At 41.4% G+C, this 288,358-nt stretch overlaps 1 protein-coding gene across 3 annotated transcripts; it reads right to left on the reverse strand.

Moving 5' to 3' along the window:
- Positions 1-285: 285 nt before the first annotated feature.
- Positions 286-202,631, reverse strand: LRFN2 (leucine rich repeat and fibronectin type III domain containing 2). 3 transcript variants are annotated; one of them, XM_054822284.1, is made up of 5 exons: positions 202,531-202,631; positions 158,792-158,874; positions 158,088-158,294; positions 40,081-41,473; positions 286-3,014 (listed from the first exon to the last, which is right to left on the reverse strand). In XM_054822284.1, exons 4-5 carry the CDS (start codon positions 41,451-41,453, stop codon positions 2,096-2,098), a joined length of 2,292 nt encoding a protein of 763 aa, XP_054678259.1. In that variant the 5' UTR covers positions 41,454-41,473; positions 158,088-158,294; positions 158,792-158,874; positions 202,531-202,631; the 3' UTR covers positions 286-2,095. The 3 variants fall into 3 exon arrangements, with proteins under 3 accessions (XP_054678259.1, XP_054678260.1, XP_054678261.1); XM_054822285.1 differs by lacking the exons at positions 158,088-158,294; positions 202,531-202,631 and having other exon boundaries at positions 158,792-159,002; XM_054822286.1 differs by lacking the exons at positions 286-3,014; positions 158,792-158,874; positions 202,531-202,631 and adding an exon at positions 31,902-32,227 and having other exon boundaries at positions 158,088-158,523.
- Between the last annotated feature and the right edge of the window lie 85,727 nt (positions 202,632-288,358).

Genomic DNA, 288,358 nt, shown 5'->3' on the forward strand with positions numbered 1-288,358 from the left:
TGCAGATTTGGATCAGGGTTTAAAATACATTAGTGATATAGATCTGTATAAATGTAACCACAGAAAAAGAAGCGAAATGCCTTTTTACAGGATCTTTTCTCATGCATTCCAAAAAGGTCTGTATTTCTTGATTCCTACTTTATACCTAAAATCCTGATAGTCTGAGGGAAAGGGAAAGCGAACACCTAAAGTTTCAAGATAATTTACAAAGTAATTACTGCTCCTTACTTAAGTTTCAAAGCAGACCACAGAACAGCAAATAAATGAAAGGCAGGTACTTTTCCCCAGGAATGTTTTTTACTGTACATTTTGTAGCAAAAAAAAGAAAATAAAGGAAAAAATATTCTGATCACAGGGATGTCATTTTCTAAAACTCCAAGTAGGAAACGTGACGAATACAAGATCAAGTACACAGCCATGTCACAATATATCTCTGCACCTTTAAAAAAAATATACATAGAGTTTGTTCATGTGTTATTTTCACTGTGCCTTGCACCCTTTCTCCACATGTGTTTTACAAAATCATAGTAACAATGTGCAATTTCAGAATGGTTCCCAGCAGCTGATCATTGGGAGCCAACAAATCAATAAACGAATAAAAGGACAGTTGCACTAGCCACCGGAATGCTGGAAATCACAGTAAAGTCGTCAAGGACAATGAAGTCAGCAGTGTGAGCCATGTGCATTTCCACAACCACAGCAATGCCCCCCAAAAACAAATCTGAGAATCAGTTTACAAGCTCTGAAGAGCTCCTGTTCTTAGTTAGCAAGTACCTCAGTGAGGGTGAGAGACTAGGAGGGGGCAGGAGTACACCGGGGACTGGGGAAGGGCAATCTGTAATGCAGGGGACACATAGGAGACCCCCTGCTCTGAGACACCCAAATTTAATTCGGTTTCTGTGGCTAACTGGGAACATACCCAATCCCCTGAAATACAGTCAAGCCCTATCATGGCGACTGTACAGACAAAGAGCTTTTGTCACAATAGGGTGAAAGTCTGTGTTTTCTTTGACAGTTGAACAGAGTGACAGTGTGACCTTTGCCAGAAGCAACTGGTATTCATAATGGGGAGAGTTCACGGGCGCCACTTTTGCTTTCCCTTTATTTATCCTTTAATAGGAAATCTTGATTACTCTTTTTCCCACCTTTGATAGCAACACCCCTACAGATATCAATAGCTGCTGCAATCTGCCTTGAGCATTGACAAGCAGAGACTATGAAGAAGATGGAAGAAAGAGGATGATTTTTTAAAAATTTATTAGCCCCTAGATTTAATTTTTCCTAGGACATAAAGGGGTGGCATTGGAGGTGGGTTATACAGTACATCAAAAATTTGACCTTTGTACATATCCTCCTTTCACCTGCGGGATTTGATGAGACTGAAAACAAAACCAAAAAGTGCATGGAAACATACTTTCTGCTGTGGGGAAAAAAAACAACTCAAAATCAGTAACAAGGCAAAACAGAACAGAAATCATTAAATCCCAACCAAAAGCCCACTCAACAACAAGTGTTGTTTTCCCAGATGTCACAGTTAACACCATGAGATTATGCCGAACAATTTGCTCTGATCTGTCCCTGTGGATGCCCTGCCTGTACTTTTGAGAAAGTCACTTGCAATGACAACCAGACATATCCTAGCACCAGTCTTAGATCCACAGAAGTGTATTTCTGTGGTTAAAAGAAAAGAAAGAGGTGCCCTTTAAAGGAAAAGAAAAAAAAAAAAGAAAAAAAGAAACCCTGTAAAATTAAATTTGTGCTGTTAAACCTCTTTTCATCCTCCTTGTTTAATCTTGTGTGATGGTTCACCAAGAGTCTGAGTAACTTTTGGAAAACAATGCTAAATACAACTAGTAAATTCCTTAAAACATTCACACACGGTTTAGTTGGGGCCAGACAAGAATGGTGCCATACGTGCCTATTCACATTTCATTACCTTCTTTCTCTTTTAGTATCCCTGTTACTTATTTATTTACCTATCTTTTTGGCCAGTACAACTGAAAATGTTTCCTCCCCTCTCTTTCCAAATGCATGGCCCTGCAGCAAACCACGCTTTATAACACATGAGGGGAGGACGGGGGGGAGACACTGATATTTACACTGTGCTTTCCATTACCCACTCTGAGCTCCCGAAAGTCCCTTTTGCCCCTGTTAGGTCATTGTCATCATACTGCAAAAGCATGCCGTTCACCGAGAGGCTCCTCTTTGTCCAAATGTTTGTTATCTTTTTTGGGTAGGTGCAACACTGAGATGTGGCGAAGTCCCCCATGTCAAAAGAATGGCTACGTTTAGTTTTGCCCTCCAGAGGCAACATGAGGAGGCTGCGAAATTTGGACTCCGGCTGGCCCAGCAGTGGCTCTTTGTCCGAGTGGCGGGCCACTGTGGAAGTTCTGGAGTCTGTCATCTCCTCCTTTTTCTGACATTTCAGTTCCAGGGAGGCAAAAGCTCCCATTAGCCGGTCAATATTGTGTTTTGACCTGGAAGGGGGCCTCCACTTACTGGACAATGTGCCCTGTTCACTTTGGAGGCTGTAGTCATCACAGTCACGGCTATTCGCAGAGCTGGAGGAAGAGGAGATGCTGCTCCGCGCGGATTGACAGTTAAACTCCATAAGTTCATTTCTCACCACCACTTTGGGGTTGACCTGGGGCAAGACTCCATTTTGAACTGGTTGTGCTCCATTAGTCTGTGAGTAGACGTTGCTGACGTTAGACATCTTCCCCTGGGAATTGTTGCAGACCTTATAGCGGACCATGAGTATTACAATGAATACCAACAGAGTTGCCACAATGATGCCTCCAATGATCAGAATCATGGTCCCACCCAGGAACTGGCTGTGCATCGACTGACACTGAGGGTAGTCTTCTTTGGTGAAGAACTGGGCGCATCCCACAATATTGGTGGCAGTAAGGGTCGTAGCCGTGTCATCCCACATTGCCAGGACACAGAGGTCATAGCCCGTTCCAGAAACAAGGTTGTTTACAACAAAGGCTTTGTTTGTAGCTGGAATCATCCTTTTAAAAAAAAGAAGAAAAAAAAAAGAGAGAAAAAAATTGGTTACTCTTGACACTAAGGGAAAAGAGAGGAGAACAGACATAAGAACAGTGTGGTGTTTACTGTGCTGGGTACTGGCAGAGAGTAGTCAGAGCCGTAAAATTCAAACAAGCATTCAAGCTTCCCAGCTCCTGTGAATCCAACATCCCAGCATTCAGTAATGCACAAGTTCTGAAGGCCATCTCTCAGATGTGCAATAAAGGGAATAAGAAAAATCAGACCAAACTAGTCCAGGGTTTTTTTTCTCCTCACTTGCTTCTGTCCTAATCTTAAATATATTCAAACCTGAGCAAATAACTCAGAATAAAAATAGGTGCCTACAGAGAGCAGTTCTTTCTGAGTGTGCAAATGACCCTTGCACTTTCTAAGTCTGAACCTGGCAGTTGTCACATTGCCTCACGAGTGCCTGACCATTTTGCTGTGTAACATCAGAAGCTTGCTTACCTTGTGAAGACAAGGGGCTACATTTAGTTTTCTCATTCCCTGAGAATGCAAGGCAGGCTGCCACTTCTCTCTCTTTCTTCACTCACCCACCTACTTTCCCCATCCTCCTACTCCCTACTGTGGAAAATATCTCCTAGAAATCCAGCTATCATCTTCTTTGCCAGAAATTTCTCCCTGCAACCACCTTCCTCTGTGTGAGTGAAAAAGAAATACTGGCATTGGAAGTATGGGCTGTGGAAGTGTGAGGAGAGGTTGGAAAATGCAGGGATGCAAACAGGAAGGTTTCTTTAAAATATAAAAATTCTATTCAATACAAATCCATTTTCAAAAACCAAATAGCTAAGCCCAAGCTTTGCTCCAAGTTTTGTCATTTATAGCTATTATTCTTTGCTGCCACAAAACTTAAGCAGTCATTTGAACTCACGCAATATTAGAGCATTGCTAGTATTCAAAATTAGCAGATGGGAATGAACATGGTCTACCCCCACTTCAAACTGGTGAAAATTGCAGCACATTAGTGGAATACAGAGGAGAATCCCAGATTCGGTGCCTAGTGGGTAGCCAAGAACAAACCCAAAGAGATACCCTGTGCATGTTTCTCTTTACTTCCACATAACAGGCTTGAGTGAGAGAAAAAAAGCTGAAATTAAACCCAGCTCATTGTGACTAAGAGCTGCAGATGTTTAGCACCAGCAGCAAGGGGGTCCTACAGGCACTTACGCCAAGCTGGTGTGACTATACTTGGGACGGCAAGGCCCGGCCAGAGGAAAAAGGCATGCTCCTCGTGGGAGTCATCACAACCAGCAAAAATCGCAGCTCTGCAGAGGCCCTTCCGTGCAGTGGGAGCGAACTGGCCTGCACAGAGAAGCAGCAACATGAAGGCACTGCAAAGATGAGCTTCTGATCATCTTTGCATTTATACATTCGCGCCACTTACACAGCCCTTCAGTCTGGCCACAGGCGAGGATGTGGCTCCTTTTTAAAAAGCAAACCCCCACACAAAAAAATTCTTTAAGGAGAAGAAATATCGGTGAGAGACACCTGGAATATAAACATCACCTGGCAGGTTTACTCAATGTTATATTTGAGATTCTTGGCACATTTATCATCCTAATGGAGATGTTCAGCACAGACATAGATGAACTATTCAGAATGAGCCGAGAGGTCATAAAGCACCCCTCCTGGAAAACTCCAGATATGGTTGCTAAAATGGTTTCTAACAGTCAAAATGGTTGGTCTCAAGTTATCTCTAATTGTTCTTCTCTCCCTTTGGCTCTGAGAACAATACACCACTGGCCACAGTGGCTGGGGCAATGCCTGCACTCTGTTGAGTTGCTCAAGGAATTTCATATGCACGCATCAAGGCTGATACATGGAATAACAGAATACTATTGATCTTCACACATATGATCTTCAAACTCTTTAACAGTTTCACCAATTGCTTCATGTCTCCTGTATCACCTAGTGCTATACTCCACTTCCACCATCACTCCCAGCCACGTGCTTAAAAAATTCTGCAGTGCATAAGTCCTTCAGAAATTATTTCACTGTGAAATCTCATTAGAAGCAAGTAGCACTGTTAGCAGAAAGAATAGTCAGCCCTATAAATTAGGTCTTGGACTTGGGTCATAACTCTCGAAAAACAGAGGTGTAGCACCATGTTTTAGAATGTTTCCTTTTGCTTTGCACTCTCTGAAACACAGAGACACCTCTGTATTCTCTCCAAGCCAACAGCAAACACCTAGGTTTACATATTATATAGTTTTGCACATAACTTACACGCGTAGAAGTACAGTCTTTCAGCATAACACACTGCCAATTTATACAGAGTGAACACTGAAAACTTCAATCATTTACAACTTGTTTTCTTCCAATACGATTACCATTTTTAAATGTACAGCAGTGAGGCCACAACCAGTTCTAAAGCTTGGCCAGATTAACTCTATTGAAACTTGCCATACAAGCTCATCTTAGCCTTTAAAAGAAACTGAGTCATTTCTAAACTCGATCAGTCCTGGAAGCTACAGCTGTGATAATATTGGGACTAATAATAGCTTTATAAAAGATCACAGTTGCAATCCCAATTATGGAAAAAGCAATCATCTCTCCATATACATCTAAAATGAAGAATTTTGGATGTTTCCATAAATAAACTTTGAATGTTCTTGTAAAATATTCAAATTAATGTTATTGTAAAGAACAGCTGAGCATAGGAATAAGCACCAAGTTCAAGAGTTCTGGGAGTTAAGTAATTAATCTCAGACTCAGTTTTCTAGCTCACAGGGAAGACGATCTTGTTTTCATGAAGTTGCCAAATTGTAAGATTATTTTGGCATTCTTCCATGCTTTAGCCCACCCTCCCCACAATGCTGCCAGTCAGCTATGATAGATGACATCTCTTAATGTTCCGCACACCCAAAATCGATGCAGACACATTTTCACTCTGGGATATTGATGACTCTTTGATTGTCCCCAACACAGGTAGCTGCAAGATGCCACTTCAATCTTTGCTTTGCTGCCTAAGAGGGGGAGTCTTTTCATGGCAGCTCTGTACATCTAGCACCATTAATCACGAACCACCGTGCCTTGCCATTGGGACTCAATAGCTAGGAGCTGCTGCAAAACTAAAAAGGGTCATTAAAACTGTGTCTAAGCAGAGGTCCTGCAAGGCTTTCTTCAGTCAGCTCATCAGCTACACACAGAAAGTTGGTTTCAGGTAGCAAGAATCTATAGCCTGGTTCATTGGTGATCAAAAACAGCTTTTAAAAGTTGTTAGCTTTTGAAACAGAAGATCCTCATGCTCACTTGTTAGCCCTCAGATAGCGAACATACTTAATTGCAGCAGTATCTTGAGGCAAGGAGCCTGACATTGTCCACTCGCTCTTCAGGGCAGCGTGATCTTGCAGAGATGCTTCTTATCACAGAAGAGGAATAGAGATCTAAATTTAATACTCACCTTTTTTTAGGGAAAAAAGAGAATAACAGTTGACTAACTGCAAGAGGAGATCAACTAGCAAAACACTTGCTTATTTTTGAACTAATGATAGATTATGATAGGTTTTGATGTGTACAGTTTAAGAAGCCCAGGAACAGTGAGGAATGGGAAAGCAAACGAATACTCAAATATGTTAACAGTGTAAGTGTAAATGTAGTCCTAGCTAAGACAACAAGAAAGTTTAAAATCTCTTTACGGAAATTTCACTGTCCAGACACATAAGACACAGTAATTTCTATATTTCTTCTCTGGTTTATTTTCCCTGGGGTAGTAGAAGCAGGCAAATCTCCTCCACATTGGTACCAGGATTTTGTTACCTGATTCTTAAGCTAGTTTCTGAATCCTATCTGAAGATCGAAATACCTCAAGGAAAACTATTCATATAAGAACATGGTTCTGACCTCTCTGAAAATCTTGCCTCTAAGGAATGAAATGAGCATAGGGGGTCTTACAACTGACTTTCTTAATTTACAAAAAAGCCCTTTCCTCTCACCTTTTGGCACAATAGCATCACTTATTGGAAGAGGAGGAGTCCTATGGCCAGGATTGGGGCATGGCATAAGTGTCTGAAATAGAACAGCAGTAGACAGATGCTTCTGTGAGAGTTTACGTGTGATGAAGAGCCATGAAGCTGAGATGAAAGTCTGCAGCACTTTCGCAAACAATACATTCCCTTCAATCCACAGAGATTTATGTCTTATTTTGTGAAAGCATCAAAATGACACCATGAGGCCCATTTTAGAAAAAGGAAGGATAGTGCTAGCACCCTTCTTTGAAGTCAATCTTCGTTTCTACCACCACCACTAAAAAGTCCTTGTTATGTCCTTGTAGACACAACATATGGAAAGCAAGCAATTTTGTAATTACTCACTTCAATGTGTGGTGATATTAAGAAAATTAGAAAATAAATCACTTAGAAATGCAGGAGAAAAAGGTTTGCTGCAGACTTCGCTCATAATCCCAGATGCAAGTGAGCACTGAAGCTTGCAAGGAGTGAACTGTGCTGAGAATTTAGGAGACCTGAGTTTTATTCTCTACTTTATCAGCTACACTGATATCAGGCTCTACTTTATCAGTAACTCTCAGTTCCTAGGAATCATTTTGCTGTACTGTAAGTCTCCTCATTTATAAAATGGGGATAATGCCAGCAATCTCCTTTCAAAAGAGGCCTGTAGTGTATGGGAGGAAATTAGTAGATGTTATGATTACACCGTAATATACAAATGGGTTCTTTTCTTCTTTGTAGCACTGGGGATTAGCAGGAGTGAACTGCTGGTTAATACTGTGGTTATGCAAAACAGACAAATTAGAGAAAAGACAGATTAGGCTAATTGGCTAGCCAATTCTGTTCCTTTTCTCCATCAAAAGAGGGGTTTGATACCATCTAGTTTTAGCCTGAAACTGCTTTAATCACAGCATTTGCAGGGAGCTGTCAAGGCAATTCCTTTGGGAAGGCACTTGCAACTCCCAAGACTCAGTTTTATACTGTCCTGCTAGACTATGTTGCTTTTCTCGTGGTCTTTTTTAGTATTATCCAGGGCTACATCCTATCTATATTGCAATACAATTTCTTCTTTTGAAGTGAATGCTAGGAGTTTAAAATTGAAAGTCATGCTAATTTATTAACTGCTTGTATCTGGGGGGGGGGGAGCCTAATTGCTGTGTTGTGCCTAAGCTGCTCACGCCAAACTCTTCCTGTAAGATTCTATGTCTACATGCTGTGTCCCAGTACAAACACCTCACAAGAAACGGTCCGTGTCTTTGCTGGTAAATTCTCTTGTCCTCCAGAGTGACTTCGGAAAGCTGTATATCGAAAATAGCCCTTGGAATATTAACTCCTGAACCGTGCTGGAAAAAGTATGCAAAGAACTGTACCAAGACATTAACAGTACAGATGATGGGGTTCTGGTGCATAGGGATGTTTCTCGGCCCTCATTAATTTACCAGCGCAGCTGTAGCCTATACATTAATTATGAAGTAACTGTTAATCAGTAGTGCTAAACTTTGTCACTATGCACTATAGTTTGTAATGAAGAGGGGAAAAGGAAGAGGAGTGCCAGGGTGAAATAGAGAGTGTTCTGTAAAATCATCTTCCAGTTTGTTAGCACGCTAACTTTCCTGTAGAGTAATGCCTTAGTGTGAAAATATCAATTTCACTGTACATTCTTATTCTTGAACTTCATCTTACACAAAGTTGAATCCACGTAAGTGCAAAATATTACCCTGATTGCTCTCAGAACTAGAAATTGGTCCAGAAAAGGTTAACACTGGAATCTGACCAATTTTCATTTTTCAGTGAAAATCTCAAGTCAAAAATATTCATTTATTTCATCAATAAGTTTCCCCCCTATTTTAAAATCTTTGTTTTTTTTTCCTTTGTTCCAGTTTTATAGGTAATTCTGAAAAAAATTATGATTCCAGCTAATCTTCCTTTAAAGTATTATAGAAGGGTCTGATAGAGTCCTACTTTTCAGGTGGAGGGTCCACTTTCAGTCCCAGTGGGATTAAAGTAGGATGGTAAAGGGAAGAGGGAAAGAATCAGTGGTGGCATACTGGAGAAAATCTGGCTAAAGAGCACGTAACGAGAGTGAGTAATCAAAGGATGGAGTTCATTGCCTGAAGAAGGAGCACATAAAGTAAGTTATTTCACTGAGGACAGGTAAGGAAAGAAGAAGGAAGAGAAGGTTGAAGTGAGAGAGAATGCAAGAAGAAAAGAGGATAATGAACACTGGTCGCTCTGGCAGTGTCAGAGCAGCAGAAAATGATAGAAAGATAAACAGGTTCAAAGCAGCCACTGGCAGGGCACTATCAGGCATGTGGCGACCATCAAAATGATGGAAGAAGTTTAGGTGGCCACTGAATGGGGACCAAGATCACAAAACCAGCTCAATATATGGTTGAGTGCAATCAAACATAGGTGAAGAACTTTCAGCAAAAACCAAGACAATTAGAAAGATAGTGAAGTGAATCAAGGCAGTGGAAAGAGTTCAGACGGTGGGCAGATATTACGCAGGCTGGAGAAAAGGGCAAAAAAAGATCAGAGGAAGACTAGAAGGATCTAAATTGCAGTGAAAATGTCACACGTGATGTATTGCCTGGGAGCAAGAACAAGTAATTGACAAATTTGGACTGCACCATTGGCATTCTTCTCTGCTGCCAACTTTTGTAATTTCCTTGAAAGTTTTATGGTGTATACTGTTGTTACTTTTTGCTGTGTTTTTGTCCCAGAAACCCCCCAGTTTCTGCAGTCATGGAATGAAAGTAGAATCTAAAATGTTATTAAAAATTAAGTAAGCTAACAATAGAGATTAATTTCTGACCCTTCAATTTTCAAAAAAAGCCCTTGAATATATATCTTTAGATCATCCTAAAGCCTCAGGAATCAAAAAAAACCAAAAACAAAGTACCAAGCATATTACTGTGTGAGATCTCAGAGTCTTTTGGTACCTGATTCAAGATTTTTTAATCTAAGAATCTGAGAAAGACAGAGACCTACTGTGACCTGCATCTCAAAAAAATGACAGTTGTCTTTCTGGTGTTCTGGGAAAAAAGAGAGCTGTTAGTATTAGCAACAAGGCGTAATTCCTCTGTCAGTCATGTCAACATAAGGAAATGTCAGATAATACCAGGAGGTAGCCAGACTTGATCAGTAAACACTAACTCAACTCAGCATGAATAATTTCCTGCATTTTTTATTTTATTAGTTTTTGGGGGTTTTATGACATACAATCATAATTTTGCCTTCAGATGGAACATTTATTATTAAACACAAATCCCTTCCTGCTTTTCTGAATCTTGTCTCCTCATCACTCATGCATCCAGCTGCCCTTCAGAGAATCTGTCTCGTCAAATGAAACACATAGTACATATCATTTCATTATTATTTCCTCATTTGCTTATGCTCTTTTCTGCTCATTTGGAAAAGTGGGGTGGGAGGTGGGGAAGAGATGACAGAGCCAAAAGCAATTGATATGTCTGTCACAAGATGGTGAACCAGGGAGATACTGGTAATGAATATATCCTCTGTGCTACAAGGGAAAGGAGGGGGGGAAAAAAGAAAGAAAAAAAAACCCCAAACAAAAAACCCCCACCAAATATTAAACTACTAGCTCAGAGAATATGAATCTCTGGTGATATCTGATAGGCTGCTGAACAGAGTCCCCTGGGGATGCACTGAAGTCATTTAGCAGATGACAGAACAAAGCATAGGCTTCTAGGGGACATTGCTGCACAAGGCTGAGAAAGGGGAACCGTGGTACAAGGTATTCTGCTCCCCTCCATTAGCCACTGCTCTAAGAGGAAATGCTCCTCTCTCTATTATTCCCAACCAGATTCTTGCAAACGACCGGGAGCCACAGGCAGGTAGAACTGGTGAGGCACATCTCAATGAATGAAGACCACCAGCACCATCCCGTAATGCCCTGAGTTAATAAAGGTGCTCAGTGCAGCTGGCCAGGTGCAAGCTACTGCACTGGAACAACCTCATTTTGGTTAATGTTGGTATGACAACACAAAATTAGACTTTCGAGCTCCCTGATCTATGCTATCGTTTCTTTCATGTGGACCTGACAGCAGCGGGCATTTAGTGCCCTGATCATTAAATGTTATCTTTAAAGGGAATGCAGACATACCCTAGAAACATTTGACAGCACAAAAGAAAAATCCAGTCATACCCAAGCTATTCAGCTGCACACAGAACACCTTTCACCTCAATATATCTGAGATACTAACTGCATCAGGAGAAAAAAATCCTAACACTAATTCAAATCCAACTAAAACATATTTAAGCTCATTAGCAGAGCAATTGAAAGTCCACACAATATTTCTGTTAGTAAATGTGAAGCTGCAGTATTTATGGAAACAATGCATAACCATACCAATAAATTCACTCTGTATCTTGTTAATGTAGAGTTAGAAAGCTATCATAATTCACAGCAATATTTCAAAAAGCCAGTCAGTAAATTTGAGATTAATCAAAAAATATCTAAAATCAGTAAGTTATTCTACTGATAGTTGCAACAACACATTACAACTACCTGATTTCTAAAGATGGGAAGAGATAAAAGTTATCCATGAAAGTTGTGCTGAAGTTATCAAGCAGAGTGTGGGACCTGGAACACTCTTTTCCCAGTTTTTAATAGACAAATGGTCCATCCACTTGGCTAAAGTGTCGTGCTTATTCTCTCTGACTCAAGTAATTTTGAAATCTTTTCTGCAGAGTTGGACAGCTGCACCAGAAAAGGTCATCCTACCACACCAACAGAGGTTCCCAGAAGAGAAGCAACATTAGAAGTAATGAGCACATTTAGGAGCTCAGAGGAAATTAATTTGCAAAAGGGATTCTGCTATTTTCCTGGCAGAGCACAGCTGTGAGATTCAGCTATCCTTGCTTGAGAGGTACAAGTGGGGCTTTCCACTTATTTCCAGGCAGTGAAATCTGTGCAAATTGTAATGACAGGATCCAAGACAGCTGACTGGGACCCTACAGTGGCTGACAGCTGCCCATCCCCTTTTTCTGTAAGAGCTCATGTGAGCTGAGGTGAAGAGGAGGATCTTCAGTGACTTACTGGCAATTTCATTCATGCTTACTATGCGGAGCACTTACGCTAGGTTGCAACTCCTGTCTCCTGCAGAAACTCTGTTCCCTACCACACAGGCTAACGTTATCTCCAGAAGGTTGTGCTGAAACGACAAAACGCGCAGGCACTGCTTGAAGTTATGTTCACCCATGTTTTGTAATTGATTGGCCAAAGCAAACTCCAGTGTGCTGTTTCAGGCTCTTCTGTCACAAAAATCTTTGTCCCCAGGTGGAAGAAGTGCGTTGCCAGCTAACAGCTGACAGGACTGTTTTAACTATTCCAACCAAAAGAAAGAGTCTTATCAAGTGAATTGGTTGTCTCACTACCCATAGAAACTCTGTATACACTGATATATCAGTCTGTTTAAAAAAAAAAAAAAATGTTTCAACATCAGTTTAAGACACAATTTATGCATTATTAAAAAGTTTTATCACATATCACGTAAGTGTTCTCCCACCTCAGTGACTGAATTTGTTGTGGATAGTCTCAAGAGATCAGGAATGGTTAGCTACCAGAATCTCGAGCATCTCTTTCATTATGAAGTTGAAAAAATGACTTTAATTACCAGTGGAGAGGAAGGGAGAACTGCATTTGCCAATTCTCCAGAAATGAGCTAAAGAAATACCAAGTCACTAAAGATACAGCTAGAGTATACCTATATTCAGAGAAGAACATAGCCAAGATTTAGAAACATGAAAAAGTGTTTATTTGAGGACCCAACCCTCTAGCCTCTCAGAAAACATAGGAAATACCTTTTACTATGTAAAATTGATACAGTAGAATTGCTTGCTTCTTGTAAATTAATAAAACTCATTGAAAAACAATAAGGGAAAGTTTGTATAACAAACTTTTAGTATTAACCATCAAGCTTTTAATTTCTGACTCAGAAGAGGGAGAATATCTTTTGCAACAAAAATCTCTGTGAAACATGCACGACAATGCACAAGGTAAAGAGAACCAGGATGATTCAGGGTGGCTTTTGCAGTAACATTGGGGGAAAAAAATGGGTTTTTTTCAATCGCAGAATGAGAACACGGGGTGTAAAAATCACTAATGGTCAAAACCATTGTCTCCTAGGGGGAAAAAAAGCAAAAGGAAGAAAAAAAAAAAAAGGGCAAGCAGCACAGGTATGTAAGCATAAAGGCATTTCCTAAAGCAGAGGTTTGACATTTTGCAGCTTTCTGGGTATTGCATATAAAGCAAAGAGAAAGGAAGGCTAGAAGGACTAGATAGGCTAGAAAGACAAGGAGATGTTGAATTTCAGAAAGCTCTACAAAAGGCCAGAACACAGTTACGTTCTTTCAGTTTGTGATACCAAAATTAGATAAAAGCATTTCTCAGCCCCGCTTCTTTCAAAGCTGAGCCTGGACCTAAACTATACTGTGTGAAGAGTGACAAATACATTACTGAAAAGGAAAGTAAAATCCATCCAGTAAGAAAACAAGTTTTAATTTACAATGACCTCATGAGGAAGAAAAGCAGAAGTCAATGATATATTCCAATAGTAGCATGATGTTATCACCTAGAAATATGTTTCTCTGCCTTAGGCAAGTGCCATAGAGTTCTAGTACATGAACAAAGTGTACTAAAAAGTAGTCTACTAGTACCTTACATGTTACAAATGAGACCCAGAAAACTGCAGGAAGCTGACATGGGTCATCTGATAGGCTAATGGCATGACGCAAAAACTGAATGTAAGCAGTCCAGAATACCAGGCTGTGCGTCCCAATAGTGAACCCATTGCAAAGAGGAAAGCATGAGCCGTGTTTATTGGATTTTTTTCTACCAAGTACTAGCCAAATACTTTGCAAATACATATTTGGCCCTCCTCGTGTTACTTCTCACTCATGTAAAGTACACAGCAGGTTTGGAAGTACTTGGAAAGGAATTAAATCCTACTTCTGAGCAAGGTTACCTATTAAATAAGTTTACAAATGTAAGAATGCTCAAATTGGTTTTCTCCCTTTTATTTCAGAGAACCACAACTGATCTGTTTAGGATTGATGGTGTGACATTAAGAAGAGACTAGAATTTCTTCTCATGTTTCAACTTCTCCAACTGATTAACATTTTACCTGGCTTCTGAGATTTACCCACTTACGGCTTAAGTTACACAGTTTTTCTGAATATTTAGGATCAAATAGACTCAGAAAATGAGCAGCTGATGAGCAAGTTAATAAGCTTTCACATGAAAACCAACTACAACAAATGCTAGGTATGCTATCAGTCTCTTGATGTAGCTACATCCAGATCTGCTAGGTTTGTTACCCTTTAGCATGTTTAATTATTACTCATCATACCTGGAGTTTTTTCAGTCATGGATATTTCATTGTCCACTGGTAGAACGAAAGCTTCTAAATGTTTTAGAAATCCATATAAGGTCATTACAGATAACGGAAAATAGCTTGTGAATGATTTCATTGAAAAATTCTATAAATACTGTGGAATCATATGTGTGAGAGCGCCCTGTACTGTTGAAAGTGAAATGAAAGAATGGATTTTTCTTTATCTTTGCTTTAAAAACTTTCAAAGCAGTGAGTAGTGAAGGAAGAAACTGGCAGATTGCTCTGCTCTGCAGAGGTTCAAGTGTAAAGCCTGCAAGACTCTCTCTTCTTCACTCTGTAAAATCTTCTCTGAGCTTTCCTGCTGCAACTCCAGATAGCATAAGTAAGTAGGACATGCAAAAATGACCCTGAGAGCTAAAAAAGGACAGTATGGAATAAAATGCAAATCAAATACACAATGATACTAAACCCACAATTTTTGCCTGCTTGAAGAACACAGAATCATTTGTCACTTCTACTATCAGACAAGGGAATGCCGTCCTCATCCTGTCAAAATGAGCGGTAGCAGAAATTTACCAAATGTTCATTGATGTTTAGGAACAAAAAAGATGAGCTGAACATGGATTCATAACATCAAGCAGCATCAAAACCTCCCAAAAAGACTAAGGAGTAAAAAGCCAGACTCTATCATTCCTAGAAAGGAGAGTAAACTAAACACTCTAAAAAATTCATTACATAGAAATATAAGGTTCCAGGCTTCTTGGAGAACACAGACAGCACTACATTCTAGCGTATGTTAGTTCCATTACTCTGTTTTCCTGGACGTGTTTGTCACGAGTGTTATCAGTAAAGGCATTTGACTTAACACTTCTAATAGCCAATGTAATCCTTAGAGGTACCTTAAGCATGTCCCTCCTTAACCACTGTATGGGCTAGGGGAGTTCCTTACACCTGCAGTCCAGAAAGAACAAAATCTGTTGCCCTCAGTCAAGCATTTTCCCTTCTTCTCTCAACAAATGATCACCCCAGAAGTATTGGAGTGCAGTTCAGAGTGTATGAGCAAAGGAATAAAGAACTTTACTCCCTCATGAAGTCCTGCCAAGCTGTGCTCCACTAGCAGAGCTGCTCATTTTGGCTTCTCTCCAGTGGGTTGGGTTGGGAGGAGTCCGAAACTTGCCTCTGCACCACTTGAAACACAACTGCTGTGCTCCGAGGTCTCTAAATGACGATTGAGTTCCCTTTCTAGGTCGCGCCAAGACAGTGCTGTCTACGTGACCTGTGGAATTTGGGTAGGCACTACCATCAGTCTGTGGCAGGACTTCAGTAAGGCACAGTGTCTGTCTTTCTGCTTGAGGAGTGAATGAGGGCTAGACTTGAGCATCTTGACTGATGAGATGACCTTTCCTGCTTTCTTGCTGGGGAAGTCACCCAGCTTTGGAGAGAAGGGATTTTTAATTATTTTTTTTTTAATTTCCTTCCTTATTTCTCTGTCACACCAAAATGACAGAAGGAAGGAGAGTCACCAGCAGAAGAAACAAAGCTGCAAACCTGCTGAACAGCAACTCTGGATAAACAAGAGGGGAGGATATGGCCTGTACCCAGGTGTCTGTAAGAGGAATGCCCACATTTCCCCCAAAAGATGTAGCAAAATAAGCAAAACGGGAATGGTTTAACAAGAGTTGTCTTTTGTCCTTAAAGTCTGCTTGGGAGCTGCCTTGCCACAGTCCCTGGAGACATCTCAAACAGAACACAGCCCTGTTTCATTCCTTATGCCTTTCCCTGCAGATGATAAAGGTAAGAAAAATCCCATGTCCAAGCACCTCAAGGGCTTTTTATCCACTTTAAGATTCAGGATTGCCTTCAGAAGAGACATTTAGGGTGCAGTCCTTTCCTGGCCCTGTGCACACTGTCTTTGCAGGTGTGTATTTGTACCATCCCCCCCGACATTCAGATCTTTTTCCTAGACCTGACTTGGAAAATACTGGCTCTACTATGATGGTGCCACATATCATTATTTGGTGGTTGGAAAGTGCTACATTCAGGGATTAAGTGGAGATAGCTGCGGCACTGCAGAAAACTTCTATGAGCTGCTGCCTTTTACATAACTTGGAGAAGTTACTATCTAATGTGCCTTGTAGGCAGATTAAAATTAACTTATCCCAGCCAACAGAAACTACAGACAGAGCCAAATGATTCCCCACAACATATGTGTTCCTCTCTTCCACATTAGCCTGACAAGTCAAACATGAGTCTGGTCCTAAATTCATGTGGCTATGCACCTAATGAAGGTATAACTCTGACTCATGGTGATTAAATTTCAATGAAATATTGAAGAATTCTTAATTGGTTTTAACACCTCAGCAGTAGAAAAGAATTTATTCTGTCATGACTAGACTTCATAACTATGTTTCAGAAAATTAGTTGGTTTTTAATGACCATGCTGACAACTTTTTGCAGTGCCATAGAAAAGGTGAATGGACAGAAATGTTTTTGTAACCAGCAGTGCAATTTCTCACTCCATAATGTAAATACATGGTGGCCTGCCACAGGTTTAACCTAGATCTTTTTTCTCATGTGCAGTGCGGGTTTGTCTGCAGATACTGGCCCCTCTATTCTCTGAAGTGTCCCAGAACTTTCACAGACATATTTCTGAATCCACTGCTCTGTGGATTTTTTTTTTTTTTTTACCTTGCTATGGAATGAATCACTCCACCCTCCCTCCAGCACGAAGACAAATGTGATTGCTGCTCCTGAACATATGGTACAGCCTAAAAAAAGGGTTATCTTGTAGGAGTGTATCTGTATGGATCACTTATCACACATTCCTCAACAGAGAATTTAGGAGATAGTATCTCTTTTTTCTTTCTCAAACTGCTCATGTTCAGCACTTTTCTGTCTACTGCTTTCCAACATGCTCATGATTCCTCGAGAGAGAAAAGCCCACTCCCATTACAACTGGCCTTTTACCTATTGCTCAGCAAACTTGGATCCACTCTATTGCCAGACTGGTTGCATAAGATGCAAAAGCAAATATACAAAAGTTATCCTTCTTTTTGTGTTTATCATCCTAGATTTGTCTAGATTCATTCCCCATAAGAATGAAATTCAGATTCTGGAGTATTTGGTGACATTATGCCACAATTTTTTGCCTCTGAAGAGAGCAACATGTAATCATGTGAAAAAAACCCAGATTTTCAAAGTTACAAATTTCTATGCTGCTCTCAGTTTGAGAGGATGTTAGCGTGATATTTTATCCCAAAGCAATCTTCTCAGATTATAAGGTTCATGTCCCTCAAGTGCCTATAACCTAAGATCCACATGATGAAAGCAAAGGGTCATTATTTCACAGGAACTCACTACAGTTTTAGGCAAATACTTCAAGGACTTCAGAATGCTTTAACAAATATCCAAAAGTATCTAACTAGAATAGTCTCTAAAGAAACCCTTTCTAAAATTCAAGACAGCTACCCTGAGTTAAAGGGACACCTGGCTCTGTTCTCGGCTGTAAGACAATCCAATGCAGGTGGAGTTGGCCCCTCTGATGTTTCTGTCCATTGGTTAAAATAGATTTAAGGCTTGGTAGAGCAATGGCTGCTGCAGTTGCCCACACAAAAGTTGACTAAGGCATGACAAAGGTGGACCTAGCTTGGAAACCTAACTGAAACACCAACCCCTTACCTAAGCAGAAATTGCAAGTTTGATGATGGCTGGTGTCAGGAGTGCACACTTTCGAGGGTGGAAGGAAGAAAAGTTTACCATGGATGCAGGATGACTGGGAGAAAGGTGAATTGGAAGTATATGGGACAGTATGGCCATAAAAGATGATACAGCAAAAAATGCCAATACATCAGCTGTTTTCATCTTGGTTTAAATCAGAGTAGAGTCAGAGGGATGAGCACAGTGGCCCTAGGGAGCCTTTTGGTACTGAGACTGTTCACCCAGTCACCAGCACACTATGCCTTAACTCTTCCTTCAGCGAGCATCAGCAGTAGTGTTTTAGGGCTGTGCTTGTCCTCACTAATCCTGTCCAAACCTGTGTCACTGGACTGAGTCTGTGATTATTTCTTAAGAGAAACCTGACACTGCAATCTCTCAACTGCAGCCCTGCTGGCACTGCAGTTCTTGAGACATTGACGCAGGCATATCAATAACACCAGCAGAGGCAGCAAAGAGGAAGACACTGATGAATTACTCTGGTCATTACTAACCATCCCAGGCAACAATACACCTAAAAAGACAGATCTAGACCAAACCTCTTCCACAATGACTAACAGCACAGAAGGCAGGCTGAAAGGCAGAGAGGTGTGTCTGCAGTGCTCAAAAGATCCTTGGACACAACCATGCAAGGCACTGGCTAGCAAAGAGCATCCCTAGAGTCAAGCAAGAAAAAAGTATACATTTTAATATTTTTCCTTCTCAGTAGCAGCCCATTGCAAAGTATCATAATACCCTCTTCTCAGTTTACTCACAAGTACAAATGTTTCTTGCAAGCTGGATCTTGCTGAGATAAAATCCATTGAAAAGGTTCCAGAGAAACAGGACAGGAGAGACTTAATGGATTGTAGCTTAATAGCTTACCCAGGGAATAAGCAATGATAGAGACTTTGATCCTGCCATGTGCTTTCTGCACTTGTGGACATTGCTTAAGGTTTGGTAGGATCTTTCCTACCAGAGTTCTAGACAAGGAGTTTCTGAAATAGTCAGTACCTGTTGTATCCATCAGCCTTACTTTCAGGACTGTAAGGGGAGGCTGGTACTCGGAGACAAGCACTGACTGAAAGCTTGGCAGCCTTCTGCCGTGTCAGTTAAAAAGGCCCTTAGTTCTCAAGGAAGGTGAGGCCATGTAATACCTATATTTGATATAGCCTAAGAAGATCCATTCAGCACACAACTGCTGTGACATGACTGCCAGTTAAAGTAAGAAGTATTCACACTCACAAAAGTTAAGGCAATTGAAATTGTAATGCATACAATTGTACCATTCGTGTACACAGAGATGTTCGGTTTTATTGAACCTGCTGACTTTACCAGAAGACTTTGATTGACAGTTTGACTGCATTTACATTCTTGCCAGTGTACGTGGCTGGTTCCTAAATGTTAAGAGCAGTACAGATAGTTATGATCATCTAGTCTGGCCTTCTGAACAGCCAAGTCCAGCATAGACTGAGGAGTTTATCCAGGGATTCTTCCACCGAACCCCAGCACAGCGGTTTACTGGACATACAATCTTAAGGATTTCTCAGGGGATGACGAGTTGGTGACTCCACCTCCTCCTACTGCTTCATACCACAAGGTTAAAATGTCACAGCTCATTTCCAATTTCAATGTATAGGTCGTCACTTCAGCCTGAGAAATATAAAGAATGGTTTACACATCTGCATATAAAGCCAAACAAATAAGCAAACAACAGACTTTGAGGCAGGATGGAGACAAAGTCAGCCTATCTAAAGCTATTGTGAATTATTAAAGTTGTGAATTTTGCTTTTGGAAGAGTCATAGGATGGTATGAGCTTCTGTACTTGGGGGAGGAGGGCAGGGGTTGCGGAGATGTGGAATACAAAGAATGCCATGGATGATGGACAGTTTGTTATTGGCCAAGATGACTGGGGAATTAGTTAATGCCTCCTCATAAAGTGGCTGAGAGAGAGGCTTGAGAAAGCCCAGCTGGCCACAGACAATGTGTCCAAGGCCATGATAACCATGAAGACAAGTATCGAGAGTTTATTTATAGGAAAATTCCTAGGACAACTGGGTGAAATTGAAGGGCATGCAAAGACACCATGGAAAAAGGAAGACTCTGGTATTTCATGTGTAAAAAGAAAAAGAAGGTAGTCCCAGTGTCCAGAGATAGGTCATTTGTTTTGCATCCAGCCACTTCCACTTGAAACATGCCTGTGACTGTGGGGTACTCCTGTGTGTAATTATCACTATTAAAAGAGACGTAGAAAAAAATCCCAAACATTTAGAAGCTTTTTCTGAAGGTCACAGGACCACACGAACACAGAAGAATGTAAAACCAATGTCTTTTCAGCCTAGCATGTTAGTTACAGTTTCTATAGTACTACTCAGTTCTAAGCCTCTACTATTACTTTGATAATCAGAAAGTTCTGTGGCGGAAGCCAGTATCATTCAGCCCAAGTGTTTTGTGCAGTAGATCTTTAATGCTTTCATGACAAGCCATTTTCAAAACTTTTGTTGGGTAGATGAAATAAAGATGACCTTTATCCTTTACTTTTCTCCATTCAAGGTCAACAGCAGTTCTGTGATCTACTGACAATGGCCCATGATGCCCATGGAGGATATCCCATTGCTGCCAATGATTAATAGTTGCATTTCACTCTCCTCAGGGCTATAACTCACTCAAAGCTTCAGCATTTGAGAATGATGGAACATTCCTGGAACAGATAAATCCATAAATTTTTCCAAGCCAACAAAAAATTGCCAGCTCTCTAGGAGTTTCTTCACAAGTCGGGCTATAGTTTTCAGATTAATATGTGCATGTAACACAAGAGGGGAAAACCAGATCACCAATAGGAGAAATCAGAGAAGTAATTTAAGGCTGGTTATTTTCACTTTCTATACGCTCTTCACTGTTGTTCACTTTGCAGAAGGCAGACATCACTTATTGTCCACAGTATCTGCATCTGTGGCAGTCATTTCATTTTCAGTTGTGCTGGGAAGCACATTCTGAAGCACATGACTTATCCCAAAAAGCAGCTGTATAACATCATGAACCAGCCTTCAAAAGGACTGCCTGTGGCAGTAGTGCATCAGTCACATCATTTGGAGATATATCTGCAGATTTTAGCCGTCAAAAATTTTTATTTCTGATAGCTCTGTGGAACAAATTCATGTACCAGAGAGAGCTGGACTATCTTTAGGCTAGTGCATCGTCTGCAAATGGCTCAGTCACTAAATGCTCCACCATCCTGGATGGCCAGAGCTCAAAAGCTACCACTTTGGAGAGACAGACTCTGTCCCCATCCTGGCAACACGGGGTGCCAGCCCTGCTGTCTGGGGCTGCAGTGAGTCCAGCTCACGAGTCCATCTGCGACATGAGCCCCAGGGAAAGGGAGAGCGGCTGTCACGACGCTCTGACTGCGCGCCGGAGCTGGCGAGAGGAGGAAGGACAGCCCTCCTTGAGCTGCCTCCACAATCACTGTCTAAACCAGATAGTGGAGCTTGGTGGTACAGAAACCTCTCCCGGGGAGCCGGGCTGTCTGTTTGTGTAGGTTGTCAACTGTACTCAACTTTTTCATAAACAAAGCAGAAGGCTCACGAGATTGCCAAAATGCTAACTGCTGGAACTCTCAGCTACACACCGTAAAGTGCTGCTTTGGAGTTTAACAGAGCTCTTCTGGACTCGTAACAGAAAAGTCTCCTGTAGTTCTCAGAAGCTGTAGTTTATTTAAACAAAAGTAAAAATATTAAAATGAAGTAGTTTTATTTGCATCTTTATTTTTAATAAGAGTGTTCACAGGTTCAAGAAAAAAAATATCCTTTTCACTTAGCATTTTTAAAAGCAGAACTTAGGAAGCTCTTTTTTACTGCTTGTTTTTCAGTGAAAACTTTTAAAATTTTAATAGAATAGAATATAATCTCCTACATATTTTTCTTGTATAATTTCACTTTTCATTCTGGCGGAAAAAGATTTAAAATTTTCTGAGTTGTTCTACCTATAGATATTTAGAATTAACAATGGCCTAATTAAGAAAAGCTTGCATATTTATTTGAATAGTCAGTCTCTGCAAAGTTTTGGTGCTTATCCAAACCTGACTGAACAGCAGTGAAATTTCCATAACTTCTGAGGATGAAAAATAGGACTGGAACCCACAGAAAAGGCTGTTCTGCTTCCATTCTTGGCCTGCTCTACAGCAAAAGAAAGCACCTCATGTTACCCCTGTGCTGGAGTAGAGAAAATAGTGAATATTTAGAGAGCTCTATGTGTTAACCCATCTTTGGAAATAACACTGCATTTCTTATCCCCGAGTCCTCATGGTAGGTTGCTTCCACCTCTGATTATCTCAAGTGTAGCTTCCATTATGTATATGAGAGATACATGTACCAGGAACATCCCTTGTTGACTGACAAAACCACGTCCTAAGCATATATTAATCTACCTATGCTCAGTAAAATAATGGTTATCATAAAAGGCATCTCAAAACAGTGGGATGAGAAGAGAGAGCACAAGGATACACAGACAGTCAGATCATAAAACAGAGTCCCAAATGATTTATCTAACAGAAACATAAAAAAAAAAAAAATCTCTGCACAGAAAGGTCAAAAGTCATAGCTCTCATAATTACACCAATTAGCAAAAGGTCTCACAAAACCTCCAGCTTGATAATTCTGAGTAGAAAATAAAGCTGAAGAAATCTCAGTCTGGTCATGGGTTAAATTACAAGTGGAAAAAGAGGATCCAGTATCCAGTCCCAACAAGTAGTCTGTCGTGACTTACTATCTTAGCTCTACTCAGCTCCATAGGGGAACAAAGTCCATAGGGGAACAAAATTAAAAGAAACAGGGATTGTGTTAAGTGAAGTTACATTTAATTCATATTTGGGAAGGGAGAGGGGAGGGAAAATAAATAATTTTTTCCCAAAATTGATCCCTCTGCCTTCATGCACCTTTTTATGTGTTCACATATGTCATCCTTTTCATACTGTATCTTCCATCTTCATTCCTCTGCCTTTAGCTAAATGTTGTGTAGCGCTCTGCCTTTTTGAACTGTCATTAAAACAACACATAAGAGACAGCACTGCAGATAAACAGCAAAGCACGTCACCTGGTAAGTTATGCTGTCACTGCGAAGGAAAAAGACAAAACATCATGTGCTGGAAATTGAGCAAAACATCTGAAAATGTGAGAGACGCTTATTGTTTCACTGAAGTGCAAACCTTAGCAGGGAGGGTGCAGCTGGGATGGGAGAAGTGTGGTTATCTACTGATAGTGTCGGAGAACAACTGACAAACGTGATGGCTCCCAGGGCACGAACCACAGCCGGAGGTTTTCAGCTCCTGCAGCTGCGGCTGCATGAGGCAGAGGTGTTTGGATTCTGTCTGGCAGAGGGATTCATTACTCGGGCCAAACCATCCCCTCCCTGAGGGACTCTGTGTAAAGTGCACAAGTATTTGGCATTAGTTGGATGTCTCTTGGACCATGTGTTCAAAGCTCTTACAGGCACTAACACTAGATGCATCCAGCAAAACCTTGGTGTTTTGACAGCAGAGCTGGCTGGATACCTCGTGTGAAACACACTGGTGGTGTTAAAATAGGGAGTTCTGCTAGATCCCTTTTTTTTTTTTTTGCCTCTCATCAGGAAAATTAAAATGAAAGCTAAAGCTGTGGAGAGCCACACTGTTGTTGTTCTCCCTGGCACCTGTGAGGAGTGCTCTGCTTTCAGCCCTCGCGCTGCTCCCCCACCACATCTTCTGCTCCTTTCCTACAGACAGCCGCCCCTTCTCCTTGCACACCCTGACCATGCCTTCGCCCCTGCAGGAGCTGGAAGCAGGGACAGCATCTGGGGAAGGAAGACCTCTGTGGTGATGGGAGAGAGAGCAAAGTGAATGTGATGAATTTATGGGGCTTTGCTTCCAGGTGAAAAATAACTCACCAAGGGGCATGATGTATGGTGGGGATGGGGCTGTCACTCCCATAGCTGTAACATCCACAAAGAGATTAATAGCAACATTTCCACATTTCCAGATGAAATACTTTTAAAGTTTTCTTTCCATAAGCAAACAAAGCAACTGTTATGGAGAATTTTCAGCCTGATTCTTGACAGAAACAGATGTTGCAATATTGGAACTTCCCATGAGACAGATATTCCAGGGTTTGTTCCATTTTAAACAGGGCTAGAAAATAAAACTGAGTTGATATATGGTTTGCTTCTTCATAGCCATTGCAGAGGCAGGTGGTTAGAGGGTGCGCTAGACAGATGTTGCACGCTGCTGCAATGACTGTGAAACCAACTAGTGTGGATTATTTTGTTTTAATTAGTTTTTAAATCTGCTCCTTGTTCAGTGTAAGGAGCAATCAATTACTTTGTGGTTCTGTCCCATTATGCGGCAGATTAAGGTTTGCTTTGGGTAAACCGAGGCACTAGCTTCAAAATTTCCCCAAGATAACATCTCTTGTTTGGGAACTGACCTGATTTGAAAAGCAACCTGCAGCTCTTTTGAGTATATGCCCCCCTGTCATCAACAAGCTTAACCAGGGTTAAGCAGAAGAGAGGAAAATGGCAGAAGCCAGAAATACTTGCGGATCATGTCCTCGGGGACTTTCTCTAAGTAGGAAGAAGGTCTCTGCTTCTATGTTTTTTTCTGGACTCCCTTTGCTACCCTAAAACATGGAAGGCTTCTGGACTGAAATCACGTACAGAGGGGTAGAAAACAGGTTTTTAACCTTGTGCAGACATACACAGTTTCACTAACTGATGGACATGAATCTCGGCAAGCATGATAATTCCAATCTTAACTGGGGAGGTATGGGGACCAGCAAACTGCCAGGAGGTGGGTTCCCAGGACTAGCAAAGCTGGAAACTTCTCAGCACCATGCAGCTGTAAGGTCACAACTTGGCCACCTTGAGGTAGAGCATGATCCTGACTAAGTTCATAGTAAATGTGGGTTCCCAAATGTTTCATCAAAACTAGCCACATCCAAGGGGTGTCAAGAAAGAAGAAAATTATCTACAGCACAATCCCACATATGGACAGTGAAAGCAGTGAGACAGCAAAAAGTCTTACTGAGACTTTGCTCAATACTGCCTTCGATAGTTGAACAACATCTAATGACTGTAAATGGACAGCTATGGAATAGTAAGGAATGGAGAAGTGTGATCAGCCATCGCCACTACAAGGTTATATGGATTTGGACAGGAAGTTGTAGGACTTTGCCAGAATTAGGCACCACCGGAAAAAACACACGTTACTATTCCACATTGCAGCAAAATAAATCTTACCACTATGTGTGCTAATCAGGCCAAAGAGCAGCTCTCCTTGCCTGCTTCTCTTTGGGTTTTTCGAGAAAAACTAGATATCTAAACATGGCTTTGGTTGCATTCACCTGTAACCTTTAGTTCAGCACCTCAGTGAGGACCTAAATCTTTGCCTACGGTACCGCCAGCAACAGGAACAAGATTTATATACTGACAAACTAACCGTGCTAAGGAAAAGGGAATACTTTGTTTGGAGATGCAAAGGCGAAATTCAAAAAGCCTTATACTTGCTAGATAAAACGTGTCCTTCAAAGATGTTAATATGAAGGTTAAAATAACTTTTTTTTTTTTAAAGTAAAGCTGTATTATTGTTGTTATTTCTATACAAAAGGCAAAATATCAACTAAATATTACAGGAAGTTTTCTGTCAGTGTGCTACTCCCAGGAGCATGCCACCTCTGCCCTCCAGAGTGCTATTCCTTTCACTTCACTTGGACAACCAACATATTCATAAACCTCAATGAAACCAGTTATAAACACCTGTGCTGCCACAGAATGAAATACAAAGAAAATTCTAGGAGAAAACCCAAATGGAAGCTGCTTAAGAACAAATAAATAAATGGATTTACTCTGAAAAATACTCCAGCTCTGGCATAATTAGCTAATTAAACCACAGCCAATATAATTATCTACTCTGAGAGAGCCTGGATGGGGAAAACAAAGAGAAAAGGTGAAACAAACAATAATATTATGTTTTAGTGGGGAGAAAAAAATCCCAAACAGCTAAAACCTTGAATGCTTTCAATAGGCAGAGTTTGTACAGAACAAGGTCTCACCACCTCTGCTACCAATGGAGATCCCATTCCAACCTGGTGTTGTACAAAGGTGCAGTACTGAGCCCTGAAATGGGACTGTTACTGTCCCTCAGGCTTTTGTTAACACTCTTCATGGGTGTGAATCCTGCTCCCAGCGTTTATTTCATCCTTCCCCTTGCAAATAGTCCTTCACCTCGTAAGGCGTTAGTGCTCCCGGAGAAAGAAAATAGAATTTAAACTACTAGCCATACATGTAGCCTTCTGTCCTCAATGTGGCTCATCTCCCTAAGCAAATCATACAAGTGCCAAGCGTCTGTCAGAGGAACTTCTGCACTGTTTTTCCAGCAGAGAGACTGCAGCTTCACTAGTGCCACTGAGGGTGCAGGAGGTTTGTCTGACGCTACCCAGAGAAGATGGGGCTGACACTGCCCTCTGCTCAGCCAGCAGCCTGTGGCTGCAGTCACCCTGCGTGGTACGAGGCCCTGGACAGGAGGAGCCAGGATCTGAAGGTGACTCCTTTCATGGTGGCCATTCCTCCTTCTGCCTGCTCAGCGAGCAAGGCGCTGCCGCATCATTGCCTGAAACAGCAACCAGAGGAGGCTTCAAGGATTAAGGGGCGGAGGAGAGAAGCAGGGGTCCTCTTAGCTCTATTGCCTGCTCAGTTTACGTGAACATCTGGCTCCCTTTTAGGGATGAAAGGGAAGAGGCAAAGAGAGACAGGACAGTTTCAAGCCAATTATCTTCATTCCTCCTCCCCTTTCTCATTGCTAAACATTGACAGTGCTGTCAAATTCCTCCCCATGGCACCCCTAGGCCATGAACCTCTGCACGCAGCAGAGAGAAAAGAGGGCACCAAGCTAGAGGCCCATGCCTGCCCCAAGGTAACCAAGCTGAAATACTGCTTCTGCATACCCAAATTAGCAAGACTCAAGTTCATTTAGATGCTGCCATCCCAGCTCTGCAGTACGACATGCGGGGATGCTCAGCGATCACTGCCATGTATCTTTCTCATTCTGCAGCAGCTTTCTGGAGAAGAGGCACAGGCGTCCCCCACCCTCCCAGCACTGGCAGAAGGACTGATTCATCAAGCCTGACTCTCTGAGGCAATCTGCCAGACGACAGAGCTGCTGGTGGGGTGCCTTGATGCTGTCAGCTGCCCATATGTCTATCGGGCAGCTACTGCCTGTGCAATCCCCACTCTGAGAAGAATTCAGAGCATGCTTTGGATTATCTACATAAGAATCAATTCCACAATGCAAGTTGACTAAATAAACAAACAGGTCATTTTTAAAAATTTAAAAAAAAAAAGTTTTGGGTTGAGCAAACAGCTCTCTTATTTGGTTTTGTCTGTTTTGGTTTGTTTTGGGTTTTTTTCAAAATGAGGTAAATTATAAGGTAACAAATATATTACAAAATTTAAACCTAGGCAAATTCAAAATGATGCAAGGGGAAAGGGAGGGAGGACAGATGGGCAAATTCAGCACAAATTCACACCTAGTGCTGGCTGTCTCAAGTTGCTCATCTCTGCAAATAAACGAATCTGTAAACCAGGAGCAGCTGAACAGAAGGGGGTTACGGCGTAGCCTTACCTTGCTGTCTACAGCGGGGTTTCAGCCACCCAAAAGCATGGCTGTAGGCTCTAGTGGATGAGCCCTTTCCCATCTGAGCATGCCAGGCTGGGGATCTCTCTCTCTTGCCCAGCACCGGTGGGGTGCAGCCCTCTCCGGTGCCGGGGCACACAGGTGATTTTGCCTCCCCTCTCCAGTGCCCTCTGCCGAAGGCTGATTGCCTTCTCCTCTCTGGGCAGCGCCACTTTGTGGGATTCTTGTCAGATGCTCTGGGACCCAGTATGATCCCGCTGTGACTGTGAGACACTGGGAGGGCTGTGGCAATAGGGCAGACCGACCTGACGGCTGGGCTGCTTTTTCTCCGCTATGAAAATCAGAACATTTTGGTTTAGACATAGAAATTTCTCAATTGCATTATATTTTCAAGGTTTCTTTAGTTTGCAGTACTGGCTTGTTATCCTCAGCTATGACTGGATTACCTTTGTGCTTGTTGGAGATTATTATGGATTACAGGGTACATGTCTGTACTGCCCTCGTATTAGACTGTAAAACAAGACGTGTGTGGGGGAAAAGGGTAATATGACAATGAAATAACCCATATCATGTTTTCAAAGAATTCCATTACCTTGCATTTTCTTTTTTTTACCATTGAAACTTTGAGCTACATTTCTCCTGTGCCCTTTTAAAAACAAACAAACAAAAAAGGATAAATTACTTTCTTGTAGTACAAGGCTGCACTGAAAACCTACAAGTACAACACTGAAAAAATTGCGTGGAATATGACTCTGATTTCTGCCTCAAGTTTTAAGTTCCTCAGCCTGTCCGAAATCCTCCTCTTTCATCCTTCCCTAACCAGAGCATTAACATAAAGACTACTCACAATCAACATCTCAATTAAAGTCTCAAAATAGGTTTAGATGAGAAACAAATGTTGCATTCACCTTGAACTGGATCACCTGGAAAGAATTATTTTTCCTCACTCTGAGTGCATATATTTTGCTCAGAAAAATCTATTATAGGCAAATCCAAAAATAACCATGCTTGTAAGAGCTAACGCTAATGAAGGCTTACTATATAATTTATTTAATCTTGTATATGGTTGGGGTTTGTTTTATTTTCCAGTGCTGTGTCTTTTTTTCTTCTATATTTTTCAAATGATGAGTCTTAAGTCATTTCTCTAAGGAAACAAGCTGTATCATGGCTATCATATGTTAGGGTTAACCAATGCAATCATTGTACAAAAAAAAAATGCAGTTTTTCTGAAAACAACCTGAGCATACAAGTAAAAAGCCTGGTGTGAAAGAGAGAGGGTATAATAGGAAATGCAGAACAAGTAATTAGATTGGTGAGTCTGCAGCTAAGGTAGTGAAATAAGGCACTAGATCTTGACTGTGTTTGTAACTTTATTTTGCTCCTGCCATCCTCCTTGTCCTGTCTCATGCATTTGATAGATAAAATAGTCCTGCATAAAAAATTAAACATAATTTCTTGCATGAACCCCAAAATAATGCCTGCACCCAGAACTCAGCTAGTCAGCACTGGAGAGACAAGGAGTAGCAGGAACCTGCTGCAGTAGGAGCAGGTGCCTTCCTCCAAGTCCTTCCTACCAAAAATCCAAAACAAAGACAGCTTTGACATGAGTAAAAAGGCTTTCTGTGACTTCAGAGGGTGTCAGATGGCTGGGGAGGCAGGAGCTGTCAAGGCACCCTGTCTCACCTACCCACAGCCTGGAGCCTGCGCGTGAGCAAGTGGGAGCTAAGTTAAGCAGAATGATCTCAAACTGGCAAGGCAAATTTTAGGAACTCAGTATGTTTTAGGAATACAGTATGCTTTTAAGTTTTTCTTTTGTATTTGTAAGTTTCTTGCAAAACACCTGTGAATAAAGATAAATCATCCTCTCCTTCAAGCAGGTATTTTTGAGCCACTACTTTTACTATAGGGTCACCACTCTTGAAGGAGATTTCTTAGTAGTCTGGAGATTACCTGGATTGCTGGTGTCCCAGTTAAAGTGAAGGGTGAAGGGAAGGAGGAAGTCCTCAGATACAGATTTAGAAAGACTAGGAGTAGTTGTCACACTCTGTGGTCACTGGTAATTTTTCCACATCTCCTAAAAGGACCCAGATGTCAGTAGCTGTTACCCAAAATGAGGAAGGGATTAGTGTGGATCTCTTGACACCACAACAGATCAGCACTGGAGAGACAGGGAATGTTGGGAACCTGCTGCAGGTACCACCTGAAGAAGTGAAAATTCAGACATAGAGTGGAGCTTCTTGGGTGCCTAAACGTGCATTACATATACAAACTACGGAGGAAATCAAGCCTCACTGTTTTCACTATTCCTTTAAGGAGACGACACACCTCTGTTGTATAGGTACACGCTTACAGTGAAGTCCTGATCTGGGCTTGATACTATTGAAGATGCCTTTCCCAAGTCAAACAGATTTATAACCTTTATCTAACAACAGTAACAACACCAAGAATGCTATGTTTTCTCCCCAAATCATTCTAAAATTACCAGAAATATGTATTTCTAGCTTTCCTCAGAGAGAAAATTTCAAATGATCAGATTTGAAATGTGGGGAAGGACTTTATTAGGAAGACATCGAGAGCTAAATGAGGACTAGTCCCAGCTATGATTCTGCAGGCATGTTGTTTCTTCCACTGGCTTTCTGAATTACCTTGAGCAAACTATTTAACCACCTTCCTCTATCTGCCTCTCTAGAAAATAGTGGTAATCCCTAAACCACAATATTTTCAGGGTGAGTCAAAGCCCATCAGAGTCAATGGTGGCTACTCATTTCTGAGGGCTTTGAGTCAAGCCTTCAGTCAAGCATTTGACCAGTTAACATTTGTAAATCAGACCTAACTGTTACTACTTTGCATGACTATGAATGACATGGGAGGTTGTTACTGTTGAGCAGTCAGGAAATGGCAACAATTTTTTTGCCCCGAGCAGCACATGAACTGCTATAAGTCTGCCCTAGATTTCAAATGTGAGAGATAGTGGTAACTGTGCAGCTGTGCGCCGGCTTCTTAATATTCGGGAATGATATGAAACTGAATATGTTAAAACTTTTCATTTAGACATCAGATTGTTGACTCACCTGAAGCTTAATCAAAATCTTATTTCAATAGTTCACTTTGGCGTCAGATGTGTAGCTCGTTATTGCAGTGACGGGTGGGGACAGCTCCTGGCATTTGTGTTCGGAGCAGCTAAGAGAGGGGTTGTGGCAGATGTTACGGGCAAGCATTAGCTCATCCTGAATTCCCCGCAAGTAAAAACGCTGAGCCTTTGATGAGCTAAATAAATAATTAGCAGCAGAGATAAAACGGGAGTACTGCTGTCTTATGCTGAAAACCGATTCCAATTTCCTTTCCGCCCTGTGCAACACCCCTGGCTTTGGTGGGGTTCCTTCCCAGCAGCACAACAGGGGCTGAGATGGGGATCAGGCTCTTTGCCTTTGTATTCAGCTCCTGAGGCAGAGCTGTAGCATGCAACCTCTCCACATACCTCACTAAATGTTATTTGACAGTTGTTAAACTTTGAAGGAAATGGGAATGCCTCTGAGATAGCAAAAGGTGCTGGTTATCAAGCAAGGAAATATTGGTCTGGGTAGTGTTTGCATGCTCTGTCTCTGCTCATGAGGAACTAGACTGGCTCTGACCAATGGATTTCTCCTCAGTTTCTGTACAAGCATCAGGTGGATCACAGTTTGCCACAACAATCTAGGACAACTTTAGTGACAATACTAAGATGTATGTCTACTTTTCTTTAATTCTTGCTTATTTTTATACTATTATTTTTTTATTTCCTAATTTATATTACTATTTTCCACTTCATTATCTGGCAATATATGTAATTTTTGTCATTTTCACTGCATTTTCTTTCTATTTTTTCAAAGATTTTTCATATTGCAAAGGAAAAAAAAAAAAAGGAAAAATCCCCCAAAACAAACAAACAAACAAAAAACAACCCTAAAATATCCTTTGTCCCTGTACTTCTCCCATTAAGAAAGACAGAATAAAAAGGCTAGATGAAATTTTTTTCAGCAGAAGCAAATAAAACCCCATAGTCCCAGAATACGTGCTCTGTGAAGCATCTTCTTCATTAAGTCTGATGCCTTTCAGCAAGGCTGCACTTGCTGAGGGTCCTCGAGAAGTCAATGCACACTACTGCTGCAAACCACTCTCAGATGACCTGAAGTACCAAATGTTCATGCCAGACTTTCCCCTGCTCTGCTTATATAAATTTTGCTTCTCTTTGGGACTGTGACTTCAGGTTTTTATTTTTACACAGTTGCTGTCTCGACCTGTCAAATACAAATGATGAATACATGATGATTAATGTCTTCATGTGATGTCCTTCCTCCCAGTGGTTGTTTTATTCAGTGTTTAAATATATAAATGCTTTGACCAAATTAAGGTTTTTATCCTGGATAGAATCCAACTGGAATAGCTCAGCTCACGTGTTGAGGGTGAGGAGGGTTTTTTGCACCAGCTGTGAGCCACGGAGGAAGGTCAGTGCCTAGCCAGGTTGGAGACAAGGGTGGAACTGAAAAAAAGGGTAGAAGAGCAGCAGTCATTTACCCATAAGTCTTCATCTGTATGAACCCACTGTCCAAATCATGAGTAAGGATAGATGTTCGGGCCTTTCAGAATAAATTAATCCTCTGCCTTTTCTAAAATTACCAGAAATACATATTTCTAAATTTCCGCAGAGAGAAAATAATGTAATCATACTTTACTACAGCATCAGGATATTGAGATTTTTTGCCCTAACAGCAACAGGGCACGGCTTCCTCTGGTTTCAGTCTTTAGCTAGTACACCTCCACACAACAGGCTTTCGCTGCAACAAGCATTAGCAATCTAGATAGTGGCATCCCCCCGATGCACGACGTCGTGTTCAGTGTGGCACTGCTGCTTGGGAGAACATCCTTACGTAACTTAGCTATTTCTGAAGTTTTCACCACCTTAATCATAAAGCATTTTCTTATTGACATGCAATTAACTAGAAGAGTGCATGGGTATATTTATCCCGCTATGCTGTGGGAAATTCAAACTCAGTTAATTACTTCCTATCTAGGTTAAAGTATCCAGAAGTGCAAATGCTAAAGGTATTTTTTGCTCATAAAATGGAGCTGCACTTTCACCCGACTGCCAAACTGCAGCTAATATTTAACAGAGAGGTGACAGGATAGCAGTGGTTGGTGGAGTGATCTCTGTTCAGCCAGTCTGTAAAGCGCTTGCTGTAAAAGGAGCTGTGTAAATATAAATCATTATTATATTGTTTAAGTAATCAAATCCATGGTACCATTGTTTAAATAGACTGGAGATGTGGAGCTTTTTATTCACATTTTAATGCTTAGACTGCCTGCTACATAAAATATGTATCGAAAAAATAAGCTTTCAGAGATATATAAAATACTTTTTTTTTTTTTCCAGTGCTGAATTTATAAGCTAGGGAGATTATAGTGCTACAGTAATTCTTAATTTGTACGGTTGTTTTTATCACTCTTAATATGAAATACCACAAAATAAAACAGATCTAAATCTCTCCTAAATCTAATGGCAGTGTCGCACTTCAGATGCACATTTTTAAGTGGCTGCATCATTGCTTTAATTCAAAACACAGCCAGCAGGCTCAGTATGACCTGGGAAGTTCTAAAAAACACTTGCAGATTTATTCATCTTTGGAAAGACTGGTGAATTTATATATTACACCAATGCCCGATGGCCAAAACTGAGATTTGGTCCCACATCATGTAGGGTGCTCTACACATAAAAAAGACACAATCTCTGTCCCCAGATGCCTAACTTGAATTCAAGTGTTGCAGTTATGTAATGCTGCGTCTTAATCATTCATGACGATCCCTGTTGCTGCAGATCACACAATGACTTCAAAGCAACAGTCTCCCTATTCATATATGTGTGCTCCTGGTTCCACAATATTTTCTAATGTGTTTATCCCTATGAGGCAAGGCAGTGCTGTCACCCCAGGTTACAGATGGGAAACTGAGGCCCAAAGATACTATTTTCCAGATTTTTGTATTTCAGTTCAATCCCTTATTCAAAATGAATAAAGTATGCCAGTGCCTAATCATAAGCCTGATGCTCTTAAATGTCTAAAACACTTTTGAAAGGAGAGTCTAGACTGAGAAAAATGTACTCTTAACTTTTCCAGGAACAGGAAGGATTTCTACGCTAGAGCAGGTCTTCTAGTGTTTGCTCCTTTAACCCTGAGTCTAAGGACAGACATTGCTTTGCAAACCTCTGGTCTTCTTCCATCCCTTTCTCTGTGGGACATTGGTTACTGTTCCTGCATGTTTTTCCTTCAAATAAGAAGTGATTTTCAGTTGTGCGTTTTGTAACAAACTTCTGGTCTTGGCTAAAAGTGATGGGTACAATACATATTTTCTGTCATTGATGTGTATTTAAGAGTGATTTATATTACAGAAAAGGATGAAAGAACGGAAAAGCTGCTGCATTAAAACCCACATAACTGTCTAAACATACCCAAATTCACTTGGCTCTCACCTTTGCAAATTGTATTATACTTTTCTAGAGGAACAGTTACAAATATCTTTTCTTCAGTGCTTAGCTTACAGTGTCAAAGGAAGTGCCCACCTGAGTGGCATTCAGGATTATAGAATCACAGGATGGTTGAGGTTATAAGGAATCTCTGGAGGTCATCTTGTCCAACCCCCCTGCTCAAGCAGGGCCATCTAGACCCAGTCGCCCAGGACCATGTCCAGATGGCTTTTCAGTATCTCCAAGAATGGAGACTCCACCACCTTTCTGGGCCACCTGTGCCAGTGCTCAGTCACCATCACAGTAAAAAAGTATTTCCTGATGTTCAGATGGAACCTCCTGTGCACCTTCAGATTGTGCCTCTTGTCCTGGCACTGGGGATCACTGAGAAAAGCCTGACTGTGTCTTCTTACACAGACCTCTCTTCAGATATTTGTACACACTGATGAGTTCCCCCTTGAGCTTTCTCTTCTCCAGGCTTAACAGTCACAGGTGTCTCAGCCTTTCCTTATATGTGAGGTGCTCCAGTTCCTTAATCATCTTAGTGGCTCTTTGCTGGACTCTCTCCAGCATGCCCACGTTTCTCTTGTACTGAGGAGCCAGAACTGGACACAGTACTTCAGGTGTGGCCTCACCAGCACTGAGTAGAGGGGAAGGGTCAGCTCCCCCAACCTACTGGCTATACTCCTAATGCAGCCCATTAGCCTTCTCTATGGCAAAGGCACATTGCTGGCTCATGTTCAATCATGTGTCCACCAGAACCCCCAGGTCCTTTTCTGCAAAGCTGCTTTCTAGCCAGGTGGGCCCACCATATCTGGTGCATGAGGTTATTCCTCCTCAGGGACAGGACTTAGGATTTCCTCTTGTTGAATATCAAGGGGTTTCTCTCAGCCCATTTCTCCAGCCTGTTGAGGTCTCTCTGGATAACAGCATGACACTGGTCTATCAGCCACTCCTCACAGTTTTGTGTCATCAGTAAAATTGCTGAGGGTACACTCTGCACTATCATACAGGTCATTAATGAAGATATTAAATAGGAACAGATGTTAAATAGGTTGTAGACCAGTATTGATTCTTCGGGTATACCACTAGTTACTGGTCTCCAACTGGACTTCATGCCACGGATCACAACCCTCCTGGCTCAGCCATTTGGCTAGTTTTAAATCCATCTCACTGCTCATCCAGCCCATACTTCATCAGCTTCTCTACAAGGATCTTATGAGACAGTGTTGAAAGCCTTAGTGAAGTCAAGGTAAACATCTACTGCTCTCACCTTGTCTACCAACCTAGTTATTTCATTGTAAAAGGTTATCAGGTTTGTCAAGCATGACTTTGTGAATCCATGCTGATGACTCCCAATCATCTCTTGTCCATCACATTGCTGGAAATGGTTCCCGGGATTAGTTGCTCCATCACCTTCCCAGGGATTGAGGTGAGGCTGACTGGCCTGCAGTTCCCAGGGTCCTCCTTCTTGCCTGTTTTGAAGATAGGGCTGATATTTGCTTTCCTCTAGTCCTCATGTATCTTTCCCAACTGCCATGATTGTTCAAAGTTAATGGCCTCGCCCTGACATCAAGCCAGATCCCTCATCACTTGTGGGTGCATCCCATCAGTGCCCACATACATTCAGTTTGCTGGATTGGAGCAGCATGTACCATGGCTACATGTGGCAGCCAAGGGACCTTATTATGTGACAGGAGTTTAAAAAAATTACTTGCAGTTCTCACTGAAATTTTAATTTCTACTTTAAAAGGGCCTGGTCTCAAAACCTGTGTATATGAACAGAAGACATAGATAGCAATTTATTATCTTCTCTCTGTGGCACCTGCTGGCCATGATGTGGTTTTCTAACATTACCAACAATTTCCATTTTCTCCATCCAAGGTAGCATGGGTTTGAATGGCACAAAGGTGAATAGGACAGTTAAGGACAGTGAAGAAGAAAGAAAAGTTAGAATGAATAAGCAACATAAATCAGAAAAGGGAAAAAATACAAAACAAGAGAAAAACCCAAGAAAAGCAAATAATAAAAAAAAGCCAACGAAAAAGCAAAACAAACTTTCCTCTCACTCTGCTTAGAAAGAGAGTAATCCTGGTTCTGTTCCAGGTGAAACAATGTCATTATCTTGACAGCAGGATTACTAAAAACAGTGCAAGGACAAGCCAGAGAGAGAGAGAAAGAGCTAACTGGGAGCACACATAGATCAGCAAAGCAATGGTGTTCACCTGTGTGTGACACACAACTCCAGCACAGGCCCCTGTTGCAGGATCTTTTTCAATATGAGCACAGGTCAAGGCACAAAAAGGAAGCTCTGAGATACCACTAAGAGTTAAGCACATGCCCCATTAAAGAGAGAACGTTCCCTTTTGCCAATGATGTGGAAAAGATAATGCAGCATGTCACCTCTAAGCAGCCTCAGGTTATTGATTTGGTGCCAATGTTAGGGGCAGTCCTTGTCTTTGCAAGTTGACATTGACCAAACTGCTTCTTTGAGACATCTACACAAGCTATCGCTCCCTTCCCTTCAGCTTCTCCTTCTCACTCTGGGAAGCCGTGTGGAACAGAGTGCTGATCCAGGACCGTGCTCATTAGATCAGTATCAGAAATATGCGTCCTGAATCCACTGAAAGAGATAAAAACCTGCTGGTAGCTTCAGCAATGGCTTTGAGACAGCAAATACAAGGGAAGGTCAGATAGGGGAAGCAGACAAACAGTGCTCGTCCCACTAATCCTCATCATGATGACACTGGTGTATCCAGAGCCAAACTTCAGACTCTGATACCGTTTCAGCTCAGTGAAATCAGGAGGCCCAACAGACAGCACTTGCCACTCTCTCTCACACCTTTGAATTTTCACGGGGCCATTGCACCCCATCACGGTCCCCTTTGCACCATCTGCAGCTCCCGCAAGTGGAAGACCACAGCTGGGATGGAAGCAGGAATGGGAATGGTGTCCTAGGTAATGATCAGGAGAGATGTTAACGGCAATGGGGAAGGAAGAACTTCGACTTCCACTCTTTTGCTATGAATACAACCTTCATGGACAATTCTTAGCAGAGAATGCAGCAAACTTTTGCCTTTTGTGCATACGTTTCTTAGCAGTGAGGCAGGATCCCTTCAAGTTGACCACAGCCAGTGTGCCTCAGTCCTGACATACTGTTGTATCTTAATGTATATTAAGTGCCCATCATTTCAGCAGCTAAGCAGTATCACATCCCATTTAGCACATACACAGCATTTTATAGAGCAGAGCACTGTAGAAATCCTTTTCCCTTAGGTTTTTCTACACGCTCATTGCTCTGACATGCATCTGACCAATTAAAGCAAAACAGCTTTAGTTAATTAACTCTAAGGGACTGAGTGGTTCCCTGGCTTAAAGTCAGAAAAGCTGGTTTTGATATTATGAGTGCCACTGATTAACTCTCGGATGCCGGACAATTCACTTCATCTTTCTATGCTTCATTTTTCGCCAGTGCAAAATGCAGAAAAATAAAATTTGTTTTCTTTGGTGAAGTGCTTTTGAGAGCTGTGAATGAAAAAAGCTATGCATCATCAATGAATACTCACAAAGGCCTGATGGGAGATTTATGGAAATAGCATGGTCCTCACTGTGCTTCTGGAAAACTGAGCAACAACCAAGTAAAGCAACAAAGGGCCAAAACCTCATTGAAAGGCAGTGAAAGAATTTAGGGTAGCCTGACATCTTGACAGCCACTATTCCTCCAGACCAGGCTGGCAAGATGGCAGCTTTCTCTCATTTCTGCCCACGGCACCCGATTCTCACCCCTCCAGCTACTAGATTGCATGTCTTCACTTCTACATTGTTTTAGTTACCCTGGCCATCCTCCTCCTCAGCAAATCAAAAGATCCAATCACTTCCAACACCTGACAACCTCTGCTAAGATCTCTTTCTGGTTGCAGGGATATTCCTGTTCACTCGGCCAAATTCAATATACGGTGTCATATGACTATACACATCCTTCCGAGTGTTTTTTCAGCCTTCCACTAGGGTCAAGATCTTAAATACTGCTGAGTTTTTGCCAAAAGCTTTGCCTCAGGAAAAACTGACACTAGCATGTTTTCTTTCATTCTATTCCTATTACTCTATCATTACTTAGTTTTATTTTACCCTTTCATTCTACTTAACTCTGAATAGTTGCAAGTCCCAAAGCTAACACACCAGTTCCACAGTACTTTAGCCAGAGCAAGGCAAATAATTTGATTCTGCTAATAGATTTGATTATTTCAAAGTATTTTTATAATTGTGGAATGGAAGTGAACAGAACTGAACTTCCTCAGATTTTTTCAGTATTTGAATAAATACCCTTTTAGAACAATGTTCTTTGGACTTGCTGGTCAATATTCCAACTTTTGGCAAAGAGTGACTAAGTTTGGAGTAGCTAAATAAATCTTTATTATTTCTGTTCTACAACTGATTGAGAGAAAAGTATTTCTGACACAAAATTTTGTCCGTGTCAACTAAATATTCAGTTCTGAAAAAAAAAAAAACTTTAAAATTAGATTTCATTGTAGGAGAAGAATGAGTGAAAAAAGTCACATGAGTATCTGCTACCACTCATTTTGACTTTCTTAGGTTAGGGAAAATTACACTATGATAAGGAAGAAAATAGCAAGGTCTGCTGTGGGATCTGCGGGCTGAGTACCATGACCTGACTGGTGCCTCAGCTCTCGCTGTAGGACACAGTAGTCTGCAGGCCAGTAGATAACAACCCCAAGCCCACCGAGGAAATCAATGGCTTTGACTATGTTTTGGCCAGAGTTTGTTCTCAAATTAGATTCAAAATGCAAATCCCATTATTCCTCTACCAGATCCATTTTTTCTCCCCTGGCTTCAGGATGCTCGTAAAGCTATAGGAGTTTATGTGTTTGGTTCTACTTTGCCCTGAGATTCTGACTTCTGCTCGTAGCTCACATACATCCAAAGACAAGACTTCAGCTCAATGCATCTGATACTGCTGCCTCTGCAATAAAAAGGCAGGAAAGGGGGGGTTTCTAGGGATTCATCATTAGCATGAACATACTACATCAATCATTCTTCCAAGACAGAAGCAAAAAGCAGTAACACTGTTTTCCTGTACTGTTAAGAAGTTCCCTACCCATTTTTTAATCCCTAACATTTATTGCTTCTTTCTTTTTCACAGTTAGGTTCACTGCAAGAGAGGCTCTTTCTTCACATCATTAAAAATCAGAGGTGTTGTAGAACTAGAGGAGCATAACGAACATTCAGGGCTTGCTTTTGAAATTATCTCTATCTGTTCTTGCATTCAATATGATATAAAACATTAAATACTCCAAAGTTTTCAGCCGTTACAGTTGTGTAAAACAGATGTTATTGAAGTAAGAAACAAGCTTTTTCATGTAGGTGAAAAATCTCTTGCTAACAACCCCGAATCTTGAATCGCAGAATAATTAGAGCCTGTGTTATGGGTAGACAGCACAAACTTCCTCCCACGTCTCTTCCTCTCTCAGTAGTATGTTTCAATCCCACCTACAGGAGGTGGAAAGGGAAACTTCTGACTTCTAGCCTGTCAAGTTTTTCTTTCTTTGTTAGGCCTAGTAAGGAGGCTACCAACTGCGGTACTATTTTTTCCTAAATTGCAAATTTTACTGAAAAAAACTGTTGTTGGAGAATGAATACTATAGAGATTGTAATGTATGACTTAGAAAAGTGATGAACAGACCAACAGATAAATTGACAGACACAACACAAATTTATCAGGCACCGCTAATGCTACCGGTGGCAGTGGTGGTGCTACCTCTGTTCAAAGTCAAATCAATGACCTAAGAGTAAAAGACTTCATATTCTGCTTTCCTCCCCCTGCCACCATCAGAGGACAAAACAGCAATTGCATTTACCTGTAGATCAGGACTTCATCATCCGAGCAATTATACTGCAGCTGATACATTTTTACCCGAGGGGCCGACTTGCTCACCGTCCACTTGACCAAAGCTGAGGTAGTGGTCACATCTGATACCAGGACAGCCCTTTCTGGTGGGCCTTTTGTTTCTCCGCGATTAGACTTGCTGGAGCTGGTGATGTCCGAGAGCCTGGATTTTGGTGGGGCTGCTCGGCCTGTGCCGTTGCTGAGATGGGGGAGCTGAACAATTGAGAGCTCAATCGTCGCAGTGGACTCTCCAGCAGCATTGGCTGCTATGCATGTGAAAGTCCCATAATCCTTGGAGGTGGTGATGAGGATATCTAAGGTGCCATTGTCATAGACAGCTGTCCTCGAAGAGTTCCCAATGAGACGGTCATCGGGGGCCACCCAGTGAATGATGGGGGTGGGATCTCCAATGGCTTTGCATTTCAGTGTGGCAGTTTGCCCTTCTAAAACCAGCAACTTGTGAGTGTGTTGTGTAATAAGAGGAGGCTCACAAACAAATTCTTCCTCCCGTACATACCAGAAGTACCTTCCCTTTAGGCCTGGAGGAGAAGCACAAGTTTCCATATCGTCGTCTCTGTCAAGTCGCCTTAACCACAGTAGCTCACAGTTGCAATGCAGTGGGTTGCCCCCAAAGCTGAGAGACAAAGGTGGAGAAAACGGGGTAACGGCTAATGGAATTACTTGAGATCTGGCAAATATAGGGTCGGGGGGGAGCTTCTGAAGTCTGTTGGATGTTAAATCCAATCTGGCCAATTTCTGAAGATCTGCAAACGTCCCCTCTGTAATATAATCTATCAGGTTATGATCCAAACTGAGCTGGTGCAAGTTTATCATCTTTCTTATAGATTCCCAGGGAATACTTCGGAGGTTGTTGTAGGAAAGGTCTAAGTCTTCCAATGTCAGCAAAAAATCCTCAAAGGCTTCATCGGAGATGCTGCTTAGCTGGTTGTTGTTTAAAATCAAATGCTGAAGGTTAATTAAGCCTCTCAAAATATCCTCTCCAATGTCAGGCAGCCTGTTGCTGTCCAGATGTAAAGACCGAAGGCTCTCCAAGTCAGTGAAAGAGTAGGGCTGTATGTAACTGATGGTGTTTCTGGACAAAGTAAGGTCAACAAGTCCAGACATATTGGCAAAATCCTGTCGGCTGATATTAATAATAAAGTTGCCCCCAAGTCGGAGTTCAACAGTCCTTCGATCTATGTCTAGTGGTACAAATAGGAGACCCTTGGAAGGACACAAAGTCCCCAGAGACTCAGATAGGTTCTGACAGACACAGTATTTGGGACAAGCATTGACCATGACAGCCATTCCAAACACCAGGATGCTGCAGAGCAATTTTTCCATGGTAAATCACGCGACAGTACCTGCAAGAAATGAAAAGAGTTACAAGGAACATCAGCAGTTATGGTATAGCTACTTTTCCTCTTGTATTTTACCTAATATCTACCTCCAGAGGGACTTTGTAGTGCCTCCTCTCACGAGTCAAACCTAAAGTGATCGGCACTCTGCGATGGTAAGGTTAAGTGTTATAGCAACATGTTTCTCCACATAAAACACTTCTTTCTTAAAAAAAAAAGAAATTGGTTTTGGTTCCGTATCTGAATGGGATATGAATTGTTAGTGCTTATGCCTGGTAATAGGGTCTTTTGTGACTACCTATTTTCTAGTTACAGTTTTATAATTTTTATTGGGTAGTTGGTAGAGGACAAATCCTGCCATCAGATTGCATGGCTTAAAACCCTGAAAGATTTCATTTGGAATAGTGCCTGCTTCTTTGAGGGTAGAAGCTGTCTTATAGTAATTACATACTGCTGCATAATAATGTGGAATTAGTCTTAGGGTTGAAAGAGCTGATTTTATAGATAAAAATAACTCCATATTTACCCTTCAGTAATGTGGTTAGTAATGACCATGTAATTATCTGTCCGATCCTGGGGCGAGTCAGTTCCCTTGCCCACCCATAATAAAATTCATGATAGGCAGCATAGGAAGCAGAAATCATTTGCATAATTGTCACCTGGATTCATCCTGCACTCAGCCAACCTATGGGAAGGATGACATCGACTAGCTCCAAAGAGAAGAGCTGCAGGGGAAACCTGTGCTGTCTTAGGCTCCTAGGAAGCTGTCCGACACCCTCATGCTGCAATCCTTTCTGTTGTAGTGACAGCGGGGCTCTCACCTGTGTCCACAGCCCTCTCTTGCACCCTGCCCATTTGTCTTTGCCAGAGGGCCAGTTGTGGCTGGGAGAAGTCGCAGCCCTGCTTCAGGTTTGGGAATATCTTCTTACACAGGTTCGCTGACCTGTCTCTCCCTTGCCCGGACCCTGCTATCAAGGAGGGCTAAGGAATGGGCAGATCATTAATTTTTAACTCTCATTCTCCCACTGAGGAAACAGTTGACAAAGAGTTATATTTTTGTAAGGGATCTCTCAGGCTTTTTTGCCAAGAAGGTGTGCTCTAGTCTCCAAGCCCCTCACTTGTGGCAGTAGCTACAGGCACAATTCAGGCTCAATTTAACCTACATTACTCCACCATGTAACTTTGCATCAGTGTCTTCAGTGCTTGGTATATGCCATATCTCTTCTCAATCACTCAGGTGCTCACACACTTAGCAGTTTTCGGCACTCGTGTTTCAAGAGAAGTCATGGCACAATAAGAGATGAGACACCCTCATGCTTCATCAGTTGCCCCTCCAGTGCCTAAGTAGTGATGGCAGGCAGTCACTTGTGCCTAAGCTGGTTCTCTTACTGCTGTACACATGATGGGATAATGCGTAGGGTCTCATCATGACTCCAATAATTAGTACTATGAGGCCACTCAAACTTTGGCAAACACGTGACGCAAGACACACATTTCACAAAAGAGCCACATCGCAATTATTTACGCTCCATCACGCAGCTGAAATGACAGTTATGCAGATGTCTTATAATAATCAAAAGAAATTACGAAGGTTAGTTATTAATCCCGCAGTAACACACACCAAACACAAAACAAAATCCATCACTTCAGTAATTTTTCTTAACTCTTTAAATAGGTCTTGCTCCACCTCTCTGTGAAAGGAACGAAAACTAGTGCCCTATGTTTGGGGCTGTACCCAAAGGTGGCTGACTCCTCTCCTGGGTAAGGCAGTTTGGTTTCTCCTCTATGGAATATGTGAGATGACTCAGAAAGAAGGAGCTGTAGAAATGCAAGATGTTGTGAGTACTGAACTATGTATAGGATGTTCTTTATAGCAAGGTTTTCTGTATGGTGTGATGTTAGTAATTATATACCATTATTACTATTTCATAGAAGAGGAAAGGACTGAAGCATCTGTGTTTGCTGAACTCTGCAAACAAGATGAAAGCGAAATACTTTTAGAAAGGATGGCTTGAGAGTAATCTTACCTTCAATAGTAAATAAAAGGCTACTGAATGTTTGGAGATTAGCAAGTATGTTATTGATGCAAATCTGTGGCATACTTAGCAAAGAGCTATAAATATCCCTTAGGTTATTATCAATTGGTAGTTTACTAACAGGCAATTGGCTTTTTGAATCTTAATTATAATTGTGTTCTGCAGCTTTAATTTAGTGTATTACCCTACCAGCTGAAATGATAAACAAAAAGCAGTTTAAAAGGGGGAAAAATAGATACAGTTAATTAGTAATAAGCCCTTTCATAGCTTCTCCCTCATCTACATTCCCACCCTCTGAATATCTATTCAAAAATGTGAATGCACACTTACGAGAGCAGTGTCTCCTTTAAGTGTCCCAATTCTCTAACCACATTTTTTCCGGATGCTGTTAAATATCACAGTGCTTTGGGGAGATGGTTGACTCTAAGCATCAGAGTGAAAAGCGTTTGTAAAAAAAAATAGGGGGAGGAACAGAAGTTAATTACAGAAAATAGGGACTGCAACACTGAGAGGAGTCTGTGAAGCAGGAGATCTAAATGGCAAAGTAAACCCTGATGGGGAAACCATCTGTGGATGCCTTGAAAGCTCATCATCTGCCTGTGTGCGCTTGCATGTGTGCATGGAAAAGGCACAGAGAGCGCAATATGTGCTTTTACCAGCAGGAGGACAAATCAGTAACGACTCTAATAGGATGGAAATATCATGGCTGCTGTCATTCCAGTTACTGAATGCATTTGAAAGTGTTAATGTAAATATCGGTTGTCTGCAGAGGAAATTTCTAGCCTTTGTGATCTGTTGCCAGCATCGGCATTTCAAGCTTCTGAGCCTTGGGTTGCTCTACAAGGTAGTCCTGAAGTGACCAGCTCATGACACAGCAAATATGGCACAAACCCAAAGGGGCACCTATAGGACATTGGAGAGAACAGAGATGGGTAGGTCTCCTTAAAGAGAACATCTGGGGTTTTCATAGGGCAGCTGGTTTTCCTTTTTCTCTCCAGACAGACAAAGCACTTAGGTCACAGATGAGGTAAGAATTCATGAGTCTGCACAATTATAATAGTATGTTCTAAAATCTAGACTCTCACACAAAGTCATAGTAATTGCTAGCTGCCAAGGCAATGGATGTATAATAAAAATTATTTTTATTTTAATTCTGGTAACTTTCATTTAAGACAGGAAATAAAGTGTCAAGTTTAGGGTCTGTTTTTGCTGACCAGTTTGCTCACCTTGTTCTCAAAATCTCTTGTGACCTGCAACACCAAGCATTTTATGGTCTACTAATGGTAGCCTTGTGATAAACTCACCATTCTGATTTACATTTTAAAGGTATCTATCAGCCAGATAAAGTAGATTTCTCACAGCAAGTCAGTAAATCTGGCAGAGTTCCTGTCTCAGCCCAAGATACAAAATAGCCCCTTTAGTCCTCTTATAACATGGATTGGTATGAATTAATATGTGCAAGAGTCATAAACCTTGGTGTTTTGTATTCAAATTTTCCTCATAAAGATACAACTTCTGAGATTTGGCATCTCATTTCAGGAATGTCTCTAAGGCATTTTTTAATTCTATATTCATTGAGCTTTGCATATAAATTCCAATAACCTTTGCGTACCACAGCACCAAGTACAAGGTAACTGTCAGGCAAATAAGCTATAGCTGCAGCACAGAGGGAAAAAAAAAAGAAAGAGAAAAAAAAAAAGAGGAGAGGTGGATGGATAGCAGTTCTGATTCCACTGTCTCCAAGTGCCCTGGGACCAAATTTCCAGGGACTGTATGGGTGAGTTCATATACTTTTCTTCAGCTTTGTAGGTGCTGTGGAGGAATTGGACTTTTTTTTATTGGATTTTTTTTTTTTTCTGGGAGCTGCCCTTTTCCTTTTTCCTAATATTGTCTTACCTCTGTTTTCAGTGAACCTCTGTGACTGGGAAATCTACCCCCCAGCTACAAAGCTTAAAGGACTGCAGCGATGGGTGAAGTTTCATGCATATTCTCTGAAACAGTTTAACCTACAATGTGTAAAATGGGGTGGGACTGTGTCAGGACAAAAATTACTCCTTAATCCCTTGCGTTGCCAAAAACCGTGTGGGAAAGGTAGGTCTCTTGTAGTCCCTGATCCACGCAGGTAGCTTATGCCTAAGTCACCAAGGGACGACCGTGGCAGTAAGGAATGTAAATGTCTCTGCATCTGAATCCATCCGTAGTACTACATACACCGAAATATGGGTTGGGTGTTAAGCCACTGCTAGCTTTGTGAGCATCTGTGAGACCATTCAGGTGTTTAAAGTCAGTTGTGTACCTATGTGCCTACAGGCTCAAACTCAGGATAACTAACACTACTTTTGTTTAGCTTATGTCTTCTGTGTTCGCCTGGGTTGCTGCACTCCTTGGGGTAAAGTGGCTTATCGTCAGGTGTGCATATGTACAGTGCAACTTAGATTTTGGCTAGGCCTTTTTAGGAGCTAGATTTATTGAAAAGAATTAATAGCGCTAACATGTGAAGTGCTTGCTTTCTCTAGCCACCTTACATTTTATAAATCACAGAGGGGGAACTTTTATAATTGCTTCCACAGTAACAGAGAAAAAGAACTTTGGGTGAATTGTAACAAATTTATTGCCTTTTGTACATTTTTTCTTGAACGCTGCAGCCATAGCAAGGTTGCAACCAAAAATATTTTACTACCCCATTATCACCATGAGGTTCATTTATGTGGTTTGCTTCATTTAAGTGTTGTTCTCTTGTTTTCACCTTTCCAAGCAGCTGGGGTTCCGTCCTACCTGCTCTGTGCTCCCAGCCCTGGAAGCAGTCCTAGTCTAGCAGCATTTAGGAAGAGCTATGCCAAAGAGGTGCATACCTCCAAATGGAATTGACTCATAGGATGGCCTTAAATGTAAGAACATTTCTGTTATGGTTGAAGTCTTTAAAGAACTGGTTGTAACTAGATCCAGGACAGAGGTAAGGATAATCCATAAAAGGTAATTGTCAAGAGGGCTCACTCTGTGAAGGCTGATTTAATCCATCCAACAGATCCTCAAGGAAATAACCCAATATTTTCCTAGGCAGGGGTATCTCACACAGGAAGATATCTGTCTCTTTCAGTCTTTCATTGGCAAAACTTATGTTTATTCGTGTGCATTTTTGGGAAGCTTTTCTTTCTTTTTCATAATTCTTTCCTGATCTTTCCATGACACTAGTCATGTTATTTCTTTTTTTAAGTACTAACTTTACTCAATTCCTTTACCATTCCCAAGACTGAAGCACTGCATTTCTCAAAAGCCCAAATTATCAATGTAGCTAGTCAGGTACAGAGCTAGATAAGATGTAATTCACTTACAACCTGAGCATCCTTGCATCACCAGGCTATGAATGTGATGGAACACACCTTACTTTACACACCGCAAACCTCTATTCACTGTGGGATTTTGGTAGGGGAAGCTCTGACCTCACAGCAGTTTTTCTGCTGAAGTACAGGGCTGCAGCACTGATGATGTCTGGCACAGGAACCTCACAGCTTTAATGCAGATAAAAGCTTTCATCCTTTCATGTCTCCTAGTTTACTAAGGCATCTCATTTCTTCCATTAAAAGCAGTACTTTCCATACACCCTAAAAGAACAAATCCACACGCTAATGTTCCAGCACAGTTAACCCCTGCAATTATTCAGCTCTTCACATATCATTTTACTTTGGCCAAAAAAAGAACCTTGGACTCTTCTATGAAGGTTTAACATCTGTGATACTTGAAAGACAATAGTAACCCTAAATCTTATCAGAGAAATTTCAGTCAATCAAAAATATCAGCACCTTGTTTCTGTTTGACATAGTTAAACTACTAGCAGTGCTGCTTAGGTGAGCTCTTGAAATACGTGGTACAAATTCCCTTCCTAGAGTCACTTTCTTGCAGTATATAGACATCACCTGGAAAGGGTATTTTGAGCTTTAATGGAAAAGTGTATGTCCTCACATACATGAGGATTTTCATTTTTCGCATTGGTTTTGATCCAGGAGAAATATATTTGTAGCTTCTCTGCCAAAGATACAGACCCCTGGCTGCTGGGCAGTGTGTGTGCCTAACAGCCTTAGTGACCTCAGAGCACTTACATCCTAGGATGTGCTAACATCCTAGTTCCTATGAAATGCAGCAAGAGATCTTAAGTCAAGAGGAAACCAGGTGTAAGTCTGTTAGATTCTACCTCGCTTTTACTAGCAGTCTGCTGAAATGAAGACATCATTATAAGCCATTGGGTTTTAAGAAATGTGCAAAATTAGTCAAGCTTTTGAGATTCATTTTGTGAGAAAATAAGACTTAGTGAACACATTCTGTGTACTTCTGAGCATCTGCCTGTCTGGCACTTCCCCACAATACATTTGGGACATTTTCATCACTTCAGATAAAATCTGAAGTGCAAATTACTCAGAAATATTTACTACTTACGCATTTCAAGAATATAGAGTAAGTTTCATGAAAGCAGGGGAGAAACACTTCATTAGCTTTATTAGACTTCTGCAAAGGAAACAATGCATCATGAGTCCACCTCTTGTTGGGCATCAGAGCACCCACACAGAAGAGAGGTATTATTAATATCCTGTCTGCTGAAAAGGCTTTAACCTGAGTTCAGCCTTTTTAGACAAGAGGCGGTCCACTCTACCGTTAAGGCGGTCTGAGCTGTACAGGTTCTCTGGTGTCTAATAAGCAGTAAGCTCACTCTGCAGCCCTAATGTAATTCAGGAGTAGGTCAGTCAGGGACACACATCCTTTAGAACCCAGACTTTCTACTAGTTTCCACAGAAAAGTGCGTTCCAGACAGCTCAGGGATGTAAATGCCAATGAGGATGCAGACCTGGAAAACTATTCAGGGAACCTGGACACCCCATTCCAGTTCACTTCAACGGGCCTTGAAGGTCCATGTTTCTGAGATGTTTTTTAAAGAACTGTCATAGTAACACCATTCTGTGAAAATAGCTACACTGCTGTTATAGCGGGGGCTGCTGTTTCTGCAAACACACCGTGCAAATCTGCGTATTATTTAGTGACCTAGTTAACAAAATAGGAGAGTTTCCACCCAAAGGGTACAGGTGCCACTACTTCATTATAACTAATCTCTAGACCTTGTCTGATCTCGTATCTTGCCACTTGAAGCTTGGACTGAAAAGCCTTCGTGCACACACAGAGAACAGAGCAAAAGAAACATGGGCTTAAAATTCCACTTAGCAATTAGCCTAAATCTCTTGTGCTGCAGAAGATGGAAATTTTTATTCTAGAATTATGTTTACCTTCCATGTCAAGGTCAGTTTCATTTGTATCTGTCTCAAACTTTATGGTTCGATTTTTAATTCCTGAATGCTGATTGTAGTAACTAAATTAATTCAGTCCTGTAGCGTGAATCCAATAGGCATGTTTGATTTATTCATTAAAAATCATGCTACTTTAGGCAAATACCTACACAAAACACATCATTGCAAAATGAAAGCATTACATCTCAGAAACAGTAGAAACAAATATTTTGAATGCTTCATTTAATACCTTCCCTAAAGTGGTCTCGTGAAACCTGAACAATCTTACAAATAGCTTTTGTCAACATGGACTGATATATATCAGTGGGTAAAACTTCTGGCCAAATAGAAAAAATTATCTAGCTGTAGCCACAACTTGTGAGTGTCACATCATAACCTTAACAATCATAGCCAGATTTTGTCAACAAGTGTGATTTTACCTGTGAAAATAGCTGCACTTTCATTATTCTACCTTCATTGACTGGAAAGCAGAGGCTTTAACTGCCTGATTTGTTGGGACAAAACGCTGCTTAGCTACCCGTGCGTTTTTTGAATATGCACAAAAATTAAACATGCAGACAGTTACTTGTAAAAACAAACTGAAGAGAAAGAGGCCATTTAGAAAATACAAGCGTAGACATTTGGTAACCAGACAAACGTAGGTAACGCCACTTGATATGTGCATGTGCATCTATCTATTTACTTCAGCTGCATGCAATGTCACTTCAGGGGCAAGACATTGTCCCTGAATTGCCTGAGCCAACAGATGAGAAGCTGCAGGTGGGGGGTGAGAGTTACCTGGTGGCTCCTGCCCAGGGGTAGAAATAATCTGTTCCCCAGGCATGGGGATGCATTGCATTAACAACAGGTCTATTTGACCTGTTTCTTAGAGGTTTTCAGTGCAGCCACATCTGTGGAGGATGCTGATTTCCCAATGAGAGGGACACAGGAAATGCAGAACAGCATTTTCAACAGCACTAATTAGAAATGGCTTGGGTTGGTTTGGGTTTTTTCCCCTAGACCACTTGCAGATCCATTCCTTTTTGTTCATTTAATGCCCCCCAACATTTACCTTTGCCTCCTATTTTAATGCTGTGTACCAGTCTCAATCAGATTTCATTTACAAACTCATGAGTCAGCTAAGCTGAGCCCCTTTGCTATTTTTAGCCATCCAGTTCATTTATTTATCTGGTTCTTTACGGCAATCCTGCATTTTGCTTTATTCAGCACAACAGAGAAGTTACCAGTTACTCCATCCCTTACTCATTTTGAACACATAGGGAAGCTGGACAAGTAATAAGGAGCAGCTCTCTCTGAGATATTGCCTATGATGTGAAACATAAATGTCCATCAACAGAGCCTATTGCTTTCTGCAGATACAATTGAAGGCCTATTCTCATCATCTGAATCCAAATTTCCCTTGGCTCTGAGCCATAACAGCAGCTCCTCAGGTAGCTCTTTATCCCTAGCTTACCCTAATTCTTATAAAAGCTTTTATATATACTTATTTCCTTCCACATCAAAGGAAAAGGAGGTTAATTAAAATTGGGATTCTCTTCTTTACCTAGGCTTGTATCTTTTTTTTTCTTTTTTTTCTTTTTTTTTTTTTTATTGACCCTTCATTTAGCCCTAGAGACAAACTCTGTCTAATATCCCTTAGGAAGTATTCTTTATTTGCAATACAGACTGCAGTTTTCATTTCTTGTACAACCTACCCTCAAAGAGGCACTAATAGGGAAAACAAGACATACATACAAAAAGTTCTTTTTTCTGGTGTTTCTCATAAATTTAATTTGGTGCAGAAAGTCACATGCAAGGAATTGGAGTTGCTATGAAACATGGACATGACAAACTAAAGACCACACTAAGAGAAAACAAAAAGTTATTTTTGCTGAATGTCCCAGATTAAGATTCCTAAGCATATTAGCATGGGCATTCTGCAGCAGAGGGGCATTCTGCAGCAGAGGTGCCCTGCTACGGGGAATACAGCCCCAGTGGTTTGTTGCTGTGGCTGGCTTATGGTCACCAGAGGTCTGAGAAGGAAACGTGTGACCTCTGCTATGTCGTTGCATGACACAACGCACAGTCACCCCAGCCTCCAGGCTCTTTCTTCAGCCTGGTAAAGTTTTTACTGTTATTTCTTGGTTTTCAGTTAGTTTGGACAGAAATAGGTTTGTCAATTAAATCTTCTCTTTCTAGTCACTCTCAGTTTCCGATTCCCATGCAGGAGAATAATTCTCTGTTTCTCTGGAGGACTTAACACTCCCATTATTTCTACTGTGTGAATATTGGGTTTTTAAAGTTGTAGACCATGTCACATCCAGTTATACAGTTATATATTTCCAAACTGCTGTGCCACTGGACAGAAAAGAGAAAGGAGGCATGGACTTTTGGTAGTAATACCTGTTCTTTCATATCAGGTTCTTAATGCACCTTACAGAAGAGACTACTACTGCTACCACCACCTCATCTTTACAGGTGAGTAAGAAGTGGCACAATCTGGCTCAAATATCTTGCCCAAGGTTACTCACCAAGTTCCTCCTGGAAAACCGAGCTCCCTCGACTCTCATACCTTCTCTTTGTGATGTTTCCACACATAAGACGTGTCACTGTACAATTCGTTAATACAAATCTAGTGTCGTGGACAGTGTTTGTGTAATTACATTGAAAAGAGAGACTGTGAGCCTGCATCTCTGGGGAAGAAACCTGGCCTTAACGCTAACGCCTGGATTACTTTCCCACTGTCTTGATACATAGCCTTGGATAAGTTTCACTTAACTTTTTCTTTCTCCCCTGTAAGATAAAGATAAATATCCCTATTGACTTCTGCTAATCAGTTGTTTGCAAGGTACCTGGAGACTGCATGTGTGTAAAGACAGTTTACGGGGAAGTCTGTTGTCATGGCACAGAAAGGGAGATTGCAGATAAGAGACAGCTTTGACAGCCCTTTCTCTAGCTCAGTCACTGGTTCGCTGTCATCCCAAGGCTGGCAGTCAACACAAGTCAGAGGCAGTGGACGTCTGTGCACAGCTGAAGTGACTCTAGTCTCAGGTGCCCTGCCTGCTGCCCCAAGTCCCTGCAGCACAGAAGTCCCTGAAAGAAGCTTTGTCGTCTTTCCTGACATCGCACATTCTTCTACTTCGATGACTTAACCATAGCTCAGAGTCTCAACTTTCCCCAGTAGTAAGTTTGTACGTAGTGGAGTACGTTTTTAACTCTCCTGGCTGTGGAGAAAACTTGACTAGTGCAAATAAGTACACAGGGAAACATCACCATGAAAGCAAATCAAAGGTAAACAAAAAGCACCCCAAGTCTATCACTTCGTAAATAACAATAGTACGAGTGCATCATGACGTTTCAGTCATGCTGAAGAGGCTGAAGGTTTTGAATGTGAAACCGTACAAAGTACTGCTATTTTCTTGTCAAACGCTGACTGGTCTGCAGAGACCTTGTCCCAGGAAAGATGGAAAGTCTTCCAGGTGAGGCTAGAGGGAGGTGAGTGAAAGGCAAGATGAGGATGGCTGCTTTTCTGCTACATTGCTATGTTTATTTATGAGGAAACAAAAGCCTTCAATCCCCAAGGCTCTCCATATAGCACCTTTTGCTGGCACTAAGTCAGCAAAAAAGAACAAGTCTCTTAAAATTAAAATGAAGGGAAAACATGTGATAAAATAAAACATATAAGCCCCAAATATTTCAAATATATATTCTGCTTCACTTCGCAGTTTCTGCTCACCAACTACTCACAGAATGACAGTCTAATCAGATAAGAGTGGCTAGCTGCTATACGCTGCATTTAAATTTATATTGCAAACAACAGGCTCCATTACCCAAGGATTTTCTCATTGCATTCCTAATATTGTCTTTCTGCATGCTTTATTGTTCCTCATTTCCTTACATGCTCTTTGCTTTCTAGTGTGTGCCAACACATCCTGGTATTTGTTTCAAACATTTTGGGGATTTTTTTGGTTTTGGGGTTTTTTTTACTTAATCTGACTTTGACAAAATTTCCTTTTTTTTAATGCCTCTAAACACTCTCTGCTTCTCAAACACTATCTCTAAAGCTGCTGTCTCATACATTCTTTGCTGTTCCTTTTTCCTTTTCCGCTGCCCCCCCCCTTCCTTCATCCCCTAATCATTTGATCACTGCATTTCTTTGATGTGTGAGTCTTCCAGTTCAGGCCCAATTTAATTATGTTTTTCAGAAGACTGACCTCTGTGGTCCCAATTTGTTCAAGACATTTCCTTCATTGATCCAGGGCCAGATCCCTGTACTCCCTGTTCTAAACTAGATTCCTGATATTAGAAGCAGCCGTGTATTAGCTCTCAAGGTCAGTTAATTGCACTGATTTATTTGCAGTGGATACAATACACTCTTCCCTGCCCTTAGGTCTAGATGCATTAACACAAAACCAAGGGGAAACAATTAGAGATACTCTCACACTACAACAGATGCGCTTGCTTCACTACTCACAAACATCCTCAAAGAATAGATTGCATTTTTCAGTAAATTGCAACGCATTCCAAAGGTCTATATATATAATTTCTGTTGGGCTACTATGAAAACAACATCCAACGCTATCGGACTTTCCCTTCTTAAATTCTTGTCCTGTCATCCACCATTTAGGAAATAATCAGAAAGATGTTTTAAGCTTTGAGGTGGAAAGGCAAACGTGTGGTTTCAAGAAAGAGCAAGAGTCCTGTAGAACATTTACAAAATAAAACACGCTGTCTTGATGGCACCCAGAGTGGGTAGAAGCTAGCTCTGTTTATAAAATACCTGTCTGATATACATGAAAACTCCCCTGCACGAGCAAACAGCTGCATTCTTCAGTAGAGCAGTACAAGCTTCTTATCTGCAGCAGAAAAAGCTATGGAAAACTGAAATACAATTTTTTTATCCCAGGGAGGGAAAACTGCAATATTCCAGCCAAAAAAAGGGGAAAAAAATGTCCATGGCGATTGCTGCTATTCGTTGCTTCCATAGCGTCTTCTGTTAGTGGAGATCCAGAAGGCCGCAGAGCTCCGTGACGGCTGCACAGTAACGGCGCTGTGCCGCTGAGCTGTGCGTGCTCAGTGAGCACGAGGTGTGGCAAAGGTCTCTCTGAATTAGACTGAGCTAATTAAATACAGCTCTCTGCTTGACAGGATCTACAGATGCCTCAATCCACTTTGTCCAGTTCTACCCAAGGATGATGTCAAATCTAAGTAGACCATCACGAACACGCTATCCTTGCCAAAAGCTAACAGCCTGAATAAGATCAGCACAAGCGTTACGCTTGACCCTGGCTGAAAAGTGTTACGGAAACTGAGCCTCTGGATAAAACCGGAGCTGCTTCAGGACCACAGCGCCCATCCCCCAAAGCAGAAGGCTAAAACTGGGATGGCATATCTGCTACCGTGAGAGAAGAGGTGCTGGCCTCCTGGACTTTAATGTGAGAGGTGCTGAAATCCAGAGAGATCTTGACAGACCCTCCTTCCTCATCACGACTATCACAAGATGTTGCCTCTCCTGTTGATGGAAGATTTTTTGCTTGGGTTGAGTTTTTCCTTTATGCTATCTGTGTACTTATAACCACATGATGTGAGAAGTCACAGAAATTCTTCCGAGGAGATGGATGTTCATATAAAAGAAGAGATTAAAACAATCAGATAATCAAAATTCAGAAATAAATAAAAAATAACTCTTAGATTATCTGTCCTACAATCTCACAGATCCCACTGATTTCCCCACGTTAAATGACCCACGAAGCACATCTCTTACCTCAACCAAGCAACTTGCAGCGTAACGCCTTTCGGTCTCAGAAATATTTTATAACACCCCAGCCCAACCTGGCTTCCTGATGAAACTTATCTGCCCAACACACACTCAAGTCATTCTCCCACTCTGAGTTCACTCACAGCAAGCTCTGCACACACGCGTACATCCTTGTAATGGCTACTTGAAACGGGAAGAGGGAGAGAAGTGTCTGTCCTGCAGGGATTGGTTCCTGCTTGACATTTTCCCACTCATGCTGCCTCACACCTGTTGGCTCATGGAGGATGTTCTGTCTATCTGAATTATAGAAATTGAATTGTCCCCTCTTTTTTCTGGACTAAGTTCTGGAGTCTCCATTCTCAAAATCTGTGGGAGGTTTGCCCAAGTAAAATGTGAGTAAGAATTTCAAGACATGGACTTCTGATCCACAGACTCCTTGAAAAAGGCGCCAAAAATGGCGTGCGCGCACACACACACCCCCGTCCAATGTACATCATCATGTTAACTGGGAGCTGTGTCACAAGGATGTCCCAGTTCTCCCAGTACAGAGGGACTTAGTGGTGCCTGCTGACATTAATAATAGGGATGGTTAATACAGCATCTGTGGTACGCCTTCTGCAGGGTGTCATTGCCAGGACATCAGTGAGTATTTGACACTTATTAGCCCAAAGAATCATCACAGATCTTTGAGCTGACTGGAGACCCCTAAATGATCACAACAGTGAAACCTCCTCTGAAGGTAATTTTTTATTTCATTCAGATAATCTTGTTTACTTTCTCTCCTTTCAATAGCTTGCTTTCCCTCGGATCTCTGACATGCACTAGAGTATACTTATGCTCCCTTTCCTATTCATCAATAGTAAGGATGCACTGTGGGTGTGCTAGGTGCCAAGGAGTCTGTCATTTCCTTGGTAACAGCAAACAGTTACTAAACTGGAGCAAATAAAAGGGAAATGTAGTGCATATACTGGGCTAAGGGTTAGGACGCTTGATCCCCTTTGCTGATAATTTAGTTTGTAACTTCTGTTTGGCTGCTATCTCCCTCTATGCTTTGTTTTCCCCAACAACCGAAGAGGCAAATTACATTGCCCAGTATACAGTAATGCGACTGAAAAAATAACGTTCAATGTAAGGGATTAATAACACATTGGTGATGACATATAGGGACCTAGATCAAAGACAGCACAATAGGAAGTGTTAAATACATGTCAGCGTCCACATGATTAATTCAAGTGCAAGCCACGTTTTTGCTGGTGTGCGCAGTGCAGTAAACAGAAGCAGGCAGCAGACACAGCAGTTAGTGCACAGAGCGAGACCAGAAACTCTGCTGAGGGCTCTGCAATAGTGGTGACACGTGGCAGGGCAGGGTCCCCAGAATCCACTGGAGCAACTATTCTTAGTACATCAGAGACCCTACCTCAGGGCAAGCTCCTGAGGGAGGATGCAGCTCTGCACATCTGGGACTGCAGAGGTGCCTGGGGCCTCGTGGTGGGACTGGGGGTAAAAGGGCTCTTTGCCCACTGCTGTACACTGGTGAAGGGTCTGCATCACCAAGTAATGGAGCTGTGGCAGAAGGTCAGCAGACTGCACAGCATCAGAAATTACGAGAAAGAGATCAACTGGATCTTCTCCAAGACTCTAAGGAACAACAATCTGAACCCCCAGCTGTGCTGATGGAGGGCCAACCATCTGGAAAGCAGCTTTGCAGAAAAGGACCTGGGAGTCCTGGTGTAAACCAAGTTGAACATGAGTCTGAAATGTGCTTTTGTGGCAAAGAACACCAACCACCTCCTGGGCTGCATTAGGCAGAGTGTTTCCAGCAGGTCAAGGGTGGCATTCCTTCCCCTCAGCACTTGTGAGACGCTGCTGAGTCCGATCCCGGGCTCCCCAGGGCAGAAGACACATGGACTTACTGGAGAGAGAAGGGACATGAAGATGATTAAGGCACTGGAGCATCGCTCCTATGAGGAAAGGGTGAGAGAGCTAGGGCTGTTCAGCCTAGAGAAGTGAAGGCTCAGGAGGGGGATCTTATCAATGTGTACAAATACCTGATAAGGGGGAACAAAGAAGATGGAGCCAGAGTCTTCTCAATGGTATCCAGTGATGGGATGAGAGGAAATAAGCCCAATTTGAAATACAGTAAATTTTACTTAAACATAAGAAAAAAGGGCAGTTGAACATCAGAATGGGTTTCCCAAAGAAGTTGAGAAGTCTCCATCCTAGGTTACGTTCAAAACCTGACTGGACACGGTCCTAGCCAACCTGTTCTATTTGACCCTGCTTTGGACAGGCAGGAGGACTAAATGACCTCCAAAGCTGCCTTCCAAGCTCAACTCTTCTGTGGCGTAAACTGGTTGCATGTTTTTATGCTACTTATCTAAATTGCATTCCTGATCTCAGTGCAGAGCCAGCACAGCTTCTGCCCTTGTCTGCCTGCAACATTACCTCTCTCACACACAACTTTGAATATAATGGAGACAAGTAACTAGACCCGTGAATTCTACAATAACGAACTCTATTCATAAGGAAATTAATTTCTACTGAAGATGATTCTGTCAAACTGGCTCTTATTAGAGCAAATACCTCTCTCCAGAACACAAGCTAACAATCTCCCCCATCCATCACACTTTGTAGTCCTGGCTCAGGTACCAGGCAGAGCTGAAAAGAGTCAGCTTTCATGGATCAATATTCCAGACACAAAGGGGGGTCAGATTGCACTGGTTGATAATTTATGGTAAAGCCATTGCTAGAAATCAATCCTTTGTTAAAATGACTGAGAATGATTGCAACCAAATGATGGTCAGGCAAGCAAGGGTCCTAGACTCCCTCTTTTGAGATTATTGCCCACTTTGGAAATCAACTTAAGTTACACAATTTAATTTTTTTTTTTTTCCAGTTTATAGGTAAATTGTGGCAGCAAAAAAAAGTCATCATCTCACTTTTTCCTAAGCCTGTCCTAGGAGTGGGAGTGCAAGGGGGGCCAGACAGGAAGAGGAGGAAAGGATAGTTGTGCTCATCACTCTAAGGAGAGAAAGTGAGAACAGTGATAAAATAGGCTTTGTTACGGCACAGAGATGAATGAAGGGTAGGCTGTTCAGTCTCTCTGGCTTGTCCCAACTTCCCATCTTTCCTGGCTTGACGGTTCAGTGCATGTGGTTCATTGTAGCAATGTGCCTTGCCTGAACTTGCATATTTTCTCTAGCAAAAGGTGAAGAGTAAATATAATCTGCAATAATGCATATTAATATCTTTCCAGAAAAAGTGCTGAATATAAAGTGCCTGTGAATACAGTCTAAGGAATTCCAACATTCAAAGAAAAGCTCCATCTCCAGAGATACAGATGCATGTCTGGCACAAAGTAAAGAGCCACAGAATACAGGGATGAAGGGGTGACACAAACATGTTCAAAAACCAGGCTGAACCTAACCAGGTATATGGAAATATTTCCCTCAAGTATCATATCTTCCATTTGACCACAGCTCATGCTGAAGAACACAGTCAGGCACTGCAATGAAAAATGGTAGAGGAGACCTGCAGAGGAAACCTGCAAAGAGAAAGGCACACCCTAAATCAGCGGTGGAGCTCGTAGGCATACCTGTGAATTGCTTTACTGCTCTCCAATACATCAGGCCCTGAGAACAAACAAGTTTTGCTGCTACCTCTGGAACCGGGTACATCATCGCTGCAGTGACATACAAGCCCGAAGTATTTACAGCATGTTTCATCTCAAATACAGAAAGCTTACATCTCCGTGTCAAAGCCATCTTACAGTCAAAATAATTCCTCTGTCAAACTGTTTGTAACCTGACAACCACAGCTGTTTTATTGAAGCATGAAAGAAATCTACCTTCTCTTAGTAAAGTGTCAATTGCTTAGGAGCCTTCAGTTTCTAGGAATTTACCATCCTTAAAATCCAGTAAAAGCGTGAGTTACTTTCTTACCAATATGAGTCAGGAAGCATCTGGAAACCGCTTCCCATATGATGCAATATGCTGAAATAATACAAGCATATCAAGGTTCAGATACACTCACACAGTGCAGCTGCTTATCAAAATGCAAGCAAACGATTAATCAAAGCACAAAGAGCTGGGAGAAAATGCAAGAGGTCCCATCTCATTTCAGGCGCCTATTTCACTGTTTGCCAGCATTTCCAGACCATTGCCTTTGTACTGGTTCCTTGGAAGAAGTTGTCATTTCTGCAAGAGACTGCTGGCATAGGGCTGGCATAGGGAGACTATTCTTTAATGACAGCGCATTTACCAAGCTGCCCTCCACACTCTTTGTACAGAAATAAGCTGAATGAGAGGTTTGACAGAGCAAACACGGAGAAAAAAATGGGGACTCCTTGACTTTAGTTATACCTCAATTGCAGGTGTGCTGTAACTGGAATCAGTCAGTCTTCAGCATTTAACCCCCTGTTCATCATTCTACATTTAAAATAATCAGTTAAAAAAAAAAAAAGTACTGGTTCCACCAGTTTAACAAAATTTGGTCATCAGAATTAAGGCCAGATGAGATTCCCTGTCTGAGTCTCCCAATCACATATAAAGTTTTAAACAGTTTTTCCTTCCTGTAGTGCAAAAAGAAGGTGCCCCTCTACTCCGCTCTGTTGAGATCCCACCTGGAGTACTGCATCCAGCTCTGGGGGTCCCAGTACAGGAGAGACATGGAGCTGTTGGAGTGAGTCCAGAGGAGGGCCATGAAGCTGATCAGAGGGCTGGAGCAACTCTCCTATGAGGACAGGCTGAGAGAGTCGGGGTTGTTCAGCCTGGAGAAGAGAAGGCTCCAGGGAGATCTAATTGCGGCCTTCCAGTATCTGAAGGGGCCTACAGGAAAGATGGTGAGGGACTGTTTATCAGGGAATGTAGTGACAGGACAAGGGGTAATGGGTTTAAGCTGAAGGAGGGTTGATTTAGATGAGGTGTTAGGAAGAAATTCTTTACTGTGAGAGTGGTGAGGTACTGGAACAGGTTGTGGAGGCCCCATCCCTGGAAGTGTTCAAGGCCAGGTTGGATGGGCCTTTGGGCAACCTCGTCTAGTAGAGGGTGTCCCTGCCCATGGCAGGGTGGGTGGAACTTGGTGATCTTTGAGGTGTCTGTCAACCCAAACATTTCTATGATTCTATGAAAGTTAACTATGGAGCTTTAAGAAGGTGGTTTAAAGTGGTCACAAATTGATAGAACACAGAAGAATTATACCAGACTCATTATTTTTTCCTGTGAGGTTTTTTTCACCTTCTCATCATAGTAATTGTTTACAATTATATTACTCCAAGAATTGATTTATTTCAGGAGATTCCTCATACCTGATACTAGGAATACTGGAGTGATGAGGTATGTATTTGACCTTTCATAGCCTTGCTTTTGTGAGATTTTCATGGAAATTTCCATGGCTGGAAATTGGAAGAAAGGCAGGCGACTGGGGACAGCTGCCAGTGGCACGGCTGCGTGCCTGAAGTTTCACCTTGCCATCACGTCCCACCATGGCTGCTGAAAAATGCAGTCAGAGCACATTTCACTAAGGAGGCAGCACATCATTGGTACGTAGTCTTTAAATGCTTTACAGGGTATAATTTCACAGATGGATCCAGGAATGTTTTAACAGAAATATTATTTTTTTTTTTTAGGAGGACAGATTGGAATAAAAAACAAAGCAAAAATGAAATATATATAGCAATGACTAACTATCTACAAATAGTTGAAACATCTGACTGTTAAAGATGGAAAATAATTGTTTCACACATTGCAGAGGTATATAAATCACTAGAATTTAGTGTGTATAAACCAGCTGAAGATGAAAAGGGAAGATGATCTTGTCATGCACAGGGACTTAATTTCACTGCTTTGTCACAGACAACTGGTATTTGTCCTTTGGAAAGTCTCTTAATATTCTTCCATGTGAGTTCTCTGTCCTTACGGTGAAAGTAAAGACTTTCACCCCTCATTGTTTTTCTGTCCTGTCAACACGCTTGAAAGCAGTTTGGGCTGAAATTGCTTCTATGCATTCACATAGTATGTGCAAATTATAAACCCAATTGCTTTGGGGGCCTCTCAGCACTGCCCCAATTAAATGATTATACTAGTACAAAAAGTGCCTTTAAACGTTAAATGTCATATTCTACCTATTCTAATTATATTATGTTCCTAGTGCTATAAGGTATAATAAATTACTGTTTTCAAAGGATAATTTAATCTGAATATCAGCAGCCTCATTAAAGGCAAAAGCTACACTTTCAAAGAATCTTAGTGGTTTAGGAACTGCAGACATATTTCCAGAAGTGACTAAGGCACCTGCAGGCTCTCCATATCATTGAGAACCTTTGGTTATCTCATTTTTGGGGAACTAAATAATTTCTGAAATTTGTATTTAGGTATGAAAGACAATTAAGGACTTCTGAAATTTTGATCCCAGAAGTCTTGACCGTGAAATAGTCTCCCAGGAAAGTAATGGGAGTCGCATAGCTAAAAAGCATATTTAAATGGTCTGGAAAAGCACTCAAAATTTGTCGCAAGAAAAATCTTAGAATAATGAACAGAGATCCCATGCTAGAAGAGGGATAGACCACTATGAGCTAACAGGTCTTCTTTTGATCTCTCTTCAGTAAGTCTTTTGTAGAGCATTATTTTTTTCCTAATATCAAAACTAATAGAAGAAACCTTTCTTCAGTACAGCCTTATGCTCACTCTGTTAATTCACTGGAGAATAAAGCTCCTTTATTAATATACTGTACGCTCTCACACACATATCAAATAATGTGTCAAAAGATAAGAAAGGAAAGCAAAGAACTTGGGTGACATTTGTTGACATTTCCAGCACAGAGGAAACAAACAAGTTACGCTGTTGCTGAATGTTAAAAAGGCCGTGGAGAGTGAGTTTCCCCCCATCAATACGGCCCTCGGGGCATTTTCACCTCGGTCTGATACCGTGTTCCCTAGCAGGAGGTATTCCTGCAGCACTAGGAGACAGGGATGGCTCCTCTCAGCTCTTCGGAGACCTCAATAAAAAGGTCACCAGATCTTTTATTTTAATTTACATTTTTAAAAGATCAAGGTCACTTTTAAAGAGAGCATAATCAAGATGCTCAGCCTGCGCCTTAACAAAACATCAGCTCCAAACAGAAATCAACATCAAAATACAAGTGGTTTCATTTGTGTTTAAAATTTAAAAAGAGATTGAAGGTTCTTTATTTTTCTTCTTTCCTTTTCTGAAATCATGTTAAGATCCCTTTAGAGGCTGCAACCAAGAAACATCAAAAACTTTAATGTGGCCTGAGGGTGGCTCACTACAAAGCCATGTGTTAATAATACCTTACATTTATAGCTCTTTTCATCCAGGAGAACTGGATCCCCAGGCAGTGCAGATACTGTGTATGCAGGAATAATAACTCGGAGCCCCCTGACTGACATGTGGCTGTTCCTGTGGGGGCTCAACACCCAAAATGCCCCATATCCTTAGTGCTGGGGCAGCACCCTGTGTTAAGGAAACTACACGGAGCATTTCAGTAGAGCAAAAAGCAAACAGATGAGATGTAATTCGCTAGAAAATGGAAGCTGTGAGCCCTACGCTTTCAGAAGGTGTCTTGTGCTTGCCAAAGAAACAGCCACAGTGCTGCAGGAGGTGCCCTGGAGCCTTTCGGGGGCTCTGGCTCAGCCCTGGTGTGTATGGGGGGTCCCACCTGCCACCCTGGCTGCGCCCCTCCTGGCGCGGCATCCCTCTCCCTGCAAGGCTTCCCACATGAGGAAGAGCAACTCTCTGACCAGATCTGATCAATAATCTCAAAGCCACAGCACAAACCACATCATTCACATGGAAAATTTAAAAAAAAAAAAAAAAGCTTTTGTCATGTAACAAAGATGAATCTCGCGCTTCCATTATCTTAGCTTTACAGAGCACTAGCTCATCAGACAGGAAAAGCTGTTATGATGAAATCTAATAATAAAACACCAGGATTACTCTGAATTCATTTTTACCACCTGCTAATTTTTGAATTTATATTAACTTACTGCTTGGTATTTTACAGGTAAATATCTGTTTCACTGTACACATTTTAGAAAAGGTGAGCGAAAATGTGATATACTAACATAACTTAGGAAAAAGATAAACACGTTTTCTCTCCGTGTAGGAAGCTACCCTTATATCTTTGTCCAAATACTGAACTACTTCTCGATGGTGCACATTGGCATGACCAAATTAAAAGTCAACAGAGCAGTGCTGATTTACATCTGATGTGTCTATTTCCAGAGCTTTACTACGACAGTAATAAAATAATGATTAATAATGATCACAGCTCACATTATTTAGTGGCAGTAATCATGGAATATCTCAAAGCATTTGTAAGCTATTTGCACAGGGAATTGCACCCACAGTTATGTACACATAGAGAAGAATCACATCAGTTATTTAGACCTTCTATTGTATATCTCATAGGTCCAGGATCAAATACTGATTTAATCCTGCAGCTCTACCACCAATACTTCGATGCTGTGACTTTGCAAGTGTTTATCTATCACAACAATCCCTGTATTTATGATCATAGAAGCAATGTCCTTTTTCAGCCTTTCTGAAAATACTACTACCACCCCTGGTACTACTTTTATTTCAATTCTTCCTCATTTATTATTGTACTATGGCTCATGCAAATGCTGGAATTACTCATTTTTAGGTTTAAGAAATGCTTTCTACAGCCTATAGCTTTATATTTTGGATACTGAAAAAAGGAGAATTTAAACTGCAGATAAAAAATTGTCAATCATATTTTCCTGTCATCTTCCCAAGTAAGCTGGAACGCTGGCACTCATTCTATAGCTCTAGTGTCATCTACATTTTTAATAAAAGAAGCTTATTTACTGAAGTATAGCCTTCCCCTCATGGTTGCTCTATGGATTATGTCTAGTTGTACGAATCCTACATGTGCCAGATTTCACAGATGCTCATTCCTTTTCTTTCTGTTCTTTTCTGTCTATGTACATAACCCAAAATTTCCAGTCCATTTGCCTCAACAGGTATAGATCCCTGCCCCCTGACTATGCACTGCATAATTCAGTCCAAAATTCAGCCTTACGCAAAGTCCAAGGAAACTTTCACCTAATGAAGGCAACCGACTCACAGTCGGGTGATGTGGAAAAAATAGGGCATGCCTGTCACTCACCATTAATGCTATTTACCACCGTCTCTATCGCTGCGCAGCAGAATACCTAGCAAAGCCTCTCTCTTAGGTGGGGTCAGCTAAGTCTGTAACTCTCTGCGAGCACTTGATGACAAAATGCACCCAAGAGACAAGCTGCTGCCAGGTTTGGTTTCTCCAGTTGCTTTGATCAGTTCTATTTGATATAGGCTTTCACGTCCATAAGCCACGTAGCATGAAAGTACATCATCTTGGATGTGACTTAATAGCTTTTAAAAGAAAGGAAGACACGGTAAATACAGCGGTGTGAGCTGTAACAGTCCTCTTGAGCCTGCAGTGACTGCGACAGCATTGCTGGCTTATTTCAGGGTCTAGCAGCAGACTCTGACGTGGACAGTGCCACGTTCTAGCTGTCATGGTGAGGGCAAGGGGCAGGAAAACACCCTGTCCTCTCCCGAGACAGCCTGGACATTGTCACCGCTTATCGGTACACTAGGACCAACATTGCTCCACGTCGTCGTCGGGTCTGACAGAAGGGGCAGACACCAGTCCCACGGCAGTGTCTCACAGTAGCTGCCATCTCTCCATAGTCCTAATCTCCAGCACATCGTATACCTGCCCGCAACACATCGTCTCCTCAGTCTCCCACTTTTGCAAACCATCTCTTCGTTCGTCCTGTGACAGACCTGCAGCTACATTTCCTTCTGTCCTCATGTGCTATCAGCATTGATTCTAACTCACCGATGTATTGTGACTTCTCAAAAATTAATATTTGTGTTGTGGTTTCAGATTACGGACACCAGGCCCTTGTTATTATTATTAGTTCTTTATGAGGTCTTACCTTTGTTAAAGATTGGTCAGCTGTGTTCCTGCAGTTTCAAATAGAAAATAGCTGTCTGAGGGGAAGTATCGTGATACTTTTAATAAAAATAATGGTTTATCAGTTTTCAGTGGTTCAGAGAAAGTTCACAATGGTTTTCCATTACATTATATTCTGAATCCAACTTTCTCTGTGTTTTTGTTTAAATGTCTGGTTTCTCTTTTTCTGCCCACCCATCCTATTTTTCAAGTGCAGATAATGGGGAGCGTCTCTAATGCAGACAGAAGACTGGAATTCATGTTCAGAACTAAAACACTCTCTCATCTTTCTCTCAGCTCATTTGCCTCAAAGTAATTGCATATCTAGAAACAAAACAATTTGTTTTATACTTATCACCATGTGAAACTTTATTTGGCTTTAATCTATATATCTCCATCTAACTCTTGGGTCTTTTTTGATGAAGTCAGGTTGAGCATACGGTAAGTCTAAGGTCACTCTCAGTGGTATGAGATGGGCTTTTCACCATACCTCACAACTGAATTATCATCTGGAGGTGTTTTATCTCCATCCTTTGACAACAAACGTAGGCTCAAGTGACTACTATGCTCTCAGCTGCCAGAAGTTGGACAGGGTGAATCCAGACTTGATTGTTTTGTCCTACTAAAGGGAAGTAAAAGGTAAACAGGCATTTCCCCAGGATTTTTTTTTTTAATTATTATTATTATAGCAGCAAGACTAATATTGGCCATCTAACTGCCTCACCTTCCATCTTAAAAAATTGCAGGTCCACATGCCAGTTTTAATTGCGTAAGTTGAAATTAATTTTAATTTGATGGGTTTATACTATCGCCCACAACTTTACCAGGAGTGGCTTTCTGCTTCAGGGAGCTTAGTGAACAGAGAGAGCAGCTGCAGGACAGTCTTCTAATAAAAAAATGGGCTTTGTAGAGCTTTCTTGTGTAGGTCCCTGAATATGACTGCTTGACCTTGAGAAAAGAAGCAGGAGGTGTGTATATTTGACTTACGTATTAACAGATAGGAACTGGCCAGTGAATCCTTCAAGAGTCCACTGAAAAGCAACAGAAATTCAGCATAAAAGGAAAGCTCTGACCTTTACATTTAAATCTCTTGAAGTTACTAGGGAAAAGAACAGTGGCTCCTCTATAATGTTAGTCAACAGTACTGTCCACTTCAGATGCAAAGGGATCCTCTATCCCCTACTGGGAGATAAAACAAGTAGAAAAAGGCCAAATCTTTCATAAATGACTCTACTCTCCCCAAGAGGATAAGCAAATGTCAGCCAGCTGCCCTGAAGTACAATCTTTATCCGTTAAAATAAATGTTAGTACATTATTGCTTAGGTCAGTATGGGATGAGGCACAGAACTTACTCCAGCAGTGAGGTTTTAATCTATGGGCTAGATTCATTCGAGTAGGTCTGGAGGTCTCAAATTACCTGTTCCACAGACCTGCAGGAAGTAATACACCTATGAAGGGATTTAGTTCCAGGGACATTACTGACAAGAAGAACATCAAGTTTTCGGTAATGAATATTTTGCTAGTGAAAGCTTGACAATCTGAACAGTACTTCATAAAAAATTTTGTGAATTGTTGAATCAATACATTTCCTGATCATTTTGGGTATTATTCACTTCTAGTTACACCGCACAATTCTGAGGTTGCACATACAGGAGTAGAGATTGCAGGTAAAGTCTCTGACTCCTTCAGTTGAAATCTAGACATACAAAGGATTAACTATATTCATTCATAGTTACTTACATGGCAAAAGAGGCCAGGAGACCTGTAATGACAACACTCAACAGAGAGTGAAACAAATTTCATTTTCTGTTTCTTCCCTCCTGACTCTACATTTCACAAGATGACCGTCCTCCTCGCCCAGCAGCATTGTAGAATCACAGTTATATGCACCACACTGAAATAATTACACGGGCAAGGTTGATTCCTGCCGTAACCTTAAGCCAAAGCTTTCTAAAACTCATGCAGAATTTTAGACGGAACCAGAATCAGTGCTTTATGTTAGCCAAAAGCCCTCAAAAAACAAACCACCCACCTATTCTTTGCTTTGCATTCAGATCTGTCACTCTGCCTGATAACAAACGACAGATTGTCTCCTGTACAAGCATTGCCACCCAGAGCTCAATTCGAGCATTAAGACCCGATAGACAGGAGCTCAACATGTTGCTCCTCAGTGAGTTTAAGACCTCTAGGACCTTTTTAGGGACGGTCCTAAAAATTAAGTAAGTCAGGTGAACAGAACCATCATTTGCTACTTAAATTCACAGCAGTGCTGTCAACAATTTCTTGAAATGATGGCTGAACAGGTGGATTTAGTTCGGAGTGGCTGACAGCCAGTGCTCTTTCTATGAGACCTTTATATTAGAACTTGGCATTAAATCGTGCTTTAAAGTGCTTAAGAAAAAAGCAGAGGGGGAAATATATATGTTCACTTTTCCACCATTCTTCACTTTGTTTCCTGCCATCATAGTGGAGCTGCATCTGCAACAATCAGGTGGAAAAAGAGGGCTGTTCATCAAGCTGTGTATTAGTATGTTATTTTTCTCTGACGCTAAGTCCTACTGTTCTTTCTAAGTGTGAGGGAAAAGAGCGAGTGCTGCAGTGTTTACGTGATAAAATTTCCCCAATGAATTTGGTGCATTGGCATGTGATGAGCTAGTTGGCTGGTAGAAACCCAAAACAACCAGTGAAAAATCTGGTTAAAACAAGCTTGCTGTGTTACAGCTTTTTCTAGTTGTCTCAGCCAATATGTCACCACTTAAAGTTGCCATACTTGCTTGAGACTGAAGTACCCTCCGCCTTTCTGCAAACATATCACATATAATGTGCAGCATTACTGGTACCGTAATGCTGGCTCCTCTCCTTCAGTCTCCCCTCCTGCTGCCTCAGAGAAAGCTGTTACTGCTGTAACCCACTGTACCCACCCGTGTTTGGGGCCTCTGCATTTAGACACAGCTCTGTGCATTGCGTTTGCCACGTGACCTCCTACCCTGGATTCCCTCCACATACTTTTCATTGGGCGGCATCAAAATTTAATATAATTTGGAGTCTGAGGAAATGTACTATAGGTATTAGGAAGTGAAGGAAACTCATGCTACCCTCCCCACACATCCATATTTCACGTTATTATCTATAAGTCAAAATAAGTCTTAGAATCATAGAATGGTTTGGGTTGGAAGGGACCATTAAATGTTATCTAGTCCATTCCCCCCTGCAATGAGCAGGGACATCTTCAACTAGATCAGGTTGCTCAGAGCCTCATCCAGCCTGACCTTTAACGTTTCCAGGGATGGGGCATCTACGACCTCTCTGGGTAACCTGTTCCCATTTGAATTTTCTAGAGTTAGCCCATAGGCACCTTACAAGTGATCCTACTAAGTAAAACAACAAAAAAAAGACTTAACGTCTTTTGTAAATTCATTGATGCAAAAAGGAATATAACAGCTGTCTACATGGACTTGAAGAGTAAGGGTAAGAGAACTTGTAATAAGAGGTCCAACAAAGAAGTGAAGAGAATAAAATGAATAAGAAATTTCTTCAAAATTCTAAAATGGAATTATGAATTATGGAAATCTTCTCAGGAAAAGGAAAGAGAACTGTCATAAGTAACAAGGCAAAATAGGTTTTCACTGACTAGTCAAAAATGGTTCTGCTTTAACAAAAAATGGAGAAGATGACTTAGCGGTAACAATTTTTTCAGCTTCTGCTTCTGTGGTTCCACTGCCCAGCTACCGGATTAGATTTTGAACGCAAGGGATCCCACAAAGCATGTGTTATGCTCATACTCATCTGCAGTCAAGTGGATTAAAGATTAAAACCTCTCTATAAATCAGTGTATTAAGATTTTTGCTGATTTTTTTAAAAGTTATTTCTGTTATTAAGACTAAGCTGATTGGAGAAACAGATGAGTTTTGACCTTTAACACTGAAAGGCTTTTTCAGAAGTGCATAAACTTTGATTCTTTATTTTTTCTCTTTCATTTTATGCTCAGCCTTCCTTTGCTTTTTAGCTCATAATTCTGACCAATGGTTTCAGAACTTTTTTTATTTTAGGAAAAGTCCATTCTTGAAATCCCCGGAAATCCTTTAAACTTTGATTTCTCTGAATACCTAAGCATTCACTCTCAGCAGGGTATAGAAGATCTAAGCTCTCTAACTCAAATAGGAAGGACCAATCTAAACCAAAGGAATGTTAGCTGCATGGTTCCGATGCACCAAAACAACTCTTTAAATTTTAATACAAACTTTGAAGTTTGGTCTTTGTATAAAGTTAAAAGTTATTTTTAAAGTAAAAAATCCACCAAACTAACCAAAGGCAAGACGACAACCTTTTTCATGGCAGGTGAAAAGAAACAGCCAGGAAATGAATATATTGCAATAACTTACGTGATCCCTATCAATCAACTCATGCAGTTTAGGATTTCTAAGTAATTTTGTTCTGTTCCCTGACTAAGATGCGAGATTTACCCCCTGTGAAACAGAAGTCTCCTTCTGTCACTTGAGCAGGAACAGCTCAGACAAAGCAAACTTTTTGTACAACCTACATCAGCTTTGGCCAAGGAATGTGTCCTTATTACAAATGTTAATGATTATATCGCACACTGGGGGTAGGAATAATGTCACCTAATTTTAATGGCCTAAAAGTAAAGCTTCTGTTTTAGAGCTGATTGTCTAAGCTATTTTTATAGGCAAAAAGCAAATAGGCATTTCCAATAGCTAATTCAACTCATGTTAGAGTAAAAAAGACAGAATGTCTGAGGCTTTGTGGTGCCTGTCTTACAGTATGGAAGAAACTGCAACAATCAGCTTACAGCAGACGTTTAACATGTTGATATCTAGGCACAATAAAGTGTTTTTTTCTCTGCGACACTGCCTTCATTCGCCTAAGTATTGCTTCCAAGTCAAAAGGAGCCAATGAAGTAATAAATGCCAAAGATCTAGGTTAAGAAAAACATCAAAATAAATAGCAAATAATTATTTAGTCTGGAAAGGAAGAATGCAAGTTATTTTGAATACATGTCTCACCTTTCTATGTGCACTACTCGGTTAAAAAAAAAATATATTAAAAAGATCAGTGTCTAGTAAAGTCATATTATGGCTTCTATTACTTTGTGATTTCACTTGAAAAAGAGGATATTTCTGGGCTTGATGGCTACACCCTTATCCCCTAGGTGTCTCACATATATACAGGGAAATCACTGAAGGCAAAGGACACGCTCAGGGCACTTGGAAGCTATCAGCTATTACCTGCAATTCCAGAAAGATCAACACTCTCAGGAATAAGCTTTTTATTTGTTAGCATTACTGGTTTAGTAGAGTCTGTTCATGGTACTTAGCTATGTAGACATGTTATGAGTTGCAGTAGTTTGAAAGAGATCAGAAGGCGTATGATGTGATCATTTGCAATTTAAAGAGGGAATCATTCTGATGAACCTGATAGGAGGCCATCAGGATGCTTAGGCTATGGATCCTTCAGGAGATGACGCTGTCAAACGGACGTTTGCCAGCTTACAGGCCATAAGTTTAAGGATTCTCATCATCATTCATAGAGCTCCAGACAAATCTCTTTTATAGCAATGAAGAGATGTCCATCCGTGCCAGAGGGTTTTGGAGCAGGTTTGAATTCAACTTGCGCACTCAGCGCACACACAAAAATCACCAATAAAATTGACTACCCTGAAGACAGTCTCAAGAGCAAATAAATAAAATGAAAAAGACCGTAAGTAAGCAGTCTCATCACTCTGGAAGTTTTCAGGGAGAGCAAGAACATATTGTTACTGTTCATACAGTACCTGCTCTTTGATAAACAAAAGGACTCCAGACTCAAGGGCTGCTAATCTGCTACTTTTCAGCAGCACTAAAATTTTCTTCAAGAAGCAAAAGAGCTGAAGATTTCTAGTTTCATAGCTCAATTATCTTTCTTTAATGTCATATCATAAATGGCGAAAATCTGACCTGCGGCGCTGTTAGTCCTCCCCCGAGGCACACCAGCTTCACTTGGCTGCCCATTCATGCTGATGCCTGTTTCCTGTCCAGAGCCATAAACTTCAATAAGACATAAAATGCCAATATTACCAGCCATAAAGCTGTGAGAAGCAGTTTGCTTGGCATGCCATCTGGGAAAAAGCTTCTTTACTGTTCTTCAAGACAGCCCACAGGAACCACCCACTTGCTGTTACTGACCTTGAGTTTGATCTATATGGATATTGTCAATACTTGCTAACACGTTTCTAATAGGAGGTGGAGAAGATGCTTTCTCAATCTGTTCAAGAGAGCTCTTGAATTCACTCTGAGCATGGGGACTGAGCCTCATGACTACAGCACAGTGCACATAGACTGGCCTAATGCCTTTGGGAGGTGTTTTGACAAAATGGCTCATCAACAGAACACACTAGTTCATCACAGCTGAAATCCCTGGTGAAAGCACTGGGAAAAGGTTGGCAGGCAGATGTCTGAGGTTCCAGGAATCACTCACTGATCAGTTGTGAGGAAAGAAAAGGAGAAACCCAGACTGGCCTTCTGGAAGAAGATCCTACTCCACAGATCTCCTGACCTCCTGTACCATTTGGGCTTGGGTATTCAGAAAACTCATTTCAAAACACTAGAAGCTGTTTCAGAATTAAATTCTAGTTGAGATTCTTCCATTCTCTCCTGTCTTTTCCCCTGACCTTAGGGAAATAATTTAATGTCCTCTGCATTGGTTTTCCCTAAAAAAGTGATGACCGTCTGTCATATCCACCTTCAAGTGACAATGTAATTTTTGGCTGATCAGTGTTTGCCAAGAGAATTGAAACCTGTGAAGAAAAATGCCAGCTCCTGACAGTGTGCCAAGAGAGACAGAAGAAAAATGCCGAAGTCATAGTAGCTTTCCCTCAGTGGAAAGTTCCTGGCTTTACACAAACAAATATTTTCCTGTCAGCATTTACCACTAACTCTCTGAATCATTTGCATTGCGTTTTCACAGCTAAGCTCTTTAAAAATAAACTCAACATCTCCTTTGAACAGTATTTTCATGGGATTTCGAAGTGTCTCCTACTCTCAGCAGTGCCCAAGAACATAGTCTGGTACACTGTTTTCAGATACACACTGCTGCAGTGTGCTGAGATAACGAAAGATAATGGAGAAATAGGGTGGTGATAGCCATATTTTGTGCCAAATTAGAAAAACAGTTTTTCAAAATTAATTTGACTGTTACAACTACAAGGTGCTCCAGGGAGGAGCTGCTTCTTTCTACTATGATTTCTAGGAACATAGGAACAGCTACACTAGTTCATACCTGATGTCTATATAGGCATCCTTTCTGCAATGCTGTTCACGAGCAGATGCTTAAGATAGCCATATATGATATTTCTCTCAAGTTTCTCCCATTGTGTTGTATCTTGTTTATTGCATATTCATAGAATCATTTAGGTTGGAAAAGACCTTTAAGATCATCAAGTCCAACCGTTAACCTAGCACTGCCAAGTCCACCACTAAACCATGTCCCTAAGCACCGATCTGCACGTCTTTTAAATACCTCCAGGGATGGTGACTCAGCCACTTCCCTGGGCAGCTTGTTCCAGCACTCGATAACCCTTTCAGTGAATAAATTTTTTCCTACTATCCAAGCTAAACCTCCCCTGGTGCCACCTGAGGCCATTTCCTCTTGTCCTATCACTTGTTACTTGGGAGAAGAGACCAACACCCACCTGGCTACAACCTCCTTTCAGGCAGTTGCAGAGAGCGATAAGGTCTCCCCTTGGCCTCCTTTTCTCCAGGCTAAACAACCCCAGTTCCCTCAGCTGCTCCTCATAAGACTTGTGCTCTAGACCCTTCACCAGCTTCGTTGCCCTTCTCTGGACACGCTTCAGCACCTCGATGTCTTTCTTGTGAGGGCCCAAAAACTGAACACAGTACTCGAGGTGCAGTCTCACCAGTGCCGAGTACAGGGGGACGATCACTGCCCTGGTCCTGCTGGCCACACTGTTTCTGATACAAGCCAGGATGCTGTTGGCCTTGACCACCCGGGCACACTGCTGGAACACATTCCTCCCAGTAAAGGTGAAAATCTATGCTTTTCCAAAATACTCATAGCCAGATAACTTGCATCAAACCAGCAACTGTCAAAACAATACACATGCAAAAGTGGAAATCCCCTATTTCAGAATGAATGAATATGAATGACTCTGTGCAGGACACTAACCTATCACCTTCATTGTCAGTGTAAGAATTTTTGAGTACAATTATTATGTTTATTAACTTACATGAAAATATCTATTATTAGTGAGAAATACTAGACAGTCTTTGACAGCATGATTTTTTACTACTATGAATAGTGTTACAGCTCCAATGAGTTGGATTAGAGAGATCCTATTCCATAAAGAGTGGGACTTCAGGTGGGAGCCCCTTCTAAAGCTGTTAATATTCTCCAAATTCCCTCTTCCTCCTGTCTTGTGCTTTGGATACGGCATTCCCACACCACTGCTTGGCTCCCCAGGTTGCTAATCAAAACTGAAAGTGGATCTTGATATCAGTAGCGCCTGTGAGGGTGCCTCATCAAGCAGGGCTCGGGTTGGTTTTACTTAGCTGCCAGCAGATGTGCAGTACAGCAGGGGTTTATATGCTGGCTGTTCCTGAGAAGTAACAAGTGAACATCTCCCTGCTTTCAAGCATCCCTGGGCATCATTTCTATAAGTAGATGGCAGAGCTGCAAAGGACCCCTCTACTGTGTTTACTCTGTTCTCTGCCCTTTTTTTTTTTTCCCCAATAATAGTGTGAGGAAGCTGTGTGACAGTGTGCACACACCATACCCAAGAGTTGATAGCTGACATGTTAAACAATTTCCCAGAGAAGAATTCTCTGGAATTCTTGTTGGAATTCAAAGTTGGAAGCAAACTTTGAATATTTTATCCCATTCACTCTTTCCACATTGTCATAATTTTAAACAAAACAAACAATCCAAAAAAAAAAAAAAAGCCCAACAAAAAAAAAATGAAGGTTCAGATGATCAGGGCAATGGAGACTATCCAAAACAGGCATGGATAGCATTTGACTGAGATTCAATAAACTTTCAGTTTTCTTGAATTAAGGTGCAACAGTTCCAGACATGTGGAAATGGGCTGTATTTTATCCTGGAAAGACATAAGAGGAGAAGATAATATTTTGCTCTTGCACAGCAGTTCTCTCAGTGTACTTCATCTGGGTAAACTCTCAAGTTCTCTATGGTTTGGAGATTCATTGTGGAAAATACGACACAGCGGTAAATGCCACCAAGCCACAAAATATGGTATGGCTGTGTGGTGCAGTCGACACGCTGGAGGGAAGGGATGCCTTCCAGAGGGACCTTGACAGGCTTAGAGAGGTGGGCCTGTGTAAACCTCATGAAGTTCAACAAGGCCAAGTGCAAGGTCCTGCACAGGGTTCGGGGCAATCTCAGCCACAGATACATGGATTGAGAGCAGCCCTGAGGAGAAGGACTTGTGGACGTTGGTAAACGAGAAGCTCAACATGAGCCTGCAATGTGTGCTTCAAGCCCAGAAAGCCAACCATATCCTGGGCTGCATCAAAAGAAGCATGACCAGCAGGTCAAGGGAGGTGATTCTGCCCCTCTACTCTGCTCTCATGAGACCTCACCAGGAGTAATGCATCCAGCTCTGGGGTCTCCAGTAAGATAAAACATGGACCTGTTGGAGCAAGTCCAGAGGAGGGCCACAAAGCTGATCAGAGGGCTGGAGCACCTCTCCTATGAAGACAGGCTGAGAGAGTTGGGGTTGTTCAGCCTGGAGAAGAGCATGCTCAGGGAGACCTCATAGTAGCCTTCCAGTACGTAGACTGAAAACCCTGCAGCATCGGCTCTCTTTCTGTGTGTGAACCAGAACGCAGGAAACAGACCTTCAGTTGCAATTGGGAGCTCTCAGTACTGCTGATAAGTAGTACAGATTCGATTACACAGACCAGACACTTATTCTAATCTCAGTTACCCACCTGTGCAGATGCAAAATTACTCAAAAGAAAACCCTCAGTGTCAGCCTGATAAAATACAACAAATACTCAAACAGCTGCTTTGGAGGGGGGTAGTTGCCAGTGCAGATGGCTCTGGGTCGAACTCTTTTCTTCCTTGCACTAGTGATTTTTTCCTTGTGAAAGAAAATGCTTCTGACATTATTTTCTTGTTTTTCTAACAAGCTTGTTTTGAAGCATCTCAGTACCAAATCCTTTTAAGCAAACTGAATACACAGAATAATCCAAGGTTTATGCAAAGGCAGCCAATGACAGCAGTAGCTAAACCTCACTCCATCAAAGGAAATATATCAAGGACATCCTCTTCTTGTGTTATTACTAAAAATTACAAGGCATAGCTAAGAAAACAAGCCATGCTACAGCAGCCTGACTTACAGCACTCTGAGGGTGGAACATTTTTCTGGCTTATCCTGCTCCTGGCTTTAAACATCTGGGACCAACACAAAGAAATTCTACCTCTTCTCCCTGCCAATTGTGAAGTAGCTGACTGATTGCTTATGACTGACAAGTGTCTGATAACAGGAAATGGCAGCACAGCGGGAGTTCGATGGGTTAAGAAGAATGAGACAGGAAAACCAATGATGTGATTCTTCATTTAAATGTGTGTGCATACCAATTGAGAAACATCAGCCTTAAAGTTGTTGAAAAGGCTTGGATACAGGTATTGCTGAGCACCAACCCTTATTGCTGTCAGCATTTGCACCTACCATGGTAGCTGTTCTGAGCCTGAGTCACAAGCCAGCTTCTCAGTGGGTGAATGAAGCAGAGAGAAACAGCCCAATGAGCCCGTTCCTCAGCTGCCTTAAATCACCTTTTCACCTCCGTAATGCAGCTGTGCAATTATGCTCAGGGAGCCCCACACAGAGCAGAGATGTTCTTTGGAAAGCCCTGTGTCAGCTCTGCTGGGCTCTGTTTGAGCCTCCACAGCCAGGCACCAAGCAGGAGATGCTCTGAGGCAAGCCAATGATGAGAATGCATGTGGCTGGGGTGATCCCATGGGCTGGTGTTTCTGGGATCCCAGGGACTAAATCAGCTCTCAGCAGCCTCAGAACTGGAGATGCACAATATGCTCCCCCCTAGTCCTTACGCTGCTGGTAATGGCATCAGAGAGATGAATCAGGGGCCAACAGCAGGCTTTTTAGAAAGGACTCCAACAGATAAGACCTCAAGTGAAAGGTTTTTTTGAAACAGGTGTCCCATGGCTGGGGTTTATTGGGAATTGGTTCAGTTTTAAGATGAAGAGCAAAGTCATGAAGAGAAGCTGATGAAAGTAACTTCTCTGGCTTTGACGCACCCATCATTGAACTGAGAACAGGAAAGTGAGATTGACTGTGAATCCAAAGTGAAGCAGAGCAGTCCACTTTCAGGCCCACCAGACAGAAGGGCAAAAGTAAACAAGTAGCCTGAAAGGTTTCCATTACTTTAGCAACGTGAATTAGATGCTACAATATCAATTGATTTTTCATAGTCCAAAATATTATTTATAGCATAGATAAAAATTTCTAATTTCCAATAAACAGTCCTGAAATGAATATTTTGTACTGAATCCTGCTTAAATTGCTCGAGCATATCATTGTATCAAAGCCATTAGGACTGTACAAATGAGTAATGGCCGCAGGAGCTGGCCTTTTATTGGCATGAGTTTGAAACGGCTGCCTTACTCAAGCATGCCAATAAAACACTCTTGCCACACTATCATGTATTCCATTTACTTCCCATTTAAGAGAGAGGGGAAAAGGTTATTTTAGAAATACTTTACAGTAATAAAATCTTTATTGCTACGATTTTTTGTATCTCTTATGCCTGTGAAGACAGTTGATTTAGTTATGTCCCCAGTTCTGGAAGTGATAGAAAGTCAGTACTTATGCATTTTGTATACCTCTAAATATTACTTAAACTGGAGTGTCTACGAATCAGAGGGGATGCAGTTTTTAAGGTCATATAGCTCATAACTTTACACGAATTAAAAAAAAACCAAACAAAAAACAAAAAACCAAAAAACCAACCCAAACACATGCTGGGTATATCACAGCCTCACAGTCCCTTCCTCCAGTGGGACACAGTAGGTGGTTTTGCTTCTGGCTCTGATGACTTGCAAGGCAACAAGTCTAAACAGCCTGGGATTGAATTGAAGCTCATTATTGTAAATGAAAGATTTGAAAGATTGGGAAGGAAAATCTGCCAGGAGCAGGGAAGAACATAAACACACACAACATATAGATTTGGGATTTTTTTAAATCTAAGTCAGGACCACAGATACTTTCTAAGCATTATTAATATATAAATATATTACTGCATATTTGGAACAGCATTTTCTTGCATTAAATTCAAAACATGCACTATTTTCCAGTTTATCTATTTACTGTACAATGAGCCAAATAAATATCTCTGCCATACCAGATGAAAACTTGCTTTTTATTCATTAAACAATACTGTGCATCACTGGGAAAAAGTACTACGCATTCCTTCTACCACGCCTATCTTCCACCACTGCTCACACACAGATGACCAAAACAAACAAACAAGCCAACAAGAACAACACATCACTCTGCTATTGTTAGGAGAAGTGAGAAAAATCCTATTTTGCTTTGTTCATCAACAACCCTGTCAGCTAAATTGGTCATTGTGGTATCTCCTCTGGTAATGGCACAAGAGAAACAGAGGAATCCTGGTGCAATTTTCTAAGTTGGAGGTTGCAATGCTGACAGTTAGAAAAATCATTGTGTGACTTATAAATGGAATAAATTTACCCAGGAAGTCACAGAGAGAAAAAACATGGAACCCTACACTGCCGTTTTGACAATTGCTTTCCTTGTGTAACTGCACTTTAAAAGAGAAGCCAACATCATTTCAAATAAGATATCTGCTTTCTCAGCCAACACCAGTCTGCTGAATAGCAGAATGACAAATATCTCTGTGGTTATTTAATTATTTAGGACATAATATGCTATTTTATTTGACAATCTGTTTGCTCTGTGGATAAACTGTAATGCTGAGTAATTTTTCCTTATGAAGGAACAAGATTATCTGCTCATTAAATAGCCTCATTGGCCCGATAGCAGCATCGCACTACAAATAGAAATGATGCTATGAAAAGAATGGAGCAGAGATGCCTGGAAGTTACAGAAAATACAACTCAGTCGCTGCAGTGAGTGAGAGGAAGGAAAGCTTTGGGGACTTGCAGCAGCAGTGCTGCCTGTATGGGCAGAGGAGGTCGGGCTGCCAGGGAATTACCGATGTGAAGATCAGCTTTGCCTTTTTGGCTGCTCCAGTGAGTTGGTTTACGGACCCCTGGGTGACACTGGCTGAATTAAGCTGGTATCCCACAGGACCAAGATCAACAAGCCTTGCTATAATTTCCTGGGGCTGCTGTACCAGTTAGTGGTTTGATCCAGAACCCCAAACAGATATAGAAGGGTCATTTTCCATAATTTGTTTCCATCTGATGTGCATCTTCAGATGGAAATGCTCTGGAGTTCATGGAGTAAGATATATAAGTGAGGACAGCAGGCATTTCATGATGCTCTGATTTTGCAGGGCCTGCATTATGCATGGTGATAATAATAAGCTCTAAGCTATCAAACAGCGTTTTCCATTTTAATATGGCCAAATGGTTTCACAGAGATCTGTCATCATCATCATCATTTTACAGATGAAAAAGCACAGAAAAGTATTTTGCTTGGGGCTATATTAGAAACCAGTAACATATCTGAAACTAATACCTAGCTTTCCAACCTCCTAGTCTAATGCTCTAACTACTATTTTACCCTAGAGATAAGAACATGGATAATAAGCTTTGTCATAACACAAGCAGCATAGTTTACATCACCTATATAAAAAAGTAATAATGATAAGAGATGATTTTTATAACTGACTGTTCTGGGTAGTCAGAGATTTTCTCTGAACAGTGCTATATCAAATGGCAAACTGAATACCTTTAGAGCTAATGGACATATGACAGTTACACCTTGCATCCTGACTCACATGAAAGGTCCAGACAAAAGAGCCATCTCACCCATTTTCTGTCTCTAACAGTGGTCAAAAGGAAATGTTTAGGGAAGAGCTGAGCACAAATTTATCAACATTTCTCTAGAATATTCTCAAAAGCCCCAACAATTTGCAGATGAGGGACTTTCTGAGACAGAAGATGTGGTTTGTATTTAATAGCCCAATGGCAAGGAGTGCCACAGCTTGCCTAAAAGCTGAAGAAGGACCTCCATTAGTTTATTCTGAACACAAAACAAACAAGTGGCAGTTGATGCCTCATAATATTTGTATGAGAAGAAACATGAGCAATTTCCCATTCATCTTCCCTGCAAAGAATAGACACCAGAAGTAAGTTTGGTCCATTCTGGCTGCTGCTAGTGCAGGAGAGGTCCACAGACAGTCCTGTGAAAGGAGGGATTCATTCAGTAAAATAGCACAGGCTTTGTCCCCATGTACCTTGGAACAAAAAAACCTCGCCTCTTTTTCACTCAGTTTACTCAGGCTTTGAAATTGCTGCTAGAATGAAGCAATGAAACTTCCAAGATTTGGAGGGAAAGGTGTACTCTAGCCTTCAACAAGACACCAGCTCTATAGAAACAGCATACTCTAAACAGAAAACCTTGTATTAGGAAAGTATCTGGGATCAAGGTCTATCCCAGGCCATGCAACTGTTCCCCCACTGTGCAATACTGCTCAGAAATAGCCAAGGGCAGGCTCAAGAACAAGGGTAACATAGTGTTTTGCACAGGCTAATGGTCCTGGGATTATAAGCGTATTTAGCCAAATAAAACACTGTGCTAGCCCAGCAGGACTGTTCCCAGCCTGTGGTCAGAGTTAGTCTGACCACCTCTGCACTTCTTGGTACAGAGCACAAGACCATCCTGTGGCCTTTGATGTGTCAATTTATCTAACACTGCCTAAGTTTTTGTCTGGATTAAAAATAAAACTTCTTTTTCCAGAGCACATATAGGTTTTCAAGGCCTCAGTTTGCCTGTCTGCATTGAAGTGCCAAAATAATGCCATGTGGCATGCTTTAGTGTAGAAAGGATTTCTAAGTAGGCAATCCCATTGGTTATAATTAGCAATATAATGCCTAATGATCACTAGTCAAAAGAGGTCTTGAACTACCTGATTTTCATCCAAAACCTGTTGATTAGTAATCCCCTGTAGCTGGGCCATAACACTCTACTGAAGAGAAACTTGGCTGGAATGTAATCATTTGATTAGCATTCATCCAAGCAAAACATCTTCTTCTGCAGAAAGCAAGCATATTTCTACCTTTTGCTAGCTTTTGACAAGAGGCAGGTGTATTGAGCATAGGAAATGTATACAGTACAGAGTGTTCTTCAACCAGGCACATGGAAAAATACATTCTGCCTTGACAACAGTGACACTTCCTAGTACACCGGTAAGGTATCACTGAGCTGTCATCAGCTGTGCTCTCAGATGGGAGAGAGATGATGCGTACATAGAAACCCAGAAAAATAGAGGAAGAGATGAAAAACACTTAAAAAATAAATTACAGATATGTTATCTAAAATTAATCACAGCATTATTGTTGCTGTGATGTTGCATTTTTTCTGTGATAAACAAGCAGCTGGCAAGCTTAAATTGTGTCATTTCTTTAAGAAAACTCTACAGCTACCAAAATGTTGATTTTGCTCCTGTGGCTTCTCTGCTGAAACCCTGGGAACCTCTTGGAGTGCATTGCACCTACTCAGGCCTGCCTAAGTTAGTCAGTAGCAGCTACTATCAGTAACTACTGATGCAGGCAAACTCCTGGAAGCTGATGCACATTTCAGAAGTTGGATCAACACACACATATACAGGGCATTGGACAGTGAAATAATGTATGCCAAGAGTAGAGAAATTCCCTTTCAGTTTAAACACACTGAAATGCTGCTTTCTGCTCCAGATCACATTGACAGCTTCCCCTTGATGAGGCTTGCTGTGGCTGGGTTGACCTCTCTACACTCATCTGAGTTGTACTGAACAAGATGCATCTCATTTTCTGCTTCCTTCGATAGCTCTCTTTCCTGCCCAGCCTTACAGTACTTTACCTTAGTCTCTCCAGTACCTACTTTTAGCCATTCTTTTATGCCATACAGAATAATATTACTATTCCTGTCTCCCAACTGATTATTGCTTTTCACTCATGACATATCCATATATCTTCTCCCTCTGTTGGGAGTATTTGGAGAAAGTAAAAGTATAGTTGGAGATTGGGTGGAAGTTCCCATCTTCTGTCACGTACCCCAGGCTCTCACAACCTTTAGATCTGTTCTTGACATCCCTTGGGCACTTCAAATAAATCTCTGAATCCACGAGGCAAGGCTAAAAATGTACTCGGCAACTCAACATGCAAGGGACTACTTCCACTACAGACACTAGCTACTTCTATCTGTATAATTTTTTTTTTTTGTTTCTCCTGCACCTTCCTGTCTGATGGAAGGGAGGGAATTTCTTACTCTTAATCTTCTTCCCCAGTTGATGTTCATGAGGGAGCATGGCCCCTGAAGCTGCCCTGCTAGGAACAGATATGCTGTGCTGTCACCAGATTACAGGACAGGTTTCTTGTTTGGCTGTGCTAAGAGCCTTCTGGCTACCAAAGGAGGTGACAGCAATAACTAGGAAGAGAAGGAAGATTAATGGTGTGTGTAACACAGTAGAAATAAGAAATCATACTCTGCAGAAAGGAGCTTTCCAGAGGAAATGGCTCGAGAGAGGAAGATGTAGGAGCCAGTAACATCTGTAACTAGTCATTTAGCCGTTTATGCAACTGCATGATAAACTTCATGCAGTCCCGTGATAATAGTTATCTTCTGACTTGAGTGCTGCACAAAGCAGAGGGATCATGATCAATGTCTGGCAGGCACAGAGTCCTTGTTACCAAGCAACACGACTTCTTTTGCACAGCCAGATTTCTACTTTGATTCATTTCCATTTGTTTTCTACAATTTATACATTAGCAATTGAAAGGAACAGGTACAATAAATATCAATGAGGCATCTGTTAACTCTCTAATGTTCATTAACATTCAGATCAGTGCTAACTGACACAAACAGAGAAATTAATATATAATTCACCCATAAAATTAACTCTTTCACAGATAAAATCCTTTCAGAGAGAAACTTTGTTGCCTAGGCAAAGATTCAGCTCACTAGCTCCTGTGGGCTACGTGAGTGCTTTCTAGAGTTCTGATGGCCCAAGAGCATTCTGCCCTTTACTCACAGAAACATACACGTAACATGGAGGCAGGAACATTAGAAAGGGAGGAGTGACAGAAAGACAAAAGAAGAAGCTACTATATGTAAAAAACCAATAACTACATTATAGCTTTTGCTAATAGGAAAACAGCTTTATCAATGGGATTTGCCATGATGCAATCTCCTTACCAAAGAGCTACTAATTAGTGAGTGGACAACTGTGTTATGAATTACTTATCTTTCCCAGTAATCTTCTGTGAAAGAACATAAGCTTCAGAAGGACTGTGGGTGGTTACTTGATTTTAAGGAGTTAAATACTGTTCTGGACACCTGTGTCCAACTTATGCCTGTGCCAATGAGTTCTTAGGTGATCTTCAGCAAGTTTCCTGACAAAGATTTGCATGAGTTGTCACAGTGGTTTTAACATTTTCTGATCATTCAACATGACATTTGGAGATTCAGTTTCTAGAAGTGCTGGCAACTTCTGTCTACAACTGAAAACAATGGAACTGTGCCCTGAGACAACAAACTTAAATAAAATGGTAAAGTGACAAACTCAAAGCAAAGTATCCCAAAAGTTAAGAGATGTCTGTAACAACTTTAATTGTCATTGCCATAACTCAGGTCTTAAAGAGTAAAATGAGAATAATGGAGGATGGCAAAGTGGAATGGATTTGGGGCAAATAGTCATGCCACCTAGGGGTATCTATCTGGAGGGTCCAGTTCGGTCCTTTTCTATACCATTCCCCTCCCGTCCCTCTCTTTGGCAAAATATAGTGATGTATCAGGTAAGATGGAAGACAGTAGAACTCCAGAAGGGAGAGAAAAGTGCGGATAAATCCACTTTTACTGTGCTATATGAAAAGCTGGTGAAGATATAGCCATGATGTTTGAGAGATCAGGAAACATACTTGGAACAGCTTTTCAGCTCTGATCACAACTGTGATGTCCAGAGTGTGAAAAGACATTCCTTAACAGCCATGAACCAAAAGAGAAAGAAAAGAGAAATGTCTTGCTTTCCTCAACCACAGAGCGAAAGTCACTTGTCAGGAGGAACAATTTCCCCAATGTGGCTTCATGGCATCAAGAGGTCATAAAATAGAAACAGCAATCTTTGCTGAAGTTCATTAGGGGCTACAGAAATCTTTCTACAGCTGTCTCTGAATTAGATGTTAGCAGCCATGATCACTGCTGAAGGCTTGTTATTATATGCAGCAGCTGCAGTATATCTTCCTTAACCATTGACAAATGAGGGCATTTTCATATGACCATCCCTTCTTTTGGATGGTTTAGATTAATGAGTCTCCACTGATAACTGCATCTTCCACCCAAATAAAGGGACTTTTTCCCTTCCCTAGGCACCAAGAAACATCTGTAAATGTGATGAGAAGCAGCTATTTTTATAAATCAGCAAACCAATTAATCTTTTAAGTGGTCATCTTGGATTATTTTTCTTTTCTGATCTTCTGCATCTCCCAGGGGCTAATCTTTGGTCCTTGTGAGCCAGCTTGTGATCCTCAGCACTATGTGAAGTAGAAATGTACCCCATCTATGCAGCTATCTATATGTACAACACAGATTAATAATTTTGGGCCTTGCTTCCAGAAAACAGAGTTTGTACTGATTTGCTGTACAGAGCTGAGTCCTGTCAAGTCCTGGAGCCACTTAAAAGCAGGAATGCCCTGTCTCAAGCAGGGAAAAACTCATGATCAAAAAGGGGACAACCATGTGTCCTCAATTGCTTTGAAAACTTAGCCACTCGTGGAAGGTATTGCCTCTATAGCCGTAGGTAAGTTTTGGTTTTATGCAGGCAACATTGTCTGAAGATTTCAATGGATGGAAATGGATCAGTGTTTTTTCTCTATGTGTAAATGTCATCACTAAGGTTTGAAAGATCCAAAGCCCATGAAAATTCTACTGTTGATTTCAAAGAGCACAGCAGTTTTCCCCTCACTCCCAACTTTAAAAGAAGGTCTTTGAAAATTTGAAAAAAAAAAAAAAGCATGAGAATGTGAAAATGTTTGCTAAAAATGGCCACAACACAGTATATAACTTTGCACGTGTATTTAGGGGAAATATGCACCTGTGTTCTTTATACCGGCTTTCAGCAAACCTTCTTGAAAATGAACTCTCAGTACAAAAAACTATTGAGTTAAATACTTCTTATCATCTCAGCACCTCCTTCAGTTATTCTTGTTTCTGATAATATCTTTGATTGAATCCCTAGGTTAATTTTTAGGAATGACACAGTGAACCTGGCAGTCATAATCCCTGTAGTAGTTCGATATGTTTATGAGGGTTCAAGGATGTTAAATGTGGCAGTTTAAATGCTGAGTAGTCAGTTCATTAGGAATTTGCTCAATATGTTTGCCATCTGCAGCCGAAGCATGCGAAACTGGACTCAGATAATTCAGCAGACAGTTTACTGTATGAACAAGATAAACTTCTCAAGCATTGATTGACACACCCTGAGATTTTGTTAGCAGACATAAGTGGATATTCACATCCACACCCATGGATAACTTACCCACTTCCAGCATAGAGGCACTGTAATACAACTGCATTTGCCGGCCAGGACAGGTATGCACAACTCCACCTCCAAGATCCTGATCCAGAACAGCCTCAGCTAGGAAAGCCAGGCTTCAGGGGGTGGAGAAGGAATCTGGGGAGCTCCATCATAGCCATGGAAATCTTTCTGTTGATTGCTATGAGGACCGCACCACATCTGTGTGGTGGACCTACAGACACTGAAATACTCAACCTATGGCTCTATGGTGGCCTGACGTTCTGTCTGGAGGAACTATATCCCTCACTGGAGCAAAAACCTGTTAGCTTCCTGAAGCTATCTCATCTTTTTTGAAATCAAACTTCATTTTATGCTGTCCCATTCTTCCCTTGCACTGTAGCCTGATGAATATCCATCCTGCAGCCTGAACGCTCTTAGTTGGTTTTGTGGTTTCCCCCCCGCCATACACATAATTCCTCTCTTTGACCCTTATCTCACTCTCCACAGCAAACCTTATCTCTGCTAATGTTATGAAACAGCCACAACTGTCAATAACTCAGCAAAGCTCAGAAACAAATGACCCAAATTTCACCCAAGTCCCCATGTAATTTTTTTCTCTGACTGAGCTTATACCTTCAGACATTTCTAACCCCTAAGATGCACGGAATACAGCAATTTAGAGGGAGTTAAAATCTCTGGTTACTTGTCTGATCTGATAGTCTCCAGATGCACCATACAGCCCCAATATGATAAATGCCCTTGCCTAGACAGCAAAAGAAATTTGCTTAGATCAGTTACAGTGAGGAAAAAAAAATAGCCAGAAAAGGCTGAACCACCCCAGACTCCATAGCCTCCTGAGCATCTACTCCTTTCTTTCAGTAACGGAAGATGTCTCTGTCACAGTAGTGAGTTAAAGACTTTCTCTGTCTGTGCCTTAGATGCCTGCGAGGATAAACCTGAAGCAGGACTTCCTCCTCCAGCACTCCATTAGCATTCACTCAGATCCTTGCTAGCGTCCTATTAAATGCAGAGTTTGTTTAGACTTAGAAGCAATTCATGAAGCCTCGAATATTTCACTGATCAAAAGTCTCTTGCGGCTCTGCTTCTGCAACAAAAAATTATGTAAGGAGAGAAAGGGGGGCAGGGGAGAAACAGAAGAGCAAAACCCACATCATGGCTCAGCATGATAAACAAGCACGTGAAGGAAGGGTGCGCTATGGGGAAAGGGAGGAGAGGAGTGATTATGTGGCACAGAATGATCTTCCTCCTCAAAATGCCTCTGGGAAGGAGGAAGCAAGAAAACATGAGAATCCCGCCAGTACACACAATGACCCTTTAAAGCACCATGGGGAACCCACTGCCGAAGAGCTTCGCTCTAATGCCTCCAGCCAACTCGATATTTGCCAAATCCCATTTGCCTCTAATCACTCACAGACAGTTCCTTGGCCTGAATCTGCTCCCTCTTTTTCTGGTGCAAAGCCGGAGTTAGGTCGCAGAAGCTCGCTTGGTGTCTGCGAGAGCAGGCCTGTGCCTATCTTTATGGTCCACAGAGAAATAAAAATACTGACCGACCTGCCTTAGCAGCTGGCTTGGACAAGTCCTGGAGAAGCAGGTGGGTAGCAGGGTGGGCATGTGGACCCGCATGGTATTATATAGGTTACCCTTATAGGAAGGGAGAATACACAGCTAGGATATTCCCAGTAGGTGCTCTGGAAAGAAACAGTTAATCAGAGACACAATTACTTTTCTGACAGCTCAGGAAAGAGAAACTGCTTACCGAAGGCCATATTGACATTCATCTCACTACAATTTGTTCCATTACTCTGCCCCAAAACCAGAGTTACCCTTTCTTACTCATACAGTGACTTTCGCAGGATACTACGCACAAGGTCTGTCTGCCTTTTAGAGGCAGCCCCAATTTTCTGAAAGATCCTTCATGGCATAGCAAAAACAAAGAGAAAAGGGAGTCCTTATTAGGTGCTAGTCACCCAGACAAAGCACCAAGGCAAATCTAACCTGGATCTTAGTAATATGTGCCATTCTCTATAAGACCAGCAGTTCATTATGTCCACCTTCCTTCAACCTTTAAATTATGGCAATACATAAGGACAAGAAATTGCTTTCTGACACTCCTCTGCATACCTTCAGCAACAGAAGCAATCAGCTGACATCCTGAAGCACAGCATCTGATTGCATTTCACATGCATAATGGTGGCTGTTATTATTGGTAAGAACAACAGTTGTTACAGTTCAACAAATGTGTCTTAATCATTTTCTGCTTATGTAACACACCCTATACAAGTATTAATGCAATCAAGTGCACTCGAAATACTGACTGTAGAAATACTGCCTGCAGTCTCCTTTTACTCAATGGAGACTGTTACTGAATCTAAAGGTCTGGATAGAAAAGCAGTGTGCAGAAGCTGGGTAATTTGAGGGGATTGGTCCCATGTTTAGATGTTTCATATATAAGGTGATCTTTAATAATTATGGGTTTAGACCTTAGTTTAAGAAAAGTGAAACAAAATTACTCCTATGTCTTTGATCTCTTTTGCCACTGGCCCATCAGGATTATTTGCACTGATTTCTGTCTTGTTATTCTGGATTTAGATTCTCGTATGTAAGAGCAAATGAAGCCTATATGCAGCAATAACCTTATCTATCCTGGAGAAAAAAAAAAAAGAAAAAAATAAATAAAAAAGCTCTGTGTGTAGGTACAGAGATGCTCTGATTTTGCCTTTCGTGCTCATAAATTAATTATGCCAGTAGTCTCTTTAGCACTGAAGAGAACAGCTACAGACCGGTGTAAATCTGTACCGCTGAATTCCCTCATGCTTCCAACAGGGTAGTTTCACCCAGGCAGCCTACTGAGAGAGGCTTTTGGCCCCTGCTAACTCCTGAGTGATTGTCTGGGACAGCGCAAGGGCCAAATTCCCTCCGGGGACCATTCTAGCAATGCAACAGTATGAGCAATTAAATTCGGGTGCCCAGGAACCTTTTCTGGCACTTTTTAAAATCCTGAACTATAATAAGCTCAGCAACGCTGTACCAAATTTGCTTAAGCTGTAATGTTTTGGATTAGGGATTCCTAGCAAACTGAAAATAAAGGTCACTTTTAAAATATATATGTATTTATATAGCCATACACACACATCCAGTTCCCAGCTGGAATTAGATTACTTCCCAGGGAATTGTTCATCTACAGACTTAGAAGTACCGCTGTAAGATACACTTTCTTTCATCAGTGAACAAGTCATTACCTCTTTCCTTAATGTAAAGGAGGGAGAAGAACAAACTCACTCAGATGGGGAGACAAACAGTTCCCAAAGTGCCCCTAAAAATTCATTTCTGAGTTGGAACTGTCTGGGGAGGGCTTAACAATCCTTGCTACAGTGTTTTTCATATTTACAAATTACAAGATAAACCTTGAAATGAAGATATCATTCATGCCAAAAGCAAATATCACCTTGGCTTTTTGATACAGTATGGGCAATTTGCACAGCTCAGACAAAGTACACAGAAGCATGCCTATTTCCTGGTGGTTCTCCTAACCAGCCTTCGGACCAGAAGAATTTTGTTTTTCTCCATTCCTGGTTCTGACTCTTCTCTGTAGGAAACTATTTATGCATGGCCATTTAGTTGAATAATGAGGGATTTTTCTGTGAATTCTTTGGTGACGGACTGAGAAAATGCCATCAATCCATATCTCAGGGGGCACTTCAAGTGGTTTGTAACCAAGGTTTTAGACTGAAAAAAATACTGAGCTTGTCTCCACCGCTAACTTGAGCACAACATACAACCTTTTAACCTATGAGACTATTCAAGGTTAGTCTGGCTGGTTCCCTGCCACCAACAAGCGAGGCTTGCTCAGCCCCTCTAGCTCAGTTTTGAGACAATGACTGTCTTGCCAATGGCGAGCAAGTTTCTGTAGCCGGAATTTCGAAGGTAGAAAAGAATAAGCCGCCCTTCATTAAACAGTAAAATGGGCAAATGGGAGCAGAGTCAGAACTGAGACCAGCAGATTTGCCTGCCTGCTTTCTCCTTGCTCAGAGCAATGCTTAATGGCATAGACCACCCCAGGGGCAGATGTCAGAGATCAGCACCCATGGTCACGCCTTTTAAAATCCACTCAATATCATCTACTTTTGGACTTTGTCACTTCTCCTGAGTTTGATTTATTCCTGAAAGTCTTTCAAATTGGGCCTGGTTGAAGCAAGCCGTGAGAAGTTGAGCCACACATCTCCCCCCCAGCTCAGGTAGGTGCTGAGACGAGAGTCCCGAGACAGATATCCATTGTGCTCTTGAAAAGCAGTTTTGTTTAATGACTATAATGAAAATCCCCAGGATTTTCAATTCTTTTTCCATGACAGAAAAATGTACAATTTAACTTCCTTGCTGCTGGGGTCAAACAGCCAAACAGCCTGTGGAATTATCATAAATACATCTGAATAAATTAAAGGAGGATAAGGGAGACATTCAATACAAAGAACATCCTCTTCTGAGAGGCACTCAGCACCAGAACAACCTTTCCATGTAAGAGTATGAAAGTTAGAAGAATTACATTACACTGATGCCCTCTTAGCTTCTAAGAATATTTTTACAACGTCTGCTGGGTTTCTCATGGCTTTCTATAAAGTCAGGTTATTGACAGATACCAGATATGATAAAATCAAAGGCATCTTGAGCTGGGGGATGTGAAGGTCCAAGAAGTGGATTATGCACAAATAGGTCTTTTTTCAGCATCTTGTGGGAGTCAGGATATGCGTGACTGGCTTTATTTCCCTACGAGGAAATAAAAGCTTGGCTTTCACAAGTTGGGGAATTATGAATCTAGAAGTTTCTACAGCAGAAAACGCAGTACAGAAAATAGCAATATCCACACGAATGCAGAGCATTTAACTGTGCATAGCAACAACACATACCAATAAAGAATATAGTACCTAGATGAAAACGCTGGGTATATTTTAGAATTTGTATGTTGAATGTATTAACAGTACAGTCTGGATCATGGCCAGGATGTTAAGTCTCACAGAAGAGAGTTACCTTGCAGTTGATAATCACCAAGATAAACAGCTTTGTGCATGGAGGATCAAAACTGGTTAGTGTCCTGATCACAACCGTGCAAAAAAATTAGCCTTTGCAAAGAGGAAAGTAGCATCTTCTGAGCTGCCAGCACCTGGATTCTCCTGTTTAATAAATTCTCTTAGACCTGTTTCGGTTACAAAATGTACAAGGGTACAACAGACGAGTAAAGAAGAACTACTTAAGCGACAGCTTATCTGAATGAATGTGAACCTCTTGACTGGAGAGATGTCTGGTTTGTGAAAGGGACAACTTACTTTGCATTGTCTTCAGCTAGCAGAAGGAAAAAGAAAAAAAAGCAGATGCAAGTACAGAAGAACAGTGGGAAGGTAGAATCAGTGTAAGTCACAGTAATTGGGTGTAACCGCTTTAACAAATTACTAGACAAATGAGCTGGGAAAAAATCCCTCATTCAAACAGTGTAAGGAATAGTGGTCCTGCATTCGCTTGCAGGAGTGGGTAGAGTGAAGGGCCGGAGCCATTTCCTCTGCAAAATCTATCATTAAGATATGTGCTGAGGTGGTGCCTCACTATTCATTTCAGGTTGCTGATGCCAACCGAGCATGTTGGACTGTACATAGTGCTGCAGGCTAAGAATCCCTCCCAGTGATGATCCTGATTTTTCCAGTGACTGAGTCTATGACAAACCATCTGCACATCGCAGGCCTCACTTTTCCCACCTGTGAAAAATTAGCGAACTCTTTCATTTGTCAAATTGACAGTGTTAAAATTAGTCAGCAAGAGTCAGAGCACAAAACCTTACTCCCTGGATGAATAGTTTTCCACCTAGCTAATCTGTCCAATTTCTCTGGAATTGGGCATTTAATTCTTCTCTAAGACTGTAATATTTACACAGTATTTTGGAAGAAATTTGAGTAACACCACCTTGTAAGACTCAATATTGATTTTTTTTTTTTTTTTTAAAGGAAGCATGACTTTTATGAGCCAGAAGAAACATGATAGTTAACAATGGCACTAGAGGGGATTCTATATCCCTACCTTGTGGGCTGTATTCACAAGAGGACATGAAGATGGAAAAGAGTTCTGTCATCTGAGGTTTTGACTGACATGGTTTGAAAATAGAGTTTATGTCTGAGATGACAATATGGTATGCTGGAAGTTGCTTTGCAACCCAAAAAAGGCAAAGCAGCCAAAATGTTAAAAGTATTTATGGAGTGAAAATTAAAGAAGTCCATAATAATTAGAAATATTGAAACTTAAAATGATGACCTTTTCTATTTAAGCAAACTTGATCATCCAAAACTGTTGATATTCTTATATCTTTAAAGGTTAATCTGAAATACCTTTTTCCAAATTACCTCAAAATTGATTTTTCCATCATGTAAGAAAGAGACAAAACACTATTTTTTGAGGTAACCTCTACATTTCTTTTTCTACTTGACTGCAAATGGGTGCTGTACATGGCTGGAGTAGCAATTCAATTAGGGATCCCCACATCACTTTTTTTATATTACTGTAATTATACTTATTATGGCTTGGCCTAAAGTCTCCAGGAAGATCAAGATGCCAGAGTTTTAGGGTCCATCCAAATATTTAATACACTCCTCTAAAGAAGCTTCTAATCTAAATAGGCAAAATGCTGGGAGAAGAAGAGAAAAATTATTAGCCCCTCATTTTGAATGTGACGAGCACGTGACGCCAAGACGAAGCGACATGCCAAGGGCTACCCAAGAACTCAGTGGCAGAGCCAGGGATCATTCTGACTCCCTGAGACCACATTGGATGCAAAACCATCCTTGGCCTCTGGAGAGTTGTTATAAGTTATTCTCTGTGATGAAAAAGGAAAAACGAAGGCTGTGTCTGTGTGCTACTCCAGATCCAGGATTAGTTTCTTACAGTAATGATATGGCTAAGTAATTCCACAGGATTTCACCAAGGAAATCAAGTCCAAACACTCTGCATCTTACAGCCTTTAGACACTGATGAACCCAAAGTCTTTGCTATTATCAATGCACATAGTTAAAGAGCAAGAAAGTAATTTGAGAAGTACCTTCCGCTTAGAGCTGCCACAATTTTTTCCTAAAGCATGCCCTGGCCAGAAGTGCAGTTCAGACAGCAGGGGTATTAAAATCCTCTCTGGTAAGAAGTTGCCAATGATGCTGGTACGTATATGCCCTTGGAGTGCCCAGGCTGTCAGCTGCAGCAGCTGCTGCTTCATTCATTATACATGAGGAGTCACAGGCAGCGTGAAGCGCTGAAATTAATCCTGACAGAGTCATGAATAAAATGTAAATATATCTTGAGAAGGAAACATTTGCAAGGGAATTGGGAAGAAGAAAAAAAAAAGGAAAAAAGAAAAAAATTGATCAATTGTAGGAATGTAGGAGAAGAATGAAGCAGTACAGACTGCAGAGTGAACACCTGAGTCTTCTTGCTTCATTTCATGCCACGGGGAAGCAGGCTCCAGGACTGCTAGCACACATGACAATGCTGCAGCTGCCTGGGAAGATAGACACAGCAGCTCAGGGAGGAAAACAAAACCAAAAAAACAACCAAAAACCCCCCCACAAACAACAACCAAGCAACAAAATAACCACAAACCAAAAAACACCCATGTGTGCCTAGGGCATTTTAAACCCAGACAAATGGTGGGACTAGCCTTGAGGGCCACGGGATAAGGCCTGCTCTGTGCGTGGGTTTGGCAGAAGAGGGAAAAGCTGGTACCCACTTGCCTTTTAGCCGTGTCTTCCCATTGACTCGGTGCCTAGTTTGAAAGTGTTGGCAGCTTGATTGGAGCTTTAAGACAAGCTATCCCCCCCCGTCTGCTTCTGGTTACTTCTTCTTTCAACAAGCAGTGACCACGAGTCCTCCTAGGCTGTTTGCCCAGTAAAACAGACCAATTAAATCACCTTTTGTAGAACCGTGTAATCCAGGCGGGAGGCCGTTGGCTTCCTGAGCAGCTCAGACTATATTGCAAGCACTCATCTGACTCCATTCACACTGCCTGGTAGCCAGCAAGCTGCTTCGGTTCTCCCCGCCTCAGATCACCTGGTCTCACAATCCATCAAATGATATTCATCTGCTTCACTGGTGGATGAGGAAGAGTTATATGATTCTGGATTCTTGATAAAAAGTTGTGTTTAGATACAAAGACTGACTCTAACACTGAATTTTCACAGCCTCTTTCATCCCTTGTGATTTGAAAACTGCAGGTCAAATATTGCCCTCAGCTACGCCCAGGCAATTCCAACCAATTTCAGTCGCAGGCAGGACAAAAATTTGCATATGCAGGGCTCAGTCTAACATCACCACAATTTGTGTATGTATGTATGTTGAGGGCATGGGGGTGGCACACAGCAGCCACTCTCTGATAGCAATAGTACCTACCCAGTGGGGTGCAGGAGGTGGAAACGAAGAATCATTTTCCCAGTGGAAACTACGGGGAGAATTTTAAGCAGGCAAAATGTAATTACCTGAAATGGAATCATACATTATACCCATCACACCATTCCACATAAAAATTTAAAGCATGATTTGCAACTGAGGAAGCCGAGGTGAATTTCTGAGTTTCATTAATTTAGTTCCTCCTCTTTAGCACGGTACTGACGATGAAAGACAGATTCACCTGCATGGAGCAGCAGTACCACCTTCTCCATGCCCTGACCTGCCGGGAGAAGCTGGGAGGTGTGTTGTGCCCATTTCTGAGAGGACCTCAGCTACAGATCTTCCATCACATTCTTTGTATGGCATTCACCCAACACAGCTACACTATCTATACCTTACAGGATTCATGCATGTTACTAAACCACACAGTCCCTAGCTGCCTCTATTAAATGGCACCTGGATGCCTCGAAATCCTTAGGGCTCTTATCCTTCCAATTAATCCCTCCTGAGACACAGCCAAACATTTTTAATGGCAAGAACTGACTCAGAAAAACTGAGAGCAGGATTCATCTCACTTAACTTTAGAAGTCTGAAATGTAGGTGTCTGCACCTAAGCTGGGAAACCAGCTTTTCCTTTAGAGGCATTAGACAAAAAGAGGTCCTTATAGGACTGAACTGTCCTAAGTGTCTGGTTTAGGAGGGAAGAGCTTGCTTTACTTCTTTGGCTGTAAAGAAAGATTAGATAATTGCCCTGTTATTTAGACTCATGCTGTCTAAACAGAAATCTATAGTGGAATAGGGAATTGAAACCACATCTCCTAATTCATACACAGATTTCTTAGCTAGTGAGCCATGACCTTACTTCTGAAACAATTATAAAAAAAAATCTTCAAGATAGTCTTGCTAGGAAAATTGCCTTCAGCCCTTTGCGGATGTTGTGTCTGATAAATGAATGGCTAATTCTGTGTCAGCTCCCACCACATTTTCAAAGAAACAACAGGCCTTACAATGTATTGCTGAGGCAGAACGTTGCCTCCAAAACTTCAGTAGACAAAGGCTTCATATTAAAACATAAAGTCTGAATCACAGAGAATTTCCATCTGACGAAACAGGGGAATGGAGCTAGATTGATGAGCGCCTGTAGACTTGTGGGTCACTCTACTAGTGCTTATCATCATATGACAGATGAGAGAGAAATTTCTTTTATGTATAACACATATCTAATTATTAAATAAACAGACAGAACAATAACCAAAACCTCAGTATTAGTTGACTGTTGCACCAGTGACTAAAGAAGGAGAATTGCCTAGACACAACTTCAGGATGGAGAAGTAAAACTTAGGGGAGATCTAACCTTCCAATACCTACAAGAAAGTCGTTGAGAAGACAGCATCAGGCTTTTTACTGAGGAGCAGGATGGAACAACAGAAAAAAATGGTCATAAATTGAATCAGGAGAGGTTCAGATCATATACAAGAGGAAACATTTTCACAATGAGGACAGTCACAGTCGAGTATGGAAGCAGTCTCCAACCTCAGAAGTTTTCAAGATCTGACTGGATAAATCTCTGATCAAGCTGGTCTGACCTCACAGCTGACCCTGTTTTGAGGAGGAGGTCAGTCTAGAGACCTCCTGAGTTCCCTTCCAATCTATATTATTCAATGATTGTATGCTAAAGACATTGATTATGGACCGGTTTCCATACCCTAACAAGACATTCAGAGAGTAAACAAACGTGGTCCTTATTGAAGCTGCATGTGAAGTAAATAAAAATCTACCGGAGCAGCCAGTAACCAGCCCTTCTCAGTCCTCTATATGATGTGTGCAATAAAGACAGGGGAGAGTAGAAATTCAACATCATGTTTTGCAGCCTCTAGCTCCTTAAACAGCCTGAAACTTTGAGCAGTTTGAGTAATGAAAACTACCTTGAGAAATCTTTGCAGCACATGAGAGACCAAAGAGGTGGCTGGTGTGATGACAAAGGTAGTGGCTGTGACATTTGTCCCTGGTGCTTCAAGGTGCAGGTGGCACAGTTTGCATCAGAAGTATCTGGCCTTAACTTTCCACAGAGAAACCCAGATATCCAGTGGGGATATCTGTGTTCTCTGTGACACCTTAATCACCTTTACAAAATGCTTTCAAGAACAGAACTTAATTTTCCTTGTATGGAACAATGCCCTGCCTTGTAGTGTATCCTAAAAACCAAACCAAAACAAAAAACCAAACCAAAAAAACCCCAACGCACCACCCCCCCCAAAAAAAACCAAACCAAACCCACACACACCAAAAAAAAAAACCCCCAAAACCAACCAAAAAAAACCCAGTAGTGAATTCCCTGAACAGCCACCTTTTAAATACTTTTGGACCAACCTAGATAGTGTGTGCTCCAGAAATCACCCAAGGTTTCCTTTGGGTGTTTCTAACTCACAGTGGCTCCTGAAGGGAAGGAAATTATCTATTTTTCTTTTGTGTATCACTTTGCTTTCATGGGAAATTACGGGAATCACTTGGCTGAAAAAGTGAAACAAGCTATGTCAGCATTTGATGTGGAGCTAGATTACTCAACCATGGTGTCACTGAGCCTGAGTCCCTGGGGTCTTTCATTCTTGCCAAGTCCAAACAGGCACAGACATACCTCTCTTGTACCTGCAAAACAGCTGCAAAAAGCATTGAATCCATTGTGCTCTAGGGATGGCTTTGCATTCTTACTTATTCCTGTTTCATTAAGGCTTTTTAAATTGAGGCTTAAATCATTTGGCTGGCCAGCAGGACATCCGCAGGAAATGCGGATGGCACGTTCACACCTCATGGGGATTTTTACCTGGTTTAATTGGAAAAAAGATCTACATTGTACTCTTTCTCAAGTTGTGCCCCTCAGTTTGCGAGAGGAGGAAAACTCCTCTAGCAGAGAAAACCGCAAAGCTGAAGGACAAGTCATAAAGCCATTGAAATGGAAAATTAGAAAGCATTATAAAAGGCTCTTTGGAGGAAAATAGGTCTTCCCTGCTATAGTGAGCATGAATAAACAATAAAAGATCATGTCAATAAGGAAAACGCCTGCTAGAGAAAGTCTTTCCTCTTCAATTGCAAATCTTTCATTGGGAGGCAGTGGTGCACAGGCAGAGAATTAACCTTGCTAGGCTCTTTGGATGTGTTAATCTCCTATGGGATTTATCACCACCTTTTGGGTTTTTTTTTCCCCTAAAATAATGGATATGGTGCCTTGTCCATGAGGAATATTTGATCCTGACAGATGCAGTAATAGGGAAGGTGTTTTTGCTTTTTTGAGACCACATAAAGAGACTTGGAAGAGCAGGAGCTCTGTCTTGTCAACTTCTGTTAAAGATGCAGGGTGTCAACCAAGTTTGAGAACATGTCAGCTCTTCTAAACCTTGTTTCTCAGAAGCACCTTAAATTCTTAAATTATTCAACTTCAGATAAGTGATCTGCCCATCTTAGAAGAGATTTGAAAGTTCGTACTCAAGCAATGCACAGTTGAACCAGGTTAGCACAAAAAAACTTTAGCCCCTGACACATTGCTTCAGATTCTCAAATGGTACAAACTAGCAGAATTACTATGGAGTTTGTTGGTTACACATTCAATGACTGCCACATTCAGCTTTTGGGAAGAAAAATTATATCTAAAAAAAATTTTTCTTCATTTTTTGTTTTCAATAATTAATATGTTTTTCACCAAAAAATTGGATGGAAAAACAATCATTTCATTGTCCACAAAAGATTGTATCTTGAATCTGCTTTTTATGACAAAAAAAAGAAAGAAAATTGAAACATTTTAAAAGACAGTGAATACTTTCAATACAATTTCAACGCAATTACGATCTGTTTTTTTATTCAAATTATTACAGCCATTTTATTTTAATCTGGAATAAAGGAGTATTGTGAACACATATCTCCAAAATAAAAGAAAAAACTAAAACTAAGTAAAATTTCACATAAAGCCAGGCTGAGTTGTCAAGAACCTGGAAACTCTGTCTTGTGAGGAGAGACTAAGAAAAGAATGAAGAAAAAAGATTCAAGAAAGCCTATGAATGATGATGAGATGAGCCAGCCATATAATGCCATATAAAAATCTTAATTATTTTTTTTAAGAAGCTCTTTTAACACAGCCAAATGCACAGCAGTATGCTCAGAAATGCAGACCACACATACACAGGAAAAAACAAACAAACAAAACAAAAACCCCACAAACAAAAAACCCCCCCATATCCTGGAAAACAGTGTTTTATAAATAAGCCTCCAGGCTATGACTGATAAGCAACTCAGATTGAGCTCCCAATATGGCGTATGGTGGTGAAGACTAATGGGTAGTACATTTTGATCCCCTGTTAATAAAGGAAAATGATGGAATAAAGAAATTTAAAATGCCAAATGTGTTTCTCCTTGTTCAGGCTCATTTCATTGCATATTTCTGGACACTCATGCCTTCTAAATATCTTTAGCTGGATATGGCATTATGTCATTAATTTAAGATTTTAGCTACATCAATGAGTTTCATTCTTCAAAATGCCCCTGTTCCTAGTGAAGTCTAATGCTGTACTCAGGATTGATTCTATTTTACTTTCTAAAGGAGGTGTTAATACTTTTGCCACTCTTTCCCAACAGCTTCTACCTTCTCAGTAAAATACTGAGAGAATTAGATATAATGCTCTTGCCAAGTTTTAAGTTTAAAAAGAAACAATTGTTGGTGATGGTTAATAAAAGATTGACATTTTCTTTTTATGCCATCTGCAAACTATGCTAGGGTAGACTCCTACTTGCTTTATCTATCCATAAAGCTTATTGTCTTCCTTTTTTTTAAATGAAAGAAATCTGTGGTTCACATATCTGACAGCTACACTTTAGCGATGATAGATATAGTTTACTCAATCTGAAATTTCATCAGTTGAGGGTGAAAAGTGTTAATTGACTACAAATGCTGGGAGAGAAACACTTTCAGGTTCTTTAGAAGCCTTGAGTAGATGAACAACAGCCACAGGTTAGCGCCAATAAAACAGGGTTCCTCATCACTACCATTGCCGTCATCGTCTGAATTTCTTCAATAGGAAGGAAAAGCACATGGAATATAAAATATTTCCGAGGATAATAATGAAAAATACAGCTTGTGAGACAGAGCATGAGGTCAAGCTTAAGGCTGTAATAAAAAGAGGCAATTTTCTCTGCTCATTACATCTCTTTTCATGAAAGGGTCTTTATTCTCCATTCCCATTTTTGTATTTATTTTTTCTCTCCACTTAGAATGATTTCTAGTACTGAAAATGAAAATGCAAAACTTAATAATCCACAGCATTTTTTGGATCAGCGCAATGGCCTTTGACACTGATTTTTTCTGGACTGAAATAGTTTGGCTAGTCTCCTAGCTATTAACTTTCGTCCCCACCTGCAAAGGCTTACTGGGGTCTCAGATCTCCACCCATCCCTCTCCACTCTGTCCTTAGAAAGAAAACTTTCCTCTGAGAACTTACTGTGTTACTATCATGCCTCATTCATCTTCTAACTTTTCAAGAGATCGGCTCAGTAGTCAGCAAAAATGAAGTACAATGCAATTAAATAAGGTTGTAACCACACTACAGCTGGAAGAGATATGGCTGTTCTCATGCAATCATATGAGCTGGGTTTAATTGAGCCAGACTGATTTATAGTTACAGAGAACAGGAAAGAGGCGTCCAGTTTTCCTTTCCACCCCATGAGCACTGTCTGGAGTAGCTGGGACACTTGTCTGACTGGAAAAAGAAAGACATGAGCTTTTATGTAGCTGCAGATATGACAAAGCTGATGGACACCTGAAAATCCTGGACCAGCAGTGACCACATGCTCAGGCTGATCAGCCAGGTCAGCATAAAAGATGTGCAGCCCCTAAACTCTACCAGAAGTCCCATACTAGGATGGTTTCAATGGTACAGTAGCTCCATCCTGATACACTTTGAAGAACTAAATTATAGATGAGTTAGATGTTGCCTTCAGTCATAAAGCATAGGCCTCTCGCCTACATTAGCCACCGTAGGATGTGGGGTCAAGCTCACCATGGAGGTAAGAACACAACTCTTGAGTAAACTTTGGAATTTCGATGCCTGTTCTCCCACTCTAGCTGGGATCAGATATGAGAACTTGTTCACATTTAAACTCTTCTAACTTTGGTAACATACACCCATTGCTAAACACAGCAGCTTGGACCAGAAATGACATGGCAAAGAATTTGACAAGAACAGCAAATGAATGTACTTTTTTGCTTTGCAGAAGACAGTGGGAATTCAAAGGCAAAAGAATTACCTCAGTGGTTACTTTTCATTCCTTAGATTCTCTGTGTAAGGAGAGAGAACTGCTTGTTAAATCTGTATATTTATTTATTGAGTAACTTATGCTAGCCTGAAATTTCTTCAGAGAAGTACAACTTAACAGATACATTATTTCCTTTGATCTGATCGGAATTTTGCTGTACATATTTATCAGAGTCACTTTGCTGGTGCTGAATTTCAGTATCCTTCTCTCCCTTTCACTGCAACCCAGTAGATACCACAACAGCCTCAGTTACCCCTGAGATACATCTAGGGCAGCATCTTTCCTGCACTAAAACGTACCTGTTACTAAATATTAGAAGAGACAGGACTGAGATGCTGGGTTGGGAGTGCTTTCTTTAATTCAGTGGGCTAGTTTCCTTCAATCTCTGCACAACCTGTCCCTTTGAAAGATCAAGCAGATGAAACTGCTGTCCTCTTGCCTTTAGGAGGGCTTGAACATGGCTGCCCTGGGGAAGAGATGTGAAGCATTATGGATGCATCTGTCTCTGCTCCAAGGCTTCAAAGCGGGAGCATTAATTAAGGGAAATTCACACCTCACAGACCTCCCACCACATGTAGTTTGGTGGGAGCGGAGAGGTGAGGGAAGGGCGTGGGGGGGATGCTGGCAAAACACAGTCAGATCCTTGACCCAGCCTGGACCGTTCTTGGCAAGGCAGCTGTCGGCAGCTCCAGCTCTCTGGTATGAGGCAGGTTACTGCCCTGGGACCTGCGGAGGGTTATCACCCCTTCCTACCTGACTCAGGGCCTGGGATTGCTCCTGCCTTAAGTGCAGCAGAGGATGACATAAAGGCATCCATAGCACTGATCCTGTGATATACCTAAACACGAGGGAAAATGGAGTTAGGGCAGAAAGAAATCCTGATCCCTGTTGTTTCTACCTAATTGCAGGTCTTACAGAACATTTACTTGTTGTTGCCTTGTCTCTGGGTGAATTCATGCACATTTATGAAGACAACACAGGGCTTTCTGTCTGCTTTGATTATTAATCCTTAACTAGACTTTATCACTAAGGAGTTCTCTATGCAGTGAGAACATGGATCAGATGCTGTCTCTAGTTACATTGCTGTCGCTTTACAAGTGTACATTTCTAACCTAGCTCAGGATGTAGCCCATCATCTGAATTCAAAGAAAGACACATAGAGATGTTCACGTACAAATTAGTAAGTGATCCAGGCGTTCCTTGGGGAATTTAATCTAAATCTTACGCATCGTATAACTGAGACGGGAAGCAGATGCCTAATAATAGATCTGTATTTTAATACCATCTGCTCAGACCGAATCGCCATAACAAACTGTGTCCGCCCGCATGTCATGCATTTCTGCAGTTTCAGCCTTTCCAAGGCTCCTTCTACAGGTTGAAAGAATAAATCCCTGTCACGTTCACCCAAAGCAAAGCATTAGGCCATCGGCCATCTGTTGTTTATTTGTGAGGTTATCTTATCTCTGCTGAGCCTCAGCATCCTGGCACACGGTGTAACTCAGCCACAAACCCCTTCTCTCTCTTCTCATACCGAGACATTTAAGATGTCCTGTTAAATCAAATCAGCCCAAATATCTAAAAGAAGGTGAATCTCAAATGTGCTTTTACAATACAGAGTCAACAAGACATTTTATTTCACTCAGACTAGATCAATTGATTATTTTTAAAATATCCTTACTGAGGTTTAACGACTCTGAAAGGAACTATCCCCTCAGTTTTCAAAACAGCAGACAGGCTCTTTCATTTCCTGCACAAACACACAGGACTGCAAACCATTTAGAAGTGTGTTTTCCTTTCTCCTGCTAATGAGTCTCTCTTTCTGACAGAGGGCTTGATCTCAGCACTTAGCCCTTACCTGTTTTGGAGAGGATAAGCAGCTGTACATATCTAGGGGTTATCGAGGTCTGTAGGTATTCATAACGTACACTGGCGAGTAAATGTTATTGAGAACTGGGTCTGAACAACACATTGTATCTGACACCCACAACTGGCCAGCTAAGCTCAACCACTAACACCATCCTCTCTCTAATGATAGCGGAGTAGATGGACCCACCTTTGAAGAAGATGATGGACCCTAGGTATTGAAGCTGGTCCTTCTGTTAGCTGGACAAGGTAGGATGCTCCTTGGTTTCTATGGAGTCATTTAATGGCAAGAGTTTCAATAGCACTAGGTTAGTTAGCTAATCAACAACTAGGAAGGAACTGAGATTAATAAGAATCAAGTTTCTACAGATGTCTTTTACATGATGGCTGCAGGGATTCAAAACATTTATAATAGAAGGGATTTTTTTTCTGAGGGTTTTTTTTTCCCCCCCACTGGTCAAAACAAGCAAGTCCCTTGTTGTATCTTTCTACTTCACATGCACCTAAATAAGCAGTACCACTCTAGTCACACTCTATAAAGCACTAGAAAATTTTCAGTGACAAGAATTCAAAGGTGGATGCTAAGGCTTCCCCTTCACATCATTACTCCTGAGCATTTCTTTGCTGACACTGCTGACTTTGCTGATTCCGTGCTCTACACAGATCAGTTGCTCCAGTCTGCCCCATAGAGTTCAGTGTAATGGGGCTGATTTATAGCACTGCCAGATTTCCACCACCTCCATTTTCTCTGTCTTCACTCCTTCCCTGCCCTCCATGGTAGCAAGTTTGAATGGTGGGGACATGGAGGGTGGAAGCGTGAGAGCAGCAGTGCTGGACAGCCCATGGTAGTCACCCCTTTGACAGAGCATGGATAGTGCTGCAGTTACAGGCTTAGGAGCTAATGTGAGCAGCTCCTGCTTTGAGTGCTTAAGCAAAATTATCAGTACCAAAAAGAGTTTTCTTATGCCAAATAGCTTCTACTGCTACAAAACACTAACCATCCACCATGAAAATACTCTGCCTGCTCTCCACAACCCTTGGTGCAAGGTATAATTTGTCAGGCTTAGACCCGATCTCCACCAAGCTGCACACCTGTATTTAGCCTTTCCATGACAAGACTTTGAGGGATGGATCCCTTTCTTGTGTGCACTGCAAACCCCCGAGTCCTTTGGGTAAGAAGTGCAAAGCACCATTTTCAAACACTTTTGGCTCCATAGTCATTCCGCATGTGTCTGACTTAGGCTGGGATGAAATTTTTCTCAATCATCAGATAATTCACAGACATCTCCCGGTAACCCTTCCTCACACACTCTACCGATGTTAGCAGGAGAATAGGGCTGTGCTGGTGAGGTGACAGGGTGTATGATCAGCCATGGTTGTTATGAAAAGCAAAGGCAAAGCTTTGGGACAGGGAAGGAGCTCACATCTATTCTTTACCCGAAAACACTTAATGAGTTTTGAAGCCAGCAGCTCCCTCAGCTTGCAGAAGTAGGGAGGTGACACGTGGCTGAACGAAAGTCGGTGGTTAGCCCATGAATCACAACACGGTGGTCATCATAAACCCCGGGGCTCGGTGCCTGCTGCTCAGCAGCTCATAGGGCTGTCCTCCCCGCAGCCGCCTGTTACACAGCTATCGTGCCCAGCTCACTGGGCCAAGTTTGGAACGTGAGACTCTGAAAGCAGATTTGACCCTATCATCCATCCTCAATAGCTACTATCCAAAAAGTAAACTGTGCATCATGGATGTTAAAAGCCCCAGAAAGAGCACTGCTTTGGTGCTCCTAACTAAAAGTACAAAACCCTCAGTGACACAGCTAATTGTCCTCAAAAACCTCAAGACAACCTCACCCATTCCCCCCTGCCTTTTGCCACCCTGTATTCTAATAATGCTGGATAATGAGGATTGAAGGTTTTTCCATCTTTTGCAGCAGGGGAAAAGAGAAGTTGGAAGCAGTTCTGACACCCTACCAGGAACGGCTGTGTGGCGTGCTCCTTGCTTGGGAGCACAGCGCTCACGCATCGTGTTGTGATGCCAGCGTCTTAATGTTGTGACACTGCAAATTGCTCCGCTCTCCTCACACACATTTTCATTACAAAGATTCTTTCGCCTTTGCTGCCTGGTAAAAAAATGGATGGGAATCTTTCAAATAGCTGAGAAAAGGAAGGAATAGAAAGGAAAAATGCTTCCCTGAGGCTAGAGAAAGATGAGAACGAGTAGCTACAACAAGCCCTGACATAAAGTCAAATAGCAGTTCTGTTGAAGACTGCTGAACACTAGTATATTGACTGTACAAGGAAAGTTGATTTCAGGAGGTAACTCACAGTAAACTGAAAACAATATACAATAAGTAAAGGTTATTTTAATTTTGTGTTCAAGTGACCAAAGATTTTTGGCTTATTTGTTGTTAGATTTTATCTGAGAAAAGTTATTAATAAATCCATTAACAAAAGTGTCTTGGGAGATTTGGTAAGCAAAACAGCAATAAATAAACGGATTTTTTATGACCTAATGTTATTGTTTCACATCCAAGAAAGAACAGAACAGAGAAAATATGGTTTGTGTTGAAACAATAGTAGAAGCAAAAACCGTGAAAACAGAAAATCATCTCTAAACTGAATGCTTCTCATTCCACTTCTTTGGACTATGTGAAGAACAAAGCTTTTCTAATTCACAAATATCACAGCAATTTTCTTTTGTAACTGCACTGTTTTTCTTTTTTTGAAGAAAACTATCCAGCTTCTTAAGGACTGTGACACTGGATTCAAGCAACACAACAGGAATGCACCTATTTTCTTTGCAAATTTAGTTCCGTATATTATTGTTGAAGTTATGCCACTTCCTGATTTTTTTTAAAAAGCAAACCATGCATATAATACATACAAAGAAGATACTTTTGCTGCATATTGAATACACATGTCCTAATTCTGCGTAGTTTTTAGACCTCTCAACCATATTGCCTCCTTAGTTATCCATATGCATACCAAACTTTTAAAGCTTTGCTAGTTTTTCAGGAATGTTAGGGTATATACCATTAGTTATAGCAGTCCTTGCCTAAATTAGAGTCCAAAGCTTTGATGTTAAAATGCTAGTTAACATGCTTGAAATTTTCATCATAATTAAATCATACTGACGTGAAACGCTAGTTGGTTTTGTAGGCTTTAATTCTCTGTGAATTTCAGAAACAGGTTAGCAATAATTTATATTAAGATATCAGTCCAGACCAACCTCCCAGCCGTCAGCGGAGCAATTTGAGATTTGCAGCATGTTAACTGAGGTTCAAAGATGGGTTAGCGTTTGAGTTTAAAATTAAGGCAATTTTCCATTATTGCTCTGACTCCAGATGAAAAAGATGAGATAGATGATCAGGTAAGAAAATATTTTAGGATGTAAGTGGAAACTTGAAAACCTTCAGTCAAGATGCATGGTCATCTTGTGTAACAGACTCCCATTTACTTTTAAAGCCTTCAAAGAGCTGTCAATCGCCTGTACCACAGATATTTGTAGAAGCATTTGTGAATGCAGTTGAAACACCCTGCCATTCATCGAGGAAAACACTGCTGACCATAAACTGTCATTTGAGTTAATAATAATGCTAATAAATCTGAACAGCTTCTTTCATTCTCAAGCCCTTTGATCTTATCAAATGCATAAAGCTTGTAAACTGTCTCAGCCTCCCGGGAATAAATGAATGAAACCCCATATTCTGCTGTAAATGGTACTACAGATGCAGCCCCAGGTCTTCAGCAACAAAGCCAATAGGCTGGAGCTAAGCGAAACATTCTGCCATCATTCGGTTAAACACAATCGTTATGGCAGACAGTTACCAGGAATAGTCTTGACACAGATTACTGTTAAATGTATGTTTTATCTAAACAGATGTCAAGTGTATTTACAAGGCACCTGGTCCCTAGGTGCACACGTCATCCTTTGGAAGGAGATCTGAGTAAATATGCAGGAAGAGAGCCCCACTTCGTTCGGAGAGATTGCCTACCATCGATAACTGTGAAGCTGGACTGGGGAAGGCAGAAAGGCTTCCTCAGCACAGGCACAGCCGCAAAAGCCACAAAAGCAGCACTGCATGTTTTGGAGGGTTGATTTTCTTTCTTCTGATTGCAAGGATTTTTTTTTTTTTTGCCTAAAATTCAACACATTGTCTGAAATGATATCTGCCTCAGGCTCCCTGTCATTTAGAGATGTATATAGATAAACAGAACGCATCTCCAAAATGTTTATGCTGTTGAATGTGCCAAGGAAAATATTTTTTCTGGACAAAAAAATGTAACCATTATGTTGCTATGTAATAATCTTGCCAATAGTCTAACCATCCATATAGCATAATTTCCACTGGGAATAGAATAAACCAGAAAGCAACAAACAAACAAAACCCCCAGATACTCAATTCATTCACAAAAACTGCAAGTCAGCTCTGTTATTTGCAGCAATTTGTTCATTGTTCACAAATTTTTTTCACTCTTAATGAAAGTTTCCTCAATGTTAACAGAAGCTAAGTATTTGTTAAGGCTTACCTCTCATTATCCCCCTGTTTCAAGTGATCAAAAGAAGAAATCAGGTGACCATTTGCACAAATAAAGCATTACAAATACTTGAAGAGACCTTAGATAAAAGAAAAGCTGAAAGTTGTTCCTTGATATTTTTTCAGGGAACACTTCTGAGGAGCCAGCATCTTAAAACATTGTCAGGATTTTATCGTGAACATGACAATGATGAAGTTTAGGCTGTGAATAGGGACACAGCAAAAGGCACTGTCTCTGTCACGTTAAAACTCAAAATTCTGCAGTCCTTATGCTACTCACTTCAGAAGGCTAAATTAATTTGAAGAAAGCCTAAATTTACAGCAAGTATGGCTCAGAATGTATGTATGAATAAAATGGTTGATGATAATATTATTTGGAGGAAACCTTCCATATCTAATAACAGATTATGAATGATTTCTAATAAGCTAGCTTCGCACCTCTCTCTTCTGCACAGTTCTGTGTTCTAGCATTAAAATTCCAGAGCTATACTGTTCTGGCACAATCCTATACAGCAGAGTAGGAAGCTGTGCTCTGTATAAGCTATTTATATTAAGAGCCAATAAAGCTCCCCTTTGATTTCATACTCTGGGCTCCTGACTGGCGTGCAGCCAAACCCTAGGAAAAGGAGTTTCTACTTGCCTTATCTCAGCCTACTGTAATGCAAAGTGACACATAGTGAGCAAATGGCACAAACCCTCACAACTGGAGACCAATCTAGACCCCTGACTTCCCAAATAGGGCTGTGGAAATAATGCATTAAAACCAAGGAGACCTTATTGTACAATGCTGTGTTCTGCAAACAGCAGATAGCAATCGTGTCAAAATCTTAGTGGACATCCAGAAGTTTTGTGAAGCCAAAGGCTGAAGAATATGAAAGAGACCACCTCAGAGCTGGGAAATGTAATTTTTGAGAACAGAACAATCTTTCTACTTTGAGAGAAAATAACAGAAATTTGAGAACAAGTGTATACACCCATCCTGGATTCCATCCATAAACACAGACAACCTGCTTCACAACATTTACAAGTCAATGGGAAAACTCTAAAGCTTCAGCAGGCTTTAGAAAAGAGTAATCAAAATATCTAACTTATCAAAATACTTCTAGGATATTTGCATTTTCTCATAAGGAAACTTATAATGTCAAAGTAGTGGTCAGAGCAAAAATAACATCCTCATTGACTTCCCTCTGTTAGTTTTGTACCACATCTCTTAACAGTCTTCACTGATTTCTTAGCACTGTAAAGAAGCCCTTTGAGTATAAACACAATGTAAATACTTATCTATCCACAATCATGTTCTCAGGTAGGTCTTTACATGTGACAACATCACTACTGAGGCAAAAATGATAGGTATAGGTTTTAAAAGCAAATCACATATCTGTTCAATAGCGAGGTATCAAAGTCTTGTGGAGCTCAGAATAGAAAGTATTTATTCAATCAAGAGAACCCAATATGAACAAGTAGGGGAGGACAGGAGAAGAAATTCTATTAATTCATTAATGAGAACAAAGCGATGCTTGGCACAGTGAAAAGCATGGTAGATACAGTCCCATCCAGTAGTCGTTGCATATGTGTTTGTTGTGTTCTCTGCTGGGGAATAAGAGCAATAAAGGTCAAGGGGGCTTTGGAAAGGGGCTTTTATGATGCAAAATATTAGGAATAGAGAAAAGCCTCCTCACAGATTCTTACTCTACATAGTTCCTCCCCCCACCCCATCTTGCCACTCTCTTTGCCTTCCTCAGCCTTTCTTTTGAGCTCTGAGCACATTTTCCAGCCTGTTTCTGTCAATCACCATTGTCAGAACAGCAGCTGCACGGAAGTGTCCACGGAATGATTTTATCTTGAAAAACACCAGCTTAATGTATCTGAAATCTGCAGGAACATTATCGGCAAGCAAACGTCACCCCATTGCCTGCCTGCCTGCTATTTCACTTCCTAAAGCAGGTGGTTTTGCGGGACGCTGCAGAGCTTGCTGCTTGCCTGCCTAGGCACAGGGATAAACTGAGGCAGAAAACCGTGTTATAATGAAATGACATCTGCCAATTGCATATACTAGGTGAGCTAATGGTATTGCTGGAGATATGCTTTCTCCTAACAATGCACTTGGTTAGGGAAGTTCTCCCTCTGACTACAAACCTGTGTTCCACCTTACTGGGATGCTCACTGTGAAACTGAGGTGTCCCAGAGAAACATTAGTAGAGAGGGAGAAGGAAACAGGCTGAGGTATGCCTGGTTTTAGGAGGACGCTGTCTGGAGAGTTTAATTGCAATCAGAGAAACACGACTCCACTGAAGAGTAGAGCTAGATAAGGAGAAGAGCCAGTGGCTGCATAGGGGTTTAGATTCGGGTAAAATAAAGCATCACCTTTCCTGAATTATTTTTAACTGTAAACTCCCTCCAGCAACACTTTTCCTCATTTGTATTTTATTTTTTAAAATGTAAATGACAAACTAATTGATAAACATCTCAAACCTGGTATCTTTCGCATTGCTATTGAAGTATTCAAGAACGATACAACAGAAAGTCTAAACTGTCCCCACATCCCCTCCGCCCCAGATCTCCCTTCACCTCTTAGTGACTCATTATTGGGTCCGTGTGTAGGGCCGGAGGTTTCCTCCCTCGGTGCTGTATCCTTAGAAAAACGTAAGCGTCCCAGGCAATTCTGAGTCTTCCACCTCAGACAGTTACAGAGGAAACACCAAGCCTTTCAAACAGTAACAATGAGGTTGAACATGAGCCCAAAGGTCTAATTCTTGCTGGCATACTGAAACAGATCAACTCAACTCAAAAAGGCAGTACAGGGTTTGAGAAAACTGTGCTCCAAGCTGAAATTCGGCATGTAAAGGTCTGAGCCCAGAAGAAAAATTACACTATCCACTCTTTGAAAAACAACAAGGATCAGCATTTCCTTTTCTGAATGAATAGGAAATAAGTTAATCTAAATTTAATTAGTTTTTACTTATTTGTGGGGGTTTGGTGGTGGTGGTTTTTTAAATTTGATATCCATAAAAATCATGAATGGGTTCAGTTAAGAATATAGACCTGTATGAAAAAGCATCACAAGGTATAACTTATCTCTGAAGAAAAGCCCCCACAAAAACTGCATTTAAAGACAAAGCTCTCCAGTCAGCGCCAAGTCACAGGAGCAAAACCAGGGAACAATTCTCATTATACTTGGTTTCAGAGATAAAGTGGGATTTATGGACTGCCTAGACCTTGTGGTTGGACTCTGCAAAATTCCACTGTACAAAGGAAAGAGGGGAAAATAAGACAGAGAGTATAAAATATGCCTACAGATAGATTAAAAGTTTAAAACAGCAGCAAGAGTAATTTTGGGGCAAAAAGGGATGATGTTATAGGGTTGGTGTGAATTCAAATGCAGTTATATCTATAATTAACAGAAGGAAAAGTATCATAACATTGACGAATAAGAGGCAGCAGAACAGTATCTCACAGAAAAGGATGATGGCAACGTTTTGACTTGACTCATTTGGCACTGCACTGTACGTACAGAGCTGAAGAAGACAATTACTGGACTTACAGATAAGGCCATAAAAAATTATTATGACCAGGTACCCATGCAGAACATAGGCTGGAGTAAACCCTACCCTGCATTTCTGCTCTCAGTCCTGTAGCTTTCTGTAAAAAAGACAACGTTCCTCCCAGGAAAAACATGTCAGCTGTCTCTCCTAGTATCAGAGGGTGGCAACATATCAACCACAGTGGCTTTTCCCCACTTAGATTTCTCTAATGAGCCATGAAAAAAGACAAAATTATTCTGAACACTTGGTTGGGAAAGAAGAGATATGATTTAACCTCACAAAATGACACCCCACACGTAACTACTAACCATAAGAGCACTGATCACTGGCATTAGAATTCATGTTGCTCTTTTTCTAAATAGGCATTTACAGGCATTGTGCTAGCAGCTGAAGGGCGATCATTAGCAGCTCCTGCAACATGATTCACAGTCTTTTAAGTACGTTTCCCCGTTTTGCACTTTTTTCTTTTTTTCTTCAGCCTGCTGATAACCACATGAATGTGGGAGCCAGCAGACCAAAATCTGTACAAAGAAAACATAGGTCTTCATCCACTTTCCCCACAGCCTGGCTCAAAGACCTGCATGCAGTGCCAGGGCCCTATCACCAGTCTTACTGATGTCAAGGTATACAGCCCAAAATAAAAGAATAATCTCCACTTTTACTGAAACATTCAAGGCATAGATTAATTTCAGAGTCTACTTTTTTGGATCCTTTAGGAAGGGCAAGCCAGAAACACTTCAGATGGTGAGGCAACCCAAGAATATGTTACCATCCCATTACAGCATCATACCTTTTGGCACAGATAAAAAGTCTTCACAAGCCTTGCAGAAGCCAATACCACTAACAATGTTATTTACCTTTATTTTACCTGAATCTAAACTCCTGTGCAGTCACTGGCTCTTCTCCTTAACCAGGGAGATTCCTGTTACTAAATTTTTGGGACCTGATAGGACTTTTCTCCAAGTCATTTATTGTTCGGAAACTTTCATGACCCAAAAGTGGATTGGTTTATAGGAAAGTTTAAGAAGGGTCAGCTGCAATGATATAACTGCTAAGGTACAATTAGTATCTCATTCAAAGGTTATTACTCTGAATTATTAATTACACAGTAATGTTGTCCCAAAACGGGGTTCTTTACCCAGTGTGCAAAGAGCCGATAACACACACAGTGGAGGTATTTGTTTATTCCATGTCCGTGCAGAGATGAGTGCTAGGTGGTCACTCCACAAAGCTAGCACACCTTGGTTAACACACGGTAAGTATTTATAGATTTCAAGCAACCGTTATCAGTACTTTCGCATCTACGTTTGGTTACTCTTATTTTTGTTGGTCCTTACCATGTCCCGTCTCTGCTTAAAGCTGCGGTATCCCATCTTTTAACTAAGTGTGCTCAGTGAGGGATGGGCTTAGAGGAGTAGGGGACTTTCTCCTCTAGAGGTGTGATTTTACCATGCTAATGAGGAATAGTTCATTCACCCTTCAGGTAGCTCTTTAACTTTATCAGTAGTAGAATTCCTCTTGTGCTTATCTTGTTATTTCTTTTCTTTTGCTAATGGTGTCATCTTGTTTCTTTTCTCAGGGATGTGCCTCCTTGACTATCTACAGAGGCTAAGTAGCATCCTTTGTCTTATTTCTCCCATCTCTCAACATTAACACCCAAAATAATTACTTAATTAGACAAAACAAAGGAGTATGTAAACTGCAGTCGTGACTAGATAGAAGGTGTGGAGGAGCAGAAGTCTCCTGGTGATGGACCAGAGACAGTGGAGCACCTTCTTGGTGTAAGATGTCATTTGAAGTACATGGGCATAGACTGAGCAAAACTTGGGAAATGCAGCATAAAGAACTGCACTGGCTCTTGACTGGCACAAGATACCCTTAGATTACAAGGTGTGGCTGGATAAGGTAAAATCATTCCGTTTCATGTTCTTCCATAAAGCTTACATTCATGGTATTGGACACAAATCATGGAGATCTAGGCTATCAGTTCTGTACATCTATGAAAATCACAGTTATTGCAGTTTCTGCAGTGATTTGAGAAATTTAAACAATTACTGGCAAAGTCTAGGAACGTTAAGTTTCCAAGTAAGTTACGGTGTAAATGTTAGGTATTTTTCCTCAAACCTTTACTTGTTCTCCCAACAAATCAGGAAAATGTGTAACAGCTTCAAATAATCAGAGTAGGTCCCTTATTTACACAGATATCTAGCACCTTCTGACACTTCTGATACAGTTTGCAATATAGTTCTCTATGTGACACACCTGTCAATTTGATTTCTCCAGTTAAGGGACTGGAGAAGATCCTTAGAAGCATTTGACCTTTCTGATACTTATCTAAATTTAAAACTCAAAATGGTCTGAGATTCACAAGCTGCTCATCCTAATCATTTGCTCCTCTGCCCAGCTGTTAACCACATGAAACAGTCTGTGACCCAGAAGAAGAAAACCTACAGACACACCACAATGCTCCTATGATTTGAACAATTCCTCTTCAGTGGTTTTGCCACAGAGATCTCTTTTCCATTGCCATATATATGAGTAGAAACTGGCTGAAATGGCTTTTTAGGACATGAGCCAGGATTCCTGGTTTCCTTCCCTGGATTGGGGACCACATGACCTACAACAAATCACAGGCATCACTTTCTCCCCAGATTTTTGGCTAGGTTTAGATGCTAACCTTGACCAATACTCGAATGTTTAAGTTCTCAAAGATGCTGGTTTTTCAACTCCCGTTGAAATCAACAAGAACTCAGGATACCTGTAACTCAAAAATAGATATCCTTTCTATCTCTACCCGGACTACCCAAAAATAAAGCTACTGAAATTCCTTCAATTTTTTAAATAAATATACTTGTGTCTTTCTGGGATCACAGCCTTTTTTGCCTCCTCAGCAATGAACAATAAAGTCTTCCTTCCTCACCTCACAACGTGGTGTGGTTGAGCTGATACACATGCCAGAATCAGTGCATAGATGGAAGACACTAGAGGCCATACAAGACTTTATCATTGACTCGCTTGCTTTCCCAAGAGCCAAGGGTCCATGCACAGCCCTGCTTCTTCTGGCACCACGTGGTCCCTGCTGTCTGGATCCAGTAAGAGGCTGCTGAAAGCCTCTCTGCAAAGTGAGAAAGCTGGTTTTATACTGACACTGGATTAGTCTGAGGTGAACCGCTGAGCACAGCGCAGCGGAGGATAAAGCTCTTACGTCTGCAACTGTAGATTAGGCCTGGTAGGACAGTGCAAACCAGGGAAAGGAAAGGGACATGCAAGAGAAAAGATGCGCTTAGAGCCCCGTGCGTCCTGCAGAACTCTGCCTCCCCCGCAGTCAAATGCCAGGGTAGGTGACACTGCAGATGCTGCCCAGGCGAGGGAACTGGCTGCATGAAAGTACGTCCTGTGTGCAGGTACAGCAGTAAAGCTAGCAACAATAAGGCATTTATAAAAAGCACAACTTGTAACTCAGGGGAAAAAAAAAAAAATCAAAATCTAGTGGATGATCCCATCCAAACTTTATTGGCGGTGTGACTTTATACGTGGTACATATGGAAAGGTGCCATTGCTGCATTGACTGGCCTGACAGGATCCTTTCCCCACTCCTGAACATGAATGAAACTATGGATTTTTAGGCTGAATGGCTGCTTAAAGATTGAATGACATCTGTTGCTGTGTCCCTCTTGCCATTCTTTTTGATCTTAGAGACTCCAACAACTCAGTTTATTTACCTGTGAGTAATGCAATCATTCCAAGCCCACGCTGGCAAATCCTTACTATCCTATCTGTAGCTTAGAGAAGGCCCTGATCCACAAGGTCAACACATAGATTTATAGGATTATGGCAATCTAGTCTGATCTGCTTTATAAATTGAGTTCCTATGAGAAAAAGATATTTTCTACTTATAGGAAGAGTCTCCATTGACTTCATGATTCTATAGGTCTGAATTTATGTATTTCAGCTCAGGGACCCTTCATATATCACAGTGTCTAGGTATGCGTGTCTGAAGACACACGTGAAAGCACATGCAGAGCCCTTCTGTAATGCTGTACTGCGCTGGGATGTGAAGGACTCTGGGAAAAAGAATGGAACCAATGAGAAAATGCAATAGAAATGAAAAGGCAACACTTCCATGTTTTGACAGCACGCTGAGAGCTACCTTACGGTGAGACCACATTACTCAGGTAAGAGTTAGGGCTCTGCAACCACGTCGCATTCTACCTCCTGATGGCATTCCTCTTCTCTCACTGGCATAATGTCAGGGCTGCACTCATAAACCATCTCCCATGATTACTTTCCTATTTCTTTGACTTGTTTCAAATCTTTGGTTCTTTCCTCTCCTCCCCTTTTTCTTCAGCTCCTCTAACGTACCTTCAGAGATACAAAGAAACAAACAACATAAACAACTATCTATCTGTGGGCATTGTGTGAATGTTTTCATTTTTGGCTCCCATCTGTTGTGCACAGCTAGAACAGAAGCAGTTGCCATATTTGCTCACAAGTGTGTAGAGAACTGATGCATATATTCCAGCATATGCAGAGGTTGGAGTGAATATCATAACAGAAGGCCAGGGGATTTTCATAGTGACTGGTAGCTTAGGGCATATTCGTGACTAGTATCCAAACATACATGATGAGAAATTAAAACCTGGTCTCTCAAAAGAAAGTGAGCACTCCCAAAACAAAGGCATCCAGACTCCTGATCAAGTCCAAGATTCTTGCTCCACAGGCTAATCTAAATTTTGTCACCACTTGGCATAACTCAGAAATTGGCATAACTCAGAAATTGGCATATAATATGGTGGTTTCTTTGTTGTTGGTTTTGTTGGGTTTTTTTTTTTTTTTGGTGGGTGGTGGGGTTTTTTTGATGGAGGAGGGGGAAAGGGGTTTGTTGAGGTTTTTTATGTTTGAGGGTTTTTTTTCTTTTTTCCAAAAAAACCCAACTATAGATGCCCTGAAAGCACCATGAGGCTGGTTCTGTATACATTGTTTTCTCATTCCAAGACCCTTCTAAACCAAAAGGTGCCTACTTTTTCTTTTTCAGAGGGTGTTATCTTTGACAACGCACTTGACTGGTTTTCCTTCTTGTACATCCAGATATTTCTCTCTCTTGTCCTCCTTTAAGGGATATATTAGTTTTAAATAATGATTTTAAACTATTTCCCCTTTGAGAAGATCATGTAAGTACCAGCATCCCCTAGGTGGATCCTTCTATCATTACCAAGAGTTGTGAAAGTTTAGAGCCATAGATTTTCCAGGGATAGTATCAACTCTTACGTCCATTCCTATCAACCCTTATGTCCATTCCTACCAACCCGCCTCAGTGAACACAAGGAGGAACAGTACCTTTCACTCCTTGTTCTCTGATAATGGAGAGCCACCACTGCCTAAATACATTCAGGGCAGATTTCATTCTTGTTTCCAGCTGGAGGTCTTAGCTGCTGCTAGAGCCATGATACTAGCTTTGATGGGAGTACTTTTTTACCTGATCTAATATATTACATAGTTTTAAAAATATACCTGCCTCATCTTACTGTCTTCATTTCTCTTTCCTGTTTTTTATCTTAATGGTAGTATTCCAACGAATTCCCTGCATAGAGTTTAATGCCATATATGCAGTCAGTTGCCCTGTATTATTTAACTTAGTGACCTGTTTTGAAGGACAAGGCCCAATTCTGAAGTACTAATCCGGATACAAATCTTTATTTGTGCCTGATTTTTTTAACTGAGTTTTTATTTCCTTTTTGTGTAACTTTATAATTACAGTAGCTTCATAATTGGTGCTAGTTATAATTGCTTAAAAATTCTGTGTTCCTCAATTTTCTGATGAATTGCAGAAAATCTTCCATTCATACCAATTGTAAAAGCCATGTATTAGTGTTTTCACAGGGAAATAAAACCAGAGCCTCTCAGAGAAGAATCATGTCCAGAGCTTATGTACCAGTCTACCCAAAACACAGCTGCATTGTATAAACAGCAATACATTCACACCCCTGGGAAAATCAGATCACAAATAAAACTGTCACAACAGACCAAAATCTACATCTGAATGACATACATCCCAGTGAAACAAACAATAACAATCATCATCACCATTATTATTAATAGACATTGCCTGGCAAACTCTTTGCAAACTGGGTTGAACATTTCTCTATTAGCCCACTCCTCCTACAAATGGTCCTGACGAAATCCCCTTGACAATCCTAATGTGCATAAGATGTTGATGGAAGATACTGAGTTATGAGCCTCTGCGTGCTGAACCAGCTGTCTGGAAAATGTATCTTGGGGACAGTAACAATTTGAAATGCACTGTGAGATCCTTTATCATAAATTGCCTGCCTGCAGGATCATTCCACACGTCATATAGGGACATAAAAGTGAAGTGCAACAGAATGGTCAGTAGCTGAACCAAAGAGGGAACAGCAAATCCTTTAGTATGACCACAGAGGTCAGTGGTGAGAAAATGGTAAGCTAGCTCCTCGTGGCCCAAATGCTCTTCTGATCAAGGGTGATGGATGTGAACAATTTTACTTTGGTACAGTAGACTTTGTCTTTAAGAGGATGTGGAAAATTGTAATATTCAGTGGGGACCACTTAGGGTAAAAACAAGGCAGACCCACGTACTTTGCAGTGGGTTGACCCTGGCTGGACGCCAGGTGCCCACCAAAGCTGCTCTATTGCTCCCCTCCTCAGCTGGACAGGGGAGAGAAAATATAGCAAAAGGCTCGTGGGTTGAGATAAGGACAGGGACATCGCTCAACAATTACAGTCACAAGCAAAACAGACTTGATTTGGGGAAAATTAATTTAATTTATTACCCATCAAATCAGAGTAGGATAATGAGAAATAAAACCAAATCTTAAAAGTTGAACCAAATACAAACCAGGAACATGGAGAAGCGAAAAGCCATAGCAAACCACCATGTTTAGTATAAAGCATGGTTAGTAGTCAGGAAGCAGGAGAAACCAAAGAAATTACAGTTTGAAGATAAAGTTAGAAACAGGGCCAATAAGCAAGAAGCCTGGCAATCCCTGTAAGAGCGAGGGAAAGAAATTTGCAGGGCTGGAGCAAGGCCAGCACATGATCCCAGAAGCACAAAGCTGTGCAGGGATTTGGAGATAAGGACCAAGAGCAAGGTTGAGCAGAACAGGGGCAACATCATGAGCAGGCTCTGGACAGGCATACATATGACCATGCTATGAAAAGTGGGCAACGCCAAAGCACTCAGGAGAGGGAATCAGGGCTAGAAAGTAGCAAATGAGATCAGGGTCACCAGCTGTATAGCAAAACACATCGTGTGGGATTCCCCTCCCTACTGCTCACTCAGAGGCCAGCCCTACTACCTGGAGTAACCAGGGGCACAGCCTCCCAGAAGACTGATTGCAGTCAGACCTTTTGTGACTGCTTGATTGCCAAGGCAGAGCTCCATGAAAATGAAGGCAGTCAAATCCTGACTTTCCAAACTGTTGAGCCTGGTAATACCATGGTGACACTCCATCACGCAAATAAAAACCCAAGGTTTGGATAATCAGAGTTCAGCCCATCTGTAATTTGATGAGATCGTGAAGAGGAACATCTCCACTTCAAAAGGCGTGGATGCTCTGTTTATGCAAGCATGCAAACCTCAGATTTTTGTCCCAAAATCTTGGGAATACAAAATGCAAATAAAAAACCTACAAAACCAGAAAAGTCTTCTTAATGTTTTTAAATCTTTTTAAATCTCCTACCCAGGCTGCGAAATTTGCAGATACTTGGTTTTCTCCTAATACTGCATCAGAATCCACACACATAACTAAAGGGACAGATACTTCCCCCCCCCCCAAATCACATCAAATAAACACGTCAATAAAATACCTGAGTCTGGATTTAAATTTTCTGAAAGTCAGAGAGTGTTTCAGTCTGAGTCCCTAGTTTATATGCATCGCTACATTTCAGAGGAACAGCATGGCAGAAATCTGACTTGGGGAACTCTAATTGCAATGAATCTGGTGCACAACATGTTTTGGATGCTTTGAACATTACCTTTTAACGTTCAAAATACTACTGTAAACATATTTCAAAGCAGAAGAGAGCAGGCTCTCTACACCGATTCCCAAACACTAAAATAAGCACTATGAAAGAGTCTAAAACCACTCTGGAATAGCATGAAATCTGAACTTCTACCCATGGCCAGAGAAGTGCAGCCTTGTCTCGGCTATCTCTTCTGTCAGCACCTTGCAGCACAATTGTTTTTGTCATTGAACCATGTAAAATCTCAGAATCAAGGGAAGCAGAAATCCGATGGGTCAAACAGTCATCTGGATTTATACTTTGTATCTGCGTGCTCATTTCAAGCAATGCTTTACATGCTTTGCTTTTAAAACAAATGCTCCAGCCGCCTCTTGTAATGACCTCCTCAAGCTCGGTCTTTACGTGTTCATCTTCACTAACGCGGTGAAAAGCACTGTAAAGAAAGTGCATAGATATTCAGCTGTAAGAGGGAAATGGTCTCAGTCACTGCTCGGGACACACTACTTAACACCTAAATAGTGATTTCAATTTTTTTAATTCCACCCTTCTTGACAAAAAGAAGGAAATCAGGGTAATTGGTGCTTTTTCTCCTATAATCTGTTTCTTTTAAAGAAGAAAGGGAAATAGGGTCTTCAACCAAGGAAAGAGTGCGTTTGGGGGTGGGTTTTTTTTTTTTTTTTCTTTCCCCAAAGTGTCCTTTTCTGGTGAAAATTTTTGTTAAGCACAAGAACCCAATGATTTTGTAAAAAAACCTTATGAATGGCATATATCTTTCCTCTCCCATTTTTCACATGTAAGTACCTCCATGGCTTTTCAGGCAGTAAAAGTCCTCCCTTACAAGCTGCATGCATCACCTTGCTCCTCTGCCCTTTGGCAAGAACACCAGTGATGAGCTATAACATGTCTGCAAGATGAAGGACTGGTAGTTGGAAGGTGAGTCTCACAGAGGGTGGTAGGAGCACAGAGCAGGTTGGCAACATGAACGACTTAAGCATCTCCCAAGAGACACAGAGGAAGAGCTCTGAATTTAAATGTTTGGGTTTCAGACAAAGTTTTTAAACTGAAATTTTGCGTGTTTACTTTTTGAGTTTCAAAGGATTTTATACTTTCTGAGAAAAGAAACCTCCAACTTTTTTTCCTGACAAGATCTCATAATTACCTTTTGCTTGCTCAGGGAAAACTGAAACACAGGCAAGTGTAACGCTGTGCCTACCGGCACATCCTGATTCACTGTCAGGGTAGAAAGGGAGCTCGTGAGCCTGACTGCCAGTGAAGTGCTGCAATAAAAGCCCTAGTGCAGATATAGTCGGAATAACATAACATGATTTATGGGGGTGTAACTTATTTCTCCTGCTGAACTAGAGTAAGATATACCAACATAAGCACTTTTACATTGGTAATAACTGTATTCATGCTACAGTTGCTTGCCGGTTTAATGATATCAGCACATTTAAAAAGCAAAACTTCTAAGTGTTGACAAGACCTAATCCACATATGTAAGGTATCCGTGTTTTCAACAGAAACTGGGAGAAAAAAAAAATAATTTTGCTGAAAAATAACAGTAATTTAATATGGATAGTACACTTACTCTTTCTCTTCCATTTCCCCCATTGACCTCACCCCTAGACAATAAGCTCAGGTAAGGTTGCACCAAATTTTTACTGACAATACTAAAGTTAAATCTAACATTACAAAATTCACCTAGAATTTGGGTGCAGTTTTAAATGAAGTAAATTATAATCACCAATGCCGGCTCTCAAAACGTGCTTGAAATTCCATTCTATTTGTCCTTTTCTTTCTTAACACGACTGTCACTCTAAAATTGAGATAGTTTGGCACCAATTTATACACATACTTGAAATTAATTTTCCATGTGGTATCATGACAATGGAGTTGTACAGTGCCACAAGATGCTGGTCACCTCTACACAAGGAGAGAACTCAGTTGGATCATCTCCAAAGCAGAGACACTTTTTCCTGTTAACAACGCTCCTTTATTAAGATACCATTTCCCATGTGCCAGGGGACTCGTGTGAGTCCTATTATGATATCTAACACATCACAACTTGTTACTGCGTTTGAGAATGAGGGGTTTCCAGGGTGTTTTGAGGTCCTACGAATACTATGCTTCTAATCAACGGTGGGAGGACGTGTCACAAGACAGCTTGGACTCTACAGCAGGTGGGCCTGAACAGCCTGAAATCCTGTAGGTTAGCAAGATGCGAGAAGACTGTGGGGTGCAATGACTGCTTTGTATATTCTCCTAATTTATTCTTACCCTGATGTAAACAAATCACAAACCTTCTAGTAAATCTTCACTCTAACTTAGACTGAAGATGTTCTAAAGACTCTGGCCTGGAGGATGTCACATTTCATAAAACCACCCAGGAGTAGTTTTGAGGTGGTTGATTATTTTTTTTTTTTTTACCTTCTTCAATGAATTTGATAAGCTGTTCACAAGTCTAACAAGATGGGAACATTACCTTTTCAATATAAAACATACCACATCATTTCCTTACTTTATTTTAAACCCTGTGTGTACTGATGGGCACAAAGGCAGGAAGTTCCAGGCAAGCCGAATTATTTCAGACTTACTGAAAGGGGGACAAAGCAGAATAGACATATGGTGTCTCCTGAGCAGTCCAGTGTCAGCAACAGAGGATCATTCCCCGCAATGTACATGTTCTCATGTTTACCAAGCTTCTTACAAGACAGTCTGTCTCTCATTAGTATCAGGATGACATTGAACTGTTAGGATCTGATGTCTTGAAATACAGAGGAGACACTGATTTGCAGGGGAACTCCAGAATAGGTTTAAGAGGTATCTAAATTTATACAGCAGCATCAGACACTTGTAATACCTGGCAAAATCTGAGCACTGAATGGCAACCACTGTGTGGAAGTACAGCACCATTGGCAGCGTTATGCTTTAGAGGCAACAGTAATTCAAAATGCATGGTGCCTGCTCTTGTGGAACCTAATGGTCCCACGGCACTACTGTATAACCATGGTGCCTTGGCCAGCATCCCTCTTGCCAATGAAGTAGCTTTTATACATCCCCAGCTGCGCATGAACCACTGTAGAGTACATCAGAGAAGTTGCTTTTGCCTGCACAGTCCCTGCAGGATTCCGCTTTCTCCTACCCTGCTTCAAAGCAAAAAGCAGTCTCAGGGAAGCTGATTGAGATACATTAGAGAAAATCTGGTATAAGCTGCAACAAGGTGAGCCCTCCTCCTCTTCTCCCCTGAGATGAGACCTGCTGATTTGAAATGGGCTTTGGGGGAATCCTTTCTGCAAGAAGGTTGTAGTGTAAAAAACTAATCCATTTCTTTCTATAATTTAGCTTATTGAATTCCTTACTTTCAAATGCCAAGGACATTCTTCATGGAACACATATTCCTTTATGTCAACTTAAACATGGTAAAAAAATTGTAAGACTTAAGAAAGCTCAAACAGTTTAGGCCCAAAACCTCAGGTGCTGCGCAGAGGATAAAACACCTTTTGTGGTGCTTGTTAGCTCCTGTACGTGAAGAACTAGTACCACCAATTTCAAGCTTTTCCCTTTACCAGTATTTTTCCTCAAGTAAGATTTCACAGCTAGATTTCCACTCCAGAATTCTACACATTGCTGTATTCATTTGACATGTTTACTGCAGTGCTAGAAATATGACTAGGTTGGTTAAAAGCAGCACAAACCAATCGGTTGATTTACCTGGCTTAACTACCTTCTGACGTTTGGCAGGACAAGTGCAAACACAGTGGACAGCAAGGGGGAAAACAAAGCATCTGTTTAAATCAAGGAAGAGCCTTCTAGCTGAATGCTGCAGTAAACCCAAATAATTTATATTTCTAATGGCTCCCAGAGCCCTTCTCTCCTTTTGGTGTGTTGTATTTACTGGCCTCTGTTATGTAGTTTAGGTTCAAAAACGTTCCACAAAGGCTTGTCTCAGCTGATAAATCTCCTTGAGAGAAGCCAAATATCTTTCACTGAGTCATTTAAAATACATTATCAGGGTTATTCACTGCTAAGGCAGGACTGTGAGCTCAGTTTAGGGTTATTTTCCTGCATTTTCTGCAACAATCAGTTTTTTGTGTAGCTTGGACACAGACATTTTCCTTCACATAATTTTCTTTAGGGAATACCAAGCATCTACTTCATATCAGAACTCACTTTTTAAGAGAAGTCCATCACATTGCAGGCATCGGCCACCTGAATTGGGAAATTATTTGCACCCTATTGTCAAGAAGAGTGCTTTTTCAGTCTGATTATCACATCACAGAGGTGTAAATCTTGGATAACGCTTGGAAAACCCCTTTCCAGATGCAGTTTTAAACAAACCACACTCCTAAATTTGAGGATTACCAACAACCAGTCTTCACCCCCCTCCCAGAAAGCATTCATTCATTGTCATTGCAGGCAGTCTACCCATCAAGTGATCTATAATAAGCGTCACCACTACCATTCCTGTTTCTATCAGAGTAATCAAGGTCCCACTCTGCTACACATTGTGTAAAGGATGACACCAGCAGTGCCCCTATTGTCAGGCAAATGTTGATCCACTCTCACAGCTAAATCCCCCTAGAAGCCACACTGCTCGCTCAGCAAGCCGCTCATCAAGCCTGTGCACTGAAGTTTGCTGGAGGCAGAGAGCCTGGAGAAATCCAGAGTCATGCCTGTGTACTGAGGCAACCCTAGGCAGGCAGGACACAAGCTGATCTAAGTCAGCTCTAGCCCAATCCAATATTTTTTTTTAATTATTTTTATTTTTAAGAAATCCTAGGAATCACATTAATGAGCTGTAATAAGGATGGAAAACCCTAAGGTAGTTGACCCTCAGCTTGCTTAATGCCAGCTCTCACGCCCACCCTCTCTTTGCAGTGTTGGTGTATTCAGAGTGCTTGCCAACAGCGTCTGAGCAGAGGGAGACCAGAGGTGGATTTTGCACACATACAAGAAAGTGATTGTTAAATCCACAGTACTTGCCCTGTTACTGTCAAAGGAATTCTCAGACGATTCGATCTGGACATTTGAAAGAAAGATGTGCTGCTGCTTTTTTTAAAAGCTAAGTAGTTTTCTCAGTAGCATGAATGCACCTGTGGTGGGACAATCCATGTGATAAAAGGTTTAATCACAGAGGCCAGGCATTCACAGTTGGATTTCAATTAAAGTATGTGTTATTTATACCTTTTAATTCCTTGCCTCCAGCCATATGCACTGACTACTTGATCATTGATGTAATAAAAGAAGGTGCACATGAAAAGGGATATGGATGAGAACAAGCTAGTTATTAACTATGGGATTATTCACTGCATAGTGTGTCACAATAGTCCCCATTAACTCAAGGTCACTCCTTCCTCCTCATCCAGTCCATTCCCCTTCATTTCTGTAAGTGACAACTTATTAACACCTCCTTTGTAAACACTGACAACCATATGGTGTTAAGACTCCACTCTGTCCAGGAAACATGTGTCTTGTTGCTGCTGTTATTATTTGTGTGAAGTTGGCACCTGGGGCTTGCAGCCAGGGACGAGTCACTGGTTGGTGATGGTGGTTATGAGTGTGCCTCCTCCACTGCCCCCTCCAGGCACTGGGTGAGTCACCTACAGAGGAGGGTTTTGGTCAAAAAGGGGTCACACAAGAAGGAGAAATAAGAGTTCCTGGAAATGCTGGAGAAGACAAAAGCAGCGTTCAGTTTTCACCTGATTTTAGGTTATTGCAGCTTGGATCTTTAAGCTTGTTCTGCTCCTGATCATCACGGGCATATCAATGTTTCCTGCCTTCAGAGAGGATGTGGATGGTTGCAGGATAAAATAATGTTTATCCTTAGATGCCAGAAGAGACTTATACTGTGGGTCCATATTCCCTGCTCCACTCAGCTCCCGATATCCTCACTCAGACACAGAACTGTCATCACATTTAGTTTTGGAGAAATTAAGTTAATCTCTGCTCAAACTGGTGAGACAATGCTGGGGCTACAATTTTAATGACAGGACCTCTGAATTTTTACTCAGCCAAAAACCTCCACAAGCTATTATGGAATTTTATTTCAGGAAGTCTAAAATAAGATCTTTGTAATTCAGGGGTTTGAATGTCAACTCAAAAACAAAAAAGAAAAAAATTATAAATTGAGCCAACAGAAAGAAAGAAAATTCAAAACTGATATCATGCTAAGATGCTTTATTATTTGCTCCCTGGTTTTTGAGCTGTGGGGAAAAGGATCAAACCCCTAAGCTTCCACTCACAACCATAAAAGTTAAACAGTTTGTGGTTTTGTTTTTTTCTAATGACAAATGAGATTTTAGCAGAGTCTACTGTCTTCTAGGGCTGTGAAAAGAGTAAATAGTTTGATATATGTTTGTAACAGTGGAATACAGTCCAGAAATAGTTCAGTCTCTGGATGGAAGCATGTCAAACAGGTTGACTAGGTAACACTAAAAATTAAGAGATGTAGATTATGGTGGGGTTCAGCCCACCTGATTTTAGATCTTTCATCTGGAGTAAGCATTTATAAGGAATACAATACATCTGTACAAAGCAGTGTGCGTTAAAAGGATGAAACAACAACAGGGTGACAATAATAAGCTGATAATCAGAGTTTTGGAAGCAGGAACTAAGACACTCTTCTCACACTCATCCTTTCCTGACGTATCACAACATGAGAAGTAGCGGGTATGCTCAGGTCAAGAGGCTCTCCAGAGAAACACAGCAGCTTAAACAGATTTCCTAGTAAATCCAATGATTTTTCAGCTAAACCCATGTCTACATAACAGGGGAGATTGCACTCACCACAGCCCAGAACCCCAAGGAAGATTTAGGCTTACGTGCATAAGACCAATTACAAGGTAGTAAAGTGTCTTTAAGGCTTTCTGTGGGTAAGCATATACCTTGGTAAAACTTGTGGTCAAATTGATTTTGGAAAAAGGTAAAGCAGCAAACACTTTTCTTTTTCTGCTTGGGGGAAAAGAACTTGTAGACCTTTATCCATCCTCAGAGCTGGGTATTTTTCCTAGCAAAAAACCCTCAAAGCTACTGTGAAAACCCAAAAGGAAAATCTCTGTGGAAACTGAATATTGAATTTTACAAGGAAAAGTACCAATCTAGTTTCATGGGGTATTTGGCTTTCAAATGAGATCAACGTCTTATTTACATTGAGGCTCCTAGTGGAAGCCAGTATATTGTGAAAAGTCTTTAGGATCAGTCTCATAGTTCCAATATTTTATATTCTGTTTGAAAGCCCTTTCCCCAGGAGTTGCGATATATGTTATATAGAAGGAAAATAATATATTCTGAAACTCTTGGACAAGGAGACCATGGCACAACCCCCAAAAGTTTATTATTGACTTTGTCTGTCCAGCAAAGCATGATGGAGTATTCTTGAGGAAACATGGATTTAAAACATCTCTCTCTGGTGGTCACTGACTAGCTATTTTACTATTGGTGAAACTGCTTTCATTCACACCTCAAGGTGAAATGATCCTTGACCTTGAACAGGGTTTGTGCATCCCAGGAAGTAAGATAGCAATTAACTTTTACAATGGACTTGACAATAGCAACAAGTGTCATTTTGAGAAGAACAAGCAGTAGAGCAGTATTCTTTGCTGGCATATGCCTCAGTCTACATACCTGATAGCTGCAATGACATACAAGGGGAAGAGGGTGACAAAGGTTTGGGCATAAGACTGTTTATTCCTTGTTTTCTTTTTGCTTGTCTTCAAGAATCTGATTGCAAAAGAACTAGAATAAATGCTTGCCCATTTGGAAAATAGGAAGGGATAGTATAGCCCAAAGGCACTCACAGCTGTCTATGGAGCTACTGTATTGGTACAAGCATAGAATATAATGTTATTTTCCTTATGAGAATACAATCTAGAGCAATATCAAGCTGTTTGCAAAGCATTATATCAGTTTACCTTTTAGTTCAGAGGGACAGCCAACATCACTCATTATTACGAATGCAGTGCACAAGATTCATGTTGGTTTTTTCCACACTCTTAAGTGGCAGCAGCATGTCATTTTTGATGGACTTCATTTTTAATAAATGTAGAATAAAACTTCTCAGTAAGAGGCAGAGAAAAAAGCCATTTCAAGCTTTTATAGGCTCAGGTGGTCTACTACATGCTTTTTTTCAGAGAGTACATCCTTTATTAGGATACACACCAGTACCTCTGGTAGTAAGGGAGTCTAGAACAGCGTTTTGCATCAGCTTGGCTGTACAGGTCAGCAATTTCCCCAAACTATTTCTATTTAGGACAGATCGGGCAAGTATGGTGACATGCTAAAACCACTTTGCCTGAAAGCAGATATGATCTAAATGGATTTCTGTCTCTGGTTTTCAGGAGCACACAGGTACAAAAAATTTTAATTTTGACTTCTCTGTATCAGACTCCTATGGTTTTACTCTGAGATGGCTTCCAAGAAGAACACAACATACGGAAGTGTTTCCCAAGGATAGCAGGTCTCCCATTCTCTTCTCACCCAGTAAAAGCCAGCTGATCATTGCATTTCACCTCCTATTTCAACATCTTTATGGGCTATGCTTTTGCCACAGGGAAGGAGGAGCTAAACTCATTCTTACTTATATTCTATTTTCCTGCCATTTTAAACTTAACCCTTTACTCAGACTCTTTTTTCTTAATTTTCCTGATTTTTATATACTTAAAGCTGATGCAAGAACTAGCTGAGGTGTAGAAAAATAACATTTCCTCACCCTGTTCTTGCATGTACAGGCACCGCCCTCAAAAAAAGCAGCTACCCATATTTCTCCTTGTTCAAAAATGAGCTCATTACCAACCATGCCAGCCTGACTAAGGAAACACTTGAAGTAAGGGGACACCACATGCACCATATGGTACATGTCTTGTTGCTGCAGTTTCCAAGTGTACAGTACAGATTGTACAATCGTCTTTATAGAGCTTAGCCAGAAGAGCGCATTTCTTTTTATTTAACAGCAAATGCAATTGCTGCCTAGAAGAAACTGCTTCCTTGGCTTTGAAAACTAAAAACATTCCTGAAATCATTATGAGGTGAGATGAAAACAGGATTAAAGGAAAATAAGTGGCACATACTGCCAGGAGCAATTTCCAATAAAAATTGTACCAAGTGCCCTGGGAGGGAGGAGATGGTTGGGGACAGAAATCATGTTCTCCCTTTTTAAAGCCTGCCTTACACATTGATTTAGGGACTTCTCTGAGCAAAGGCTGGGTAAAGCTAGACAGATCTATAAAGGCAGGACAGTCAGCTAGATCTGAATGTCAGAAGGAAAAGTCTGTGGATTTATGGATCTTTTGAAAAACAGCTACAAGAGAACAGCCCTGTGCAAATACAGACTCTGTGGCTCACTGACCAGCATCCAATTTATCACCCAAGGAGGGGAAAGAAATACAATCGTCCCTAACTGTTTCGTTAGGATGTTGTGCACCTGCTGCATTGCAATTTAGAGCAGTTGTTTAGGGGAGGAGCCAAACACACCGGAGTCCTTCATCAGAGGCCAAGAGTATATGCTGCTTTTTGCAGCATTAGTTCATCTACTGTCATGTTCCTCTATCAAAAAACCGCAGAGGTTATGTTGGACTGAAACCTCCAAGACTTTCTTTCCAGGTACCGAATTCCCCCAGCCACCAACACCTCTTATTTCCACTGATAGCAGCTCTAATTACCCCCAAACAGGTGAAATTATGCCTTATGTTTCCTCTTTGTGAAAGTAGAGTTTAAAAAAGAAAAAAGTTGATGTCTCTTACAGATTGATCAAACCACTAGGTCTTTATCAAGTACTCTAACATTCATGCTAAGAGACTTCTGCTATTAAAGTACAACTTCGTACCCTCATGAAAAATGCAGTGGCTTGGAGCTGAATGCTCAAACTGAGATGCAAACAGGTGCCCTCGCCCTCCTCCCTGAAGTAGCCCAAGATTTGCTTTTATTCTGTTTCTGCTGCTGATTTATATTTTGCCACTTCAAAAACCCAACCATAATCTGTAGTGGAGGGCTGGATCTTAGATCACAGACATAAGAGACAGAAGAGACCATCTTTCTGACAAGTGCTCTAATAAGAGATTAGGCAGATATTAAGCCTCTCTCACTTGATGTCAGCGAAAATACCCTGGGTTAACACTTTACAAGAAAGCGAGAATTTCATAGTTGTTAATAAGTCACCACATGCACTATTTTCACATAAAATTGTAAATTATTAGAATTTTATGAATTCAAGTCTCAGGTATAATATTTTACTTTCTTATGTTGAGTATATTCTTGCTCTGACCTTCGTCCCTCCACAGACCGATTACTTTTTAAAGATATTTACATAATGTTTTTAACCTGATCATAGTCATCTGAGCAAACAGCAAGTAGGAAGGTTATTAAATGATAAAGCTCCAATTTCTGTAGCTTTAAATTATGGAAACAAGATTATGTGAATGCTACAGGGAAAACACAGTACAACGTTTGAGAAATACTGTGTAGAACATTTGAGCATCTCTGGGAAACACATCAAATTTCTCTAGATATTCCAGAGCCTTGACAAGCTTCTTTTACCTTAGAAACTTCAGTGGATACTCCAAGGACACTTTCCCAGGAAACAGAAGGTAGACCTCATGGGCTACTTCAGGTTTAGACTAAGGGGTACTGCCAAAATTTAGAAAAGTAGTGAAAAGGAGACATGGAGAATTAGTTAGGGAAGAAGATTTAGTTTCAAGAATTTGTGACCTGACAGAGAACACAAAGGTGGCTACCAAAACAGGGATGATCAAAGTGTTTCTGCAATGTAGGCAAGATGTGCATTACAAATGCTGGCAGGATGGGGAGAAGACAGCAGTTGAGATTATGGCTCAGGACTGAGGTATTCAGGCACAGCTGTCATTAACAGACCAAAAGAGGCACTAGAAAGACCACCGCGAAAGAAGGTAAGGGTTACTGTCAGAGCACTTTGCACACCCAATCCACTCACCCATTCACACTGGGCATCTTAGGGCTTTTACCATCAGACATTCACATGTTGGAAAGCTCCTTGACAGGAGAAACCAAACCAAAGAAAATCCTCCTCAATCTATACATTAAACCTGCTAACCTCGCCCACTGATGGCCACGACAGTTTATGATGTATGTGCAAACCTCTGAAGCACTCCCTCCCAATAGCCAGCTCCGAAGAGACTTTTTGGAGATGATCTGAAATGCTGTGTGGAGCTTGGTGAAAGCTGCTTTTCTCTTTTCCTATTGCTATGAGTAAACTGCTGTGCCTGTCAAAGGGGTTGCTCTGATATGACACGACAAATCAACAGAGCTCATTTGACAATAGTTTCCCCAAAAGCCTCCATACGCAATTTAACCCCTGAAGCTACCCCAGCTTCTGGTCCCCAGACTACCCCACCCACAGGAGCATTGCAGTTCCCACTCCACAGGACTCTTTGGAGGGCTTCGGTATCTCAGAACCACATGTTGGTCATGAAGAGGACCCCAGAGACACAGACAGGAACATGTCTCCAACAGCCCCTTGCCACAGCGGTGGCCAGGCTATGCCAGCCTGTAACACCATCTGCCCCATGCACACATCATCAGGCTCCCAAGGAACTTCTCTTACCTTGAATGGCAAGACCTCCTCTGACAAAGCTAATTTGCACCAGAAAATCCATTAATTAGCAACATGTTTAAACCAAAACCTTACACTAAAAAGAAAACTAACTCTATTCACAAAAACAGAGGCAATTGCTTCTTTGAAAGAAAATCATCTCCAGAACAATAGCCTGGAAACTACTGCTAGTAAGGACAGATACATAACACAATAAATGTTCTGATTAAACTCCAAGTGGCCACAGCAAGATCACTGTTTTATGTTTTTATGCAATGGAGATTTTTTAAAAAATTGAGAAATAAGCCTTAATGGAGCTAGCTATTGTTAATGTAAAAACCTGCTAAAAAGACTTTTGTGCTCGCACTTCAATGTAATGTCTCTTCAGAGGAGTGGCACCTGTCACTTATCACTGGGCAGGATGACTGGATAAACAGAGCTCCTCAATTTAAAAGGCATAAAATATGCAAAAGCACAGCCTCTATCTGTTCTGTGGTATGGAGGGACCTTTCCCATAATGAGGGCACCAGCGACTCTTCCCGAGTGCCACAAAGCAAATATATAATGATATTAGCATGGGGTGGGGAAGGAAAAAGGGGAAGGAAAAAGGCAGTCTCTCTACTTATATCAAGTTGATGAACACAGAATGCTTCCTGTGCTCTTCCAGCTTCTTTTGATACCTATAGGATATAAAGAAATAGTAGTCTTTTACTCAGTTTGTGTTCATTATGTCTGGATTGACAATATCAGAGGCTGATAGACTCTGTGCAGCCCCTAGGATCACGACGGTATAACCTCCCCGGAGCAGCAAGCCACCACACTGCCAAGTGACCCATTCTTCAACCTGGAAAAAAAAAGCCACTTCAATGGCAAGAACTGCCAGGGAATTTAGGTACTTGGTTACAAGTGTTACAGCACTGCTCCGTACAACAGCTATGTGTCATAAGAAGGAACAGGACTCAACATCCAAAAGGTTCCTTCCAGTCCTAAGTCTGTATGCAAGTAAATGTTCACAGAATACTCTGTGCTTATCGGCTTATCTGGACTGAACTTGCTGCATCTGCGGCCAGTCCTTGGCATTCCTCTGCTCTGCACTTCCAGGTTTCTTTTGTGACAACCTCTTGTTCTCTAACACTTCAGGGCTCCATCATGTCTCCTTATCCCATGCCAAGGTTCCTAAATGTTTCCTTCACCATCCTTTGTTATTCTTCTTCCCCTCCCATCATGTTCTCTGCCCCAGAATAAATCATTCAATATGTAGAAGGGAAGATGGATAAGAGCTAAGATCACAGAATTACAGAATGGTTGATGTTGGAAGGGACCTCTGGAGGTCATCTTGTCCAGCCTTCCTGCTCAGTGTTTCCTGATAGAAGCCTCCTGTGTTTCAGTCTGTGTCCATTGCCTCTCGTCCTGTCCCTAGGCACCACTGTAAAGAGCCTAGCATTGCTGTAGAGGTAGCCAGAAGTGGATACCATCAGCTTGCTGTTTAATTGATAAACAATTAAAAACATCACTCCTGCTGAGGTGATATTAAACAGATATGGAAAATTGCTCTCTGCCCCTTTCTATTTTCATGTGTTCTCAAAGTCAGGAGGGTTCTAGCAGCTGATGCCTAGTACGGTACTTATCAGGATGGGAGCATTTTCACGGTTTTATGCAAAGAAAAACTGTACAATTGTAAATAGGACCCTTTATAACTACATCTATGGTATTGTTTGTGTGCTCCTGGACTTGAACTCAGGAATGAAATCTGAGCTAGTAAATTTATTGCTCCAGTCCACTTACACTCTCATAGGAAAACTAACTCCAGTAACGTTTGTTATCACCACTACATTAGATAGAGCAGCTGCTTGTACGTCTATTTATGTACACACACACCAGCAGTAACTGTGAAAGCAAAGCACGCTATTGTGCTCTTGGGACTTGATTCTCTGAAATTCACTCAGTTTTTCTTGCCAGCAATGGAAAAAGAAATAATAGTCCACCAACACCAATCACAGGAGCTTTAAAAAAAAAAAAAAAAAGAAAAAACATAAAACAAATGGAGGTTGGGGACTGGAATTCCTATCAAAGGAATACCATAAAGAGACCAAATTAATGTTGGATGCCACAAGGTTAGCTTCAGAGGCTGCCTAAGGAGAGCCACGCGATCTCCGACTCTCACGCTGAGCTCTCTGGAGAAATGCCAGTCTGCCAGGTGTGGTGAAAGATTGCACGATGTAGACACCTGCTCGTCTGTGACTTAGCACAGCCCACTCCCTTAACAATGCTGATGATCACACACCGTACAGCTCATTTCAGATACGCTAACAGCATTTGAAAGTGAAAGACTATTTGCCCAGAGACATCCACATGGAGGTGTTTTGAGGAGATTCCCCACAAAAGCACCATGGCAAACCTACCAGTCAGAGGTACGGCACGATGCGGCGTTACCATCCTCCCAGACAAGAGGGAAAACTGCTCACTGAAACCCAGCCCCAGCACCAGGGCTCAGCCTGCACGCGTGTGGCAGGCAGCCAGGCTGGCCCGGAGCTGGTCAGCTCAGCACCTGCGGCCACGCGTTGCCTGCACGCTAACCTGATGAAAGGACCTGCTCAGGATCCACACCGCTTTCCTTGGCAGCGGACAGGGAACCAACAACATGACCACGTGTGTCAATTCCAGCTCTCTGCTGAGCGCCACAGCGTTAAACCCTGAAAGCTGGCCAAACTTTTCCGCGAGACTGGCCCTTCCTCTGATGGGTCCCGTGCTGCTTGGACACTGTGAAACAGCTGCTCTGCTCCAGGCTCCTGCACTGCTCCAACATCCATCTGTGCTGTGCTTTGGGTCCTGCCTGCTGTTATCACTCCCTTCACGCTGCGCTCCTGCACAGGGGGATTCATATCACAGTCACCTGTGCCTGTTTCTGCACTCATACTTAGCACAGTATTAAGTCCTTCCTTGTACTCCTTGGATGGAAAAGCTCCACTGTGCGTGCAATGGGTAATGTTTGTGAATTATGTGCAAAACCCATGACTTCCCCATATGCTGTGGAGCTTCTGTGCCGCTATTCATAGAGGGCACAGAGGGAAGTAAGGTGAGGTAGAGCAGGGTAAAGGCACCATCAGTCTCTAGATGTTGCAGGAACACAGAAATAGGGATGCTTTTATAGGGCCTTGGTGCTGCATGAGAGGAAAAAAAAAATAAAAGAAACTGCACTTGGTCTTCTGCGAGTGGCTGTAGGAAAGCAAATTATTTGCTCTAGTGCACCCATAACTCTCGGAAACTGCATAGCCATGTAAGCAGGGTAGAGGAATCCAGATGTACAGTGACAGATGAGGCCACCTCAGGGCTTTTGAGGAATGCAGGGAGAATTTCACTTTCCTGAGGATGAAAAGTTAAACCTCTACCAGGGATACATAACTTCAGCTATGGAAAGAAACAAGATAAAGATAAGGGACAGAAATAGAGGAGAGATCTAGAGGGTCGAATATGGTGTTTGCCAAGGAGAAGGATGGTGGCTACGCTTCTGTAGCAGCAACTACTGCCTCTTTTTCATAAGCCCTCTCTCAGGCTCAGCTTTCCAGGCTCCTAAACACAGGCAAAACAGCACAGAGAATCACAAGCTGCTCTCTTGCCCCTCAGTTGTCTGCTTTGCTGGCAAGCACCCGCTTTACCTGTGCCTAAAGCCAGTCCTGAGAATTTTGCTGGCTAACACAGCAAAACCCACAGCACAAAATACAGCACACGGGCGTAAACAGGTGCCACATTTCTAAGCGAAGGAACTATATCCAGAAACCTGGGGCTAGTCTCAGTTCTTTGCAAAAAAAAAAACACCCAAAAAAACCCAAAAAAAACCCCCACAAAAAAACCAAACCCTAGCTTCTCGCTAAGCAGGTGGCAGTGACAAGTAGGAGGGACCCACTGATGTCAGTAGGCACCCAACCATCGGGCACTCGCACTGCTTGTCCCTGGGAGGACGACAGGAGCAAGGAGCTCCTGTCTTGCTGGGACGCTGACTGTAGAAACAAGTAAGGTCACAGGGCCCAGAAAGCAATGCTATGCTTCAGTCAAGCCATAAAAAACCCACAACAGATAAACACCAGACAAAAGCCAGGCTAACTCCAGCTATAACGTTACTGTTTGTAAGCATATTTCTACCGACAGGTAGTCCTCATTGAAACGTGACAGCATATTCGCTAGCTTCGTTGTGCTCAGCCAGAAATAACGTGACGCAGATAATGAAAGCAAAACAGGGCCATTAAAAACAAGCACATCCATCTGTCAAATAACAATAAAAGCCCTAGTTGCTGGAAGTTTGTGCAGCATTTGCTTTAGTTAATAGCAAAATGGTTTTCCAAGACAAGAGCAGAGTGAGATACTTTTTTTCAAGTGTGGGTTTTTTCTTTTTTCTTTCCCCCCCTCCAGAGAGATTCTAGGCAGCCAAAATTAATTACCCCCAATACAACACCTTCATTTCTGCAAACAAATATCCTCCAGCTAATTAGGGTAAGTTATTTGCTTGGGGAAAAAAAAAAAAATTCTAACCCATTCTCCCATCCATTTCCCTCTGCTCATCAGGCAAGAGAGGTGAGCCAAGGATTCCAAAATGTCTGGTGGTGGGCTAAATAAACCCAGAGAAGCCTGGAAAAATGTTTTCGATATTAAAGAAACAGTACCCATGAAGGAGGTCTCAAAATAAATCCTTAATGTTCAGGGTGAAAAGAGTTTATACCACAAAAATTCCTGTTTGTTCCAATTAGTACTGCACCACAGCAGGAAGCCAAATTGATATGGTTGTGACTCCCAGATAAACATTTCTCTTCTCTAAGGACATATCATTTCAGTTCTTATCTACAGTGCTCTTCTATAAGAGAACTTTAGACTCCAGATTTATCAAATCTGGAACTTCTGATAGCATTAGTTTCATTTTTAGTTATAGGAAGGAGAAAAGATTGTAATTTCCATGCCCCTATAGCAATACTCAAACATCTACAGTGTGGCTGCATAGCTACAGCTGAACAGATAATAGGTTCCTGGGTTTGATATTTTAATTTGCCCTCTGTTAGTTATTCCCCCCCCCAGTATTTCTGTTTTTGAAGGAGATTTGGAAAGTGAAAGTTTTTGGGGTGGAGTGATCCCAACAAAAAGAAAAAAAAGATGGAGGAGGTAGCCCTGAATATTTCATTGAACTTGATGTGAATTTTTGTTTTTGTAATTTCTGAGTTCATTTAAATGTCTTTGAAAACATGTTTGTTTGGGTTTTTTTTTTTTTTTTAAAGTGGCAGGTGCCACTTCAACCAGCAAGCATTGAAACTGCTTTCTCTAACATCTCACAGGGATATACACAGCTTTCAGCTGCCTATACCATCTAGAGGAGCTAAATTTCCCCTCAATAGCTGAGCCTGATGAGGGACCAGCTGGAAAGGCTGTTTATTTCTTTTGAGAGAGGCTAGTCACAAAACAGAGCAGCAGATATCTACACTTACTCTGCTCAAAACCACAGAGAGGGCAGAAAACTTCAGCCCTTTGGCTACCCACTAGTTCAGATCGTCATTTACCCAAAGCAGAAGACCTGGTCTCTGCTCTTCCTGACCCAGAGATGGTACTAGAAAAGCACCTCTTGCATCTCAGATGCCCCCATTGCCAGTCGTGCTCACTCGCTTGCTCTCACCAGCCTGGACACCTGCCTGTTTTTGCCAGTTCGCGTGCAGCAAAAGCAACCAAGAGCAAACTTCAGGGCAGCCAGGAGCTTATAGTATCTAGCTGGAAGGTGGGAAACAGGAGCCCACGTTCCTGGGCTATGTCAAGAAGAACAGGGACTTGAATGTGAGCTGTCACATCCTAAATGAACACCTGAGTCTGGTTATCCTGCCTTTCCGTGTGGAAGCAACGGGCAGATGTCTGAAAACACAAAGCTTGCTCTGCAGGGTGAAAGTTTCTAGCCCTCTACTAGAACTGCTGCCTTTTGCCCTGGCCCTTAACTCCAAGGGCCTCCTTGAAAGTTAACACTGTTTCTTCTTTCTGACAGAAGGCAATCTTTGACCTGCAGTGAAATCACACTGTAGAGGTTTATCTAGCAGAAACGTCCTTTCCCCTGGACTCCGACTCGCTTCTGTAATCAATGTTCACAACCTCAGGGAAACCCATGTATCAGAAACACCTCAGAAAACACTTACCACTTCCTTGCCTTCTGAACGCAAGATGAGGGGACAATGTACGCTTTAGCTCAAATTATCTGCTCTGGTGAGATTCAGGAATTGCTGTCAGCAAGTAGGACACCTGCTGGGACTCTGGGAAAGGAAATACTTATTCAACCATTGTTGAACCATAATTGAAGGTTTAGGTTTAACTCGAATGAGGTTTAAGAGGAGAGTCAGGACATTTTATCTATCCTCTGAGCCTGTGCTCCTTTTCCTATTCATTTGTGAAACGAGACCAATCTGTTGCATGACTTACTAAGCTAAAACAACAATATGTCATTAGCAAATTAAGAGAGAATGAATTACCTTCCTTAAAGCAGAAACCTGTGGAACAGTTTATATTCTAGACCTCCAGTGTTAAACCTCCCAGAACAGTGCTACGTGCACATTAAGCAAAGGTTTGCTGTACTTACAGCAGCAGCAGCACTGAAAAGGTGTTAATAGGAAACGGTATAGTGCATTGAGGACCATTCTATCCTAGAGAGTGTTTATTATTTTAAATGGTCATGGCTGTGAATTATGTCTCTCTTCACATTAAGTAGTTTTAGAAAAAAATATTACTGATATTAGATTTTAGAGACATAATTCTAACCTATCTCCATTGCACCCCTTCATTTCTCAAAGGAAAAAAAAATCATAAATGAACTTCAGCACAAATCTCTTCCTTGCCATTTTGCCACCATTTCTCAACTCAAATGAAGGTCTTAGTTTATAGGTAAGTATTGTAAAAAGATGACATATAGTACTATTGTAACAAGACTGACTTGTTTTCCTGGTCCTTGTCACAAAACATGAATCTAGGTGACAAAAGCAGAGGCAGAATTTAACTGTTTGTCACAGTCATTTTTGGCTACAAATAATGAAACTCCAAACACTTTTGTGGTACATCTTACAGAATTCAAATTCCATCTCAGTCACAAGAATAGAAGGTGCAATGTCTCTTCTGTCTCGCGCTTGTCACATAGTCACTTATAATAGATTTACTCTTCCTTTACCTTGGTATAGGCGGGGCAACATAAGACAATATAGAAGAGGACATCTGTTACAGAAAACAAAATTGCTGGAACGCAATGCAGCAAGGAAGGCTCAGCTAGCAACAAACTGAAGACCAGAAAAAGAGCAAAGCACCCATTACAAGCAGGTCGGAAGCAAAAGGCAGCAGCATATTGCATTAGCGACCGCATCTCCCCAGGCCTCTCCTTCCCTGTGAGTCAGTGATGACGGCCATCTGTGTTCATGTTCCTGTTCAGGAGCACAGTAAGGGAGAAAGCCTGGCTGTGTGCCTACCTTGCTTCACTTCTCTCCTGTGGTGGCAGAGACTGAGGCGTCCTGCAGTGTGAGCGCCCTTGTTTTGCTGACCTTGTGCTTTGGGAGAGCCCCTGCTGCCCTGGCTCTGCACCAGGTAACGGAGATTGTGTATTCACCCGCAACACTGTTTGAACCTGCGACCTTTCCCCAAATTCAACTGTCCCACCAGGAGTAAGCTCTTCTTTCCACTATGAACTAACTTCCAATTGGAATGTGTTGGGTTTGCGTGGCAAGGTTTTGGTAGCGGGGGGGGGGGGGGGCTACAGGGGTGGCTTCTGTGAGAAGCTGCTAGAAGCTTCCCCTGTGTCTGATAGAGCCAATGCCAGCCGGCTCCAAGACGGACCCGCTGCTGGCCAAGGCCGAGCCCATCAGCGCCTCTGTGATAACATATTTAAGAAGGGGGAAAAAAAAAAAAACAGTTAGAGAGAGCTTTTGCAGCCGGAGAGAGGAGTGAGAAGATGTAAGAAACTCTGCAGACACTAAGGTCAGTGCAGATGGAGGGGCAGGAGGAGCTCCAGGCGCCAGAGCAGAGATCCCCCTGCAGCCCGTGGTGAAGGCCATGGTGAAGCAGGCTGTCCCCCTGCAGCCCATGGAGGAAGGATGAGGGGGTGTAGAGATTCCACCTGCAGCCCGTGGAGGACCCCACGCCGGAGCAGGTGGAGGCACCTGAAGGAGGCTGCGGCCTGTGGGAAGCCCACGCTGGAGCAAGCTCCTGGCAGGACCCGTGGAGAGAGGAGCCCACGCCAGAGCAGGTTTGCTGGCAGGACTTGTGACCTCGTGGGGGACCCCACGCTGGAGCAGTTTGCTCCTGAAGGTCTGCACCCCGTGAGAGGGACTCCATGCTGGAGCAGGGGAACGATGAGAGGAGTCCTCCCCCTGAGGATGAAGAAGCAGCAGAAACACCGTGAGATGAACTGACCGTAAACCCCACTCCCCGTCCCCCTGTGCCGCTGAGGAGGGGGAAGGTTGAAGCCGGGAGTGAAGTTGAGCCCGGGAAGATGGGAGGGGTGGGGGGAGGTGTTTTAAGAGTTGATTGTATTTTCTCATTCCTCTACTCTGTTTTGCCTAGTAATAAATTAGATGAATTCCCTCTCTAAGTTTGGTCTGTTTTGCTCGTGACAACAATTAGTGAGTGATCTCTCCCTGTCCTTATCTCGACCTACAAGCATTTTGTTATACCTTTTCTCCCCTGTCTAGTGAAGGAGGGGAGTGAGAGAGCGGCTCTGGTGGGCACCTGGCCCCCAGCCAGGGTCAACCCACCACAACAGGTTTCTTGTTTAACAGAAAATCAGAAATATAAAAAGTACCCATAATCTCAGGAAAACATGACTATCTGTTCTTTACACCATAGCTTGCAACAATGCTACAGATACCTCTGTAAACAAACTGCGGTTGCCTATTCATCAGGCTTTGTAGTATCATAACACAGCATTAAAAACACTAGACTTGGGTCACATTGTCCCTTTTGGAAAGAGAAAAAAAACCACAGACACAGAGTCAAAAGGCTGAGAAAAAAAAGTTTCACATTCCAAACTTTTCATTCCACACAGGAAAAAAAACCACCACAAAAAAACCCCGCAAACAAACCCACAAACAAACAAAAAAATCCCACACAAACCACAAAACCCGCAAGAGTTCTGACACCTTTTACTGTCTGAGATTGCCTCGTATGGTCAGAGAAGAACCTATTGCTACCCACCATGTTTCCCTTTCTGGTCCATCTACAAACACTTCACAGAAGCAGTGAGAAATTAGTTTTTCACATTTCCAATGGGAACAGAAACAGATTTTGAATTCTCAAAGTATCTTTCTGGTCAAGTATTCCATGTTCCAACTGGGCTGAGGAAAACTTCATCCATTTCACTTGCTTGGCTTACAAAGAACCTTTATCCCTTCCTCCAAATGGTATGGTCGCAGGTGGATTTCCCACTCTCTTATCTTGCTAACTTTGTTGAACTGAATGAGATTCACTTCTAATAGCAGTAAATACTGAGAGATATAGAGGAAGAAAACGAAGTACATCGCAGTTATGGCCACAACAAAATAAGTTGACTAAAATACCACCAGAGTACAGGGCTTCTTTCAGAAACAATAAATCAGGACTCATAAGTGAAAGCGATTACATTTGCAGTACAGCTTAGAAGATTGCCTAGCACCATAATTTGAGAATTTTTACTGCTAGTTTGGTTTACTGCTTGGCTGTAAATCCTATTTAAACAATCCTAGAAGGATTGTTACAAATCTCAGAAGCACAAGGAGTTCCAGAGCAAGCCACCTTCAAGTGCACGAAGGCTGCAAGCTTCAGTGCCAACCACCCCTGGAAGCCTAAACCATAAGGGACATTTCAGAAGGGTTGTTTATACGTTAACCTATTAGTTTCCTGGAGGTTTATTAGTAGGGTCAACCAGTGACTAAATATCAATTAATTGCCAAGGTTAGATTTATGGAATTTCAGGAGCTCTATAGCAGGTAAGTCCTGGCACATATCATTATTGAAATTCCTTTGAGGTCTAAGTTGAAATCCTAACCAAGAGAGTTTAATGCATAAAATGAAAAAATCAATCAATCAATCTCAGTTGGATATTTTGCAACAGATGCTTTACACTGATCCCTTGCTATGGGTGGCATCCTCAGCATATGCTCTAAGAAAATAGAAGGTAGAAAAGGTGGGAAAAACCACACAGATTTATATTAGCTTGTGATAAGTCAAATAAAAATGCATTCCACTTACAGTAACAGAACCAGAAAGCACTGATGTGCTAGGATCTGGTCTCTTTTGTCCTAGGTTCATCTGTTACAAGTAAAAATCTTTTCATAAATAGAGGGGAAAAAAGCAAGCAAAGGCACCAAATATCTCCTTACGCTCATTGTCTCTAATAATAATAGTGATAACAACAACACAAAAAATTTAGAAAAAAAGCTAAGCGAAGGATTTCCTGAGTTAGCATCTAGAGAATTCAAGGAACATAATCAGATAAAGAAGGGTATCATCATTCCACAGATGGATACAATATGAAATACATGATGTCTTAGAGAGCGGATCAGTTAGTCACTGCTCCTTTTCTGTGTCTCTGGTACTAAAACAGTCCCAGGGACAAATTGTCTCACAATGGAAAAAAGCAAGCAATTTGAAAGGGAAGTGGCCATAGTGGAGCGTACAACTACACAGCATCTGAGCTGTAGGTAAAGATTTCAGAAGCAATTAACATTGAATTGCTTTTTCCAAGTGAAACCAGTGGGGCAAAAATACGGTAAGGATGCAGAGTTAAGATAGGGATGGAAAACAGTGTGCAAAAGTTCTCCATCCACGATGGCAACCGTGTCTAGTAGTGTCTTTGATCTCAGCTTTGAGGCCCATAATACAGACATTCACATATTAGCTAGTCATCTGGTGACCTTTGCAGATGAATCAAAAGACCTAGGCTGTTCTAGGACATGATTCGTCAGGCTTACTGTAGATATCTACATTAGTAAGTGCTTCACCTACTATAACTGATCAGAACTGCACTACGAAAGCGTATTCCTCCTCACCAATCCTAAAGGATCGTGTGTAGAACACCTCTATACAGGCATCGAAACCCCAAACATCTGCTGTAGGTTTAGGAAAAAGCCACAATTAGTACACCTGTTGACAGACTAAGATGTAAGTCACTTTGGTACCATACGTGCCTGGTATACCTACAGTACAGGAGTAAAGAGCGTGGACCTGTGCAGGGGCACAGGTTTGGTCCTCTGTGAGCTCAGATGAAGTTTATTCCTAAACATAATACCTATGGATAAATGGTAAAGATGGCAAGCAGGACCAAACACCCACATCAGATAGCATCACCAATTTCAATGAGAGAAGAATTTGGCTATTTGGGAGAACGCCTGAAAAATCCCACAACCAAGGTGCTTTTTCCAAACTAAGAAAAGGTTATTAAGAACCAGCTATCATAGACCTGAAGCATTTACACAGAAGCTGAATTTTCAAAGTTACGCTGTACCCAGAAGTCCTATTGTAGGATCATTTAAAACAAACAAGTAAAAAAACCCCAAACCAACCCACAAAAAACTTAAGCACTTAGCACCCCATCTGCATTCACTATGCTGAGCACATTTGAAAAATCTGACCTTAAATGATTATCTCTGACAGGCTCAAAATGTGTTTTTTGAAGGAAATGTGCTTGCTGTCATGCTAGTGAGAAAAGAAAGGGGGAAGAAAAGTGTAATCACAGTCATTTGAAACTGGGTATCTAATTTGCCAAAATATGCCTGAATATTCTTCCCCGTTATTCACTACTTTATCTGAGGCTGTTGGCTATGCTTCTGCCGAATACAGGCAAAGTGTGATTTTTGTCTTGATAGAATCTCTGTATTAGAGGAAGAACAAAATTTTTTTAAAAAAATGTTAAAATACATATGACTCATCATCCCTCATTCAGGGCTATGAAAGACCCGAGAGACTGATTCAAATTTGGGGGGGGGGGGGGGGGGGGGGGGAAGAATGTTTCAGTTTGGAAACCTGGCTTCTCTACAGCAACCAAATTCTTCACGAGGCATCAGAGACTTATGATAAGCCGTGAGAGTTAAAACAATTCCCAGGAGCTTTTACAGGTTTTGAACTTTTACAAAATCCAAGGGCTGGTATTGACATTAATTCTAAAAGATAAGTGATGCGCAGGTTAGAAGGAGCATGCCTAAATTTCTATGTATTTATTTTACATCTGACTTTTGTGGTCTAGAATATCTGTTCAGGTAGATATTTTAAATTGAGAAGAGCCCAAATTAAATAAACCTCTGTCTAAAGTTTTCTCCTATGTTCTTTACACTAATTCTTTTGCACAGGCAAGAACAAAAGTATTTTAAATTCTTTTTTCTACCTGTTATGTTGCTGGCTTTTATTTCATCTTTCTTGTCTTGGTCAGCAGGGTTAGACAAATCAGTTTCTCTTTCTACAAGAATCCATTTCATTTGATGGTTTTCCTGAACCAGCAGGTACACTGATGTTCAAGTTTCTGGCTTTCAGAATATTTAAACAGTACTTCACAAAAAAGTATATTTGAAACACTGCAGGGGGAACAAAGAAAGAAAGAAACCTTTGCTGCTATTATATTATCTGTTTTTAACAAAAGGTTAAAAAAAAAATCAAACAAGAAACTCACAAAATCCTGCGTAGTACTATGTTAAGAAACTGTTTTAGTTTACTTTGAAATGCACAAAGATAAAATAATATCACATTTCCCCTAATACAGCTGCACAGGGAACACGGACAGTGAGGACTTAGGGTAGCTTACTTCTGCATTCGCTACAAGACTCAGAAGAGGGGGTTTTGGGTTCACTTTGCCAGCTCCTGGAGTCATGTGGTTAGGGAAGTCTTTTTTATTTTATTTTTTAAAAGATGGTCCACAATCATTCAGAAACTAAAGAAGAAGGGAGCCTAAAATTACATAGCTCTACAAAAGGTAGATTATGCCACATGAGCTTATCCAATTCGATGCTCAGAGGTCTGAGTGATGATTTTTGAATGCTTACCATTCGCAAGACTTCCTATGTCCTACCGTTTCCTCACAACCATCTTACAGCCCCCTTGCTCTACAAAACAGAGGTGGATTTATTTGAAACCTTTCCCCGTGTGCGACTGTGCAAGGAGGAGCAGAGAAGCCAATGTTTGTCTGCCCTCCCCCAAACAAAGGGGAAGCAGGGTGCACACGATGCTCCCCCGCCACCCCGAGTGCCAGCCCCAGAGCTGCCCCAGAGCGCTGCCCCAGGGCCCGCAGCAACTTCTCGCCATGCCAAGATTTGTAATCTGCTTCCAGGAAAAGGTGCAGTCTTTTTTTTTTTTTTTTGGCCTACTAAGAAGCAAGTCTCTTTTCCACATACACCTATTTATATATATATACGTATTTTAGCTACATGTATAAAATCTTTGCTGGGAAGTATCAGCACAAAGGTTGATGGCTCTTCTTTCAGTCTCCTGGTCATGCATAATGGACAGATCTGGCAAGCAACAACCAAAAAAAGTAGAATTGAGATGAATTAAACTATTTGGATTCAGGTGTTACACAACGAGGCTGTTAGTGTCATCCCTCTGAAGGAAGCAATCATCGCAAGGAGAGGCCCTTCTTGGCCGCAGATGGCATTATCCTGACAAATGGGGTGGGATGATTTTGCTTAAAGAGAAAGGGAGGGCAGATACTTTTAAAATTACAGCAGTAATTCTAAAGCTGAATGGCAGTTTAAGTCTTCATTTTCCCTTGCAGCACATAATTGAGGCAATATCATTACCTCATTACCAGGGGATACTGCTGTAAGCTTTGAAAATGGCCTCTAAAGAGCCACTGACACCGCTTGAAGAGTTTTGAGAAAACATTGTATTTAGGGACAAATTTAATTATTCATCACATATTTTCTGAGTCAAATGAAAGGGCCTTTGCATTGTAAGCCACAGGCAACAGATAGCAAGAGCAGCCTGAATGAGGATGCACAAAGTGAGGGCTATGACAGCACCATGGAAAAGCAGGACCAATTATTTTATAACACAGGACTGCTTCCCAAACAGACCCAAGACGCAGTATCGTACGTCTACGCTGCAGCACCACTACTTATTTCCTAGCTTTGGACCTTACTTGATAATATGGATGCATATTATCTCTTCCTCATCTCCAACATACTTCATGGCATTTCTTTGCTTTTGGTCAGCTCTTGCGATTTCCAAACATCTTTGCCTGTCTCCAGTGACAGCAACAAAACTCATACAAAGTTGTAGACAAAAAACCTTAGGAATCTGAGGAAAATTGCACAGCTCTTGTATTGATACTGGAAGCACATGTAAGAGTTTTACATGCTTCTACCAGTACCACCCCAGAACTTTTTTTTTTTCTGTCTGTTTTATATGAATGTGCCTACAACTTGAAATTGCCTATTGAAGACAGTCTCCCCCCCTTCCTCTTCTAGGTGTCTCCTGCTTCCCAAGCTGTCCATCTGGAATGCCTCCTCCTGGCCAGGTGCAGTCATAAAATGATGCTTCTCAGCCCACTTAATTGTCCTCAAGTGACAGATGGGATTTGACTATAGCTGGTAAGCCATAAGCACATGAAGCAGATGAGCAGTTAATTAGCAATGCTCATGTTTCTGTGCAAATATCTATAGAAACTAGACATAAAAAGATAGCCTTATCAAGCCAGTTAGTCTATCCTCTCTCTACTAACACTTTTTTTTCCCCCCTTCATGTGGTACATTTTAAAGGTTTGGGTTGATTTTTCCCACCCCCCCAGAACTACTTTTAAAATCTCAAGTGACAAAGTTTTTATCAGCTCCCTTAGGAAACTATTCCACACCCTGATGAATCTTGCCATCAGGAAATCTTTTCTTTATGTTCAGCCTAAAGCTAGGTCTTGAAAAAATGAGCAGAAAAAAACCCCATATCCAATAACTTTGTAGAATAATTTCTAAAACCAAAACTGAGCGTTCATGTTTCCTAGGACACATTAGCACTTCTGTAAATGGTTTTATTAGAAGAAGAATCAGTGCAATTTTCTCTTGGAGGCAGGTTTTGCTTTATCCTACTGCATTACGCAAATCTAAAGATACTGGTCATAGAAAAATAAAAAAAAAAAAAAAGGAGAGAGAGAACAATAGGGTAGAAACAAAAGAGGTGATCCCAGGAAGAAAGGCAATGCAGTCAGTCTTTCTTATATTCCCAGTCAAAACACAATGGTCAATAGCTATGCAAGCAGACAATCTCCCAACTTAAATTCATTTATTTAACCAGTATTCAAAACACAGAGAAGAGGCTGGAGAACTTTGGCTAAAGAATCTCCCCCTGAGATTCAGCTATTTCATAAAATAACTCACAATTTCTTTTTCAGAGTAGCTCAACAACACCTGAAAAAAGGTGCTAAAAACTCAACCTAAGGAAAATTACTCCATGAAATTACCAGAAATAAAGACATATTTTAGTATATTATTTCTACCACACTTAATATGTTTCTTTTATATACATATGCTGGTTTTCTGCTGTTCATATGTGTTGAGTCTTGAGAAGTCTGTTTACAGCTCATAACTAAAGAAATTTAACAAAACAAGACGCGTCAACCTCAAGAAAGATGTGAGATCCAGGTCCTGACAACAGTTGTCTCTTTGCCAGGCCTTTAGTCTCCCCTATCCTTTTTTCTCTTGGTTTAGAGCCTTCCCTCTATTCTTTTCTGTCAGAGTAGTCTCTTCCTAGAAGGGTCCTCCACCACAACAGCAAAAACCCCTAGAAATGCAAGGCAGGTACCAGTGAATTATTCAGCCCATCTAAAACTGAGGTCAGTCAGAAACTAAATGCACACCAAAAATCACAATTTAAAGCAGCACAAGCTACAGAAACCATATCTGTTCATCAATCAGATGTCTACTTGAAACAGTTTCCCTCACCTGCCATGCCTTCTAACTTGTTATGTGGATTGAGCCCTACATGCAGGAGCTCAGACTCCTGTACCATCAGGAACCACAGCTTTCCAGGAGACCTCTCTTCTATACAGCCAGAAGTTATCATTATTAGACTCTCAGATCAACAGTTTCTCAAGAGAGAAAGCAGAATGCTCTTTCTCCTCTTTTCAGCTTAAAGAGACCTATAACACAACTTGAGCTTTTCTTCCCAAGAAGTAAGTGAAAAACCTACCTGCTCCAGCTGCCAGAGCTCAGCAGCAAACCTCCTGGTGCTCCCACCAACACAGCCAACCACTGCAACTATCAAGAAGCTCAAGGTGCAGACAGAACAATTTTCACCTAACAAGGAGTGAAACACTATAAAAGCTATCTGAGTTACTCGAGCCAGAGACCATGAATATATCAGCATCTCTTCCAAATCAGGGGTGCTAATAACTTAGTAAATTCAGCAGTGAAGCTCTGTCTCAGTATCCTAGTAGATCACTGTTTCTGCCCACACTTGTAAGCACTGTGTAATTAGCAGCTCTTTGCACCCTGCTGAAATACAGCTGTGGGCTTAGCCAAGCACTGCATCAGGCTGTGCCATGAGGACTATAGGAATCAGAGTATCCTGAGTCTGAACAAATCTAAACCATGTCATGCCTATAGTATTATCCAGGCCAGTATCTTGTCTCTGCTGTAGTCAACAAGGGAAACCAATCAAAAAAACCCTTGGAAGCAATGGAAGGTTTTAGAGTGTTAATGTCCCAGAACACTCTCGTTCTCAGCCTCTTAGCTGCTTGTGGTCTAGCTAGCACTGTTAGCTGAAGATACTGTCTTCGCACATAAAAAAAACCTGTGTCTTTCTTTTGTTTAGTTCACCAAGTGGTCTATAAATCAATGCAAATACTTAGCAACCCCTGCATCCTTCAGCTTTTCACAATCCTAAGTGAAGAAATGCTTTATTTTGTCTGTTCTGGACCCGTCACTTGCCAGTTTAATCTGTTGTCCTCTAAGACTAGTATTACAAGAGACAAGGCACAAAAGTATCTTTCATAGTGTTAGATATATTTATCATATCAAGCCAGAGTAAATCCCTTCCAAGCTGAGGAGTAAAAACGCTATTCAATCATTCTTTGTGCAAAAACTGCTCCATACATACATACATACAGGCTGCCCTTCTCCGCAGGTTTTCCAGTTCCTCTTCCAGGACCAGAACTGTGTAACATCATTGATAGAAGCACTGAAGTCACTTAGCAGCTCAAGGTTGACCTAAACGGGCTGTTGCAGACAAACAGGAAGTTGTACTGGGTGACCCTCTTTAGTGCATGCTCAGCACTAATGGCAACGACCAACTTACTGTCACTGGGTAATCATCTACCGTACCTACAAAGCCGTACCGCTTTGTACCAACCAGAAAAGCTCACACAGCATTTTCCAGGGATGTCCAGTAGTTTTACAGGGACTAGACCCCTAAACTTTTATTTCCTGAGCTGGGGAGTACAGGAAGATATTATGGCAAATAAGGAGATGTTTGTAGCATCAGCCAAAATCTCTTCCTTCTGCCATTCTATTTCATTATACAGAAAAGTAAATACAATCATGAATGAATCATCACCTGAAAAATCTCAGGAATTCACAAATCACAAGCTTATTGATGACACAGTGAGTAAACCATCTATATTTAATGACTATTACTGTTCTTACTTCTCTTATGGACCACATGTGCTAATCACAGTGATTGTGTTTGAAGATGTATTGTCACTTTTCATCTCCGCTGTAGTCACATATTAGAAGCTTTCTCATCAAGAAAAACAAGTTAACATGCTGCTGCTGCTGACTGCACGATGAGGGGAGTTAGAGTGGGACCTTGAAAGTAACAGTGTTTCACAGGCAGTGCATCTTCATTTAACTAAATGTCATGGAAGACAGAGTGTGTCTGAGTAATTATGGGAATTATCAGTGCAACTAAGAGACTTGGAGGGCCATCACCCTGTTTTGGGTAACCAAGGTTCGGACAGCTGAGACTGTATTGTAGTCTATAGAATGAGAGTATAGTTGCAATTCAGCCAGATGACACCAGATGTGAAATGAGTGGTTGACAGCTGCAGTGCAGAACCTTCTTGGGTTTGATGGCATTTTTTGTTTGTCAGTGCAGACTGAAAGGCAGTCCTGTAAAAGCAATAAGGAAAAACCTTGATCAAGGAACTTAAGAATCTTTTTGCTGGGTTGACATGAGTAATTACAAATCTTGTAGAGGATGAATTCTATTTGTTTTTCCCATATGAACCATTTATGAGCAGTTTTACTGGAGTAAAGTAATGATATTGGTAGAATTTCTCCTAGTACGAATTTCATCAGTAATTCAGTACAACAATTCACAGAAATAACTAGAAAATATGTGAAGAAGATTGAGTTTGTCTGGACATATACTTGTAAGATTTCTAGCATCCCAAGCAAAATAGGAAGCTAAGTATAGCCATTTCTGCATTTTTTTGATAATTCTATATGCCAGTATATCCATATCCTTCCCAAATGACTATTAAATAAACTCAGCAAAAATAAGCAGGAAGATAATGCATGTAATGACTATTTTCTTCAACTCTGTTAAAACATATAAACAACTGTTCAAAAGGGTTCAGTGACTTCTACTGTAGTTAATGCTTGCTATTTGTGTACTGTTTTGATAATAGTCTTGCTGAAATGAAAAGCCCAAAATGAAGCTCTCCGGTGGGCTTACTCGTGTAGGCATAGCTGACTCTGTGGCTGCTGCTGCACAACTCTGGGATTTGCTCTGGCTCCCATTCCACCAGTTTAGCACTTCCTCACCATTGCCTAAACCTCGTCACGTAGACACCCAGTTTAATGGGCGAACCGATCAACAGCTTTACTGTAGATGCTGCCTGTGATCATAGACTAGTTTAAGCCAAAGTCCACACCCCATTTTTCTCACTTATAGAATAGTAACCCAGCTTTCACGGAAAGCAACAAGGGTCAATTTATTCATAGCTGCTCAGAGTCCTGAGTGGAAGATGCAGGAAAAGTATATCAAGTTGTTACTGCAGTGTCAGCACACTAACATACAGTCCCCAAAAGCTCTGCACTCTAGGAAGATTTTGACTTAAATCAGCAGGAACTCCTCATTCCCCTCTCTCATGACCGAAGAGATGAATCATCTGTTAAGGATAATCCCTAACACATGTAAAAGTGGAATAGCTGCGAGTTTCATTTTTAAGTATAAGATAATATGAACCACGTACCAGCCAACAGCATTTCCAGCACGAAGAGCACCGAGCTGCAGCATGCGGCTGCTCTACCACTGGGAATTTTCTATCTCTCTTTTTTTTCAGCTGCTCCCACTTTTAAGTTGTCACAGAGGCATTAAGGGTAAAGCCTTGTGCTTAAACTTTTTAATTCCTTGTTGATCAGCCGTGTGTGTTTCCTCATCCCCCATTGCTTCAGTACAGGTAAAATTCGAAGGTGAATTCTCTCCGGAGAGAGAACTGTGATGGCTTGCTTTGCCACGGCCAAGCCTTCCACTCCATTGCTACGTGTTCATTGCCATTTTACCTTCGTATTACCTGTCCTCTGAACCTTAAAGCAAATTCAGCATTTTTACCACCTGTTTTATTTGGATAAGTCATAGGACTATCTGTTCCCTTTATGCCTAACCATACACAAAGAGCAGGCCTCTAGGGCAAGAAAAAAAAAATAATGAGAAAGGAGGAAAGAAAAATTCTACAACAAGAAGTGGTACCATCTCTGTATGGCTATCAGAAATCCTAAAATGTTAAGACAGACTGATTTTATCAGAAATTGAGAGACAAGTTTGACTTGTTTAGATTAGAGTGATGAGAGTGTCTGTTTTCTAGAAAATGCAAAAGCTTATTTTCTATAAAAATAGGACAAAATACCATATTAAAGCTTTTCACATGATAAAAAGTTCAATTTTGTTTCAAAACAAAACCCACAAACATGCCAGCTGAAGATATTTAAAAAAAACAAACAAACCAAAAAAAAAACCCAAAGGAAGATGTTGCCAAATGGCCTCCCACCCCCCACATATCCAGTAAACTAGTTTGGACAAAACCTATTCTCTAATGAAAAAAGTTGATTGAAAATTCTTCACCAGTTCTCATAAGTTGTGTCTCTTCTGCCAACACAGAGCTACACCCTTCAGAATATCCTTCTTCACTAGTCTATAAAGACTTCATAAACACCAGTACACTTAGTCTAGACAGGTCTTATCTCCTATTACAAAAGCAGCAGTGAAAAGCAAAGTTCATACCCATGGCTAAGAATGGATCTAACCATATGCACACACATACACAACATGTCTATATAAACATATTTGTTTAATGATTTGAAAAAAAAAAGAATGAAATGGGATAGAAAGGAATTGAAAATAGGTTTTGAGCTGACTTGCAATGTTTTATTCAAGCAGGAGGAAGATAACTTTAAGTTGGACTTATTTAAGCTTTCCAAAAGTATTTATTGATTCTGAAGTGGAAACATAATCGTGAATTATCAGAGCATTTAATTTCAAATTACAATTTCCATTTCAGAAGTGACCTAATGTATAATATAGGAAAGGGGGAAACATTCGCAAAATTAAGCAAGTTGTAATCATGAAAGTTATCCTCCCTTTTTCTTTGCAACCAAGTAGGTGCTTTTGCATAGACTGTTTCTTGCAGGTCTACTTTGACTTTAAGACCAAAGCCTTAATTACAAGGTTTTGCTTCCTCCCTGAGTTTTTCCTGGGTTTTTCCTACAATAAATGAACATATATTTATACATATATATGTCACAGGAGCTGGTTCTGCCATCCCTTTCCCTTGTGGAATGCCAAGATTTACTGGATATCAGTGTTGAAATGCACTTACTACTATACAGTCTATGTTTTATTTTTATTAATTTTTAATGGTGGTTAGAAGTATTGATTTAAAAAATATTTGTTATTATTTAATCCTTACTTTATATTTTTTATTTTATCCCAATTGTTTCAAATATATTTAGCAAACAAATGCCTCATATTCTAGCTGTGCGTGATTTATCAGCTACTAATATTCATGATCTGCTTAATCACTGTTCCTGTTGTGGTTAGAGTGTTGGTCATCCTAATCACGTGTGATACAGATGCTGCTGCTTCTCTGAATGACTAAAATGCTTGAAAACATGGACATTTGAATCTCACACTAGTCAAACAAATCTCAGAAAAATTAATGGGAGTCACTAGAACCCAAGTGACCAATATCTCTTAATGTTACCCAAAGCTTAGCATCTATCAACAGAATTGTAAGGAACCATCTTCCTCCTGGGTATCAATTTCCAAATGCCTACTGGTCCTTTTCTTATCTGGGATCAGTATGATTTTACTACCTGATGCCCTATAAGCATTCAGCAATATTTGTTACTCTATTACAAGATGATCAAAAAAGAACTGTGTGTTGGGAAGGTAAATGGTTTTATCTTATTCCTGGTAAGACTACAGAAATAAACAACAACAAAAAAATTAAAAAGGATCCCAAGATATGTTATAAAATAAATGTATACTACAGGAGAGATTGTTTTGAAGCAAAGTGGAAATTATTCTGAGGACGAGAATCTGCTATCCCATATTAATTCTTTCTAAACAGCTCTCAGATAATGCTTTGTTTAAATGTCAGAAAGGATCTGAAAATTCAGTCAGGAATGAAAGGAAGGGAAACAAAGGTCCAAAATTGTTTTCTTTTGTTCTTAAATGTCTTTCCCACCTATGACTAAAGACTCTGCAAACGCTGCATAATCAACTTGGGGCATGAACACAGCCCGGCTTTCCATCTTGAAATACTGTGACTGAAGAAACAGTCTTCTGAAAACAGACTTGATTTGATGGGACTAAGATTTGCTGCACAAATGAAGTCTCAAACTGCAATTTGCCTTTTACCTAAGCCAGCAAGACAAGACATATTTAGGAAGAACAGCTGGCTGCAGAATTCATTTTTGTTCTTTATGTACTTGTCAATATAAAGAAAAAAGAGGGAATTATTGTGAGAGCTTGTGAGTGCAACTACATCACACACTAAACTTGGGAGGCTTTTTATTTAGGTTTTCCTAAAAGATCTTTGATTTCCATAATAGAAGGACTTTTGTGGAAAATTGCACTTTTGATGTATGCATTAAGCTCATCACAGTTCCATGATAAAACAACACAGGCTATCAAAACAGGAATTGAAAGCAATTCCTTAAAAGGAACGTGATTAGCGTAACATAAAATAAGTAAAAAACCCCTCTGTAAGTAATAGAAAGAGACAATACATCCTAATAAAGACCTAATTCTCAGGTCTTTCTCCAGTGTCTGGCAAGGTGGTGGTGGAAGGGCCCAAATATCTGATGATGTGTGCCTGTAATGTCTACCCCAACTAGGTCTCCGTTTCAGTTAGGTAGCTGTGTGAGCTGTCTGTGATTTAACACTAACTACAGCAACATGGGAGTAGCAGGATGTGTCAAATGAGAGGACGAGAGCAATGAGCCATGCTGGAAAGAACTGCAGCAGCTGTTCCTTGGCCTGAGGGCATTATTTATTTTTAAATGTAAATCCTATAGTTGAGATAAGATGTAGTGTAACTTTGATTTTTCCATTCTGTGGTAGGACACTGATGTAGGGTAGAAGTCACCAATGCACAGAAATTCACCACGTCCTATCTCAGCCTTCTTGCAGGAGGATGGATTTCTTCCTTTTCTTGGCACAATCTCAAATGCAGTGAAGTTTCCTGAGCCACAAACACACAGGGTCGTCACCGACTTTTGTTATGCTGTTCACAGAATTAGGCAGGCGAAAAAATTTGTCAAAGAGGAAAACAAAACACTAAGATGGGCATGAAATGCAGCCATTTGAGATCCAGCACGGAAAAGACAGATCTCAGCCCATCAATTGCGTACTCTCTGGAAAAGATACCATAAGAAGATGGACATGTCACATTTCAGAGGGTCTCTCACATTAATTTGAAAGCACGTTGCTAGGTTGTACTAAGAATTGAAGGGAGGGGTTATAATTATTAACAAGTGACTCATCTGCTCACTGATGATAAAAAACTCTTTGTGTTCAGTGCCAAGGAAAAATAAATAAATAGCATCCTCATTCCACTCACTGATTAGGGAGGTGAAAAAAACATGGAGAAAACAGAAACAAATGCACAAAGGGCTTGAATAAATTTTTCCATGTTCACCAAAAGGCTAAAACAGGTTAGAAGTGACAAATAAAGCACTCCACAGTGGCTCAAGGAGGGATCAGCTACGTACACTGTGACTAAGGACACATATCATAAGCCCTTCTTTAGCTTATCCTGGCACTCCGGCTCAGCAGCAAGAAGAGTTGTACAAATATCTAAAGAGACAGAGACATCTTCTTAACCGTACTACTGCTGATACTTCTTTCTCTCTTCCCGCCAAAATTTTTCCAGTCTTTCTCCAAACGTGACCCTTTTTGTCCTCAGTGCATTTGCTCCCATAAATATGCATCGGGCCGTTCAACTCCTCTGCTCTGACCCTCTGGCAGTGAGGCCAATTCTCCCCAGTTCACATGAAACCGCTGTCACCCACCCCTGGATCTGAAAGAAAATGTCATTTACTGAGGCACCTGAAACTTCTCCTCCCACCAGCTGGAGGACCATCAGATCCACTCAGGGTAGGGTGCTGGAATACCGTGGACAAGGGAAAGCTCACCCTCTGTGAGACTCCTCGCCACACTGTGTAATTGTGAAGCCTCCCGATAGCCTTCCCCCTCACCTCAAGAAGATATCACTGTCAAAATGCATCCGGGGAGCTGTGAACAGAAGATGTAGCTGTGGTGATAGGGAAAGGTCACACTGTCTTTGCAAAGTGGGTGTCAGCTGAAGTGCTCATGGCTTGGTCTCCTAGTTGGTCATGTGAAAAGGGATTAAAAAATACATACATACTTCACAGTGGTATTTGTCAAGCAAATTGAGATTTTCCAGGGATAACTGCAAGATATTTTTATTATAGGCAGCCTGCAAAGAAACCCTTGATCCTCTGCTTCATGAGAGTTTCTGGGACCTAACACATTATTCTACTAAACATTTCCAGAGAAGATAAGTTATCTGACCTGACTACAGGGAGAAAGTGCAGTCAATAATTTGGAGAGCAAGGAATCAATGTTGTACTCTTATTTAAAAACCAATATACAGTAAATATCTGCCAGCAGCACGGATAGCATTCACTTGTACTGGAGAAAACTCATACAAAATGCCAACTAGCCATCAGTTTAGGAAACCAACAAAATGGTCTCAGTCCAGATGTTATGTTCTATCAATACAGTTTGGCCTTCTATTTTAGTTTGGTACCCTTGTTTCACATACAAACCATGCAGAGCTTTCCGAGTATCACATGCATTTACCTCGTCGCAGGAATATTCACAAAGGGAAGGAGATCAAATGACTACTGAAGTGATTGGGAAAGTTTTGATTTTTAGCTCTGAGGAGACAGACATTTGGTTTTGGCTCCTTTCAAGCCAGACAGGGACTGCTGAGCAAGCCATGACAGGCATTTTTTTTCCTCTTAACTTTTCCTTTTGCCATTTGACTGCTCATTGTTTTCATTCTCATTTAACTGCTCATTGTTTTCATTCTGTACTGAAAGGGCAGATACATTTTTTTAAGGCTGTTAACAGAGAGATCTGATATAAATTCCGGTACAGTCAGTTTTTCCTTTCTAGCACACATACAGGCGGTACCCTTTCCCTGATATCACAACCCACCCGTCCTGCCACTGCAACCGAGGATGCGGCGTGTTTAAGACATCCTTTTTTCCTTTCCCATTCTTAGTTTTATCTTTATGCTGTAACAAAAGAAGGATTAGTCATTCTGACTGACATGTATACTGAAGCTTTTCCGAGGAGCTTAGACATGACAAGAGAATGGCTAAGGACTCTTTGCACCTGCTGCCATTTTGAACTCCCTTGCTTCTCAGCCTGCCAAAGCAAATTGCAACTCTAAAGGCAAGAGAGGAAAAATTCCTTACTTCCTCACCAGTGTGTATATTTCCTCCAATATCACACAGGTGATCCCCACAATCCATGTGGCTTGACCATATTGAGGTCTTCCAAAGTCTGTCCTTCTCCCAACTAAGTCAACTCAGACTCTATAGTCTTAACTGGACAGTTGCAGTAATTTGTCTCAGTCCTGCACATAAAGACTTATGCTCAGTCCTGACTTACCTCCTCTGGCTTCAGAGAAGGAGTCACACTGATAGTTTTCTACACCCGTGCCACACACGTGTTTTCTAGGGATTTTCAGTGCAACATTAGCTCTATTAAAATAGACAAGGTGCTTTCAGCCATCATGTACTTTCTGTTGATTTTATCCTTAATCCAGCTTTCTGTTCTGCTCAGAACCTACGTTGGCATGCACTGGGATGCACCAGCCCTACCTGTCACCTTCTGACCAACCAGGGTCCGGGACCCTGGATTTACTGCTATTCCAGGGCCCTCTCCTTATCTCACCCCTTTCCCTAACACCACTGTCATAGCAGATCTGCCAGAGGATTACAGACCAGTTCCTTCCTGAGGAGCGATTAGCAGAAGCCTCCTAAATGCTCCATTGTACTGCTCGTACTATGGCTGCAGCCATCCTCTCATGTCTTCTCTTATTTAGCTGGCGTACCCTCTCAGCAGATAAGTTTTCCATAGCTGGAAGAGTGATTTCAAGAGCAGGCAGTCAGAGGCCTTGATATCTCACAACACTTGCTGGCAAGATGCTCCTGGAATAATCCCACTTGGCCAAGAAAATTGACTTCCAGGTAGGGCTTGGCAGACAAAAGTTTTCCAGTCCCATGTATTGAAATGAAAGTGCTTACAATTTCCTTGGCCCAAACTGAGATAGAAAGTATGCAAGCCTTCTAATGACCTAGAAATGTTTAGTTCCAGTTCGACTGACAGATTTGCTTGTCATTTAGCAAAATGGGATTTGAGCACGTTCCCTTTTGCAATCAAGTTTCATATGAAATATTTTCAGTTTTCATACAAAATGCACGAACTGGAAAGAAATAATAAAATTTATCTTCCAGAAAAAAGATGAGGTGTTCTGGCAATTTTGTCCCTACGTTTTTTTCAGTCAGGAAATTCATAAAACTGACCATTTCCCAATCATGTTTCATTCTGATAAATCTATATTTTCCTGAGAAAAACAAGAAGATTTATCACTGAAAAAATCCCACTCAATTCTGCCTTCTATGTAGGCCAACAGGGATTCTGCATAGGACCAGACCCTGACAGCACTTCTCTTCTTTTTTCCCATGTTTTCAAATCAGCATTTGTTTTACTGAAAAGATGTTTTCTGACTTTTGCTGCCGCTGCTCATTTCGTATGCTGAAGTTGGCATTCTGGTTTTGTCACAAATGTTTTCCCATGAAGATGAGGATGTCATCAAAGACTTGGATCATGGGCTAGACAGAGCAAACGATAGGAAGAGAGAAAAATTGGAAACACTGTCATGCAAATATTCTGAAGTGTGGAGACATCCGCTGCTCCTATGGAAGCAGAAATATTTCTAGATGACATACCCTTTTCCCAGTTTTCCATGCAGCATCACTGTGGGCCTTTTAATGACATGTTTACATCTGTTAATTTCATGCCAAGGTTTGGCAGTCGCCCACACAGAAGGTAATCTGAGTTCCTAAAAGCAGGAGTACCACTTACGAGCTTCCCTCCCTCCTGTGCATCCTGGGTGGAGGTGGGCTGGGCAGAGAGTGACAGCTGGCCCTTCACTGAAGTGCTGCATCACACTGGGTGATTTCTGGATTTTGTTATTATTCCAGTGCACTTGGATGAAACCTCCTCTTTTGTCACAGGTTTCAGTTGATGACTGGGAGCTGTTCAGTGCCCTGCGAGCACACGCGACCTCTGGACATTGACGGAGTAAATCCCAGCAGCCTGGGGAGATCCTTAGTCACAATAATCGAAGGCCACGTGGTTAAGGCAAAGAGGAAACATAAGGGATACAGCAATGGCCCATTTGGTGTTGGGCAATGGATTCCGCAGTCGTCAGAACTAGCTTGAAGGAGCCACGGATGCCTTCCTTCTGCCTTTCGTAGGTAGTGTTGCTGTTTTTCAGTCCAGCATCTAGAGGACAGTTACTCCCTCCACAAAACCAAACACATGACAACACACTATGACAAACCCAAAGAAAATAAGGCTGAGTGCTCAGGCCGGAAAGAAGGGTGAGTATACACTTGGAACAAACCACCCCTTTTCTCCCACAGGTGATCTTTTTAGATCAAGGCTGAAATGCATTAGCAATGCAAAATAGAGTTTGGGGGTGAACAGGCACTGTCATCACCCCCTCCCTACCCTCTGTGTGGGTGGAGAGAATTCGCAGCCTTGAGGGTTATCAGTCCGCAACCCCTTGCCAGGGAGTTAGAGTCACTCTAAGTCACCTGAAGTATATTCCCACCCACTACCAGTTAAACCTTGATCATTTTGAATCAGCTTCCCATTTTCTTTTTTTTGCACACAAGAACAAGAAAAAAATAATAAAAGGGGATCGGCTGGGTCTAACAACATTACATTGCAAGGTTCAGTCAGTGGCCAGAGTCCTCTGCAAAGAGAGGGAGCAGGAGCACTTTGACAGGGATTGCCAGGGAGCTGTCAGCTCGGGCCCACCCGTGCGGCAGGCAGAGCAGAGGCTGCGAGGCGAGGCTACATGTGCCGTTTGCACTTCCCGTGGGGAAAACTGATCACTTATGTTCCAGATGTAAACATAAACAAGAAGCTCTAATGCTGAGAAGAGTGGTGTGGGGCAGAGAGGGCAGCAGAAACGGAGGCTCTGAGGATGGGTCACGTTTCTCACCCCACACGGTGCAGCCGGGGCTGCCTGCCCGCCCGTGCCCTGCACAGCCAGATACCGGGGGACACCGGGCCCAGAGTTGCCCTAAAGAAAACGGAGCTGTGCGGGGAGAGCAGGACAGGCACTGTCTCTGATCCCAGAGGTGATACAGATCTTTGCTGGGATTCATAGGTTAAAATGGCTTGGTTAAGCTTAATGACTTTTTTCTTCCTGCCTCCTAGCATTGCTGTTTATTTTTTATTGCATCCCCTCACTCCCTGAGGCTTGGTATCGGTTTCAGGGAAGGTCTGAAGCTGTGCTTTGCGCTGCTGCGACAAGGCGGCTATGAGCAGAGCGCGCACAAAAAGCGCTCTGTTGTTCTCAAGTGGCGATCTGTAGGCAATGCAAACTAACCACCAACCCAGGGCAAGCTGTAAACAAGGAAACTGTAACCAGCCTGAAACACGGCAAGAGTGAAAGTAATTGTCTGTCTCTCTTCTCACCACAAGCTCAAATTTGCCTTAGTACAGCATCTGTACGCAGAAAACTCCAACAGAAAAATGATACCCCGCATGGCAATATTTCCTCTTTCCCGAGGAGCAGAAAGTACCGGTGACAATTGTGTGGCATCTGCTGGACTTATCCCTGGTGAGCATTGTATAATAAAGTTAAGAACTGCCAGTTTAATTAACTGTGACTTTATAAACTTAAGCGATGCTTACTGTCTGTCTTTCAAAGCCTGTCTCTTCTTGTCAGAAGAGTTATTCTGTCCTATTAATCCCAAAGATGGGGTAGGTAAATTAAACCTTACTCTTCTTAATATCTCCATGGCACTGCCCCAAAAAGACTAGATCAGCCCGGCAAAACAGGATTCTTACTTTAAATCAATGCTGTTTGTCTCCTTTGGGGAGGTTGGAGTTACCCAGTTTAAGAACCCTTCTTTGCATACATTACCACAACTGACCACTTTACATTTTCAGTTTACTAATGCATCATAATGGGACTTGTTGACTTAATCACTGATTTCTGCTCTCCCCTTTAGTTTCTTTATTCTTTTATTCAGTCATGCATTTGTTTTGTGATGCAAAAGTGTACATGTGTCCCTGCAAGTCAGGGAGAGACTCAGTTTCCATTTTGTTACATCTCGTCCTGTGCTGCCATTTAGATGCTTCCCCCCCCTCCCCAAATTCTCAGTGCACTTAGTCTTGCAGAGAGCATATATGTCTAATGACGTCAGACAGACATGACATAGCATATACCTGTTTGTGTACCCCATTCCCTGCATGCCCACCTTGCCAATTCTGGATGTCCATCGTCAGTGGCATCACCTTACAGAGAACACCAACGTCCGTAACAGCAGACACTGAAGTGGGTGCCCACTGCCCCTCCACTCCCTTCCCTTCTCTAGCTGTTCCTATGCCTTCCATTTCTTCACATGACATTTGCCAAGGTCCCCACTCTTTTACTATTGTATTTTTATACACAGCAGAGTTGATCTGTCCAGCAAAGTTCTTCCTTAGCATTGCAGGTTTTACTAATTCCTCCAGAAAGCTGAAATCACTTTCACAGCCTTACTCTGTTGCTCATTTTTTCCTGTATTAGAAATCAAATTATTATACTTCCTTTCAAACCTCTTTCCATCACTGTTTCAAAACTGCCATGAAAAAAATCCCTACTGACATTTAAAAAAATAAATATTCTTTTTGAACTGCCATTTCATGCCGAGAGAAGCAGAAACTGAGATTCATTTCTCTACATGAACAATCTTATCTAGGCTAGCATGAAAAGGAAGATAAAGTTACACATTTCTCCAATGCTTTTAAAATGCATGACAACAGATTTTTTTGCCATCAGAGGTAACTGTATGTAAATGATTTGTGTGCATGTCTATATATAGTTTATACTATAGCTATATAGTTTATATATACATATGAAAAAAACCTAACACTTACCTTTGAGAAGTAACATTTATCCCAGGTTCGGTAAAATAGTCTCAGACAGGCACTTAGACCTTCTTTCTATGCCATGCATCCTTTTTTCAAAAGCAGATATAATCAGAAAAATCCTGGTTGATCTCTAGCAAACCAAAATGCAGACTGGATTGTTTGTCAGATGCAGCCCGATTCAGTAAAGTCCAAGTGTGTGAATCCCTGAGACTCCTTTTTCAGTAATATCCAAAGCACAAAAAAGGGAAAGGAAAAAAAAAAAAAAAAGAAAAAAGTGAATAACTTGTTCTTTTCTTGTTTGGTTTAAAAAAGCCAGTCTTGGAGGACTAAGCAGCCTGCAGGCTTTTCAAGCATTCTGATCCTAGTGCATCCCAAGGTAACGCATGCATTTTGGTACTGCAAGTCTTCAAGTTCATACTAGCAAGCCCAGCTTCTGTGTATGTGCGTGTGTGTTGGGGAGGGGGGTCGAGTTGTATCATGGGGGGGGGGGGGGAAGAGAGACAGGGAGATATACACACACACACTCACGCAGAAATGGGAAAAGGAAAAACAGCAAACTGGAGTGATCTCACAAAGTGCTCTAGATGGCAGAGCCTGCACGGCTTGTAAGACAAGCAATGTGCACACACCAAAAAAAAAAAAAAAAAAAAAGAGAGAAAGAGAGAAAAACCCGAGAGAACTAGCAGGCAGCTTCAGGAATTTCTTCTTACCTCTTCTGACGATGCAACATACAGCAAGTGCTTTGTGCTGCATAGGAATCCGTGCAGGCACAACTCAGTCAGACCCCTCACTTCTGAAATAAACAAATATGTAGCATAGGAAAGGAAAGAAAATCAGAAACCAGAGGAAAGAAGAGTAAGAAAAGAAGCTATTAAACAAGTAAGAGTCTCAGGGAGGCGGCTTGACTGGGTGGGAGGTGGATAGTTGGTACAGAAAGAGGCATCCAAACTCCTGGTCCTAATGCAGCTTGGCTCTGTAATTATGTGGCGAAGCACTGCCTTCTAAGCCATTGCGTAATAATAGAAACCTAAGCTGTGGAGACATAGCCTGACATGCTAAATCCTCAGGAGCCACACTCAACATTTGTCAGTGGAAAGCGTGTCAGTTCCCTAGGGGCGGGGGAAGCTGAGGAAAAAGGGAAGGGGAGAGAAATTTTACTGCAAAATGCACGAGCTGCAGCTGCAAAGAGCTCTCAGGTGGTGCCAATGCCTGAAATGGTATAGTGGAAGTCGTACATAACAGTATCTGTATAGGGAGAGATAGATAAATACAATAACACTGTCAGCTCCGTTCATGCTATTCGATACTAGAAGAATTTTCCTTTGCTATATTTTAGTAACTCAAATGACAAAAAGAATAGCATGTACAAAGGTTTTCTGTGTTAAATACTGTTATTTCTAATGCTAGTGGCGAGAAGTAGTTTTCCTTTTGTACAGAATGGTATTGGAAGGTCTAAATAACACCTGACTTTAAAGCACTCAGGCAGATTGATCAGCCTTTCCCATTTACTGGCGGGTTCCCCTCTCCAGCCCTCCAGACACAGACACGCACATTCTCTTCTGCCTCCCTTGGTTGAAGAGGGTCCTAGACAGAACCAGGGAAAAGATGAGCACTGACTAAATAAAAGTAGGCAAAACCCCGACTCATTCAAATTACCACGCATCAGTATCTGCACACCAACAGACAGAACAATTTATAATGCACATGGAAGGAATAAAAAAAAAAAACCAAGAAAGAAGTATAATTTTGCAGTGGGAATTTACCTGGAAATTGTGGCCCTGGCTCACACCTATGGTCCATCTAGTCCAGTATCCTGCCTCTGGACAGTGATTAGTGCTACGCGCTTCCCAGGAATCTGAATGACTTTGTGCAGCCTGGGCGAGACAGCCAGGGCTAACCTGTTCATGGGCAAAGCTTCTCCTTAATCCCTGTTCTTTAAAGATTAGTTAATGCACTGAAGCATGAGCAGAGGAACAGTCTGCCTCTGCACATCCAGATTAAACACGTAAGGTCTGATTCTGAGGTCCTTTGTAGATGGCGTAAAGTACACCTCTTTTTAGGCACCCTAGATCTAAAGAGTAAAATCTTCTGATGCTTTGTAAACATCCCAGTGTGAAAAAAAGGGCACAAGTTCAGAAAGAGCTGTAGTATTTCAGTCTGGAGAGTGAGAAATATATCTTTATAGCCTCATCTAGACTACTTACTCTCCTCATTTACTCCTTGCACCTGGTGGAAACATCCGACATATTTCAAGAAGCCATCCAGTACAGGTGGGAGAACCATGTCACTCAACTAATATGTAGGTATCAAATTTGGCCTCTGGAAAGTCAAACTAGACTGAATTGAATACTTTGAAGATATTTTTGAGAATGATTGCATAGAGCAGCACATACTCTTTTGGGAGGGGCTCGTGAAAAGGTTCTGCTTGCAAACTTCAGATCCCTTACAGTTACCAGTCTCACTCCTTTGATCTATGCCTGCTGCGTTCCCCGGTGACTCTCTGTACCCCCCAGGTGAAGAATAGAGATGACGCACATTAAGGAGTCAACACTGTGGTAGAACAGAGAAGGAAGGACTGTGGACGGAGCAATTGCCCATTCTGCAGCACATCCATCTTTCCTTGGCTTTACATGGGACGGTGCTGAGGGCTCCTCTTGGGAGGAAGGCCAAGAGTTACAACAGTTACAGTTGCAGTCTTACTGGGCCCTGAAATAAATGGCTAAGAGATGAAGAAGCTGGTAACTACTGAACTAAGTATTAAGAATGTTAAAAAATTACTTCATTTACTAGATGACTAAACCATGAATTTAGAAAGCTAACTTTAAACATAGCTCCTGGGAATCCTGGGCCAAGCAAGTTGGCTAGAAGATCAAATCGAAGCTCTAATCACATCAGTGCCTTATAAAATAAATGTCAGTGCATTGCAGACAGAGAAGACATCTCTTAATGACATCAGGAATTAATAATAGACTCTGAGACTAGTGTTTCAGAGTCTGATTTGCAAGAAAAGTATTGCTTGCCATGGCAGAAATCAATGAACTCCATAAATGTACTCCAAAAGTCTTCCAAAAATCTTTCACCAGCTACAGTTGTGACACTGCCGATTCCCAAGGAAAAAATCAAAGATGATACAACCCTGGCAAAAAGTCGCCCAAAAAGGATTTTCATGAAGCTCTGGTGTGGTGGATTCCCACTGTGCTTTCTAGCTTTCCTTGATGCCCTTTAGGCTTAAATCAGAGTTCTCTAGCATTTGCCCAATAGCTGCTGCTCTCCACTAACCATCCCCGATGCATATTGCTTATCTCCCGAGTAAGGAGCTTCTCAGTGAATCAACTTCTTTCTTTCTTGGTTATTTTAGCAGGAAGAGAGCTATCACTTCCATCCCTCTCTTTTGCTTAGGCATCCCCTCTCTCCAGTCCTGTCTGTTTACACATGTATAAGCCAGTAAAAAATACCCTTCATGATGAGTTCACAGTCAGGCAACGTGGTTGCTTTAGCTACATCTGCTTTCGTTTCCACCTCCAGGGAAATCCCATTACCACCCAAAGAGACACAGGAGAAATCTTGCTCTTCCTAGGTAGCGATCATCTTACAGGCCCTGGAAAGAAACGTCCTGTTCCTGACTTAAATCTAGAAAATACATGAGATATTGTGACTACAGATGACTAAGTCCATGCTCACTGAAGCTTTAAAACTGCTTCATTGCTGAGCAACTGAATCCTTCGGTGATGCAGCAATTCCAGTGTTCCAACAGAGTGCATAATTTCTATGTGAAGAAATCTCATAAAGTCCTTACAACCACATTCATACAAGTTCCCTTATACAGTGGGAACAACCCAAAAGACTTAGCTTGGCACAGAAATTTTGTAGTGGGGACACTCTCCTTTGACATACAGTGCCAGGTACAATACTCAAACCCAATAAATGTTTGAAGCAGGATAGCAGAGCAAGACAAAAAGAAATTGAGATGCTTTTGCAACCTCCAGGACAACTTTACCTGCCACAAACATCATTCTCCTTTCCAAGTCTAGCAGCCAACATGCTGAAGCCTTTGGCCACCTGACTGACAGTACAATTTAGCACGTACATGTAGACACTGGCAATTCCCATTTCCTGCCCACCTCCTTCCTAACTGAAGTAGTCAGCACTGGTCCACATGACTGTTTAATCAATGGCTGCCAATCAATTACACTTGATTGAAGGACAGTTTAAAAAACATTTAGTCTGTGGCCCTCCTGATGAAAACAGTTATCAGGAACTGAACCCACCAGCTTTCAAACACTGGAGATTTGGGGAAAAAAATGTATATTTCTTGGGTGCTGTTCAGCTCAGCTCTTTACAATCATTGAATGGCTGTTTACAGTATATGCCAGTAAAAAAATATCCTTCTCTCATCCTCCACCCACACATCCCTCTGCTTTTAAAAGCAGCTCCAGCCAACAGACAAGCTGAATATGCTTTCTTTCCATTTTCTGCATCTTATCATGGGGAAATCCTATTCTTGAATTTCTAGACCCAGAGATTCAACAGAGACCAGGTGTTGCTTCACAGTGCAGTGGAAGAAAAAGGATTCTTGAGGTTATTGGTGAGACAAAGGCAGCACAGAAGCTCCCTTTTGCAATGCACTGTTATAAAAAGTGTAGACCAATATCACATATGAAATATGAAGATGAACTTCTTTAAAGTACTTCAACAACTCCACAACATTCTTTCAGTGTCCATCTTGTAGCTGAATGCAGAAAGGTTTCCAAACACCAGGCAATAATTGTTTCGGGTCACAGAATTAATTACACGTTCATAATCTATTCCATTCTAAGCATTCATCTCAGCTGGAATAACTAGGATACTTATGCTAACCTTAAGAGGATCCACTGTAACTTTGTAGATGCTTTGAAAGAAGGTCAGCATAATATTTTTATCCTAGGGTCATTATTCTTTCCAGGTTCTCCCTTTACAAGCAGGGAAATCCTTGTACTTCTATTTTGCATAATCACATGTCCAGCTCAGTGAATGAAATTTAATGCCCTTTGATTGATAGGTTAAGACCAGAAGGGATCATTATGGCTATCTCATTTGACCTTCTGTATAACCTCAGTTATAGAAGTCTTCTTTGCGGTTCCTGCATCTATCGTCATACTATTGGCTGATACAGAAAATATATAGTCTCTTGATTTAAAGTTTTCAAGTGATGGAGCGTTCATTCCCCACTCTCTATATAACTATGTCCAATCTTTAATTGCTGTCATTGTGAAAAAAAAGTCTGCATCTCCTTTTGCTAGTCAGAAGATTCTGGTACGTTATCAAAACCCTAAAGTGATAATTATGAATTAAAGCTGGGTATCTCCTGATCAGAAAACTCAAAATGAGGAATAGCAGAAGTTTCTCTCAGATAAGTGGATTTGTTCCACTGGGGGCTAAAGAATGCTATTTGAGACCAGTGGAATCTATTTACTCAACAAACAAAAAACCCAAACAAACTTCTTGTTTAATGGCCATCTGTTTCAGCACAGCATTCATCAGAATAAAGAGACTGCCTTGGCAATGCTTTCCCAATTCTTGTAATTTGATGGAAAGTACAGAATTAGCTTCCAGAGTACATCTGGAGGCAGCAGTACTCTGCTGCCTGCCTGTCAGGAAGCAGGACCTCATCCCTGTGGGTTTGCAACCTCTGGCTTTGATTCTTTCTGTGTGCAGAGCACTCCCAGCCACCGCAGAAATCCAGGGGGGCAGCAGATGCCCTGCCTGCAGTCAGTGCAGTAAAGACATGGCACAAGAGGAGTGTGGATAAGAGTCTTCATTTTATATTTTGACCCTTGCCACATAGAATAAAGGATACTAACGTTTTTCACTATGAAAGAAGGTATGTGGACTTGTCATGCGGCTGGGGGTGCCTGTCTGGAAAGGATGCTGTTAGGCTGCGATCCTCTGTTGCTATTCCACAGGCAACAGGAGCAATGTCGGGGAGGTCAGGCTCTCCCCACTGCCCTGGCTGGGGCTTGCTGCAGTGACTCCCCTACCAATCCCACGTTGGCACTAGCTGAACCATCTGTTTGGATGCACTGTTCCATGATACAGATCTTGGTTTGCTTTCTAATTGTCACTTAAAAACCTGGAGGGCAAGAAGGTTGTTTGAGGTTTTTTAACCTCTAAGGACAGAGGAATCATGAGAGATTGGGGACAGGTAACCCTTAGACAGGATTTGTCAACCAGGGATAACATTGTAAAACCAGTCTTGGGCTAATCATGTAAGAAGACAGGTACTCTAGCATACAATGGACGAGACCCCATATCTAGGACAAGGTCAGCTGCTTAAGCTGTTTACAAACCATCCTGACGCTTTCACGTTTTTATGTCTCAGACGTAGAAAGGAATGGTTACAATTTTGTATGTAAATGAATAAAAGTACACGGGGGGGGGGGGGGGGGGGGGGAGGCGAGAGTCTTTTGCCCAGATCCTTGTTTTGTATCAAAACTACAGCCATCACCATAAATAAAGTCAGTATTTGCTAACAGTTGCCACATTATAGTGTGAAGGTGGCAAACGAATGAATCCATCGATAATCTGCCTTGTAAATAGTGGGAAGAAAGGACCATTCTGCCCAGTCACAAAGCACTTAGAAAGTTTCTGTGGTCACAATTATCTGCAAGCTATTAGGCTTGCCGTGCCTAGGGCAGGCACTTAATAGGAAGAATCCCAGACCTCTGAAAGGAGTTAAGATTGTATCACAGGTTTTACAGTACACAGAGCAAAAGAAACAATACAAAGTGATATTTTTCTTAGTGAAGCTTCAGCATGACACAAAAAGTGGTTTTTGTCGTCCTAAAGCAAATTTTACGTGACTTTAACAAACTATTTTGGGTGGAAAAGGAGAAGAGAGAGCAATAATCCATCTAGAAAACCCACAGACTAGGCAGCATGAATTTGGGATCTGATTTGGAACCTGAGGGATATGAGAAAGTTTGATGCAGAAAGGAATGGGAAACAGCAAGGGGTGTGACAGCAGGGGTTCCTGCTCCCTCTTCCTCACGCCAATAAAGTGGGTGCATGTAGGAAGGAGGGCTCAATATTTCCTTCCTGGCTCTCACCTGGGACCTTTGAAACCCCTACAGAGAGTGCAAGAGTGAGGTTCTTGCTCCCATTCATAACCCAGGTGTGCACACCCAAAGAAAGGAGAAGGAGGAAATTTTGAGGTGCTGCACTGAGTGGCAGAGTCAGGATAACAAGTGATTTGGATTCCTCTCTCTGCCCCTGTTCCTATTTGGCTCTATCAGAGGAAAAGAAAGGAGAAAATTAGTCCATGTCTTCTTTCTTACTTTATATCTTTTCTTTCTTACTCCGTATCTTCTTACTTATTTACTTCTTAATGTTAAGACGAATCAAAGATAAAATGGCAGCTATCTTAAAAATCACCCGTGAATGCAAGACCCAAGTCAAAGAACCTAAATTTAAGCTGTGATCAGAAAGAGGCACAGCAAGAACTACTTGGCTGTGAGGAGCAACAGGCAACACAGAGTAATTTCTGAAGTTTTGGGTTATCTCAAGCTTGGTATGAAGATAGGTTAGCATTTTAAGAATGACCCCAATACAGAATACTTTGAGGTGGTTTTTACTGTCCTCTGTGCTCTCAGCTTCCAAAGGGAAGTGGGATCTGTGGTTCCTCAGTGGAATGTGGGGTGTCCGGGGCAACTCAGCATGTCTTAGCTATGTTGCTATTCTGCTGAGAGACACTGGAGAAGACAGAGCATGTAAGCAATAAACATACACGGAGCAAAACTTTTCTCATGTATTAAAAACTTAAGCATCTATTGCAAGGCATGTGCGATCCAGCTCAATATTATACCACCCAATGTAAAAACTTTAGGAATTCAATTTTTACAGTAAGTTTGCTCTATAGAGGTTGGACAATCTTTGCGTGAGCTGCTGCTTCTCTTCCCCAGCCTCCTCAATCTCTCATGTTCACAGAGATAACACAGGGAAGACAGTCTGTACTTCCTAGAGCATCAGAGTGAGTAAGGCTGATTGCATTTCTGTATTTCCTTACAAAATGTTAGCTATGTCAAATTAAATGAGTTTCTTGTGCTGCTATTCTTTTCAGCTCATTGGGTCCTCCTCAGGTGATACCTGTCCTGCTACTATGTGATCTACCTCCGGAGACTTCACCTTTATCTAATGTTGTTCAAAGCAAGCTCAGTTTCAGATCAGAATAAAGGAAAAATACAATTTTCAGAAGGACTTGATTACTGATCAACTGCTGTGTTTTCATCACAGTTGTATTACAGGAGAGATGGAAAAGACCTTTGTGGTTACAGGCATAAGACAGGCATACAATAAGGCTTGGAAGTTGGTGCACTACAGAGCAAATAAATACTCTCTAGAAGTTAAAAGAAAATTATTCTGAAATAGCTACAGAAATCTCTAAGAAATCAGGCACATAAATGTACAAACTAGAATGAGCAATTCTTGCTTTCTCTTTGACAGCTGTCCCTTTTTCTGTACATAGGATTGAACATGAGGCCACCAGAGCAGAAGCCTGAAATATTTCCATGTTTCTCTTGTACCTGGAAATCATTGTCTCTGTAATTGGGCATAAAATGGGATATTTAGAACATATTGACAATTACTGTACACCTGGATGAAAAACTGCAGAGAATAATTGTTTTCACAAGAATTAGGCAGCTGAAAATATTAAAGGTAGAGGATACTGGGAGAACAGGTATAGCTGGGCATTATAGGATGAAATTTAGTCAAGTAAAAAAGCTTTGATAAATGTAAGAAAAGGTGAAATTATACAACATGTGCATACATACACAGAAAGTCTGTGATAACTGAAGAGCTCCCCCTCAGAGACTTCGGGATCCTTCAAAGGCTACAATACTCCACAGGTGACTGACTACATTCCAAACAGAGCCTTCCACGTCCACAGGACTTATAGACTGGATGGGATGTTGGATAGAAGAATTAATGTGTGCTGCTGAAGAGAATTGGGCCCTTTGATCATAGTTTTGGTCGGAATGGTCTCCCTGGCAGCAGAGAGCCTGCAGAGCTGTGGGATGGTTGATGACCCAAGACCTCATGGGGGGAGCCTACTCCAGCCATCCCTGGACTGCCCATTAAATTAACAGATGCTGGATCAGACCTCTAGTTAAGAGCATTTCACACAGACCGTATCTTTAGACTGCGTCTCTATCACTACACTTTGTACTGCTTTAACTTAAATGGAAGTTGCTTTTCCTGCTTAGGAGCTGTCTACAGAGAAGCACTTACACCTGCTGCAAATAGATGCCATCAAACTGACACCATCCTGCTTTACAAAGGGAGGAGGACAAGGGCTGAACGTGCCCCAGAGCACCCCTGTCTCTAGATCTCACATCTGCTCCCGCGCTGCAGCAGTGCAGGAGAAGATAGCGTTGGAGGAAGGCAAGGGTACAAGTGCCCCGATGTCTTTACTCCTCCCGTGCTGCAGAACTGCTTTGCAACCCTCCGTAAGAGTGTAAGCCCTGGTTTGCAGTAGAGGAAAAGGGGGAAATAGGGGTACCGTCAGGTCTCCCAGGGTTCCTGGGAAAAGATGGGGACTCCATCTGTCACGGCAGAGAACAAATAAAAGGGGGAGCGGTAGAACCAAACTAACCAAATGTGGAAAGAGAACAGGGACCAAATGGATATGGGTGAAACAGGGAAGTGGAGCATGAACAGGAACATCACAAAGGGTTGTGAGACTTACACGTGTATAAGAACAGAGAATCTGACTGAAGAAAGTGGAGTCCAGAGCAGAGGATAAAATAAAAGTAAGAAAAGAAGATATGGGAACTCAAAGCCAAACGGGGCAGAAAGCATGTATGATCATCTTCTCACTTTCTGTTCTGGGCGGCAACTTAAATATGAGCTGATGGCTTTAGCATCACCAGGCAAGACAAACTATTTTGTGGGGCATCAGTGAAGTGTGCAAATATTTTTGAAAGCTTCCCACCATCTTGTACTAGTGTATTAACATGAGTGCCTTGAACCTGAGGTGGGTGCTCCTAAAGAAATAAACATAACAAGAACTCCCTGCTTCACAGCAGCTAACTAGAGGTAATCTCTGCAACTGTAAAAGCTGTGAAACTGAAATGTTAATTTCTTTCATGCCAAAGGTTTCAAAACAGTCTCTTTAGTTAGAAGATTGTATTTTATAGAATCCAGAAAGATTTCCCCTACAAAAATAATAAAAGTGAAAGCCTTCCCTTGGTAATAAAACCATAATGTTTCCTGAATGTCTGATGAGAATGCATTTTGGGAAGCCTGATGTGCAATCAGACAGCAAATTATTTCTGTTTTCACGTGATATAAGTGCTTTTCTCTTATGTATGCAGGCGGAAAAGAGGGGCTTTTATATATATATATATGTTTCAATTGTGGCAGCGCATTCTTTTTGATCAAACGCACCATTGCTTAGAGAGAGCACAAAAGAGCGAAAATAGAGGCAGATGTTAAAGATCGGAGAGGCAGCGCTCGGCACTGGGATCCAGGGCACAGCCCTCCCCGCGCCAGCGTTGGTGTGGGGGCTCAGTGGTGGCTCCAGGACCAGTTCCCATCACTGGCTGCACAACAGCCCGGCGTGACGCGCAGGCAGACACTGAAAAGCAGCTGTCTCACTCTCAGTAACCTCTCTGGCTGGGAACGAGGTCTGCTCGTTTACACAAGGACCACGGCTCAGCCACAAAAAGGCATCGGCCAGATAGCAAACAGCAAGAGGTACACCATGACTTGGCACAAAATATGGTCACAGAACATGAAACTCTCAGTTTTACATGATTAAGACTTCCACTCAATTCTTGGACTATCCAGTTACTCGTAATTGGAAATTCAGTTGTTGGTGCAGGCATTTACCCTCATCCACATCGCGCTTGGAGGCTTGCCGAGATAGGCCAAGAGCGAAATCATTTGACAGAACACTGAACACCCTTCTTCTTGGATGAAGGGGACACCCATGCAAAGATGATGAATTACGTACCTAACTGCCACTGCTGCCAGTAACAGCTCGATGCCAAACCTGCTAAGGCCAGGCCAAAGAGCCCGCTAAGCACTCATCTGCATCGTCAGGCATGCAAATGTCCACGGAAATTTGAGCCTATTTGTCAAGCCATTGACATTTCATGGGCCAAAGCCTTTCAAATCACACAGAAATGTACTGCACCTTCCTTAGTGGACTTTGGAACAGACCTTACTGAACACATAAGGCTGGCCATATACTCTGATAAATTTCCTTCTCTTTGAGGTGCGTATTTTAATAATTTAGCCAAATAGTCACAGGCACTGCTGAGCACGTTCTTTTTATGCAGCAGGACAGCACTCCTGGTGCTGGGAACCAACCAGTTCGGGGAACCAACCCATTTGCTGTGAATCTCATTTATCTACCCTCACACAGAATATAGCTTTCCTCAGGTGTGGTACAAGGGCTGAGACAGTTAAGTACAAAGTTAATCCACCTAGAGACGTAAGAAGCTTTCCAGAAAAAGAAACAGCTGCTCTCCCCAAGTTATTTATTTAAAATGAGTTGGTATCTTTTTCCTTCTGGTTTCCAGCCCAAAAGAGAGATAGTCCTAATTTAAAATTCAAACCTAAGCCTTAACTCATTCACCTCTTTTTAACTCTGATGTGAAATCAGTGGTTTTGTCAGATTAGGTTTTTAAAACTATGTGAGACCAAGCTCTGAGGCAAGCAGGAATGAACTTAATTTGCAGAGTCCCTCAGAGAATAATTTTCTTTACATCCACCCAGAGAGGATAAACTGATCAGGGGTAAAAATACTTCAGAGTCCTGGGCTCTTCTCAAGCATACTTAGGCTGTCTGAACCTGAAATTTTACTGAAAATTCAAAATAGCCTTATTTTTCTCCTAGAGAGAGTTTCATATTAAAAATAACCCTCCTTTAAAAATATTGCTTCTACTGATTTTCATATGAAAGTTATCTGTCTGGTATATGTTTCCAACCATACTACTGTTTTCTCAAGATGGATTAAGTCACAAGGTGTATAAAAGCAAAACTGTGAAAATTAAATTGACCAAATTCAATTTCATTGAACCGTTCAGTTGCCAATTCTAGTTCAGTGCTATATCTAAAAGGCTAAATCAAGCCTCAAAGTAGCACTGAAAACAAAGTCAAGCTCCCAAGTGTATTGAAGTTCATCTCAAATACGTGGCAGCTGTGCCATGTTTCCTGCCGAGTACTTCCCTTTGCAGACACACAAACTACTATCTACAATGGCAGGAAAGAAACTTAATTGTGCAAATTATTTAAGAAAACCAGAAGTGCATGTGTTTATTAACCAGGTTCAGAGCATGAATGAGGGAAGTTCCTTTGGTGGGAAGTAATTAAACCAAAATTGAGGTCAAAGACAACCTGTACAAACAGTATTTTGCTAGGCATTGTCAAACAAATGGGATGAAAAAACTTCAAAAAAAGCCGATAACCACATAATGATTAAGATTCAAGCTCATCCCTTCTGCTGTTAACTCCAGTGACAGCCTCAGTTCCTGATCAGGAACATCACCAATGCAAGGCTATGAGTGCATGTAAAGCTTGCCACCTTTTTCATGCTCTCTAGAGTCTGACTGAGGTTTCAGTGAAGATCCATGACAGGAGTCAATTTGAGAAGGCTTCATTTTTGTAGGAAAAAAAGGTATAATACCCATACAACCTTTAAAACCCTTTAGCAAGTCCTCCCCTGTGTTATTCTTGACCAGCTCTATGCACGTCACAACTTCTGCACTAATGGCACTATTTCATAAAACCATTGTCAAAGGTATCTTAAAGAAAAGCAGGCAATTTGGAGGCATATAAGATTGAGTCTGACCTTACTGTTTATATTATAGAAGATGGTCCTAAAGCAAAGATATATTCAGCTGAAGGTTGGAAGTCCAGACTGCAGAGTGAAGTTGTCAGATTCAGGAGGCCGCTGCAAGACAAAATTTCCTGAAGAACCTGACATAAGGTCTTTATCAAAGGCTGTAAAGGTGACATTGTTCAGCTCACATTCCCCCTTTGAAACCTGCCATTGCTTATCACTTCAGTTGTCTAGCGGCTGCACGTCGATGCCGTAGATGTGTAAAACCTGACAGGGTAAATATAGGCGGAGTATGCACGTAGCTTCTGTGCAGTGCCCTCTATGCAGTCTCCTGAAGGGAAACAATTTCAGCGCTATCACTGTAGTCATTTGGAGCTCCCCGGGATGATGCCCTGATAAATACCCCGCAGGGAAACCCTGCATCGAATACAAGGAGCGAGCAGGCTCTCTCTACCTCCAGCTTCTAGGTACAGTCAAATAAGAAAGAGTAAGGTCAAAATGGCTAAAATTTGGACTCTTAAACTGTGATAAAGCAGCAGACACAGCAGAACTGATATAATTCTACTACTGAAGCCCCATGCAGAGAGTAGTTTAAGAAGCATGAAACAGCCTGAGAGCACCTACATAAATGTCTCAGCCCTAAAAAAGATGCAAAAAGTGGTAGCAAAAGCTTCATGGTCTGTGCCGTATGTTTTCTTGCCTTTATCAAGAAGTGAGCTACAGAGCCCAGCAAAGCCACTGTGGTAGTGAAGGTTCTGTGAAACAACTTTGCAGGTGTTCACCATGTGGTGTGACTTCTTGCTGCCGTTCATTTTGTGAGAAGAACTGCACACATACTTGGGTGGGGAAGGATAGGGGAGGCCAGGTCAGATGTACATCCTCCGCCTGTGGAGATCATTATAAGCAGGCTAATAAATCGGGATATCATTCGCAGGCCTGCCCACCTATATCTGTAGAGAACTGCACTGTATCTCAGGTCAGAGTTATAAAAAGAATAGCCATCCATTCCCTAAAGATCCAATTCACCTCTGTGCAGAGAATCAGCACGCTGACTCTGTCTTACTTCTGCCTGGTCTTGATGGCTTAGCAAATCAGTGACCCCATGCTAGCTGTTTGCAGAGGGATACACGTCACCCTTGCAAGGTACATCTCACAGGGAATTTACCAACATGCGATTCTCTCTTGAACAGATCTGGCCAATCTTATAAAGTGAATTATAATTATTTTTACATATTTTGTATGTGGAGGGTCTAGAATTTATTTGAAAAGTATTTTCCCTCAGGAAAACAAAACAACAAACAGACACCCCCCCCCCCCCAAATATTTAACTACTCCTCATTGTTTAAGAAGCAAAGAATGCCATAGTTAAAGCCTGCTTTCATGACATTTCTGAACATTTAGAGTTTAGTAGGATCTAGGGAATACATTTTGTTAGACTTTATATTCAATTTTTGTTGTCATTCCCAATATACCTCTATTACATTGATAGAAAAATATATCCTCTCTTTCTCTATTGCCCAGCATTGTGCAGAAGATAAAGTGCCTATTCTATATGTAGAAGTAACTAAGAGTGCTAAACAGAAAGCTTTCTGTTACCACCAGCCTAACTTCAGGTGAGAGCAAGAAAAAAAAAATCACAGCAAGACTTCAGCCCACCTTTTCCCTCCTTTGAAGAGCAGATGTGCTGTAATGAACCACAGCTTAAGCCTTAATTAACTGAATGTTGCAAAAGGGCACGGGCACACTTTATAACTTAGGCCAGGGCGCGTTCTGGGGTGTTGGCTGTGGCTTTTCTCACTTTATTTTGCTTTGCCTTCATGGGTGGGAAAGCGGGGTCCCTCTTGCAGGCAGCGCAGCGCGGTGCCGCACACCCAGAAACGCTGCTGGGGCACAGAGCCCAGGCTGGGCTGCGGAGGGGTCAGGACTGCCCACTCCACGTGGCAAAGTCACTAATAACCCTTTATTCTACCACTGCTAATTTTATTGGAAAGAATATATGCAAACCTCTCTCCAGAGCTGCCAAAAGGAGAGGTGCCAGCAGGGCTCACTGGCCCTTGTTGCTGTGCTGGTGTTAGCGGGCGCCGGAGCTCGTAACGCCAGCCAGGACGGAGCTGGGAGCCCTCTGCCCAAGGGGTGTCCGTGCCGGGGATACAAGGCACCAGGATGCTCCCAAGAAGGAGCCTAAGCTGCACCCAGGCACAAAAGTGACATCCACACCTTCCCCTTCTTCCCCAAGCCTGGCGTTACCTGGAGCTGGGACGAGTCATGGTGGATTAAATCCCCCTCTGCGAGACAGGTGATTCAGGACCTGGCTCTCCATGGGAGGGGAAGAGGGGACACAGCATCCTTCTCCAAAATGCGCCGGTACCACGCAGCAATATAGTGCATAATAGTCCACAGGACAAGTACCTGACAATTTCAGTTTTAATTCATTTTAGCAGTGACAAGGCTGCCCAAGATGAGAGATCAAAAGCTTTGTAAAATTAGGTTGTGCGAGTATCTCAAGGCATCTGGCTAGTTTTAAATAGCTGTTTAGGACTGTGACCGCCACTGAAAAAGTCCCGAGCTGAATTAAGATCAAGTTCAAGCTTGCTTCCAAGAGCAGCCAAACCCCTGCCTCCAGAAATTGACTTTCCACTGTAAAGTGACGAGCAGTGCCAGAGGTGCTCTGCCCTGCGCTATATTCCTTCCAGCTTGAAAAGACTGAGCTTTGCAGTACACAGCTTGATGTTTCAAAAAGCAGGGAAAAATAAATAAAAATAAAAATAACCCAATCCCTTACAGAGAAAACTGGCAATACAACACAGTGACCTCATGTGCCTCTGCTGATATTTCCTCAAATTATAAGAGTCCTATAATGGTAGACCAGAAAATCTAAAGAGGAAAGAAACGTGCAATCTGAATTACAAAAAGAAAAAATAACTTAAGGATAAGGGGAAAGAACTACCATAGGGAAGGGGAGCTTACAGATAATGCTCACATCTTTCCATCCTACCTTTCCCCTCTCCCTATTCTCCCCCAGATAACTTAGCCGATTGGTGAATTAAATCCAACACGCGGAGGCCTTAGATGTACAAAGAAACTACAAATACCACAAAAGACAGCAGCCGGGAGGAGGAGCCATTATTTTTGTCCTTGATGAGAGCAAGCTCTGCAGTGCTACCTCACTAACTGTAAACCTTATAAATGCTCCATCAGAGCAAAGACTTTAACTGGAAGTCACTCCTCTCCAGGCACTCACATCAACCATTCCCCATGCATGGCACCACCATATATGAGGATTTGGTGTGCACATTACTTAGGGAGCAAGCTATTTTTTTCTACTTTTGGGAATATGCCTGTGTGTTACGAAAAGCTTCTCAGCAGGAAAAATAAATCTATGCATTGCAAAGATGAATGGATAAGCAGATGAAAACCATCTGTTCAAGATGCAGGACCCTAGCCAGAATTAGAAATTTGACCTGAATCACCAAAATTCTGCTTCAGTTTGTGTGATGGCACATCAGGTGTGCTGAAACTTCTACATGAGCCATGGGACTGCTGAGAGATTAAAGTGAATAGTGTATAAAATATGATTTGATAACCCTAGCAAGGAAGTGCTGCAGAAATTAAACAATTATGAATTTGTAATGAGTTTTTAACCAACAGATCCATGTTTTCTTTAAACGTTTAACTAGAATGAGTGCTAGGTGAAAGTTCTGAGAAAAACAGTGCATGCTACGAGGACTGACATTCTGAAAATAAGTATTTCTCTGTTTCTTCTCAACAGTCACAACGTCTGCCTAAATATTGTGCCTTGCTTCTGTCATCTGAGTAGCCACTCTCACCTCAAAAGCATTTCAGTACTGAGAAGCAGCAAGGTGTCTGTGCCCCACCTGCAGGAGGAGTGGGGTTTTCCTTGGAAAAGCAGAGCTGGTACCGCTTCACAGAAGTCACTGCAGACACCAGTGTGAATCACAGGGTGTCCCTCTTCTTGCTTTCCTGTTATTTATGAAGCATACATGAGAACTGTTGGCCTGTTTAGATTTCAGCATCGAGAGCAGATTTCATGTGCAAGTCTTTAAGAAGAATCATAACCTTAAAAGTTGAACACGATGTTAACAGGCTTTAATATTCAAAAGGTTATCATAGAAGTTGATCTCTGCTGTCCCTCATCCCTCTCTTCCACAGGGCACTTGGATGAGTGATTGCCCTTTAAAGCAGACTGCAGCCTTTGTACTACAGAAGACACCAGCCCATCAGCAATGGACCCTACACTTCAAAGTCTGTCAAGGACAAACAAACAAACAAGCCATTTCCTTCATCAAAGAAAATGATAGTTATGGCCCAAGACATAAATCAACATACATTGACATGAACCTTTGTGAATTGGGACAACATTGTAGGCTATTTTCTGTTCTTGGATGTGGCAATGCTCTTCTCCCCACAAGCCCAGGATTTACTAAAGCTCTGATAATGCTTCACGTAATGACAGTCTAATGGAGAATCAGGTCCCACAGACACAGACTGAGATCATGGAGGGTCTGGTACTACCACATCCACGGGGCACTTGAGCAGTACAGCATTGCTCAGTTCAGCAGCAAACTGTCATAACCAGTAAATTACACAAGTCATGAGGCTTGAACAACAAGATAATTAAGAAAAATGATTGATGCAGACAGGAAAAGAGCAACACCTTATTTTGATTACTTGTCTTCACACATATATGTATCAGAGGATCTATCTATGGGTAGAGGAGCTATTTACAGTGGCTGGTGAGGGCCCTATTTCGTGCTCCTTCTCGCTGCCATGTGCAAAGGAACTTTACCATGTACACTGCATTTTCTGCTGCAGAGCCTGATATATAAATCTCATTCTTATTTTTGGCAAGTAACCTGCACTCTCTTAAGCAAATTTGATTGTTTAGCCTACAATTGAGAAGGTTTCTGTGTAAAAACTGTTTTCTCTTTAGCTTTTATGCAGTGGCTTTAGTCACAATTTATGTCTTTCTGTCAACAAACAGTCATTAATTTCTTGCAGTTACAGTCAATATCTGATGTCATTCTGCCCCCTTTATGTTAGTGTCTGACCTTCCCTTATTTTATCCATAATAAAGTTGGCTTTTATGCTACCTGCGCAGCAGTCAATTTAAAGGAACATTAAATCAAGTAAAATATTAAAACATAAAATAACAAGACTTTAAAACATAAACATGAAAATAAAAGTGAGACAGAATTCTTTCATAAAATCCAAAGAGGAGGAAAAAATGAGCAGGTGCCTGAAAACGAGGACATCTCTGTGAAGGTCTTGCAGTTGCCCAGCTGGCGGGTGAAGCTTCCCCTGAATTCACTGGAGTTTCATTGTCTTAGAGTAATGGAAAGTTAGGTCATTAACAACTGATTAACCATCATATCTTATTGCATTTCTACCGTCTTTACAAATCTTTTCCTATGTGGATCTTCATGTGGGAGCATTATCCATTCAAGGAAATGTGTAGCTATTTCAGTTTTTCTAAGCCATTTGTTTAGGGGAAGGGCAGGCGTTTTTCTCACAGTGATGATGCAGAAACCACAAAGCACTGGAAGAAAGGTTTCCCCACTTTTCAGATCAATGATCAGTCCAGTAAGTTCACAAAATAGTGAGAAATCTTTGAAAGGATTCATTTACAGAGAATGGTTAAGATAATTAATATGCAACTTGATTAAAAAAATAATAATCTCTTGTCATTCAGCTCCAGCCATTCTGAATAACTTCTCCAAACACAAAATCTCATAATGGATATTCAAAACCTTCAGCATTGGCTGTAGTGAGAAAGGTGAACTTTTAAAAAAATTTTGAAATAATCTTCCTCATTAAGGAAATGGTGCTGGGTAAGGAAAAGTTTTGGTGTATGTTGTGGTTTAAGTGAGCCAGCAACTAAGAACCACACAGCTGCTCGCTCACCCCTGTCCCCCCACAAGGGGATAGGAAGGAGAATAGGAAAAAACCTCGTGGGTTGAGGTACAGACAGACCAATAGGATAACAGAAGAAGAGAACAACAACAACAACAACAATGCAAGTAATGCAGAAATGCAAATGCTCACCACACGCATAAGAAAAAAACCCCAACAATTCAATGCCCAGTTTATTTCTCAGCAGTGATTCTGCGATCCTGCCTCCCAGGTAGCTTCCCCAGCTATATGCAGAGCATGATGTGACGTGGCAGGGAATGTCCCTGTGGCCAGCCTGGGTCAGCTGTCCTGGCCGTGCTCTCCCAGCTTCTCGTGCACCTGGCAGGGCACAGCAAGAAGCTAAAAAGTCTCATGTAGACACGACAACTACCTAGTGACAACTAAAAACATTAGAGTGTTATCAACATTATTCTCATACTGAATCCAAAGCACAGCGCTATACCAGCTACTAGAAAGAAAATTAACTCTATCCCAGCCAAGACTGGGACAGTGTAATTAACCAGAGTGAGGTACATACTACAGGGCTATTTTGGGAAAGCTCAGATGAAAGTAAAGTGAACCCAGAGAAAACAGAATGCTGAAAGTGACATGAGGTGGCAAAATCTTCAACACCTGAGAAGTATATGAAAAGGGACTCAAGAAGCTTGGAATGGGTAAATAGGACATAATCGTCCACCAAGAAAGAAAACAATATGTCAAGTGATGAAACTGGAAAGAAAATCAATCCACTGGCAGAACACTTTGGATTTCAAAGTGAACTACGATGGGATTTCTAAAGGAAAAGAAAGTTTTTGCATTCAAGGCTTACCACTAAACATGCAGCTACTGTTCAAAACTCAAACACTTCTAGCCTGCAACTTTTGCATACTAATCTTTGTTACAAAGCTGTGCAGCCTTCAGTTGTGTTCTGTGGCATAACTCATAGCTTGGCTAAGGCACCCATTAAATAAATATGGAATTGTCACAAGTAATAGGCTAGCGTTGCCTGCGTTCTCACTTCTAACATGCACATTTGACAATAGCTTTTAGATATTAATTGAACAGAGAATAGCTATAAAGTTTCCTAAATACTTTTTTTGTTGTTTCTAGGCAAAACATTTCTAAGTAATAGTAAAATGAATAATTGTTTTCAATTCCTGTGATATTAGATAGTTTCAGTTCTCTGCAAGTTCTTTCTAGAATATGATTCACAACAGAATTACTTGAAAGGCTAAATGAAATAATAAAAAAATGGTACTGTCATCCAGAATGATCCCTATAGTTTCTCCTTTTTCACTAGAATAATTTTTACATTTCACCATTACTATCAGACAGCCATCTCTGCATTGAGGAGCAAAAGTGTTCAACATTGCACAGGTTTGCTTCAATAAACAAAATGTACAAGGATACACATGGATTTAGTCGAGAAAGCACTAGGTATCCACTATCAGTTCAAGCTAGAATTAAAGCAATTGAAAAAATAATGTTTACCCCTTTTGATTCTTTGCTACACCTCCATCTATTCCACTTAACAAGTATTTCTTTATAAAGAAGCTTTCTAAAAGTAGCATCTGGAGCATCAGTAAAATTTGTATTTCTGATTTCTGTCTGCCTGATATGAGACTACACAGAGAAATGAGCACTAAAGAGACAAAAATTACATGTTTCCATCAGTACTGAATTTAATGCAAACCTCTTCAACATTGAGACTGTTTGAAAATTTATTTATTTCTTCATAGTTCAATCCTATCTTTATTTGGAAGTGACTGTACTATGGCTGAATAGGGATGGACAAGCTGCAAGACAACCTGAATCTGGGGATATGTTTGAATGTCAGCATGTTTAATACTCTGCTGAAATTTCCACTCTCCACTCACTCCTTCCTTTCCTGGTTTCTTCCAGGATCACGCTGGAGGCAGCAGAGAACAAGGAACACGCCGAGGGATCCAGGAAATCACTCAAAGGGGAGGGATGGTTGCAGGAGGGAGAAAAGAGTTCTCCAAAGAGTGAGCTGTCTTGGAGATTTGGACAGACAGGGGGTGGGGTGTAGATGTCCTGGGAAATACAGGGAACAGATGGAAGGAGGAGAGGATGCTCACATACTGTAGGACATTTAGCAAGCTGTGGGGGGAGAACAAAAAAGCTTCTCTCTGCTCACTGGTTAGACATTGTGACAACAGCTCTCCAATGGCATTCCATGAAACTTGCAGCATTTTCCAACCAACCAACATTTCAAACTAAAGTACTGAAAAATATTGAAGTAATTTCCTAATGAGATGCAGTTTTGAACCATTTTTTCCCCAACTGTTCTATTTAAGTAATAAGTAATATTTGCAGAGATATGAGGGGATAGAGTGGCTACAACGTCTCGCTACAGTAGGTTTAGACAGTCTCCAGACTTGTGCTGATGATCTCTGACGCAGCAGGGAAACAGGATCTGGTCCTTCAGCCTGGATGGAGAGAGGTACAGATAGCTTTGCTTCAGACTAAGTCGTTCGGCTGCTTACAAACAAGATATGTCCTTGGCCATTGGATTATGTGTGACATGTAGGAACAGGATGAAAACTGAATGTCTCAACTGTGTTTATAGATTAACTCAATAAGGCTGTTTACACTTTTCCACAGAATTAAAAATACCCCACAAACCAACAACCAAACAACAAAAAAAAAAATCAAAAAACCAAACAAAACCCAAAAGACAACAACCCCCCCCCCCCAAGAAAACAAACAAACAAAAAAGACTTTTTGTCCCAATGAAAGGGAAAACAAATGTTAATGCTAGAATTTCTCCAGGGATGAGAAGTGCAGTCCTCCTCCACAGACCTTTCTACATGCTATTTGTTCCCATCAAATATGGCCATGGTAGTATCTTCTGCAACAAAAGAGGTCTCTAGCTGCACTGTGCCGGGACTGCTTGTAAGTGACATTCAGGGAAGCGGGAAGGGTGGTTGGTAGAGTCACTGGAGAGAGCACACAGGGAAAGAGCAGGGGCTGCTTCTCTCCCATATGGTGCTCACCTGCTTCATGATGGATTGGGCAGCACAAAGCAGATGATCAGAAGGCTGCTAGGTGACAATGAAAGATTCACAAAGGATGAAAGGCAATGAGATTAATAAGCAATGCAATCTTAGAGGAGTCACAAGGTCAGCTGGTGAGACTTCATGCGCACAATAATTAGCAGGAGGGTACACAAATATTTCTCAGTCTTTGTTCTCTCTTCCCACTCTGTTACCTTGGCTCTGCTACCATTTTGGGTCTCACCCAACATCCACAGTAACAACCCAAATTTACTACACATATTGCAAAAAGAAGTAATAAAGCAGAAACAAATTATACATATGATGACACACATCTGTTCTTCTGTGACTACTAAGCCTCTAAACCTAGGACTGGCTAATACAGCTATAATGCTGTATTGACTGTGTGTGAACTTCTTCCAACTGTACGGCAGTGGATACATCCACAGGGACAATTAGGTGTCGTAGTGCTTGGCATTATAGTGACTAACTCCTACTTGTCTTTTGTTCCTTCTATTCACCTGCCAAATTATACTCCAAAATCCTAAATTAGGCTCCACAGAAAGGGATTTACAAGAGTCAGCGTGCCAATGGAAACCCTGTTGTGAGGCCCTGGTGAAACATGGGAGGTAGTTGCCTAATTACTAGGCAGGGGGAAGTTTCTAAATCCAATGAGAAACTCAACTTTGAAGCCTTACTCAGTAAGCTAGGTTCCCAAGTCATCTCTTTCAGAAACAGGGCGTGGGTCCCAGCACTTTTTTAAAGCACTACATTATTTTAAAGCGTCTTCTCAAGAGAAGGCAGCAGTACCCCTCTTTATTGAATACCCTTGTCAGACTATGTTGCATTAGAAATTTCTCCAGAGCAAGAGGGAGATGACAATGTCCTAACCATGCAACTATGGGCTAATCTGGTAGGGACATTAAGACCTTCCTACTAAATGATTCTGTTTTGCTTTAGAAAATTGGGTGCACTGAAATAAAGAGTGGCCGAATAGAACTACCAGTTAACCCAGTTCCCAGGGGAGTCCTGGGATCCTGTCTGTGCTGTACAGACTGTATATGTATGTTATCTAATAAATGTCTTGACAAAACCACAAAAGATGACCTCAGAGTTGGAGGTAGTGTTGAAATCATCTTTCTTATCTTACCATTACATATAGAAAGAAGAGCAACTCTCCTTCCAGTAAGGTCTGGTCCTGCAGATGTGCAGGAAGCCAACTTGGGAAACTGAACATACGTAGGGTCAGCTGGAGAAGAAAAGCTACAGTAAGTTTTGCTGTGTGTGAAATCTATCAAGTTATTCAGGACAGACAAGAATAAAGAGACCTAAGCTGACAGAAGAATGTTAGGGGAACATGGGAAAGATGCATCCTTTTACAAACACTAGATACCTATGAAATTATATCTAGGCAAACATCCAACTTAAAGTCATTGGCATTTAAGGTTGAATTCTCAGTAATACTATACCTGAAGGAGGAACTGTGTTGTTGTAGCTGCAAATGTGGTGGTGTGAACCACCACTGCTTTATTTCCCAGAACAGGGTGAACAGAGGGTCCAACAGATATTTGCAAGGTGAAAGAGGCAGGGCAGATCCCAGTTCTCTGCTGGTAGGCAATTCACTGAAGACAGTCTCAAAGGCACAATTTGGAGTAACCTAATAGTTATTTCAAGTATATCAGGGCTAAATCATGTCAAGAGTTGAGGCCATGGTTTGCTCCCCGTTGGCACCTTGCTCCCTCCCCAGCCTTGCAGCAACCAGAACTATGGCACCAGGGAAAGACTGGTACTAAGTCCTGCAGGTGTAGGACAAACAAATTGGGGAGGTTTATGTATAGACATCAGCATGAACCAACTGCTCCCACATGTACGTCTCTCCAGAATGAACAACTTAAAACTTGGAAAGTGGTCAGTGGGGACATCCTCGAAGAAGAAAAAATAAGGGCACTGCTTTTATAAAGCAACCACAACAGTTTCAACAAACCGTACACAGAGCAGCACTGAAGGGCTTGATGCCACGTCTGTGGCGGACAGACAGCAGAAAACCAAAACCACACTGGGAGAGACTGAGGGGTTGCATAAAGTCAGATTTCTAGGTAAAATCTGTAAAAAAATTCCTCACTGACAGGAGGAAATAAGGAATTTGAAAGCAAAATAAGTCTGGTCCAGCTCTACTTTGTCTGGAAGGTAATACTGGGCACAAAAATTACTGAATGTGTGGGGAGGATCTTCAGTTGTATGGAAAGAAGAAATGGGATGATAAAACGTTCAGGATGCAGATGAGTAAAGACACGACCCATCATTTTCCCTATCTTGATTTGCAGATAAAAACTGCCCAGTATTTATTTTGCCTCTTGTATTTAATAATGAAGGTAAAGAACAAGCAGTATTAAAGACTAAATGAATGAAAACAAGCAGTTTAGTTTTGTAAGCCTATTAGAGATCTGAAGAAAAAAAGGGCTGATGGAAAACACACAGAACGACACTAAAAGTTAAAAGCCCATGCTGGTTCAAGAACAAATGACTATAAGCCAGCCATAGGTTTATTTCAAAAGAAATTTAGGAGTTTTGTAACCAATGGAGATGTGATGATCTGGGACAGTCTTCTAGTAAAAATAACAACAGTAAGAATATCGTATTTTAAGATGGACCCCAGCGGGTTTCTGAAAGAATCAAAATATTGTGATTGCTGCAGCAAAACTGTTTTGATTGCCCAGGAAATCAGGTGGTTCCCCTCCAACATTTTTACTGCCAAACCTGCATCCAGTGTTAAACTGAGAGGTGTCAAGCACTTCAAGAGCTGCAGCAGGAAGACAGGGGCACGCACGCCACACGAGGAGCCACACCTCTCCTGTGTTTCACTATTTCACACAGCCAGTGCCCCTGACACCCTAAGTCATCCCCCTGCCCTGCCTGTTGTTTAAGGAGTGCGTGGGTACAGAGCTGGTCAGTGCACCAAACCAATCCCTTTTGAAACGGGGAGGGAGCAGGCACGTAGGATCTGTCTTTGAAGCTCATCTCATTCAGAGTTTGAGGAAAGAAGAAAAAACAACCACCACCAAAACACAGTCCCCATCTCCCTTCCATTTTGTGATTTCTTGTTCCTGTTTTTCCTGTCTGACTGTAAAGCAACGCCAGAAAGAGGGTCTGTTTTACCAGTGCAGGATTTAATTTCTAATTACATTTTTCATGTTTAAAATTAGGAAACAGAGTGTTGTATGTTCTGGGAATTAAAGAAAGCAGAATGGCTGGCATTTATGTGCCAGTCTTTTGCACTACTGTAGCTCAGCAGTAGCTGTAAAGAAGCCGCACATACAGTGACAAACTGGAACTATCTCTAGGGTGTTCATCTGTCAAATAAGTTGATTCACATCTCATCTGCTTTCTGAATGAGATATGAAAATGAGTCTGCTACATTACTTCTGCTGTCAAAGGAGAAGATGGATTCAACCCCCTTTAAAGTGACAGTGAACTTTTTACTGTCTTTGTCTGAAGAGCAAGTACATAGGGTTTGACTTTATCTGCAGGGAATTAACCTTATCCCGTGTGTAGAGAACAAGGAGATATGTCCAAAAGACTTTCAGATTTGGTCCTTTGGGCCTAAAGCAAAAATTCATTTAACTTTCAGCTCATGTCTGCTTTCTTGAAGTTTTCTGATTCAATTGATTATGAAAGGTGTCTGAATGACAGCACTGTTTGGGAAGAGGCAAGGTCCCAGCGCTCCTTGAGCACTTGTTTTAACCAGGAAATCAGAATTCAGCAGCTTGCCCAGGGAAGGAGGACAGAGGTGCCAATGTGCTCAGGGAGAAGGAAGAGTTAGGAATCAGCTGTGAGAAAGACCCGCACATTTCATTGACGGAAGTGACTACAAAGCCATCGCTATCCAGCGTGAGGCTGAACTGATGAACTGAAAATGAGGTAAACTCCATTTCCTTGCCATCTGTCAGACCTTCACTCAGTTTTTAGTTTTAACTTATTTTTTGTAATTATTTAGCTATCAAAGCTCCTGTGAGCTCATCACCCCACCCCCCCCCCCCCAAAAAAAAAAAAATCTCTAAAGCCATCCAGAAGCAATGAAGTACCCAGATCAGTTCAACACAAACATGTGCCTATCACAGTCCCCCATTTCCACTGCCCGGCGTCTGACATGCCCCCTTTTCCTGTCCCTTGCGTCTTTCCGTCTCTTACATTTTACGTATTCATCTGCTCGTTCTTCAGAATGGGACGTGGTCAGGGCAGGGATCTACCTGTATTCCTAAAGTGTGATGTTCACACATACTGCAGACGAAGTAAGCAGAAAATGGTCCCCCAGCAGTGAATTCACAGTGATAACTGAAGGTGCCTGTTGGGTACAGATCTAAACTCTGACGATATCAGAGGTAAAGACAATTCTGCTCTGTCTGAACGTTCATAAACCTTTGTGGTTGGGCAGCAGTCAGAGGCAACAGACCAGAGAGCAGCAGAGGTTCCTGAGCTAGAAGAGCGGGAAAATGGTAAACATACAGCCCAGTATTGATCAAGCAGCTTGAGTCAGAATCTGTTAATTAAATGCATTTGTTTGCTAATGAACCCTGTGACAACACTTTCTGCATCCCTCCTGTTGTAGCTGTGCAACTAGAAGAAAGCAACAGAGAGCATGAGAGCTGTGCTCAGTGAGGACAGTATTCATTTGGGAGACAGTTGTCTGGGTAACAGCTTTGTTCCCTGAACTATTTTTGCATTTTTAGCCATTGTTCAGTACAATATAGGGATGAGGACCACAGTTCAGGACTCCTCTTCCTCAGGAGATCCTCTTTTATCTCCACAGCCCCCTGTCCACCTTCCCATTTTTGCTATAAATTTTATATTCTTTATCAGCTCAGACCTCCATATCCTTGCTCAATGGGTGAAAGCAGTTGTGACTACTGCGATTTGTGCAACGTGCAGCATGGTGAAGGTGCTTTAGGTATGGCAGACCAGGCTCTTCAGGGACACAGAAGAACATTTAAGTTTCAAGATCTCAAATGGCTTCAGCAGGAAACACGTGCTGAAAGATTCAGCTCTGTCAAAACAGATGGAGACCTGAACATGTGAAAGAACAGAGCCTTAGAAACCTTAGTCCTACAGACAGCTAGACATTAAACAGGAGTTTTCTGGGTCTCACTGCTGATTTTAGATGCCTAAGTCTTCTTCTTAATCTGAGTCAACGATGTTTTCAGAGGTATTTAGGCACTTGTGCTATGGAGCACATTAGGAGGTGTGTTCTGAAGTTATGAAAATTGCTTTGAAAAATATTATTTTGAAAAACATACTACAAGTACAACTATTATGTTGACCTCTCACCCTCCTCCCAATTCCCCAGCCTTTCAAATGCCTAGGCAGATATACAGTCTTTGCAATGCACCTGAAGGACATCTCTTCTTTTCAAGTATGCTACAGTAATCTAATATTAATGCAACACATCGAGACTGCAAGAACAAAGTTGGGATCCATAGCAATGTTTACATTAAGAAAAAAAAAAAAAAAGAAAAATCCCAAAGAGATGAAGCAAGACTTTCCTAGGTCCTGCCGCTACATGATTTGCTGGTGAATAATAATGTACCACAACATCCCAATGGAGGACAGACATCCTCAATTAGGATGGTTAGAATCCTCAGTACTTGCTTCTTCAAAAAGAAAGCCAGCAGTAGCACCCCCCTTTAGTACCCATGGGGTCAGGATCAAACCTATTGCCATCATGACGGCTCTCGTATTATTTCCTCCTTTTCATTTTTGCTCCAAATGTAAGAAAGATAGCTGAGGTCTCCCAAATCAATTCTACATTTCAAGCATTTCCATGTTTGCCAGGACATCTGGTCTGCACGGTGGTCCATCTATTTGAACATCTACTGCAAATTTGTGTCCTGGATCCATCTGTCTGTCCCAGCCAGGTAAACTCCAGTCAAGAAGAATTGTTCGTGAATAGTATCCAATATCATAGGAATTTGCCTCTCATCATATCAAGACATTGATATAAGCCTGGAAGATTTCCCGAAATCAATGAAATTACAATAGTGACACTCAGCAGGGTGAAGGAGATTAGAAACTGAAGTAAACTTTCATCACCCCATAATGCTGTCGTCTACTTTATTGTTTCTGGGTTAAAAGATTTAATTCACAGTAAGACATATCCTTAAGACATGGCATTTCAGAAACCTGCATTAGCCAACTTTACAGTTTGTTTTCCTAAAAATCCAAATGACAGCTCTAATTTCTTCATCTTGTTTTACAAACTGAGAAAGTTTCTGTTACAAACTGGGCAAAAAAAATTGAAATAAAGCTCACAACCACATCAAAGAGACAAATCAATAGTCCCCAGGCCAAAACTCTTACTACAGTCATAATGACAGCTTTGCCTGAGAAAAGAGCTCTGGTTTGTCCTGCATGCACACACAAGGACAAGCTTGCTTGCTCCTTAGGAAGAAATCTCAGTTGCAGGATTTTCCCTTTTGACACAGACAACAGACAATAATGCGCACAGAAGTTACAGGGAAAATGTGAGGTGACATTTTCAAAGGGGCTTATTAGTGGTTTGAGTTTGCTTTCACTGAAAGTATGATTTTATGGTTGATTTCAATGGGAGGAGAACCGTACCCAGGTCAAGCCCTTAAAAAGTTCTTCCCTATGCAAATGCTCAGATTTGGACATTTATTTACAGCAAAACTTCACTGATTGTCAGCATAACAAGTGCTGCAGAGATCAATTTAATATTTCCCCAGAAACAGCTTTTCCTAAGAATGAGACACAACAGGAGTTTTGCTGCAGCTTTGCTTCCCCCTGGACAGGAGCAGAGGCACCGCTCGTTCACCAAGGTACTCCAGCACACCCACAAACCCTTGGACCGAGGTCCTTCCTTCAAATACAGACTTAGAGTAACATTTTATCATGTGTTTATGTAGTACATTATGGACCACTGACAAGCCTTTGTCTAGAGGAACTTGTAGTTTCCAAGACACAGCCAAATGCTAATTAAACTGAAATGCACCACGTGCCACTACAAGTCTCCTCTGCAGTAGATCTTTTCATGTGCCCATTATGGCTGTACAACAGACAGGGAAACACCCTGGTGATCAAAGCACTCATCAATTAAAAACCAGAGATTAAAATGTCAACGTTATTACAGAAAATTAAGGAACCACAGACATTTAGATCCTTGGGCTTCAAAATGCTTAATTTAAAAATCCAAGATGACTGTCTCTGCAATAATGTTATATTATCATGTTTATTACCTTCTCTGTCTCTCCAGTAACAACTTTTCCTATAACCATAGATCTCAAACTACTCACATTGCTATGATGATATAATTTGTAATGTTTATCCATAGGGTAAGCACACCTTCCTTTATGAATTGCCTACTTATGTTCACACAGTAAATTCTTTCTTTGAAAGCCTTGTTTAGATTTTACCAATATACCTGCAGTTCATGGACATTCTGAAAAGATATACCAAATTGTCTATCTTAAATAATTAAATCTCTTAAAGTCTCTTCTGTAAATGGAAATAATGATACCTACTGAATATGTAATAATGGCTACGGAGGCTTTAGCTGAAAAAAACCAAACATACTTGGAAGTGTGATCATGCATCCTGGAAGCACTGTATTCACTAAGTAATCCTTCCCCTGCTTTGATAATATAAGATTTTATTTAAGATATATTATCATGCTCTTATTATATTAAGATATAATATCATGCTTTGATAATATAAGTTTTTATTTAAAAGCATTTACTCTTCAAATAGCATTTGTTTATTTGTTTAAAGACAAGAATCCTAATGCTAGGAACTAGCTGCAATTAGCCTGGTGCCATCCACCTGACCAAATACAACTGAGAATAACAGAATAGCATAGTGCCTTAGAAGCTATTTGTTATAGTGGTCTTCTGACAATGAAACCTATAGAAAACATTTAACTATCCCCACTGCTCCTGATCTGAAAAAAACACTTAAACATCGAGAGAGATAATTTTACCCTACAGGTATCTCAAAATGCCAAGCTCCACCTCAATGTCCCGTTCTCTGCATTCAATCCTACGTATCAAAAATCTGAGTTTTCTTCACTTAACTACAGTGTATAACTGATATTTATAGTGAGAACTAAATACGGAAACTGTAGACATGGTTTCAAGCCAGCATGAAAATACAGAATTTAGAATACTGAACATATAGCTCTTTTTTGTGATGATCGTGCATGGAAGTCTTCTCTGTAAAACCAAGTAACCCACAAAAACAGTAGTCTGCCATAACAAGATGTCAAAATTTCAGGCATAGCTTTAAAATATGTGACATGGAAGACAGGGACTGCAGCAAATGGATCTGATATACAGGTTGCCATAGGGGCTTCTCTGTGCTTCAGAAAGTTCCTTCAAGTTCAGTATCAAGAGAAGACAGGAAGAACAGGACTTGTTTCCTTTCCAGAGGATGAGCTCAGGGACAGAGCCCGGAGCAAAACCTGAACTCACCCAGAGTGGCTCCCACGCAAGTGCTGCTGCTTTGCTCGTGCTGAGCCCCTAGGTTGCCAGGTACCGACCCTGGGGCTGATGGAGGGTGCGTACAGCAGAGGTGATGACAGAAGAGCTCTTCTTGCATTTACTGCCCAGCTGACAGCACTGCACTTAAGGAACACTGTAGATGCTTTCCTAAGGTAGCAAATTGCTATTACAGGTCAATGCCAAGCTAAACAAAAATAAAGAGCTGAGACATGTCTCTAATATAAAACCCAAGTGATTTGTTAACTGTTTTTTATCAAGCACAGCAATATATGGTTCTGCATGAACACATTTCTAATTCAGACTATTGACAGGAAAGTGGTAAAGGAGTTCTACCAAAAATAACATTTAGCAAGGCATGCCAGATGACTTAGAAAGCAAATATTGTCACTAGGGCTATGACTTGACTTTTTCATGTGCAATTCATATTAATGAGGAACAATGGGCTGAAGCTTTTGTTAAAAGAACAGTTCAAAGAATAGAAAATTTTTGTTTCAAGGTAATGACAGGTTCAGGTTCTTACACGTATCAACGTGGAGAAGTATTACATCTTACCGTTAAGGTCAAATGCATGTGCAGCTTTACTCATGCTACCTGATTTCTGAGGATAAATACATGTGTTCAGAAGGGGAATCCAATCACTAAGACATTAGCTGTATTTTGGTTGGAACTAGAACTTGCAAAATATGGCTTCTATCCCACATATCTTTTAATTTCCACATAAAAAATAATAATATTTGACATATATTTTATATATAACTGAGTACAATAGTATTTAATTCCATGAATAAAGATCTAATTATGCTGACCACACTATTCCAAGCAATGAAAATCATATGACAGCATTGCTGTTTGAAGAGGATGCAATCCAAATAGCTACACCAAGAAGAAAAACTAGGACATAGAAACACAAGATTAAGAATGAAGGCAGACAGCAATTTCAGTAGTACTCAAGGCCTGCAATATAAACCAGGAATAAAACTTTTGCTTTTGAACTCTTACCTGCCAGAGTTGAAGGGAACAAATTATAGTCTGTTTACCAGATAGAAAATCTGACAAACATCATACAGGTATATAGCCATAAATTCATGTATGCCCATGGTCACGTAACAGATTTTAACCAATGGTCACAAGAAATGAAGGGTTGGATCTTTTACCTTTTTTTTTTTTTCTTTTTCCCCCTGAAGGTGAACTCATTTTTATAATGATGTGTCTATGTTTGAATACTTAAAATTTTGATAATATAACACAAAATCCCTCTTTCTGCTCAGGCTTTAGACAAGACTTCTGAAGGAATTTGTTTGTAGAGAGAAAATCAGGTGCTGAAAAGATTAACATAATTTAGCAACCTTTGAGCAGATAACATCCTCACCTCAATCAATGATTAGCACTCTCCCTGAAAATTTAACTGAAAAAACCCTTGACATGACCACTAGTAAACTTCCATGATGCCAATGAACACTTCCAAATCAAACTTCATTAACCACGGGACAGGAACACACAGTCTCCAAAGAAATAGCGCGCAGTAGATGATTGTGCTGGTTTTGGCTGGGACAGAGTTAATTTTCTTCACAGTAGCTGGTGCAGGGCTGTGTTTTGGATTTGTGCTGGAAACAGTGCTGATAACACAGGGATGTTTTCGTTACTGCTGAGCAGTGCTCACACAGAGCCAAGGGCTTTGCTGCCTCTCACCCCACCCCACCAGCGGGATGGCTGGGGGTGCACAGGGAGTTGGGAGGGGACACAGCCGGGACAGCTGACCAAAGGGATATCCCATATGGCATCATGCTCAGCATTTAAAGCTGGGGAAGAAGAAAGGGGGAGGATGTTCAGAGTGATGGCATTTGTCTTCCCAAGTAACCATTACGTGTGACAGAGCCCTGCTTTCCTGGGGATGGCCGAACACCTCCCTGCCCACAGGCAGCAGTGAATAAATTCCTTGCTTTGCTTGCATGTGCAGCAATTTTTACTCCTCAATTCTCTCACCCATCCCACTGGGGGGGAAAATGAGCAAGTGGCTGCGTGGGGCTTAGTTGCTGGCTGGTGTTGAACCATGACAATGACAAATAGTAATTGATGGTTTGTTTCCATCATACCACCACTTGTAAATGTGAAACTCAGTAATGTAGTTGTTCACTATTTTGAATATGGCTGCCTACGATTATATATCACAAGGTAAAGTTGCTTTTGCTAGCTATGTACAGCAACACTGCTTCTGATTTTCAGTTTCATGAAGGGGTCTACTGATACACTGGAACATATAATAAGTTTCAGAGGGGGTTAATCCAACCTGTGACGATATCTAAAAGTAATTTTACTTGGCTGTGGAAGTACCACTTCAGACACTGCTCTTCACTGTGATTCAGCTGTTCTTTCTTCCCCTCTCGATCCCCAAAAGCAGAAAAGGTTAATGATGGCAACTTTGGTAGATGATCGTTTTCCTTTTTTAAATGTAGTATCTGTGAAAATTATTCAGCTGCAATTACTGTCTCTGTTCTAAGCCCTGTGTGCAGAATAGTTTCTAGATTTTATCTCACAAAAAGTCAGCATAAAATAAGTAGTTTGTGCAGCAGGGACTGGACCAGAACTCAAGCTTCCCCTACTGCCCACTAGTCTACAGTTATTAGACTTAATGCACTATCATAGTCAGTGAAGCATAATGAGTAAGGAGAGTGGAATGAGCCTCTGAAAAATAAGGGTAGTGGTTAGCAGACACAGGGGAGGGAGGAAGCATGTGTTACAACTATCTCTAGCCAAACAAAAACTAAAACCAAACACTCTCCTTTTTGCCGCTTCCTCGGCAAAAAGCCTCACCAGTGAGATAATACATAAGAATGCTGGCCTCTCAGCTGTTGTTTGTGTTTTTAAAAAGATGGGAACAATTTCATGCTCTGAAATAACTTTTCCAGGCTTTTCACGCTGGAGACAAAGGGGCAGAAGTGCCTTGCTTCCAGATTAACAAGGGAGAACAAGAGGACCTTTCTCCTCAGGAGAGGTGACCAGCCCCCAACCCAGGACCTTCCTCCATGCAATGGCCTTTCCAGAGCTCACTCAACCCCTCTCCTTCCACATCAAGTAGGTCTCCTACAGGACACATGTTGTTACTCATTGCAGAGTTCAGCTTTTACGCACTGAAGTCTGTCACTGGTTCCACTTCTCACAGCTCCCTGGCAAAACCCAGCTGCCAGGCTGCATTGACAATGAGAATTCAATTGCCTTCATGGTGACAGGTTCTCAAAGAGAACATCTTCATGCTCACCTGGGAAAGCAGGGGCACTATTTACTTCAGCATTACCACAGACTGGATGTTACAGAGATACAATAATAGCCACATAAAAGGTGAAAGAGTTTATTAGCATTGAGGTCCACATGGCAGAAGAGTAGAATCATCTTTTGACCTGTGATATTCTAGTAATGCTTTATGATCTAAAATATTTTTCTATTTATACAAGTTTATACTGTGGCCTTACATTGTATTTTATGCTCAGACCAGCCAGGGTGGTGGGTTTTTTTTTTTTGCTTTGGGCCTTCTCTGCACTTGCAGCAAAATAAATAGGACAGGGAACAAAGGAAAAATAAACCCACAGATCTTCAAAGTTATTGGGTCTATAAATGCACTAATAACACAGGTGCCAAACAAGATTGTATGTGACCTACCACACATTCATGTTTTGTCCTGCTGGTTGAAACCTTTCTTCAGGTAAATCCAGTGTAGCTAAAAGGTATCAATTTAAAGAAATAGGGACTTTCAGTTATCTCTAGGAGCTGCTATATGACTAGCTGCAGCATGAATCTCTTCCATGCTGCCTATTCTTACTTGCCAACAAGATAAGCATACAAACTGGGGGGGGGGGGGGGGATATTTGGGGAGAGAGAAGACCCACAGAAGCAGAATCTCAGTAGGTGTAAATCTGTACTGCTCCTTTCAAACTAAAGAAAGTTTTAAGCTCATTTTGATGAAAAGTACTAATGAAATACCAAATTACCTTGAATTTTTCTGGGTTTGGAATGTGCTCTTAAAAACGCTGCCATTGTTCTGCTGATGGCTGTTCTGCCTGAATAGGTTTTCCCTTTGGCCTCAGACACAGAGACAAGGAAGAGAGACACCAAATTGCCTTTCCATCTAACAGCTCCTAAAGAGGTGTTGAAACAGAAAACCACATAAATAAGGAAATGAGCTGCAGCTTTTCTCTGTCTCTATTAGGCATAAGATTTCGATGAACTCAGGCCTGACGGAATATAAGTCTATTGCACCTCAGATAAAGAGTCTGGTCTCTGTCTAAAAACTGAAGAATCTCCAGATGAGGTCAGCTCCCTGACAGTATAAAAGTACTTACCGCACTGGAAAGAAAACAGAAGAAACAAAGAAGAACACACAGGGGATTGCTATGAGATACCTTCCTCAAGATATTGTTCTGTAAGCACATTATAACTAGAAAGAAAAAAAAGGGGTAGACAGTGAGATAAATGCCGTGAGACTTAGTTCTGAGACACACCAAGCATATTAATCAGTTGTGTAGTAATCTCCCACTTGCTTTGTCATATGGTATCCTCCAAGAGGATCAAATGAAAATCTATTGTTATTATAGAATGTCTAGTCCAAAGGAAGAATCTGCCCTAATTAGTGACCAAATTCTGTATGAAAGAAATGCAGAACAGTCTTAAGTACAACTGCTGTACCGAGAGATGTGTGTTTCCATTTCTTAAAACGTAATGACCTTCCAGGTTGGTGATCACAGAAGAGCATGGCAAACTTGTTTTAAATCTTCTACTTGGTCATTTTGACTGATTTCCCCTGCTTCAACTGTGAGTATGGAACATTTACTTGTTTCTCCTATTTTCCCCTGTCATTTATGATTTTGTAGGCCTATATCCCAGTTGTTTCTTTTACAACCTAAAGCATCCTTTTCCAACCTGAATAATGCTATACAGTATTCAAGATGTGGGAAGAGAACTAAAGAATAATAGAATAATAGAATGTATCATGGATTAATGATGTATTCTGTTTTGTTCTCTATTCCCTTCCCAATCATTCCCAAGTTTCTAGTTGCCTTTTCAACTGGTGTTGAGTATTAAAATATTTTATACCAAACATTTTGCAAAAGCTCCTATATTTCTTTCCTAATTTTGTATAGCTGTATATATGGAGTTACTTTCATCCTCAGTCTCCTCGCATTTTCATTTGCAAATACCAGCACTGAACTTAGCCTGATGATTTCTCACCCACTTAACATCAATCTGTTCTTCTGTAGCTCTTCTAATCCATCTTTAACTTTTTTATTTTAAAAAAATCTGAAAAATTCTATATTGTCAGCAAATATTATCATACCACCGTACACTCCTTTGCAGAGATAGCTTACGAATTTGTTGAGCAGTGCTGGTCCTAGCACAGATCCTAGTGGAAGGCACTGGAAACTTCTCTCACCTGTAGAACCTGACCATGATTCAGCCCACAAATCATGGCCGAGCAGATCACCTGCATCTTTGACTCCTTCGGAGAACTCAAATACACAACTAAGATGTGGCCTCCATATACAAAATACATGGCAATTCTTTCCCAATATATCATGTTCATTCATATATGTGCTGCTAGAATAGCAGTTATGACCGTAGATAAGGCAAATAACCATCAATTTAGATCAGATCCACAGCACTTTTTAAAAAATTATATTGTTACATGTCCAGTCCTCCGATAATAGAACAAATTTAAATGATAAACTATATATGGCCACTAATAGTTCACATTCTTGAATAGGGTATTCCTAAAAAGCAAGCCCAGAAAAGAATCTTAGACATATCAATAGCTTTTTTTTCCCCTTATTTTTTGTGATAATAAATGGCAGGTATGGTCAATGTAAGACTTCCATTAAATTACTCATGGAATAAAGCACTATCCTGAATAAGAGAATCAAAACCTTGTCTTTAATAGGGTTCGTGTCTATCCAACACCAGGCATATTTATGCTCTTGACTCTTTAATATCAGGAACTCCAAGCACTTTCTGTAGTCTTCTGAGCTCTGTCTTTGACCTTATTTATTACCTGGACTTTTTTTTTTAGAAAAAGTTAACAAACTGGAGCTTTCTGTTTGATGCTCAAAGTCAACAGTACTTGCTTGCTCATACTGGCAAGAAGAGAGATTAGAGGAATCTGAAAAGACCCAAAATGAAAATTGGAAATTTAACAGGGGGTTTGAGCTGTCAGCTTGTTTTTATCAGACCTCAACTTTCTTGCAGGTCTGATCAGCTGTGGCAGATTGATTAGGGTAGTAAGTTACATCTTTGTTATATAAGACAGGCTTAGCATTTCCCCAGTTAACCTTTTGTGCTTTGCAAGCCTCTTTCTGTGGAAAATAAAGCCACTCACTGCAGCAAGTGGAAAGTGAGAACAGTGAGCATGAGTTTGGGTGCTGTTACAGCAAGGGCAAGCATGGGGATCTGATTGCGTGAAGCAGCGGGAGGTGCATGAGCAAAAGGGAGATCGCAAGATAGCTACCTCGATTCCCCATTCCTGTCAATATCTGTTTTGTGAAGGATGGTGAGCAGCAGCATGAGTGAGGACACTAATATCTATTACCATCTGATGAGGCAGGAAACTAATTTATTCAGTAATGTGAATGAGCTGTACCTGTTAGCAACCAGAGCTGAAGAGTGTCTTTAACTGAAGCTCATGCAGGGTCCAGTACATTTACATATGGAAAGAAAAATATGGTGGTACTGTTTATCACTGAAACTCTTTGTGGGTAGAGAGCGATACCACGGAGGTAAATTTATAGTACCCAACAATTAAGATAAGAACTTACGAAGATCTCTTATCCCTGCCACCACAATTTCGCACAGCACTTGCTTTGCTTCAGAGAAGTCACCTCACAGGCACTGAGCAGCACCAAATGTTCTCCACAGTCAAAGATATACTTTAAAGATATAAAGGTTGATTAGACAACTGTTTCCCATAGAAAGTGAATGAGATTTGGTACTCTATTTCCTTGTGCACATTTAAAATATCACATTGAATTTCTGCCCATGAAAAAAGAGAAATCAACTAAGCCTTTGATTTACCTCTTTCATAGGGCTGAAATTCAATGAAATAAAATGTCTTTCAGCAAAAGACTCACATCAAAACTCAGAAACCTTGTCAGCTTTATGAAAAACAGTGTTTTGCCAGCATATATTCTATTTAGTTTATTGTATACAGACTCACAGAATTGTAGGGGTTGGACGGGACCTCTGGAGATCATCTAGTCCAATCCCCCTGCTAAAGCAGGTTCACGTAGAAATACTTGTATTTTACGATTGAGACACAGTTCTTTCCAACTTTCTTAATAAGGAAGTACCTTTCCTTGAATTGTCTGTGTCATTAACTCAAGAAAAAGGGTAGTTTTGTTGCATTGAAATCAGAAAATAGGAGGTCTCTATATGCAGTCAAAAAATCTCATCAGGTTTGTCCCTGAATACTTTTTCCATGTGCTCACCAGCTTCCCCATCTCTATATCTCTGTATTCATTGACCATTTCAGTTGTGAGAGTGATCTAATCCTTGTGTTCTCAAACTACAAACACTAGACTCCCAAGCATTTCTTTGACAGACCTAATTTCTTAGAAGTCATAAAGTGCCGTTTAACACAAGGGAGTATTTGCCGTTTTATACTGAACCACCCAAACAGCCTGCAGAATAAAACAAGCACCATTTCCAAGCTCTAGTTTGCAAAGCAGGTAACAGAGCCTGAAATAATGATTAGTTCTTTACTGTACCATTAACTTATATGGAAACTTGTCCTTTAAAAAAAGAAAACAAAACACTCTGTTCTCTCTACAGTTTCTCCGTAACCATGGAGCCATGGGGGAACAAACCCCACCCAATCCCAGCACCAACAAGAAAAGCTGTGCTGTTATGTGGTCTCTTGTACGACAACTACTTTTATGACTTCACTAATACATCTCAGTATTATCTTAACGTGCTAAATAAGAGCTCCTTTTCATTGCCATTTTATATTGTGTTACATTTTTCTCACCCTCTGTAGGTTTGCTGTTCCAGAGTCAAGCCATTTATGCCAGAAACTGCACAGAAGCAATAACAAAAAATTTCACCATTTACCATCTCACAAAAGTATTTCAGCCAGCAGGATTTTCTAGTAACATATCGTACAGATTAGATGCTAAGCACTTAAATATCTTTACAATATTTATAGTTAGGATGTTTACATTACCTTCTTGACAAAGATTTCCTTCCATACTTTATCAGGTGAATAATTAATTTTCAAATACATATTATAGGTGCAATTGACTGTATTAGTCAATAGTCTGCCATCAATACAAATATAGGCCATATGATAAAAATCACTGAGTGATTCCCTGGTGTAATAGCTTGTCTTCCAAGATTTGAAATAACCCAGCCATTCCCAGGGAACAAGGAAAGGAACAAAGCAGCAAAACAAAACATTTTACTCCATTATGATTCTATTAATTCAGTTGTGTTAACGTCTCATTTGCTTACTCTTCTGAAATTTTAAAGGACATTCAGTATCCCTTCAATAGTATTTCCTAAACCATTTCAGTCTTCATTGGAGCGAAATTTCACCCCATCAAAACTGATCAAAATTCCCATGCATTGTAATGCTAGCAATTCACTCACAGCACAGAGGGGGTTTACACAAGGATGAGAATAGCTTGAACGTCAGTCAATTACTTTTAAAAAAATTAATCGCTCTCCTTCATCAAGCACTTCTGTTTAGCTGCTATTGACCCTCCAGAGATGGCAACAATTATAATTACCCCTGATCTGTTAGGCAAGTTCTGCATCTGTGTGTGTTTAGCTGCAACTTATGAATCAAGCTAAGTACGAGAGAGGTGTAGAGGCAGGTGTGCATTGAAGGGCAGATAAAAATTAAGAAACTTGTGAAAGTAATCAACAACTGTCATCTCAATATTGATGCCCTTCTATAGTTCCCCCTCCAAAGTCATTTGCCCACTATGACACACACATATGCAGTATGCAACCAGCACAGAAACCGTCTAATAACATATGCCTTTGGCAGCTCACCACGTGGCCATGCGGTAAGGTCATTTTGTCATATATGCAGCCCCATCTCACACAACAGGCACTGAGAGGTACATGCATGAAGCTACATTTGGCAAAATGCACAGGGAAACCAAGATTTTTCTTAGAGGAGAGCAACCATATTTATCTTATATTCTTTTATTTATCAGGTTGCTGGCATCTGACTCATGCCAGTAAAAACTACACTTTAGGTTAACAGTAGAAATTTGTGTGTAATCAAAGTCTTTCTTTTCAGAAAAACCTCCTGGGCCTCCTGTATTTTTGTTTGCCATTGACAGCATTAACATCTTGAATAGAAATACTGCATGCTCCCATGACAGTCTGATGTGTAACTCCTTGAGCACAGACCTTTAAAACCAGTATCTTGATTCTAGTCTCAGTTGCATTAATTCCATGATACAGTACCCAGGTATGGTATTACTCCTGTGCAATGAAGTCAGGACTTTTTTTTTTTTTTTTTTTTTTTTGCAAAGGACAATACTCCTGAGAAGGGCAGACCATTTACAAATGTGTCTGACATCTACAAGATCAAAAGTTCTTCAGGATCAACTGGGGTCCTCTTCATATTTCTGAAATTCAAGCTTGGTTGACATGTTTGTTGGGGGTTTTTTTGGTTTGTTTTTTTAATCAAAATCGGCACTTTCCCCTTTGAAGTCTACATATAAACAAACATCTTAATTGTGAATTTGTCCCTGTGGAAACATAAGAAACTGTTGGTGATAGTGCAGGCAAATCTATTCTTTTTTGTGTGATCTATGTTGGCTTGTAAAAATTTGAGTAGCATCTTCTCTAGTGTAGCCTCCAGGTTCGGATAATTTTTCAGTCCTGTTGAAATGCAGCTGCTGTCAGAGAATGGAATAAAAGGAATTTGCCTTTTGCCAAGGAGATTAGATAATACCTAAGTTTGGTCAAACATGCCCATAGTAAGCATCATATACCTGTGAACTCATGATAAATAGCTCTCCTACAGATAACATCCTTACTGTAATGCCCTGATTTCTTGTTTTATTGCCATCTGTACAAGGATATAGTAAGAGAAAAGAAAATATGTCTACAGTCTTGTAGGCCACTCAGGACACAACATCCTGATTTGCTTTGCCAGGAAAAATCTCCAGTGTCCACAAAAGCTACATGCCCCAGGATTTGAACATGGGATGTTTTAAGAAACCAAGTTTAGGTATGGAAAAACAGCTAACTATTCTAGAGATTCCTTAGGAATTGTGATTTCAGCAGCTGAGGTTGAAAATCCAAATGGCATTCAATATGAGACCAAACTGAGCAGTTCACTGGTAGTAGTGAAGTATTTTAATTTTTTTAAAAGTAGTGGAGACATATGTCTGTTAGATCTTTATGATGACATGAGAGCCATCAAGTCAGGGCTGATCTGCTAGAGCTGTGTGAAAGATGGGGAGACAGCAGGAGTAGAGGGGATGTTGTAAGTTGCATCAGCAGATCAGTTGTGGACCAAGAATCGACATTGCAAAGGTTGCTGTGGGCTCACAGCACTGCGTTGACTGTTCACAGTGGATCTGAAGGAGACTGCTGCTCAGATCTGAAGAGCTGTGACAAAACAGCAGATGCAGATGGATTACTGTTAGCTACATCTTAGGACTGAGGTTAATTAACAAGACCTTCATGACACCTGCCCACATGATACCTGGCTCTAATGCTGCTATTAAACCACTCAGAGGTAGAAGCAATAAGTTTCCTGAACAGAAGAGAAATCCATTATGAAATGTTGACTTCTGCCTTTAGCAACTGTGAGGTTGCAACTGTTTTCAAGCAAAGCCTAGCCTAGCACAGTGGATCCTTTGTTTTGAGAGAAACATCACTGCAGTAGAAGCAACTTTCTCTTGCCTTGATGCAAGAGTTTCTCAGTTCAATCCCAAAGTTCCATGGCACTCAAGCAAACATAAGTGGCAAGTCATTTTCTGTAGTAAAGCAGATACTAAAAGATAAGAATGAAACATGAACGAAAAAATAGTGTGTTGATAACAACAAGTATTCAAAATGGTCTGCGTGTATCTGTGCCACCTTAGAAGAGACACTTCAAGCCTACACTGCTGATGCTTATCAGTTAGCACAATGCTTTGTACTGACATGTCATGCTGAAAGTCACCTTAGGTTTATGCTCACCATCTCAAGTTTCCCCTGTAGTTTCATGTAGAGAAGTTATTTTTACTTACTCATCTGAAAGAGGATACAGCTTTTGCTTTTAAACTGCAATACAGAAGTTGGAGTGGCAGAAGGTCCAGCTGATAGATAGCTGTTGAGGGACTAATTGTATATTATCCATAGGATCCCACTACAATAGAACAGATAGAAGAGAGGAAAAAAAAAAGTTCTGCAGGTACAGAACTGCCAGGCAGACATAGCTGTGCACCTAAATGTAGAAGCTCAAGAATCATTTTTCTTTATTCTGTTTTTTGTTTCACTTAGTTCCTTCATGTGCTCTAGTCCTCTCTAAAATGGGAATTACCAAGTTACTACAAGAAAAGGCAATTTGACTGTTGTCTTGCCAGGCTGGCAAGACCATAATCTGCCAACTCTTGAGCTGATCCACAGGCACCTTGTATGATTTATTACCATGGTGCTACATGAAGAAGGATTACAGAATGCCAACTGTCATGACTCATTATGCAGCATCTAACTCAGCATATAAAGGCTTCCTGCAATGTTCCTGAAAGCCAGGGGAGATAACAGTAACTTAATAAAGCACAGCTCAGAGATGTTGTTGTTTACTTAATACACAGCTGTCAGTCACGTACATGCCACTCCAGGCATCCAGTCCCTAAGGAACTAAAACTGCCATAGCTTTTCAGAAAGCATTGACAAGAAGGTCCCACTTTCCCTGTGGGCTCAGGACTCATCATCAATTGGTAGTCAAGATATCTAGTGTCTGTGATCAGCACAAGAGTTTCCAGAAGAGCTCATTTAATCCAATGCTTAGGACTTCTAAAATAAAAAAGTGGCCAGAATGGTATCTCAAAAGGACCTGCCAAATTTCCTGCTTTAGGACTTAATTGGAGAATTTTAATGTAAAACCCCTGGAAATCTGGTCTTATCCTCTTAAAAATCAGGTATTGGCACACCCCAAGTCACTCTTGAGCAGGAGAAATTGCTAGATAAAGCACCGGGTCAGTCTGATAGCATAGCTTTAAATAAAGCAATTAAAACTAACGCTTTAAGTGATCAGTGGCAGTCGAGTCCCATGTTGGGTGCTGGGTAAGAACTTACCTGGAATACTATATGTAGGAATTTTCTTTTTACAGAAAGCACCTCTCTAGACAGCCATCCCTTGAAAATGTAGCTGTTACCCTTTTAAATTTCTCATGTCTGAAATTCTATCCATAACAGGTACTTCTCTCAACTGGAATTAAAGTTAATCAGCAAAACCTTGCATTGAAGATCATGGCTACTTCTAATCTCCAGAGGCTGAGAACTTGTTTGCTATGGTCTTGGACCCTGAGCTTCAGTTTATTTTATTCCAACAGAGTATTATGTGGTTCCTTGGGATACTCGTTTAGTACAGATATAGTGCCTAGCAACTTGCTTACTGACCGAAAGCATACTGAGGGTAGCCACTGCAACACCACAACAGAAACTGGTTTTAGGTATATAGTACATCTATGGGTAAGGAACAGATCATGCTCATTTGCGTTAGTTTGAGCCCACATTTTATGCATTTCCTTGACTGAAGTAATTCAGATTATTAATGACAGCATAGCTGGGAACAGAACTGGTTTTGGAGCTACTGGAATGTACATTTATTTCCTGTTGAAGAGACAGTTCTCTGAAGCTACTGTGGCCTTTGTCTGACAGCATGAACTAGGATCATTCAAGCAGTTATTGCTGAAAGAAGTGTAAATATACAACAGATGTACCCGCCAACGGTCACTGCACTGCTCATGTAGCAGTGTTTTCCAGGATTTGTCTGCTGACAGAAAGAAACAGGCACTTAACAGTAGTGTTTTTGTAGTTCTGATGGTAGCAAAAACAAGGTTTGTAGCCAGTTTTATTTGTTTTGATTTTTTTTCCTAGCTAGAGCTTCTGGTTTAACAGAAATAAACAACATTTCAGAGACAAAAGCCATTCTTTAAGTAGAATACCTTTTAACCATCCCATCTATCTATACCCATTTGCACCCAGACTGTTTTGGAAGATTGGGTCAGATATTCACCATCACACTTGTAGTGGTTTAACCCAGAAAGCAGCTGAAACAACCACATAGCCACGCACTCACTCCCCCACACCCCCGCAGTGGCATGAGGGAGAGAATCAGAAAAAGAAAGGTAAAACTCATGGGTTGAGGTAAAGACAATTTGATAGGACAGAAAGGAAGAGAATAATAATAAAAGAATATACAAAACAAGTGATGCACACAACATAGTTTCTTACCACCCATAGACCACCAATGCCCGGCTAGTTCCCCAACACCTGTCCAGCCCCCAGCCAGTTTCCCCCAAGTTATATACTGAGCATGACATCATATGGTAGGGAATATCCCTTTGGCCAGTTTGGGTCAGCTGTCCTGGCTGTGTCCCCTCCCAACTTCTTGTGCACCCCCAGCCTCCTTGCTTGCAGGGCTGTATGAGAAGCTGACAAGCCCTTGACTTGGTGCAAACATTGCCCAGCAACAACTAAAACATCAGTGTGTTATCAACATTATTCTCATCCTAAATCCAAAACATATCACATTACCAGCTACTAGAAAGAAAATTAACTCTGTTCCAGCCAAAACCAGGACAACAGTTCAGCTGTTACCCCTGGCTCTGTGCTCTGTTTCTTATCTTTTCTGTTATTGTTTTCCTCAAGGCAGATTCTGATCTTACTTGCCAGACCACTTCACACTGCCTCCTTCACTGCTACACAGTCTCTATGGGAAATTGTTCTGTTGACTTGTGTGTGACTGGTGGCCCTGGCCAACCCTTATTTGCCCTGGTCTTTCCAGACACTCCAACCTCCCCATACCCTCCCAGTTTAATTTTTTTTTTTCCCCCATGAATTTTAAGTGAATTCAGCCAAGCAGCAAGTGATATACATTGCTGGAGACCAAAGCTATCTAGCTACCTGTCTGACAAGTGCTGTGCAGCTGGGGCAGTGGCAGCATGCTGCAGTCCCTCCTGGCAGACCGAACTCACCTCCAGTCAGACCAGGTTCACATATGCCTCATTCAGCCTCTGTTTCCTTCCAGAGCTTGTCAACGCAGGGCCACTAGAAGTCCTGGACTAACCACGGTAAGTTCCAGTCAGCCATCATTCAAAAAGAAGGTCGCTTGCCTCTGACTCAGTAATTCTCCATGCTCCACTACCCAGCAGTAATGCACAGAAGCAAGCACCATTTAGGTAATGGAGAGAGTCAAAATTCCCCTGGTATTTCTACTCCTTTAAGGCTTAGATTTATTTTTGTAAAATGACTCCTCATCTTGATAAATTTATCTATATTTTTAATTATTATTTTTGGCAAGAAGTAATTTTTTTCTATGAAACTTTTTTGAAAGAACAATTTAGCATAAAATTATTGAATAGTTAAGATTTTTATAGGGACTATTATTGGAAACTTTTTAACAAACATTTCTGTCCACTAACCCTATCATGTTCTGAATGCTTCTACCAGGAAGCCACAAATACCCATGAAGAAAATAAAAATTATTACTTTCATAGCAACTTAAATCATTCTCCATTTTTGTTTTTACCAGTGACAAAGCAATCTTGAAAGATAACTTAAATAAATCACTTTATAATCTATAACAAGGCCACCCTATTCTACTATTCTCACCATTTTCAGCCCATTCCCTTTTCTTACTTGTGCACACATGCATTATTTTTAAGCTTGGTCTCCCTATACATCAAGTACAAAAAAAATGCAGAATGTCAATATATATCCATGTATTCTGAGAAGATACTGAAAATAGAAACTGCAGTTTCCTCCAGCCCAATTGGAAGTAACTGCATAAAGAAACAAAGATAGAGACACAAGGTTTAACTTTTGTCATGGATATTTATCACACAGTATACTCCCTGCTTATGCATCTTTAAAACACACAGTACTTCCTGGTGAAACACTGCTAGCACTGATCACTTTATTCCTCATGTCTTTCAGGCAACATGCTGTTTATCCCTTGTACTTGCTTTGCCACAACAGCACGACAAAGCCCAGTTGCGTTTGGCTCCTGACCTACAGCAGAGCCCAGATCCCTCCCTCGCACTGAGCTGCTTCCTGGCCAGTGCCCCCTTCTCACCCTCCTGGCTTTTTAAAAAAATATATTTTGAAGTTTCATGGTTTGGTTTGCTTTTTCCCCCCAAAGCCATTTCACCCCCCTCCACAACCCCATTACTTCTGTAGAATCTGCTTCCCCAAGAACTTTAGCCCCATTTTTTTTTTATTAATTCTTTCTCAGCAGAATTAGAGTTTTCTAATTCTAGCTATTTTGACAGGAGGTCACAGGTCTCAGTCTGCCTCCAGCACTCCTCAGCATCCCCTTCCTTTCCCTTAAAGAGCTACTCATCCTATGCATTCACCAGCAATGTCAAACCCTTTAGCTTCCCCCATCACCTAGCTTTCCTGAGCATAACCACATTCCCACGGGAACTAAGGGAGGTTCACACTCTGCTGCCTCTCTCCTGGGTGCTGGCAACTCTGAGAGGGCTTGCTAATTGCAGCCAGCTACACACATCTCTCCTCACCCTCCTACCTGTGACAGTGTGCTGTCACATCTCTTCTCACACGCTGCCTGATCCACTGAGAGCACCTGACAGTCACCATCTCCCCGCCTGCAGAGGGTTTAGCGCTGGCAGGTGGACACTTAGCTGCTATGCAACCCTGCAAAGCTCCCAGACCTTCCTGTTCCTTACAGGGCTTCCAATAGCTTCTCTTAATCTGCTTACCAAACACTGCCTGCAAAGTGCTTTTGGGAACTGAGAGCTGCCTGAGAGTAGTAGGAGTATTTTAAAGGGATCAAGATAAAAAACTATTGGTTTGCAAAGGGTAAGCCCTGTGCTGTTGCTCAGCTCCATCTCGCTATCTGCCTTGACTGCTCTGCAGGAAAGCTATTTAAACTTCACTTAGCAGGTAATATAGTCACACTTATTTCATAGCAAACACATACCATGCACTGTAGTATTAAACCTAACACAAGACATAATTTCCTAAAGCGAACACCATAGGGGAAATTTGGAGCTCTCCTCTGACTGAATTCATTGTTCCTACTGAAAAGGACCATATACCTTCAGCCAGTAAACTCTTTGTGCTTTCCTCTCTCACTAGTTCCTAATTCAGCACCTAAGCCTGCAGAAAAAATGTTCTTGTCAAGGTATGTATTGGCCAGCATAACCTAAACAGCTTTTTTCCTCCCTGCAATAGATGCGGCTTTGAAATGTATCCCATGGAAAAGCAACTCTTTGCTGAAGCACTACACCATTAAAGGGAGCTGCTTTGGGAATGGCCCTATGGACATCTCATGTGTGGAATAAAGGTGCTCAGCGAATAAAACTAGAAGACCAGACTGGATGGGATAAAAACACGTGCTGTGGTCTTTGGTTGCTCCTAGAAGATAATTCTGTTGTCTAGAGACAAGGGTGTTATTGTATCCCCAGGACAAGATAGACTGATGGACTTTACCCAGAAGTAGTCAACAGGGCATCAGTTTGAAAGGCACAGGAGCAGGTGGAAGACAATCCAATGAGGTGGATGATTTTGTTCTGGCTGAGAAAATAAGACTTGAGTAAGCTGCTGCAGGGAAGGTGGAAAAAGGAACATTACAGTAAGGCTTTATCTAGATCATTGGGAAACAAAACAGACCTGAACAGGTTTCTTCCCCCCCCCACACAGGAAAGGGTAGGAAGGAAGAGGGGTGCAGAGACAGGGAATTTGAAGTTCAAAACCAGGATTATATTGACAAAGTCTGTATTATCTCAAGAGAAGTGTAAAATATATCAAAATAACTTGTGTAAAGTCAACACAGCAGGAAGACTGGATGACACCCAGTTACAGTGCAGGAGGAAAGGGACACCAAATCATATCAGAAAGTGGAATACTCAGACCTAAAACAATGCTTTTTGCCACACTATTTAGAAGATGGAATCCTCCACCTCAAGATGTCATGAAGGCCTTGCACTTGGCAAGTTTCTGGAAAGGGGTAGGGTCCCACGTACAAGGAACTCCCCACAAAGCTCCATTCAGATATAGAGTTCTACATATCTATATAGGAGTTATATTCGGATGTAAAGATCCATAACTTCCATAAATATTTTTTACATAGGTATATTTGTTAACAGGAATTCTGGAAAGGATCTGAGGTTTCATCCCTCAGGAAGTCAACTAACTGCTCATTTAAGGGAAAGGATATTTTCTGCTTCAACTACTTTTTTCCTGCCAGTAAAATGCATTAAGGACTATTTTTAATATGTAGAGTTTTCATTCAATAACTGAAAGAATTGCAAAACTGAAAGGTATCTAAATTTTAGGCATGTGAAGGCAGGGGAGTGGAGAAGTCTGAATTTCTCTTTTAAAGATGTTCTACGCAAGTTCTTCACTTAGTAATAAAGTTACTTCTCAGTGAGTAAAAAGATATGGTTTTTGATCAGAGTAATTGAAAGTCCTCAAGGTCCAACTAAGCTTTCTGATATAGAAATGTGAAATTACACCATTATCGTAGAAGAATAAAAACATTTAAAGAAAAGAATGTTATAAAACAAGTCAACTTAACAGTGAAGAACAACCTCTACCTTTACCTGACCCCTCATTTATCATCATATTGGTAAGGCAAAGGTGCATGAGCTGTGAAGATACAAAATCCCCAGCAGTCCAACTGAGGAAGGCTATTCCAAATAACTGAGAATCAGTTCTGAACAAATCCTATGGAAATCCTGTAACAAAACACTGGTAATGTTTTTAAAATCTTTCTGATCCATTTTGTAACATTTAGTAGAAACAAGTTTTTGTTTATACTGCCATTAAACTGAGGAAGAAAAATCAATACAGACAGTATAAAGAGGTAGACACTTAAGTTTTGTGTTTCCTCTAAGAGATATTGCAACTAGCCACAGATATTTTTAACATAATTAATTTCAATCAACTTTGATCCCATTTAGGTTAACCCACCTAATATGCACTAAACATGTACGCCAAGCAATTTCCAAGTCCTAGGAACAAACATTTAGACAGAGGTGTTTACTCAGAACCAAGTGTCAAGCATCAAGTAGTCCATCTGTGATTAACTGGTACAAGTCCATAGGAGAAAGGTTAAAAATGTTGTTCAATATCACGAGGTAAAGTATTACGTTTATTTGGCCCACCATCTCCTACACAGGCACACTACAGCAGTGTCAGCTGGTTTTGTCTGTACCGTACCGGTTCTGTATAAAAACAATGGACTTTTGCCCTATCGCATCACCAGCTTCCCTTACCACCAAAACCACCCCACAGTGCTTGTCGGTAGTCAAAGTTTCAAGTTCCTCCCCAAGATAATATAAGTGGAATGCTTTCAAGTCTCTTTAAATCAGTTACTTTGTTCATTTGAAAGGGAACAATCTTGTAATGGAATAATCAGGGGCTGTATTTTGCATAACAATGGCCTCTCTCAATATGCAAAACACGCACAAAAGATTAGTTGCTGGAAGCACCAGTACCTGCTGTACTACTGTGTACACACAAACTACTTTTGCCCTTCAGCTGCCAATGCAGCCCTCATCCTGACACACTTAGTCAAACACTAAAACAGTAAATTACATAGTATTCATAATACCTGGCAGAGACTGATGTGTCAGTGGCAACCGACAAAATGCATGAGACACCAGTAATGTGTAATTTGTCATTAATGGACCCAGCTTGATAGCATTCATGGCCAGTTTAAGAAACTTAACTCAGAGCAAATTAATTCATACAAATGTGAAAAGTAAGTCAATTTCTCCCATGCTAAATGAAGACTAAAAAAGATTTAAATATTAATTCCTATGAGAATATATGTTTAGCATAAAGTGCTCAGCTCTGGAGAACAAAAACCTGTTTATCCGTTGAAAAGCATCACACCAGGAGAGGCAGTTTCTCCGAAACTGCATTTATTTGACATGCCCCTACAAGGAACTGGAGAAAATATTTCCAGAACAGAGAGAAGCTCATTGCTTTTACCCTAACAATTTTACTAAAAAAAAAATGCACTTACCAACTCTTGTTATGGTAGTTGGTGTCTTAGGTCCCCCCCATCCTTAAGAATAATAGCATAATAATACATACCATGCCGGATTATAAACAGAAATACCTCAGATCTGAGGATGTGTTTAGTTATTACTACAATGAGGTTCCTGAAACGAACACCTGTTTCTGCATTTCACACTTTGGGACACATTCATAACTCCAACAAGCTTCTAGGTCACCACCACTGTTAGACCTACTCCCACAGAGAAAGAGTATTTTTTCCATGAGGTATTTCAGATTAAGACCATATGGTACCAGCAAGCTCCCCAGCACTGCTACATTTCTTCCTTTAGAAGTATTAATATGTTTTTGCTGACATACATTTCCCTCCAAACACCACTACTCTTTTGGGATGATTCAGAGATTGAGAACAGTTATTCCTAATGTATTTTGTCACTTTTATACATCAATAAATTACAAAAGGGTTGTCTGATTAGTGAAAAAGCCACCAAGTTACATAAACCCATTCCTGGGTCCTCTTCCTGGTAGCAAACCATATCTTATAGGTTGTGTGCAATAGACAGTAGTAATATTGAAAATAAAAACACATTTGCAGAGCCCAGGATGTGTGCATCCATTAATTTTATGCAGGAGAATGGCAAAGGAGACATGCAGTAGACCTCAGGAAATTTGCCCAGAAGTGAAAAAATACCCCCACATCTGAATATACTGTGAAGACCCATGCATCTATTCTAGAGGCACCAGTCACCTGTCTGCTTTAGGTCAAAGACATGAGGCAGCAAAGTGACAGTAGGTCATCTGCAAATAGCAGTTCCTAATTACTGTTACATGGTTGCAGGTTGATGCTGAGTAATGAAGACAAACCTGATTTACACTTCCATGACTAGCAGATGCAGATGTTGGCCACATGGATGCCTAAATCTGGAACCCACTGGTACAATGCTTCTTGAAGAAACATCAGGAAAGAGCAGAAGGGACGAGGAGATGAGAAACAGTCTTCAGTTTAAACAGTAAAAAATGCAAAGTTTCAAACATGAAAGTTGAGATTTTTTTTTTCTTTTTAATAGCTGACATTTTTAATGCTAAGCACAATAATGCTGAGTATACAGTGAATGCACAAATTTTTATTGCATGAGATCTTATAAGGTACTGATTTATAAGTATCCCAATATCTATGAAAAAGTTTGTTCATTCCTTTGCCTCATGAATTCTCAACTCAACTCTTGATTCATCTGCAAATTCCTACCTGCAATTCACAGTTTACTTTTCACTTCAATCTCTTGTTAATCACTCAGGCAACAGAGCTACCAAATATCCAACAAGTGAGATATCTACAGAAGTCTTTGGATGAATATCTTGGACTCTTTTTGCCTGTTAGATAAGCATCTACATGTAGGTTATCTGTCAATATATTGACATAGGGCCAGTGGCAGATTGGGAACTTTGACTAAGTAAAAACAGGAGGTCACCTGCAGCAAATATTATTTAAAGCTAATAGTTCAGTGAATTTTGCTCCACAGGGCAGTGGCAGATGTACTAAATGACTAATCCTGTCTCCTCATTTAATCCTGCTAAGCCATTTTCCTCAATTTCTTATGGCCATCAGTTCCAAAGATGACAGTGAACATGCTTTCCCATATTGAAAACTGAACAGTTTATCTATGTCTGTGACCTACTTGGAAAAGTTTATATAACATGTATGAAATGCTATTCTTTAAGGATTACATTGTAATTCTGTGTCTAGTTATGTAAAATGGGAATCACTCAAAACTTCTCTTGACTGCCAGTTACCCCCAGGATTACATTTCAGGGTCTTACTGTGAAGGATGTAAGGGACCAGGAAGCAGGATTTCTAGGTTCTATTCCCAATTATTGACATTTTATTCCATAACCTTGTGCAATTTCCTTAACCTTTGCAACCTAAAAATTAGTACAACAGGAGGAAAAAAGAAAAGATAAATTTAGTGATGCTTGGAAACCACTTTGAGGTCCTCCAGTGTAAAAGGTTCTACTGCAAATTTGTACACAAAAAAATGCAGTGCAGCTAGTCCAAAACATTCCAAATCACACAATGATTCAGTAGACAAGAAGAGAAAGATCTCTTAGCCTGAAGAAATAAGGTATGGCCAGGTATGAAGTAGAGGTAATTGAGGAAACAATGGGCATGTTTAGACCATGCCCTTCACCACAGCTTCCTCTTCTGGAGTCCAGCTTCAGCCTAGAGCTAGCAGAGCCAGCTCACATCTTACTAACAAGGATATAGACTTGCCAGGAGCTAACGCTTCTCCAAGTTATCTTTAGCCATGCCTTAAAAAGTCTCTTCAGCTGAATCAACACTACAAGTTTCATAATTACACAGCTGAACTCAGTTTCCACTGAGAACAAAACCACAGAAGTATTTTTACCTTAACAAAAATACTGGGTATTCAACCCCTTGGAAACAAGAACAACAAAAATGAACCCAGTTAAACTGTTTACTTGGGAGGAGCAGCTGGAACCGGATTCAATCTTCTGAGCCCAAATCATTTTGATGTTGATTACATAAACTTGTAGAAAGTGCTCAAAAAAGTGGGGTGCAGGACAGGAGTTCAGGGAACATTCTGATGCAAAAGAATGGCTAGAGAAGGTGTTTCTGTGGAATGAAAAATGGATCTGTGCCACGCAATAAGTTGGAGAGGAGAGTTTGGCACTAACAACAGGAAGCATTAAGGAGGGTGATAAATTCTGTTATTTTACTTTGTCCTTGATTAAGTCTGAGGTTTAATGCATAAAAAATGAAGCAGCAATTTCTTTCCCTTTTAACCTCTTTTATTCCTTAATCCATCCATATTCTATCTGCCTAAATACTCTGTGAACAATTAATTAGTATATTACACCACCTGAAGAAATAATTTCAGTTTTCAGAGAGATTTAGGAAAAATATTGCCACCGGAAGACTTGTAAGCTGTTTTGGTAGCAGCAGCCATTGAGAATGCAGTAGAAAATGTGGCATGAGAGTCCTTTCCCCCTCCAAGCTTGCGTAACCTAAAAGGAGAAAAGAAAACCCCAACGCTGTTTTACTACAACACCCCTTAGCCGGTGAAGCAGTGTGTGCCTGTGTGCAAGTACTACATATGTAGTGGCTTTACCACATTTTGCCTTCTACTGGCTTCTGTCTTCCTTACATTATTCTAATATCCAAGCTTTTAATCTTTAGGAATAATACTTGCATATTTTTCTCAGAACAAGAAAAATAGCATTACCTCTATAAATATTCCTGTGCTTAAGATCACATATTTTCTGGCAACACTGAAAATTCCAGTTTCAACTATTAACAACCCTTGCTGGTTTACCATGTCCTTCCATGCATACTACAGTTTTCTGACTGAAATTGTAAGGGGAAGACTACAGCATAAATTAGTCTTATCTATAAGGCCAATGCTTTGCTCTTACTTATATGAAAAGTGACAGCAATAACAATATGGACATCCTGAAAGTAACCGCAACTCCTCAGCAGGGGATATGTTTTTCAAAGAGGACAAGAAAAAGGTGAAGGGGAGGCAAAAGCAAATTACTGTCAATACTTCAGAGCCAGAGGTGAAAAGTAGGCCTTCAGGTATTGCTGGGTCCCAGCAGGGTCAGCTCACCACCTCCCCTCATCCCCTCCCTGAGTTTTAGGGCTTTAATTAAAAATTTAGCAAAGAATAAAAATATTTTTCAGTAATGTTTGAGCTTCCATCTGTGATATCTTGTATTTCACACCATTTCCTTTACAATATCCTATTCCTGGAGGTTTAGCAGTTCCAGTTGGGAGGTTCTTCATGCTCCTTCTAGATAATTTTATTCAATGGCAAAAACAAAGCATCTCCAGATCTGAACATTAGCTTCACTTAACCACCTCGCTTGCACGTGCATAGTGACAAAGGCTTAGAAAGAAGGTATTTCCTCACAGGAGGCTGGGCACAGGTACTCAGGAGGTCTCTAATCCTCCGGCACCACTTCGAAACTGGGGGGACTGGCACAACACAGGAACTGTAGGCAGTGTAAAGGGTAAGAACACACAAAAAACCAAATGGATGGTTCTTCTAGTGCAGCAAGTTGTCTTCCCTGCAAGAGCCAAGGAGACAGAGGTGGCTTTAGGTCACCTTTTCAATTCCTCAGTCTTTGACTGAGCACAGGAATGGGCAGTTTTCCAAAGCAGATTAAAGGAGCTGTACATAACTCTGCTAAATTTTTGCTTGGGTTCAGCAGTCATGGAAGTAACTGCTGACTACACTCCAAACATGAGCCAAAACCTCTGATCTGGGTCCAAGTTTCCCTGAAGCTTAAAGGTGCTTAGATCCAGCTTTCTGGGTCACATCCAATTCTAAACTCCTTTGTTTATCTTCTATAGCCTATTAAATCTCCGTTAGATGAGGAATTTAGAACAGCAAGTAACAGCACAGCTTTCCCTGGAGTACTGTGTGTGATGACCATGCCATCCAAATAAGACATCTCTTAACTAGAAGAGACTCAGAATAGTGATAAAAATGAGCAATTGCTTAGAAAAAAGCTATCATCCAATAAAAAAAAAAATAGAAGAGACCTGGACTGGGAAATAAACTAGTGAAAAGAGGAAAGAATTTATAGAACAGTGCACAGCCTGAAGAAAAAGGGCTGGGAGCGTCCAGCCTCCCTATCTCACAGGGTGAGAACAAAGGAAGCCGAGAGGTGGAAAAAGAAAGGAACATCACTCATGCAGTGTGAAATCAGGCTGGGGAACTCATTGCCAACATGCCAAGATTCAGGCTGGATTCAAAGGGGGAAGTTATGTATAGCAAAAATATCCAGAATTGTAACAGCTGCTTTTTAAAGGAGGTAAGTGGAAGGAAGAAGGGAAAGAAAATTACAAAGGACAAATTCTGTTGCTTTCAGGCTTAAGTTGGTTTTCTGAAAGTTCCCAAGAGTTTAGGAAGTGCAAGATTATCTCACATTTCCATGGTTTCTGGAAACTTTCCCAAAATTCCCAGTGATGCCCAGTGTCAGAGTGGATACACTGGAACACCTGGACACCACACTCCACTTACTGAAATGCTGCAACTGAACAGAAAGACCAGGGAAGAAAAAAAATATCTTTCAACATGAGTTTAGAAGCTTGCGGAGTGTTGCAGTATAAGCAATATTTTATTAAACTACAGGGTCTGTCCTCACTTGCTTGCACCTTAACGTTATTTTCCTTTACACTGATAGTTCCCCATATGGAACAGTTTATACAGCCATGGAAACTGGCAGCCTAGTGTGCCTGGAAAGCCCTGCACACAGCTGCCCGGGACTGACCAGTAGTTAGAAACTGCGAGTGAAATGGAAGCAGAGCCCTTCCAGCCAGCGCTCCCCAGCCAAAGGCACAGACCCTGCCAAACCCCCCTGAAAGGGAAAGCCCTCTGCAACCAGAGGTGCCCTGAGGAGCACGCAGGGCCAGACCCCGGCCAACAGCTACGGCCTGCTGTGAACTGCTTTGAGACACATGCAACTTGCCATAAATATGGACTTCAATTTCAAAACAAATCTCAAAGCCAACAAGTTCCTGAGTTTTACAAGTACCACCTGCATTGGGTCTGGGACTGCATTTGCTGAACAATTACTAAGACACCAGCCCCTACTATATCTGCCCTGAAGTATAAATGGCAGGATTTTACTAATGGCAGGATTTTTTTTACTTTTCCAGTCAGCTGCCCTGCTTCCTCTGCCCCATAGGTAACACTCTGCACATCCCCCTCGTCCTTCCTGGTTGTTTATACAAAGGAAAGGCAGTGCAGGGAGAGAGATCAAGAAGCAGTCTACATGCAAAGGGGGAAAAAAACATAGCTGTGAGGTCTTGTGTGCAGGAGACAGAGTAGCTCAGCAAGATTAAACTGTGGAGCTTCAGACAAAACACACAGTAGGAGACTGTCAGGCTCAAATCCTTGATAAGGTCTGCTGAATTCTCCAGTGCTCCCCATCACTCCACTCACTCCAATATTTTCTCCAGAATTTAGGATTTAGTTAGTGGTGACAGATGCTGATGAAAGATCATGTCCTTACAGAAGTAGCTCCCTGAGACTAAGCATAATGCAGATAAATATCAGGAAAAGACCAGCCCTTCAGCATATCTCTGCTGGTGTCCTTTACATATGATGTGTGTCATCTCTTGCCGCATAGCTCCTCACAGCACGTGGCTGCTTCTCAGTCCCAACACAAAAATACTCCCAGCCTCAGACCCAAAGCTCTGCAGAACTACTCCAGAGGCAGGGGGCACTTCTAGCTCCAGCTCTGAGACCCCACATTGTCCAGCACGATGCAAACCAGCCCTCACTGTCACAAACGTAAGCATGGTTAAACGGAAAGTGATGGCTATACTATGATGTTCCTATTACCTGTCATGCAGTGGGGTTAAGGACAGGGCCTCTAAACTTGGTATTTACCTGACCTATGCAGACACAAATTTACAACTGCACGATAGCCTTTGGCCCCAGACAGCCACCTCTGAGTTGCTCAGGCAGAATTTACATTTGCCTTGCTGACCTCTAGTCTCTTCAACTCATCTCTATGTTCTACCAGTCCACTGTTGGCTATAGGATTGTTCTACCTTTACTGCAATGTTATTGAGATCCCAAACTGAACGAGACAGGCATTTAAGACCTAACTTAGCAGGTTGAGACTAATTCGTAATTTCATTGTTTGGGTGTTTGAATGGTGGGGGGGGTTTTGTCTGGTTTTCTGGTGGGTTTGTTTTTTTTTTTTTTTTTTTTTTACACATTTGCATTTAAGTTTTTCTAAAATAATTAGCAATTTTTTTTATTTTTCATTTAAAAATACTTGTATGAAAAATCAGCTAATTCTTTAAAAAGCCCTCAGTAACCATGCTTCTCATCTCAAAATGCTTCTCTCCATTTTCTTTTCTAGTTAATGTTTTTGATCTCTTCCAGATAAGAGATGGTAACACATGGCAGATACTAGCAAAAGATTTGCATAGCAGCAAAACCACAAATTTCTCCCACACAATGACCCTGAAACTTTTCCTAAAAATAACTTGAACAAATGAGATCAGCTGCATTTCTGGAGCAGCTTCCCCAGATTCACTGTGACTCCCCTTAGGCTGATTCTGCCTGAATTGCCTCTGGACACTTGTCCCCTAGGCATTTCATCAAAACTGTGCCTATGTCAAAACTTCCCAAGGAATGAATGTATGATGAGGCTTACAGATGCCCAAGACACTCATTTGACTCATTTCAGTTATATACTACTCAACACAATACCTTTTTGGTCACACTAGTGCAGTTTAGTTCTTTTCTCCTTTGAAAATTCTCTGGATTATTTCAATTCCTTTGCCTAAACAACTCAATATTGAGGCACCATGTAGAAAAGATTATTAATAAGCTTTTGGTCAAGAAGCCATTTTTCACCAACAGCACTGATTTAAAACAATCCACTACCAACTCAGCAGCAAAGCACTATAAAGACAGATACCAGAGATGAAGTGCCCTGTAGATAGCTCTTGGATTCCCGATCACAGTTCGTTTGCTGCTGAGCATTCAGAGATCATAGTTACGAGACTTCCCAGAAATAAAGGTTAGAATAACCACTGTGCTGCTATACTCCAGGATACATGGGGGCCATTAGTCCAGACAATCCTAAGAGTATTTGTTAGAAATGATGATTGAGGAACTGCCAGAATATAGCATTCTTTTTCAACTACATCCGCCAAATGTATTGGTGTCTAAACGTCAGTGACATCAAGTGAACCCAGATAGAACAGAGCAGCCTGTCACTCCCTCTTCTGTATTTTGTTTCCAGTAGCAAGGGGACTGCCAAACCCTTCCAGCAGTATGTACTGCAACTCACTGGCAAACTGGACAGGTTGAAATAAGGGCAATGTGACACCAAGAAGTGGTGTGTGCAGAATATCTGTTTCACCTAACATCTCTGGCAGAAAGGGGCGATGGTCCATATTTATTCAGCCAGAGATGAAGGCAAAAAGAGTCACAAGACTAAGACCTTTAATGAAGATATTTTCTCTCCCCCTTTTTTTTTTTTAAAGGCAATTCTCCTGCAGAAGGCAGAAAGGTCCTCAGTCTTCCCGCATCCTTTGTAAAGTGCAAGAGATTTGTTTCTCTCCCTTTTCTTTTCTGCAGTGCCAGCTTTTGCTCCAGCCAAACATTTCCCCTTCCAGCCCACAGTCTGCTCCAGCACTGTGCCTTCCAGATAAATGAGCTCTTCCTTCACATTAATCATCCCTAATGAGGCAGATATTCTTTCCATAAATTCACTCCCTCCTCAGCTCTTTTTGGATTCCAATATGGAGGTCTTTCATTGCAACCCTGTAGTTAGAGGGAGGCAGTTAGGTCAGATCATGAATTTTATTTGATACTTTGTTTAATGTGACTCAGACAGCAAAAAGGACAAGAAAGATGTGGTAGTGGCCAGGGGGGAGTAAAGGATTACACCTTGTGCTTTCAGGATTATAGCACCAAGCCACATCTATCCTTACTTTAGTATAGGTGCAATGAACTGAGTGTTGTTACCTATCATCTTCTACGGGGAAAAAATGGCTTCTTCCCATCCCCTTCGCTGTTCATAGCTGAAAGAGCAACACCTTTCACACAAGGTTTACCTTTTACAAATGTAAAAGTCCATCTTCAGTTATTATTTAGTACTGTATACTTAACCTCATGAGAGTAAAGGAGGGTGGCAGCTTCCAAGAGTGGTACTCTACAATACCAGTTGGTACACACCAATATGCCTGCACCTGCTCAGGCAGGGCAGTAGGGAAATGCAAATCATGTACATATATACGTGTATGTGAATGGCCACTTTTATGGACGTACATCATGCCGTCATCTGTCTCAACCAAATTCATGAGGTGAGTTTTGTCCTTGACCATCCTGTGCTGCCAACTGTCCCTGATCTCAAACAATCCTACCCAGCCAACATCCCACCCAGATGTGTTTAGCTTTCAATAATTCTATATTAACAATTGTTTTAAGTTGTCAGGTAGCTATTTCCTAATGGTGTTTGCTAACACTTTTTGTTTTTTCTTCTAAAGACCTCTGGGATACAGATATTATTTCCAGACAACTACAGAAGAAAATTATTGACCTGAACAAAAATCTTAAGGCATATTGCGAATGTGGTTAAGGAAATCTAGCCAATATGAAACTGTATACAGAAAAAAAAAAAAAGGAACGAAAAAACTTCAACAGTTTATATCCAGCGTAAGACTACAGAGACATAGCTAGGAAACCCTTCATCATCTAAAGTTATTGAAAAGGTAGGAACTGAGGGGTTTGTTCAAACTGTATTGTTGTGTGCCTTTTCCAATATTTAAAGTGTTTTGTCCACGTAGGAAAGACAGAATTGATTCCATCATAGGGAAGCATTGCATGCTTATTCTGGTCTCCTACAAAGGAGAGACCAAATTTGTAAAATTTTTTCTCCATGATTTCAATGGAACTAGAACATTCTCACTATAATGAAGGTGAAGGAAAAAGACTACGCTGTTAAGACCCAAAAGCCTGATGCTCCTATAATCTTTAAGTATCCAGGCCATTCAATACTGTTTTGAGTAACTTGCAACTTTTCTTTGTCTTCATTTAGTGATTTATTTTCTTTCCTCTTTCCTTCTTGACTAGCTGAAGAAAAAGATCAAGGAAAGAACTGTTATGGGGTTTTATTTTGTTTAGTAGCCTCTTTGGGATGCTGGACATTTCAAGATCCTTTATAGAAAAGAATAAACCATTTCAAATGGATGGTGGATTTTTGAATTTTTGAGTGTTTTTAAGAAAAAACAGTAATATATACTTAATACCATCTTCATGTTATTGAAGAAGATATCTTCATACAGGTAATGTGATGCTTTCAAACTCTTGAGTCTGGCTCTGTAGGGCTTTAGGGAACAAGAGCTTTATTAAAGGTAGGTTGTCTAGTGTTTACTACACCAGAATCAGGAATCTTAGATCCACCTGAGGACTACTCCACTGGCTTCAACGGTAAATCTGTCCCAGGTCCTCAGAAAGTAGCTTTCTAGTTTTATCTTATAGCTATTTTTTTGGCGGGGAGGGGACTGAAGTTACATATACAAATTGTTTATTTTTCCCCAGTCTCAAACCAATACACACATCCGCCTCAATAATTTAACCATTTTATTTTTACTTTCTCTAAGTAGCATCTCTAAAGCAAGGTAAAAAAAGTCCAGGAGAGACTCCTAATGTTTTTGGAAGATTTCAGAACATGAGAAAGTAGCCCTTGGAGACCACAACATTAAAGGGAGAAAAAATTGAATGCTTTGACCAACTTTGCAGAGATCCTGATGTATCAGCATGTACAGATTGCCTGAAATCTTCATGGTACTCCAGATGGAAATTTTATTTCCCTTTTCCACAGAGAGGCATTCTCATTCCCTGGATTCTGCTAACCTCACTGACTTCAGTGGCAAAGTCATCTAAGATTTGCAAGAAACAATCATGTTAAAGGAACTCAATCCAAGAAAATTCAGTTCACAAGTGGGAGACAGCCAGCTGCATGTAACCAACTTTTAAAATACTTTTCACACAGACCTGTGGCACCAATACTTCATCTTTCACAACCTACCTTTAACAGAAAATAGTTTACTGTATGCTCAGCCTGTGTAAGTTGGCAGTATTATCTGCTACTTAGGCAGCCTTCAATGGAAGTGAGTGTTTAGGGTTTAGTTTGAATTTTCTGTGTGAAAATGGCTAGAGAACCTACATAACTTCCAAGTTATGCTACGTATTGGAAATGTGAAGTCAGATATATAAAAAGCTCTGTAGTAATTCCTTACTCCATGAGCTATAACCTCACTTGTAATAAAACAGGTCTTCTGATCAAGTTTAGGCTTGTAATACACTTAAAACTACAGCAAAAGTAACAGCAGATAAGCTACAAGATGAGGGAGATCTTCCTCCTGTGCTCCGGGTCTGTCTACAGCAGAGGCCACACTTTATCCTTGCATGGTGGAAATAACTCCTAAGCAGCACAGACCTAGGTCTTGCTTTCCTTCCTTACACAGTTTTTACCATAGTACGTAATTCTGATTTCAGCTGATTTAGGTGGGTGTATGTGATAAGATAACCGAGCCTCCATTGTCTCTAAACATAATGTCACTGCTACATTAATTTAACTAGCAGTGCTTCCTGGCAAATGGCTCACGCTTCTGCAGGGACATTTAGGAATGACTTTGCTCTAAAAAAATATTGGGTTAATTAGACATCTGCTCTTCCCCTTGTTTATGCTGCTTTGTTGATCTGCTTTCTCATTCTTTCTCAAAGTGTTGGCACATACAAATAATTTAACTTTCCTGTGTTCTGCAATAACTTCCTTCTAGTTTCAGCCCCAGTTTGCTCATAGCCCAGTGCTCCTCTGCTCCTCCTTAATCTTTCTGCTTCATTTCTCTCCTTCCTTTTCATCAGTAATGGCTCATCATCCATATATTTCTCTTGTCTCTGCTCACCCAGGTAAAAAGCATGTCGGCAGCGCAGAGCACTGTGTAAATGTTACAGTGCTATATAAATGTTTTGAGATAACTCTTTTGAGGGAAAAGAGGGAAATTTTCCTCCAGCTGAATGTAATAAAATGATTTTGCAAACACTATGAGATGAATTTGTTTGAAATTATATCTTAATATTATATCCTAAATTTATTCCCAGCACTCTCATTCTTACAAAGGAGTACAATAACAGCAGATCACCATGATTTCACTTTTTTTGACAGAAGAATCATTCATTTCTGTTCTGTGTCCATTCCAGCAGACCTGAGTACAACCACAGGTTCACTTAAGCTTTGTCATGGTAAGACGTAAGCATCAGAAAACAGTGCTGCAAGGTAATAGTGTTTCAAAAACAAAGGTGAGGGGCTGCCCTACCCTCATGCTGAGCTTACAAACAAGCCTCTGAGATTTAAAAGAAATCCTGGAATAACAAATTTAATAATAATCTGGAATAATAATCTACTAAAATAAACTTAATATGATAGGTAGGTTTCAAATACTTAGGAAGTCTCTGTAAGGGTCACTAATGAAAGAAGAGAAAGCTTTGCACTGAGGCATCCATATTCCTCCCTATTAATTAATCCACCTCGCACACCTTCCTGAGCACATGCGGTTCTGTGGATCAGCCAGCTTCACTGGGAACCACAGGGCTAGAATTAGGGAGCAAAAGTCCAATCACCTGTTCAGCATACCCAGTACCTGACCAGCACCCAAAGCCCGAGGCAACAGCGTTCGGTACAGTGAAGATGGTAGCTATGACAGGAAGAACCGAGGGCTCCAGAACCCTGCTTAGAAACAAAGCATGGGACGGAGGCAGGTCACATGCTTGAATTAAAAGACACTATCACACATAATGCTAATGTGGGGAAAATTTGACAATTGTGTGATAAGATGGGGTTTAAATTTCTGGGGAGGAAAGCATAGAAGTTTTCTACCTGACAATTTACACAGCAGCCTACGTGCACTGAGGGGAAAACACTAGTTATTCTATATCACCTTTGGAGCTCTGTGATAAAACAGATCAGTAATACTGCCTTGAATAGATCCAGTTAACATTCATATCAGCTGAACATGATGACAGATGTGTTAAAAAAAGTTCAAATCTCTGTAGAGTGATAACACTTGGGAACAAAGAAATACAAGCCTGGAAACAGTCAACCATTTTGGGTTCATTTCACTTTTTCCAGACTGGGGAGAAGTGAGATTTAGGAGTGTTGTATTCACTGCTAGTACAGAAAATGCCAAACTGTTTGAATAAGAAGAGTGCCAAAGGCTTCCTGGCATGTTCTCAGAGTTCAGTGGCTGGGATGTTATTCCTTGTGGGAATATGTGACAACAGACATTAGTCACTGCCACAGATATTAACACAGCAAGCAAACCCAGAACTGTATGCACTGATTCTTCCTTTGCCTTCAGTGCAAACCCCTGTCAATAAGCAAGCCTAAACAAAGGCTAGAAGCACAGCACTTCCCTTGAGATGGAATTGTGCTTTGTACTGAGGTTCTTTTTGGGAAGAATGCACTTAGAGGTGAAAGCAGCATCAGTTTTGCACAGTGCGTTTTGGTCTATCAAAGGAGTTTAGCAGAACATAAGTGTGCATTATCCTTTCATTTCTTAAAGACATGGACCACCTCATAGCTATTATAACACTCAAATCAGTGTCTCCAGGATTTTCTGCTTTTCAAGTATCACTCAGCTCTTCCACTTCTGGCTTTGTTAATGGCAAACTCAGCAGGACTCCAGAGGTGAGAATACAGGGCTGTAGAGCAAAATTAATCTGTTAGGAGGATCCCTCATGAGGTACAGCCCACTGACAATTTAAGATTTGTACAAGGCAAGAATTCAGACAAGCAAATCCAGAAATTCTGGAAGTCTTAAATTACTTTTTTGGGGAATGACACATTAGTGGTCTTACAGGGTTAGAAAAACAAAAGTGGATCACCGGAGGGAACACTGTGCACAATCACTCAGGTCTGCGTCTTATCTTTTTCCACTTAAACTAATAAAAATTAAAGGACATCTCCAAAGTTTAGAGTATTGATATCCATTATTAGAGAACCAGGGAAACTGAGGAAAGATTGTGATCGAAGTATATGCTTGTGGCTGAAATACTGAAGCAACTGCCTAAGTAGAAGGAATAGTGGATTTTCCTAATCAGAAAGGCAATATCGTTTAGCATAGACTGGAATAGTGAACTATCACAGCGTTACCTGTTTATATAAACTCCTGGAACATACACAATATCTCCATACACCACCAGATAAATGTTTGGCTTGGGTTTTCATATATAGTGGTATAGTCTAGTAAGCTGCTAATAAATATTCTGGTGTATTAAGATATAACAATGATTTAGTCTGTCTTTTGATCCCAAAATCTGCACCCAAACTCAATCCACTGAATTCTCAACTTCACTTAAAAGCTGTTCTCATGAACCAGATTTCAGGTAGAGATTCCTATGAGGTTGCAAGGACATTCTATACTAGTACAGCTCTTAATAGGCATCAAAATAACACATGGATTGTGCTGCAAAGCACCTTCACGTGTAAAAACAGAAGTGTTCAGCAAGGAACCAAATAACACCTATGACATGATGCTGTTTTGGGTGAAACTGGGACTAACTGTAGAGCTGGGTGCAAATGTTTGCTGTTCATAAAGTCTGAAATTCTGTTTCAGAAAGCCAGATTCTTGTGTTTGAATTGTGAAATCAAAAATCTCCTCCCAAGCACATTGCTGAAGAGAATTCTTGCTGCAACTGTACTGAGCATACTGGACATGCACTCTCAATATCATTGTCTGTCCTGCCATGAGTCATATAAACTTTGGGTCCCCCCCTAATGAAGATGCACATGGACACTAGTGGTTCCAGCCACTGGAACCTAGCTGAGATATCCAAATTGGCCAGAAAGGACAACTTTCTTGTTCTATTGTTGTGCTTTTTATATTACACTGAGAATATGAGTGTTTGCAAGAGAGGTGCCTTATGCAGGAAACTTTGCAAGCAGACCAACCTAATTTGTTGCGATATCCATTTATACCACCCTGACCAGGTACAACTGACAGAAAAACCCAGAATGTTTGTTTCCATGATGAAGGGAACATGGGATACTGTTAACCTTGTAGCCCATAAAGTGAAGAGAGGAGTGATACTGAGGCTCAGAGGACACAAGGGAAAGGAACTGAGAATTCTCTATAAAAAGTTTTCACTATGCACAAATTCTAGTGTTAGAGACAGCACACACAGACTTGGAGAAGTCTAGTCATTAGATACAGGAGAAGTGTTTCACTGGCCTGAGATATTTTATGGAGGGTCTAGCCTCCCACCTATACTACTACTGCAAAGGGAAAGAAAGAGGAAGGATTTTTATACTGCTTCATGAAAAATGTCACTTTCACTTAAAGAAATTAGTGAGTTCCAGAAAGACTAGGAATAAGGTTAGATTTCCTTCACTTAATAATCAGACACCTTGTAATTCATGATAAAGGGTCAAAAAACTTTTCATGTCACTCTCAATATTCTGTGATCTTCTAATTCACTGTTTTTCTCAAAGGCAGCAAAGTTGTTTGCTGTGCCTGGGGACATGCTCACTAGGGTCAAAAAGGAGAAGGATATACAGACCAGATCATCCTTTTGCAGGAATTCCAGAACACATTATTTGTTGTGCATACATACAACAGTAAGCAAGTCTGCTGATCCACTGTCAGCCTGGCTGGAATGCTCACAGGGTTGCTGGACAAAGAGGTACATTAGAGGCTTCCTCCAGTTCCCAGTAGGCTGCCTTGTCTGGAGCTTGATTTAGTGAGATGTGCATTGCTACTTACAGTTAAACTGGCAGTGTTGTAGCAATTGGCTACAAGAACTGGAACATCCAAGAAGATTATTTTGCATTAATTATGATTCTGGCCACCTTCAACTCCTTGCCCTAGATGCTGCCTCCAGGATGGATATTTTGTACTTGGCAGTCATCTGCCTTTCCAACTATGGCCAAGCCCAATTTATCAAGTGCAAACTGAGAAGTGGAAGATTTATGAGCATTGTATAACCCCTTAATCAGTGCAATAGTGTTTTCTCAAAAGAGGGATTACATGATAGATGAAATATATGGAAAGAGGAGGGATTAGACCTTGGCATTTCACCATGGCTAATGGTGCACAGTGAATTTGATAGAAAACAGATCTTGCCCGAAACAAACACCAAGCATAGGCCGGTGATGAGAGACGCCAGGTCCAAGCCACTCAGAATATGGAGTGGGCAGAATTGAGGCTGGATATCACAGCAGAAGCAAAAGCCAAGGAGGACCCAGTCCATGGCCAGTCCTCGCAAAGCAACAAGTGCTTCAAACCTCAAGGTGCAATATACAGAATGCAAAACAATGTAATAAACTCACTGTGAGAGCAGGCAAAAAACATTTTCAAAAAACTTTCACATCCAGTGGTTGCCATGGACTGGCAGCACTGGGTAAGTTTAGATTGTTTACTGAGCTTTTTACTTTGAGTATGAGTGAGGAAGAGACATGTCTGGGTTCTTGGAGACAATAATATTGTATTTCTTAATGGTGGTATTTTGAAGAGATTTAACCCCTATCCCTTCATATGCTAGTACAAGTGAAGTAACATGGTGAAGCTTTCCCTCTGGACTCCTTGTCGTGTGGAAGGATTGTCTTGTCTAGGACAATGAATTTTAAGGCAAGTCCCACTGAGCTCCTTGATAGTCTTATGTCTCAGATAATTTACTTTCTGGGACATCTTGCTCAATTTTTTGCTACTGAAGTCAGAAGACTAAATAAAAGAGCCAGGCTCTTTTCAGTGGTGCCAAGGGACAGGACAAGAGGCAACAGGCACAGACTGAAACACAGGAGGCTCCATCTGAACATCAGGAAACACTTTTTCACTATGAGAGTGACTGAGCACTAGTACAGGTTGCCCAGAAAAGTTGTGGAATCTCCATCCATCTGGACATGGCCCTGGGCAGCCTGCTGTAGGTGGCCCTGCTTGAGCAGGGTTAGACCAGATTATCTCCAGAAGTCCCTTTGAACCTCAATCATTCTGTGAAATACCAACAAGTAGCAAAATGCTGGGTGAGAAAGTGCTGGTTTCACAACCATATTTCAAAGTAGAGTCATACTTTAGCTCCTTAGCCTTCAGCTTTCGCTTTGCCTCGCTATCAACTCCTACTTGGGACGCTGCATACAGTTGCAGTCAGAGCAAGTAACTCCAGACCCAATTCGCTTCCCTCCTACAAGTTACACTTACCTGCAATGCCAGATACTGGCATTCATCCTGATTAGCATTAGCCCACAGAGGATATCCTCACCCATTAACTCTGGCTTGCTGCAAGAATAACCCCTGTTCACAACTGCTCTTAAAACATTTGTCTTTATACACGCACAGATCATCCTGTCTCCTCTTGACTGGAATGAGAAGTTACCTCATTTCAAATATACAGCATACTTCTTCCACCTTTCTTCCTTTACTGTTGCTACTCTGCTTCAACACAGCGGGGGAGAAAAACTGGTGGCCAGAAACACTGTAGCAGAACTGGGCAAGTGGAGAAAATGAGCAGATTATTCCCTGGCAGCTGGAATAAGATGTGACTAAAATTGCTAACAATTATATCCTGCAAGGTGCTTGGGCAAGGAGGAGGGAGAAAAGACTGAAGAACTCTAATGTTGTAACCCAACGCTTCGAAAGACACTTTATTTTGAAATCACTTTTTCATATAACAAATGGCCACAACTGCAAACTATCCACTGAAGATTTGCTGCACACCTTTAGCAGCCTGGTGGGGAAGGTATAAAGAAGCTGCACTTGGATGTAGGAAAGGGAGTGACAGTAATTGAGTAATTGATTACTCAGATAACCTCCTAGATGAAAGCATGTTTTTCTATTTCTCTACTTCTTCCTCAAAGGCATTAACTTCCCACCATTTCTTATAACTTAGAGAAAGGGTCAACCTCCAAAGGTCTATCTATTTTAAGAATAATTTGGCCTCTGGCTAGCCTACTTTTGGAAGAGGACTAGGGAAAACTGCTTGTTTGACTGGTAAAGGAGAGGCAAGTGAGCTAACTGCTGCCCTCCCCCCTGCATTCATCTTTATTAGGCAAACCTAAAGCTCTAAGAAAACACCAAAATAGAAAGTTTCAGTACAAGCTGACCTGAAAAAAATGCCTGCCCCCTCAGAAAACCCAAAGTTATTCCAGTTCAGTTTCCAACAATTCTGCGCTCGCTGAACAGGCACATAAGTCATCCCAGGAGCCCAGGGCAAACACGAGCTGGGCTCTTTCAGACTGCTGCCCTGCATAGGATTCTGGTGTGCCTGGTACCAGCTCCGTTGGGAGTTTTGCCCACACGCTGCACATGTGTTTATGTGGGTGACACGCTATGGGAATCAGCAGCATCAGTGAGGTCCCTTCCAGCTGGCTTTTAGAGCTGAGAAAACTCAAGGTTTTTTTATTTTAAAATCACTTTAGGGCCTCGAGCCTACTCCCCACCACACTTAGTCACCATTCCCTGGTGAGTTTTAAGTCACGTAAGGGAACTGAGCTCACATTTAGTAGAAGTACATTGAGTCTTGTTTCCTTAAAAAGGCAAAACTTGCAATTTACAAGTCAGCATCACATGTTCAACTGTGAAGGCTAATGCTCTTCACCTCCTGTTAGTAAGTCAATTAATCTACCTGATAATTTTCCTACAAATTCCTAGAGAATACACTAGAGTTCCCCCCCTTGCTGGCAGCCTGTAGCACTTCTCTAGCTGCACACAGTGCCTAGGTATAGACATACAATGCCAACCACTTCATGACCCCCTGCCACGTGTCCTCAGCCATACCTATAACACAATACAAACACAGGAACACCACCACACCCCCTCCAACCAGCTGACCACCCAGAAAAATTGTTATTAAAAGCACTACTTACTGACAGTCTGCTTTCCTGTGGCACCACCTGATTGCTGTACTCCCGGGCTCTGCAGCCAGAGGCACACCTGAGCGGAGGGTTCACTATATTCCCTGGCTCCAGTTCCCACTGGCTGCTGCTGATACAACTCAGCTGATTTCAGTAAAGCTGCTCAACTCACTCTCGCATGGAACTTAGCCTAATAAATTCCTGGAAAAGTATCATTGCCCCAGAACTTTATCCAAGCCTGAATGTAACTCTTATCCAATACTCCCAACAGCTGCAATTGATCTTTCTTTGTTTATTATCTGGTTGACCCACTATATAGTGCAATAAAGCAGGCTGTAAGTGCATTGGGTTGTTTTATAGCTTCTCTGTAGAATGTCTTAATTAGTATGCCTGATATTCTTCTAACACAAGTAGAGTGATAAAAATATTGGCGGTATTATGTCTTTTGCAATATGATCATTCATGTTCTCATGTAGTTCCAAGAAGCATTTTATAACTGAGAGGAGAAAGGAGGAAGCACCTGTGGCAAAAAGTTCCCTGATCCTGTATAATGAAGCTGATGAAAGGTCTGAAAATCTTCCACCTATTGTGAATTCCTTTGGGCGTCTTTGCAATATTGTCTTCTGTGTCCAACAAAAGCAACAACAAATATATCTCAACAAGACAATGAATTATCACTCTTCTGTTTTAGACTGATACTGCTGTCATAACATCCCTGCTACATGAGTTCCTGCTATGGGCAAACCATCTCTTTTTTCTGGTCAGGAGTAAAGCTTCCCAGCCAGTGATAATCGTGCTGCCTCCATCACCTTTATCTCAGTAATTTCTTCCATGGTGGCTTGACAGTGCTGTTAATATTGACAGTTTTCTGGTTTGCCAGATGGTGGAAATTCAATGCAGACTTATTAAACTTTCAAAAGAATATGCAAATAGTTCCACACATGTCCTGTCTTACTTTAATTAATGACTCTGTTTAGTATCACATGTCAGAAAAGAATAATAATGTCTCTACATAACACAACATTGTCTAGGACTGTCCATCCTAGATTAGTTCAGACAGCAATAATTTCTAATGAACTGTGCATAATAGCATGCCCATTTTTCGTCAGTAATACACTATGGCTTAAAATGTAGCACACAAAAACTATTGAGCATCTTCTTAATGAATTTTGTCTTTGTCACAGAAAACCCATCTCCCAAATGGCAACCTTTTCTCCTCTATGATCAGTATGCACGTCACTGCCATCTACCAGGTAAAACAGACCTTCATGTCCTGGGACCATGTTCCACCACAGGGAAGTGAGGTTTGCAAGCGTGTTTGGACAGCAAGGACACCTGGGCTGTGAGAATACCTGGTTAGTGGCTGTGCAGGTGTAACCTTGGAGAGAGTCAGCCAGAACTTTGTAGCTGGTAAGAAGAAGGGAAACAAAATCATCAGGAATCACAAGGGAAAGACAAAACTTATTATGGATATTTGAGGGGTTTGTGGGATTGTGCGAAGCTTAGTCTGGGATGCTTAGGGGAGGGACAAAGACTGGAAAGGGAAGCATCAAAGTGAGCTGGGCAAGAACAAGTGTGGGAAAAAAGGAGAAGGGGGACAAAAGTGACCTGACACGTGTAATTGAGATGCCAGTCAGTGCGCTTGCTTGATCATAGCAGTCTGTCCTGTTGTCTCCTTAAATCCTACTTCTATTTTCTTGACTTTGCTCTCTGTTCTGGATATGCATAGGGCAGTATGTATGTGATTTGCTACCAAACTTCAAGTTGGATTACCCAGTGATTTGGAAACCAGAAACTGAAAAACCCAAGGCTGGAGCTGGGATAAACAGGTGGGATTGTGGATGGACTTAATGTCAGGTCGAGAGTTTGTGTGTCTTTAAATCAAGAGAGTGGGGTGTCTGCATGCCCATTTGGAAAGTGCAGTCCTGGTGAGCTGTCGAGGAGGAGGATCAGGTGCCTGTGCTGATGCGCACGCTGTGTGTGCTTGTGTCAGTGCTGATAAAGGCATCTACTCTCTGTCCGCGTTGGTGGGTGTGGTTGGCAGTGCATGTATTGTGTAGTGGCTTTTTTCATTTTCGGAGTTTATACTGAGCCTCTCTACTGGCTGTATCTGCCAAGGGGAACAGCAGCAAACAGGACCGGGGAGGACAAATCCCCCAGATCTTAAGTCCACCAGTTCAGTTTCACTTAACAAGGTCCTGCCACACCTGCCTCTGTCGTGCCAGATTAATAAATACTATGCAACCCACTGCAGAGTGATTTGAAAATACCTGTGTGCAGTTACTTGCAGTCCTGCAGAACTTTCTAGCTCTGTCTTTACGCTTTTCCTTCCAGATTTAAGCAGCTCTCCTGGAGCTGACTCATTTCTGCATCTCAACTCGCAACGCTTCCCATTCTGGAAGAATTTGTGTCAATCACCCTGCACTCCTGGCATTTATGCAACACTGCACCTGTTATGCCCTTCCAAACAGAGGAGCTCTGAAGAGTGGAGGGTATAGCCCTTCATGCAACGTCTATACTGCCAGATAAAATATCCTGGGATTGTTCTTGGGAACTGAGGCCAAATGACACAGTAATGCTGGCCTCCGTAGAGCGTACGTCATCCCAAACACAGGGTGATCCACTCCAAAATGCCTGTTAGAACTGTTTACTCATCCATAATAACTCCTACATTGTAATATGCATTACGTGGGAAAATCTTCATTGGCCTGGATGCATCAAGAATCATGCCAATGGTAGTACAGCAGAGGTGACCGTACATATGCCTGTGACCTTCCCCATTTAGCTTACAACCATAGATGAAGCCTTGGGGAGTTTGTGTGACATCATGCCAAGGCAAGAGATCAACTGGTGTTAGTAAGCCTTGCTGTAGATGCTGAGTCTGCAAGGAACCAGCTTGGGAAACCTGCACAAACTGATGCAAAGAAAGAGCATTTGGACATAAGATAACCCCAGAATAATTCAGCTTTATTCCTTCTCCATTCTGCCTGAGCAGGAAGCCTGCTCAAGCTGAGATGGCTCTGCATATAGCCATCACAGGTATCTTTGTATCTGTGGTATAATTAATCTACAACCTAAAAATCCACCCATCGGAAGAAAATTACCCAGACCCTATTGTCAGTGGCTATAAATAATTCCCTTTGAGCTCAAGCGGTGCTGGTCAGCGCTTTGTCAGGAGGACAGTCCAAGTCTTGCCTTTGCCCTTGCAATTAACTCCTGGAAGCTGCTGTTGTGCAGCTTCTTGCAACCATGAAACTTGTGGAGTTCACACTTTCCTCAGAGAATATATAAGCTCTGCAAAATCATTAGTTAATTACAGACATCAGTTTCAAAATTGCACGTATAAATCCTTACTTGAGTTAACACCCTCGATCATTAAACCTGAAATAGGATTTTAAAAGTCTAATTTATTTTTTACCATTTCTTCTGTCATCTCTTTTCCTCCAGCTGTCTTCTCAAGCAATGAAAGGAGGCCAAGAAGCTTGACTGTCTGCCTTTCCTGCTCCAGCATAGTTTTGCCTTAATGGGATTGTGACATTTAAATCCTAACAAGCCATCTTCAAAATAGAGCATGGACACCTTTGCAATTAATATTGGCAAAACATTACTTGGACTGCAAGCACTTTGGGTACAGGCTGGCCTGTTGTTTCATTGGGGGGTTTAGGTGATATTACAATAAAAATAACAAAATATTTTTATAGCCAAATTTAAAGTTTTCTTTAAACTTGTTGACTACTTTCCATCTTTGACAGAGGTGAATGATGAGGGCTGCAAAAATTGGCAATTTTTCCTATGTTTGTTATTTCATGCTACTTCCCAACATAAGGCTTCTGTGCTGAATTGTTGCTTTCGTTGCTTTGCTTAGGACAGTTTGTATTATTTAGATATCTGGCCTTGGTTTTCTTCACTGTGTCACTTTTCTGTGAAGGTATATGAATATTTCATTGTTACACTTTAATGGGAAAACTGACTCTTGTCAATAAACACTGCAGATTTAAAGCATTTAATATATTTAAAAGAGTGCTGACAAAAAAATCTATACATTAAAGTCCTTGAAGTGATCTTATGTCGAGCTCACCACTTGCGGTGTCACGCTGGTATCAGTGGAACTGCTCATGAGTGTTAAGCACATGCCAGTCCTACAAATGGTTCTTTTCATTGCAAGTGTTTCAGCAATGATACCCCTATTTTACAAATGGCAAATCTTGCATCCAGCAGGAAGCTGGCAGCAGAGCTACAAAAAAAAACGGCAGGAGACCTGGGTTCCACTCCCAGACACTGTCCAATTACATGCAATTTTTTCATTCCATCTCTTTCTCTTTCCCATTAGCTCTTCTAGTGTATTGCCTCAGTAAAGGACACGAGCACACATTTTTGGGAAACAAGTGCTGGCGTGCTGATAATAAGCCTCCTTTTATATTAAACTTCTAATTTGACAAAAGTATTATTAAATGACTTCTCTTCAACACTGAAAAATGAGCAATTATTAGGACAAGACTCTGATTTGAGGTACTGCAAACTATAAACAGTTATAAATGCTTATACTATTAGGGACCTTAATTTATACCTACTGAAAAAATAAGTTGCACAGCCAGTTAATCATAGAAATATATGTAGTGTATCCATTATTTTAATTCGTTACTTACGTTAAAGTGTTATATTCTTTTAATTTATTAAGAGTTAGGTCTCCATTCTCTTATCTACACAATTGCAGCATTGGAGTGGACTGCTAGGTTGCCTTTCCTATTTCTTTCATGCTTGAAATAATTTCTTGGCATATTATATTCGTGTAAATGAGAAATGTAATGAGACAGTGATACTTCCCTTTGATACTTTTAATTACCTGCTCTGAAAGTGAAGGGGGGGAAGGGCACATGGAAATCTTCTTCCTATGAGACAGCGGACCAGGTAGAGTAGTTTCTATGCTGCTCGCTGGGGTAAGTTCCCTGCATACTGAATTATCATCAATGAGCCCTGGATGCAATGCCCAGAGATGCAAAGCCATCCATTCGCACCCAGTGAAATCTCAGCTAGAGAAACAGGTCTCCACTGGCAGTGAACAAACGTGATTTCATGTGAGGATGAAACATTGCTTCTCCCTCAGCGGTAACTGTCGCGCTGCACGCCGGGAAAGGTGCAAAGCCAAAGCTCACGATGGTTGCAGGGAATTGTCTCTATTTTGGGCAGCAGAGGTCCCCACCAGCCACAGTGCTCAGGCTGCTGGCCCTTGCCTCTGAGCCGAGGCGTCCCCCTTCCCCTGTGGCTCGGGCGAGTGAAGGATGCCGCTAGGTCTGTCCTCACACTGCAAGGAGAGTTGTGCTCGGTTTGTGGCCGAGACAGCGTGCCTTGCAGCGGCCTCCTTTGGGTGCTCAGGGCCACGGCAGGAGACATACCCCATGGTGCTGAGCTGCCTCGGGCTTTGCCCTCGCTCTGGGACTTGTCAGGTGTAAGAAAGGGGACTATGAGATAGGAGCAGTGGAAGGGGATTTGTCAGGACTGATGGAAACACATGGCACTGGCCATCACAGGACAGAGTATTAAGTGTTGGCACCCTCCTACCCTGCATGGGAGTGTCAGTTTTCCTCTATGACTGATGGGAAGAAAATGAGACCAGAAAATGATGGAAAGAAAACACTCATCTTGCTTCCTTTCCTTGTATTGGTTGCTTGTAAGGAGTACTGTAGTACACTCTTCAGAGCTAGAACCTCCTATTTAATATTTAAACTCTAGAGACACAAACTCCACCTGCATTAATTCACAGGGTTAAGAGACCAGGAATCCATAAGCACTGTCTCGTGTGGGGAATGTCTCTCTTGTCTTTCACTCCTGTTTTGTTGGTAACTTATCTACCATTATACTGCAAGCCACTCAGTCTTGCTCAGCAGTCTTACGAAGGTGAATGACTGAGTAATAAAATGACTGGTGAAATTCAGTGCAGACAAAAGTCATCACCCACATCCAGGGAAGAATACTCTGGACTTAAGGGTTACAACAGAGTTACAACAGATACTTCTATGAAAACCCCAGCTCAGGGTATTCTAGCAGTCAAAAAGCAGATAAAATTCTAGGAAAACATTAGGGAGCAAAATAGAGCACCTTGTTTTGCCACAATATGAACCCATGGTTTAGCCGCAAGTTGAGTATCATTTGCAATTCAAGTTATTTTGTCTCATAGCACTGTGGTGATATCATCAAAGGCATTGGACAGCTTCCTCATGAGAAATACCTGACTATGCTGGGACATTTTACTCTGGAGAGGAGACATTGAAAGGGGAATACCTAGCAATCTATCAGGAGTGGCACAGAGAGTGGTAAAAGGAATGACTGCTTGCTGTCTCCACCAAAGCAAAAGCTAGAGGCACCCATTGGTGCTAATGTCAGATTCAAAACGAGCCAAAGGTTTCATATAACACATAGTGGACTTCTGGCACTTTTTGCCAGAGGATGGTCACGTGGCCTCAAGGGGAAACTGGAAAGTGTTTAGAAAAGAAACCTACTGAGGCTTAATAAATATGCAGAAACCACATTTGTCTTTGGTCAGGAAGTCCCTGACCTGAAAAAGTTTGAGAGTAGGAGAGTAGAGAGGCAGAGTTTTACATACTTTCTTATTCCTGTTCTTATTCTTCCTCAGGCTTCTACTTTTGGCCAACGCTGGAGCATGGATACAGTCCTAGGCTGATTTTTGCCCTGGCCTGGTTATGTCTGCTCTTATATTCTTAATCTTTCTTACAGATGCCAAATTACTAAAATCCTTATATTGCTTCTAGCAGCACATTTTGCAATCGTAAACGAAGAGCTGCTACCTCTCCAGCTTTGGGGCTCTGCACAGCAAGCGTGGGATGTTTACCTGACCTTTAGACCTGGATATAGACTGGCTTTTCAGGCTTTTAGTGGAGCTCTTAAAGGTCTTAACTCGAGGACTCGAGCTACCCATACTCTTTCCTGCAACCAGTTCAGCTCCACATTGGACACACATGTGGCAAGTTTTGAGCAGTGACTCAATGTAAGCAGGCTGGGATCTTAGACAGTGAGGTAAAATCAGAAACAAATTTCTGTGCATGGAGAGCTCTGAACAGAATCTGTGTGCATGTAGCCTTTGGGATAAAAGGTGAGGAGCTGCCACAACCAAGGAGCTTCTCATGTCTGAGTAGGAGTGTGGCCTCCCGCAGGGTTATTTCCAGCCAGTCCCTGGCAGCTCCCATGGACGTACATGTACATAAGCACTAGGTCAGTTACCTGTGCTGCTGCTGCTTCTGTTCAGGTGCAAGGAAAGAGGGATGAATCCACCTCTCTCTAAATCTCTCGTTCTGTTCTCTGCACCTTTTGGTGTTCATCACAGCCAGCTAAAGTGGGCTGCGGGAAAGGGCTATGCTGCTGGTTTTTTTACCTTCTTAAACGACAGAGAGATTCATCATTAGGCACATCCTGTCATCTTCACATTGTGAATTTTGACATAAAGCATTGGTATGCACGACTAAGGACTCTCAGCCTTCATCTTCCCCTTGGCATTAATTCTCCACACACTTTCTAAAGCCGCTTCTATCTGGCAGTGGGATCTGACCCTGGTGATAGCTAAATGCCTCCTGATGATGAGCAGAGATAGAGGCAAAGAAGAAAGAACTTTTTCCCCAGGTCTGCCACTTCTACATCCAATTCCCAGTCCACTGCTATTATTATTTCTAAGTGGTCCAATTTTTTCTCTTGCTTTCCAAAGCTCTCAGCTGAAAATATATTTGAAAACTCCATTATGATTACCTTAAATCAGCCCTGCAATTTGACTTCTGGTATTTCATTTTACTCCTCAGATGATGCTTTTAACTCATTTCTGTTTATTCCTGTGGCTTTCCACAACACTGCTTCCTACAGGATTATTTACATTTATTTATTCATTTATTCATTTATTTAGGACATAACCAGGAAGATAATTTAGCTATGGCTAAATGCAGCTGTTTTCTTGTAGTTCTCCACACCTCAGCCTGTGATTTTTTTGTCAGCACTCTTAAAGTTATCTGGATGGATGCTCATTTAAGAGAAATCTGAAAGCACTGGGGGTGGTAGTTTTGGGGATTCAGTGGGTGGTAGTCCTCCCTTTGAATTAGTACCAAACCACTGTTTCAGAACAACATCGTAAGTGCCATGCTGCTAAAGGTGCTGTCTTTTGGAAAAAAAAAAAAAAAAAAAAAAAAGAAGTTGTAACCCCTTAAGATGTCATGTAAGGCAAAGCTCTTTGTTAGACTGTAGACAATAGTCTTGCTTTAATGCTGAGAAGTCCCCATATTAAAAGAGTCAGCTTCTTTATTGATTATTTTTTGAAGTGGATCTTCTTTATTTGCACAACGTAGACTAGGAAAAAAACTTGTTCACAGACACTGAGCCAAAAGGTTTTATTGGGGTGTTGTCTATTAGTACTAGCACAGTAACACTCATAAAATTATTATAGAATTTAATTGCATTTCAAGCAATATTAAGATAGCATAACAAATCACTTCAAAATCATGAAAGGTCAGAATTAATCTTGCACCTTTTGTCTTCACTCAGTTTACATGCGAGTTCAACACGGTATCATGCTTCCCCAGCTTGGGCTGAAATTGCCACAGGAAGCTCTAACCAGGCTGCCTGGAAAAAGTTCAGAGATGATCCAGTTATATACACCTGGAAAACTGTTTGGAAAAGAAATGATGGATGTCAAGTCCCTTCCTGTCCCTATTAGTGTCAGTGTGGTAAAGCGTGCCCACCAACACTGCATCGTCTCTCAGAAGGCCAGGACTCAGGAGCACTCCCTGGGTCCTGATAAGTTTGTTGGTTTTTAGGGCCGCAGTACCACAGGCAAGCCACACCAGCTAGGAGTCAGCTAGGGCTGCAGCCAGGACCGCAGCATCCTCCCATCCTCCGCCAGATGCAGAGGTGACCTTTGGCGGGGGCGGGGGGCGGGATGGACACCGACTCTTGTGCTCTGATTGATTTGCCCCTCGGTGTGACAAATATCCAGTGTGTGAGCAGCCAGCGTTTGTCAGGAGCGACAAAGAGAAACCCTCTTGGCTGACAGCGAGCAAAGAGCCCGCTGGCGCCCGAGTCCGTCTCTGCAGAAGCTAAGCTGATTTAGGCTGCTCAGCAGCCTGGATGAGGGACCGCTGTGAATAGCTGGTAGTCTCTGTGTTGTTGCTGCTCTGTGCTTGCGTTTAATGATTTCACCTAGAGAGCCGCTTCTTTCGCACAATAGGTACCCCTGCCGCTCTGAGATGAAAAGGTCCCCAGGTCAATTCCTTGCTGGACTTGCAAGCCTCATTTAATGCTTTCCCCCTTGGTTGCTTTCCTGTACTCTCTACCGCTCGTATTTGCCTTGTCGTCTTGATGTACCCTTACCAGGCAGCGTGCTGCTTTGGGGAAACTGTCCAGGTTTGTGGCTAGAACAGGAACTGGGAATAAAAAGACACAGGTACTAATCCAGCTCCGACAAGATCTTGTTCTACGACCTTGGGTGAATCATGAAGTGCCCTTGTGCCATTGTTTTCCTTTCTAATATTAAGAGAGAACAAATTTCTAGCATACCTGTTAGAGGTATTGTGAGGCTTATTATTCCAAAGATTTAAGTGCTCTAATATTGGGATGTGGGAAAAACATATTTAAGAGCTAATTAGTGGCACCAATTTTGCTGTTGATTTTGTTAATAGTAGTTTTGCTGTTTCAGTTAATAATTAGCACCTGTATAAATTCATTGAGATATGTCAACTCCATTTACTATCATTAAAGAACATAAGATATGTAATGCAAGAAGGTATTTCCCACAATAAAAAATTCCCTTCCCACCTAAGCAGTATATTATTCATGAAGGCAAACTTCTATCCATTCCATAAAGAGCTGGGGTGTTACTCTGTCTCTCTGTGTGTAAGAGCCTCACAGAGAACTACCAGATTTTATATAAAGGTTAATACTAGGTTGGACTAAGAACCCTTCATGTAAAGGAATTATGCTATTCACATAGCTTTATCATCAATACAGCACCTAAGATTTTTTGTGTGAATCACTATTAACTACCATCAGTCTGCATCTCTTTCTTTGGTTTTGTTTTGGTTGTTTTGATTTGTTTTATTTTGTGTTGGTTTGTTTTTTTCCCCAAAAAAATGTATATGATAGCAGAACTGGCTGAACTTCTTCAACATAAATATATTTTGGAAAAATCTGATTATATTTATGCTAATCTTTGATTGAATCCATTATACTAAATTCTGTATTTAGGGATGGGGAGAGGAAGAAACTTATGCAGAGGGAAAAATATTATAAATCTGACATTTTCTGAAGAATTTGAATTTAGGTATCCTCATTAAAATAACTTTCTGGTTTATATTTTTCCTAATTTTTATTTAAATGTGTTTATACATGCTTGAGATTTGAACAGATGTTTCATTTGACGCCAAAGAAATACATTTAAATTCTCTTTTGGAATTGATAGTAAACCAGGTTGTGCAGTTTTATGACAAAAAATGTTACAGCTGAGATTACAAAGCCTTTCCCATTATAACTGCAGAATGGTACATTTGTAACTTTCTAAAGAATAGTACTGATGAGCTGCTTTGAGTTTCCAGCAAGATCCGTCCTGCCATTTCAGAAGCCTCCACAGGAGTCTCTGCGAAACAGGGGAGAGACAATTGAAAACCATACTCTACCCATATTTTTACACACAGGGTTGACATTAGATGCTTGAAAGAATGTGCTAATGAACAGCACTTAGTGAGGAGTAGTGCCTTCCTGCTTTTTGGAAAGAGAGCTGATAAGAGAGCCTCCTACTACAGTGAGGGCCAGAGCTGAACATCCATAGATAGGCAAACTAGTCCTCGAAAGGTAATTCACTGCTGTGCACAGCACAAGCATGAGATTTACAAATCATTCAAATATTCAGTTAAACCTTATCTTTGATACTATAAATAATCCAAAGACTTTGAGCTGATAGTCTAAAGAGGGGTGAATTTCACCCAGAGTGAATGAAGAGATCAGAATCAGCAGATGTCATGTATATCTGACTAGCAATACCAAACTGAGCTTATCCCCTCCCAAGGCATTCCTGAGTCCACCTATCCGTTATCTCACTGCCAGCTTTACATGGCATTAGCTCTTTCTAAATAAGGAGACAGAGCAAGCTATTGGTTTCTCTTATTGCCTAGGTAAGTGTCCTCAGGTTTCAGATCAGCATGATGAACATATTGATATAATTTTTAATCTGCCATGATTATGAATTACAAATCCCTTTGGTTCTCGTACTTGTCAGATGAGACATGCACATGCATCCCTTCGAGGCAGGATTTCCTTGAAATGATTTCTGTTTTAAGCATTGCATAGTCTGGGGGATTTCCCCACTAAAATAAATATCTTCTAAAGAGGGCGTCTTCCTTAACCTGTACAATGGCATGCAGTGGGAATCTTTGTCCCAAGCCTGCACAATAGAGTGGGAACCTTTTGCACCAAGAGGTGGTTCTGGACTGCCCCTGGACAGCTCTGGGCTTTGAACACCAGTGTCTGCTGAGGAGGGATGGACTTCCCACACAGCTGCCTACAATGTCCATGCAAGCATCAACAAAGAGTTCACCATGATTATCGTTGCTATTATGAGTATAAAGAAAGGACAATTAATTTAACAATCTTTACAAAGTGCTGCCCAATTTCTATAGACTATATGAATCCAGACAGTAGAAGCATCTGCTCATACGTTGTCTGCACTCAACACTGAGCATTAACTGAGTAGGTGCATATTTACTCTTTGCTGACATTATACAGCAAAATGGTGATTTTGTTTTATACCAGGAGGAAGCGTCAACTTTTCTAGTACTTCTAGAGGAAAATGTGGCTGGATGTGAAAGGCAGACGCCTGTGTGGTGTAAACCAGCCTCTCTGTCAAGTCTCCAGGGAAGCCGCACAAGGGATCTAATCCCTGGTGTCCTGTCCAGCATACAGAGGCTGGCATTTCATTAGTAAATGAAAGCAGGCTGGGTCCAAACTCTTGAGTTTAGTAGTTTTGGGGTTTTTTTTTCCTTTCTGCCTTTGTAGATATCTGTTAGTGATATTCTGTACTTGTAAGGCTGAATTCAGTTTCTGGAAAGTCTGCATCCCAGGCACGATCTGATCCAAGGTCTCAGTTTAACCTGTGGCTATTTCAAACTGTAGATCAAAAGTCATGTCTCAGTGGAGATTTTTGATGATTACTGATTCCAATAGCAAACATCTGACTTGAACTTTTGTCTTATTTAGATGCTCTTGGTAAAGTAGGTATCTCAGTGGACAGGGTGAGTACAGGGATAATATTAGACAAGGCAAAAAAAAAAACCCAGTTATTTTTTCTTCTTTCATATCTCAAATTATAATTTGTAATCCTTTGACCTGCTGTCATGGGGATGTGCTTCATTCGTTTCGTAGAGAAGCCCAGATCAATGAATATGACTTTGTCAGCAGCCTCTGGTAGGCTGGTGCCCCATCAAAGAGCAGAGATAAACAAGAGGGGCTACTGGGGAACCTGAGACAGGTATCTGGACCAGATTTGGATGTGAACTAAGTGAATGGATTGGGAGAAGCTGGGGTGAACTACCCAGCTTTGTAGCAGTGCAAAAATACAGAAAAAATACAGCCTCCAACCCAAACTATGAAACAGAACAGGAAGTCATCAGAGATGACTGGTTTCATTATTGCCCTTAAACCTCTCCACACCATCCCTAGATCTGCCATAGATTAGTTTATTTTTTTTTTCCCTGGGGAAGACAGTTTATCTCTTTGCAACAATAAGAATGGAAATAGAAAAATAACAATAACAAGTGAATGTAAAATAAATTTCCAGGCCAAACCCAGTTATGGAAAGAGCAGAGCTATTTGAATCACATAACTTTATACACTTTCACAAAATACCAGCATTTTTCCAGCAGTAGAAACTCCAGTAGGAAATATTTGGCATTTGATCTCTGATGTGTGTGTGTGCGTGCACACGTGTGTGTGTGTGGTGCAGAAAGAACGGAGGCAAAATAATTTGATAAACCATTTACTTTTCAGGAATGCATGTTTTTCTCTTCTTTAAAGAAGAGTACCCATCTCTGTAAGCTCTGCTAAAAAGAGGTGTCAGCAGAACTGGCATGAGGTGCATATTCCTCGCTCCAGCAGCTGTCACAGGCACCTCTCACAACCACCTGCAGGCTGTTCAGCACCCTTCACCCCACAGCAGTACCAGCGTTCTCATCCTCCTTCGAAGGTCACAGAGAGGCAGGTGCAAGCTGGCCTCCAGGCTCCACCATGCGAGGAAGAAACACACACTATCTGCTGGATGGAAATCCAAAACCTGTCTTTTTCTGAAATAAATTAGTGCATTTCTACTGTTGATTCTTAAGAAGTTCAAAACCCTTTTGAGGCAACTTAAATCACTTCCTCAGGCGTATTTGTTCTCTTGGCCTGACTGTCAAGCTTTCGTGTTATCCACGTCTTGATTTTATCCCCAAAATGTCTCTAATGCACTGCCAGAAGTGAATGTCAGCTAGTTCTCAGTTTCACCCAAGGAGCTTGGCATTTTTTTTTATCAAGTCTTACACCAGAGACAGGACTCAGCTGATAGAAACCCCATATTTTTTGCTGTTGTTGCTTCTTTTTCTCTAAGTGAATTCAGTGGCCATGCAATGAGCCAGACTGCCACCCTGGAAAGCAAAGCATCTTCTGCAGCCGGACCACCACCACCAGGACTTTCCTCCCAGAGCCTCCCTGCTGCTCTGCACTGACAGGTGAAATCTGGAAAGTCGGGAGCTTCCAGAGCACCATGAGCTGAATGACGGGTAGCACTGACCGATCCTCTGCCCCCCCAAGCATCTCTTTACCACTGCAAAGCATAGCTTCTGTGACTGGGGTCTGGGAGGGAAGCAACTAACGAGAGAAATTCTTACACTCACAAAACTTCTCTTTTTTGTGGACCCACTTGCCTTGGTTTACTGTTGTTCTCTGTTTTCTTTAAACCAAAGAGCACGGTCATTCTGATATAAAATTTTGCCTGTATTTAGCCTCCAGTGGATTTCATAGGGATGCTTGTGGCTATACTCCCTAACCAGCTTTACAAAACTCATCCTATGGACCAGTAGGATGTCCAAGTTTGACATGGCTGTGAGAAACAAGCAAATAATTTTAGAATTCCCCCCTCCCAAAATGGCAGTGAGCGGGAGTGAGGAGTGAATAAAAACAACAGGCTGTTTTTTAAATTAATAGCATTTTATCAGTGCAAATGACAGCTCTTCCACCCACAGTATTTGGTGGCCTATGACTTTTTCTCCTAAACAAGACTGAGGTCCTTCAAGTGAAAAAAAAAAAAAAAAAACAAAACAAAAAAAAGACAGAAACATTGTTTTAGAGGTTGGCACAGAATAGAGAAATTAGATCCCTTCACTGGATATTGCTTTGGCTAGTACTGGTGAAAATAGCTATAGCTTCAGGTAAGCAAAGGGAATTATGTACCATTCAAACTCCAGCTCTTACTAGCCTATGTACCAAGGGTCACCATCTGCATGATACTCTTCATCGTGCAGACAGGAATAAATGGGGATTTTGTTAGAGAGAATAAATCCCTTATCACCACCCATCTTGTCCTCACTGAGGCTAACGATAAGTTATGACTATTGATTTTTAATAGCTTGATCACTGCAGCAATACAATGCTGCCCATGCTTTGCAATCACCTCGTCCATCTTCATCTTTGGGCAGCCCCTTGCTCAACAAAGCCTCAGTCCCTCCTGGGGACCAGCACAATCAGTGACAGGAAGAACTGACAGAAAGGAGAGGGGTAGTGGCTCTGTGCTTGGCTGTCTGGGTCTAGTGTTTTGGTTCAAACAGTTCCCAGCAATGAGAGACATGATCAGAATGACATTACTCATAGGAAACGTTGCGTTGTGGCTGACACTCCCCGTACTGCCTGCTGCCACACAAGTGCATACTGTCATTACAGACATGAACTTAGGAGCAAGAGTAGGGGGAAGGCATTTGGAATCTCCTGGCTTTTGTCAGTTCGCATCAAATCTTTTACTTCACTGGCAATGTTTAAATGAAATGTAGATTTACGTATTTTTGCACTGACTTTCTTGCTGGTTCCTAAAGCAAAATCAAACCATCCATGGAAGGTTATGAAACACGCAATGTTTTCCCAGGAGATAGCCCATTCTCTCTAGGAATATCTTGTTTTGGCTCCTGCAAATGCATATTTTAGATCCACTTATACATGTATTTATGCATTTTCTAAAATCATCCTTTTTGGTCCATTAAACATATTTTCTGGGTCAGGCTCTGTCTTTGTAGCCCCACTCTGCACCAATCAGGTAAGATCTCAAGTAGCATTTTATTCCTATATCCGCGTCTCCTAGCAAACTGTGATATCAAATGTTCAGCTTTGAGATGTCACAGCAGGATTGAGTCAACATTTGTTTAAAGCCACTGGAAGTAGTTCTGACAATTAGTAGAAACAGCAAAAGAAATTCACTCAGGCACATACAGAGCCAGAAAGCAGGAAGCATACAGTAAATTTGTCATGCAACCATGGTGAACTTTAAAGCATTTCCCACTGCGAAAGATCTGTCTTCTTTAGTTAGATTAGAGAGAATCAGCTTGACACTTTGATTAATATGAAAAAGAAAGGGCTTTAAAATAATTAGCAGCTCTGCACTTCAGTCCACCTCTTGCATTCAAGGTTCTCTGAGAGCTTCAGGAACAGTCACTCATGTCTAGTCATGATGCTGCTACCAGTTCGTCCTCACTTTGGAGGTAGGAGAGTAGAGACACAATGGATGTGATGTGACCAAGGTTGCAGGAGAATAGGAGAGCGGCTAAGGGATTCAGGGATATGTTGCTAATTGGTTATTGCTCTTCAGACTCGTTGCAACTGAATACTTTTTTTTTTTTCTTTTCCCAATATCATTTGTGAATAGGGCCATTCACTTTAGGGACCAGAATAATCCTCCTTCTATCACTATTTGTCCAGACAGTGTCAGGGAACTGCCCTGACTCTTTGTCCATTTCCTTTCATTTATTGAATGAGAATAAAGTCACCTGGCCTTCCTTGAAAATTGCCTGTTGTTACCTCTGAAAAATTAGAGTTCATCACTCCAGCAGGATTCCATTTTTGCTTTTCCACATCATAAAGACATGCTAGAATTTATTAAAAATGAGTGTTATGGCATTCCTCTGTATGGCAAAGGGCTCGCATAGTGTGCCCTCACAAATGGAGCTGAGGAGGGGGAGTGATGGTATTACACTGCCACAATGTCTCCTTCTCTGCAGCACTTCACGGGGCCACAGAACCTTTTGTATTTTCTTTCACGATACTTTCAGAGCACGGGGTGCTGCTGCTGTATTTACATAATGCCCGAGCAAGAGCTTTAGTTGTCCTTCAGAAAGGAAGAGGCAGAGGAAGAGGCAGGGGAGGGGGAGATGTGAAAGACCACAGTTCTTGCCATCAGGAAAGCAAACCTAGCGTCCTCCCTCCACGCTGCCCTGCGAGCATAACTATCATAGCCTCTTCCAGCTTCTAGCCCAGCACACAGCAAAGACACTCTTTTTCTTAATTTTCCAGCGGTACCACTTACAGCCAGGCACGGGAAACACGGTGGGACCTGCAGCAGAGGCGGTAGCACCTCAGCATGGACAGCCACTGACCTTTATGAACAAGAGGACTAGCGCACGCTGGACAGCCAGCCCTCGAGGGGACTCGGGGAGGTTGTGAAGGCACAAATGATGGGCTTCACTGCTGGGATGTCTGGCTCATAGGGCTGGTTTTTTTGCTTTGTATTGTACCCTGAGATCACTGAAGTAGCTGCTGGCAGCCATTTCCTCCTCTGTACCTCACAGAGAAGACACGCTGCTCTTTTGTGGCGACTTGGCTTTTATTTGTTCTTGGCTTTTGTGTTCTCCAAATGAAAAGTAAAAGCCTGTCTTATTCATAAATAACTGCCTTATTCTTTCCTTATTGAGGATCTTATTACAGGCAGAGGAAATTCTTCAGGAATTGGTTAAAAGCATCCTGGCAGTGAAATACAGCTTTGTTTTGCTTAGCTTTCTTCAGACAAAGTGTTTGCAGTTTTGTGTGTTACTCTTGCAGATATAAATAAAGATAGAGACCATCCTGTAAAATTAAGACAGGGATTTGAAGTTTCATACTACTCACGAGTATCGGAATCCCTCATGATGATGTCTGAAGAAGAGAAAATAAGTAAACAGAGAAGGGAAACGCATAGTTACAGTATAGATTAACATCCTACATCCGCAAGTAATCTCACTGAAATTGCAAGAAGGTACTACTCAGCAGGAGTAAGGGTAGGGAAATCTGCCTTGAATGAGTGGTAGAAGGGTGCAGGGAGACAAGACGCAGAGTCATCTGGAGTCGATCAATGGGCAGTAGCTGTGGAATGGACCCTTGGAGAGAAAAGGTATTGTTGGACTTCTTGTCACGATAAGTGATTTTAGTCTAAACGCTGTCTTCCTGTCCTTGTGAATGAGTGGTCAGTATTGATGGTCAAAGCTTTCATTTTCAGATACAGCTCCTGTCTGCTGTGTCAAGAAAAAGACTACCTGGTCACACAGCGACTACCTTGTTATCATTTTCCCATGATGTTAAATTTATCTTGTGGTGGTGTTTTGGTAGCCTTGGGATCATGTCTGCTCTGCCTCAGGAAGAGACATGATGACAGATAACACAAGCATGTAGTACAGAGCTCACCAATCTCTGTGTGACTTCCAGATCAGAAGGGAATACGTATCTCAGGAGAATACCAATCAAACCTGAAACCTGTATCTCCTGAGACCCCCTGCCCGCTGCCTCTTTCAAAGACGAGCTGAAAGCTGCAGCCTGACATGCAGGTGCAAGGACAGTGCTGTTTACACTCCTTGCTCTCCCTTGCCACTTCATCAGATGGAATCAGCGATGACCTTTCCACTGTGGTACTGCCCAAAGTGACCACCTTCTTCCATCTCCTCCTCCCTTAGGCTCAGAAAAAAAAGTTTTATGAGGCCTCATCTTCCTCGCTGTCTGTAGGCTAATGTGGATAACCTGACATGCACATGGAGCTCAGCAGGGTTATTCATCGGGATGCTCACAGGCAGATGATGTGGGAGACTTCTATACGGTGCTGTCCTGCAGTCTCCAGCGTGGGACTATTTTGTTGTTTCTCTTTGGGATAAAGAAACACACCCTCCGTGATTTCCCGTCCTCTCTCTCCCCATCCATTCAATTCATCAGCATGTGCATTAGAAGTAAATCTAGAAATGTGCTGCTCTTGTGTCAGTTCGAGTCATGCTGCTTGTGCTTGTCCAGCCTTTCCCCAGGAGGTGGATTTTTAGTGTAGCACAGGATGGGGAGCAGCTCTGTGAAAAAGGACTTAGGGGTCCTGGTGGGCAACAAGCTCAGTATGAATGAACAGTGTGCTGCTGCGGAAAAGAAAGCCAACAGAATCCTTGGTTGCATCTACAAGGGCATCACCAGCAGGGATGAAGTCATTATCCCACTGTACTCAGCGCTTGTCAGACCAGACCCAGAATACTGTGTCCAGTTTTGGTTCCCACTATGCAAAAAAGATGTGGACATGCTGGGGAGGGTCCGGAGAAGGGCCACAAAGATGATGAAAGGACTGGGAAGCCTGCCATATGAGGAAAGGCTGAGACAATTGAGTTTGTTCAGCCTTGAGAAAAGAAGGCTTAGGGGAGACCCTATCACCATGTTCCAGTATTTAGAGTGGCTACAAAGAAGATGGAGACTCCCTTCTTACAAGGAGACACATGGAAAAGACGAGGGGTAATGGGTACAAGTTACTGTTGGGGAGATTCCAGTTGGACACAAGAGGAAAATTTTTCACAATGAGAATAATCAGCCATTGGAATAATCTCCCTAGGGAAGCGACGGATTCCCCTGCAGTGGACACTTAGAAGATTTGGCTGGACAGGGTGCTGGGCCATCTTGTCTGGACTGTCCTTTTACCAAGAACGGTTGGACCAGATGATCCTTGAGGTGCCATCCAACCTAATATTCTACAATTCTATGATTCTAGTGTATGAGTGACAGTTGCCATATTTGCCAATGCCACAGGATTTACATATTGAATGAGAGCATATCTCCTGGAGCTGAACCAGCTGGCCCACACCATAACCTGAGAGGTCCCAGAATTAAAGACAGGCTCCAGAGCTCCACGGCTTTTCACAGGACAACTCTGCTGGGGCTGGGGTGCTGGCTTTAGCATCTGTGTATTTCTCAGTACCTAGAATCCCTATCAGGCAGAGTGGCCTCCACTTCTGGCTTCATTTACTTTTTTCAATAAAGCATTTTAAATGCTACTGTAACAGAGCTTTCCTGCATTTATTTAATTCTTTTTAAGGGAAATAGCCTCAGTGCTCACCTCTCCTTGTTGCTGAATAGAGTCCAGAGCTGTTACAAGTGCCTGAAAGGCATTTTCCCATGTAAATAATTCAACACAGATCTTGTGCATGTCGTGTCTAGATGGCTCACAGAGAGGGGATCTTATGTTTGTCATCTGTAGGACTTCTCATGCTTTTTCAAAACATATGCCTATAGATTTGTTCTAAAATCACTGGCATGGCTCCTAAATATTTTCAGATGAGAGGACCAAAATGAGAGGGTGGTACTGGTTTCCTCAGGAGACCAGAGAAGAAATGCTGATCTGTCGTTTATCTCACGCGCTGCCTGAGTTTCAAGCAGCCTGTGTCCCGTACCTTGGCTATCCAGAAACCAATATGAAATGAAGTGGAGGTTTGCAGGACTGTTCCCAGTGAGGCCAAGTGCCATGCTGCAAAAGCCATCCTCACGTCTGACCCCTCCAGTTGGCAGCTTCAAGCACTACCTGTGAACCGTGGAGACCATATGCTTTTTTCTCACTCAGACGGTTTTTTCCTAGCGTCACGCTCAAGTTCACCAGAGAAAGTCAGTGCGGGGTTAGCTTATCTGCATCCACCTGGAAAGCAGCTGCCCATCTGCAAAGCCTTTCAATTATCAGTTTATGTATCAAGCTCAAGTGCCAGTTCATGCATAAAGTTTGTTGACTTATTTTCAGAGCAATACATTGTCCAGATTCTCTGCCTGGCAATCCTTACCAGACCTTTCATTTCTTTTTGTCTTTCAGCCTGGGTTTGGTTTTGGTTTTTTTTTTTTTCCCCTGCTTAAATCCTGTGATTTTGCAGTTCCTTAAGGATACTTTTCCCATGCTATTGGTTCCTTTAGCATCTTTTATCTGAGAAGCATCTGATTTTTTTTTTTTTTTTTTTAACATCCTTCTTGAGTTCTCTTCTCTCACCAAAACATAAGCAACCTTCTAGTGGAAGGTCAAATATGGTGGCGATGTTCAGCGGCACAAAAAAGAAAGAAATTTTTGAAAGGAAAAGAGTAAGCAAAATGGAACCTTTCCATAAGAAATGCATGTCTCTTAAAACACACTATAGTATTGCTGTACACTGACTAGACAGCAAAGAAGAGGGAACCTTAGTCCTTCCTTCAAAAGGAAATCATTCGTTTCTCGTGACAAAATTACATTTTCTCCTAATTGTATGGGTTTGTTTTAAGCAGAAATAGAAGCAACAGTAAACATCTATCAAAAACAGTTTAATTAAAATGTTAAATACCCTTCCATAGAGAAATCTTCTTTCTCAGCGATAAAACCTCACTACAGACTTAATTATTTAAAGTAATGTATTTGCTTCTCTATGTCTGTATATAAGAGATTAACATATTAATGGGAATGTAATTATGTTATAAAACTCATTTTTATTTGCATTGTGTTTCAAGATGCAATGTTTCAATGACATCTGATATTTTTTCCTCCTTTGTAACCTCAAACGTACAAGGTACATTTTTTAAAGATGATTACTATTATCATGGTAAAATAGGAATTTTGAATGTCACAAAAAGACGATTTTCCTATTCCTTCATTTTCTCTAAAGGTCTTAAGTTAATCTTTTTGAATTCTTACAGTATTTTTTCTTGTGGGTCTTGCTCCATAAATATTTGTTTACTGGCAAACTGGCTGAATAAGAGCTCATGCGGCTTTTTCCTTTCCCATTATAGGTGTGAAGCTTATTCCCCGCTTTAGTCATAAGAAGCTGCCAGGAGGTGTTGTATGAGTTTTGTGATCTCAGTTCATACCACCCAAAACATGTGTCCGCACCACCAAAACCAGCCCACACAGCAGAAGCCTTAGCATTCATGTTACAGCCTCAGAAAAATTGGTTCCTGTTGCCTCAGTGACCTGGTGCTCAATAATGATAGTATCCCTGCAGCACATTGAGAAGGTTAGTGCGTAGCTTTCACTGCTGCTGCACCCGTCCCATGGTCAGAGAGTCAGTGGTTCACATCACCCACGCGTTCAGACTGGCAATACAGTTCTGGGCTTTGGGCTCATGCAGAAGCCAGAGACCGCTGATCAGCCGGCCAATGGTATAGTGCCTCTGTGGAGGAACTGCTGCTGGTTGTCTGATGGCACCAACTGCTGGCTCGCCCAGGGGCAAGAAAGTGATAACTAGAGGTGTGGAAGTGCTTGATCCCAGTTTCTGCTGAGTTCTGGGCTCAGCTGGATCGGGTACCTGGGCTGTCTCTGGCAAAGATAAATTATTTTGTGTCCAAAAGAGGCAGTGGTTCCCATTCCTGCATGTTGTGCAGGATCTGCAAAAATCCAGTGGAGGCTCTTGACCAGTCACCATGCCAGGCCTCTGGAGATGACAGCAGGAGATCTGCTCATTTGGTAGTCCATGGCTCCAACCATCCCAGGCTACAAGTCTGCAGCATTTGACCACATCCACAAGAAGTTGTCTATGTCTATGGATGGCCTTTGGTAGGAAGAGTCTTACATTTATTTTTCCCAGAGCATCTTACATTTTATTGGATTTCTGATGGCTAGGTGAAGAGAACAGAACACTATTACCAAGAACATTATTTGATAGTTATAATGATAGTAAATTTGTCTATTAAAAAAATCGTATTTTCAGCTATCAACTGTTATTTTGCTGAGCTGTCGAACAGCATCCACACTCAGAAAAAGCAGAAATGAAAGTTCAGGAGGAATTATTAGGCTTCAGTGGTAATGTAAGAGCACAGGTACCTCTCTAACACATGTCTGAATATTTTGAAGGACAGATTCCTCTTCACTCTTATTGAACTTTTAGGTGAAGTATCTTTCTAATAAAGTTCTGATCTCTTTCTCCTTCCCTTCCTGCTCTCTTCCCTGTCTAAAGCTTCCACTCTTCTCTCTAGATCTGCAGCAATATGTTCTCCTGTAAAGGTCCTGACTCTACTTGTACACCCTTCTTTTCAGGCCTGGCAAACCCCATAGACTGTGCTATTCCTGCAAAGACAGAAGAATTGAACAAGAACGCTGTATTCTTCTTCAGTGAAGGTATGAAAGGGACTTTGTTTCTCTGCTCTGTGGAGGAGAAGGCAGATTTTCCTTTTTCTTACTTTAAGAAAATTTTCAGAGCCTAAGTGCTTCAGGTGGGGAGGGTCAAATCCATTGGAACGAAATGTGGGAAGCCATCACTGCTGTGTGCAACATTTCTCTCATCTACCCATCTTGCTCGTCCTTCCAGTCCAGGTTTTATCCACTCATCCTATTCATTCAGAGATTATATCTCTCTAATCATCCAACACTTTCCAGGAATTTCAGTAGTTATTTTCCTCAGTGATCTTGCATTACTTCTGCATGCCTTCTGTTTCCCATTTTAGAAGGAGCTCTCTCTCATCTGTTTAAAATCCTTTCCTATGAAAACTCAATTTTTATTTTTTTTTTCTCTCTCTCAGGAGTCCCAGGGCAGCCCATTCATCTCTCTCCAGATGAATTGAACTCCCAAGTGAAGAAAGAGCATGCTGGATGGATTCAGCTGCAGGAGGAGCCTGGGAAACACTTGCACGCCACACGAGCAGGTCTGCATGCCCTGGGGGGGGGGGGTGGGGGGCAATACTGAACCAGCAGGACCGAGTGGTGAGTGTAAGGCTACAGCCCTTGGCACAATAAAGCTCAGCTTTCTTGACAGACGTATTTTAAACACAAATCCTTGTAAGTTGTGGGAAATCCTGTCAAAGTGTCTAAAATTGGTTTTACATAGAATGAGAGCAGCAGTTTAAATACCTAGAAGAAAGGGATCAGGAGGATGAGCAAGTAAGTGCATAACACATTGGTACATCACATGGAACAAGCCATGGATTTGGGCAAAAGGCAAGCAGGAGGAAAATGTGAGAAGCATATGCACTCTCTCAGTCAAAACTCCATCTCAGTCAATAGGAAAAACAGTTCCTCTCATGCAAGACAGCTTTGGAGCTGGTCCAAGCCCCCTGAAATGTAAGTTTAGCAGGGCAAAGAAAAGATGGAAAATAGAAGACGGACTAGTGTGAAGCGACTGAAATGAAACAGTGTGTGCCATGCAAATGATTTCCTCTGTCCTCTCCCTCTGTATCCATGGTGGGGGAGAAGCCTTAGAGGCAAACACTGAGTTTCCACTGTCCCATAATTCAGATCTTTTCTCATAATTGTATCTTCAAAGAAAATGGTTTCTCTAAGCACCCTGCTGGGTGCCATAACATTTCATGTCTCCCCCTTGGAAGCAGGAGCACTGAAGTGTCCCACCGGAACACTGACAGATAAGGGCTGCAGCAATCACCCTTCCCCAGATGACCATCACTTCTCATATTTGGCCTCTCTTTTTTTTCACAGAGCATGCGAATGTCTAAACACATCTCTCATCCTCCAGGGATCCTGGATCCATCTCTCTGTTTCAGTTCTTTTAGGCCTTGCTTGCCCTACCTGAGAAATTTCCCAGCATTGCTGCCTTTGCTTCAGTGGAGGAGGAGCTGGTGCCGAAGCAGAGATGCTGGACAAGGGGGAGCCCCTGTAATTTGCTTCATCTTCAGCACTGCATTGCCCAGGCTCTTCAACAATTCGAGAGGTGCCCAAAGTACCATCAATCGCTGGAGCCCAGTGGCTAACTTTGGCTCAGAGGGGAATTCATCAAGAGTGGAGAGAGCACAGCTACAAAGTCCTAGGAAGGAGGCAGGCAGCCATGCAACTGGGAACTAAATTCAAGTATCAGGTGGCTTTGGTGTCATGCAAAAGCAGTGTATTAAACCTGTCAGTCAGTAACGTACCTGAATGTTTAGGAGACAGAGGGAGCCATTGGCAGCTCAGGAGAAGCCTTGCATTTCACAGTTAACTCTCTTCAGGAAAAATGGTTGCTCTAAGCTCCCTATTGGGTGCAATAATTTCTCATTTCTCTCTCTTAGAAACAGTCATGCTAATGTGAATCGTTATGGAATTGAGCATTCAAAATTCCTCACTGAATTATCACTTCTTTAAGCTGCTTTATTAGTTTAATGTTGATTTTTTTAATTAAAAATTTTTTTTAACTAGGTGTATGCACAGCCTTCATATAATTAAACTAATTTTTACTGTGTATTTCTTTTTAAATCTTTTTGGTTTTGGGGAGGGTGTTCTGTTTATTTGTAATTTTTTGCCTATAATCCAATGTGGTACAAACACATTTTTTCTTTCATGGCATCTCCTTTAACCACCAGACTCTCTCTGCAGCTTTCCTCCAGGCACCAAAGACCAGTTAGTCCTTAAAGCCATGTCAGATGACAGCTGCCTCTTAGAACTTAAGGGTACGCTATCTGCGGGGAGACGACCAGGCTCCTCTGAGACGCGGGGCTCACTGGCCATGTCTGCTCCCTCTGCCTTTCACAAGGAGTTTGGGGAACGTGTGTCAGATGGTGTCCTTGAGGGCCAATTACGACCCCCATCAAGGTTCGCTTTCCTTCTACCTCCAACTTCAAATCACCCACCCTTCTAAAGCCTTTCCACACAAACTGTCCTGGGGAGCAGAGGGGGTGTCATATGGGAAGCCGCCCCTTCTGCTCCGAGAGACTTTGTTCCCTTCCCTTTGGTGCTACAGCCAAAAACATACCCTTCTGCATCTGCAGAAGTTCTTCTGGTGACAAACGAAGCAATGACAATAAATAGTTGCAGGCCCTACAGTGAACAATTAGTATTCCAAACATGAAATTAATTTGTCCTGTGAATATAGGAACCTTGTAATTTGGTTCACTTTTATTTTATTGTCAGATACGATTCATTTTCTACATGATTTTATGGTTGGATAGGATTCATTAGAAATTTTCCCCAAACTACCTCTATTAAATGAAAGAGTGGGGGCAAGATCCTTTCTATTCTTTTCACTGCAAATATTGTGCTGGCTTTTCTCCTGCAAATGAGCCTTAACTCTAATCTATCCACACACAATGCTCGACTCTGTAGCCTTAGATATTTTTCTTAACTTTCATTTTAATTTTCACTGCCAAAGAAGATTTTTCTCTAAAGATATTAAAATAAAGACCTTTTTTTTTTAAAAAAAAAAAAAAAAAGAGAGAGACTAGCAAAGGCTGCTCAATTATAGGGGGACTAGACAGGCTCTCTTTTTTTATGCCAGATTTTCAGAACTTGCCTTGAAGTAAGTTTTTTTCAATTCTTTGCTTTGTCCTTGTCTAAATATGTGACAGTCCTTTAAAATAAAGTGTTTGCATAGAAACTTCTTCATTTTTTGGAGTAGCTACATAAGCAAGAAGGTACCAACAATGAGACATCCCCTCAAATGCTGTCAGGAAGGATGAAAGTGCTGTGGAAGACATTTTCCAGCCCCTTCTGCAGGCAAGGTATCTCAGTGACATGTCTTTGTCATCACCCCTCTTCAGCTATCTTCTTCTCTTAGGACAAAGATCATCTCTCCAATCCACATATTTCCTATGTCACTTTAATGCACTGTTTTGATTTTTGGGGTGGGTTTTTTTGTTTGTTTCTTTTAACTAACAAAAAAGTTTCCTATTAATAATATACTACTAATTTACCATGCAATCTCTTGCCAGAAAAAGTAGAAAAGAAAAAAAATCCATACACAAAAGACACTATGCCCAACAAATACATAAATAAATGAAAAATGACCACGTCTACCAGTTCTGAAAGTCAACGTGCCTTAAAAGCATTTGCAATTCTTTATTTCTCCTCTGCCTGAGCCAGCCAGCCTGAAGAGCAGCCCTGGCAGGGGCATTCGCAAAACCAAGGTTCGAGAGGCAGGAGCAGAGGGGTGCCAGTTCGGTGGTGGGGACAGGTACCCCTGCGGCAGGGGCAGGGTGGGCTGTGGAGGGGCTGCTGCAGAGCCGTGCTCCCCCAGGGACCTGTGCTGCTGGGCAGAAGGGGGTACTGGGGATCCCTGTTTAACAAGGAAGGATGACCCTGTGGTTAAAGCAAAATGAGCTTTCAGCTCTGCGATGCAAGTCCTCTGTGACTTTGAGAAAGTCGTGTCAGCCTGCAACCATAAATATTTATAGGTGTCTCAGATGTATCAGGAGACTTAATGAATTGCAGTTGGGGTGGGAGTGGCAGCGAAGGAGGCTACAAGCTGCAAACCTCTGCGCTGCGTGGTAGGATTTCCTGACAACACAGTAGGGCAGGTACGGCCACCTCCACTCCCATCGCAGCTGCCCAGCTCACTTCAGAGTCACTGTCGGGTAAATGTCAAAATACCTTGAGGGATCTGGGCTTAGTCTGCCTTCCCTTTCAGTCCCACACGATGGCAACTGGATCTGTGTAAGTGTCACAGCAATGCTGACCTCTCCCGTACAGCCAGTCTGCAACATGGCTGACGACATGAAAACAGCCAGCACCAGCATCACCTGAGACTTGCTGGGAAGGGCTGTGATCAGTCTGAAATCCCTGGATCTAATAGTTACGTTGGAGTGAATTTTTAGCATATGAGGATGTGGTGGGTTGACCCTGGCTGGGGGCCAGGTGCCCACCAGAGCCGCTCTATCACTCCCCTCTTCAGTAAGGCAGGGAGGGGAGAAAGGAAGATGGAAAAACTACCCCAAACTCATGGGTCGAGATAAAGGCAGTTTAATGTAGCTAAAGCAAAAAGCCACGCGCGGAAGCAAAGCAAAAAGCAAAAGATTATTCTCTACTTCCCATCAGCAGGCGATGTCCGGCCACTTCCTGGGAAGTAGGGCTTCAGTATGCGTACCCCTTACTCCGGAAGACAGACATTGTAAAAAAAAAAAACAACAAATGCCCCCGCCCTGTCCCTCCCCCTATCTCTCAGTTTCTTATTGCTGAGCAGATGTCATATGGTATGGAATATCTCTTTGGTCAGTTTGGGTCAGCTGTCCTGGCTGTGTCCGCTCCCAAGATCTTGCCCACCCCCAACCTGCTGCTGGGGGAAAAAGAAATGTTGGAGAGACAGCCTTGATGTGTGCTGGCACTGCTCAGTAGCAGCCAAAACCCTGGTGTGTTATCAACAGTTTGCTAGCTACCAATCCACAGCACAGCACCGTGAGGGCTGCTGTGGGGAGAATTAACTCCATCTCAGCCAGACCCAATACAGAGGAGGAAAAAAAATAAAATTTGCAGATATCAGTAAGTGTAAGTGTACACTTCTGGCTACGACCTGCTTAGTTCACGTTTTCTGTATGTGTGTCCCTGGCAAGAAATAAGAGCAGCACATAATGCGTGCTGAACTTCTTTCCTTCACTGACTCATTGAACTTCAATGTCTTTCTCCAAAGTAAATGTTCGCCTGTTTACAATCAAACATAAAACAAAGCTGTAGCTGGCAAGTAAAATATTATTCTGCCCCACTTAGAGACTTCCTATTCCAGAGAAAGTGAATGACTTTAGTTATAGGTCGCATGATAAGTAGCAAAACAAAAGAGGATGAGTCCTCTTTTCTCAGGAGGAGAAGGCAAAAAGGACAACGTTACTGCTGAGGATTCTAATGAATCTTTATCTTATCCACAGCCAAATGTTGTCACACTCTGTTCCTTTGCCTATTCTTGAAATTTGCTACAGATTTGGCACAATCTAAATCAATGACTATCAACCCCATGGCCAAACAAGTGCTTTCTTGGCCAACATCCTAGGGGCTGAAATAAAAATCCTGAGAAATGAATGGCATAAAAACTTATCCTATGAGGTGGTGAATTTTCTTGCTGTGTGTTCTCAGCCACTAACCTCAAAAGAGAGAATTCACTGACAAATAAATAAAAATAAACAATAAGTAAATAAAAATACATATTGTTATGGGTTTTTTTCTTGTTCTGTCATCTTTGATGCTTTTTGCAAACCTGAACTATTTTCCCAGCATTATCTGACAGACAAAGAACCCTGTAGTCCTCATAGGTATATGACTGGACTGTTGCAATCATATATTGTCATGTCATTACTTCAGTTCTGGAGTAATATTTGTATTTGAAGAGGATGAGGAGATTAAAAGCTCACAGATGCTCTCCTAGATTTTTTTTTTTCCTAGAGTTTGTTCATTCAGTCAGCCTTGTTTTTGGAAAACTCAATCAACTATCGCTGATCAGTGGACCAAATCTGTGCTACCTATCTGGCGTGACTAGAAATGACAGCAGAGTATTGAGATGTCCTCCGGTTCTTACCCAGATGTAAGGGAAGGCCTCATCTGGAGCTGCGCTGCTGAAAGCTTTACGTAATAATCCTTTTCACTCTATAATGACACATCTATAGCTACCGCAGTCTGAAAGCTCATCTGCTCACTGCTATCAATAGCTAACCAGCTCTGTGGTGCTAATTCAATCGCTGGCAGCAGTTGCAAAAAAAAAAAAAAATCCTGTGCTGCCTACAGAAATGTGCGGTCTTATTGAGCCAGAAGACCAGATAATGTATAAAATTTTATTTATGGGTAGGTACGGTTACACCTCCCAAGTATATTGGATGGGGCCATAAGTGTAACTCGAGTACTGCTAATTTGCCCTCTCTGCAAAACCCTGAAGTTTACCAGGTGGGCAGGATTTCAGCTTATTGCAATGATGCCAGACTTGTCTCCTTTTTCAGCTATGGTAGTCTAATTTCATGGTCTTTATAAATGAAAATGGCATCACTGTTTCTTCAGTCCATCTGCAATACTTAGCTCACCTGTTTCTTTCTCTCTTTTAGCAGACTATTTTGACAGCACCCTGTAGGAACAGAGTGTGACATTAGTACACTGAAGTGGCTGCAGAGTGGGAATACAATGGCCCAGAAAATTACGGGGAGGAAAATCAGAGGAAGCTGCTGAAGTTGAACGCTGATGGGAAATACCTGCCCCTCGCGCTGGTCACTAATTATTTTACACACCTTCAGCATATGGGTGAGAGGAACGGAGAAAGACTGTTCCTGAACAGCTGGAGAAAATATTTAAAGAAATACATCACATGCACTAAGGCACAAGCTCAATGATGTGCCGAGGTATTATTTAAGGGGTTTGGGGCATTTTTTTTAAAGTATATTGGTGATTTTAAGCAGGATTACTGAGTTTTCTGTGCTTATGCTCAGGCATACACACAAGATTACTTTATTTTGGTTTATGTTTGGATTTTAGTATACCTGTATGTATTTTGACATTTGTATGCTTTGATTTTATTACCATACAGGAGAAAATGGACTGAGAGAGGCCATTTCCATGAGCCATTTAATAAATCAGTGCAGTAAAGGTGGACATTTTGATGACCTATTCGAGATGCTGAACCATGAACGTAAACACATTAGCTGCGTCTCATTATACATAAAACAAACACACCAAGTTAAACACCGCAAGTGGTAAATATATACATTCATATATTATTAACCAACAGTGCGCAAATTCAAAGCTCTTTGCAAAGCTCAGGAAAAGGAATGAGGCGGAGCACTCGGGCAAGCTTTGTGTTGGGAAGGTCACAGGCTTGCAGAGGACCGGGGTGGAGGGAAGGAGACAGGGATGCCCACTGGGGAGAGGAGGGCTCAGCGCTCGAGGTGTTGCACCGCGGCGGTGCGGGCAGTGGCAGGCAGCCGTACGAGGTGGGCAGGGGATGCAGAGCCGCAGGCGTAAGGGCACCAAGCAGAGTCCACGATGTGGTCTCCAAGCCAGGAGTCGTTGGCTGTTTTTCTCTGGGTTTTAATATTCCATTACAGTGGTCAGGCCACCGCGTTCACGCCTCCTACCCTCCCACGGATCAGGGAGCATTTGGAGTATGTGATAGAAATGTGTAATTATCCCCAGCTGCGCTACCTAAAGGAGGACATCGAATTAGTTTTTCCATTAGACACAAAAGCCTGTATTGTCCCCCAGAATGCTTCTTCCATGTTGTGATGGACACAACACCATGTCGGATCAGAACTTACTTCCAAAGCTCAGAAAACACTCTCTTGATGAATAATTTTTTAACAGATATTGCGGAGTCCAGCATGTTTAATAGTTTTCTTCACCATTTCGGTGAAATAGATATCCACAGGTGTAAATAAATAAGCAAGCCTTTGTATTTTCTCCTGCTGCATGTTTATTCTGGTTTTGGTTTACTGGATATTTTACTCCTTATCAAGTGGCAGTTATGTCAATTAGAGTAACTTGAATTTTATCCTAACATATATGAAGGATGGATCATTCCTGTCTCCAGCTATGCTTTTCTTTGCAGGTCAGTATATATAGAGTAGAATTGATTAAGATCTAGATGTTCAACTTCATTTAAAATATTGCAATACAATTTTTTTTATGTTATGAAAAATAGCTTAATTTTTTGAAAGATATTTAATACAAGGGTTTCAGGAATGTTCTTTTTTGGATTACTTTCCTAAATTAACAAAACAGGAACAGATTTCAGCTTATGAATTTTATTTCTAATACTAATTTTGAAGAAAAAAACCCTCAAAGGATTCCATTATTGTCATTACCCACACTGCCATTACCCACCTCTGAAACACTTCATGTCACAGGTGAGGAGATTTTCAAGAACAAAATTTCAGAGTAGTTGTCATTTTTTCAAAATGTTCCAACAAAAACTGTGCCTTTTTAGCACAAAAAGAGAAAGATGTTGTGACTGACTTCAGTAAGCTTTAAAATAAATTCTTCAAATAAAGAATCAAATTTTGAGGAGGGGTCCAGATATCTGGAAGGTTTGGAGTTTTCTTTCTTCATCCATGACAGCTATAAAAGAAAGGTGTTGCAGGAATAAATCAGCAGGAGCCTATAGAAAAGGTGCTGATGTAAAAATCTGGACAATGCTAATTTTTATTCTGAATGACAGGTTGCAATATTATATGTAGTTATAGTGTGGAGGGGTTCGGGGTGCTCCAGGTTTACCAGTTAGCCTTCTCCTAGCATTTCTGTCTCAGGACTTGAGGTGAAATCACATCTCAGGTTAACAATGAATGTAAGGTAGCTGTATTTGCAAACACTTGTTTATTTTACAGGAGAGGTTGAAGTTTCCTGGTGTAAAAACACTAATAACTCAGCTGAAGAATTTTCAAAAGGTTCATTTTAAAACTATTTCTTCTTGTTTACAGAAGATTTAGGTAAAGACGTAACTTTTATATATCTGTTTGCCTGAGCACCTGTGTATCCTATATAAAAGGTGTCGTTCTTGCTTGAGAGTTGCATATAAATGCAGGTCGTAAGGACCGTGCTTTTAATATTTGGAATCAGGCTGTAAGATATATAGAAAAGCAAGACAGGGCAAAGTTAAGGTGCCTTGTGAGGATTGCAAAACAAGGGTTATTGAAAGCACGTGGGAGGTGAAGTGCTTCAGTAGAAGAGAGAGCGAGGTGGGGACTTTCACAGCAGCTTTTGTCTGCTGCCCAGAACAAGGCAGCCACAAGACAGGCTAATGTGAACAATGACACTTTTCCACCTGCTCAGACCAGCGAACAAACAAGCCATCTATCATCCCTCTCCCTCAGCTCTGGAGCCCTTATGTGTCTTTCAGGCATCTGACCCAGCAAAGATGTCTCCTCACCCCCAGCAGCCAGGCCAGCACCCTCACCTCTCCCTCTTCCCTCCCCAGCTCCAAGGCAGTGCCCTACGGGACACCCCCCCACCATCGCTCCTCTGATCCCTTCTCGTTTTTTCTGCGGGTCAGCAGTAATGTCCCCGTGAAATATGAAAGCAGCGCAATGATTTCATAATGGCTGTTGATAAAAACTAATGAACCGTTGCAGGTACTCAGCCGCTATAGGTGTGGGATATCAATGAGCTGTTTAATGCAATTGAATTGCTAGCCACTTAAAACGCGTCTTTTTGCATTCTGGCCCACACTTAGCCTGCCTAAACTAATTTCACTACCTACAGTTGTTATGCAGCCAGACATCATGTGAACGTTTTTGTATATTAGCCCTGTGTTTGTTTTTGATCAGCTTACATGGCAAAGAAAACCAAGACAGGATGTTTTGAGTCTGTTTACCCAGTTTTCATCTACTGCCAGCGGTACACTGAACTGATTGAAATTTGAACAAAGAGATCATGCAAAGAAAGCAGGGTGGCATATGTTTGTGCGATGATTTTCCCTTTCATAGCATATCTGAGATGATTTCTCACCCCCCTCCCACAAACAATACCATGAAGAGTGAAGAAGAGCCCTGGGCTTGGGATGCAGCACCTGGGTCTTGTGGGGAAGAGAAGAGGTTTTGTGGAAGACCAGGGCAAATCATGGACATCAGGGAGAAAACAGACATGGGCATCTCAAAGGATCAACATGAGCACTGGGGTTGTTTATTATTCATTGTCAGTCCCAGGGCGCTGAGTTTTGCATCCATCATTGTGGTATTGGAGCGGCCTCCATGGAAAATGAACAGCAATGGCAAAGCCACAAACAGACTAACTGGAGACTCTTTTTAGGACCCAAGTAGAGTTTAAGGTTGGGTTTGCAAAGCTGCTATTGGAAAGAAAGCCAATTAGATTTGAGACTGGGAATATTATTTCTATTGGGGGCAAACCCAAATCTCATACAGAACTTCCTATTTCATTTAAAAAAAAATTTGCTTCAGCCGAGGGACGTTTATTTTGTAAAGTGAACATTTATTTTGTTTCAAAATATTTCTGACAAATATAAAAATAAAAGAGTCTAGAAAATGTCACTTGGTTTTCATCCTTCCTGTTCTCTTAGTGAAGACAGTAAAAGAAATAGTTGAAGTTATTTTCTCTCCTTCCTTAATTTAATTGAAACCTTTCATTACGTTTTTTTCCTGTGGACAAAATGAAAAACAAGATAATCTGAGGAGAAAGTTTGCAAATTAGATTTATTTCCAGAGGCCAATGTGATCTTCAGAGCATAGCTTGAACAAAGTCACTACACCCCGGTCTCTGTCTGCTTCTGGACCTGTAAATTGGAGCTAGCACTGTTTTCCTGAGGGAGGTGGCTGGTAGATGAAGGGGGGCTTGTGTCATACCTCCAGGATGCTAAGTGCTAAACTGTCATTTTTAATATATGTCTTTCAAATGGTGTCTTCCCCCCACCCCCGACTCTGTTCAGTGGCAATCAGTCTGGGGAGAATGGTGTGTGGGGGTAAGACAGAGAGGGATTGCTGCGCTCTGCTGGCAGAAATTGGATTTTTTTCAGGATGCGTCGCTGTTGTTCACAAGTCCCGACTGCTAGCAAGGGTCTTCCTCCCATTGAGGAGCCTGGGCCAGGGCACAGGCACCTAGGAGACCTGGACCTTCTTCACTGCTGGTCTGATGATAGCTCCCAAAGCGTTGCCTGGCAAGAGATCTATTATACACTGCATAGCTCCAGGACATATTTCTATTCTGGGCTCTTATTCCATGCTTGTCACCCTTTTGCAAACTGCCCCTATCCCTTTTAAGCCATTGCCATCGTGGGATTAGGTCTTTGGATGCCCATTCCACCATGCGCAATTCATCTCCATCAGCTCCATCCTTGCCCATTCTTGCAATTCCTGCAAACCTTGTTCAGGCCTCCTCAAACCCAAGAAAAATCAGTCCCTGAATGGCAGAGAGCTTTTAGGGGGATATTATTTGATGAATTTGGAAAGATATTGAGGCTTGCATGATCTTGGTGGCCTTTGAACAGCCACCAATCTCCCACCCTACACATGACATAATCATTTCCCCGTGTGAAATGCTTAGCCCACCGTTTGAGAGGCTTTGATCAATTACAGGTGAAACATTTGCACTGAATTTTCAAAAAAATTAATGAAGAGCAAAAGGAGGCATGCAGCTGAGCAGCAGCAGCTGATAAGAGGGATCACTACCTTCCACAGTGGTTGTAGTGTTCAAACACCTTTGCATTTATATTTTTTGGTCACTAAAAATTAGGAAATAGACACAAACTGCTTAGGCAGCAGTCGCATTACTCTTTAGAGGTCTAGGTCTTGAAGGACTTACTGGAATTTTATTAAAGGAAAAAAACACCCCACTTATTCAACACCAAGTAACTACTCTGGGCTCCGCTTTGCACAAGAAAGGATAGAGAGGGGCTGTGCTGGTTTTGGCTGGGATAGAGTCAATTTTCTTCATAGTAGCGGGTAAGGGGCTGTGTTTTGGATTTGTGCTGAAATTTGTGTTGATAATATAGAGATGTTTTCGTTACTGCTCAGCAGTGCTTACACAGAGCCAAGGCCTTTTCTGCCTCTCACCCCACCCCACCAGTGAGTAGGCTGGGGGTGCACAAGGAGTTGGGAGGGGACACAGCCGGGACAGCTGACCCCAACTGACCAAAGGGATATCCCATACCATATAACGTCATGCTCAGCATATAAAGCTGGGGGAAGAAGGAAGGGAGGCGGGGATGTTCAGAGTGATGGCATTTGTCTTCCCAAGTAACTGTTATGTGTGACGGAGCCCTGTTTTCCTGGAGATGGCTGAACACCTGCCTGCCCATGGGAAGTGGTGAAGGAATACCTTGTTTTGCTTTGCTTGCATGTGTGGCTTTTGCTTTACCTGTTAAACTGTCTTTATCTCAACCCACGAGTTTTCTCACTTTTACTCTTCCGAATCTCTCCCCCATCCCATCGGGGAGGAATGAGCAAGCAGCTGTGTGGTGCTTAGCTGCTGGCTGGGGTTCAACCATAACAGGGGCCAAGCACCCCAAAAGGCTGCGCTCCTCCATGGCAGTGCAGCTCTAGTGGCCTCTGCATGGTTCTGGGCGAGTCCTGTTTTAACTCCTGCTCATGTCTCTTCCTCACCTTCTTCAGGAGCAAATGCAAACTCCTGCAAGTCTCATGGTAGAAGGGCTTTCAGAGGGATGACATTATCACTCAACATAATTAATATCATGTGGAAAACAGATGCTCATGATGAACTTCTCAGTCATTTGGAGAAAATCATTAGAAAAGCCAGTGACTGTAAAGGATCAAATGTGGCTCTGAAACAGGAAAAAATTTCTAACAGCAAAGTTAGTTAAACACTGGAGGATTATACAAGAAAAAGGGACAACTCATAGTCACTTGGAGTCTTTAGGAAGACAGTAGGTATCTTTCAGTAAAATGTGCTTGACTTCAGCGTCCTGGGAAAAACCCAGTCAGGCAGAATTATCCGGCTTGTGTAGACCTGTAAAAAATTACAACCCCAGTAGTACTTCTGGCTTAAAGGTACTTTAAGCTTTAATTCACAAACTGGACTGGCTCAGTGTGGGCTGACTGAGAAAGGCTCTCGCCTCCTCTGCCTGTGCCCACAGCCCCTGTGCAGCTCTCTGTGCTGCCCGGAGAGGGAGTGGAAAACCTCATCAGTTTTGGCTTATCTCAATAAGAGAGACTGTTGTCTACTCTTTTCTTTTCCCCTCACCCCTGAGTCACAACCCTAAAATTGCTTTTGGAGAACATGTAACCCAGAACCTGGAAGCAGATTGCTGCTGACAGGTTGTACGTGCTGTTGGGGAGGGGTACTTGAACAGAACAGGGCACAAAGAATAAAATAGTACATTAAGCATAAATTCAATGAGAATAAAAAAAGATCATAAAAAATTCAGTTTGGATGCCATCAATTTTGAAAAATGCCAAAATATTTCTTTTTAGAATTTGTGAAGAGAAATTTCTCAACTTTTCATTTCAGAAGGCCATTTTAAAAAATAGCAGAACACTCTAAGAAAGAATAAAAGATTCAATAAAAGGGCTAAATAGCTGCAAAAGGGAAAAATCCCAGCATAATATATTTTTTTAAAATCATATTGAGGTAAAGAAAAACAACCCAAACCATGTTTTTATTTTACCTAGACTACGTCTTCCTCCTTTATTTTGTTCCCAGTTCAAACATCAAAGGAAAAAAAAACCCCACAAGCACCATACTCTCTGCCTTGTTCTGGGTAGGGACTCTCTCCCTGTTTATTATTTGTCCTTGGATCTGTTCTTCCCACCATCATCAAGATTCTCTGCATCTTGTTTATCCAAGCCTCTCAAAACACTTTCTTTATCTAATCTATTTTAAACATGTTGAAGAACCCTTCATGGTAGCACCTCAGCACTGAAATCTAATCTAATCCATCAGCCAAGAGTCTAGTTGCTTTATAAACACTAATGGCCAGACGCTGTTACCCTTTCCTCAGACTGAAATCGATTGCACTACTCAGTTCTGAATAAAGGTGTCAGAATCTGTCCCTCAACTCATAATATCTAATTCTTATCATCATTTCGCAGCTGGGGAAACTGAGATACTCTGAAGTAAAGCTGCCCAGGGTCACACAGCAGTTCATCCAAAAGTAAGAAACCAGAAGTCCAAGCTCCCAGCCCCCCGTTCTCACCAGTGACTACGAGCAGTCAAATCGCTGCTCAAGGAATTGGCTTCTGTTTAATGCATGCAATGCATTCAGACTTGTGCCTTCGGTAATAAAGGCTTAACTCTGAAATAAAAGTCCACAACCATCATGTTTACTTGTACTTGACTGTCGGCCGCTAGCTGAATAGAAATTGCTTTCTTGAGATTGCCAAAAATAATAATAAAAAAAATTACAGTTGATCAGGTTTGTCCTCGCCCTGCAGTTACAAGGGGAGTGAGGTTATAAACCAGATTGCAGGCTGCACTGGGCTCTCTGGATACTCTGCGCTACAGCTCCTGTCCTAGATGGCCACAGGACAAGGTGCCACTCTAGGAAAATAATTGTGGTTCATTTAAAAAGAAATGGTAATGATGAAAGTAATTGATGCTCTACAGAGTCCTTGAATAACTTTGATATGAAGGAATTTTGATGGTATACATCATATTTTCTGGGATTTTCTTGTCAATTCAAATACAACATGCATATATGAAACTTTAATATTCCTAGGGACATTTGCATGCAATCCAAATTCTTCTTCTTAAATTGCCTCCTTCTCCCCTTATTCCCAACCTGCTGTTGCAACCTTATGTCTGCAAGTTATAGAGGGAAACAGAGGAAATAATACACGGCAGTTTTGAACTTCTTATATTGCAGTTATATGACACAACACATTTAAGGAAGTAAAAAAACCAAACCACCAACCATAACAAAAGCAAATTAATTTTATTATCCCAGTTTTTAGAGATTGGGGAAAATGGGATTCAAATAGCAGGAAAAACTTGATTTTGTCCATTAGTCACAAAATACTCCCCTGACTCTGTACAGTTTCGTACCTTTCCTCCTCACAAGAAGACAAGTTTGCAGTTGATGGTTGGAGATGTTCTCTAAACAGAAAGCGCACCCTGGGGAATAGGACGGGTGGATGGGACAATCGAACCACAACTCCCATGAGGCATAATTGTGGTAGCGTTTCAGAACAGAAATACCAGAGAGCAAAAAGCAAAACAACATGCGTTCAGAACAGCAATACTTGTGAAATCTAAGACCAAATAAAACGAAGGAGGCAACCTTAAACGCAGAAGCAAAAAATCCTGATGAGCCAAAGATGAAAAGTATTGCCATAATCACGTTAATGAGCATAACGTCTGGAGTGTTACCAAGAGCACGGCTACGCAACTGATTGCGAGTAATCATCCTTTTCCCACGTTTTGAATATGCTGGGTGTCAGCCAGTTGCAGCCAAAGGCTGTAAAACCTATATCAGGATATTTCCTGAATTTCACCTACTGTGCCCCGTTGAACAGTTGGCCTTGCAAGCTCAAGGTCAAGCATCACAGCAGCATGACTGTTGGTTTTATTCATGGTACCTGGCTTCTGCCTGACTGCTCAGAGCACCAGCAGAGCTCATTCACCCTGCCCTTGCGCATCCCTCTAAAGTGTATGCTCTAACGCAAGAATTGACAGGAGCTTTTAGCCTCATACCTTGGGGTATGAGTCTAGAGAACATTGGAAAGCTGGTTTGTTGGGATGAAAAGGCACGGCTATTTTATTTTGATCTGCATCATTGAGATATTTAAAAATAGTCCCTAGTAAGATTTGCTGGTGTCAGCATCGGCTTTTTTTTTTTTTTCTGATATGAGGCTGTTCACCTGGAAAAACCCAGCTGTGTCAAGTCTGAGCATGGAATTCCTAAATGGCATTCAGAAAAAGCAGAGAGAAAAAGTGGGAGTGGTGGAGCACTGCAGAATACCTAGTACAGAGCCCACTGTAACTCAGGGGTACCCTTCCAATGGCTTCAACTTTTTTAATTACAAATTGTTGCATTTAAAGGCAGGAAGATAGAATTTGACCTTCTTGTCTGACTTCTGACAGCTAGATCATTTCACCTAGAAAAACTTGCACCAAATCTCTTTCAGAGAGAGTTTTCCGACTGTCTCTTTGGAGAAAGTCTTTACTCACATGAGCGGATCTTGTGAAGTCTGTTTTTACCTGTATTCTCCGCCACTACCCAAATGAGTCTGGGCAAAATAGTCTGTTGTGAGCATTTATCACCATCAATAAGCTCAGGTTGTTATGGGAGACAGAGCTATATAAAAGGATATTCTTAAAATACATTTAATACAAGGAATGCCATCTTCTAGTATAAAATGTGCCATTGTTCATACATTCATAGATTCCATAATGCTGTAATTGTTATGCACTGCAAATAAGTTTCTTGAATTCAGTTCATAGCACAGCTGAACTGATGCTGGGGACAATTTTTCTGCAAGCATAGACAACACCACACCATTGGGAATCACGGTTAAAATCTGTTTGGGGTAATACAGACAAACTGGAAGGAAAAAGAGGAGAGAGAAATAAGATATGGATCTGTAATTACAACTGGCAGAAGAACACAGTTTAATTCATTGGACAGCAATAACACCAGAGATCTGTGAAGCGCCTTGTCTGTAAACATCGTTTGAATTAATCACAAGGAGAGACAGTGTAATAATTGTATTTTATTAAAGCTGAACAAAAGACTGAGATATTGTTGTGAATAAATGAGCTAACTGTAATATGACCCACTTCCCTGAAACCTCAGCCACAGCCACAGTGTCTGATAAGTTGTGCTGGAGGAAGAGGCAGAGGAAAGGGTAAAACCTGCAGAACCACCGCATAACCTACTTAGGGAAATGGCTCTTGAGTAGGAACAATCCTTAAGCCAGCAGCCCTGGTGCACCCCTTTTATTTTCACTTTCTTTTAGAGTAGTCATTGAACAAATATTGGGGTTTTTGCTTAGGGATACAGCATCTTTTCTTTTCAGATTGCCTTTAAGAAATAAAGAGTCCTGTCATGTCAATATCTTGTTATGAAGAGAAGCAAAATACGGCAAGAATCTGAGGAACCATTTTAATAAATGATCAGAAGGGAACAAGTGCTCCTATCTTTTGAATCAATGAGTTTAAAGCATGGCAAATGCTGTATGTGTGAATAAATAAAGCATAAGACTGATAGATTTCCAAGATATTTCATTCCTTTTTAGAGACATCGTGAGAAAGCAGAGTATTAACTCGGAGGATGATTAAATGGCAGATATATGACAGAGGTAGCTGTCTATATACATACAAATATAGGCAGCAATATCAGTATTCTGTGTGGATGAGTCTATATGTGCGTGTGGTATACAGGCATTTACTGAGTTTTTGTTTGAAACCAGTTCAAAAGCTGGTCTGTCTTGCTGAAGCGAATGTTTCTCTACCCTGTTGCTCCGTATCAGCCAGGTTATTCAAGCTCTGCATCTCCACACATTTCTACCAAAAACAGTCCTCAGGAACAGCAGCCACTGACATTACAGTCTTAGTTTTCAGGCATATTGCTTCTCAAGGTCTGTAACCCTTTCCTTATACAACACTTGCTTTTTGAACCCTTTTAAGGACCGTAGAGCATTAGATTTAACATCTTATTTCTTCAGCAACACTTTACCTTGTGAAACTCTTAGCAGGCCAAAGCTGTCAAAGTACAGCTTGCTCTGACTCTCATAAAAGGCTGCGCCAAGCACAGACTGAAGCCCATTAGGGAGGAAACACATTCGCTGTCATGTGTACAGGTAGTTTGGGTTGTAATCTATGCTGCAGAGCTCTGATGCAAGAGCTCTTGCTTTTTTTTCAGTAAGATCTAAAAAAGAAGCAGCGATCTGCGCTCATGCTGCAGACAGGACACTGATGCCTTTCGACCACGAGCACTTAGGGGTCTGTTTCTGTTTGGCATGTTGTTTACTGCTGCTGTGTAAGTGCTGGGCTGTCCACTTTATATATTTGATAATAAATAATCAACTGCTCTGATTTCATCCAACTGAGTGGCTGTATTTGTCTTTTTTCTCTTTTAAACAATTGTGTAAAGTGGCTTATATCAACAGACTACACAGACTATATACTTTAATTAACATGGTGTGTCAATCCGCCATACAGCGTTCCAGAGACACATAAGGTTTACAAATGCCATGAGATCCATCTCAAGAAGCAGGCTATACGGATGCCAAGTCTTTCTAATAACATGCCCTCCTGATTCAGCCTTCCTTGTGTTATAGCTCCAGCAGTAAGAAAGATCCTGTCTTTCTGTGAAAGTGAGACTGGTAAGTGCAGTGGTCAGCATAAACAAATATAAGGAACAATATTAAGGGTCTGATTCACTTTCAGTGACATTGGGCTAAATGAGAAATAAATAGGCTGATATTTATAGAATTGCCTGAGGGAATAAAGGCTTATGCAGTGGGAATAGGTTGCATGTGTTCACTGACTCTTGTCTGAAGTTTCATCTGAAATATTGTGCCATTATATTTAATTTGCATGTGGTGTTGTCTAGGCTGGTAAAGAGGGAGACAGAAAATACTGCAGGGTGATCGTGATGACTTTCGGGATACAGACTGTAAATGAATTAGAATATAAACAGTACAAAGAAAAAAACCCATGCAAATATGCTCATAGCAATTTCAGTAATTTGAGTTGTGTAAGTAGCCAAAGCTCCTCGCCCCAGGTCCATTCCCCCACACCCTTTCTTCAAATGTCTCTTTGACAATGATCCAGTGATCTATTGCAGGGCGGTGCTCACATTGCTTTGCATGGACCACGTGCGGGCTGATGATGACTTCTGTCACCTCTAGCCAGCCATCACTGTAGTAAATTAAAGACCCAAGCCATGCTGTTGAAATAGATTTGTTCTGCTTCTTACTGCAGAGAGATTGCACAAGAACATGTTGGGAGGAGAAAGATATGCTGTACATGCTAGAGCTCAGAAAATTTCCAGGGGTGCTTGCCAGTATCACTCTATATGCTAAATTTGTACAAACACAGCAGTTAAGAAGTTGTACTCCAGTTAAAGTGTCGTTTGACAAGATGAACGTATGCTGCTGTCTCCTCTTATCTTGTGAATACTTTATCTCTGGAGGAGAAGAGCAGATATTCTCCGTCTTTCAGATCCAGCCCTTGTATTAGAGTTAGCACTCAGAGTACGTCAGAACTGAGGAGAAAATGTGAGTCCCCTTCCTCTGAGGACTTCAGAGAAGACAAGAACCCTTCAATCTCCAGAGTTTAGGGTAGGTAAAAATTCGGAATTTAATGTGTGACAAATACTTTTTCGGTCTTATGTATATTCCTAGTGTCACCTAAGAGCAATGGAAATATGACCCAGACCTTACCAACACTTTCCTGTTCACACATGGCTTTTTCTGCATTTTTTTCTTTTATTCGGTGCTTCGATATGCGGCAGAACAACATAGCGGCCCTGTGAATTCAGCCCTCGCCTTTTCCCAAAAACAGCAATGGGGCTTTTTAAAGTTCAGGAACTAAGTGAAGGAAATGCAAAGTGTTTAACATCATTTACATCCTGGAAAATAAATGTCACTGAAAGTGTGGCATCTCAGCAGGAACATCTGATGGTTACATAGTTTCAGATGTTTTGTCTTCTGACAAATTGGATTATTTTACTTGTCTAATATTTTGATTACATCCACCCTTCTATTTCTCCCTCTTCTTTCATGTCTCTCAAAAAATATCCATCATGGATCTTCGTGTTTTGACTTTCTTGGGACTGATATGAAGTCAAGTGAGACATTAAAGAAATCTGTCGCTCTGTCAGTGACAGAAACTTCATTAATAACTTTGCTGTAACGACCTAAATGATAGCTATAGTTACAATCCTCTTCATCTTCCTGCAGCAACTCTGCTTAAGTTTAGGGTGTCTGAAAACATTGATCACTGCTGTGAAGTGCTTACTTTCTAAAGCCTGAATTTTTAAAAAAGTACCTAATCCAAATTGAAGTTAGTGCTAAATCCTTCTGGGCATCTGGACCTAAATGCCTAGGAAAAGTCAGTGGTTGTTCACTGATCCTGAACAAATATTCCACTCCTTCCTTTATTTTTCTTTCTCCTTGAATTGATATACTGGAAAATAATGTGAGGCTTTGGTAATACTGTCACTAAGCAGCTCCTGAACAGCAGTTGTTAACATTTTGAGGTACAAGAAGGGAGCATGGCACCTAAGGGGAAGTAGTGCAGAAACAGCAGTGCCTGCGTTCGACATGCCTGCACAGGAAGGAAACAGGAACTTTGCTAACAGGCTGCCAGACATGCATGCTCAGTACTAGCAAAAACACTTATTGCAAGTGAGGGCAACCTTTGCAGTTCCCAAGGCCTTTAACCTACATATTGCAAAGAGAGCACATGCCAAGGGTGGGATATGGGGCAGGGAATCCAAGGGAGTCCAAACTTTAACCTGACTAAGAAAAACTATTGCAATTTGCAGCTCCTTCCAGCTGCTAACACTCCTTGGCACCCTCCAGACATCATGCACTGCTTAACTAGCTACTGTTTTAGAGAGCTTAGAGTAAGGGTAAATTAGTGATGGTGGAAAGGTGCCAGACTGGCAGCTTCCACCTGAGAATCTTTGTCTGTGTCATCTCCTTGCTCGTTCCCTTGCATGGTTGTACCAATTCCTCTCCACAGGCCTTACTCAAGATGCCGACCCATACATTTCACTTGTCATCTGCTCATCCCTTTCGGCAGACCATTGCAAATGTTTAGAAAAGAGATCTCAGCCCAAAGAGAAAGGATAAAACACATTCAGTTGAGCAGTCCCTCCAAACTGATAAAGGCTGCTCTCTGGGCCCTGCAGATGAAGTGATCTTTTTAAAATGACCTTCCGTTACACAACTGGAGCCATCAAGGAGCACCACGGTCCCAAAAGTTGGTCGTTAAGCACGTACTTTCTGTAAGATGGACTCAGGGAGCAACCTCTGTATAGTTTTGTGTTTGTTAGTCTGGGGCACCTGTCTGAAAGTCTTTTTGTTGCCATATTCTGATTTTTCAATCTCACATTTTTCTAGTTGGGTTTCTTCAGGTGGACAATTGGTTCTGCCATTGACGATCTTATGTAGAGATTCTGCTAATTTGAGGTAAGAAGTTCACTTTCTTTGCGCATGTGCTAGAGAAGGATGAAGACAGACCATGAAAGACCTGTGACTTGTCCCCAGGGGATGAGATATCCTCCCATATGGATGCAAGGATGTTTTCAAGGATGTTTAACACAGAGTCACTGAAAAATAATTTTGGCTACTGAGTTTCTGAATACTTACTGTCCCTCTTCAACATCACAGGAGGTTTGTTTTGGGGGTTGTGACACACATGTCTCATACACTCACATAGCAACACGGGTATGCCATTTGGAGTGAGGGGCAGATCAGAGGGTAGGAACAACCACGTACTGTGGCAGAGGACTGAGGAATAGAGTTTCCTGGAAAGAATTGTGAAGCGCAGCACAGAAGAAGCTGTGTACATCTTGCCTCTGGCATAGACATTTGGGAAGCGATGCCCTGGATACATTCCCTGTGCACAGGGAGATGGGAACTGAAATTGCTGTGGTCTGTGGCAATTGTGGTCAGTCATGGCAGTACCAACAGCACTCACCTGAAACCAAGCTTGTCCAGGTTGTGCTGAGATCATCTCAGCTGGCGGGATCTCTTTGCATACCTTGTATCTCTGCTGTAGGGGAGCAGAAAACACCAGCACATCAACTGCTACTGCTGATTTGTTAAGGTTCATTTCTAGTCCCACTCTTTGATTTTGAAAATCCAGTCACGAGAGAAGAGGATACATATCAATTGACTGCACCATCCTTCCCACAAGTGGCTAAGTGCAAAAATGTTTTTTTGAGCCACAGATTAACGTTTTATTTCAAGTCTCTATGGTCGGAAAAATTATACCTGTATGTGCGGCCTTTGCATTTGACTTCTCTGCTCATTTGTTCCCTAAAAGATGCAACCGGTATCTGGGATTATCAAGGATGGGGATGAGGAGGAGTGCTACAGATCTTTGCTCACTTACGCACTGTATATCAAGAAAACAATCAGTGATGTTACATTTGCATGAAACCCGAGGCCCATGAAAAGTAAGCCCACTACGTACCTCCAGGCCTACATTTTCATGACAAATAACACTTTAATTCAGAAATGACCTATTGATTTCAGGGGAATTAATGGCAAAGTAAGGTATTGATTTTGGTTTAAATCAATGGAAGACCTCCTTTTCCCTTTGATGAAATGGAAGGCCAATTCCATTAAAAAAAGCAACTAGAAAACACCAGACATAATTCCCAGGTGAAATGGTACAGGTACACTCTCATGACAGGAGAGAGGATTAAATCACTTCTTACTTTGAAAAATTAATTCATTTTTCAGCTGCAAAGGAAAGTTAGATTAAAACATCTCCACTGATTTCAGCAGCCCTTGCACTGACCCTAAATTATCAGGTTTTATATATACCTTTTTTCATAAGCAAGACTACAATTAAAGCAGTAGCCTACAGTAAATCATTCCCGAGTACCCATGTGCCTCCACTTGGTATTGCAAAATGATGTTTTATTTTCTCACATGCAATCTGCGTACATGATATCACATGACATAAACTACTTCTGGCAGCTGTGCTCAGGTTGAGAAGAAACAGGATTAAATTGCAGGAAGGACAAACTAAGTCTCAATATTAGGAAAAAATCTGAAATGTAAAATCTAAACCTCAACAAACTGCATAAGGAAATAGCAGTGTCTGTACCATCAAACATTTTAGGAATAGCCTAAACAAACACCTGTCAGGAACAGTTTAAGTAGATATTAAACCATTCTCAGGAAAGCAGGACAGACTAGAGGACCTTTTGTTATCTTGTCCAGCTTTACTTTTTATGGCTCTATAAATTTCCTTCCAACATGACAGAATTAGCAGTTTTAGTTGGCTTAATGCATCCCCAAATGTTGGGGAAAGTTGCATTCACAAGTAGAATTGGTGGATTGTGCCTCACTGAAGTAATTTTTTCTTTTCATCTTCTATGGGGGCCACAGAAGAAGAGAATGCTTATGTGGTATGACGAGTTAAGTCAGTGTCATAGCCTAAAGCAGAGCTTGGATCATGCAGCTCTGACCAGACCTTGCTTGCTGTTGCAAGCATTCTGCCCAGAGTTCGTACTTTACTCCTTCTCTCTCACTGGGATTAAATAAGCTGTTTAGTTCAGATGGCAGAAAATTGCTCAAGTGCACCAAATCAATTGTAAGAGCTTTGGAATAAAAAAAAAATCTGAATTAATACAGGAACCTCAAACCACCTCTCTCCAGTCCACATCTTGTAATAAACCCACAGCCAATAGTTTCTCACTTGCTGCTAGCCATTTAAGGAAAAGGCAGATAAATGACAAAGGATTGCTGCAAAAGAGATGTCATTCCTTATTCTCACTTATCAAACTCTATTATCTTTTTCTTAAGCAATATTATATTGGATTTTTTTCATCAGCTAACACCATAGCTCAATGCCACATGAAAAACATAAAAAGAAACTAGTATGTGTATACAGTAGTAAGTTAATTCCAGCACCAGCAGCACCTCTGGCAGACAGTTGTACTGTCGAAAAGCAATCTATAGCTCTTTCAGTAGGATGGATTTAGTTTATTTGATACTAGGCAGTTCAGGTAATAACTGAGGAGGAGAAAGAAGATGTTTTGAGGGCAACAGTATGAATTCTGCGTATAAATGTCACAAACCTATTGAGCCATCTCAGGAATGGTCCAAGTCATCCACCTGAGGAGTCTGTATGAGTCAAAGACAGCTCTGAATTTACCAGTCAGCAATCTGTTACACGTAACTGCAAGTAGATGGAACGATATTCCAGGTTTTCGCTGAGCTATGAGGCTGTTCACAAGTTTTCTCTTTTTAGTCTGAGGTGAGTTAGGGTTGTTTTTCAGCAGACAGTATTAGGCTTAAAGTACTCAGCCCAAGCTGAGATATTCTTACAGCCTGAGCATCTTCACTGCACATACATTCGTTTGACCATCCAGTCCTACGGCTTCTCTCATCTTTCCTTGGCCAACAGGAAAAATTATCTTGTGTGCTCACAAGTCCTATTCCAACACACACGCACACACATATTTTAGACCAAGAGGAACACCTGTGCCTGTTTAGTTTTATAAATATATATAATTATATAATATATAAAATTATATAATAGAATTCCTGCAGTGAAGGGAACTAGCCTTCCTCACTGCAGAAATGTATGATGTTGAACTCATTTATTTGCATTGCAATGGTGTTTAGAGACTCCAGAAAAAAGTCAGGGCTTTATTGCGCTAGTTACTGTACACTTATTTAATAAAAGACAGCCCCTACGGCAAGCAGCTCACAATCAATAGAGACAAGAGAGGTAAAAGATGGGAGAAAATACACTTTTATCAAATTCCAGCTTTCAAATGCAATATCCGTTTGGAGTCACCACCTGAATGAAGTTTAAGATCTGAAAGGCTACCTTTATTACTTGTATCCATAAATATTTATGGCAATTTAACCTCAAAATTCCCATGTGCTCAGGGCCTTAAATATGCATTCAGCATAAAGGGAATTCAGCATGCATATCTGAGGGCATAATGGTTTGAGTAATCAATTCAGTGTTCCCCTCGAAGAGCTAGAGCACTACTCAACTGAATCCTCTTCTTTGTAGCAGAATACTAGTAATGTATACCGGGACGTATAGCCAGCACATCTTGCTAGAGGCTGGCCATACCTGTTTTAAACATGCCCATTGTAGCCTGTGCGTTCTTCCGGGCTCTAAAATACCACCTGCCACTCCAGACTCATGACAGCTGTGAGAGCCCTGATGGAATTTTAAAAATAATATTGCATATTATTTTGAAATGCATGAAATGCTATATATTAGGATGTAAATAAAATATGTTTGAGTCTTTCATTTCACCTTCTGCTGCTTGGCATATTACAGTTTATAGCCTCCAACTTCTCTGTTCCCCAAACTCAAGGACTAGAAGTTTTCTCTTTATCCATGATGGCTGCGAGGTTTGTGTAATCCCATGAATCCAGGAACTGAGACTTTCAAGGGCAAATGTAAATTATCAAGAAACTTAAAAGAAAATTGTCCTAACTGTATCATCCACCAAGTTGCATCTGAAGGGCTTCTTTGCAGCTAGCGGTACAGTTATCATGTCACAGTTTTGTTTTAATTTTTCAAGACAGTTATTAATAACTGATCTTTCTTCTGAGTTTGTTCTGTAATTCAGATATCTTCAAAGAAAGACCAGCTTGGACTAGTGAACCCTTTTAAACCTTTAATGGAAACGTAAACTCCCACTCACCAATGTCTGTCATTAACTGTGCCAAAGCTGCTATGTGTAATTGGCTGGGGCCGGATAGCTTATAAAACTACCATTCCTTGTTAGTGTCTTGTTAACAAAACCTTGCTTAAATGTAGCCCTGGTTAATACACTCTGAGGGGTCTGGTAAGTTGCAGGAACACAGCATGTTGCCATATACCTTGTATTCCCATTTCAGATAAAAAGGGAAACCGGCTATTTTCGTTATGTAGCAATAGGTTAATGCCAGTAGAATAAAGAAAATAATAAATTTCTCTGTTCCTGATAGATCACTCTTTTGCTCTAGATACTGTTTTGTACAGTTAGACACAAGTGTGGACAAAAATACAGTGCACTTATCGTGGGTAACTGTTAGGTGTTAGTCAGAAGGGGGTTAGCTGTGTTTTATCTTATAGTATTAGTAGTTGTATATGACTGGTGGGATCCAGGAGCAGTATTTCTATCACTGAAGCCAGTCAGATTCAGTAAGTGAGAAAGGAAGCAAGCAAAGGAAGATTTTTCAATACATTGATATCCTCCATATGTGAAATCAGTGGGAGTGTTGTTTAAATGCTGACTGTGTTATATGGTTTAGAAATACAGAGTTAAAACCATGTATACGAGAAACACAAGAAAGATAGCTGTTTTAAAAACAGAATTCATAAACTAGAAAATTCCTACACTTAGATATTTTTTTTTCCTGGAGTAGACACTGAAGAGTTGAAATGCTAGACTTTCACATAGACTAGAATAGTCCTTAAGGCTTCTGTTTGAAACATTTTCCTCTAAAATTTTCAACTGAAACAGGATTATTCAAAATTTTCAAATGGCAAAATGAATTTTTCCAATTCAAATGTATTGTTCAGAAATCCACAATTTTCCTTAAAAAGGAGAAAACTCTTTAATAAAAGTTTGATATGTTGTAACAAACTCTTTTTTAGATCACCAGAATATGTGGTCTTAAATTCTGTTTAACTGTAGAGTAAACAATTCATTATTCGGGAACACCGAGATTCAGGAGCACTTGGGGATATTGTAATTGCTTGCTGTGCCTGTAGTGAACTGGGGGAACGTTTTTTAAAGAACTTAAATAAAATAGTCTATGCTGCTTGGAAAATGAGCCTTACTATCAAAAATCACTTCATTGTCTTTGACAGTGTGACCAGTGGGTTTTCTGTGAATTATCAAGTCTCCCAGACGTCCTCATTTCTCAGGGATTGGGACTTCACTTGAGCTGTGCCAGAGGTAACACCTGAATGTCTATTGCAAAGATTAAATATCTAGTGAGTGCCAGATGAAAGCACATACACAGAACCACCAACTCATCATTCAATAAATCTGCTCTTGTTCTATACTAGTTTGGTTTTGCTGAGTTCTGTGGATTTTATTTCTAAAGAAATACATCAAGAGCTGTAATGGGAAAACGTACCTGTTCCTTCCATAGGGGCAAACAACAGTAAAGGAGACAGGAAAGGCAGGAAGAATGAATAGATGGACAGACAGACCTACCATCATCTTTTATTCACTTTCTCTTAGTCTCTGATCCCCAGGGCTGAAGAGTTTGTATGACTGATATCAATTGCCTTACTAGCTGCTGGGTATTTTTTAATAATAATAATCTAATTACAGATGGAGTGTGAATTGTCTGCAAGATACCAAGCACCTGGGGCATGAAAATAAAATAAAGCTTCTGACTTAAGAACAAAGGGGAGCTCAGGACAGAATGGAAAAAAAAAAAGAGACTATTTTATTGGTGGCTGTTTGAAATACACAGCACAAGAGAAGAGGACAGATTCTCACATGCAATCTGCATTACTGATGTAAATTATTGACCATCATAGCTGTCTACTGATCAAAGACTTTATTCCCCTTTGGGAGGTAGAGGCATGGACTTGTTTAGAAGTGGGGCCTGGGCTGTTTTGCAAAACCCTGGTAAGATGTTACTGGGAAAGCTATTTGAGTTCTGACATCACCTTTTTTTCCTTCACGTACATTGTGTTTGCTTTGACTTTGTAGACTGTGAGCTGTTTGCAGCAGGAACAGCCTATTTCTGTTTGTACTTACAGTTTACAACAAAGGGAATCCCTGATTTTGTTTGGGACACTTCAGGCTCTGCAGAGACATAAATACAAGTTTTTAAAAGACAATGTTTTTGCTTCTGTAAGTGCATGCAACAGTATTATTTTATTCCGCGACACCCCACCCCCGCAGCGGCCCCACATCCATTTGCTGCATCTTATTACACCTTGAAATGCTGTCATAAACTCTTCAAAGCAGGGACAACTTATTAGCTGTTTGTCTGCACAACACTGAAGGCATTACAAGTCCAGTCTTTGATTTGTGTGACCGCATGCAGCTGGGCAGATATAAACCGAGAACACACAGAGTACAGCAAAGCACTGCTCATTTGTTCCAGTGGAAGCCAAAGAGGAGGAACATGACGAGATGTCACATACCCAAATCCCTTCCCCTCTCAGCTCCATGGAGGATTATCTTCCTCAGAAAGCTCTGCAGCAAGATTAATGAGAGGGGCAGAGTGCAAGCATAGAGGACAATATAGTTTTCTCACAAAAATTGGGAACTTTAACAGCCCTGCTGGGCCACCACAATCAGGTCTTTTCAGGAAGGAATGTAATTTATAATAAATGATGTCCATAAACCCAATGAATTTGCTAATTCAGATGTTCCCACTGATTTACATTTGGAACCTCAGTGGTAGCTAGTGAGCCTGGCAGGTTAACAAAGCGGAGTATTTCGTGAAGAGCAGCAGTCATACTCACTGTGCCTATGGGAAGCATAGCTGTCATGGCAATAAAATGATTAGTATACAGAGGAACAGAAGGGCACTTACTAGCCTGTTTTTAATCTTTTAAGTAATTCCATCTTGTGAAGGTTAAAGGGATTGGCAGCGTGAGAAACTAGAGCTTTGTAGACATCCAGTTCCCCTTCTTTCTCTGATTTTTATTCTGTGCTCTCGTGATGAGATCTTGGCATAGGCCAGTGAGAAACAGGTTCACTGTGATGTCAGTAGGTCTGGTCATTTAGGAAGGCTACCACTCATTACAAAGGGAAATGACAAGGCAAGACAGAGATTCTGGCCAAGGAGAGCTAGTAACAAATTAATATATCCATTTGTACACTGTGCCCAACTCATTGCTGACCCAAGGCCTGTGAGTATCACGAAATCAATTTACTGTGTTTGATAGTATAAAAAAAAGTCCTCTTCCTTAGGTAATAGTAGGAAATGGTCACAAAGTGGATTAATTTACAACCTTAAAGGTGGGTGGGGTGAGGAAGGTGCCATGTGGTTAATGAGTTATAAGCTTCATCTGCATCTTTTACTGAGGTTTATCCTTTTTAGAATGGATTTCCTTTCAAAGAAAATACATTTTCACTGCAGATATAAACCTTTCCAAAAGTGTCCCAATGTATAGAGAATTAGTATATTTCATAAAGTCCAGGCCAGTCTCCAGATGAGAACATTACTGAACACCATTTGGTAGAGAAGAGCTCAGGCCCACAGTTCTGGTCAGCTTAGGTATCTTTCAGCAGTGGGTTTGCATTATTCTTGTATCTACGACTGAAAAGAAATCCAGAGCTGGATTCATCTGGATTTTTACATCTTAGCTGCTGACTCCAGGGTGCCGTTATGGCAAAAGGAGAGAAGTGGGCAACTCTAGGACACAATTTATCTTGCTCTAAATAGAAATCTAAAATACATCAGATAAATCACACCTGTTGCTTTTTCCCATGGTTTCTAAAGGGATCTTGAGATGAATACCAAAAAATAGACAATGTCATCATGAAATCATTAATATTCACATTCTCAAATCTAGAATGGGACCTGTGCTCAAAACAAGGAGAGCAGTTTGGTGAAGGTACATGTACTTGGAAAACAGGAGACTCAGGCTCAAGTCTTTGTTTCAGATCCAGTGTAATTCCAGGTTTAAGTTTCCCAAAGACAAAGGACATAGATCTTTGGCTGATTCAAGGTAGGGAGGTTACTTCCCATTACCTCTTCCACATTTTCGAAAATAACGTAAAAGCTCCAACTTTTGTCCTATAGTATTGACCAGAATGCCAAAGTTTGCAGTGGAGTTGAATTATTGTTGACACTGAAAGTGCTTCTTGATGAAATTCACAAAAGATTCATAGAGATGGGTAGGTTTTATCCACCACTCTCATGAGAGGAACATGACAACTGTTTAACAATCCTCAGCAACACTCAGGAATAATGCAGGAGAAGTCCTAACAAAGTGAATGTTTTAGTGGCCTAAATTTAAATCCCTGTATGTGATTCTCCAGGTTCTTAGATTTCTACCTCAGTTCTTAGGAAGAAACCCAAAAGTCTTTAGTTATAATAAGTAATCAGTTGGCTTCCAGTTCCACCACATCTCTTAACAGTCTTCAGAGGCCTTGCCTTTTTTCGGTACTGACTCAGAGAGAAGAAGCATATATAATATGTGTAGATGTGATTCAAGTAAGGCTCTTTTGCTTCAGCAAACTTGGGAATGTATTTGGGAACACAGCTTATGGTCTCAGATTCTGATAACTGGCTCATCAAGCTTCAGCCTCAGCCAGCATTTCAAACAGCAATGTTCAAATAACTAATGTCAACAAATCACATTCATAAATAATTATCAGAGGATCAAGATCATAACATTTGATTATTTAACAAGGATTTTATCCAACATGAACCGGCCAGAAACAATATTTATAAGCGCCTTTGCTCTTTCTCATCTCCAACTTCCTTTTTCTTTCACCAGCTGTGAATTGGTCTAGCAAGGAAAACCTACACAGACATATAAACACGGAAGAAGGTTAATTTGGTATGGATCAGGCTTTACTTGAACTAAACATGGTGGTGAGGTTAAACTCCCTGGTCATATAATGCCTCAGCAAAATGCACTTTAAAGGCAAAAGAAAACAGCAAAGACAGTGGGACTGTCCTTCTTTCTCTCTTAGGCATGGATAAGGTCTCTGTCAATTTGTGTTACCTCATCTGAGAAAACCTACGGGCTGGGGGAGAGTTCACAGGGGTGCAGTAAGTACGATTAGAGGCCTAGTGATCAAGGCCGATGGGAAACACTGAATGAGCGGAGCCCTGTCAAACCAGAGACAAGCAGACTGAGGGGACACATGCTGAAAGTCTGGCACAGAGAGGAAACCAATAATCCTTTTTTCAATCACGGATAGAAGACAAGTAAAGATCTCAGGCTGCAACAAGGGAGAGCCAAATTAAATATTTTAAAAGTAAAGATAATGAACTCCTGAAATAAATAGATTGTCTGAGGACGTTGTGGAGTGTCCATTGGTCCTTGAAGAATAGGCTGGATAAACATCTGTCAGGAATCATTTAAGTAGAGCTTGTCCTGCCCATGGGGACATATAATATTTCTGAATGGCAACTTTCTACTTTCAGCCATAAAAGAAAAACACTTTCTAGTTTCATATGGCTGTCTTAAATTTTTTCTTACACCAGATGTCTGGGAAGAGTGGGGCTTGCTATGAGAATCAGCAGCTTGGATGGACAGAGTGTGGCTACTCAAAGAGACTCAATTCTTCCAGAGACTTCTTCAGTCAGTTCTGTTTTAATGACCCTTGTCCTCAGCCTATCTTGGCCATGGCAATGAGGAGCCCCCACGGAGCCGGACCGTGGAGGTCCTGGAACCTCAGGCCCTGTTCACACACCCACGCGCAGGCACACAGTCAATCTACCAGAACAGAGTTAATCGAAAAGGGGCTTTATTGCCATCTTCCTCTGATTAATTTGGAAAAGTGAAACTAAACATATGGATGTTAGGCCTGATTTTCATTTACACTAATAGTTTTGATACTGCTTTCTTCCTAAAAGGAAGCCTTAAAAAGTGGGCAAAGAGAATTTGCTGTCTTTTTACATTGACAAAGTGGGGGAAATTGGCCATAATGCAAATAGGAATTGAGACTATTGAGTACTTCAACTGGGTTCTTATTTTCACATTAATGCCTTTCTACTGCTTTGGTGCTAAAAGGGACTTTAAGGTGAGTATTAATGAAGTGTAATTGCACTTTGCAACACTCTGCCCACACAAAGAGGCCTTAAAGGAATCTCAGCGTAAATGAGAATCTTGCCAATTATAGCTAAACTGTGTTGGCTTAATTGTAATGTGGTTATTCAGAAACATTTTAATCTTTTCAAAAATGCAGAGGAATTTATAGCTAAAATAGGATTTTAAACTGTTCTTAGCAGTAGGGTAGAAACAGTGTTGAATGAAGAGTCCCTACACTGGAAGCCTCCATTTCCTGGGATTTGCAGCCCACCAGTGAGCATCTATTTCTGAATCTTTTCCCTCCTCCGTGTTTAGCCTTTAGGGAGGAAAAACGGCTCTAGCATTAGCTACTAAGCTTTGACTGAAATTGCTGCAACCTGTTCCTTGAGGTCTCCAGTTTGATCCGAGACCATTCTGGTAGCTCTCATACGTCTTGTGCTTGAAATCCCTCACTGAGAGGCCAAGTTGGAAAATTATTAATATGATCCTTGTTTAAAGAAAAGGCTCACCTGCCCTGCCCAGACTGGGGAACTGTGCATGCAAGGGAGAAGCAGCCTCCCTATCAAGGCTGCAGAGAAGCACTGAATCCTAAGGAATGAGAGAAATGGTGGTTTGTGTCATTGTAGATAACCTGGAATTGGTTGTTCTCTCTGAATCTGCAAGCCAATGCACTGCTACTCTCGTATTTCTATATCCCCATGATAAAAGTTTCTTATCCAGATTTTGGACTGAGCCCAAAATTTGAATTATACAGCGCTAGTAGAATTTCTGGGAATTCACTTCCAAAAGAGAAATCATTTTTGTCCATCTATTTTCCTGAAGAACTGAATATCTCTGGATTCAAATGAGAGCACCATCTCCTCATTTTGAACTTCTTGCTTCTCCAGTTGCTTGGTCCGTCTGCAAAGTAACCTCCCTCTGACAGATCTAGAGCTATGACAGGATAACATGGGACACAAAGTGGCTTTGGTATCTGCTGGAAGTGGATGCGGGGAATGAAATGAACTTAAAAGAAAACAACTGAAATGTAAATAGGCTGAAGTCTGAGATCTGATATTTTCAGTAATTTCTTCTCTATATAGGAGACTTTCACTAACACTTCTAGCATTATTAGTTAGTGGAGGACATTTGCTAGCATGGGTATGCAACAATTATGAACAGACACTGCTCTTTCTATCCTAAAATGGTGAAATATACAAAGTGTACTGAATGGAAAGGGAGATAAATCATGCACCAACATCCACAGAGATGAACAGCTCTTTGCTTCAAATCTAAAAATCTTAATTAATTTTGACTTTTTTCTTATGTGGGTATATATCCACCAACTCAGTTGACTTCTGGATTTGGCTCCAAAGAAGAAAGGTAACAAAAACAGAACAAAGCATTTATTGGATAGCCCTAGAGAAAGCTCATACTGAGAAGTCAAAAGAAACTCTAATTGTGCATCTGATTCTCGGTGATTCTTGAAAGTGTTTTACAATCTAAAAAGCATGGGGGACATGTTCAAAGGCATAAACACCAATCAGGCACCCAGCTGCCATTAAGAGTCATCAAGAGTCAGATATCTGGCTACCATTTGTGCCTTTGAAAATCTCTTCCTGCATCAATTACACTTACTCTCACTTCAGAGCTGCAGCACATAGCCAGAGTGGCATAAAATATCCTAAAGGCAATGAGCAGCAGCCTGAGTAGGGAAAAGGAGAGCAAGCAGTGATCTACGGAGCTCACACAGCCAGAAAGTGCCTAACTAACTAGGGTGCAGTCTGGGAACCAGCAGTAGATAAATGGGCAGGAGGAAGCAACGTGCAGAAATGGAATGAAGGTAATGAAGAGATAACTGAACCAGAAAGCCTTTTGAGCTGGAAATGAGTGTAAGTACCTAATGAGTGACAGTGAGGAAGAGAAGATAGGTGCTGGCAGTGGACAGAATGGACGGATCATTCCAAATGGCTGCAAACATGGCAGGGAGAATCACAAAGCTCTTGCTGGAGAAGAGGCGCAGCAGGAAGGACTTGGTTGCAGACACACACCATGAAAACCATGTGTTGAGCCCAAGCCCTGGAAACAAGACCAGAAGCCATAACCCTGATGTCCCCACCCTACTACCCCTCCCAGCAAGGGAACGAGGAGAGCTCCTCACGTATCTGTGAGCTCCAGCTGCTAAGGACAGAGCCTGGTGCTGGGCGAGGAAATGCTCCTCCATGTGAAGGATCCTTTCTGCTGAGCAAGGAGATGCTGCTCCATGTAAAGCATCCTTTTCAAGTTCAGCCCTCCAACACTGTACTTTATATCTTGACACCCAAGTCATACCTTTATTTTTCTTTCTTTTTCATTTATTTTAATGTCTTCTTTTTTTTATCGTGCTGCAATAGCTGCACTGAAGACACAGTAATTGGGTGTCTTTTGTTCTACAAAGAATTTGACAAGTCTTCCCATGATGCCAGAGCTATTCTGTTAAGTGTGAAGGCCCCAGAGATCTGATGCCTTATCCAACTGCTAGAATGTTTACCTTAAAAATAAAATTATATGTAGGAAGACAGAGATGAAAAAAGTCGGAGTTCAACGGAAGAGAGAAAGGAGGATGAAAAAGAAGAAGACTGGCAAGAGAAGAACAGAGAGAGGGAGGCTGATCTCATCACTGTGAATTCCCAGAGTCTGGTGTTTTACCTGCAAGTCCATGCACACAGCATTTTAATCACCTGCTCTTATTTGGCTATTCCAAAACCATTTTAGGCTTACTGAATTCTGAGAGAAAAAAAGGCATTTTCCAGAGATGCCAATCCCAGGGATTCTGTAGAAAGTCAAAAAGGGCATTTCCTCAAAATGCTGAGGCTGCAAGAAGCAAATCAAACAACCAAGGTTTATTGCAAAGGAGGAGCACATAATGTGGATCTTTTATAAGCAGAGGATTTATATAATTGAAGAAGAATCTTTCCAAAGGAAAAGCCTGATATATCAGTGGCCTTTTAACCTAGGAATCCATACGCAGAGTGCAGCCCCCAAAGAAATTTTTTTTTTTCCATAACACTAACGTAAAACTGGAATGATTCAGATAATCAATCAAATTAAAACAGCAAATCTCTCTGAACTAAAGGCTGGCAAAATAATCATGACATATTTCCCTTCTAGTGATACTTTCTCTTTCAACATAATGATGTCCTAATTGTGTAGTAATACTTATTTTATCACAATAACACATACCTGTGGTAGCATTCCAGCTGTGATCAGAGTCCAGTACAGAGAATGAGGCAGCCTCTGTATTTAGGCTAAGTCTGACTACATGAAAGTAGAGGAAAGATAATCTCCCATTCTGTGTGTATAATCTTTCCCTATATGTATTTTGCCTACACACAGAGAACTTTTATGATTTCACATTCTTTGTATTTCTCCCATGAGCACCGCATCTCAACCATGTTATGGGATAATCATATGTAACAGAGGAAGTGGGTCTAAATCGAGGCAGAATAGCAATACATTTTCAGCTGAGATTTGGAGAAAAAAGAAATCTGAGAGATGCCATTCGATACTTTTGTTACAAGATTCAGACATGTATCGTTGAGATGACAGGTAAGGGCTGCTGAGTAACAGGAAGGCTGTGTCAAAAAGGCGGCAGCACTCGTGCTATCGGTGCTCAGATTGTGAGAAGAGAGGAGCAAGATGAGCAGTGACCAACTAACAACTTGTTATAGACACGGTAGAACAACTGGTTCTGTGAGCAAGATGTCGGACTGAAGCCACCACTCTGAAGTCCGTCTTCAATTATTTTGCAAGCAAGACAAACAAATGTAGAAATTAAGGTATAACCGGGTAAGTAATTCCTATACTGCAGTGGAATAAAGTCTTCAGTGAACTTTTTCTGCATTCTTTTGGAGAAACAGTTGAATTCAACTCAGAGTAAGTTCTCTTTTCTTTCACAAGAGAACGGATTTATGAGACACTAGAGAGTGCAATAATATAGGCTGGATAAAGAAAGGATGAGGGCCACATCCTGTCTGGTAAAATATCTGGAATGAATTGCTGAACTACCAGTCACAAGAGGCATCTAAAAGGATTTCCAAGTCTTCTGAGTGTTTAGTGGTGATAATGCAGCTGGTTACTGGAGTAGGACCCTGCATCTCTCCCCTAAAATTAGAACCAATAGAGTATGTGATTAAAAAATCTTAAAATATTGTAAATGAAGTGCTCAAAACTGTAATGCTTCATGTTCTGTGTAACAAGGGCTGCCTATCTAACTGAAATGTAGCAGTATGCCTCTGCAATATTTTCAGAAAAGCTTTCACTCATTGTTAAGCCACCTATTTGCTCAGATATCCTAAAATGCCCTTCTATTTTCTTCTAGCGCTGAGCAAACCTTAGCTCATGTCTCACCACTTAACAACAAACCGACAGGACACTACAGATTTTCTGGGGGTCTTATATCTAAAGTGCTTGAAGCCACTCATTTCACACCTTTTTTTGCACAAAGCCATATATAATCTCCTTTTTAACTTAAAATCTTGTCTCAGATCTAATCAAACCTTGCAACAACAGATGGCTAAACCAAGTGAACTACTCAAACCATAGGCACTGTGCTAGACAGAATAAAATGTCCTCTCATCCTTGTAGCTACTGTTGAAATCTTTAAATAAATAATTAGTATGGATTCTCCTCTCTCTTCCTCACTGTATGTTGAAGATTTCAGGAAAGTCTATGCATTTTTCTCATAGTTTCTAAATGGACGCTTGCACGTAGTTATTACAGATTTGCAGCAACTGTTTATGCAAGGCAGAGGTCCAGCAATATTTTAGAAGTAGTAGTTGCAAATTAAACCCACCGCAATACAACAGTGCAACCTTCTGAGGTTATGGTTCCAAGCATAAAAGCATTTTGGAAAATAGCATTACATTATAAATCATTTCTATGGGTACTTCTAATAATATGAAGACTGGAAATGAAGAAAGAGGGACATATTTCAGAAAGACTCTAATCGGGTTTTACATTAGAGGTACAAGAGTAGAAAGCGAATAACCATCTATATCAAACCCAGGAAAGGTAGCACATTGTTTACTATGCTAGGAGACATAAGCCTGACATGAACTTTCTTGTTAAAAGGCTCACTTTGTTTATTCATTCATTCATTTATTAATTTATTCATATTATTTATTTATATTATTTATTTATTTATAGTAATAAAGTTAATAGATGCTGTTAAGTAAAGTTACAGCTGAAAAGATCTGAGAATCACTGTTTAAGACACATGTCATACAATACAGGCTCTTGATATACTTAATGAAGATCTCTTTTTCACTCCCCCACCTGTCCCAACATTTTTTTGGTACCAATTAAACCATGTAATTTGCTGGAAATTAGCTGCGTTCCCTCAGGTTCCTCAGAAGTTGCTCACAGGCAGCATTTAAGTACCCCAGAAATAAGAGTGACACAGTGACCGGTGGGTTTTCAAATGTATACAAACAGCTATTTCCCTAGAGTGGCTATGCTGGCTGATACAGCTTCTCCATCACACAAAGTGAACTGGTCAGGGCTGGAAGGGATCCCACTTCTTTCATTTCAGCTGGCAGCCCTCACTGAAATCAGCCTTGACATAAGCCCCTCACATCTCTTGGAAAGAGAGTGGCACCAGCTGAGGGTACACACAGAAAGGTTCCTTCATGCATGTAAATACCGGTCCCAGAATTCACCTACACCTGTCTGATACCTTCTTAAGGAGGACTCCTTTTGCCTGCTGTTAAGTTTCTCCCTCCCCTTCCAGACAGGCTTCAAAAGTCTGAGATGCTACGACAAGCCTAATCTTCCAATAAAACTTGATGTTTTAAAAAGGCAGACTCAGGGAGAATCCATCCTCTATGCAAACTCCATCTTGACTGCTTGCCCAGCCAGCTTATTCTAATTATCTGGGGGTATGGAAACAATAGATTGTCTCCACCACTAAATCAGTCTGATCAGCAAAGGCTTCTCTTACCAGTGAGTGACTGCAGTTATCTCTGCTTTGGGGAATCATCATATGAGAAATGTTTCATATGCCGACATGATAGCAACCCCATACGCTGATGAGACCTGTCAGCACCCCAGCACTCATGGAAGGTGGAATATGGTGCGCTTTTGCAGCAGAGGAATAATTTTGAGGGGCTGGGTGGACACTGCCATCCCATGGAGAAAACAGCTGGCTCAGAATAGCTGTCTCATCTAAAACCTTTTATAAGTAAATCTCAAATATCCACTCTATCAACTCAGACCTTCTCTGTATCTCTTTTCTCATGTATCGTGTAGGGATGAGAAAACAGGGTCAAGCCAGATTTAAGCCTGAGCTACATTTACAGCATCTTAAACTCCACTGCCCTTTTCAGTTATTCACATGAAACATTTCAGAGACCACCTAGAGCTCCTGGGATCCAGGTAAGTGAGGGATTCTAATTATGCTTAACAAAGAATGGGTGTGAGAGGTTGAAGATGCCCAGTGGCTTCATGGGTATTGCTGTGTGCCAAGTCCCTGACATTATCATTACCGTTCTTGACTTCACCTTTGCCTGGCTATGAAAGTGTGCTATTTGGGCCAGGTTTTGGATATGATGCAGCTAACATATGGGCTTCTCCAATAAAATGTCTAGTTTCATCATGGTTATTTCAGACTTTCCCAAATATTTGATTTGGGCTTACAGTTCAGGGCCATTTCCAACATCTGTTGATGGACACAGGGCAGCAGGACAGCACCTGAAGTGCAGCACAAAGGAATTCCAACCACTCCAGCCAGTAAATGAGCTTTGTTGGGGGCTCAACTTAAATGCCTCTATGCAAACACGCATAGCACGGGGAATAAAGAGGAGGCAGAGACGTGCGCACACCTGCAGAGCTATCATCTTACCGGTATCACAGAGATGTGGTGGCATGACTCCTGTGACTGGAGTGTTAGAATGGAAGGATACAGGCTCTTCAGGAAGGACAGGAAGGGGAGACAAGGAGGGGGTGTCACCCTCTATCTATGTCAATGACCAGCCCCACCTGGGATGAGTACCCAACCAAGAACTTATGGGTCAGGATTAAAGGGAGGGCAGGGAAAGGTGACACTATAGTGGGGGTCTGCTACAGGTCACTGCCCTAGGAAGACCAAGCAGATGAGGCCCTCTATAGACAGATAGGAGCAACCTCACATTCACAAGTCCTGGTCCTCGTAGGGGACTTCAGTCACCTGATATCTGTTGGAAGGGCAACACAGCAGGCTGTAAACAATCCAGGAGGTTCCTAGAATGCACTGATGATAACTTCCTTCTGCAAGCGATAGTGGAGCCAACAAGGAGAGGTGCCATGCTGGACCTTGTTCTCACCCAGAAGGAAGGGCTTGTGGGGAATGTGAAACTCAAGGGCAGCCTTGGCTGCAGTGACCATGATATGGTGGAGTTCAAGATCCTTAGAGGAGGGCACATGGCAGGCTCACTACCCTGGACCTCAGGAGAGCAGACTTTGGCCTCTTCAGGGATCTGCTTGGTAGAGTACCATGGGACAAAGCCTTGCAGGGAAGACGGGCCCAGGAAGGCTGCATAGTATTCAAGGATCACCTCTCCAAGCTCAGGAGTGATACATCCCAACAGAGACAAAGTCTTTGCAGGAGGCCTACATGGATGAACAAGGAGCTCCTGGACAAACTCCAACGCAAAAAGGAAGCCTATAGAGGGTGGAAGAAAGGGCAGGTAGCCTGGGAGGAATGCAGAGAAACTGTCCAAGCAGCCAGGGATCAGGTTAGGAAAGTTAAAGCCCTGACAATTAAATCTGGCCAGGGATGTCAAGGGCAACAAGAAAACCGTCTATACTTATATCAGTGATAAAAGGAAGACTAGGGAAAATGTGGGTCCTCTCCAGAAGGAAATGGAAAACCTGGATACCCAGGATGTGGAGAAGGCTTAGGTACTCAATGACTTTTTTGCCTCAGTCTTCACAGGCAAGTGCTCTAGCCACACCACCCAAGTCTCAGAAGGCAAAGGCAGGGTCTGGGAGAATGAAGAACTGCCCACTGTAGGATAACATCAGGTTCAAGATCATCTAAGGAACCCAAAGGTGTACAAGTCCATGTGCACCCATGCATCCATGGGTCCTGAGGGAACTAGCGGATGAAGTTGCTAAGCCACTATCCATTATATTTGAGAAGTCGTGGCAGTCTGGTGAAGTTCCCACTGATTGGAAAAGGGGAAACATAACCCCTATTTTTAAACAGGGAAAAAAGGAAGACCTGTGGAACTACAGGCCAGTCAGTCTCATCTCTGTGTCCAGCAAGATCATGGAGCAGATCCTCCTGGAAACTATGCTCAGGCACATGGAAAATAAGGAGGTTATTGGTGACAGCTTAACATGGCTTCACTAAGGGCAAGTCATGTCTGACAAATTTTGTGGCCTTCTACGACAGGGTGGATAAGGGAAGTGCAACACTGTCCCGCACAACATCCTTGTCTCTAAATTGGAGAGACGTATATTTGATGGATGAACCACTTGGTGGATAAGGAATTGGCTGGATGGTTGTGATCAACCGCTCGATGTCCAAGTGGAGACCAGTGATGAGTGGCATTCCTCAGGGGCTGGTATTGGGACGGGCACTGTTTAACATCTTTGTTGGTGAAATAGACAGTGGGATCGAGTGCACCCTCAGCAAATTTCCCAACAGCACCAAGCTGTGTGGTGTGGTCAACACGCTGGAGGGAAGGGATGCC

The sequence above is a fragment of the Grus americana genome, chromosome 3 (assembly GCF_028858705.1).
Source record: "Grus americana isolate bGruAme1 chromosome 3, bGruAme1.mat, whole genome shotgun sequence".
Lineage (NCBI taxonomy): Eukaryota > Metazoa > Chordata > Aves > Gruiformes > Gruidae > Grus > Grus americana.

What these genes read in the sequence shown, in the direction of transcription:
- LRFN2 (XM_054822284.1), bottom strand. Translation starts at nt 41,453, where the DNA reads ATGGAAAAATTGCTCTGCAGCATCCTGGTGTTTGGAATGGCTGTCATG. An exon ending in GATGAAGTCCTGATCTACAG is followed by an intron (nt 3,015 to 40,080) that starts GTAAATGCAATT and finishes TTTTTTTAAAAG; the next exon opens with GATGATTCCAGCTACAAACA.